The sequence below is a fragment of the Coenobita brevimanus genome, chromosome 57 (genome assembly GCF_032717465.1).
Source record: "Coenobita brevimanus isolate Jiangsu-jjx chromosome 57, ASM3271746v2, whole genome shotgun sequence".
NCBI classification, from domain to species: Eukaryota; Metazoa; Arthropoda; class Malacostraca; order Decapoda; family Coenobitidae; genus Coenobita; species Coenobita brevimanus.
In genome coordinates, this window is record NC_137010.1 from 17707828 (window position 1) to 17952380 (window position 244553).

At 44.7% G+C, this 244553-nt stretch overlaps 2 protein-coding genes across 7 annotated transcripts; one reads left to right on the top strand and one right to left on the bottom strand.

The window, feature by feature from the left end:
• Positions 1-99253: 99253 nt before the first annotated feature.
• Positions 99254-127632, top strand: vilya (Ring finger protein vilya). Its single transcript, XM_080274019.1, has 8 exons — positions 99254-99456; positions 101522-101676; positions 103081-103206; positions 107085-107242; positions 111132-111191; positions 112506-112637; positions 127034-127143; positions 127506-127632. The coding sequence occupies exons 1-8, from the start codon at positions 99254-99256 to the stop codon at positions 127630-127632; spliced, it is 1071 nt and encodes a 356-aa protein (XP_080130145.1).
• On the bottom strand, positions 121969-229998 carry RsfS312 (ribosomal silencing factor RsfS-like protein, 312). Of its 6 annotated transcripts, none has more exons than XM_080274432.1 (8): positions 229125-229197; positions 226743-226858; positions 207870-208197; positions 197498-197653; positions 174690-174772; positions 173478-173652; positions 172087-172280; positions 121969-122103 (listed from the first exon to the last, which is right to left on the bottom strand). In XM_080274432.1, exons 2-7 carry the CDS (start codon positions 226824-226826, stop codon positions 172090-172092), a joined length of 1017 nt encoding a protein of 338 aa, XP_080130558.1. In that variant the 5' UTR covers positions 226827-226858; positions 229125-229197; the 3' UTR covers positions 121969-122103; positions 172087-172089. The 6 variants fall into 6 exon arrangements, with proteins under 6 accessions (XP_080130558.1, XP_080130556.1, XP_080130560.1 ...); XM_080274430.1 differs by lacking the exons at positions 121969-122103; positions 229125-229197 and adding exons at positions 127390-127650; positions 229900-229998; XM_080274434.1 differs by lacking the exon at positions 121969-122103 and adding an exon at positions 127390-127650 and having other exon boundaries at positions 207870-208150.
• Positions 229999-244553: the final 14555 nt, after the last annotated feature.

Genomic DNA, 244553 nt, shown 5'->3' on the forward strand with positions numbered 1-244553 from the left:
TAAAAGTAACCATGTGTGTGTGTGTATGTGTGTGTGTGTGTGTGTGTGTGTAAAAGTAACCATGTGTGTGTGTGTGTGTGTGTGTGTGTATGTATATGTGTGTGTGGGGGGGGAAATGTGGAGACAGTCTGAAAGGAAAACAAGGAAGGATGGGAGATGGTAGGAAGGAGGAAGAGAAAGAAGGAAGGAGGGAGAGAAAATTAGAAAGAGAATGGAAGAAAAGAGAGAAGACTGACGGAAACGACGACGGGAAAGAGGGCTATAAAGATAGGAGGATAGGGCAAGAAGGACAGTGTGACTGAAGGAGGGGTGGCAGAGAAAAGGAAGGAAGGAAAATGGGAAAATAGGCAGAGGGAGGGAAAGGAGGAGGGAAGAAAGTAAGAGAGAGAGAGAGAAATATATATATATATATATATATATATATATATATATATATATATTTATATATATATATATATGTAAGAGAGAGAGAGAGAGAGAGGGAGGGGGAGGTAAGGAAGGAAGGATGATGAAGATAAGGAGAAAAGAGGCGAAGGATATGGGTATGAGAGAAGAATGAGAGAGAATTAAGAAGAGACTTGGAAGCAGGGAGGGAGGAAGAGAACATTAAAAGGAAGAGATGGGAAGAGAGAAAGAGCACTGAACACACACGTACGCGAGAGAGAGAGAGAGAGAGAGAGAGAGAGAGAGAGGGGGTTGGGAGAGGGAAAGGGAAAGATGAACGAAGGATGAGAAATGGTCTCTCTCTCTCTCTCTCTCTCTCTCTCTCTCTCTCTCTCTCTCTCTCTCTCAAACAAGCTTACTATAATCTCTCTGCCTCTTCTTTCCTTCCTTCCCTCCTTCCTCTCCTCATTTTCCCCTTCTTTCTTTCCCTTATTCTTCCTTTCCTTCATTCATGCCTATTTTCATCTGCCTCCCTCCTATCCATCCATCCATCCATCCATCCATCCATCCATCCATCCATCCATCCATCCATTCATTCACCTCTTTACTGCTATTCTTCCTTCACACTTTTCGTCCTTCTTTCCGGTCATTCATCCATTCATTTCTTCTGTCTTCCCTCCTCTTCCTCGCCTCTTTTCTTCTTTCCTTCATTCATCCATTTCATCCTTCATTTGTTCCTTCTCTTCTTGCTTCCTGTCCTCATTCAACTCTCCTTCCTTCTTACCCTTCTCCGTCCTTCCTTCCTTCCTTCCTTCCTTATTTCATTATGTACGACATATATGTTTTTCGCTTTTTCACTCCTGCCTGTGTCCGTTCTTCCTTCGGTCCTTCCATTCTTCCTTCCTTCCGTCACTCCTTCCTTCCTCATGATCCTTCCCTCCTTCCTTCATTCCGTCCTTCCTTCCTTCCATCCGTCCTTCCGTTCATCCTTCCCTTTTCCTTTCTTCCTTCCTTCATCCCTTCCTTCTTTCCTTCCTTTCATGTCCTTTACACACCTAATTGTATCTGGCTTTTGAAAGGTAAGAGATATGTGGATGAGAGAGGGAGACAAGGAAGGAAGGAAGGAAGGAAGGAGGAAGAATAAAGGAAGAGGATAAAAGAACGAAAGAGAATGAAAGACGGTAGAGAAGAAAGGGAGGTGGAGGAGGGTAGAGAATGAAGGAAGGAGAGGGGGGGGCTGTAGAGAATGAAGGAAGGAGAGGGGGGGCTGAAAAAATGAAGGAAGGAAAGAGGGAAAAAGGGAATAAGAGTAAAATATAATGGGGAACAATGAAGGAAGGAGAAGGAAGGAAGAAGGGGGAGAGAGAGAGAGAGAGAGAGGGGGAACGGAGGGAGATTTTTCTTCGTTCTCTCTCTCTCTCTCTCTCTCAGTATAACCTTAACTCAAACAAGATTACTATAATATCATTTCCTTTCCATTCTTCCTGCCTTCCTCTCTTTTATCCACCCTTCCATTCATCCACCCTTCCATCCATCCATCCACCCTTCCATCCATCCATCCACGCTTCCATCCATTCATCCACCCTACCATTCATCCACCCTCCCATTCATCCACCCTCCCATCATCCATCCACCCTTCCATCCATCCACCCTTCCATCCATCCACCCTACCGTTCATCCACCTTTCCATCCATTCATCCACCTAGCTGTCCTTCCGTCCGTCTATCTGCCCGTCCCTCCCTCCCTCCCTCCCTCCATCCATCCATCCATCCATCCATCCATCCATCCATCCATTCGTTCGTTGTTTCTCTCTTTTTACAGCTATTATCTGGCATTTGAAAGGAAGGAAATGGATGAATGAAGGAGAGATGAAGGAGGGAGGAAGGGAAGGAAGGGAGGAAGGAAATGGTGTAGGGAAGAAGTAATTGCGCATGAACAAAAAGAGAAAGAACGGAATGAAAGGAGGAAGTGCGGTTGATTGATTTATAGAAGGATGGAAGAAGAGGGAAGAGAAAGAGGAAGGAAGGAAGGAAGGAAAGAAGGAAGTTTGGATGGAAGGAAGAAATGAAAGAAGGAAGTTTGGATGGAAGGAAGGAAGAATTGAAAGAAGGAAGTCTGAATGGAAGCAAGGAAGGAAGGAAGGAAAGAAGGAAATTTGGATAGAAGGAAGGAAGGAAGGAATGTAAGAAAACTGGAGGAAGGAAACAATAACAGATAATGAATGGAATGAAGCGACTGATACTACAAAGAAGGAAGGAGAGAAGGAAAGGGGAGGAGAGGGAAGGAACGATGGAGGGAGGGAAGGAAGGAAGGAAATGAGAGGAAAGAAAAGAAGACAAATAAGGAATGGAAGAGACATGGATGCTGTAAGGAAGCAGAGGAGAAGAAAAGAAAGAAATGGGGAGAGAAAATAAAGGTGGAAGCAGGAAAGGCGGCAAGAAATAGTAAGACAAAAGGATAAAGCAGAAACGAGAAAAAGAGAAAAGGAAAGAAAGGGAGAACGGAGGAGAGAGAGAGAGAGAGAGAGAGAGTGGGGAGGGAATGGGCGGTTACCGAGAGAGAGAGGAGATGATGAACAAAGGATGAGAGATTGGTTCTCTCTCTCTCTCTCTCTCTCTCTCTCTCTCTCTCCGTCTGTCTTTCTGTCTGTCTATAAGTATGTATGTATATATATTTCAGTTCAGTCATGGTTGCTGATATCTCTTTGTCCTCCCCTTCCTTCCTTCCTTCCTTCCTTTCTTCCTTCCTTCCTTTTTTCCTTCTGCTATGTACTCCGTGTCTGTACATCCAATATTCATCATGCAGTCCTTTACCGCCCCATCAGCAGCGTAAGCACCCTGGGCTAGGATACTTAGTCACCACATTTACAGGCAAGACTGACTGGACGCTTTTCACTGTCAGCTTGGCCCAAGATTTCCATCCCTTCAGCTTGATTGCTCACTTATAGCAGTAGATTAACACCAGAATATGGTGCTTGTCACGAGGAAGTGCTATGGAAAAAATGTAGACCCGCAGCCTTGTCCTTTCTTGCCCCTGAGCTACATGAAATCGGCTGCAAAAAGGATGCAAATCTAGGCAGAATTAATGTGAAAAGAGTATAGTTGCTTTCAGTGGCATTATTGGATCAACAAACATCAGCCGCACTGTATGCACTGACGCTGTTTGGATCCACATCAGGTTACAGCTCCGTACCCCACTGGACCACATGGCGTCCATTAATTGGCTACATTGTTACCCTTCAGCGTAGTACAGTCTTTCCTGAGTTAGATTATACTGATTCGTCACTTACTGAAGTCACCTGAAGGTATTACTACATCGAGTGAGTGGATGGTGGCCGCCTGCACTTACCAATTGGCGTTCCCACCTACCACATGTATCCTTTTCTTTGTCTCACACAGAAAAAGGATACTGTAGTCACTTCCTACCTTTTTGCAAACAGCCTCGTAGCATCTATAATGTAGGGGTTGTACTAGGGAGGAAGGAGGGTGAGGAGGGAGGAAGGGGAGTGGTGAGAGTGAAGGCGCAATGTAGAGAGAGAGAGAGAGAGAGTTGCATAGTTGCATAGAGTTGCATAGATACACAGACCACACAGACCTTACGGTCCCTACGAGGTGGTCCGGCCTTAATCCTAATATAGTGCATAGGAGCAGGAGAAAAGGATAGCACAGCAGAAGGCTCTCTCCCCCACCCTCCAGACCCTCCGGCATTAGCCGTACAGGAAACAAGAGAGGAAGTAATACCTTGCAGGAATGAAAAACCTGAAGGAATTTTATAGGATCGGCAGAAAGTAGAATAATGTGGAAAAGGAAAATTTGGGCATACAGCCACATACTTACTCTATACATGCATTTTTTTTTTTTTTTAATCAGAAGATGAACAGAATGTTTATCTATTATATATATTCTAAAATATTGTCTGTGTCTAATAGACACATGAATGCAGACGCGAATATGCAAATTGCTCCATCCTAACTAAACGATACCAATTGCGTCAAGATACATGTCCAGTCTCTTTTTAAACATATTTATGGTACCACTCTCAATCACATTCCCAGGGAGTTTATTCCATTCGCTTACAACAGAGTAAGTGAAGAAGTTTTTGGTTGTATCAAGATTAGCCCTTCTTGCTTGCAACTTCATACCATTTCCTCGAGTTACAGTCTCGGTAATTACTGTGAATAGCTTGTTTGAATCAGTATTACTGAAGCCTTTTAGCATCTTAAAACATTCAATCAGTTGTCCCCTGAGTCTCCGTTTTCTAAGAGAGAATAGGTTTAATTCTCTGAGTCTCTCGAGGTATGGTTTGTTCCTCAGGGACGGGATTAACTTGGTAGCCCTACGCTGGACCGCTTCCAGTATTTCTATATCTTTAATTAGGTGAGGCGACCAAAATTGCACTGCAAACTCTAAGTGTGGCCTGACTATGCTTTTGTATAGGGGGATTACAATATCTTTGCTTTTATACGTAAAAGAGAAGGAATGAGAGGGGGGGTGGAAGGGGTGGGAGAGGGAAGGGGTGAGGGAAGAGAAGGAAGGAGGGAGGGAGGGACGGAAAATGGAAGGAAGGAGAGAAGGAAGAAAATGAGGTAGGGAGAGAGGGAAGGAGAGAAGGAGGCAGGAAGGCAGAGAATGAAGGAGTATAACTGGGAGAAGAGGAAGGCGGGAAGAAAATAAGGGAAAGACAGAAGGAAGACAGAGAGGAAAAAATAAGTGATAGATACAAGTCAGGAGCACAAAGAAAACCAGGCAGCAACAAACCTGCGGGTCCTTTTAAAACAGTTGTACGAGTAATATGAAAGGAGCTTCGGCCGTGGCGTCTGTCTTGTGCGTCAGGTGTAATGGATTGCTTCCAGGCTTAGCTTTTTATTAAGAGGCTAACTAGCGAAGCCTTTGCATTTATTGTTTTCGTTTCCACAGTGACCTTCGGCGGTGACGGTGAGCGAACGAGCCATCAGAACGGTTTGCCATGACATCCTTAGTGAGCTCCATACTTCCCCAGTGATGTGTACTGTGTTGTTAATTCTTTTAATTAAGATACAAACGAATCAACTGTGGTAGCGATCCAGGGAATGTTGTTCCATGTAACTCTAAACGTTTACCAGTAATTTACAGCCATAACGTGAGGTGAAATTCATCTTGTTTTAACTGAACAACATAACAGCCACCGTATCCTGTCCCTGAATCACTGGAATCCGACTTTTTTTTTTTTTTTTTTTTTTTTTTTTTACTACCTCCAAGCGATATTGTTCGGTTTAAGGGAACCACTTAGACAAGAAGAAATTGAATGAAGAGTATTAATCCCTCCATTCCGATTTTTTCCCTCGAATTACATAAAATGCTTTAGAGATAGCAAAAAAAAAAAAAAATCATTGGACTTAAATGATAAAACAATTTTATTTGTCTGGTTTAGTTTATTCCATAGTATGAGTTTTCATTAGTTGAAAAGTAAATAAATAAATAAATATATAAATACTTAGTTCCTCAAACGTTGTCATACAGTTTGTTCTTCAGTAAGGGTCTGATTTTTGGGCACCCTTGGTTGTCCACTATTTCTGTCTCTGTCTGTGGCCAGACGCCACAATCCCGCAAGGGGTGGCCGTTTGTCTTTGAGTTAGTCGTTTTACGGGAAGGGGCACCAACCCACCACGAACCCACTTGTTGACACGAAGGGAACACGTATGGGTTGGTTATATGGTTACCACCTAGCGATGTAAATGGTTTCTTGGCTTACAGGAAACCATTAGGCTTGTCATTCAATGTAAAGCCACCTGAAAAGGACAAGAGTAATAAAAAGTGACAGGAGAGATGGGAGAAACAGAAAGTGAGGAGGGCAGACACAGAAAGAGAATGATAATGGTGAAGCAAGAAGTAGGCAGCACTACATCAAGTGAGTGGATGATGATCGCCACCACCTACCACCATTTTTTTTTTTTTAACAATAGACAGGGGAGAAACAAAGAGCTCAAGCTAGGTAAGGAACTACGCAGACCAACTATTTCTCCAATGGTTTTTGTAACACGGTGACCACAAGTGACGGTAGTAGTGCAAAGCAGGAAAGACGGAGAGAGAGAGAGAGAGAGAGAGAGAGCAAATGAAGGAGTGGGAGAAAAAGAGAGAGGTGAAAAACTTCTCGAACCATCTCACTCCTTTCTCACAAGTTGGGAATTTCATTAATTAAAGCAAGCTGAGAGAGAGAGAGAGAGAGACCTGTGTGCTTATGTATGTGCGTGTGCGCGTATACATGTGTGAGTTTGTACCCGGGTATGTGCATGTGTGTGTAATTCACCGGGTCGGTCAGGATCACTTTGATGGTCGTGATCGTCAGCTTTTACCCTCCCGGAAGGGAGCTGAGAGCTCATATAGTCCGATCTAAGGGCAAGGCTGTGACCTTCACACACGCACACACCCGTCCCCTTGCTCAAGGGGGACAGTAACCACCCACTTCGTCAGTGAAACTTTTCTCAACCTGAGCGAGGCGCGAACTCCCGTCCACCAGTTGGCAAGCGAAAGCGTTACCACTGCACCAGCGAGCGGTGTGTATGTGCATGTACGTGTATGTGCTTGCGTGTGTGTGTATGAGCTTGTGTGTATGTGCATGTATGTATGTGCACGTGTGTGTATATGCTGTGTGTGTGTGTGTGTGTGTGTGTGTGTGTGTGTGTGTGTGTGTGTGTGTGTGTGTGTGTGTGTGTGTGAGAGAGAGAGAGAGAGAGAGAGAGAGAATGAATGAATGAATGAAAGTGTGAGCGCGGTAGGAAATAAGAGTATGGTATATGATTCAGAGAGAGAGAGAGAGAGAGAGAGAGAGAGAGAGAGAGAGAGAGAGATAGGAGGGGAGGAGAAAAAAAAAATGAGACAGGTAGGGAAAGTTGGAGAGTTAAATTTAAATCAGGGGAGAGAGAGAGAGAGAGAGAGAGAGAGAGACTGTGTGTGTGTGTATTCATATTTCCATCAGTGAGTTAAACGCAAGTAAATCACCATCACCTGGTTTAGTCGCAGTTAAGCCACAGCTGGTGTGAACATAACAAGTAATGTGAGTATTGTATGTTTGTTTTTATCAACAGAACCATTTACATCATCACTCTCAAGCACTTCGTCCCTGACATAACCTCTTCTGAGTGCAAAAATTAATAATTTAGTTACAGAGAGGAGGCCTAATTAACAGAAGCCATGATTATCGTCGCTTGAAACTGTATCATGAAGGTACATTTTGTAATGTAGATAAGATATGTTGGCAGATGGTTGTTACGAGCGAGGGAGAAGCCCTCTCGAGTCTCTTGTCCAGAAGTGGCATTTTCTCACATACGAGCGCCCCTACCCGACCTGGCCCGACCGTAACGCTTTTGAGAAGCAACCACAGGGTTGATCACTGCGTGGTTTGCACTGTATGATAGCCCAGTTTTTTAAGATTTGTTTTTGACAGGTTTCACCACATCCGGCGGTACCCGTAGCACGTGATATGCACCAAGTGCAGCATGTCAAAAATCTTCAGAAGAGGGCCACGGGCCAGACAGTTTGGTTTGTCGTAAAGGCTTGGAACTTGGTAGGTAGATAGCCATCAGTATACTCTAGGCATCCTCGGGGTGTAAGGCGACATTTCAGTGCTTTCGGATTTAAGTGGCCTCGCTCGTACCTCGCCGGCAAAGGCGTTTTGCTGGCTTACCTAATCGTCCTGGTGATTTAAGTTATATATTCTGTTTCTCTGCTCTAACAGTTGTGCAGCAGTATTTGGTGTCTGCGTCCTCTGAGTTTAACCCCTTCACTCCGGTAAAGTAATTTGTTTTATGTTTGCCACTTTAAGAGGCTTTTATTCAGCTTAGGAATGACAGCACGAACTGGAGGAGTTAAAGTCGATGTAGCCTTCGTCAACCCTTTCCGCACGAGAGGGTATTGAATAAAATCGTCTAGAATTGGCTGGAAGCCGTCATGGGATTCAAAGGGTTAAGCACAGGTCTGCCAGTGGAAATAACCAGAATTTGGGTGACTTTTTTCTGTGGCTGTTATTGTTGAGTGACCCCGGTCTGTCTGGCCGAGCAGCCCCATCAACCGCAGACAACAAGCAACCTCCCTTTCAAGGCCGTCCCATGTAGCGGACCGAAATTCCCTTAAGACAGACAGTGCCACGCCACAGCAGACTCTGGAAAGGGTGTGGCTGTTTGGCTCCAGGATGGATGCTGCATGTGCGTTTCCACCCAGTTAACGGGGGCACCATAGTAGGCTCCACATCACCTCGTATTTGTCTATATGGTTACCACTCAGTGGTGTAAATGGTTTCCTTGGTTACAGGAAACCATTAGCGCTGTCACTCAGCGTAGAGCCACCTGAAGTGGAAAGAAGGGCAATAAAAAGTAACAGGAAAGATTTGGTAAATACGAATGGAGAAAGAGACACATTAAAAAAAAAAAAAAAAAAAAAAACTAAAGTTGAAGGAGGTAAACAGCACAACATCAAGCAAATGGATGATGGTGGCCGCCACCTACCACTAGGCTGTATTGGTAAACCCTTCAAAAAATATGAAATACCAATTATTTCCTCATACTTCGGCGCCAGGATGAGAAGACAAGCTACAATCGCTTCAGTCTTCCTTCGTATGTCGTGTTGCAGAAAGAATGAAGTGTTTGTTGCACAGCACTTCTTGTAATTTTATTGTATCTTGTCCAAATGAAGGGCTTAGAATTGCAGTCCATACTCGAGGTGTAGCCTTACAGTTATTAAGTGGTCTTGTAACTTTACGTTTATATCTGGAATTTCATATAATAAACCCAGCAACCTGTTGTCTTTCCTCCTTGTTTCATCAGAGTACAGTCATATAAAAACTCTAAAATGGTATGTGAGTTTGCATTTCTAAGATATTGGGCACGAAAAATTTGTATATTCACTTGCTCTGTTGTGACTTCCTGCTAACACTGACTCTCCTATTCACGTATAACTCACTCACTGCCAGCGAATTAAAATCATCTGTTGTCAGCTGAAATTAAGTACTAGAGTTGTCGTTGCCATGATGGATTAGTGATGGCATCTTAACACGCTCATGCTCATCCGACTCACTCTGAGCTGAATGTAATCGTATGGGGCGAGCTGGAAGAAGGTTTTAGAAAAGATGTGACAATAAGACAGTTGGCATTTTCTATTATACTTTTCAGATGTGTTGCCAAAAATAATTCAGTAAATAAAATAATGATGTAGAGATGCCCTGTCTGTTTCTGTTATTTGACTCTGATCTCGATAGCACCTGCAAATTTTGGTATTGGAAGTATATTTGTGACTTTATCTGTCATTTATGTGAATGCTAAAGAGATTTGTCCTCAACAGATCCCCATGAGGTACTCCCCTGTTGAGTGGCGCGGGGGTGATGCTGCATTAGTAACAATGTCCATACTCCTTTGGCTTAACGGATCAGTAATTCATATAGGTAAGTTTCATGTAATTATCAGTTGTTGAAATTTTGTCTTACATCTCCTGGGCAGTATATAATCAGAGAATATATAGAAATCTTTCAGCACTAGGCCTACGGTAAATATCCTGCAACATCTCTGTATATTAATCCCTTCAGTCCAATGATGTAGTTTTTATGTAATTTTTGTCAATACCTGTTATATTAGGCTTGAGTAAGGCTGTATCTAACCCTTCTAGCTGAATAAAATCGTCTTCAGTCCTGTGGACTGATTGGATTAAAGACAGTATTGTATTGTTATAAATTGCCATAACCTGCCCTGCCCTTCCTAAATTATGATTAACGTGTGGTAAGATCTGATACCAGTTTGTGTCATTAAGCAATACAACTGTTTACCCACCATTCAAAGAGAGAGAGACAGACAGACAGACATTCAGACAGACAGACAGACAGGCAGACAGAGGGGGTACTGAATATGTGTATTTCTTTTTGCACCTTATATTTCCCACTACTAACCCATCCATCACTTCAGTCACACTACAGTACCAATGTCACTATCACAACTACCATTACTACAACTGCCACCACTACCACTATTATTGCCACCACCATTACAACAATTCCACAGAAACACCAGCACACACATCTACCACAACCACCACAGCTCTTGCTACTACTAATCTACACCACCACTACAGCCTCTACCACAACTGTCACCACCACACCTGCCACAGCTACCACTACCATATTTACTACTACCACACCACCACTAACGTCACTACGTTTACCACTAATACTAATACAAATACCATCACTACAACTACCACAACTACCATCACTCACCACCACAACTACCAACTCACCACCACAACTACCAAACTTCCCTCCCTCTTATCTTCCTTCTCTCCTTCATTAATCTCTACGTCCCTCCCTCCGTCCCTCCCTCACTCTTTCCACTCTGTTAAACACACACACACACACACACACACACACACACACACACACACACACACACACACACACACACACACACACAGAGGGAGGGCATATATTCTCCCTCACACTTGAGCACTTCCCTAGGGTGAATATACGATGAGTGAGATAGCAGGGAGGCAAGCAAAAGGAAGAATGGAGAGAGAGAGAGAAACATACATCTGCTGTTGCTGCTTTTCCTGCTGCTGCTACACTATTACTGTAGTTTTTGCTGTTGTTACGTTGCTGTCATTATGGCTCCTGTTAATTCGAGGTCTGCAGGAATCAGGCCACTTCAGGTGGGCGCTCCTGGAGATCTTTGTTGAGGTTATGTTGAAGGATTGAGTGTGTTGTGAGTGGGTGAGGTTGTGTGTGTGTGTGTGTGTGTGTGTGTGTGTGTGTGTGTGTGTGTGTGTGTGTGTGTGTGTGTGTGTGTGTGTGTGTGTGTGTGTGTGTGTGTGTGTGTGTGTGTGTGAGGTTGAGGTGCATGAGGAGTGTGTTGTAAGAGTGAGGTGTACAGGTGTGTTTGTTGTGGTGTGCGGGCTGTGTAGTAGTGAGGGCAGAATAATATCTTTTAAAGTTATATTTGATGATGGTATTTACCCCTAAACTACGGTGACGTCTGTTTTAGCCATTTTTTTTTTTTATATCTTCATACGATTTAATTTCGCGAAAGGCATACGTTTCGAACTAGGGTTAGATATAGCCATCATGAATCCTATCCCTCCTTGTTTGAATAAGAACGGTCTGGCAGTAGCCTGAATAAAATAAAGATAATACGTCATCATCTGTGTTAGTTGAACCGGCGTAATGGCCACAACGTAGTCTAGCTGGGGGAAGCCGCATCATTCCTCAAAGGGTAGTCACATATCTGGAAGAGGTTCATATAGGATTCTGTTGAGCTGAAAGTTCTGGACGGCTACGAAGATCGTGTTTGTGGATGTGGTTGTGTAGCGTATTGTTGGTGTTTGGGTTTGTATGTTTGTGTAGCGTAGAGTTTATGTAGCGTATCCTCTAAAGTTTGGGATTCAGAATGTTTGGTTTAGGTGGAGGAAGTTTTTAAGGCATACTGTGTCGAGTTGGTTCATTTTGTGTTCTTTGTGATCGAGGGGACGGGGAGGTATAGGGTGTAGCCTAGAATTCTGAGTGTCATTGGAGATTTCCTAGCATCTCTTCCTTAACGATTTATTGTGCTCATTACACTACATTATCTTTCATGTTACTGATGCAAAAACAATGTTAAATGAACAGCACATAAGAGAATGCCACGGTGTAACATCAAATATATAACAAAGGAAGAGGTGCTACGAAACCTTCAGCGCCGTTCATGTCCCCACGGTCCTTGTTTGGAAATACCTGTTTCTTGGGGAGAGTAATCTGTATTTGTGGGTTTTATTCCGTGTGAGTCGTCTTACATACTTGTTTTTACATACTAGACGCGTGTAGTTGAACACATTGAGTCCGGCTAGTACTATCTCGTCTTCAGTTATCATTACTAGCAGCAGCAGCAGCAGCAGTAGTAGTAGTAGTAGTAGTAGTAGTAGTCGTAGTAGTAGTAGTAGTAGTAGTCGTAGTAGTAGTAGTAGTATTTGTTGTTGTTTTTATTTTATTATACGGTACTTTTCTTTAAATTTTTGTTTCTTCCACACAACTTCATTTGGTGTCTGCATTCAAGAGGCAGTAGTGTTGTTGTCATCGGAAAAATATTTCCTTCCTTGTTGTTTTTCTTATTAATACACATTATGAAATTCGTGACTGTGTCCTACTGAACTTCTTGTTGCAGGTGTTGTGTAGTACCGTACCTCTTGTCAGAACCTCTGTTTCAGTGATCATAATTATTTGTACAGTCTCTCTCTCTCTCTCTCTCTCTCTCTCTCTCTCTCTCTCTCTCTCTCTCTCTCTCGTGTGTGTGTGTGTGTGTGTGTGTGTGTGTGTGTGTGTGTGTGTGTGTGTGTGTGTGTGTGTGTGTGTGTGTTTACCCGCGGTTGTCCGTGTGTGGGTAAATTTTTGCATGTTTGTGTTTCCTGTCGCACGCGTCCCAACTTGTGTGTGCATAATTTAAGGCTGCCAGGATGAAGTGCGTGTGGTCCGTTCCCAGTGCCTCTGTGTTGTCAAGGTCGGTGTTGTGAGTGTTTTCAGAGCAGCCAGTTTACCACACCCGATGCTGTTTGGGTGCTGCGGAAAGGTCAGGTGCGGTTGGGCTCAAAAGTTCGCTTGGTATTCAGCTGCGTTGCCCGCACACTTTGAGCAAGTCAGTCACTAACCTCCACAGCGGAGAACCATCTATGGGCAGAGACACCTAACAACCCTCTCAGCGGAAGCATAATAGCCCGTTAAAGAAAGCCAGAAGTAGAGGAGGTGAAACGAATTTTTGTGGCCGACTGTGCTTATCCAGTGGGAGTGGAGAGAACATAAAGATGTGTGGTGTAGCGATTGTTGTGAAATCCATGCTTCCCTTTTCAGCCAGAGATCGCCCTTTTCACTGCTCTTGCTTATGTTAGACGATTTTATTCAGCTGAGAGCGAATAAAAGAGTTTGAGAGTGTTAATGGTGCACCACTGATTCTCTGATGGGCCGAACAACTCTAGCTTTATGTTGCCTATCAAACGTTACATTTTTCATTCAGCTGGGTCAGTCTTAAGAGCGTGAGAGTATTAACCCTTTTACTTTTTCTTGCTCAGGTCAAGTGATTTCATGGGGCTTAAGGGACATCTGTCGTAGTGAAGGTTGTGAAGGCCATTGTAATCCGTTCTATAAGATATAATTTAAGTAGCATAAAATCTTATGAAACATCGGTAAGTAAAATCATCTGACGTTAACTGAAATAGGATACCAGAGTTGTCTCGCCATGAGAGGGTTGATGGTGACAGCATTAAGACAGGGTACTTTGTCTCACGCTTACCCCAATAAAATACTGTAGCTTCGCACTGGCTTGGATTTAAAACTACTGGAGATTATGCGATAGGGGGGGGAGGTAAAATGAGTCCTTGCATGTTTTTGGTATAGTTGTTGTTGATCAACCCCAGTATGTCTGGCTGAACAGACCCGTCAACCACAGGCAAGCAGCCTCCCCTGCAGGGCCGTCCCGTGCAATGAACTGATGTTCCCTTGCGGCTGATAGCGCTTCACTACAGCAGGTGCAGGGAAAGTGTGGTTTGGTTCGTGAGTTGAAGCCACATATGCGTCTCCACTCAGTCAATAGGGACACTATAGCAGACTCCCACTTCACCCTGTGATCTGGCTATATGGTTACCACTGAGCATTGTAAACTAGTTTCGTGAGTTTTGGGAAACCATTAGCCTTCTCACTCAATGTACAACTACCTGAAATGGAAAGAAGAACAATAAAGAGTTACAGGAAGGACAGGGAGAAGTAGGAAGAGGGGAGGGCAGACACAGAAATTGAATGATAAAGGAGAAAGAAAAAGCAGGTAGCACTACATCCAGTGAGTGGATGTTGGTAGCCACCACCTACAACTTGAATAGTGTAAGTGATATTGGTATATGGTTGGTAAAGCAAGTAGCTTTGGAATATTTTGTAGCACTTCTTTCTTGGCTATTTACTCTGTATTTTACACCTCTGAATCCTCTTGTGTATTTCTAAATTATGTCAGGATTAAAACGACATTACATGAGAAGGTCAGAGTGTAATATGCAAAATAAATCGCTAAGGAAGAGGAGCTACAGTCTCTATGGCACCTGGCACCTAGAATACGAGCCCATATGATGGGCTGTTGGGCGGCTTGCCAGGCCTAGCCTCTTCACTACCATTACGTCATTTTTATTTCTGCTACCGTTATACGATTTCATTTGTCTTAAGAGAACTCCCTAGTTGTGATGGGGTTAGTGAAGGCTGCATCTTACCCGTCCACTTCGATAATTCTGTCCTAGGCTGACTAAAAACGCCGGGAAACAGCAGGAACAGAATACGAGGTCACCGTATTGAAGGGGTATTCACAGCGGTATGATGGCCTAATCCCAGGTCCGTGGAATTTGGCTGTGAAGCCAAGAAAATGTCAGTGTCTTATTGAGTCCATCTTACCCTTAGTCTTCCACTGGTGTTATTCAGGCTGACTGAACGATTTTGTTTAACCGAGAGAAATCCTATACTTCTTTTTTATTCTGCAGTGGAATGGTGTTTTTGTTGTTAAGATATATAGTGATCTGTGTAGCAGCATAGGCCTGTTCCCTCCTAATAAGGATATCTTCATTAAGTCCGGTATGACTTTTTGGGTTGGTGAGGGTGGAGGGATAGATGAATGGATGGTTTTGATGAAACATCCATATTATTGCTGCTAGATAACTGAAAACCAAAGTTCTGATATAAACTATAGCAAGCACCACAGTACGTGAAGGCAAGATACAGCATGCCATGCCAACAGCTGCAAAAAGCCATATAACCAAATTATGGCTCCTGGTGGTTTAGTGGGTAACTAAGGCGCTCCAGTCGGATGAGCCTGTGTAGGTTTATATCCAAGGGGTGATTGGGGTTTATTGCTCACGTAATGCCACTCAGGGATGAGGGAAGCTGGTCACTCTCATCTTAAATGTCAGGTCCAACTTGCCTAGCCCTGGGCTCCTACACATCTCATGGGGCGGCATAGGATTGGATGATGGATGAATGGATGGATATTATGGTCGTGACGGAGTGCGAGAGCTGGACACAAATTTCCCCTTGTATGACAAGACCTGGTATTCATACTGGCCATGAGTGTGGGCATGATATCTCCTGAACCTCTCGAAGGATTTCGACCAAACTTTTATCAGCGATACAGTATGAAGGACCGATGAACTGTGTAGGTCAGCGAGGACAAGGAGTCGAAGGTCAAGGTCATATTGGGTCGACTTAGTTTATCTTTATTCTCATTTCAACCTACAGTGAACCCTGTCATGGAGGTTGAATGACGTGTCCGTGCACAAGGCTTGGAGGAAAGAAACGCTTTGCAGTGACAGCTCGGGGCCCGAGTTTTCGGCGTTTCATTATTATTATTATTTTTATTATTATTATTATTATTATTATTATTATTATTATTACTACTACTACTACTACTACTACTACTACTACTACTACTACTATTATTATTATTATTATTATTATTATTATTATTATTATTATTACTACTACTACTACTACTACTACTACTACTACTACTACTACTACTGCTGCTGCTGCTGCTACTACTACTACTACTACATTCAAGCTCCAGGTCGTGTGGTTTGAGGGCACAGTATCTGAAGATGAAACTAGACAAATCTTAGCTTACTCAGAAAAACTAGTTCATCAGATGTTGGTACCGTATGTTTGTAATAGTCCCCTACCGGTCAAACCGGTCTGGGACTATAGGTTTGCGCCGTTCCGTCAGCACGTCCGTAATTTCATGTCCACACTGTAACTTCCACATGCATGGGCAGATTTTGATATAACTTCACACATTTGTTCCCCATACCATGAAGGTGTGTCGCGCGCAACAACCAGACACCTACTCCCAAGGTCAGGGTCACACTTGGGGCTCGAACAATGTCGGGTGCGGTCATACTTGACTGCCATACCTTCATTCATGTCCGCTTTGTAACTTCCACATGCATGGACTGATTTTGATACAGCTTCACACAATTGTTCCCCATACCATGACGGTGTGTCGCGCGCAACAAGGTCAAGGTCTTTACATACCCATTTTGTGTACACAGTACATACGTATTGCTATCATACCCACACTGCCTACACGGCACATGCGTATGGTTGTCATCCGGTAGGGGGCTTTGTATTGGAGAATTCACTTGTTAATCCTGTGTTTTGGTTTTGGTGCGTCACAGTGAAATAACCAGCAGGTAAAGTTGTTGGTGGAGGATTGTGTGATAGGGAGCAGGGGAGGGGATGCCAGACGCTGCAGCCACCTCGTCTGCCTTAAGGTGGTTTCGGTCCTCATATATGAGAATAGTGTGTTTACTTTCATGTTCTTAGAGAAAACTTTAATGCAGACACTCACTCCCCCACTACTCGCCAGTCTACAATCCTCGCCTAGGCAGTGTGCTCACCCTCCTGCCTGCTAACCTCAACCCTCCCAGCCTGTCCCAACCACTCCTTTCCCCCAACCCTGCCCATCCCTTTCCACCCGCCCCGACCATGCCTTTCAGCCCATTCCCTTCCACCCTCTCCGCCCACTGCTTTCCGCCCACCCCACCCATTCCTTTCCCTCCCACCCCACCCACTCCTTTCCGCCCACCCCACCCACTCCTTTCCGCCCACCCCACCCAAAGCTTTCCCTGCCACCCCACCCACTCCTTTCCCTCCCACCCCGCCCACTCCTTTCCGCCCACTGCACCCACTCCTTTCTGTTCACCCCACCCACTCCTTTCCGTCCACCCCTCCCCCTCCTTTCCGTCCACCCCTCCTCCTCCTTCCCGTCCACCCCTCCCCCTCCTTCCCGTCCACCCCGCTTACTCCATTCTGAGTCGTTAATTTTAACATTCCTTCCACAAGCACCCTCCTGTGTTCAGCTGTACACACACACACACACACACACACACACACACACACACACACACACACACACACACACACACACACACACACACACACACACACACACACCGCTCGCTGGTGCAGAGGTAACGTTCCCGCTTGCCAACTGGTGGACGGGAGTTCGCGCCTCGCTCAGGTTGCGAAAAGTTTCACGGACGAAGTGGGTGGTTACTGTCCCCCTTGAGCAAGGGGATGGGTGTGTGCGTGTGTGAAGGTCACAGCCTTGCCCTTAGATCGGACTATATGAGCTCTCAGCTCCCTTCCGGGAGGGTAAAAGCTGACGATCACGACCATCAAGTGATCCTGACCGACCCGGTGAAAAAAAAAAAAATTACACACACACACACACACACACACACACACGTATATGTAGCCTACAGTATAGATACGTCCATTTCATAGCGCTAAATAATGAGACGGGCAACACTATTCCTTCCACCTTAACATGATGGGGGATGACAGTTGGGTACAGAAAGTGAGAAGTGTGAATACTGGGGGTGGGCTTGCGAGAGGCAGACCGAAAAAGACCTGGGAAGAGGTCTTACAGTGTGACCTCAGGGATAAGGGACTGAACAGGGAGGTTATCAGAGCTCCAGCAGGATGGAGAGCCGCCATCAGATGACCAAGGCCGACGCATTCAAGCATTTTGGAGCTTTTATAAACGAAACAAAACGAGACGAAACGAACCGGTTGGAGCTTGGCTGACTTTTCAGAATACTGTATAAGAGTTTCATAACTGATCACCTAAAAAATTGATCGATATTATATTCTGTGCCGGAAGTGCAGTGTCTTTCTTCACAGTCTGTACACACCCCTTCCTGCCCCACGTCCCCCCACCCTCACCTCCCAGCCCGTCCTATTCACTCCTCTTTGCCCACATTAGTCTTTCATTCCCCTCGCAGAAAAGGAAATCTCATCTCTGAAGCCATTGCCTGGATGTGGCTTTTTTCCGCATGGCTTCATTGGCTTGACCTGAAGCAATCCCAGCTGGCTTAAGTGGATCTGACGAACCTAAAGTGACCTGAAGAGGCCTGACGACCTGGAAAGACCTGAGGTTACCTAAAACGACCTAAAGTGACCTGAGAAGATCTGAATTGACCTAAAGTGCCCTTAAATAACCTGAAAAGACCTCGGGTTATGTAAACAGACCTAAAGTGACCTGACGACCTGAAAAACCTGAGGTGACCTAGAAAGACCTTATCGACTTTAAATATACTGTATGCAGGGAAGTCAGCTTGATTTTTGCTGGATTCAGTAAAGTTACCTCACCACATCTCTTCCGTGACATATTCTGTATTTCATTCTTGCAACTTTTTACACTTTTATTCAGTAAGGAGAGTCTTTTTGAGGCTGGAGGAGAGATTGGCATATCTCTTTCACTGAAAAAAAAAAAATCGTCTGGTGGTGAACGGCGTGAGGTGAACAAGTACCTTAATTAACTTGATAATATTTTATTTGGCTGTAATGGGCCTGAACTGCAATGAAGGATCCTGAAAAAGTCTGAAAATGCATACAGCATGGGGGAGGGGATAGACTGGACCCACCTGAGTTGACTTACCTGGTGATACGTTGACCTTTGAATGGTTCTCAGGGGATGTGAAGGGTTTTGAAGCTAGATTATCTTGATGGAGCCGTAATCTCTCTCTCTCTCTCTCTCTCTCTCTCTCTCTCTCTCTCTCTCTCTCTCTCACCCCTTTAGCTGCTCCCATTACGCTCTTGTGATGCTTCTTTCTAGACAGATCCAGAGGGAGTAGTTTAAAGAGATGAGGTGCTCTCTCTCTCTCTCTCTCTCTCTCTCTCTCTCTCTCTCTCTCTCTCTCTCTCTCTCTCTCTCTCTCTCTCTCTCTCAATGGGTCCTTTTCTTTCTTAGTTTCTTTCTCTTCCATCTTCATCTCCTCCTCCCCCTCATCTCTTTCTCCCTCCCTCCCTCCCTCCTTTGCTTATCATCATCTTTCTCTCTCCCTTCCTCCCTTCATAGCTCTCTCCTTCTTTACATCATTTCTTCCTTTACCAATTTTCATCCTTTCCCTTCCTTCCTCTTATCTTCCTTCCCTTCCTTTTCTTCCTGTCCTTCCTTCATTTCCTCCTTTCTTCCTCTTTTTTCCCCCTTGCCTCTGTCCATTCATTCTTTTCCTCTTCATCCCTCCCTCTTGCCTTTCTGCACTCTCCCATTCTTCGTAACTCCTCTCCATCTTCCCTCCTTCTCTTCTAGCTTCCCCTTCCTCCCTCCCTCTCATATTCCTCTTTCTCCCTTTCCATCCTTCCATCCTCTTCCTCTCCTTTCCTCTCTCACTCCATCCTCACTCGCACCTCCCACACTCCCTGCCTCTGTGGATTCATTAATGTAGGAGAGATTGAATCAGAACTCTCTCTCTTTCTCTCTCTCTCTCTCTCTCTCTCAGTGTGTGTGTGTGTGTGTGTGTGTGTGTGTGTGTGTGTGTGTGTGTGTGTGTGTGTGTCTAATTGTTAACCACTGGAGTCCAGGTCCCTGCACGTGAGATACTTTGTGGAAGGTACTTAGCATGTCTTCCTTCGCCTACTAACTCTTAGTCACAAAGCTTATAGGTCCATACTCTAGGGTTCTCCACTTTCTTAGTTTCTGAAAATGCCCCACACCTTTTCTCCTGAATGACAGTGGCCTTTAGAGGGTTAAGCACTGCCACTCCTTTCCTCTGTTTGTTCCCCTTCTGTCTGCTTCCTTATCCCTCCACTCACCTATGCACCCACCCACGTGTCTTTACGTAACCTGCCTGGCTGTTGGTCCCCTCCCACCCTCCCTAGCTGTGTTTACCTGCTGACTTACCTATCCCTCCCTCCCTCCCTCCCTCCCTCCCTAGCTTTCTGTTTATGTACCTACCTACCTCCCTCCATCCCTACCTGCCTACACAATCCGGCTTTGGTCTCGCCACATCTCGCCCTTTCTCGTGTTTCGCGGGATTCGAGGCTCAGAGAGGGAGAGAGAGAGGGAGTGAGTGAGTGAGTGAGTGAGTGTGTGTGTGTGTGTGTGTGTGTGTGTGTGTGTGTGTGTGTGTGTGTGTGTGTGTTTGTGTGTAGATGAAAACATAAGCGTGCGTGTATATATACGTATGTTGTTTATGTGTATGTCAGTGCATGAGTAACTGTACAGTATGTCTGTAAAAGTGCGTGTAAATAGATTCAGTCCATGCATGTGTGTATATGTGCTTGTGTGTGTTCATGTAGATTGTGCGTGTGTTTGTGTGTTTGTGTCTATGTAAGTGAAAGTATACATGTATGCGTGTGGGTTTTTGTATAAAAGCGCGTGTATTTGTAAGAATGTGTAGGTGTGAGGTCATGGGAAATCATGTGTGGATATGTATATGTGTGTATGAATGTGCGCCTGCGTGTGTATTTATGTATGCGTGTATGTGTATACGTATGTATATTTATATATGTATGTATGTACCGGTATATGTGTACATGTATATAGGTATGTATGAGTGACAATATGGTGATATATTAAAATCGAGGTGGCTCCAGGGAATACTTTGCTTATATGAATTTCGGCAACCTCACTTTCACCTCTTGTCCGTTAGGTTCACTGACACGGCACTACAGCACCGCTTATTCTTTTGGGTCCTGGTGTAAACGATGGGTATTGGTGCCCAAGTGAGGGGCGCCGTCTGTTACCGCGTAGGACCGTAGATGAATGGACAGTCTATTCTAAGTCCAGAATAAATGTTTAGGAATGAAAATTGTATACACACTCTGACGTTAGGGACAGGACTGATGTAAAAAACTAGTAGAACACTTGGACAGGGACCAGCACCCTGGTGTAGGTTTATCTTAGTCATCACAGAGAACCGCAGGTCGTTTCGAAATGGCGTCTGGACTCACCCCTCAGTCACCAGGGTACCAGTGCTTATATTGTCCGTTTCAAGTTTCTTGGTGACGATGCCCAGCTGCCCTTGCAACTGATTGGCCAATATTAGTGTAGGAAAGATTATGCTACAATTTTTCATTATTTCGCTTCATTGTGTTTGGCCATTATTGTTACTGTCAAACCTCACATCACCCAACCACGACCCAGCATTGATATATATATATATATATATATATATATATATATATATATATATATATATATAAATAATTGTGTGTGTTTACCAGTAGTTAGATTTTTTTGTATGGTAGACATTAGTAACGCTGACACACGAGAATCAGTTGGGGACACAAAGGGTGGCCTATATACTGTACAACATTCCACTTCCACTCCACGGGGCGATATCTCCTGTGTTGTGGGCACGGCTCAGTCAGTGTTATCAGCACTTCACCTACGTCATTTATTCATTTGCCACTCCCGCTGCCACAACCACGCCCATACTAGCCGACTGAGCTGTCCCTCCAATGTGCAAAAGATACTGTCCCGTGAATTATTAGTGGAAGGCTGTTTACGTGCCATCCTGTATATGGAAACCCTGGGTATATGCTATTTGTCGAAATGTCCTTGAGTCACTCACTAAATAAAAGGAAATAATAGCTGTACATCTCACCGGTGTCACTGAACCCCGCAGTTAGAATAAATAACAGTTCTGTTGCCGTTTGATCTGTGTACCCTTTATTGTTTGTTCATATCACACCATTTCACTGTTTTCTGTCTCGGTCTGTTTCTGACATTTCTTTCTTTCCCTCACCATTTTTCTTTCTCTTTGTCTTAATTTCTTTTCTCTTTCCCCCAACTCACTATCCTTCCTTCGCCAGCCCAAGCTCTTTCGTCTTTCGTTTAATCACTCTGCATCGCTTCCATCCAATTTCTCTCCCCGTCTCTCTTCCCCTTCCTCCTACCCCCACTCTTTCACTCCCTTCCCTCTCCTTCACTTCCGTCATTCTCCCAACCCTTCTGTCCAACTTCCCTTTCATCCGTCCCTCATTCTCTTCCCTGCCACTTTCTTTCTCTCCCTCACCCTCCTTCAACCCTTTGGTTCCCTCATTCTTTCAAACCCTCTATACTTTCCTTTGATCTCTCTCTCTCTCTCTCTCTCTCTCTCTCTCTCTCTGCGTGCTTGTGCTAAGATGGATATGTATATAGATAGATAGATAGGTGGATAGATAGCTATAGACAGATAGATAGATATAGATATTAATTTATTTGTGGTAGGTGGTGGCGACCACATCCACTAACTTGATGTAGTGCTGCCCACTTCTTCTTTTGATGTAGTGCTGCCCACTTCTTCTATTGATACAGTGCTGCCCACTTCTTTCGCCTTTATCATTCTTTTTCTGTGTCTGCCCACCTTTCTTCCTTTCTCTCCCACCCTTCCTGTCACATTTTATTACTCCCCTTTCCTTTTCAGGTGGCTTTACATCGAATGACATGCCTAGTGGTTTCCTGTATGCTAAGAAAAATCATTTGCATCGTTGGATGGTAACCATATAACCAGTCCATATGTGTTCCTCACGTGTTAACAAGTGGGATGGTGGAGAGTTAGTGCCCCTCCTCGTAAAACCACTTACTCGAAGACACACGGCCGCCCCATGTGAGACTATGACGTCTGGATATATATATATATATATATATATATATATATATATATATATATATATATATTTAAGAGGAGCTTGTGGAGTCACGTGGAGAGACAGGCTGACGAATGAGGATATAAAGGAGCGTTGTGGTGTTGATGTGGATGTGATAGGAAGCGTTGTGAGGAACACACTGAGGTGGTTTGGCCATGTGGAGAGGATGGAGGGTGAAAGACTGACGAAGAGAGTGTATGTGAGTGAGGTGGAGGGTGGAAGAGGGAGGGGGAGACCGAGGATGAGATGGAGGGATGGGGTGGAGAGGTATATGAGAGAGGGGGGTGTGAGTTGGGAGCAGGGTAGTGAAATGGCGGGGGACAGGGCGACTTGGAGGCGATTTGTTTGTGGCCACCCCAAACGGGATTGAGGCGTCTGGCAATAGATAGATAGATATATAGTGTGTGTGTGTGTGTGTGTGTGTGTGTGTTTCAGACCTTCTGTATATATATTCTTCCACCATTCTCTCCCCTCTTTCTTCTCTCCCCCCTCCCTCCCTGCTTCCCTCCCGCCACTCTAAGCCGCCCTCCAACCATGCTCTCATGAACTACTCTGTGTCCGGGTATTAAAGCTGATTTGTGGATATAACTGTGCTTGCTGGTGTTGTCATGGGCGATGGGTACTGGCGATAATGGGGTGATTAATGAGAGAGAGAGAGAGAGAGAGAGAGAGAGAATGTTGAGTGGGAGAGAGAAAGGAACTGGAAAGGGGCTGGATAGGGGCAGAAAGGAGATAAAGGGAGAGATAAATGGGAGAGGAATGGGAAGAGGCAGAAAGAAGGGCGAGGGAGGGTGTAAAAGGAGGAGAGGGAACGGAAGGGGAAGTAAGGTTACTGGAGGGGATGCGAAAATAGAGGAGAATGGGAAGGAAGAGTAGCAGGGAGGAAAATGGGAGGGGAAGAGCAGAGAAAGGGAAAGAGGGAAGGCGAGAGGAATTGGATACCTGTGGGTGAGGTGGAGAGGGGAAGGTAGGGTATTGAAGAGGGAGTGGAGGTGGGGAAGGAGAGGGGAATGGAGTGATGGAGTGGGGGAAAGATAGGGTAGGGTAAGGAAGGGAAATTTGAGATAGGGGTGTGGGTTGGATGACGTGTGGTTTGTGCTTGTGACTCTCTAGGTTGATGTCATGGGTGGTGGGTGCTGTGGGTGGTGAAACTATGGGTGGGGCTTTAGTGAGGAAGGATGGGGTGAGGGGCAGGGAAAGATGGACTGGCGGTGGGTGAGAGGAAGGAAAAGTGGGAGTGTGAATGGGGACTGAGAGAAGAATGAGGAGGGGAGGTAAATGGAGAGAGAGAGAGAGAGAGAGAGAGAGAGGGAGGGAGGGGGAAGAAGGGGGGGCAGGAAGGGGGTATGTGCAAAGGACCAGAACGATGGGGGGGGGGAGACGGAAGGATGACTGATTAGAAGGAAGTAGTGGGAATGAAAGTATTGGAGTAGGAAATGTGAGAGGAAGGATGGAAAGAGTTGAAAGGGCCAGGGTGGGGAGGGGAACGGGACGGGATAGGGAAAGGGAGGGGTAAGAGTAGGGGGAGGAAATGGTTAAGGAAGAGAGGGAAGGGAGGAGGTGTAAAAAATGGAGAAACATAGAGAGAGAGAGAGAAAAGCCAGAAAGATTACCTTGTGCTAAAGTGAGTGAGAGAGAGAGAGAGAGAGAGAGAGAGAGAGAGAGAGAAATATTACCTTGTGCTAAAATGAGAGAGAGAGAGAGAGAGAGAGAGAGAGAGAGAGAGAGAGAGAGAGAGAGAGAAATATTACCTTGTGCTAAAATGAGTGAGTGAGAGAGAGAGAGAGAGAGAGAGAGAGAGAGAGAGAGAGAGAGAGAGAGAGAGAGAGAGAGAGAGGAAAAGGAAACCAAAGACTGCCGTATAAGAGAGAGAGAGAGAGAGAGAGAGAGAGGGAGGCGGCGGGGGGGGGAGTGAGGGGATGGAGGGATTGACCGCTTTAGTAAGGGAGGTTAAAGGTGTGTGAGTGAGAGACAGGTGAGAGAGGGAGGGAGGGAGCAAAGAGCAAGGGGAGGGAGGGAGGGAGCAAAGAGCAACTTGGAGGGAGGGAGGGTGGGAGCAAAGAGCAACTTGGAGGAAGGGAGGGAGGGGGAGGGAGCAAAGAGCAAGGGGAGGGAGGGAAGGATCAGAGAGCAAGTGGTAGAGAGAGAGGGAGGGAGGGTGGGAGAGAGCATAGAGCAAATCAGAGGGAAGGAGGTAGGGAACAAAGAGCAAAGGGAGGAAGGGAGGGAGGGAGGAAGCAAGCAAAGAGCAAGGGAGAGGGAGGGAGGGAAGGAAGCTGGGAGAGAGGAAACAGCAAGGGGAGGGAGGGACGGAGGAAGAAGGCAAAGAGCAAAAGGGAGGGAGGAAGGGAGGAAAGACCAAAAGGAAGGGAGGGAGGGAGCAAAGAGCAAAAGGGAGGAAGGAAGGGAGGAAAGAGCAAGAGAAAGGGACTGAGGGAGTAAAGAACAAAGGAGAGGGAAGAAGGGAGTAAAACGTAAAAGGAAGGGAGGGAGTGAGGGAGGGAGCAAAGAACAAAGGGAGGGAGGGAGCGGGAGATTGAGCGAGCAATGAGCAAAGGTGGGAGGGAGAGAACAAAGAGCAAAGGGGAGGGAAGGTGGGGAAGGAGCAAAGAGCAAAAGGGAGGGAGGGAGGGAGGGAAGGTAGGGAGGGAGCAGAGAGCAAAGGGAAAGGAAGAAGGGAACGAGGAAGCAAAGGGGAAGGACGGAGGGAGCAAAGAGCAAAGGGGAGGGAGGGAGGGAGGATTAAGTAGGAAAGAGCGAGGAGGGTAGGTAGGGATGGAGTGGAGGGAGAGGGAAAGGGAGCAAAGAGCAAGGGAAGGGAAGGAGGGAGAGAGGAAGGGAGGCAGAGAATGAGTGTAACACAGACACACAAGACTGGGGTTGCTTAGTAGGTGGTCCGACCCAAACATTAATAGCAAAACTTACCCTCTAATTACGCAAGTTTAAGAATAGGACAGCAAAGAACACGATTCCACCGCCCCCCCCCCCTCCCGCTTCTACACACTCCGGCACTCGGGAAAATTTATTGCGACGGTACAAAGCGGCATTGGAAGTGACGCTGCCGGTAAGATAGTACGTCGTATTAGTAATCAGGCCTTGTTTTTATTACAATTCTGTATTTAGTTTTAGACCTTAAGTTTGTGTTTTGAGGTGTAATTGTATGATCGTTTTGTTACTGGGAAGTGAACTGTTTGTATGGTGAGAATAATGTAAGAATATCAGTCATGCTGAAGGGTTTGGTCTGTGGCACACCAGCTTAGGAAGTGTAAACTTGGAAAGCTTGTGCAGAATAGGAGTGCTTATAGCCGTACACAACCCTAACGCCGTGACATGCTTTAGTAGTGATAGCTGAGTTTGTGGCACGTGTTGGTGTAATAGAAGACTGAGCCTGGAAATATTGGGTGGATGTTTTAACAGTGTGCTGCAAGAGACAAGGGATAATGGCCGTTCCCACGCCGCTAGTATACGGCCTAAGCAGCTTTTTACACCCCGCGGGCGATAATCTGGTGGGTGTAATGTTTTGCTTTGTGTGTGTGTGTGTGTGTGTGTGTGTGTGTGTGTGTGTGTGTGTGTGTGTGTGTGTGTGTGTGTGTGTGTGTGAACTGTATAACTCGACCAGTTTTAATCTGCTTTCAGTCGGTCAGTTACGGTGTGAACTATTTCTTTAATAGCAGTACGGCAAGGTCAGGGTTATATGACAAGGGTAACGTCAGCAGTTTTATCCTATTTAGCTCGGATTTCGTAGAACAACTAAGGATCACTCAAAGAGGAGGAGCTTCGATATTGGAAAAAAAAAAAAAAAAAAAAAAAAAGCTCAGCGTCACCGGGCAAGGCCATCTCAGTTTTGATCCGATTTGGATTAACCTGCTGGAAGAGTTGAGAGTCAGACGAGAATGGCAGTTCAATAATAACAATCGATGGAGGGTCAGTGTCACAGGCAGTCATGTATTTAGCCTTCGGACCGTTTGTAGGACGCGGGAGTTACTAAGTGGTCTTTTTCTTTTTCCCGACAGTGTTATGGATGTACATGACGCGAACACGAAATATCTGAATTCAGTTCTTGTCAACAGATGTCATCACTGTTGTCGCCACGTACCTACAAATGGCACCATTGCACGCAGCCTGTCACTGTGATGCCAGCACCAAGGCACTACTTGCCCACCGCATCTCAGCATAGTTTGGGAGATCACATAGTAGCGTGTATTGCCAATAGCACGGGCCTTATTTCTTATGCCAGTCAGCTTAATCCCTTTAATTCTTTGAAGTATATTTATTCAATTAATTCGTGCTGCCTCCAGATGATGTCATCCAATTTTGGAATGATATTAACCAGCGAAGGGGTTAATGAAGGTTATATTTATCCTCTCCAGTTAAATAATAATAATAATAATAATAATAATAATTGAATACATTCGTCATTATTTATCAAAGAAATAATATGTCATCCGATCGAACAAAAAAAATAATAATAATAATCTAAGAATGCCAATACTATCTCCCCATGATACAAGGCGTCGAGCCCGCGATTTCAGGATTATCAGTTCCAAACTGTTTGTCATCTACATGAGGGCCCTCGTAGCACAGTTTTCCTTGATTTTTGAGTATTATTCGTATTACTTCTCCAGATTGTCTTTTAGATTTATTATATATTTGTGATATCCAGTGTTTGCCACACTATCTTACTACGTGATCAGTGATAAGCAAAGTAAATAACTAAGAAGTGTTACAAACTTTCCTTTGTCGGCTAGACTACTTCCGTGTTACCATAACTCGTTTCTTTTTTATCTGCCAAAGATCCGAAACCCCTCTAACCTCACTTGATGGACAGATGTAGTCAGGTAGGAGGAGAAATTTGAGTGGTAACCAAGGAGACTCATTCCACCCTCATAACTATGGGTCACAGAATGCAACCACAACCTAATAATCAGGTGGTTGGAGTTGTTTCTGACGATAACAGATTGACCATAGTAAGTGCCAAGCAACATCTGTTAGGCCTAAAGATTAACTGTAGTAGGTATCCAAAATCTCTCTCTCTCTCTCTCTCTCTCTGACCGAATAAAATCCCAGCAGTGGTTGCTGGAATAATAATAATAATAATAATAATAATAATAATAAAGTGGTCAAATTAATTCCATCCATCCACCATCCAATCCTGCATTGCCCCATGAGGAGCGTAGGAGCCCAGGGCTAGGTAGTTTTTTTATGCGAGGAAGAAGGAACCAAAGGCCGTGGGTCCGCTATTATTGTTCCTTCCAAGAGAAAAACAAAATACAAGAGAGAGCCAAATTCAAGATCCGATCATTTCGAGATGCCTGGACACACTGCGTTTGAAAGACTGGAGATCATAGGAAGCAGGAAATACAGACAGAGGGAGACAGTTCCGGAGTTGACTTGTTGCATAAATGAAGGACTGGGAGTAACGGTTAACTCTTGCATTAGAGAGCTGGACAGAAAAGGGATGAGAGTTTGCTGCTAGACGGGTGCTACTTGCCCGTCGTAGAGGTGGAGGAATGCATGCAGACAGTTCAGAGGAGCAGTGATCAATGAAGTAGCGGTAGAAAAGAGATAAAGATGCAACAGTGCGGCGAAGAGACAGAGGTTGAAGGGAGTCAGTAAGAGAAGGAGAGTTAATGAGACGAAAAGCCTTTGACTCCACCCTATTGAGAAGAGCTGTATGTGGGGAGCCTCCCCACACATGAGAGTTGTACTCCACACAGGGGCGGATAAAACCCGTGTATAGAGTCAACAATTGTGCAGGGGTAAAGAAGGAACAGAGTCAGTTTAGCACACCTAATCTCTTGGAAACAGATTTTACAGGAGATGTAATAAGATATTTCCAAGATAAGTCCCGAGTAAATGAAACCCCAACCATGTTCAAAGATGATGCAGGATTAAGCTGGATATTATTAAACGTTAGTGGGTATACCTGTGGAAGATTTTGTCGGGTTGATAGGTGTAAAAACTGAGTCTTTGATGCATTAAAAACAACCAGATTATTTTTACCCCAGTCAGAGATACGAGCCAAGTCGGACATTAGGTGTCCCATAGCATCATCCCTTGTTTGTTGAAGTAAATGATGAGATGGACGTTGTGGGAACCGAATGGAAAGGTGAAGGGTGGAGTCATCAGCGTATGAATGGATAGGGTTAGATGTACAGCTTAGAAGATCATTGATGAATAAAAGGAAGAGAGTTGGTGATAGGACAGAGCCCCGAGGAACACCACTGTTGATAGATCGAGGAGAAGAACAATGGCCGTCTACAACAGCGGCTATAGAACGACCAGAAAGGAAGCTAGAGATGAAGGCACAGATAGAAGGATAGAAACCGTAAGAGGGCAGTTTGGAAATTAAAGATTTATGCCAGACTTGATCGAAAGCCTTAGAAATGTCAAGTGCAATGGCAAAGCTTTCGCCAAAGTCCCGAAAGGAGGATGACCAGGAGTCTGAAAGGTAGGTGAGAAGATCGCCATTGGAGCGCCCCTGTCGGAACCCATACTGACGATCAGAAAGAAGGTTGTGATAGGAAAGATGCTTTAGAATTTTTCTATCAAGAACTGACTCGAAAACTTTTGAGATACAGGATGTTAAAGCAAGTGAATGATAGTTAGAGGGTTGGAAATGGTCACCCTTCTTTGGGACTGGCTGAATGAGAGCAAACTTCCAGCAAGAAGGAAAGGTACAAGTTGATAGACAAAGGCGAAAGAGTTTGCCTAGGCAGGGTGTAAGCACAGAAGCACAGTTCTTGAGAACAACAGGAGGGACTCCAACAAACCCATATGGTCCCGACATTTAAGATAAGATAATAATTTTTTTAAAAAGTGGTTCAGGGGCTGAGCGGATTAAAAATTGGGGAAAATATGTGAGTGAAAGTGAGTAAGAATGGAAGCGAGTGTGTGACAGCTGATATACGATCCCTGTGTGTGTATGTGTGTGTGTGTGTGTGTGTGTGTGTGTGTGTGTGTGTGTGTGTGTGAGAGAGAGAGAGAGAGAGAGAGAGAGAGAGAGAGAGAGAGAGAGAGAACGGCAATAAGGGCGGTAGGAAATAGCGCTGAGAAATTTAAGAGATGTGAGTTGGCGAATACAGAGAGACTCGAGAGGAGGAGGAGGACAGGGGGAGGGAGGGAGGGGGCAAAATGGGTGACAGAGAGAGGGGGGAGGGAAGGAGAGAATGTGTGCATGTGCGTTTGTATATATATGTGAGTGTTTGTGTCTACGTGGATGAGTGCAAGTTACCCTTGTCTTCCCATTTTCTCTGGTGTACTAGCTATAGAAAACGTGTTGTCCTGCTGGTTTTGCTTTGGTTACTTGGGTAATTCCACGATGTTCCATTTGTGTAATTCGCCGGGTCGGTCAGGATCACTTGATGGTCGTGATCGTCAGCTTTTACCCTCCCGGAAGGGAGCTGAGAGCTCATATAGTCCGATCTAAGGGCAAGGCTGTGACCTTCACACACGAACACACCCGTCCCCTTGCTCAAGGGGGACAGTAACCACCCACTTCGTCAGTGAAACTTTTCACACCCTGAGCGAGGCGCGAACTCCCGTCTACCAGATGGCATGCGAGAACGTTACCACTGAGCCAGTGTGTGTGTGTGTGTGTGTGTGTGTGTGTGTGTGTGTGTGTGTGTGTGTGTGTGTGTGTGTGTCAGCAGGTTCAAGGAAATAAGTATTATCGCATTTACTAGTACAGTAATAAGTGTTAATTTCATCGCAGTGTCATAATGAAGTGCAACCCTGTAGTTCGGGGGGGTGGGGGGAAGGGATGAGGATTGGCCGCCCCGCCCTCTTGACAAGAAAGGTACTGTACGTACACGTTTTAGTTGTACCGGTAGTTATATATAATGGAATGTCCACTTACCGCGAGGTATAGAAGCCCACAACTTATGACTGTGACTTAGCAAATCTCATGGTTAAGTAAAGAAAATGTTACTTCCCATTCTCCGTGAATCTCCAGAATATGTACACACAACAAAAAAACTATCGTTACACCTTCTGCGCGATATAAAATGACACACGAATGAAGGTTTTTGATAACAGTCTCCTTCATTGGTATCCCTGCGTGTGTTTGTTGCAAATTTATTATAAGCTATATCCATTGCTTCTCCCATGCATATTTCTACCTCGTCCTATTTGGCAACTCACCCACTGTCAGGCTTACCAACCCTAGCGAGACAGCCAGGTTGTTCAGTATGAAACACATCGGACCCCCCTGTAACGATAGTTTTTTTACTGTGTGTACCTAAGTTCTAGAGAGCACTCCATTCTTAACATGTATAGTTACACATACAAGTACAGTACTTGTTTTCAGTCTATCTTACATTTATCATCAACATTCATCACGTTACTCATTACTGTGCAATTTCCGCTTGTACATTTACATCATAGCCTCATAGCCTACGTCTTGCACTACCTAGCCATCGGTACAACGAAATCACTGACCTCTGTAGACCTTTTCCAGTGACATCACAGAAATCACGTGGTTTTGTTTACGACTCCATATTGGACGGCAAACTCCTCGCAGTAATGGCTGTCCAGACAGGGCTGCCAGAGATGCAACTGTCAGATATATGCAGAAATCTGAATCAATGCCTCCAAGATCTGTACAGGAACAAGATAAAGTGTTTGGGGCTAGATCCTTACACCATTTCTCGGGAGAAATTCACCAGTTTCAAGGATTGGGGACCGAAACCAGGTCTCTGATATGGCGATCTCTATCACTACTTGGTAAACACTCCATCAAAGTTCACCGGGGCAACCTTCAAGATAAACAGACATGTCATATTGTATATGCACAATGTAGATAGCTGGAACTGACATATGGTACTTGTAAATCGTCTTGGTAATCAGTAAATTATTGACGTGGGGCCACTGGGAGAGGAACTGTATACAGTACACTGACTAATCGAGTATATAGTTAATGAATGGAATAGGTTTCCCAGTAAGGTACCCTAGTTGCTGTCCCCTATTTAGAAAGTTTCAAGCATAGGCTAGATAAGCGTATGACAGGTATTGGATGCATACAAAATGATGTACAATATGTAAGTGTAGATTTACGTTTAACGAGAGAATGCTAACAATGCCAGTGAATCAGTCATGAACGTTCGAGTTTATGACCGCATATGCTTCCCTAAGTATTCGTTCTTGTTGTGGGACCTCAAGCGCATGAGGACTTCAGTATTCCCGCAACAGTCACTTTCAAATCAGTAAAGTGCGCTTTGTAAGTGCATAACGTGCGAGCGAGCGTTTGTACACACGCCTATCATCATAATTTCATCTTGGTGTCAACTTTCAACATTTCTGGTGAGGTAGTTGACCAGTAACAGGAGAATAACTGAGCTAAAATATTGACTTTCTCACGTCTTCTCTCTTTCACATTTTTTCTCTGTATGTGCATAAAGTGAGGCGCCGTAGCATTTATCACACAAGCAATGTTCACTTCTCTGCTCCCGACTTGCCGTGTCAACGAACTGCATCGGTAAACGCTTATCTATTGATGGAATGATAAAACCCAGAAATGGGGCGATTAGCTTTGCTGATTTCATCCCCTAAGTATAGAAAAAGAAAATTCATGTAAAATTATGAGCGTTATATCCGATATTTAATTTTTAGAATTCATGCAAGAAAACATAGAGTTCCAACAGGAAATCTTTTTAAATTCGATTTCATAGTCAGTTGAAGCCCTCGGTACATTCTCTTGGAAAGCTGGGATTCCAAGGGGTTTGTTTGGTCTCATAAGTAAATATATAAGGTAGCTAAAAACAAAATATATTGAGTGTATCTACTACCTACTGAAAGAATCTCTTCTCTGAAAACCATCACGGTTGGGCCGTGTCATGTCAGGCCGGGCCGGGTCGTGTCTGGCCGCTCATTTTTCAGCCTAACGTAGAGTAAACATCTCTTTGCTAAGCTTGCTGGCTCGCTCGTAAGAAGACCCACCGACATGTCGTAAAGCCCCCGTTAATACCCAGACCATTCCTGTACAAGACACCCCTTGCAGGGATTCGATATGGAGGGTGGGTATTAGCGCCGTGGTAGTGACATGAAAAGATGTGTTGCACGTTGAACTGCTGGGCCCAGAGTCGAACACATTAAAATGTGGGTTAAGAGGTGTGGGTTTGACGGAGAGTATGAGAATTGGGAGGGGGAGGGGGTGAGGAAGTGGGATTGACGGGAAGAATAGAATTGGGTAGGGGGTTTGATGGGGAGAGATACGGTGGTGGAGGGAGGGGAATTGATAGGGAGGGATGGGGTGAAGGGGGAGGGTAATTGATGGTCTGGGATAAGGTGATAGAAGGAGAGGAGTGGATTGTGGTGGGGGATGGTGATGGATGGGTTGGAACAGCGTGGTGGGGAGTGGGGGAAAGAAAGAGGAGAGGGAAAGGGATGATGCTGGGGTATGTGTGGTTGTGGACGCATGGTTGAAGGGTATAATATTGTTTCACTCACTGGAATACGTGCTGCTTTGGAATGTAGATTCTCTCTCTCTCTCTCTCTGCGGCGGACATGGCCACCCCAAATCTTTTTTTTTTTTTCAGTCTTTCTAATGGGCGAACTAATCCATGTTTTTAGGCATTATGTATATGAATAATCAGCTCTGGGATTTTTTTTAATTGTTTTCTCTGAGTTACAACTTCTAGTATTTTATATTAAAGCACAGTGGGTGTAGGTACTAGTACAGTACCTCTGAATTAATGAATCTTGATCTGACCCTTTGTGTTCATGCATACAGTACATGAGTTAAAGGCATTCCGTTTTTTTTTTTTTTAACCATATACTGTGTGATTATTAGAGTCAGGATTCTTTTATATATATATATATATATATATATATATATATATAGCAACAGAAATGAAGAATGAAAAGGTAAGAACGTTCATTTTCCTTTTTATTTCAGTGGTTTGTTTATATAAATGTTTTTGTATGATTAATGCCATTACTTGCCTATAATATACATCAGTATATCATGCAAGTTTTGTATCTATATATATCATCTAATATCACCATAAGCGATTGCTGAGTTAATGTGAGGAAGTGGTAATGAAATAATTAAAGAATGGATACAAACAGAGTAATAGTAATGTGATATAATAAATAATCATGATGTAAGAGACGTAATGAGGAAGTAATAAAATGATAACTGATACATAATGGAATAATGTGATGGAGAATCTGGTTGGGATAGATGAGGTCAGGTCAGGCTAGTTCAGGTATGATTGGGGATGAGTAGCCGAGGTTAGAAAAATGAAGTTAGTTTATGTTGCCTTATGTTAGCTTAGGATTAGTTAGGTGAGGTTGGGTTAAGGTAGGTTAGAACAAGATGCATTAGATTAGGTTAGGCCATGGAAGGGCAGGTGAGAGTAGAGGAAATTAGGTTGGGCCAAGTTAGGTTAGTCACAGTTAGGTAGGATTGATGAGGTCATAACATTTTAAATATGGTTAAGCTTGATTGGACAAAGACATGCTAGGTTAAACTGGGCGAGATTTGGTTGTGAAAGATCAAGCTGGGGTGAATGACGTACTGGGTAATGTTGGGTACTAGTGGATTAAGTAAGCTGAGATTAGATTAGATTTTGGCAAGACTGGCCAGAGTGGACCAAAGTAGATGAAGTTAGGTGAGATCCAAGAGTACAGTATATTAAACTATTTCAGATTGGCTACATCGGACAACAAGAGTAGTTATTAGAGAGAGAGAGAGAATCATGTGTGCAATATGTTTAAACTGAAGAACACACTCATATATCCTTAAGCATAACATTTAATTAGAACATCTTTACAACCATTCAGGTAAGCTACGGTAACAGACGATCCGGTTTCTCTTCATAGTACTTAACCTCTTCACTATGACCATTTTTATTTTAAATCTTGCTACCTCCAGGCAACTTAACTAATTTAGCTTAGGTAAGACCTAGAATCGAGGCATTGATAGTCCTCAATTAAGTGTCAGTACAAAAAGATCCTACTTAAGTTGAATAGAACTGTCTGTAGGTAACAAGAATAAAGGACATCATTGCACTGCAGAATTAAACTTGTACTCTGGAGCACCAAGACCATGGTAGGGGAAGGAGAATATTGGTTGAGGTGGTGGGATGTTTCCTTTCAATCTTGGGGCCAGGGTGGCTCAGTGGCAGAGCGCTGGACCCGAGACCATTGGGTCAAGAGTTAGCGACCTGCCCGGGTAGCTGCTTTGCTGGGAGAGGTAGCACTTTCCCGCCACCTAGCTGGGCCATGGTCTATCTCGGGGAATTTATTCCCTTTCTTTACGTCTTTCTTTCTTTTTTTTTTTTTTTTTTTTTACCCATTAGCTACTTCATTAGGAAATTGCGACCATCTTGTAGTGAGAATTAAAAAATCTGATGACGTAAGAAACAAGCTTCATTTCATTGATGAGAAAGAGATCAGGTATAGCAAACATTTGCATGTTTGCTATACAGTAAAGTCGATATCTTTTATAGATTAGTCACTGTGTACTTAACTTCAAGGGGTTTTGTCTGACGACGAAAAAAAAAAAAAAATCAGATCCATCGCAGACACTTTCTAGCATGATATGATGAAAGGTCATAAATATTCCAAAGTATAGGTATGCCAGATTTTGAATCAATATCTTTAATAATGCAGTCAGGGTACGTTTATAATTATTCGAATTTCAGGGGAGACTGAATCAGGGAAGACAAAGTATCTAGTATGAACAGGTGGGGAGAGATGAGTGGCGAGAGTGGCCGAAAAAGTCATCAGGCGATCAATATTGTCATTAATTGCCAGTTGGCCTCAACGCAAAGTGTGGAAAATTATTATTTTTTTCCTGATTCAAGTGAGTGATGGTCTCAATTACCCACGGGGTATTTAGTGATGAAGTCGCAGTTCTTGGGTTCATCTTTGTGGATGTTCTTTTAGAAGTTGCTTTGGGATTCTCGATTATCTTTAGCAGTTTTCAGACTTGTTTCATGTTTTTTTTTCTTTATACCATTTTATTCTCCTTTCCTTTTGATATTTTTGATGTTCTTTGTGTTCTTGAGTTTCTTGGAAGTTTTGGCTTACTTTGCAAACCCTTGCGTTAACTTTATATATATATATATATATATATATATATATATATATATATATGATGTTTAGGGGGAGTGTTATAAATTAATGTGGCCATAATCACCAACAGTTTTTAAATATATGCTGTATAAATAATTAAAAAATAAATCTATGCAAGAGTATAGCCAGTAATGTGCAGCACTTGAAAAGACATTGTTAACGTAAAAGGCTGTATTCTTGAGGGCAAAATACAGATTAAAGATAAATAAATATATAAATTAATAATGAATAAATAGTAATAAGAATGTAACCAACTAGAAATTAAAAAATACAGTTGACTTAAAGGCCTGGATTCTTGTGGGCTTTGGAGCCTCCTTACCGCCTCTGCCTTACCGATTTGTTGTGCAAATGAGTTACAGTTTTGTATTCTCTTGTACGTTGTTTGTTCCCTCATAAAAATGTTTTGCACAGATAACACGAAACAAAGCATTAACTTGACATATGGAGAGACGGTAAGGCAAAGTTACTGAGGAGCCTCCTAATGCCACGAGAATGTGGCCCATAATTTATATATTTACAGAACAGCACAGCCGTGGAAATTCTCTCTCTCTCTCTCTCTCTCTCTCTCTCTCTCTCTCTCTCTCTCTCTCTCTCTCTCTCTCTCTCTCTCTCTCATGTTTCTTTTCAAGGGTTATTTTGTATAATCCGGCAACCATTTTTGGGCCCGTTTAGATGAATCGTTAAATTCCATCTTGTCACAGACAGGCATCAAGTGGTTGGGGTGTAATTTTAAGCCGAGGCCTGACTGGAGCTGCAATCATCATAAGAGGTTTGTTTGTTGGCTTCTCCATGGAAGGTTTTAGTTAGAGAAAATATTACTTGTTGTCAGAACTTATTCTTGGACGGCCGTAGTATTTTTGCGTTTGTGACACTGTTGATTGGCCGATTTATGTAATTTTACTGTGAAGTTCAAACCTGTATTTATCTCACTCTCCAGTCACACTTGAGGATTTTGACTGATGCCAGGCGATTGCATTCTATCACTAAGAACCCCTAATATTGAAAGGGTTAATAATCCTAAAAATACGCTTGGCACTGAATGCATGTGTTTTTGTAAGAAAGCTAACCCTGTAAAGGGGAGGTGGTTACCTGGTTTTAGTATTCGGGCTACCGCCAAGAGATTTTTTTTTTTTTTTTTTTTTTTTGCGGGAAGTTTCTTACTAGTGCCTTGCGTTCTCTCAGCTTTGCCTCTTGTTCTGTGTGATTCATTTCCCTCACTTTTTTTTTTTAATTGTTTAATAACATCTTTGATTATCAGGTCTTTCTTGCACTTCCTTTATTATTGTTGCCGTCAGTTTTCCTTCCTTCCTCTTCCTATCACCTCCTACCCAGTCACTCCTTCTCTGCCCAGGTTGATGGCATCGTGTATGCCACCCAGACCGTGCCCGAAGGTGGGGGCCAGGAAGGTGTTGCTGGGCGAGGAGGAGGACGAGGAAGAGGAAGTAGAAGCAGAGCGAGCAGCATCTAGTCTGTTGGTGCCATCGTCGCTTCTCCTGTTGCTGCCACCATCGCTGCGCTGGTAGTAGGCCGGATAAGGGTACCGGTAGCTGGGATGTTTGTAGGTGGGATGGTAGCTGGTGTAACTGCTCACCTCCTGTTAGGAAGTATTTATAAAGTATTAACCATGTACTATACTATTGTTTGGTGATGTTCTTTCAGTTAAATTTTCACTATGATTTGATCGTCAAATGTTGGAACCTGTGAGATTTAAGATCAAAGTATAATCAAGCATTATGAGGCTCTAATTAAGCTCAAGAAATTTTATTACTATGAAGCTAGAGGTTGTTTTCAAGGATATTAGTCATTATTTTCGATAAGCAAATTTGCATTTGTCAGTTAGAAGAAATAATTGTTTCCCTTTTATTTTTTACTTCAGCCTTTTATGCACGATTATTTTGTTTTATTGTTAATAACCGCAGACTGTTTCCTTTTGTACGGAAAAGACCTCTAGTATTTGGAAGGCCGGTCTTATACTGAACAGAAATGTCACAGTAGTGAAGGCCTTGCTTTGACGATTAACAGTTGTCCATATAATATTTGAATATTATATGATTTCTTTCACATTAATCATTCTGATGTGACTGTGATGTCTTTGGAAGCTGTAAAAGTGTGATATTGAAACTATAACCAACCAGTCTTAGGCACAACTCGGACTAAAGAAAGTTGGTTACCAACTAGAGCCGTGTTGTTAAAACTGAGAAAGCGAAAGTGTGGACGTGCCCCCAATTCCGCATCGTTCGTATCGTTTATGAAGGCTCCAACATAATGGCATGCGTCGGCCTTGGTCACCTGATGGCGACTCTCCACGCTGCGCGACGTCTGGATTCAGTTTCTTATCCCAGAGGGCACAGTCTATGACCTCGTCCCAGGTCGTTTTCGGCCTGTCTCTCGCAACCGTACCCCCGACGTTACACTTTTCACTTTCCGGGCTCAGTTGTCATTCTCCATCCTCTCCACATGCCCAAACCATCTCAATCTGCCCCTCCTCATCGCAGCACCAGTACTCTCGTCCCATCTTTCCTCTCAACTCTTCAATCGTAAACCTAGCTCCCCCCCCCTCCTGCTTCGCATTCAAGGACGCACTACATATCCATCTATTCACTGTCATATCTTACGCCTACGAATATTCTCGTCTTTTACTGCCCATATCTCACAACCAAACAGCATTGCACTTCTAACACATGCCGCATACAAATATCTCCCAACACGGAGGGAGAGCCCTTTCAATGTCAGGAGTGGCAACAGCTCTCCGAACCCCCAACCCCAGCCACAGAGTCAGCCCCAGGCCCACCTCCAGCACACAGCACAAAGAATTTCAAAGCATTTGATGACAGAACATTTCAAACGCTTCCATGTTATCTCACGGTTGTGTATTATCGCACGTTTATGTATTATCGCTGACTGAACTCATTGATGTGACATGACGACTAGCTATACTTAATAACTGCAGATATTAAACAGATGATTGTTAATGATTAGGACTGCTTACATCTTCGCCTACTCAAATGTAATACCACGGCTGTAACAGTGAAGGTAAGAGTATGGTCAAGCATTCTTACCTTCAGTTTAAGCTCCAGAAAGTTTACGAATGCAGTACCATATCTCCCCAAATTAAAGCGCAAGAAAGTTTACGAATACAGTACCTTCTCAACATAAGCTCAGGAAGGTTTACGAATGCAGTACCTTCCCAAAGTAAGCTCAAGAATGTTTACGAATACAGTACCTTGTCTTCCCACCTTAAGCTCAAGAAAGTTTACGAATACAGTACCTTCCAAACTTGGGGTTAAGAAGGTTTAGAAGTACAGTACCTTGTCTTTCCGCCTGGTGTCGACACCTGGTGGTCGGTACGTCTCACCGAAGCCGATGTATTCGACCTCGTCAGTGTCTCGAACAGCTGTGTAGTTGATGTCCTCGTAGAAGTTGGCGTAGTCGATACCCCCCTCACCTGTGCCTACCCCTGGCCCTTCCCCTCCTGCCCCAGCACCTCCTCCCCCTCCCGCTCCAGCTGCTCCTCCTGCTCCCCCTCCTGCTCCTCCTCCTGCCCCCCCTCCTGCTCCCCCTCCTGCTCCCCCTCCTGCTCCCCCTCCTCCTCCTGCTCCTGCTCCTCCTCCTCCTGCTCCTGCTCCTGCTCCTCCTCCTCCTCCTCCTGCTCCTCCTCCTCCTCCTCCAGCTCCTCCTCCTCCTCCTCCTCCTCCTCCTCCTCCTCCTCCTGCTGCTGCTGCTGCTGCCGCTCCTCCTCCACCCCCACCTCCCCCTCCTCCATAGTCGTAATTATAAGAGTAATCACTCCCCCCTCCCCCTCCCCCACCCCCTCCCCCATAATCGTACTCATAAGAGTAGTCACCCCCTCCTCCTCCCCCTCCCCCTCCCACACCCCTACCATCATAGTCATAGTAATCGCCTCCCCCCCCTCCTCCTCCTCCTCCACCTCCAGCTCCTGCCCCTCCCCCACCTCCTCCTCCCCCTCCCCCACCTCCTCCTCCCCCTCCCCCACCTCCTCCTCCCCCACCGCCGCCATAGTCATAATCATAATCGTCGTCTCCTCCTCCTCCTCCGCCTCCTCCTCCTCCTCCTCCTCCTCCTCCTCCTCCTCCTCCTCCTCCTCCCCCAGCCCCTGCTCCTCCCCCACCCCCTCCCCCATCATCATCAGCGCCATAGTCATAGTAGTCATCGCCATCATCACCACCATCACCTTCGCCATCTCCTCCTCCACCATCACCGCCATCGCCACCGCCTCCTCCCCCACCACCTCCTCCCCCTCCTCCTCCTCCCCCACCACCACCTCCTCCCCCACCGCCTCCACCTCCACCTCCACCTCCACCTCCACCCAGGGGAATAGGAACAGGAGGCAGGCCCCAGTTCTCAAGGCCTGAGTGCCTGAAGAAGTACTTCCCTGCAATAAGACCAGAGAACACTGAGTTAATGTCTGTGATTTATGTATCTTCCCATTCCCCTCACAGTCAATTGGTATATGTATTTCCAGGTAATGCTGTATATATTGGTGATCAAGTGATTAGCACGTCCCATTCCCAGTGACGATCTCTAAGAGGTGATTGAAGGTTTTTCGATCATGTAATGCCATCAGGGGGAAGTGGCTGGTTATCTACTAAGTGCCTTGGACCTCTTTACCTCGAAGAGAGTAATTTGGATTGCATGTTACCGTTTTATTAATCTGAATTTGTAGGATAAGAGTTCTCTCAGTAGTACGGTATAAAAATCATCAGATGTTGACCTAACTTACAGGGAATCTGCAAATTCTGCTACGGCAGCGAAAGAATCAGCGATAGTGTTTTTGACCATTTGGTTATGTATGATATATCATTGCTGGATTTAATAGTCTGGAGAAAGAAATACTCATATTAAATCATTACAGTGCACGGTTGTAGACACAGCTTTTTTTTTATCAGTACAATGTGGTAATAAAAACGATGAAAATAACAAGAGCCCATATACTTACAGAAGAGCATTTTCCAGGTAAATGCGATGAGTGAGTTGACCCCAAGAACGTAAGGGTCGTATGGCTGGATGGAGATGACGTCCTCCGGCAGCTTAAACGTTGCAGGGTCGTCCGGAAGCGCCTCAGTAGTCGAGGTGATGCTCCAGACTGGGGGTGGAACAGTCGTATGTTGGAACTTCTGGTAGCTCCACTGGAATCGGTCATACCAATCAAAGATAGAGTATCCCTGCATGAAGTAGCGGATCGCATAATAGCCATTGCGGAAAAACTGGCCTATGGGGTCAAGAACGGTGCTTGTGATGGTGACAGCCACATCCCCAGTTTCTTGTTCATTAGTGAAGTATTGTGTCTCGTTGCGCAGGACTAACTGCTTCCAGAAATCTGTTGACTGTATGTGTTTAGCAACGATGTTTAGGTACTCGACCCAGTGGCCCCACGCAGGATCTGCCAGGTGGCTCTGTTGCACAGTGTTAAGGAATTCGAAGAAGCGGCTAATGCCATTAACCATGTCGCCAATTATTGGTATGCCACCATTACCACTCGAAGTGTTTACATCAGTCGGAGTGAGGGACGTTCGTTGTGTGTTGAAGGCATCTGCTACCGTCATTACTATACTCCGGGCTTGTCCTGGGGTCTCTGAGTAATCAATGGCATTGAGGTCTATTTGGGTACCTGGAGTGAGTTGGTGTTCAGTGGCAATATTAGGGTCTTTCGGGGTTTCTGAATTAGCATGAAGTTCAGTGCTTTTTAGTCCAGTGCCTGAATTTTGAAGTTCTGAACTGTCCTGTGGTTCAGCATTTGTCACTTCAATAACCTGGGGGTCAGTCTTAAGCGTGTTGATATCCTGGTGTGCAGTCATCGGCAGTTCTTCACCTGCTTTTTGTTGAGGGTGTGGTAGCTTTTCATATGATACCTCAGATAACGTGTCCTGGTTTTCTGGGTATGTCTGAGGCCCAGCGTACGTCTGGAATTTTGTATCTGTCTCAGGTACTGCGTTTATTTCGGATTTTGCGTCGGTCTGGGATTCTACATTCGTCAGGAATTTTGTGTCCGTCTGGGACTCTGCGTAGATCTGCGATTTTACATCAGCGTCGGGCTGTGTGTGTGTCTGGGATTTTGCTTCCTCCTGGGGATCTGCGAACATGTCTGAATCTACATAGAGATGGGATTTTATGTTTGTCTGGGATTTGTTATGTGTCTCTGAGTCTGTATCTGTCTCAGATTTTGCATTTGGCTGGGATTTTGTGTCCGTCCGTGGGTTTGTGCTGGTTTGATACGGTGCATACAGTAGGGTTCCTTCAACAGGATCCTGTTGGGGTCCTTCTGGTGGGTCGAGGGGTTTTGGGGCGGCCACAACGAGCCGGATGAGCACCGGCACCGCCAGGAGGACGCTCCACCACCGACACCTCATCTTGGCTGTAAGGGAGGTCAGTCAGTCAGTCAGTCAGCCAGTTGGGTAATTTATAATTTTATTGGGTAACTGTTCAGTCAGATAATCATTTATCTCAATAGTTAGGTAATTATTAAGTCGGGTATTTACGGTCAGTCAGTTGGTTATTAGTCAGTCAGTCAGTCATACAGTTACAGTTCTACAGGCTTTGGCAATTCTGCCATATGTGAGTCTTGGTTCCCTGATCGTTACTTTCCTGGCTGCTGGATCTTTACACCATCTGTGTCTAATCCCTTTACCCTGAGGTCTATACGTAAAACCTCAACCGCATGTCTTACACTGCGGTAATTATTCAGTCAGTCAGCTGATAATTAGTCAGTCAGTCACTTTGGTAATTATTCTGATCCTGCAGTTATAGTCAGTCAGTTGGTTCATTATATTATCGGTCAGTTTGGTAATTATACGATGCGTTGGGTAATTAGTCAGTCGGTAATTATTGCCAGTCAGGTAATTAGTTGGTAATTTTGATTAGTCAGTTGTGATTATTGTCACTTGGGTTATCAAGTCAGCTGGGTAATTATTAAGTCAGCTGAGTAATTATTCAGTCAGCTGGGTTACGTTTCTTAAGTTAGTGATTTGTTCAGCCAGTTGGCAGGTATTCAGATGGGTAATTACCGAGTCAGTTGGGTAGTAAATCAGTTGGATGTTTATTGTCAGTAGGGTAACAGATGGGTAATTCTTGTCAGTGACTTGAGAAACACTGAGTAATTATGTTAGGTAATTATTCAGTCATATGTATTTATTCAGTCGGGTATTATTGTCTGTTGGTAATTATTCATTTTGTTGTTTAATATTCAGTCATTTGGATTTTAGTTGGTAATTTTTCAGTCAACAGGGTAATTATTCAGTCGGTTAGTTGGTTACGTCACTTGGTCAGTTGCGTAATTATTCAGTTAGTTGGATAGTTAGTATGTAGTTAATCAGTTGAGCAGTTACTAAGTTAGCCAGTTGCGTAATTATTCATTTTGTCGATCAATCTGCCAACCAGTTAGTCAGGTAATCAATAACAAGGCCAGTCAATCACACTGAGAAGCAGGGTAAGGCAAGGTGAGGCAGGGCATGAAAGAGTGAGAAAAGACAGGGTAGGTCAGAGTTGGCTAAGGCACGGCAGGGCAGAATGGGGCAGGACAACATGCAGGGTAGTGAGGGCTGTGCAGAGCAAACAGGGTTAGGACAAGAATGGGTAGGGTAGACAGTAGACTCAACAGAGCAAAGCAACATAAAGTGAGACAAGGTAGTGCAGAACAGGGCCGAACAGAGGCAGAGGAACACAAGACAGGACATGGAAAGGCAGAATAGGGCAAGGCACGGCAGGGCAGGGCAGGACAAACGGTAAGCAGGGATGGGCAGAGCTGGGTACACGGCAAACAGGGCAGGGTTGGGCAGGGCAGGGCAGCCGGTAAGCGGGGTAAGGCAGGGCAGACAGTACGCTGGCTGGGCACGCTGTAAGCAGGGCAGAATAGGGCAGGGCAGGGCGGACATACCAACGCAGGTCAACGACTCATGGACAAGTAGGTCATTGCAGGTCAGTCCAATGGACAAACAGAGAGAGAGAGAGAGAGAGAGAGAGAAGGGGGGGTTAGGTCTAGGGCAGGGCAGGGCAGTGGGAGTGGGAGGAGCAGGGAAGGATGGCAGAACAGGCAGAGGGGGGGGGGCAGGAAATTCCCTTCCCCTCTTCCCCCTTCCCCCTAATTATCTCCCCCCTTTCTTCTCGCTCCTTAACTCTCCCTCCATCAATCTTCCATTCGCCGCCCCTCTCCCAGGTAAGTTTGATAATATGTAAGACGAGATAAGGAAATATATATAGAGACAGACAGACAGATACAGAGAGGGGGGTTATGATATGATCAGGGAAGGGGGGTGGAGGGAGGGAGGGAGAACCAGTTTTTAAATCAATGTCAGAAGCAAGTTTAGCTTTCCCTTCTTCCCAGTCTCCCTCCCTCCTTCCCTCCCTCCTTCCAAGAGATTATATCCTGCCTTCCCCCCTAAAACCATATCCTCCCGTCCTCCCTCCTACTTTCATATCATATCCTGTCTTCCTTCCTCCCTCTTAACGTACATGCTGTCCCTTCATTCCTCTCATGTTCCTGCTTTCCCTCACTCTTCCCCTCCAGCTTTCCCTTCCTCCATCATTCATAACTCATTCGTCCTCCAACCATCCCTCCCTCCCTCCGCCGTATCATTTCTCCTCCCTCCCTCTGTTTTCATTCAGTTCAGGCTGTACTTTGCTGATTTTTAGTTTTCCAAAATATGCATGAAGAATGAATACTCGTTTATTGCGTGAATGCTGCTAAGAGGCAAGACCATAGGCAGTGTTGGGAAGGAAGGATGGTGTGTGGTGGTGGTGGTGGTGGTGGGATAGTTGGGAGATGTATTGCCTGTATGGAGTAGAAATAACCTGGTGAGCCTTCTGTTCAAGCCACCCCTCACAGGCTGGGGCGTCGAGCAATATACAGACAGACAGGAACAACTGAACTGTAGTTTGTGAGTGTGGAGTTGTGGTTGTTTTTGTTTTTGTTGTTGTTGTTGTTGTTGTTGTGTTTATTAGACCAGAACCTGAAGATCCGGTCGGCTGAGTACATTACTCGTATTTCCAGGGGGTCAGACCTCAGGACCAACACACATTTAATGGAGTTTTGTGTTTGTGTTGTGTGGCCTTGTGACAGGTGGTGGGGTGATGCGTGCAGCGCTACGTCGCGTCGCCCACCAATGTTGTTATCTATTCTGTATTTCCATAAGATTCCACATTGTACGGTATTTTATATTGATTCAGTTTGTTTTTTTCTCGACAGGTAAATGCCTTGTCAGAACTTTCCACTTCTTGCGATTGAGGTCATCTAGTGAGTATGGCGATAATGTTTGCTTTCACACGGGATAATAGTCCAGCGCGTCTTACATTGTTCTTGCCACATACCTTCCTTCCTACTTTCTTTTCATCCCCCGCCCCCTTCCCTTCTTTCCCTGTTCCCTACCGTCTCTCCCTCTTCCCCCTCTTTATTTACCGACTCCCTTCCTGTTTTCTCCCCTCTTTATTTTCCATGCCTCACTTCTCTCTCTCTCTCTCTCTCTCTCTCTCTCTCTCTCTCTCTCTCTCTCTCTCTCTCTCTCTCTCTCTCTCTCTCTCTCTCATACTCTCTTTTCTCAATTTTTCCTTTATTTCCTCCTTCCATCCTCCCTGTCTTCCTTCCATCTTCACCTCACCTTCGTCTCAGACTTTGGCATTTCTTTCAGTATTTTTCCCCCCTTTCACTCCCTCCTCCTCTCCTCCCCCTCCTTTTCTCTTTGCTCTCGCCTTTGTTTCTTTGCCTCTACGTTCACCCTCCTTCCCTTCTTCCTTACCTCCCTCCCTCCCTTCCTTCCTTCCTGCCTTCATATGACCCAGGCAGTTGCACATCCATTTTTTTTTTTTTCGTTTAATCAATCATTCAATCAGTCAATCTTTCCTTCCTTTTCTCTATCAGTCCTTTGCTTTTCTCACTCCCCTCCCTCTCTCCTTCCCTCCTTCATTTCCTCCTTCCCTCCCTCCCCTCCCCCTCCCTTCGCGCAGCGGTTGACCTGGTTTTCTGAAGGCAAGACGAGTTCAAGGTGGAGGTTTCTCTCTCTCTCTCTCTCTCTCTCTCTCTGTCTATCTATCTATCTGTCTATCTTTCTCTCCGGTTAAGCATATTAAAACCAGAACAAGCAAGGATACAGAAATTTTAATTTAAAACAAGCAAACCCAGATAAAAAACTAAAACAAGCAAGCAAAGACGATAAACAAATAGAGATAATCACATGGAAGTTAAATAGCAAGTAAACAAAACAAAGATGCGGATCAAAACAATCAAATAATGAACACAATCTGTAAAAAAAAGAAAAAAAAAGAAGCAAACATTCAAATAAAAACAAGCAGGTTACCAGACAATAACAAAATAAGGAAGTAAACAAGCAGTAAGAAGCAAACGTAACCAGTGTGAGTAATTAACGTACAACAAGCAAGCAAACCGTGACGAGAAAAGCATAGGAAGGAAATAATCAGTCCTGCGTTATAACAAGGAGGGAGAAGCAGTGACCCAGACAACACTCCAGCAAGCATACCCACAACAAACATTCCCTGACCATCTACCTGCGTCGTTCAGGTCCGCAGAACACTCTCAACCCTCTCTTCCACCGGGACGATTATTTCGGACCTATTTTCCATACCCAAGACGGTTTCACTTAACTAGAGGAAACAGAAAATCCCTCTAATGCGATGATAGGTTGTAGATTTCAGTCATGCTTCCTGGAGACGATTATTTTTTTTTTCAAATCTGCTTTATTTGCCTAAGGTAATAATAATTAAGGAACAAATTTTTAAGCCGTGCAGTTCGATGACGTCTTTAATATGTTACTCGTGCTACCACCGCACGGTTTTACGCATCCCAGGAGAGACCTGAGGTAGTGAAGGGGTTGGAAGGTATAGTGACTCCTTCGCTTTATAAGTCTCTGGGTAAGCGTGATATCTGGTTGCAGCGTGAATAATATGAACGCGACATCATCGTACTGAAGAGGTGAACGAGTTTTTAGTTATTCCGGTGCGATTTTGTTCAGGCAAGGAAACCGGTAGATCCGAGGAGCCTCAAGTAATGCGACCCGTTAGCTTCATCATTTTGATGACAGTATTACTTTGTCAGCCCGAGGACGTCTTTTTTTTTTTCTGACTAACGACGGACGGTATCGTTAATCTTGCAAGACATGCCGTGGTCCTGCATATCCGACAGTTCTTAAACAAAATCACATTGTCCGGTTAAGAGCTTATTTAATCATCAATAACAGCATTAACTACAACTTAAAAGTGTACAGAGGTCACAGCAACGCCTCGGCCTGTCTTTGACCTTGTACTTAGATCATCTGCACCAAAATCAAGTCACATCTTCCTCATCCCACACACAGTATTTGTTCCAAGTTTGATCCAAAACAGATCAGGCATTCGTTTTTTTTTTTTTTTTTTTTTTTTAATACCTATACATACATAGAAACGGACTCGATCGCAACTACTACATTTCCGACGTCGCTAATAACAGAAGAGGAAGAGGAACATAATCATGATGACTACGAAGACAATGATTAGAGAAGTAGGGGAAAGAAGAGGAGAGTGATAAGTATGAAATACAAGGAAAGACAACGAGAGTTATAATATTGAACAAGATATTTGAAAATTGACCTCGACCTTATCTTATAGAATTTAACTCAGCCTACCGCAGTATTCCACTCAGATCCATTGTATCTTTAATGCTTTCTTCTGGCAGCCTCCGCATAATATATGAAGATGCAGGAAAACTCGAGAAAGATTGGAATATGTATCCAAAATCATCTTAAGCCTCCAGTCCAAATTTGGTAATAGGTGGAAGAAAAAACAGAGGAAGATTAAGTTGACGGAAAAATGAAGTGGAAACGTTTATGAGGAAGCCCGGCATGCACTGGCGGGAGAGGCCGGAGGTGAGTCCAAAGAAAGAGTGCACTATTGCCTTGGAGAGGTGGAAAGGAAGGCTTGGAGAGGAGGGGGTACAGTGGAGTTTGGAGGCATATTTGTCGCAGTGATCTGGATGAAATCTGGGGTTAGTGAGTAGAGGAGACAAACACATAACAGAGCTGGGGTGAAAGCTGCCAGGCCCTGAGGGTGTGTGTGGAAGCGGGACACAGAGGCGGGAGGGTTGGGAGTTCGGATGCTCACTGTCATCTCTCGCATGGCGATATGTTGTGCATGTAACACTTATTATTGTCGTGTATATATATATATATATATATATATATATATATATATATATATATATAAAATCCTCACTCAGCCCTTGGGTGGGAAAGGAGGTCCGGATATATATATATATATATATATATATATATATATACATATGCAGTGGTACTGAGAATTTGTATATATTTATATTACACCTAAATATTCTCTAGTTCGTTTTCATATATTCGTAATATGAACATAACTTACACAAATAAGACAATAATAACGGTCCTATGTAGAAATTGGTTAAAAAGAGATGCAAGGGAACCTCATAAGCAACAATAATCTTCTCCATAGGTTTCATAACAAACACAGTAAGGCAACAAAACCATGAGCAAGACAAGATACTAAAGTAAAAACAACAAAATCCTTATTTTACTTTACCAAATGCCCGTTTGTGGATAAGCTAATATAGAATTCACAGCAACAGTAAAGGCAAGAATATTTGAATAATGCAAGAACCAAACCAGTGCACTTTCTTCCTCTCTATTTTACTACGTTCTCGTTCTCGTTTTCTTTTCCTCATTCTCCAGCCAAATTTATTCTTATAAAGTACGTTTTCCTCTCCCTTCCTCCTCGTTCTCGGTCTTCCGCTGTTCATTCTTCCATCATTTTTCACGACACTGAATAAACTAGACGACTTCTCTACATCATTGTCTGCCTCCCCCCTCGTTATCGGTCTCCACCTTACTCACATGATCTTTACTTCTGTACGCACGTTCTCAATTTTCACCTCGTTCTTGGTCTTCCCCTTCTTATTCATGTTACTAACCTCGTGGCGAAGTCAGAAGTGGCCAACAACAAGAAGAAAGAAAAGAACTTAAGCACGTGTTACTCATACAACAGCAACAAAAACACAAATACCCAACTAAGCATTACTCTCATACAACAACAGCGACAACAACACAAATACCCAACCAGGCATTACTATCACAAAGCAACCACAGCAACAAGGACCTAACCACGCGTTGCTCTCATTCACACAGGCAACAAGTGGACTGGAAACAGAACACATCAGACTTTGTCGAAGAGCGGGTGCTGGAAATGGTATGAGAGAGAGAGAGAGAGAGAGAGAGAGAGAGAGAGGTAAACAAAATCCACCCTTACCCCCTGTGACCTCTTGGATTTCATTTAGCTGATAAAAATTGTTTGGTTTGAGGCTGAATTAAGTACCCGGGTGCGTCCTAGCAGGGGAAGGGTTAATCAAGGTAAGTGTTAACCCCCCCCCCACTTTTTTTTTTCATTGCTGTGAGGTATAAGCGCTTGGTGTTAGCCTGAATAAAATACCTAGGTGTGTCCCTGGCAGCGAGAGGGGTAATCTGGCTCAGCTTCAATCCTTCAGTCCATCCCAAGCCACACGTTCAGAGTTAGGGTTAGGTAGGTTAGGGTAGGTGAGGTTAAGTTAGTTTGGGTGTGATTAGTTTTTTTTTTTTTTTATGTGAGGAAGAGGGAACCAAAGTCCGCGGGCCCGCAAAATTGTTCCTTCCAAGAGAAAAACAAAATACAAGAGAGAGCCAAATTCAAGATCCAATCATTTCGAGATGCCTGGACACATTGCGTTGAAAGACTGGAGATCATAGGAAGCAGGAAATACAGAGGGAGACAGTTCCAGAGTTGACCTGTTGCATAAATGAAGGACTGGGAGCAACGGTTAACTCTTGCATTAGAGACTGGACAGAAAAGGGATGAGAGTTTGCTGCTAGACGGGTGCTACTTGCCCGTCGTAGAGGTGGAGGAATGCATGCAGACAGTTCAGAGGAGCAGTGACCATTGAAGTAGCGATAGAAAAGAGATAAAGATGCAACAGTGCGACGAAGAGACAGAGGTTGAAGGGAGTCAGTAAGAGGAGGAGAGTTAATGAGACTAAAAACCTTTGACTCCACTCTATTGAGAAGAGCTGTATGTGGGGAGCCTCCCCACACATGAGAATTGTACTCCACACAGGGGCGGATAAAACCCGTGTATAGAGTCAACAATTGTCCAGGGGTAAAGAAGGAACGGAGTCGGCTTAACACACCTAATCTCTTGGAAGCAGTATTTACAAGAGATGTAATATGATCTTCCCAAAATAAGTCCCTAGTAAATGAAACCCCAAGCATGTTCAAGGATGATGCAGGATTAAACATTAGTGGGTATACCTGTGGAAGATTTTGACGGGCTGATAGGTGTAAAAACTGAGTCTTTGATGCATTAAGAACAACCAGGTTGTTAGGCAAGGCTAGGTTAGGTTGTTTTAGGTGTGGTTAGCTTGGGTGTGAAGGTGAATTTAGGTCCGTTTAGGTTAGGTTAGTTTGTGTAATGTGATAGCTTAGGTCTTGTTAAATTAGGTCAGTTTAGATTAGACAAAGTTAGCTATGTCATGGTAGGCAAGGATAGCTTAGGTTAGGTTAAAAAAGGTGGATCTCTCTCTCTCTCTCTCTCTCAACTTCAAGATCAGGGTTACTTTTTTTATATTATTATGTTTGTTTATGTTAGTATCTACGTATCTGTATCACTATGTCTGTGCTTACCTCTCAATGATGGCGATGGTGGTAGTTGTGGTGGCGCTTAATTCCCCATAAATAGTGATTCTGGGTGGTGGTGGTGGTGGTGGTGGTGGTGGTGGTAAGTGGTATTTTGTGGCAGTTGTAGTGACTGAAATATTTACTGTGGTAGCACGCTTTTTGCGATAGCGATAAATGTGGTAGGAATGGTAGTAACTGTGGTGGGGATGGTAGTTGTTGTGGTAAGGCTGGACACAACCTAACACCGCCACAGTCCACCTGACAATGTGGTAGTGTGGTGGTGGAGGGAGAGAGAGAGGGAAGTGGGTAAGGGAGGAGAGCCGGGGGGATGGTGAGTGGAAGGGAGAAGGTGGAAGGATTGGGGGGAGATTGCAAGGTAGAGAGAGAGAGGGGGGTTACAAGGCAGGAAAGTAGGAAGGGAGGGAGAGTGTTGGGAGGGAGGAAGGGAGAAGGGAGGGAGAGTGTTGGGAGGGAGGAAGGGAGAAGGGAGGGAGACAGAGGGAGAGGGAGGTCTACAAGGGAGGGAGGGGCATAGAGAAAACCCGGCGGCACACTGACCTACACCCAGTGGGCAGTCCATCCCCCTGCATCCTCCCACTGCCACCCAGTCCACACCCCCATGCCTTCCTCACCCTGCCTTACCGCTGGCACATCATTACCTGAACCCAAACAACAACAGATGCTCACTGCCCTCCCCCTTCCCACTCCCCCCCCCCCTCCCTCTCTCCCTCTATTTCTTTTTCACACACACAAACACCAAACGATTTTATTTACTTTCATCTTTCAGTCTGTGGACTTCATTTTTATTTCGCTATTGCAGCTGCCAGTCGGTTTGATTCAGCACAGGAGAGCCTCTGGCGGTGACTGTTAATGTAAGCTGTATATAACCTTTCCAGTCCGTAAAGTATATTCAAAACTACATAAAATCGTTTGGTACCAGGAAGAGTATAATATCATGTAGCTGAAGCAGGTTGTATCCACAGTATAATGGGCAAAAAATACAGTTACCGGGTGTATTGAAAAAAACTTTTACACGTCATTCACAGAACAGTGTGGCTTGAATCTGAGTAACCCAAGATCAAACACATACGAGTACAGGTCACTATAACTGTGTGTGTGTGTGTGTGTGTGTGTGTGTGTGTGTGTGTGTGTGTGTGTGTGTGTGTGTGTTACTGGGTAAAGGGTTCCCTAGTTTATGGAGAGAGAGAGAGAGAGAGAGAGAGAGAGAGAGAGAGAGAGAGAATCAGTCTATCAATCCCGTAAAGGGTGACCATTTGATTTCAAGTTAGTTTTTTACGGGGAGGGGCACTGAGCCTCCGCCATCACACTTATTGACACGTATGGTTGATTATATGGTAACCGTTTTGCATGCCACTCAATGCAAAGCCACCTGAAAAGGAAAATAGAGTAGTAAAAAGTGACAGGAAAGCTGGGAGAAATAGGAAGAGAGGAGAGTAGACAGAAAAAGAATGATAAAGATGAAGGAAGAAGTAGACAACACTACATCAAGTGAATGGATGATGGTTGATTTAATGCATACATAAATACAGTACTGACAATTATGCACACACACACACACACACACACACACACACACACACACACACACACACACAAGTAAAATGCCGTTTGAAGTGGTTTGCTCTGATCTGTGAATCGCTTTTGTAATATATTTACGTGAAAACTGGCTGAAGTTCACCATTAAAATAACATATCCATAGCCTGTTTGGTGCGATTTAGCGTTTGTTGTTGTTTGTTGTTGTTGTTGTGAATTCGGAATGTGTAATACCTGTCACAAAACATACACCATCATCATTTCCGTCAACTTCATCGTCTTCTGCGTTATTATTACTACCTTCACTCAGTTCGTTACTTCCCAAGGGTAGGTAGGATGCAGTGAAGTGAAAGAAAACGTAGCCTGACAAGTGCAACTACATTATTCTCTTCAACAAGGAGAGTATGTTTTCACCTCTATTTGTTTGATTATTCTCTTCGACAAGGAGAGTATGATTTCACCTGTTTGTTTGTTTGTTTGTCTGTTAGCGGGATTACTCAAAACTAAAAGAAAAATTTGGACCAAATTTGGTGGGTAGATAGCCCATGTCCCAGGGAACAATCCATTAACTTTTGGAACCGATGTTTGTTAGTTTGTTTGTCTGTTAGCAGGATTACTCAAAAACTAAGAGAGAAATTTGGATCAAATTTTATTGGTATATAACTCATGTCCCAGGGAACATTCGATTAACTTTTTGGGCGGATCCGGATCTTATTACAGATTCTAGATCCGGAAAACACTTTTTGCGAAACCCCCACCATTGATGAGAAAATCGTACCCATTATGAAGTGTGGTTTGGAAACTGCGTTGCCCATGTTGGAGAGATGTGCTACACTCAGTGCCCCTCTAGTTTTTACTTTAACGACCTTAAAGTCTTATCTTTCAGTTCCAAACTGTAACAACTCAAGAATATGACACTAATCACGAAGAAGTACTAAGGAAAGGATGTAGACCTGAAGTGGTGTTTTTCTGCCACTGAGTTACATAAGCTACGTAAGTACGAAAATCAGTGTCAAGGTAAAGGAACTGTACTATCAGAGTGACCGGTGAAATAGGCCATACATCCATTTACTCTTAAGTCTTGGTAATTCCCGAAGACCATGCCACCCACATACGAGGTCTGTTCAGAAAGTATCCGACTTTAGGCTGTAAAAAATAAATAAATAAATAAATAGTTAACATGTTGAGCTAGGACACTAATCCCCCTCAAAGTAGTCTTCTAACCTGACACACGTAGCCCAGCGTTCTTTCCACTAACTGAAATATTATCCAAAGTCGGTTTTCGGTATCTGCTGAAGGTGCTTCGCAGCATTCGTCATGATCTCGTCTCTTAGATCAACGTTGCTCAAGGCATGTTGGAGTGTGCAAATTGCTATCCAGAGTTTCTGAAGACTGTTATCACTGGAGATAAGACTTGGGTGTACGGTTACGACCCAGAAACCGAAACACAGTCGTGCCAGTGGAAGCATGCAGGGTCGCGTCGGGCAAAAAAAAAAGCATGACAGGTCCGCAGCAAGGTGAATTGCATTCATACGTTGACAGTTTTTTTTTTTTTTTTCCCCGACTACAGTGGTGTTGTGCATCGCGAATACCAACCAGAGGGTCAGACTGCCAACAAACAATGCTACATTGACCTTTTCCTTTGTCTTCCTGGAAGTAAAAAACGCGCAAACACACATCAGCGTCGTAAATATTATTGCTCATTTACTGCAGAGGTAAAAGGCATGCAAGAGGAAACCTGAAATTGTTTATGTTGTGTGTGTGTGTGTGTGTGTGTGTGTGTGTGTGTGTGTGTGTGTGTGTGTGTGTGTGTGTGTGTGTGTGTGTGTGTGTGTGTGTGTGTTGTCCAGTGACATTTCCTAAGATGATGTCGTGGTAGCCGGCTGCCTGACCTCGATCCAGCTCAAGAGAGTTGATTTTTTTTCCCCCGTAGGGTATCATGTGTTAGTGGAGCTGAATTTTGTTCGTCTGATAGCAGGCACCACTACCTCTAGAACAGGGCTTCCCCAGCTTTTTCACTTCGCGTTCCTACTTCTTAATATTTTTGTAGACGGCTGCGTACCGCTGTGTGAGCAAGGCAACGCCAGTATGTACTGGTGCGCAAGTGAATATCAGCATGGGACAATTATTCTTAAGAACTGACCTGTAACCAGCATCAGGAGGCTTACGTAGATCTCAGCATGATATCTGTATACAGCTTATTCCTGTAGCTAGGCAACATAAAACGAGCACTGGTTGTTTATGAATATTTGTACAGTTGTCCATGCATAAGTATGAACGTAATATCAGTTATTGCGTCAGAATGGGGAATCAGAGGACTTGATGCGCACAGTTTATGGGAGAGAGAGAGAGAGAGAGAGAGAGAGAGAGAGAGAGAGAGATTGTTTCAGCTTACCCCTGTCCTGGCCCATTTTTACTGCACTGTAACACAGATTAGGAAGGAACCCCTACCTTAAACGGTTTCAAAGGACGCGGTGGTTTTATTTGTCATGAAGGCAATACCCACGTTCCGTCAAATCCTCGTGTGGGTTTGGAGTATCTGGCAGGTGGACGAGAATGTAACCACACACACAACCGAACAAAGAGGTCTGAATACAAAACCTTTCCGCATCCCCAGGATCTATGTTCCCTCGCCCTCGTGCAGGTAATGTCAGGTACAAAACTGCAATGATGTGTTGAGCTGAGGTAACGAGGCATAATCGCTGCTTCCCTCTATGCTGTGTACAATGGGCCCGTCTCGCTAATGCCACCACCTCTATAATCACTTGTTTCTACCTATATCATTTTGGTTTGGAATGTTGGATGTGCTTTGATCTTCGAATTTAACGGGAAAAATGATTGGTTGGTATGGAGTGAATATTGTTCTCTCTCTCTCTCTCTCTCTCTCTCTCTCTCTCTCTCTCTCTCTCTCTCTCTCTCTCTCTCTCTCTCTCTCTCTCTCTCTCTCTCTCTCTCTCTCTCTCTCTCTCTCTCTCTCTCTCGTGGACAGAGCAGTGGGGTAGGGACTGTGTGATCATGGGTTCGTTCCTGGCAGAGAACAGTTAATGGATATGAATTCAGTATCACCGCATTTATTACTCTTTCATTATTATAGCCCTGCCGACACCTCATAAAACCATCCCACTAATACCATGAAATGGATAAGATTGTGCTCTCCCTACCATACCACAATAGAGAGGGTGTATAGTGGTGTCTAAGTGCCAGGTGGCGTGAGGGCTGCAGATGATCAGTCCTCTGTTTGTATTGTATATGAACAGCTGGACCTCGGAAACGGACCTCCTAGCCTATGTTCAGAGTGGGATGCGTAATCATAGTCCCCTTACGCCCCGCTTTGAGCCGCCCTTCCTCAAGCACTCCTATTTTCCAGCTTTACGTCTTGTTCTTGGCCTTCACATTATCCTATAAGCTTTGCTACTGTATACCCCCATTGTCATTCTGTCGCAATCCCTCCAAGTAACGCCACATGCACTGCTCAGGTAACCCCACATGCACTTCTCAGGTAACTCCACATGCACTCCTCAGGTAACCCACATGCACTCCTCAGGTAACCCACATGCACTCCTTGAGTAACCCCGCATGCACTTCTCGAGTTACCACACTTGCAATCTCGGGTAACCCTACATTCACTGCTCAGGTAACTCCACATGCACTCCTCAGGTAACCCACGTGCACTCCTCAGGTAACCCCACGTGCACTTCTCACGTAACCCCCACGTGCAATCCTCAGGTAACCCCCACGTGTGCTCCTCAGGTAATCTCCACGTGCACTCCTCAGGTAACCCCGAATGTACTCTAAATACTCTCACATCTTCCCCTACAGGTTACACCATGTGCACCCGTTAGCTAATTCACCAGTACTTCTCTCAGGTATAATTCCCATCTTTGTAACACTGTCCACGTCACGCTTCCGAGTTAGCACCAACACAGTGCTATACCAAGATCTTTTGGGGTCCATACTCAAGTGTTCCTGCCTTAACACTTCTTTTAGATTTATTGTGCTGGAGAAAAGATACCTTCATGTTGTGGCACAGATATAACCGGGCAAATCACCCACTTGGTTATACAAACACGATTCGTCTGCCTCCCCATTCCCTGAAAGGTGGATGGTGGACTGAAGGAGAATGGCAGTTTAAGCCTGCAGTTCACAGAGTTCACGTTTCAGGTAAGTTTCGGGATCACCGTAGCAGCATTAATAAATTCCCTGACTTTAGAATTTCTCTTAGTTGAACATAAATGTCTAGCATCCTTTAACTGCAAGGACGTTTTAGATGAAAAGGAAAATTATCTTGCATCCTTTCACTACAAGGACTAAGCTTAACAAAATCGTCTGGTAATAGCCTGTATATAACAGATAAGTCCAAATGCAACAGCGAAAGGGTTAATCAGGAGATTTTGAAGCCTCCTATCTAAAAAGATTTCTTTAAGCTGAGGAAAATCGTCTAGTGGTGTATAATAATGTATAATTGCCCAAGCGCATCCGCAAGAGCAAATCAAACTTTTTTTCTTTAGGATAATTTGTTTACGGGATTAAACTAAGATAAACCGCTGGTATATTTCTAAATATAATTTGACTCAAAACAGGTGAGTAATTAATATATGGTTATCTGGGTTATTAAAAATTAGAGAAAATTATTTTGACTCTGAGTTGGCATGGAGTTGGTGGCTTTGATGTTGATAAGCCGGCTGGCGCTCTCTCTCTCTCTCTCTCTCTCTCTCTCTCTCTCTCTGTCTCTCTCTCGTCGGTCGATAGTTAGTGTGTATGTGTGTGGGTGCGTGTGATTGTAGAATTTGTGGGTGTGGGTCTGGGTGTGTGTGCATATGGATGTTGGTATGGGAGTGAGTATGGGTGAATGTAGGTGTGAGTGTGAGTGTGGATGTGGGTGTGGGTGTGAGTGTGAGTGTGGATGTGGGTGTGGGTGTGAGTGTGAGTGTGGATGTGGGTGTGAGTAGGTTTAGATGTAATTGTGAGTTAAGGTGTGCGTGCTGGGGTACGTGTGCGTGTGAATGTGGATGTGAATATGGGTTAGGTTGTAAATGTGCGTGCGTGAGGTGTGTGGGTGTGGGTATAAGCGTGAATATGGCTTTGGATGTGGGAGTGACGTGTGCCGGGGTGCGTATGAGTTTGGGTGCGTGTAGGGGGAGGGGTATGATTGGAAGTGTGGGAGTAGGTGTGCTTGTGAATGTGGGCGTGTAGGTATGAGGGTGGGAGTGTATATGAGTACCAGTATGAGGCTGGGTGTATGAGTGTAAGTAGAAGTGTGGAAGTGTATGACTAGTATGAAGGAGTGTACAGGTAAATGTGAAGGAGGGAGTGTAAATACGAGTGTCAGTACATGGGAGAGTATAAGAATAAGGTGATTATTAGTGACAGCTTGAGGGAGTGTAAGTATAATGTCAGTATGAGAATGGAAGTGTGTGTCGGTATGAAGGTGGAAATATGGTATAAATATGACTATATGAGAGTGGAAATATAAGTGGGTGCCAATATGAAAGAAGTATGATGTCAGTATGAGGGAGAAAGTATGAGTATGAATGTAGTATGAGGGATTAATTATGAGTATGAATGTCAGTATGTCAGTATCAGGGTGGAAGTGCGAAGTCAGTATGAGGGAGAACGTATAAGTATGAATGTCAGTATGAGAGTGGAAGTATGAATGTCGGTGTGGGGGTAGAGGTATGAATGACAGTATGAGAGTGGAAGTATGAATATCAGTGTGAGGGTGGAAGTATGAATGTCAGTATGAGGATGGAATTTTAGTATGAATGTCAGTATGAGGATATAAGTATGAAAGTCAGTTCGGGGGTAGAAGTAGAAGGGTCAAATCATTCCCTGGAAAATCCCATGGTGAAACTAACCTGACCTCTTACATGACAGAGAGAGAGAGAGAGAGAGAGAGAGAGAGAGAGAGAGAGAGAGAAGGGAAAAAAAGGAAACTATGAAGCTAAGCAATAGAATAGAAGTTGTAGTGATAGAAGGGAGGATTTAGAAAATGAAAAGAAAATAAAGCAGTAGAAAGAAGAATAAAGGGCAAGGATAATTATAATATACGACCCAGATATTCCAGTTACTGATTCTAGGCAATTTATCCTGTTACACTTATCCACCTGATATACAGTAATTAGTAGTACGGCATTATTCAAATGTATAATTATGCAGATACGCACTAGCTCAGGTTCACGGTTTATGAGATATACATTATTCTTGTATTTTTTAAAATATTGTAATCATGTTTTCTATCAGTTGTCTATAGTTCTTTCATCGTAAAGGTAGCCCAGATCGTCGTCTTGTTTCACCTTATTTCACATAGTTCAACAGTACAAAAAGACTGTAATATGGCCCTACATTCTTTCCGTTGCGCTGCTTCATGACTAACACCACAGTCGATTGTTAATCTGTTGTTGAAGCTGGGCACTCATGATTGAGATGGCAATATTAAGCCAAGTTAGAGTGAAAAAGTACAGTATGGATCCAGATGTGAGTGGTTATGGCTGTTACTTGTTCCGCGTGATACACTACTCTGCCGCATAGGACTTGCTGTTAACACGTGTGCTTAAACAAAGGTAAACGTGTTAGCCCGAAATGAACACGATAATACAGAATGTCGCGTAAATGGTCTTCACCTTTATAATCTTATTTTTCAGAGCTCATTCAGTTACAGTTACAAAGAGTAAGTTAATCTCAAGGGACAGCAGTGGTTTGAGCAGTGTCAAACAGATGTTCAGTTTCCTGTCATACCCAGACGAGAATATTTGGTCCTCTATGATCCTTATCTTGAGTTTTTACGTGGTAAGCATTGCTTTAAACAAAAAATCTCAAAACAAAAAATACCAGAGTGAAACGCTTGGTGATTTGTGAGTCCAAGACTTTTTTCAGATAACTTGTTCTGTGATATATATTTGCTGTAAGCGTGGTATTGCCAGTGATAGCTCTTAAACAAAGTACTTTCAAGATGGTTAAAAAAAAAAAATGATTAACTGATTAAAAAAAAAAAAAAGTTGTCTTGGTACTGGACACTGTCATTGCATTATGCCCACACATGGAAACAACACGCATGGGGCAGTTAATTCGTTGCTCGTCTGTTCTTGATGGAAGCGTATTAATCAAATTATTTTACATTTTAAAAGAGTCACAGCTTATACGAACTGGTTCAGATTTTTGTGGATGTGTGTGAGCAGCAAAAATTGAAAGTTAATGTAGATTAGAATTTATTTATTTATTTTGAGAGAGAAAGTGATTCACCTTTTAATGTGCAGGTGAATGGAAAGAAAATCTGAAGTACCTTGTTCCAGTGAAAGGCAGAGAGGTAAGTGTAAAAAGGAAGCGGAGTGCTGAGTGGCTCGAAGCAGATCAGTGCCTGGTGCTCTGCAGGCCTTGGTATGAAGAGGACGGCATGATGATGTGTTAGTGCCCACATTAACGTACGAGTGTGAGACAGGGGTAGGCCATGATACTCAACAGTCAAGAGTAAGAGCAGTAGAAACGAGATGTATGTGGGATGTATAGATTGGATAGGATAATAAACTCAACAGTGGAGTAAAATAGTCTATTGATCAGAGGGTAGAAGAGAACCCAGAAGAAAGCGTACGGTATGGTTATATAAAGAGAACTGTAATGAATAGTGTGGTGAAAATGGTACATGTGGAAGGTTTGAATGTAGGAGGAGGTGGACGAGGCCAAGAGAGTGGTTGGATAGACAAAGTGTGTGAGAAAGCGAGATATGAAAGCTGAGGAAGCAAAACAATTAATGAAGGATGGCAGTGAATGGATTAAGTATGGAGATGCATGTGAAAATTAATGTATTTTTTAAATAGTAAATAGAATGATCTCTTCTCAGCATGTGTTTTTGGCTTGATCCAGTGAAGTGGCTGGTATAGAATGTTTAAACTGAGTTTGAGCCGAAAGTTGTGTGGCCCATGTCGCTACCCACTTTATTCCTGGATCTACTTTGTGCTTTACTTTGCCTGCTCCGTGGTCATGCTTATCCCATTTATTAACAGGATGGTGAACTTTATTCCAGTCTGTTACATCATCGTAACGAATAAGGATGAAAGTAGTTGAGCCTTAGTTATCACGTACGAATGAGTCTCCTTGGTTGCCTCCTACATCAGCCCTCCAGTCTGACTAACCTGGCCACCAATTTAACTGATGGGCTTGGGGATCTTTGTCAGGTGAGAAAAAAGAAAACGCGCAATGGTAAACCTGCAGAGAAAGACAAACTGTAACAATTTTGTAGAGCGAATTACAAATGGTGTCAATTAAAAGATAAAACACACCAATTACATAAATATTCTGTTATCCCAAGCTATCTGTAGCATAGCAGCACCCCCCCCTCTCTCTCTCTCTCTCTCTCTCTCTCTCTCTCTCTCTCTCACCTAGGAATATCAATAGTTATGTTCCCTCCACTTTGGCACTCATCCAAACCTGCTTTCCTCCATCGGTCCCTCCCCCTCCCTCCTCCTTTTACCTTTCCCACTCTCCCTCCCTTCCTCTTCCCCTCTTTTTATCACTGTCCGGTCCTCCCCCCCTCTCTCTCTCTCTCTCTCTCTCTCTCTCTCTCTCCTTCCCTCACCATTTCCCCCTCCTTCCTTGGTTTTCTTTCAACTTGTCCTTCCTCTTTTTTTTTTTTCTTCTGTTTCGTCTTTCCTGCCTCCTTTTCCCTCTCTGTCTCTCATCTTACTTTGCCTCCCGCTTTCCCTCCCACCCTCTTTCAGCACGCCCTCCCTTCCCCCTCCTCTCTCATCATTCCCACCCTCCCTTCCCTCTCTCTTTCAGCATTCCCTCCCAACTCCCTGCCTCCCTCCCTCCCCTCTCTATCTCACAATTTCCTCCCTCCCCTTTCTGTCTAAATTTTCTCCTTCCCTCCCTCCTTGCCCTCTCTCTTTCACCATTTCCTCCTTCCCCTGTCTTTTACCATTTCCTCTCTCTCTCCCCCTCTCTCTTTCACCATTTCCTCCCTCCCTCCCCATTTCCTCCTTCCCTTCCCTCTCTCACCATTTCCTCCCTCCCTCCCCTCTTTCACCATATCCTCCTTCCCTTCCCTCTCTTTCACCATGTCCTCTCTCTTTCCTTTCTCTTTTTCACCTGTTATTGTCTCCTTCCCTTCCTCGCTTTCACCATTCCCTCCTTCCTTCCTTCTCCTTCTATCTTTCTCCATTCCCTCCCTCTCTCCCCTATCTCTCTCACCAACCTCCTCCCTTCTCTCACCTGCGTCAATTTCTCTCTTTCACCATCTCTCCCTTTATATCATTCACCTCCCTCCCTCCCTCTCAATCTTTCAGCTTTACCTTCCTCTCTCCTCTCTTTATCTTTCCCCCAGTTACTTCTTTATTTCCTCTTTCATCATTTTTCCTGTCTGTTTCCCTTTCACATTTCATTCCTCTCTCTCTCTCTCTCTCTCTCTCTCTCTCTCTCTCTCTCTCTCTCTCTCTCTCACCTTTCACGAGAGAGAGAGAGAGAGAGAGAGAGAGAGAGTGAAACACAAAAGAATAACCGTTTTCACCAACTTCAAATTCAAAAGCGCAACCATTTCGCGAGGTTTAAAATTGAACGAGGACCTGTTACGCGGTTTATAAATTTCATGACTTAAAATTTTGATGTTTTGCTTTTCAGATTGTTTTTGTTATTGTTGTTGTTGTATATTCTAAGTGTTGTTTAATGTACTTTTTCCCCTGTACGTTGAGTAGGCTATTATAGTTTACGCTTTTGTTATCTGTTGTTTGAGTGGAGCATGTTGTATCGTTTGTCTGTCGGTGTTTTTACTCGTATATAAGTTTTCGATATTAGGTGGCGACCATCATCCACTCACTTGATGTAGTGCTGCCTACTTCTTCCTTAGTCTTTATCATTCTTTTTCTGTGCCAGCCCTCCTCTCTTCCTATTTCTCCCATCTTTTCTGTCACTTCTTATTGCTTTTCCTTCCTTTACAGGTGGTTTTACATTGAGTGACAAGCCAAATGGTTTCCTGTAAGCCAAGAAACCATTTACAGTGCTGGGTGGTAACCATATAACCAAACCATACTTGCTCCATACATGTCAACAAGTGGGTTGGTGGGGGGTTAGTGCCCCTCCCCGTAAAACAAATAACTCAAAGTCAAATGGCCACCCCTTACGGGATTATGGCGTCTGGCAATAGATAGATAGATAGATAGAACATCTTCACTACGATGATGTAACTGTACTATTTACTTTATTCTTGCAACTTGTGGACGATTAGGCTTGGGAGAGGTTTTTGGAACTGGATTGATCGGATATAGTCTTCACAAGTGCTTGTGGGCCCTTCGAACCCCTCGCACTTGCTCCTGCGGAAGGCTCTCGCGTTTATATGCTGTTCTGGTGTAACGTTGTCACTTGGATTTTTTGCAGCTAACCAGTTGATCGTGTTATTTACAGCTTCGGGAATGGAACCCAAGTTGTCCGAACGCAAGTCCGAAATACTTTAGTTGTACCTGTGGGCAAAAAAATCTACGGAGATCCTATGCCGGGAGCCAGGAGCGGTGTTTTTTGGTCAAAATGTGATCGCTCATTAATTATAGTTAAAGTTTTTCAATCATGATGGGACCAAGTTTTTTCACATCAGCGAATTTTTTGCGATTTCTGTGCCAATTTTGGGTTGATTTGATTGTATAGTTTCGGCTGCCCAAAACACACACACACACACACACACACACACACACACACGGCTATTGCTATAGTATATTAGACAAGTGCTCGTGGGCCCTTTAGGCCCGTCGCACTTGCTTCTGCGGAGGGCTCTCGCGTTTATGTGCTGTTCTAGTGTAACGTTGTCACTTGGATTTTTTGCAGCTAATCAATTGATCGTGTTATTTGCAGCTTCGGGATTTGAACCCAGTTTATTTTAGTTCTATCTCTGGGCAAAAAAATATACGGAGATCCTATGCCGGGCTTCAGGAGCAGCGTTTTTTTTTTTTTTTTTTTTTTTTTTTTTTTTTTTGTCAAAATGTGATCGCTCATTAAATATAGTAAAAGTTTTTCAGTCGTGATGGGACTATTTTTTTTTTTTTTCACATCAGAGAATTTTTTGCGATTTTTTTGCCAATTTTGGTGCAATTTGAATGTACTGTATAGTTTCGGCTGCCTAATACACACACACACACACACACACACACACACACACACACACACGGCTACTGCTATAGTATATTAGATTAAGTCATTCATTAAGAGAGTCCTTCACGAATGAGGAAGTTTGTCTGGAGGTGGCATGGATAAAATCAAACTGGCCATTCTCTGGCAGAAGGGATAATGTGCATTGTTTTCCGTCATCCTGGCTCATTCTGCAGTGGCGCTTGTCTGAGTGTTGCTTTATGCAGCATTGCCATTCGAGTGTGAATGTGCCCTATGTTGTTTGTATCATAGTGTTGCCCTTTGCCTTTGTGTGTGTGTGTGTGTGTGTGTGTGTTAACCACTTCCCTACACCTATCACGTCCACCTACACCCCTCTTTCAACACGCTGGCCCACGACGTCGTGTTTGTCCACGTTGTACAAAAGCCACAGCAACCAGTTTGTGGTCATTTTTTCAAACTAGCAAGAAAGATAAAGCTCCTAACCTAACTTATGCTTAACCTTACCAGTCTTACCTTATCTAACCTAACCATTTTAGCCTATTGCATGCTAGGTTATCCTTACGTACCCGGTAAGATCGTTAGGTTAGGTGAAGTTAGATTAAGTTTGGGGTGGGTGTCAGCCTCCGTTCTGACACTTGCTTAGGGAAACCCTTTCGCCTTTGCCTGTCATCTTGTATGCTTCGTTCATGCTGCAAGTGTGGCTCTCTTTCACCCCATTCCGAGGACTGATCACTCGCAACCCTTAGACTGGTGCCCACCTTTTTTTTTTTTTTTTTTTTTTTTTCATGTGACCGACTCTGGGCATAGGCTTCACAGCCTGATTTCAAGGCCCAGTAGTCCTCCTATGTACCGCACACCTCTACATGTCACCACTTCGGCGCTAACACTCATCGTCCATACTGAATACATGCTAGGGCTGTCTCGTATAGGACTGATGTATTGGTATTAGCGGGGGTATTTTTACGACATGTTGGCGGGTCTTCTTTTAGATCAGTAAAGTCTGATTTTATGAAATTCAAATGCTTAAACTGTTCCCTGCCTCAGCGGGATTTGAACCCTGGTCCGTCAGGACTGCAGGCCAACTCTTTACCGAATGAGCCACCGCTACTTTAATGTCTTGTATTTCGAAAGTGTTTTGGGGTTTCCTCAAGAGAAAAAGTCTGAAGCTCCTTTATTCTCATGACCCTTCTGACATCACAGGTTCCATGATAGATGCTCCACAGATTTTACCTTCCTTTCAAAGTCTTAGTTATCCTCCTTCGGGACCTTTGCCATTGCGCTTGACATTTCAAAGGCTTTCGACCGAGTCTGGCAGAAACCTTTACTTTCCATGATGCTCTCTCTCTCTCTCTCTCTCTCTCTCTCTCTCTCTCTCTCTCTCTCTCTCTCTCTCTCTTTCCATAGCTGCTGTTGCAGACGACCACTGTTCTTCTGTGGTTTTCCTCAGGGTTCTGTCTTTTCACCATCTGTTTTCCTCCCATTTACTGGTGACTTGAGCTGCACATCTAGCCCTATCGATTCATACTCTGAAAACTCCATCCTTCATTATTCTACAGGCATACATCGTTCATCACAGCAGTTACTGCAACAGTCACTGGCTGAGGCTATGACGCACCTTGTTTGTGACTTGTCTCATTTCTACATGAAGTATAAGAAACCTTGTTATTTTTAAAGCATCCAAATTCATCTCCCTCATATGACAACCTGTCAAAATATTTCACAAGAATATTCCTTCAGCACACAACGCAGTCTTCGCCATTTTGCAATATCCTTAAGGTTTCTCGCACATGATATCTGCTACAGATCGCACTGCTTCCAAGCCCACCTCCTAGAGTCTGGGCGTGCCGAACCAACTCCATTCGTTCTTAGCCTTGCGCAGTTTTTTGTGCCAGGGCTTCAAGTGTCTATAACTAAAATAATGCTCATGTTTGGGAACTTGCCACATACAGCTGTCTTGAACATAGTGGAGTCAAAAGTTTTTATCTCATCAGTACTCTTCCTCTTTGTAACCCTTTTAAGCCTCTCTTCGCCAGTACTGTATCTCGTTGTCTTTGTTATCGTGTCACTTCTCTTCAGAGTCGTGTGCCCCATTACGGTGGGCGAGCAGTACTACAAGTCTCAAGCTTCTAGTCTTTAGCGGTTTCTTTCTGCTTGGTAAATGGATACTTAATAGCAGCGTTGGTAACATACTGCTGCAATTTTAGTCACTGAGTCTGGTACCCTGTTCCATTTGTGGATACTGGGATGTCATAATTAGCGCAGGAAGATCCCCGTAATAAAGGAAAAAATCGTGAACTCAGTCCGTACATACTGTACCATGCATGACGTAACACTGCCTCCCTTCCTGTCCAGCAGTGTTAAAATGAGACTTCCTTGTGTGTGTGTGTGTGTGTGTGTGTGTGTGTGTGTGTGTGTGTGTGTGTGTGTGTGTGTGTGTGTGTGTGTGTGTGTGTGTGTGTGTGTGTGTGTGTGTGTGTGTGTGTGTGTGTGTGTGTGTGTGTGTGTGTGTGTGTGTGTGTGTGTGTGTGTGTGTGTGTTGCGTTCATCACTTGCGGGAAGGCAGCACCTACACTACTTTAACAGGGACTAGTGTACACCCACCACCACTGAACACGGCTATATTCTAGGAGGAAACTGGGACTTGGTACAAATTGTTTGTTGTAACGACCCTCATGCAGTTGCTAGGCATAAATCTAAGAAGTCTCTTTCAGAGATAGTTCATAGCCACTCAGTGCTGAAGGAACAACCCACTCAACGCTCTTAGCAACACTTTGTTCAGTCACCGGAGAGAACAATCCACCCCACTCAGTGAGCGTTTTCAGTCACACAATGCTGCGAACAATACCCCAGCGCTGTTTGGAAAATATTCCTGTCAGTCACAGTGCAATTAGCTTGAATACAGTCACCCAGTGCTCTTAACTACACTTTGTTCTGTCATCCACTGCCAAGGTAATGAGTCGTTTAGCATTTCAATGAATTTCGTCTTCTTTATTACTTTCATCCTGTTTCTGGTGGCTACCATTTTCATATATATATATATATATATATATATATATATCATCATGATCACCATCATCAGCCGTTGAGGTCCACTGTAGGACCGGCCTATCCCTACTGAAGCACGGACGATACAGCCAATGTATCTCTACCAAGTGGCTTAGGCTGTCTGGTAGAGACTGTATGTAGGGTGAGAAGTGCTTGTGAGTGTAATTGTAGTGTTGTAGTGGCTTTGGATGTGTGCGTAGTCTGTGAACCAAGTGTAATCGGCCCGCCTTAAGCCGATTGGGTGCAAGCTTACTAGTATGCGACACTGGTTCAACCACAGCACCCCTTGTGTCCGCCAAAGTAGCAAGTGGCTTGGTGAACGCTTCCCAAAGTTTTTACAACTCTGGCGGGAGGCGAACCCGCCTCACCAGGGTGCGAAACGCACACTCTGCCACTGTACCACAGAGGCTCCATATATATATATATATATATATATATATATATATATATATATATATATATATATATATATATATATATATATATAGCACATGTTATTTAGTTACCTTTGGTCACGAAGAAAGTTAATGCAGCTATTATTTTATAATCCCATAATCCCATTTTTAATTAATCTCTCAATTCTGTGACAAGCATTTATTTTCAGTGTTTTTACCGTCCGTCAGAATTGTTCCATACGCCATGTCCCCCCCCCCCAAAAAAAAAAAAAGGAAAAAAGTAGAATGTCGGTGTCTGGTGAAATGAATTGGTTTAATTTCTGAACTGTGGCTGATAGGTTGATTGGCTGTGGTGATAGAGGGTGTGGCAGGTGTTGTGGTTAATTGATGTGGTAGGTGTTATGGTTGGTTGGCTGATGTGGTAGATGGTGGTGGCAGTGGTTGGTGTTACAGTGAGAGACAGGTGTTTTGGTTAGATGGTTGGTATGGTAGGTGGTCGTGGTTGGTATGGTGTTATGGTAAGAAGTAGTAGTTGATGTGATAGCGGGTGTGGTAGGTGTTGAGGTTGGTTGCTTAGTGTGGTAGGTGGTGGTGATTAGTTAGGTGGTGTGGTAGATGTTGATGGTTGGTTACATGGTGTGGTAAGGAGTGGTCTATGTGATAGTGAGTGTGGTGGGTGCTGTGGTTGGTTGGTTGCTATGGTAGGTCATTGTAGTTCAAAGGTTGTTATGGCCAGAATACTTTAATAACTGAGTGGAATCCTTGTAGCAGAAGGCTGATAAACTATACTGTATACCCCTACTGACAGTTATCTTGACTGTATTCTGTGCTGCCATGAACGTACTGGGTAAAATATTCAGGTAGACGCCCGACGATTTTGTTCAGCTACACAACACATTAAAGCATACTTCTGGATTTTACTCCTGGTACGATGCCGGAGAGGGGCGCCTTCATGTGGTGGCACCTATATAACCGGTTAACTCAACTGCCTAGTTGTACAGTCGTCCCTCAGCTACTTCCCAATCTCCCGAAACGAGGATGCTGAACTGAAGAAGGGTAGCTGGAGCCTGCTGTCCAGGTCCACCGGGTTCACATTTTAGATGAACCCGAGGCCACAGCAACTAGTACTGTACAAGATGCCTGCTGGTCTGCTGGCTTGAGGCGCTGTGAACATCGGACTAATGAATGTAAGATTGACGAAGACTACTACTCCGTTCCCTACTAAAGGCTACCTTCAAGTACAATAGTCGTCTAGGGGTAGTAACTGAAAATACTAAAAGAATACGTGGTTGTAGTGAATGGGTTCATAGCTCAATAAAGATGAAAAAATGGAGTCATATAACAATGAATTAATGTTCGCCTCCTGTTTTACGGATAGTTATTACTCTCCCATTTCTTGTATATTATAGCAATATATTTCCAACATTTTCAGCACCAGCTTATAAAGTAGCCTAACCGAAATAACATCATTACGTGGTATTCTTAGCTAAATGTTGTCTGGCTGAGTTCGTAAATTATTTCCGCTAATTCTTTTAATTAGATGTCCTTTTTTTTTTTTTTAGTTCATTCGTGTTACCTCCAGACGATTTTTTAAAAACCGTAGCGCGATTTTTTTTTTTTTTTTTTTTTTTTTGTGAAGGTCTCAGTGAAAGCTGCATCTAATTCTCATAGTTCTACTTCTAAATCTCTCCTGAGCTGAAGAAAATCGTGTGAAGGTAGCAAGAGTGATCATCAGACTGAAAAGGCGAACAGTTTCAATACGATGACGTCTTTTCATTTGATTCCTCTTATCGACCATATCAACAACACAGTATATTCTGCCTCCTCCCCGCTCTCCCGGTACCTTGCCCTCCCTCTCTCCTTTCCCCTCTTCCCTCTCTCCTCTCTCCTTCCCCTACTTTCCCTCTCCTCCTCTCGTCCTCCCCTCTTCCTTCCCCTTCTCTCTCTCTCTCTCTCTCTCTCTCTCTCTCTCTCTGTCCCCCTCCCCTCCCCTCCCCTCGCGCCCTGTGTTCCCGTATGTAAATATCGGTAATTGGCATAAACAGGTATTGTATAGCACTCACCGCCTTACAGCACTCAGCGTTTATGGCATCACGTCAACACTTCAACTTTCCAACATTTACACGATTTTTGTTAACTTTATTGGTTGTGTGCTGTCGTTATTAATAATATCATCATCGTTTCAGTTATCATCATTGCCACCGTCAGTATCATCATTATCACCACCATTATTTTCGTCATCATCATCATCATCATCATCATCATCATGGCATACCTCATCATGGCATACCTCAGGCTTACATTCGTTAGGAACATACAGAACACGGCTCTTCGATTTCTTCAGCAAAATAAATCAGAAAAGCAGGAAAGCCTGAAGTACAGTCAGACCCAGCCTTCCTGTGGCGTAGAGATACGAGGCTGCTTGCTGCACATGGGCTGGGCAGTAGAGTCGCCATTACGAAGGGGTGGTGGAGGCGGTCCAGCCACACGCTTTCGCAGGGAATAAGTTCACGGTATCCTTTCTTCCCATCGCCAGGATATTTTTTTTTTTTTCACATTTTTTTTATGTGTCCGACTCTGGGTATAGGTTTCACAGTTCGTTCCCAAGACCCAGTAGTTCTTCTACATACCATATACCTCCAAATGTCACCACTTCGGCCCTAACACCCACCATCCATACTGAATGCATACTAATGGTGTCTCACACAGGACTGGTGTATTCGTATTAGCGGGGATGTTTTGACGACATACCGGCGGGTTGTCTACTAGATCATACAGTCTGTTATAACGAAATTCAAAGCCTTAAACTGTTCCCTTCTCCAGCGGGGATCAGAGCCTGGGTCCATTAGGACTGCAGGCCAACTCTCTACCGATTTGTCTACCTCACTTTTAATTTTCAGGAACCTTTGTTTATCTCTCTATATCTGTACTAATTTTCCATGCCAAGCTTTATCCAGTTTTGGCTATAAACTAACCAGTCCGTTCCCCGAGACCCAGCTGTCCCCTCTTTCATGGTTCGCTAAGAGATGGAATTACTGCGTGCCATCGCATGCCATTACAAGGGTACTGCTTGACCACAGCATTTGTGGAAATTAAGGAATACCATACAGTATTGGTGTACCGGTAGTATGAAGGGTAGTATTATGTCATACTGGTGGGCCTACAGAAAAATAACGACCCTAATATCAGCACAAATGGACGCAAGAATATCTTCTCTTGTTACACCAGGTTTCGAATCCGCCATACCTACCTTATATGACCAGTACGCATTTTACTTGTTCTGCCTACCTATTTGTCAATTTGTCAGTCTGTCTGTGTCCTGTCTGTTCGTCTTTCTACATCTGCCCATCTGTTATCTGTAATTATTATCAAACCCTAGCTATACCATTTTTGCTGATCTGTCAAACTCTGCCTTAGCTTATTTACCTATTTATCTTGCGTCTGTATAAACCATCCGTCAATCAGTATCCACAGCATACTCATAGTCATAGCTATCAAAATACAGTCTCAGTAACTATCTAATAACTTTATCTGTCTCTATATCTATCTATGTCTGTCTGTCTGTCTGTCTGTCCAGCCCGCGCTCGTTTCATCAACCTCATTAACCATAATGCTATTCATCCCTCACTTTTTTATATGTGTTTGCCCAGACAAGTAACATCAAAGCCCCCCTGTGTTTCCCGCGCTTTTGACTTTCCCGTCTTTGTTTGGCTTTCACTCTTACAGTGGCTAATTTGACGTTCACGTGATGAGTTGCGAGAATTCCTGGTGTGTATACGATATATATATATATATATATATATATATATATATATATATATATATATATATATATATATATATACGTGTGTGTGTGTGTGTGTGTGTGTGTGTGTGTATACACACTAATTGGCTTGATGTCTGTGATTATGTGGATTATTGGGCTTTGACTTTTTTTTTTGTTTTTTTTTAGTTTTTTCACGACGCCAGTGAACGCGGTTGCTCTCTTCTTTTTCTTCTGGAACATTCTCTTGTTTATGGTTCTGACTACATTGATTTAAAAATTTATTGTACTCTGAAGCACTGATATGCGCTATGACTGAGGCAGATTATTTGTTTATTTAGCCTTTTACTTTTCCATATTTCTCGCATGTTCATGACTGTATTTTCTCAATCATAATTTTATGTTCCTTTGGCAGTCAATAATAGAGCTGATGACATTTCGTTATTATGATTACCTCTGCCTCCTAGTAATAAGGGAAGCTATAGGCTACTGTATAATCACCCTCTTTTCTCTGTCTGTCTGAAAGCACCATCAATTGCACGTTGGTCGAGGAGTTTCTGTAAGTAGTTGGCAATAACATGGATACGAAAAGTTATGCAGTAACATACTGTGCTATAAAGAGGTCGTAGGAGGCTCCCTACCACTTCCCTAGTGATGTATTTGTATTTTACAGACATTAATAACAATGTGTTGTGCGTTGTTTTTCTGTCTAACACTCGGAACCAAACACGCCAACTTCACTTTTCATCTTTATGTTTAATAAAACAAAGAGGGAAACTCGAGAGCGTTGTAGTATTGATGTGGATGTGCTGGAAAGCGTTAGGAACATTACCCCCGAGATGGTTTGGCCACTTGGAAAGAATGGCGAGTGAGAGAGTTACAAGGAGAATGTATATGAGGTGGAAGGGGAGAGAGGGAGGGGGAGATCGAGGATGAGGTAAAGGGACGAGGGTGTGACTTGGGGGAAGGGGAGCCTAATGGCAGAAGGACAGGTGGACCTAGAGGGGGATTTGTTCGTGGGGAATGGGAATGGAGGTAAATATCGCCCGAGTACCAGCACTCCACAGTAACCTTTTACACGTTTATCATCCTCTTTCCAAGACGAGTGAAACTTTTACTGCTACACCGGACCAGCGGTTCTCAAAAGTACGGGTAATTACCCACAAATGGCCAGTTTGAGAATTTTGTTGAGGTAATGGAAGACAAAGGAAAATGGAGTGTATTTTATAAGCAATGCAAGTAGCACAAAGTCTATGAGAAGAACCATCACAGATTTCCTTAAAGATCAACCGTCCGATCACGGACGATTGATCTTTAAAGAAGGAAATTGTGTGTGTGTGTGTGTGTGTGTGTGTGTGTGTGTGTGTGTGTGTGTGTGTGTGTGTGTGTGTGTGTGTGTGTGTGTGTGTGTGTGTGTGTGTGTGTGTGTGCGTGTGTGTGTGTATAATTCACCGGGTCGGTCAGGATCACGTGATGTTTGTTATCATCAGCATTTTACCCTCCCGGAGGAGCTGAGAGCTCATGTAGTCCAATCTAAGGGCAAAGCCTTGACCTTCACACATTCACACACCCATCCTCTTGCTCGAGGAGGACGGTGACCACCCACTTCGTGAAACTTTTCGCTTCCCGAGCAAGGCGCGAACCCCTCTCTTGGCAGATGCTAGGCAAGAGCGTTACCACTGAGCCGGCGAGTGTGTGTGCGTGTGTGTGTGTGTGTGTGTGTGTGTGTGTGTGTGTGTGTGTGTGTGTGTGTTCATCTACATTAGCGGAAATTTGCTAGTTTGTACACTTCTTAATTCCACCATAGTCTGGTGAAAGTTTCCATGTCTGTAATATGAAGGGCAAGATTAAAATTCTACTTTTTTTTTTTTTTTTTTTTTTTAGACATACACAGTTTTCCAGTCATTCTGAAATTCTGCATGTAGACAATAGAGGCCACGACGATTCGATGGGAGCAGAAACAGGTTAGGTTTTTCTAGCGAGGTACTTTGCGAGCAGCGCCGACTCCCACATCCGACCTTCAGAGTGGATTTTACGTCTAGTTTTAGCGCACCAGCTAAACAGGTAGATATTACACCAGGTGAAAACTAAAATGTTTATTTATATGCATGCATTTGATGGCGGATGATTTTAAAACAAATGTGAAAACTCGGTGATTGCCAAGAGTGACAGCTTAGTCATTAAAGTTAGAATTATTTTCAAGTTTACGGTATTACTGTAATAGTAATTACAAACTAGCTGTAAGGCATGTTTAAGGGTGCATGGAAATTATTAATTTTATGTTACTGTTTGTCGTTATTCACCCTTTAGTACAGTAATCCAGTTATATGCATAGCTCTTTTAGTATGGGTAACAGACAAGTGAAGGAAACCACAAATGAGCGTTACAAAAAAAAGAAAAAAAAAAAGAAAAAGAAAAAGCACTGCATAAAACAACTCCAAAGCCTACGACCTATTTTGGCACATTCCTCTCCCACACAGAGCGCATTTTTAATTTCTCTTCCATCTGAGACTTTATGTTCCTTTTTTTATTGCATTTGTGTTCTTGCGGCGGGCTATTGTTCATTCCCTAATGCTATCAGCAGTGACGATTCTTAAGGTTCTGTTGATTTTCCAACCCTGTTCACATTATCCATTAGTGATTATGAGCTGTACATTTAGCCCTGTCCATTCATATAGGTCTATAGATAATTCACTACCCATCCCCGCCACGGAGGGGCTCGGGGACGGGTATTGTTTTTTTCATTCGGTTTGTCTATCTATCTGCCTGTCGGTCGGTCGGTCGGTCGGCTGGTCTGTTAACAACTTTACGCAAAAACTAAAGGTGCGATTTTGACTAAAATTACAGGGATGATGGGACTCCTAGCTTAGACTCTGTCGGGTGAGGAGGTCTGGCCGATTTCTCTCGAGCTTTGAACTCTGGTTCATTTACTCGTGGAGATTTTCGTCTGTTTTCCTCGCTTTTTTGCCTGTTTTGGACTTAGTCTCTGGCATAGAGGAAGAATTTTTGCTGCTTTCCAGGTTTTTTCTGGGACTTAGTCTCCGATTGCCTGGGTGTGAGTGGGAGTGTGTGTGTGTTTGTGACTGTGTGTGTGGGTGGTTTTTTTTTTTTTTTTTTTTTTTTTTTTTTTTGGCCTGCCGTTAGTGTCCCTCACTGTAGTACGACGCCGAACCCTGAAGGGGTGCCGTTAGGGCACTTCCACGAAGGGGGGCCTTTAGGGCCTGGTTATAGGAGGCAGTGAGGGCGGCTCTGTTAGATTAGGGAAGACCCGAAAGGGGCAGTGGCGGGGCCTCCCATCGCCCTTTAGAGGGCGGGGAGCATAGGTTGCCCGTCACTGTAGGGACCTGGCCACTTTTGCTGTTTTTTTGGTTTGTGCTGTTTGAGTGGTTGTGTGTGTGAGGTGTGTGTGTGTGTGTGTGTGTGTGTGTTGACTGAGTTTTTTTTTTTGGCTGCTTCTGTGAGCAGATGAAGGGATCCAGCATCCCTAGGCCCCAGGGGCATTCCCGCCTCCCGCTTCCTCAGTCGAGGCCCTCCATCCCGTGTCCTGCCACAGGCACGAAGCGGGAGCGTCACTGCTCTGACTCGAGCTCCCACTCGTCAGCTCACGAGGTTTCCTGTGCTAACCCCTCTCTACCCAAGTCTACGGGAGTGGTACCTCGCTCGCGTGGTGCCTCTACCCGTTCTGCTAAGGCAGCCCGCAGACATGAGGCTATGGAGGAGGTTGCACCTGCTCCACCCTCTCTCTCTTCCACCAAGGGCACTTCAGCTTCCCTACGTGCAGTTGCCAGCCCTAATCCACGGCAAGGCACCCCCGTGAACCGAGCCCTCGGTCCGCAGCCTCGCGCTCCCACCTGCGCACCCTCTCACGAGCCTAGGCCGGCTAGGTCTCCTCGTATTCTCAAGCGGCTGGAGGTCCCGTCGGAGGCTCCTGCTGCGACTCAGATCTCCCCCTCTGCTGATCCTGCTCTGCATGATGATGAGGGTTTCACCCCCGTGGTACGCAAGGGATCGAGGTGTGCTCGCCAGGGAAACGGCCCTTCTCCGGCAGTACGCACTGGGCCTCCCATCAGGGGTCCCTCTGCTGCTTGTCCCTCCGTGACAGTAGCTGTGCGTCCGCCGACCCACTCTGCATTCCCAGCTTTCCGTGTGCCGGTACAGGATGGGCATGCGACGAGTTACGACGTCGTCGCTGCACTAGAGCATCACCTGCCAGGGCTATGCTGCTCCAACCTGATAGGTCGGGATGGAAGCTCGGTGTTGGTGCCGAAGGACGAGGGAGCCTACGACCTCTTGAGAACAGCTCTGCAGGACGAGGCCTGCCCTGTGAAGCTAGTCGAGCTGACGCCCGGCCAACAGTCTACGAAGGCAGTTGTCATGGGTTATCCCTTGCGAATGCCTATGGAGATACTGCTCCAGCATCCTCAGGTCGAAGAGGCAACCCGCTGCCAGAAAGCGCAGACCAGGGAGGAGACTCGACAGGTCATCGTCACCCTGCGGGGTCCTCTGATCCCTGTTATCGACCTGGGGAACTGGGGAGAGTACCACCTCCGCCCCTTCACCCCCGAGCCACTCCGCTGCTACAGATGCCAGCGATACGGGCACCACAGAGCCAATTGCAACCGGCCTGTGATCTGTGGGATGTGCAGTGGCCCACACGACGTGGAGAGATGCCTTGCAAAATTCAAGGCCAAGGAGCCAGTCTCCACCCGCTGCCCCAACTGCTCGGGGAAACACCATGTGTGGCACCCCAGCTGTCCAACCAGAATTGCTGTGGTCGATTGTGGCCGAGAATTCCAAGCTGCCTGGGTGAGGGAGAAGCAGGCGAGCAGCAACAATCCAGCACCTCCGGGCACTTTCATTTGGGGGCAGCAACGTCGTCCAGCAGCGACTGCACCCCCAGTACTAGACGAGAGAGCGTTTCCGCCACTTCAACCTGCTCTCACTCGTCACATGACGACCGCGGAAGTCCATCACCCTCCTCCACCCAAAGTCCAGAAGATAGTCGAGGAGTCTCCTCCACCAATGCCTCACAACACGGACTCTCCTCTCATAGTGTTCACCAGAGAGGAACTGCGAATGCTGGGCGCAGAAATTGCCAGAAGCCTGGCTCAGATGCTGGGGACGATCCTCGGCAGGCCTCTGGAAACGGCGCCACTTGTACAGGCCGTCAACGTCATGGTCGACTGAGTGGTAGAGGCAAAAGAACACCCTTGCCCTTCTGCCCTGGCACCTCCAGCATCATCTCCCATACAGACAACCATGGAGGAACCGCTACCCAACCAGCCTCATCTGCCTCGCCCTTGCATGTCAGACAACATGACTCCGGGGCTCACACCAGCCACAGCAGCCATAGAGGAAGAGCGAAGGGCTCTTGGCCTCCAGACAGATCCTCCCCAATGCCAGACACAACTGTCAACCCCAACCCAGACGATGGAGGAGGTTCGTCTATGTCTCTCTCCGGACGGCAGGACGACACCTCCCTCAGAATCCTCCAGTGGAACTGCCTAGGAGCACGGAGCAAGCTCCCGCTCTTGCAGGAGGCGGCTGCGAGGGACCGCCCCCATATCATATTACTGCAGGAGACCCTGCTCCCAGACAGTTCCACATTTCGTCTCACGGGTTACATCACCCATCTCCTCCCGTACGTTCGTGGCGTCACACGGGGATGTGCCGTTCTGGTTCAGGACCGCATTGCGTGCATGGATTGTGAGCCCCCTCCTTTCTGTGGACCTGATGTGGAGGTCCAGGGCGTGGTTCTCCACCTGGCTGAGTCGCCTCTGACGGTATATAACATATACCGGAGCCAGAGGGGCACTCTAGAGTTGGGAGATTTGTTCTCCCAAGCTGCTAGGAGAGCCGTGTATATAGGGGGCGACTTCAATGCCCACCACGCCCTTCTATCTTCGCCTCTTCAGTCCAATGAAGCAGGACGGCACATCTCTTTGGTTCTGGAGGAGATGGGTGGTGTCTCCCTACTCAATGATGTGACAGAACCCACCCATATTGGGGGAGGTCGCCTCGATCTCTCCCTTGTCTCAACACCACTTGCGGGTCTGGCGTCGTGGTCACTCCACCCCCACCTTGCGAGTGATCACTTCGCTCTCAGAGTTAACCTGCCTCTCGCTCCCCTCCCGCCACCCCCACCTCCACCACCACGGTGGGACCTACGCAGGGCGAACTGGACTGCCTTCGCTCGTGCTCTCACAACGGCCTTCGAGACATCTCCTCATGCCTCGGATCTCGATAGCCAGGCAGATCAGGTAGCACGCATTTTTGCGCAAGCTGCCTCTCTTGCCATCCCCGTGCAGCGACGCTTGGCGAGGTGCTACCGAGACGGCTGGATCTACTGCGACAAGGTCAAGGAATTGAACAGGAGACTCAATGCGGCTCGCAGGCAGTACCGGCGGTGCCGTACATCTCCGCACCGTCGGTATTTGGTTGCAGTGACACGCCATGTGGCTTCAGAGTAACGCCGCCTTAAGGAGGAGACGTGGATCGGATGGTGTCGGACGTTGGATTCTCACTCCACTCTCCGTGAGATGTGGAGAAGAATCAAGTCCATCTCCGATCCACGTCCTCCCCGTCCTCCATCTCATCCTGACCCTGCCGCTGAGGCCAGCCATCTTGCTCAGCACTTCGCCGACCGCTCTGCCTCGTCTAATCTCCCGCAGTCTGTCAGAGCCCTACAGGAACAGCTGTCCGCCTCTCGCACTGCAGCAATTCAGGCAGCATGTGATAGGCCTGACCCTGCTGACTGTCTGATCACCAGTGGGGAGCTCCATAAAGCGCTGCAGCGCAGAGAGGACACTGCGCCGGGGCTTGGCGGCCTCACATACTCTGTCCTATCCAATGCCGGAGATTATGGTAGAGCACGTCTACTTGACCTGCTCAACCTATCGTGGTCTGAGGGGCGTCTTCCGAGGTCGTGGAAGATGGCAGTCATCCACCCGATTCCGAAACCTCGCGATCCCACTGCCATGCGCCCCATCTCCCTGCTCAGTTGCACTGCTAAGACAGCTGAGAGGGTTGTGAGGGCTCGTCTTGCTTGGCGGCTGGGACCGCTGCACCCAAGGATTTATGCCTATCATCCAGGCAGGAGTGCCACCCACTGCCTTGCATCGTTCCTTGGGGAGCTGAGGGGCGGACGGGGGATGGCCATCTTCCTCGACCTCGAGAAGGCCTTCGAACTGGCGAACCCCACTGTTATCTTGGCAGCTCTTGCGGCCAGGGGAGTAGGGGGCAGGCTCATATCCTGGGTCCGGGACTTTTTTAGTGACCGCACTGCGGGGGTCCGCTTTCAGGGGCACCTCTCCCCTTTTCATCTGCATCCTAATGGCACCCCCCAGGGAAGCGTTTTGAGCCCTCTCCTATTTAATGTCCTGATGGAGGAGCTCCTTTTTGTGGAATATGGGCCTGGCATAACTCTTCTTTGCTATGCTGACGATCTGGCCCTCGTCTTTACACGGAGAGACTGCTTCGCACAGACGGATTTGGCCCTTTCTCGGTTGCACGCCAAGTGCACCGAGCTATGCCTTAAGATCAACTTCGCCAAGACGAAGTGTCTGCCTTTTGGCCTCCGCCCCCCTGACTTTCCGCTGCTGCTTGGAGGTCATCAGCTCTCCCTGGTCACCGTCCACCAGTATCTGGGGGTCTGGCTAGATGGGGGCCTCACCTTTGCTTGCCATGTACGATATCTGAGGGAACGTGCTTCCACCCGAATGGCTGCTCTCAGATACCTCTCCAGGCGGAGTTTGGGGGCATCATTTTCTGTCCTCCAGACTTTTTATATTCACGCCATCCGATCTCTGGTGGACTGCAGTGCCATCTGTCTGACTGGCCTCACTCCACCAGTGTCTCGATCTCTGGAGGTCATCCAGAACGATGCACTCCGCATTATGCTGGGTGCTCCACGCTGGACCCGGCTTGTCAATCTGCGTTTTGGAGGGCAGGGTGCCGTCTCTGGCCCATCGCATTATGTTACGAGCGGCAATTGTCACTCTGAAGATGATCCAGTGCCTGCCTCACCTGCCTGTCACTGCCCTCCTAAAACGCCTTCTCTGCCACCCACCCGAGCCGGCCCCTCAGCGTGACTGGGCCCGCACCACAGCCGCTGTCATCCATGGACTGGGAGCTGCTGCGAGCCTCTGTCAAGACCCTGACTCTCCCTTTCCCGGATATGTTGATCCACCGCCATGGGATCCTCCTCTTTTTAATATTATTTGTCCATCGGAGGCTAAACCTCGCTCCTCAATTCCAGCACTCCTTCGCCAGGAGGGTCTCAGTAGGGTGGCAGCTCTGGCCTTACCAGACTCAGCCATCTATTACACTGATGGCTCTGTTTCCCCTAATGGTGCAGCTGGAGCGGCCTTTGTCTCTCGGCAAATAGTGGAAGCTTGGCGACTCTCCTCAGGTGTATCCGCTTTCCAGGCGGAACTTGCGGTCATCCTGGGTGCTTTGCGCCATGCTCACCACCATCGTCGCAACCGAGTCATAATCCACACAGACTCTCTTTCCTCGATTCAGAGATTACGATCTTTCTCGCTACATGACAACGTCTGTCTCCTAACAGCGATCCATACATTCGCATCACTTCTTGTCCATAGGGGTGCAACGATTAACCTGCACTGGCTCCCGGGACATGTGGGAATCAGTGGCAACGAGCGTGCTGATCACGCTGCGCGCTCAGCTTGTGATCTTCCAGACATCACATTCCCACTACGCCCTAGTCCCTCGCACCTCATCCACACTCTCACTGCCACCATAGGAAGACTATCCCTAGAGGACCATCAGCTCTGGGTCACGGAGGGCTCTTGCTCTGCAAAATGGTATGCTACTGCCACGTCCTATTCCCTCCTGCTGCCCCCCCCAGGTCTACCTAATTATATTGTAGTCCGGCTTCGAAGATTGCGCCTTGGGTTTCTCTGCTACAAGCAAATTGTGGGTATGGAGCCAGACCCGTGTGCCCATTGCTTGGCCAGCTGTGAGGAGCCCCTTCTTCATTATCTTCTGGACTGCCCAGCCACCACCATGCTCAGGTCTGAGCTCGACTCGCCCCTTGCCCGATCTGGTGACGTCTTTATGGACGCTGCAGCCGTTGTTGCCCGTGCTCCATTAAATATATTAATTACTACGGTAAGGGATTATCCTCCACCTCGCTAAAGCAAGTTCACGCAAGTAGTGCGCACCTCTGACGCGCTCTCTGTTTGCCCGTGTCCCAGGAAACTGGGACAAATATCAAACAAACACAACAAACAAACAGGGATGATGGGCTATGACCTTCTGATCACCTGATTAAATTTTGGGCCAAACTGGGCCCAGACCTAGGCTGTAGGCCCAAAAAATGTAAAAAAAAAAAAAAAATGTAAATTTTTTTTTCTCCATAACTCCTTTCAAATTCGTCATATTGACATGACACCAAAACTCAAAGGTGCATCTTTCAATTCTGCATCCTATAACATGCCTCATTACATCAGGGGGGTCACCCCTTAGCTAGTGGTAGGGGGGTCAGTGTCAGGTTGGTCTGGCCTAAAATTTCAATTGAGCATAAAATAGTCAATTTTCACCCGATTTACTAGAAATTTGATATGTGACATCTTTGACTAGATATCCTGTTGTGTGTATACGTCAATACTAAAATGACTGCCGGGGATTTTCAGTGCCTTGGCACCGCTTCTTGTTGAAAACTTTTTTTCACCCGCTTTTCACATCATCCATCACAAGAGTCTCTACGCATCTTGCACATTGAGCCTGTAGCACATCTAACTTTTGATTGGTTTTGATGTAGGATGGGGCAAAGAAATACTGTTTTTTAATGTCCTCAGACTCATGGTCATCTTTCTGCTCATCAGCATTTTCCACGGCACAATCCCATTACCTTCAACACGCACCTCACTTCATCATATGCTCCTCTGCAGCATCCTTGGAGTCCCTTCTTGCAAGCCGTCTTGGAAAGATCACATCCCTTGCAAATTTAGCTTTTCTGGGAATCAGTGTGCAAAACTGGCGCCCTGCCTTTTTCAAATTTACATAACTGCTGGCTCAGTACAAAGACCTCATTCACTTTTGCATGAAGTACAGCTCGAGCCCCAGTGTGTGTGTGTGTGTGTGTGTGTGTGTGTGTGTGTGTGTGTGTGTGTGTGTGTGTGTGTGTGTGTGTGTGTGTGTGTGTGTGTGTGTGTGTGTGTGTGTGTGTGTGTGTGTGTGTGTGTGTGTGTGTGTGTGTGTGTGTGTGTGTGTGTGTGTGTGTGTGTGTGTGTGTGTGTGTGTGTGTGTGTGTGTGTGTGTGTGTGTGTGTGTGTGTGTGTGTGTGTGTGTGTGTGTGTGTGTGTGTGTGTGTGTGTGTGTGTGTGTGTGTGTGTGTGTGTGTGTGTGTGTGTGTGTGTGTGTGTGTGTGTGTGTGTGTGTGTGTGTGTGTGTGTGTGTGTGTGTGTGTGTGTGTGTGTGTGTGTGTGTGTGTGTGTGTGTGTGTGTGTGTGTGTGTGTGTGTGTGTGTGTGTGTGTGTGTGTGTGTGTGTGTGTGTGTGTGTGTGTGTGTGTGTGTGTGTGTGTGTGTGTGTGTGTGTGTGTGTGTGTGTGTATTTGCTTGCTTGCAAAATGAAAAAACGTATCACAGGAGGGATTCGGCAATAAGCTAAATAATCAGTATTGCTCGTAATGTCCCAAGAAGATTACTTTAATAACATATCGATTCACATATAACAGTGAATAAGAAATGTCACAAGCGAGGTAAATGGTAGCTTCATGATAGCAGACTTACAAAAGTTTGGTGGGATCATGGGGAATTTTGCACTAGCCATCGTCTTTGGTGCCACAGTGCTTCGCATGAAGTTTGCACCTAAATAAATTTTAATTTAGTAAACAGCTTTGGTCTAATGCTTTTCATCTTATGAACTCCCTTTCTTCCACTAACTTAACTTTCTTCAGTCTCTCTTTTTGCAGTAATGTTCCATCACCTTTTCTTTGCTGTTGTTATCACAATATACTTTCCTTTTAAAACCATTGCTTGTACGCTTCCTTTAAGGTGGGCAAACAGCACTCGTCTGTCCACACGCCAGCCCCTTTTCCGTTTTACTCGCTAATGCAAGACATAAATGTTAAGTTATTTTAAGTTTTTTATGCTTCACTGTTCGTCTCTTGAGCACTCTCCCTCAGTCTGGCCTCTCATGCCTACCATCTCCAGTCTTACACGCAGTGGGTCCAGGTAACTTAAAATAGGCGTATCTTGCTTTTGGTTCCCTCGTTTGACTTTTTTATGAAGGGGCGATTACTCGTATTCTTGCGTTCATCTTTTACTTCCTTCTCTCTTTACTTTAAGCTACAACATACTGCATGTAGAATATACTTGAAGTATATTTCCCTCTTATGGACAGTATTATTTACATTATCATGAGCATTTATACCTTTTTTTTTTTTTTTTTTTTTTTGTTCGACTCTGGGCATAGGCTTCACAGCCTGCTACCAAGGCCCAACAGTCCTCCTATATACCATATACCTCTTCATGTCACCACTTCGGCGCTAACATCCACCGTCCATATTGAATACATGCTAGGGCTGTCTCATACAGGACTGGTGTATTGGTATTAGCGGGGGTATTTTTACGACATGTCGGCGAGTCTTCTGGTAGATCAGTAAAGCTTGATTTAATGAAATTCAAATCCTTAAACTGTTCCCTGCCCCGGCGGGGATTTGAACCTGGGTCCGTTAGAACGGCAGGCCACCTCTCTACCGATTGAGCCACGCCTCCCCCAAACATTAGAACCTAAACATTAGAACCATGGTACCATGTCATATTTTTGTAAACAGGAAATAGCGTAACAGTGTTCATTTACTGTAGAGCAAAGCTGAAGACTACACAGGTAACTAACCCTCCTGAGAAAAGATAATTTCCGGGTCATGAGGGGGCTGGGACATAAAACCCCCCTCCAACCCCCTCCCGACGAAGGCATCCGAGGGGCCGGGGAGAGGGGGGGAAGATCGTGTAATGGTCTGCGCGGTTTTGGGCAAAATGGAAAATGATTATTATTTTTTTTTAATAACAGGACAGAGGAAGGAGAAACAAATGAATTTAAAAAAATAATAATCCATACACCAGATTACTGGTGTCCTCCATTCATAAAAAGTCTGTAACAGTTGAACGTGATCAGCCGTAGGTTGAAGTTTAGAGGGAAACAACTCTGGGGAAGCCAGTTCCAAAAAGATGCAGTTCGGGGAATAAAAAATTTCTGATCGGCGGAAGTTCTGCAGTATGGCAGTGTGATATTCCAGTCATGAGCGCTACCAGATGCCCGTGTAGCACAGGGGAAGGTATAGACAGGTGGCATAATGGATGCAACTTCGTCTGAGCATTTGCCATAAAAGTTTCTGTAAAATACTGCAAGGGAGGCAACATTCCCTCTTCCCCATAGGGGAGATACTTTGTTGGGTTATTAATAATTCTAATTGCTTTGTTCTGAATTTTGTCCAGTTGTTTTAGTGCAACCTCTCCACATCCATTTCACAAGGGTAAGCAATATCCCAGCTGAGAGTGCACATGACTCTTACAAACTACAGCTAACTACCCGTCAGTGAAGAAGCTACGAACTGTGCACAATAATTCTAGTTTCTTTGAGGCGGTTTTAGCAAGTGATGTGAGATGAGAGGTACAGTTGAGGGCATTGTCAAGTGAAACACCGAGAGTTTCAGTACTTTCGGAGATAGGAATATTAGTAGCATTGAAGGTAATATAGGAATCTGACAATATCTGTCTATTAGTATATTGTATATATTTGGTTTTACTAGCATTAAATGACACAAGGTTATTTTGTTCCCATTCAGTGACCCTGGGCGAGTCTTGATTTATGGAGATTGCTGTACTGAGTTGTAAGTTAGAGATATTAAACTTTGTGAATGGGTGTTTAAGCGTGAATGAAGTGTTGAGTCATCTGCATATCGTCACCCTCGTAAACAAACTGCCTGTCATTTTTCGGCAATTTTTGAATTTTTACCTAAATAAATTTTTCATCATGTGGTGCACCTATTGGTATAGTTGCCTTTGTCATGTCTGGGGTATGAGTGGTCTAAAATTCGCCTCAGCATTATGCCTAAAGCCTGGGTCACACATTCACGGATGAAACGCTGGATGAAGCCGGAGGACTGGTCTGCCATCATCCGTGGAGATCCCTGAGCACCATATGGAAGCCGACCTGACGTCCGGCTGCATCCTTGGCCATCCTGCATTATCAAGCCGGACTGGCGAAAAAAATGAGCAGTGTTCATTTTTTCTTCCCGGATCTCTCGGAAGAAAACAATCCGTGTTGATGCTGGGAGCTGCCGGGAGTTGGCGGGAGCTTCCATGAACCCACCGAAAATGTCCGTGTGCGCCATGTAGAGACCGGGGCCGTCCGGTAGTCGTAATTTCATCCAGGACAGCTCGAAGAATGCCGGTGCGTGTACGGATCGTTCTCGGAGGCAACACGGACACTCCTGATCCTATCCCTGCAATGATGAGACATAGGAGCCGGATGGTTCGGAGATTGCCGTTTTGTTCACGGCGTGTTGCCGGGCAACTCAGAGTGATAATGGTTTCTACTCGGTGGCGCCAAGGAAGGTACAGATTCTAGCCGGTAGGGGGACGGTTGAATAAAAACACATAGATCAGAAGCAGTCGGATGCATGGTCGCGGAGAGTTTAGACGTGTTTTTCTGGCTCTCCTCTAGTTCTCAGGGCTGCCTCACCGGCATTAGTTTCTTTTTTTTTTTCACCCTTCTGGTGACTCTTAGGATTAGCTAGTACTAATTTTCCTCCCTACCCTTGCTAGAGATATAGTAGGTGTCTATATCTATTTACTAAGATTGCCTTTGCTTACTCGCCCACGGAGGGTCCCCCCCACTGATCGCTCTGGGGTGTGAAGTAACACGGTCGGGCCTCCCTGGAGTGGTTTGAGAGGGCAATCTTAGCCATAGGTGTGTTGTCCTGTTTTTTTTTTCCCTTGTTTGTTTTTTCTCTTTCTTCCCACTTCCCCCTTTAGGGGGAAGTGGTTACTATGGCGGACGCCAAAGCTGCCTCCCCCCCCTTCAGGGGGGGAGGTAGTCCTGACCGACCCCCGACTGTCTCACGGACGGACTACCCCCAGCCTGAACGGCCCCGGACACGCCCTTTGCTAGACATTGATGAAAAAAATGCGAGTTTTGTTTTGTTGCACGCGGTTGGTTCTACTCCCCTGTCCAGCCTCAATCCCTTCATTATCAAGAAGGTGATTGATGGATGTGCAGGAGAGGTAGAACAGGTCAAAAAACTTGCTAGCGGAGATCTAGTAAAGACTGCAAACTCGTCCCAGGTTAAGGATTTGATGAAGATGAGCAAATTCCATTGCTATGATGTTGTGCCGACGATCCCTCACTCCATGAATTCCTGCAAGGGAGTCATCACTTGCAGGGACCTCATGGCCATGGAAGAGGACGACATCGTACGTGAACTTGCTCATGAAGATGTAATTGAAGCCCGTTTCATCACGAGATTTTCCGAGGGCAGGAGGACGAAAACGGCAACTGTTATATTGACTTTCGGTAAAGTGACTCTCCCAACCCATATCAAAGTGGGGTATGAAATTGTTAACGTAAGGACATACATCCCTAACCCACTTCGTTGTTTACGATGTCAGTTATATGGACATCATGAAAAGTCTTGTCGGGCTTCTCAATCAGTCTGTGGCAAGTGCGCAACGCAAGGTCATGATGCTGACCATTGCACATCAGAGGGTGTCAGCTGCTTTCACTACAAGGGTGCTCACTTCACTTCCTCTAGGGATTGTCCCAAGTGGAAGGAGGAGAAAGAGGTCTGTGCGGTGAAGGCGACTGAGGGTGTCTCTTTCTATGAAGCAAGGAAAAAGGTGAAGGAGTTGCATGCAACTCCCACACCGAATAGGTCCTATGCTTCGGCAGTGATGTCCCGCCCTGTGATGTGCACTGTGGAGACGCAGACTGATCTCGTGCTTGTTAATCAAGTCACTCACTCTACCTCCACCTCCACCTCTAAACCTCCTGTAAGATCCAACTCTCTAACTGACCTCCCCAAAGCTTCATCATACTCACAGGCCGCTGCTGCTTCTCAGTCAGTCAAGCCTAAATCGAAGCCTGACAAGTCTGTAAAACATAACTTCACCACCCTTTCAAAGTCACGTCCTCATGTCCTCCCTGCTCCTAGCCCAGCGAGGGAGAGGAAGAATAGCTCTTCCTCGGTGGAATCTGGGAGCCTTGTTATTGACCAAAATATGGAGGTTTCCGTCAGCAAGCACCGGGAAAGGTCCCCCGGTAGTCACTCGCCTGGTCGCGGGGGGCATAAAAAAACTAAACACACTGGCCCCCCTCGTAAATCTTAAACCGCCGCATTCACTATACTACAATGGAATTGTAGAGGTATTGGGAATAAGTTACAAAATATAGCAATCTTGCTTTCTATACACAGGCCAGACGTTGTTTGTTTACAGGAGACACGCCTGGAGGATCGTCCTGATCCTCCACAGTTCAAACACTACCACTCGTATAGAAGATATGAAGGTCACGGAGTTGCCATTTACACACACAAATCACACCCACAAACGGAAGTGATTCTAAATTCTACTCTGGAAGCTGTCACGTGCAGAGTAAAATTTAATAACACGTATCTGTCTATTTGCTCTCTGTACTGTCCTCCACATGGCCCCATTGATAGTGATGCTTTAAATTCACTAGTGGAACATCTGCCTGGAAATAAGTTAGTGTTGGGCGACTTTAACGCCCATCACTATCAATGGGGTAGCTTGAGGATTGATGGTCGTGGGGAGCAAGTAGCCGACCTAATACTACAGTCCAACCTCTGTCTTCTGAACGATGGTAGAGCGACTCGTGTAGATGATTGTACTGGTAACTTTTCGGCCATTGACTTATCTTTGGCCTCCCCTGGTATACATCAAGATCTCTCATGGGACCCTTACGACGACTCCTTGGGAAGTGATCATTTACCCATCTGTCTTTCTTATACACGCGACATCATTTCGGACCCTCCACCTCCAAAATTTAACTATAAGAAAGCAGATTGGGGATCCTTCTCAAGGATCGCCAATTTAGATATATCTGGGGAGACCATAGATGTCAAGGTCGAAAATATAACCCAATCCATATTACATGCAGCTGAGGCTGCTATTCCCAAGACTTCTACAGTTCATGCGAAGCATAGAGCACATTGGTGGACGCCGGATTGCCGACAAGCATTAAGAAAACGCAATAGGAGATACAGGATTTTTGACAGTCAGCCCACTGAGAAAAATTTTATTGCATACAAACAGGCACGGGCTGAGGCAAGGAGAATAATAAGAAGGGCCAAACGTGACTCCTGGCGGTCCTTTGTGTCCACGGTGACTCGTACAACACCATTACGTAAAGTCTGGTCCACCATAAGAATATTAAATAATAAAGGCCCATATTTCCCCATTACCACCTTGCAAGTAAATAATAACATCTATGACGAGCCCGTGGACGTTGCTAACATCCTCGCCCGGAGTTTTTCTCATGTAAGTAGCTCAGCCAATTATGACCCGCGTTTCCAACATCATAAACGCACGGCTGAGCTACAGATATTAGACTTTGCCACAGAAGACGTAAACTCCCCATACAACCAAGAGTTTACGCTAGATGAACTGCTCCTTCCCCTTAAATCCTGTAAAGACACCAGCCCTGGACCAGACACCATCACGTACGGTATGATCCAGCATCTTAATCAGGACAACCTGATTAAGATGTTAGCATTGTACAATGAGATTTGGGCGTCTCGAACGTTCCCAAACTCATGGCACTTTGCGCACGTCATACCGATACCCAAAGAGGCTGGTCGTCTTATGAATCCCACTTCATTTCGTCCTATTGTGTTGACTTCTTGTCTATGTAAGGTCATGGAACGTATGGTTAACAATAGGCTTCTTTTTGTTTTAGAGTCGAAGAATTTGTTAAATGATCAACAATGTGGCTTCCGTAAATACAGAAGTTCACTAGATCATTTAATGAATTTGGAGCATTGTATTGCAGAGGCATTTGCCAATAAAGAATTCATGATAGGGGTGTTCTTGGACATCCATAAAGCCTATGACATGACCTGGCGACACGGTATACTAATGAAGCTCTATGCTTATGGTTTAAGAGGAAATATGCCTGTTTTTATTTCAAATTTCTTAAGGGACAGAACTTTCTCTGTCAAATTGCCCCGTAACGTAACATCGGATATATTTATCCAGGAAAACGGGGTGCCACAGGGAAGTGTGCTTAGTCCTACTTTATTTAGTATTATGATCAATGATATTCTGTCATCAGCTCCCATCCCGAGGAATCTTAAATACTCACTCTACGCTGACGATTGTGCAATATGGCACTCTTCCCGTAATGCACAATTTTCGGCTGGGCGGATTCAAGCAGCCCTTGACTCCGTCCACCAATGGGCCTTGCAGTGGGGATTTAAGTTTTCCGTACTTAAGTGTGCCGCTATAGTTTTCACTAATCGTAACGTACCTAATTTGTGCTTAACTTTGGATAATCAGGCGGTACCTTTTCAAAATTCTGTAAAATTTTTAGGAATACATTTTGATCGTAGAATGAATTTTAAACTTCACGTTAATACTTTGCTTGCTCGTTGTGATAAACTGTTAAATGTCCTCAAGTACCTAGCGGGTACTACCTGGGGTGCCGACAGAAAATCTTTATTAATGGTGTATAAGTCCCTTATTCGATCAAAGCTAGACTATGGCGCACAGGTGTATGGCTCGGCATCTGATGCCACGCTGAAAGGATTGTATGTGTTACAGAATAAATGTTTGCGAATGTGTCTTGGAGCTGTCCGGTGTACCCGTGTGGCTCGTATGGAAGTGGAGGCGAATGTGCCTCCCCTCCGTATTCGCCGTGACCACCTGGCCTTGTCCTACGGCGTAAGGACATTAAGGAAAAGCAATATCGGCAATGTGGCCTGTACCCCCCTGCGTCAATACCACCACCTTCTGCGGGGGGCGCGTCGGCCACTTGCCGCTCGCCTCCACTTACTGACTCAGGAGCTTGATGTGGACCCCAGTGACTGTGACAAGTTGGTGCTTAAAAATATAGCGCCTTGGGAGCCACCCGGCTTTACAGTCGATGTTACATGGCTCCCAGCACCAAAGGCCAAGGCGCCGGAGGCGGAGGTCCACCACTTGTTTCGTAACATCATTGTTCGTCACTTGGGGTCCCATCAATTGTACACCGACGGCTCCAAGTCGAGTGAATGTGTGGGTGCAAGTGTGTGGTCGACTGAATGTGCCCTCAGGTATCGGTTGCCGACTCATACATCTGTGTTTACTTCAGAACTTTTTGCTATTGACAAAGCCATAGACTATGCTCTCAGTTCTAGACATGACTCATTTGTCATATTTTCAGATTCAAAATCAGCCCTTCAGGCAATTGCATCTTGCACTACGGACTCTCATGAGATCCAGGGCCGCATCGTTAATAAGTTGCATTCATGCAACAAGTCATTCACGCTGATCTGGGTGCCTGGTCATTGTCGTATCTACGGCAATGAGCAGGCTGACTTACTTGCAAAGTCGGCTGTAGAGCTCGAGGAGACTTGGGACGTTCCTCGTGATCTACGGTCGAGTCTATCTCTCGGAAAGAAATCAATAAATCTTCTGTGGCAAGGTCAGTGGACCAGACTAAATAATCCAACTTGTAAGCCGTACCTGGGCGACTGGGACACTGCCAACCGTCCCAGTCGCCTAGAAGAAAAAGTGTTGGCACGGTTACGGCTTAATGCCACCATTGTAACCCACATAAAACCATATATGGAAAGACGCTTCCCACCGCACTGTGACATCTGTAATGCGGTGTTATCTATTAGTCATATCATCCTGCGCTGTCGGCGATTCATTCGTGAACGCGCTTCACTTATAAATTACTGCGGCGCAGGAGACGTCCCCTTCACCCTTTCCACCATCCTGGGTGATGGGGACATTGTTATGACTGATAAATTGATGGCTTTCTTGAGAGAGACCGGACTGATCAGAGTGATGTGACTTTTTTACTGCGTGGTTATGGTTTTTATGAACAGTAAATATGTATATATTGTAATATTAATTAGGGTTGACAGTTGACATATTTTAAATAGTTCCTCCTCCCACCGATCTATTTCTAATATAGATGTCCCCTACATTAAGCCAAGTTCCTCGCCTGACAGTCACCAGCTGATGAGTGCAAGTGTGCAATATAGGAAGGTATTGGGCACTTGCAGTCGATGGTGGTCTGCTGGGCGAGGTTCTTCACTTTTTGTACAAATTATGTAAATACATTATATTATCTTGCTTAAGTTATTCTAATTAGGGACGACAGCTGACGTATATGGAAATGTTCCTGACTCGTCTGGTTCCCTTTCATATATTGATGTCCCCCTATATTAGGTTGTGCCTCGACTGACAGTCACCAGGTGATGAGTGCAGGTATGTAATGTAGAAAGGCATTACATATCTGCAGTCGATGATGTTCTGTTAGTCGAGGTATTTTTACCATTAATGTAGGTCTAGCTATTTGTCTCTGTAGGATTTAGTATAGGTTAGCGATTTGTCTGTTAGGTGATTAGTTTTAGGGTCTTTAGATTAGTGTTCCTTTATAATATAAGGTATAAAAAATAAAAAACCAAGAAAAAATTAAAAAAAAAAATACAAAAAATAAATAAATAAATAAATAAATAAGATTAAAATTATTATATATACACGTTTGCATGAAAGTGTGTCTGTATGTATGCATGGAAGTGTGTGTGTGTGTGTGTGTGTGTGTGTGTGTGTGTGTGTGTGTATGTATGTATATATATATGTTTTTATATATATGTATATATGTTTAAATGTATATAAATATATATATATATATATATATATATATATATATATATATATATATATATATATATATATATAATTATATACACGGCCTTGATAACCAGGGGCTTCGGCCCCAATGGTTGATAGGAAGGAAAAAAAAAAAAAAAATGTATATATATGTATATATGTTTAAATGTATATACATATATATATATATATATATATATATATATATATATATATATATATATATATATATATATATATATATATATATATATATATATATATATATATATATATATATATAATTATATACACGGCCTTAATAACCAGGGGCTTCGGCCCCAATGGTTGATAGGCCGGAAAAAAAAAAAAAAAAAAAAGCAGTCTCTCTGGCTCTCCTCTAGCTGCAGGGTTGCCTCACCGGCGTTAGCTTTGTTTTCTCCGCCACTAGGGCGTTTTTCAATAAAGTTAGGTTAGCTAGACCTCATTTTCCTCCCTGGCCTTAGTAGATATAGTAGGTGTCTATATCTAATTACTGAGATTGCCTTTGCTTACTCACCTCTGGAGTGTACCCCCCACTGATCGTTCTGGGGTGTGAGTAACACACAGGCGCGTCCTCCCGAGAGTGGTTTGAGAGGGTAATCTCAGACTAGGTGTTTTTTCCCCGGGCAAATTCTCCCTTGGTTGTTTTTCTCTTTCTTCCCACTTCCCCCTCACGGGGGAAGTGGTAACTATGCCGGACGCCACAACTGCCTCTCCCCCCTTCAGGGGGTGAGGTAGTCCTGACCGACCCCCGACTGCTGCACGGACGGACTGCCCTCAGACTGAACGGCCCCAGACACGTACCCGCCTTGACATTCAAGCAGACAATGCCTCATTCGTCCTGATTCATACGGTTGGTTCTACTCCCCTGTCCAGCCTCAATCCCTTCATCATCAAGAAGGTGATTGATGGGTGTGCAGGTGAGGTGGAACAAGTGAAAAAACTTGCGAGTGGAGACCTTCTCGTAAAAACCATATATTCTGCCCAGGTCAAGGATTTGCTGAAACTGAGGAAGTTCCACTGTCACGATGTCCAAACAACGATCCCGCACGCCATGAATTCCTGCAAGGGTGTTATCACCTGCAGGGATCTTGTGCTTATGGAGGAGGAAGAAATCGTACAGGAACTTTCTCAGCAAGATGTAATAGAGGCCAGATTCATCACAAGATATTCGGAAGGCATAAGGACGAAGACCGCAACAGTTGTTCTCACTTTTGGCAAAGTATCTCTTCCAGCCAATGTGAAGGTTGGATACGAAATTGTAAATGTTAGACCATACATCCCGAACCCCCTTCGTTGTTCAAAATGTCAGCTCTATGGACACCACGAAAAGGCTTGTCGGGCTTCCAACATCGTGTGTGGCAAGTGTGCGGCTGTAGGTCACTCTGCTGACAACTGTACATCCGAGACCGAGTGCTGCTTTCACTGCAAGGATGCTCACTCCACTTCCTCGAGGGCTTGTCCCAAGTGGAAGGAGGAGAAGGAGGTCTGCACGGTAAAAGCAACACAGGGCATTTCCTTCTACGATGCTAGGAAGAAGGTGAAGGAGTTGCATGCAACTCCCAAGCCTAATATCTCCTATGCATCGGCGGTTGTGTCCCGTCCCGTGATGTGCACCGTTGAGACACAGACTGACCTAACATTCGCTCCACATGCCCCACGCCCTACATCTCAGTCTAAGCCTCCTGTACGCTCCAACTCTCTGACGGACATCCCTATTGCAACTTCCTACTCCCAGGCTGCCGCTGCTCCTTCGCAGTCAGTGCGGCCAAAATCGAAGCCAGACAAGTCTGACAAGATTAATTTCACCACCCTCACTAAACAGTCACGTCCTCATGTCCTTCCCGCTCCTGGTCCAGCGAGGGAGAGAAAGAATAGCTCTTCCTCGGTGGAGTCTGGGAGCCTTGTAATTGATGAGAATATGGAGGTCTCCATGAGTAAGAACCGGGAAAGGTCCCCCGGTAGCCACTCGCCTGGTCGCGGGGGGCATAAAAAAACTAAGCACACTGGCCACCCTCGAAAATCTTAAACCGCCGCATTCACTATACTACAGTGGAATTGTAGAGGTATTGGGAATAAGTTACACAATATAGCAATCTTGCTTTCACTACACAGGCCAGACGTTGTTTGTTTACAGGAGACGCGCCTGGAGGATCATCCTGATCCTCCACAGTTCAAACACTATCACTCGTATAGAAGATATGAAGGTCACGGAGTTGCCATTTACACACACAAATCACACCCACAAACGGAAGTGATTCTAAATTCTACTCTGGAAGCGGTCGCGTGCAGAGTAAAATTTAATAACACGTATCTGTCTATTTGCTCTCTGTACTGTCCTCCACATGGCCCCATTGATAGTGATGCTTTAAATTCACTAGTGGAACATCTCCCTGGGAATAAATTAGTGTTGGGCGATTTTAACGCCCATCACTATCAATGGGGTAGCTTGAGGATTGATGGTCGTGGGGAGCAAGTAGCCGACCTAATACTACAGTCCAACCTCTGTCTTCTGAACGATGGTAGAGCGACTCGTGTAGATGATCGTACTGGTAACTTTTCGGCCATTGACTTATCTTTGGCCTCCCCTGATATACATCAAGATTTTTTATGGAATCCTTACGACGACTCCTTGGGAAGTGATCATTTACCCATCTGTCTTTCTTATACACGCGACATCGTTTCGGACCCTCCACCTCCAAAATTTAACTATAAGAAAGCAGATTGGGGATCCTTCTCAAGGATCGCCAATTTAGATATATCTGGGGAGACCATAGATGTTAAGGTCGAAAATATAACTACTTCCATATTACACGCAGCTGAGGCTGCTATTCCCAAGACTTCTACAATTCATGCGAAGCATAGAGCACATTGGTGGACGCCGGATTGCCGACAAGCATTAAGAAAACGCAATAGGAGATACAGGATTTTTGATAGTCAGCCCACTGAGGAAAACTTTATTGCATACAAACAGGCACGGGCTGAGGCAAGGAGATTAATAAGAAGGGCCAAACGTGACTCCTGGCGGTCCTTTGTGTCCACGGTGACTCGTACAACACCATTACATAAAGTCTGGTCCACTATAATATTATTAAATAATAAACGCCCATACTTCCCTGTCACCACCTTGCAGGTGAATAACACCACCTATGACGAGCCCGTGGACGTTGCTAACATTCTCGCCAGGAGTTTTTCTCATGTAAGTAGCTCAGCCAATTATGACCCGCGTTTCCAACATCATAAACGCACGGCTGAGCTACAGATATTAGACTTTGCCACAGAAGACGTAGACTCCCCATACAACCAAGAGTTTACGCTAGATGAACTACTCCTTGCCCTTAAATCCTGTAAAGACACCAGCCCTGGACCAGACACCATCACGTACGGTATGATCCAGCATCTTAATCAGGACAACTTGATTAAGATGTTAGCATTGTACAATGAGATTTGGGCGTCTCGAACGTTCCCAAACTCATGGCACTTTGCACACGTCATACCGATACCCAAAGAGGCTGGTCGTCTTATGAATCCCACTTCATTTCGTCCTATTGTGTTGACTTCTTGTCTATGTAAGGTCATGGAACGTATGGTTAACAATAGGCTTCTTTTTGTTTTAGAGTCGAAGAATTTGTTAAATGATCAACAATGTGGCTTCCGTAAATACAGAAGTTCACTAGATCATTTAATGAATTTGGAGCATTGTATTGCAGAGGCATTTGCCAATAAAGAATTCATGATAGGGGTGTTCTTGGACATCCATAAAGCCTATGACATGACATGGCGACACGGTATACTAATGAAGCTCTATGCTTATGGTTTAAGAGGAAATTTGCCTGTTTTTATTTCAAATTTCTTAAGGGACAGAACTTTCTCTGTCAAATTGCCCCGTAACGTAACATCGGATATATTTATCCAGGAAAATGGGGTGCCACAGGGAAGTGTGCTTAGTCCTACTTTATTTAGTATTATGATCAATGATATTCTGTCATCAGCTCCCATCCCCAGGAATCTTAAATACTCGCTCTACGCTGACGATTGTGCAATATGGCACTCTTCCCGTAATGCACAATTTTCGGCTGGGCGGATTCAAGCAGCCCTTGACTCCGTCCACCAATGGGCCTTGCAGTGGGGATTTAAGTTTTCCGTACTTAAGTGTGCCGCTATAGTTTTCACTAATCGTAACGTACCTAATTTGTGCTTAACTTTGGATAATCAGGCGGTACCTTTTCAAAATTCTGTAAAATTTTTAGGAATACATTTTGATCGTAGAATGAATTTTAAACTTCACGTTAATACTTTGCTTGCTCGTTGTGATAAACCATTAAATGTCCTTAAGTACCTAGCGGGTACTACATGGGGTGCCGACAGAAAATCTTTATTAATGGTGTATAAGTCTCTTATTCGATCGAAGCTAGACTATGGCGCACAGGTGTATGGCTCGGCATCCGATGCCACGCTGAAAGGATTGGATGTGTTGCAGAATAAATGTTTGCGAATGTGTCTTGGAGCTGTCCGGTGTACCCGTGTAGCTCGTATGGAAGTGGAGGCGAATGTGCCTCCCCTCCGTATTCGCCGTGACCACCTGGCATTTTCGTATGGGTTACGAACATTAAGGAAAAGTAATATCGGCAATGTGGCCTGTACCCCCCTGCGTCAATACCACCACCTTCTGCGGGGGGTGCGTCGGCCACTTGCCGCTCGCTTCCACTTACTGACTCAGGAGCTTGGTGTGGACCCCAGTGACTGTGACAAGTTGGTGTTAAAAAATATAGCGCCTTGGGAGCCACCTGCCTTTACTGTTGATGTTACATGGCTCCCAGCACCAAAGGCCAAGGCGCCGGAGGCGGAGGTCCACCACTTGTTTCGTAACATCATTGTTCGTCACTTGGGGTCCCATCAATTGTACACCGACGGCTCCAAGTCGAGTGAATGTGTGGGTGCAAGTGTGTGGTCGACTGAATGTGCCCTCAGGTATCGGTTGCCGACTCATACATCTGTGTTTACTTCAGAACTTTTTGCTATTGACAAAGCCATAGACTATGCTCTCAATTCTAGGCATGACTCATTTGTCATATTTTCAGATTCAAAATCAGCCTTTCAGGCAATTGCATCTTGTGCTACGGACTCTCACGAGATCCAGGGCCGCATTGTTAATAAGTTGCATTCATGCAACAAGTCATTCACGCTGATCTGGGTGCCTGGTCATTGTCGTATCTACGGTAATGAGCAGGCTGACTTACTTGCAAAGTCGGCTGTAGAGCTCGAGGAGACTTGGGACGTTCCTCGTGATCTACGGTCGAGTCTATCTCTCGGAAAGAAATCAATAAATCTTCTGTGGCAAGGTCAGTGGACCAGACTAAATTGTCACTGGGTTTTTATAATATCAAAGTGTTTTTGAAATATATGCTTAAATATTATTTAATTGATATTAATATTCAGTAATATTGAAGAGCAGAGACAATGATTGTCTTGCTACATCAAGCAACGATTACTTTACGCTGGCTTGTGCACGATTCTCTGAGAACGAGAATTTATAAACTTTCTCAACAGTACACAGCAGAGACTAATTACTCACAATTGCTGAATTAGTACTGTTAGCCTCTGGAGAAAGTTACTTCACCCCTGACAATAAATAACTAATACTAACATCAGGTTCTTGCCGATGCTTAACTCCTGGCACAACGGATTTTAAGTTAATACAACAAGACTGGTCTAAGTACCAGTTATGAATAGTAAAACGTCTATGCGAGCTAGGAGCTATGTGGGAAATAAGCTTAATTTGGAGAAATGAAACAAGATTTTACTTTACATTAAGCTCAAGGAAAAGAACTGTTAAATCTATTGATTACAAAAAAATGAATTTAACGTTACATTTCAAATCAAATCAATGAGACGCACTCACTCACTCACACAAAAGCTAAATACTTACGCCTAGAAAAAAAAACACCTTAATTAAACTCTTAAGACTAGGAAAACAAAAGGAAATACTGAACGATGAATGCTTTGTATCACCAAGGGGTGGGAGTTTGGAGAAACTGTACTCTGTGGAGCTTGGGTGCTAGCTGACCTCTCACATTTCTGGAGCATAGGACCTCTCTCCGTCAAAGCCACAACTAGACAATTCAAATGATGTATAGGCAGGACGCACAAGCCACCGGAAGAAGGCGTGGCTAACGGTTGAGGCAAGCAGGGGCGAACAATAAAGAAACAATTGTATCGCTCAGTAGAGCACTTAGTGACGTGCATTAAATCGGTCACTTTTGAAAGTGACGAATGTTTTGAAAAGTATAGGGCCTACTCCGAAATGGAGAGAGAAACGGTTAACTGAGCGATACACAGTGAGTTTTCCACTAATAGTTCGTGGCTTCTCACAAAAGGGAAATGTCGCGAATTGATTCGTGACATAAATATTCCAACCTGTAAGCCGTACCTGGGCGACTGGGACACCGCCAACCGCCCCAGTCGCCTGGAAGAAAAAGTGTTGGCACTATTACGGCTTAATGCCACCGTTTTAACACATATGAAACCTTATATGGAAAGACGCTTCCCACCGCACTGTGACATCTGTGATGCGGTGTTATCTATCAGTCATATCATCCTGCGCTGTCGGCGATTTATTCGTGAACGTGCTTCACTTATAAATTACTGCGGAGCAGCAGACGTCCCCTTCACCCTTTCCACCATCCTGGGTGATGGGGACATTGTTATGACTGATAAATTGATGGCTTTCTTGAGAGAGACCGGACTGATCAGAGTGATGTGACTTTTTTACTGTGTGGTTATGGTTTTTATCAACGGTAAATATGTATATATAGTAATATTAATTAGGGTTGACAGTTGACATATTTGAAATAGTTCCTCCTCCCACTGATCTATTTCTAATATAGATGTCCCTTACATTAAACGCCGTTCCTCGACTAACAGTCACCAGCTGATGAGTGTAAGTGTGCAATATGGAAAGGTATTGGGCACTTGCAGTCGATGGTGGTCTGCTGGCCGAGGTTCTTCACTTTTTGTACAAATTATGTAAATAAATTATACCATCTTGCTTAAGTTATTCTAATTAGGGCCGACTCCTGACGTATATGGAAATGTTCCTGACTCGTCTGGTTCCTTTTCATATATTGATGTCTCCTATATTAGGTTGTGCCTCGACTGACAGTCACCAGGCGATGAGTGCAGGTATGTAATGTAGAAAGGCATTACATATCTGCAGTCGATGGTGATCTCTTGGTCGAGGCTTTTTTACCATTAATGTAGGTCTAGTTATTTGTCTCTTAGGATTTAGTATAGGTTAGCGATTTGTCTGTTAGGTGATTAGTTTTAGGGTCTTTACATTAGGCATTTTAGTTTATAAGTAATATAAGGTTAAAAAAAATAAATAAAAAAATAAAAAAAATAATATAAATAAAATTACAAAAAAACAATAAAATAAAAATTATTATATATATATATATATGTACGTGTGCATGAGAGTGTGTATGTTCATATGCATGGATGTGTGTATGTATGTATGTATGTATATATATATGTATATATGTGTAAATGTATATGCATGTATATATTTTGCCTTAATGACCAGGGGCTCCGGCCTCAATGGTCGATAGGCAAAAAAAAAAAAAAAAAAAAAAAGCAGTCAGTCTATTGCAATGCCTGCTAGGAGACAGCCTACCACTTTATCTACCTTCTGCTGGCCATTGTTTCCCATTGGATCCTGAAGCCAGTCACATCTTCTGCTAAAAGCTCATTCATCAATACTGGCCATACAGGGGTCTTCTGAGAAGCCAAGGTTTAATCCACAGGTGGTAATGTTTACATATGTCTTAAGCCTCTGTCACACATTCACGGATGAAATGGTGGATAAAGCCGGACGAGAAATTTCGGCCATCCAGGGTGATCCGGCGTATCAAGACGCTGTGACATCATCGAAGCCGGTCTGAGCACGGCAGGCAAACGAAAAACTAGGGTCTCTTCCCAGCAGACCGCGGTCGCTAGCCGGTCCTTGCTGGAGATGTTCCCAGTGTATGCGCGGATGGCACCGGACTAAAGCTGAAACATATGGAGAAAGACGGATTTACACGGTGCCTAGAAGGCCCTAGATGATCTCCAGGCGGTCTTTTCCGATTTTCGCCGGACTGTAGTCAGTGCTGCCTCATGATGCATATAAAAGAACGCCGTAGAGGCTGTTCCTCATTCTACCACTTACTTTGGAGGGTGCACATCAACAAACAAGATGTATATTTCTTCAGAGCATGCTGAATTGCTACAACTGCAGTTGGCTACAGCTGAAATGGACCTACTGGCAGCGAAAATGATTGTGTTAACACAGAGCCAAGAAGAAGAACAGAGAAGAAAAAGAATACAAAAGAGGAAGCACCTGTGGATTAAACCTTGGCTTCTCAGAAGACCCCTGTATGGCCAGTATTGATGAATGAGCTTTTAGCAGAAGAAGTGACTGGCTTCAGGATCCAATGGGAAACAATGGCCAGTAGAAGGTAGATAAAGTGGTAGGCTGTCTCCTAGCAGGCATTGCAATAGACTGACTGCTTCTGATCTATGCGTTTTTATTCAACCGTCCCCCTACCGGCTAGAATCTGTACCTTCCTTGGCGCCACCAAGTAGAAACCATTAACACTCTGAGTTGCCCGGCAACAAGCCGTGAACAAAACGGCAATCTCCGAACCATCCGGCTCCTATGTCTCATCATTGCAGGGATAGGATCAGGAGTGTCCGTGTTGCCTCCGAGAACGATCCGTGCACGCACCGGCATTCTTCGAGCTGTCCTGGATGAAATTACGACTACCGGACGGCCCCGGTCTCTACATGGCGCACACGGACATTTTCAGTGGGTTCATGGAAGCTCCCGCCAACTCCCGGCAGCTCCCAGCATCAACACGGATTGTTTTCTTCTGAGAGATCCGGGAAGAAAAAGTGAACACTGCTCATTTTTTTCGCCAGTCCGGCTTGATAATGCAGGATGGCCAAGGATGCAGCCGGACGTCAGGTCGGCTTCCATATGGTGCTCAGGGATCTCCACGGATGATGGCAGACCAGTCCTCAAGCTTCATCCAGCGTTTCATCCGTGAATGTGTGACCCAGGCTTTAAGCATAATGCTGAGGCGAATTTTAGACCACTCATACCCCAGACATGACAAAGGCAACTATACCAATAGGTGCACCACATGATGAAGAATTTATTTAGGTAAAAATTCAAAAATTGCCGAAAAATGACAGGCAGTTTGTTTACGAGGGTGACGATATGCAGATGACTCAACACTTCATTCACGCTTAAACACCCATTCACAAAGTTTAATATCTCTAACTTACAACTCAGTACAGCAATCTCCATAAATCAAGACTCGTCCAGGGTCACTGAATGGGAACAAAATAACCTTGTGTCATTTAATGCTAGTAAAACCAAATATATACAATATACTAATAGACAGATATTGTCAGATTCCTATATTACCTTCAATGCTACTAATATTTCTATCTCCGAAAGTACTGAAACTCTCGGTGTTTCACTTGACAATGCCCTCAACTGAACCTCTCATCTCACATCACTTGCTAAAACCGCCTCAAAGAAACTTGTATTATTGTGCACAGTTCGTAGCTTCTTCACTGACGGGTAGTTAGCTGTAGTTTGTAAGAGTCATGTGCACTCTCAGCTGGGATATTGCTTACCCTTGTGAAATGGATGTGGAGAGGTTGCACTAAAACAACTGGACAAAATTCAGAACAAAGCAATTAGAATTATTAATAACCCAACAAACTATCTCCCCTATGGGGAAGAGGGAATGTTGCCTCCCTTGCAGTATTTTACAGAAACTTTTATGGCAAATGCTCAGACGAAGTTGCATCCATTATGCCACCTGTCTATACCTTCCACATAAAAGACCCAACCCCTCCTCCCTCACCAGCATACAGCCTCTATCTCTGCACCAAGCACCACCTCCAGAGATGAGAATCTACCGCATACTATGGTGCCCACACGACCGCCCACCTGTCAGACTACGGGGGACCCAACAACTCCTCCATATCCTACGCCACACCACGCAGCTTTCGTCGCTCTGGCTCACCCTCAACCCCCACCAGGAGCCAAACACCACCACTTACCACTGGACCACCCTCCTCCAACACATCCAACCGGCTCACCAGACGTCCACCACCAGCACATACCATCTCCAGTCACAGGGCAGTGACTTCTTGACCGCGGAAGGTGGTAAAATACACACCTCCGCCGCCACCGGACCAACCACCACGCCACCCCCCACCCCAATGCTGACTCCCAGCCCCACCACCACCCCAGGAGGACACCACGGCAGGCCAGGGCAGGGCAAGACTGACCCGGAGCAAGAAGGGCGCCAGGGCACCCCTACCTTGAGTCCTTCTTCCGCGGAACCGACCCAACAACGACCACGCAGGAAGAAGAGACGACCCTGCGAGCAGGGCAGCCTTCACTAGGTTCATGGTCGGACTGCTTCAGAAACAGTTCCAAACAACACCACGGATATGGCCATCGTACGTACCGGGGAGGGAGCGGCAATCGTACGCCCCTCAGTTGTTTCCCCCTGTAACACCGCCACAAAGGCCATCGTATGTGTGCGGGAAGGAGCAGCCATCGTACGCCCTTCAGTTACAGACCAATCTGGAGACAGCCTCGGTGGAGTAGCTATTGAGTGCACACTGACAGGCAAAGGATGGAGAAGTGGAACCGTGAACACAGCCATCGTACGTGTCGGGGAGGGAGCGGCCATCATACGGCCCTCATCCACTTCCTCCTCCTCCTATGGGAGTAATACCGCCACAGCAGCCATCGTACCTGTGGGGGAAGGAGCACCCACAGTACGCCCTTCAGTTACTTCCTGTCGAGGAGACAGAGCCGAGGTAATGGCCATCGTACGTACCGGGGAGGGAGCGGCCATTGTACGCCCCTCATCTGCCTCTTACCCCTTCGGGAGCAGCACCGCACCGCCACAACGGCCATCGTAGGTGTGGGGGAAGGAGCGGCCACCATGCGCCCTTCAGCTGCTGCTCTTAGGAGCTGCGGAACCGCCAACACAGCCATCGTACATGTGGGGGAAGGAGCGGCCATCGTATGCCCTTCATCTGCAGTTTCTAGGGTTCTCTCGGAGGGGAAAGTCCCTTGCACGGCCAACCCACTACCTCTCGGCTGCGCGGGACGCCCTTCTCTCTCTCCCTCCAGGTGTGGTTCCCCGGAGGTGCTGCCTTTCCTAGAGTGGTGGCGTGGTCCTGTCCCAGTCCTGCAGCTGACCCCTGGACGACCCCGCTCCCTGACGGATGCCCCATGGAAGAGGTGCTGCAGCTTACTCCTGATGGCAGCCCGCCCTATGGGCGACTGCAGCATCCGGACCTCCAGGGCCAGTCAGCAGGCCCCAGAGCAGGGCCGTCCGGGCCCCACTCCCCCACAGCCCTCCGCCAGAAGTAAGAGGCGGCAGACCTGGCTCCTGGAGTTATTTGGCCCCAGCCCAGAGGGCCACCTATCAGGTCGAGGCCCCCAGACCGGAGGGCCTCCCAGCACCCCACTGACGAGGCCTCAACACGAGGGCCACCTATCAGGTCGAGGCCCCCAGATGGAAGGGCCTCCCTGCACCCCTGACGAAGCAGGCCCGGGCGACGGCGCCCCTGCTGGTGGTCCACTGCCTCCTGCAGGAGGGTTCCCCAAGAGGGCCCCCTCCCACGCCCGGGCGCCACCTCTGTTAGCCCAGGAACCTGGGCTTTAGCGGCGACTTCAACACATCTCGCCTGTTATGCATAAATGTAAGCCCCAGAGACAGTGATAAAAGTGACAGTGAAACAGTGAGGGAAATAATATAAAGTAACGCACTACCTCAGTGAACACCAAGGCAGCAAACAAGGGTCAGTGAACATATATAGTAAAGTGATTGGATGTAAAGAAACTCCAACAGTGGCAAAAGACCGAGAAAACTAGTATAAGAGTGCCGCCTCGGCTGACAGTTCCTGGTGACGTGTCGTGTTCTGTAACAAGTGTATGCAAATATAAGCCAACCTGACCCTTTGTTCCGATCATATATTGTGCATCCGGTCCAGAACACTAAATGACAATTATTCACTGTTTATAATACCGATGCCATGTTCTAGTAATTACCAACACACACACACACACACACACACACACACACACACACACACACACACACATATATATATATATATATATATATATATATATATATATATATATATATATATATATATATATATATATATATATATATATATATGTATAAATTCTGCCCTTGACATTCGTGTGTGTATTGTGTACATTGTGTTAGTAAACCCGCTCTGTCTTCCTGTTCATGCCATATCCAGTGTCTCTCTGTTCTTATATTGTAAGGTGTATGGAACCAATGCAATAGATGTGTTAAGGTGTATTGCCGATTTTTTATGCCCTGTTCCTCTGTTGGTGCTTTATTTCCGGTCCGGAGAGAGGACCCCGCTCAGTCGCGGGCGTTTTTAGGACGAGAGGTCGGACTAAAACACCCCGCATAACACCACTTGTCGTAACATCTGTGTTAAATCAACGCGACGGCTGTTATGGTGACATGACGTCATCACTGGCATTCTAATCCTTGTTAATTGTACTATATATATTAAAAGCGAGGCAACGTTGCAAGCAATTTAGTATTGCACTAAAATGAACAGGCTACTTACAACCTATAATAGTGATATTATATAGGATTTTGAATTTATTATCCCTTTCTTGAACGGTATGATTTCACTGTAAACAAACTCAAATTGTCATGGCGCCCCAGTCAAAGCCAGAGGTCAAATCTACGGCTTACAACGCGTGAATGAACGGCAAACGACGTCGTCTTTCACCACCATCGTTGAAAAACTACGACTGGGCCCCATGGTCACCTCAGGGGCAGCAGCAGCAGGTCCAGAACTACTTCTTTTGCCTCCAGAAGCTTGGTAAATATAATATGGTCGCGTTCAGAAACCGTAATTTATATTAGAAAAAGAGCCCTTGCCACTTTCAGTGTATCTAGCATTGCATCCTGTGATTGGTTGACTTGACAGAACAATCTGTAAATTTATTAGACCCATTAATTAGTCTTGGTCCAACGGGTAGGCGAGCTGTGTTCGAAGCCTACCCTGCGGTTCAAACCTCCCCCATTTCATTCTTCCCCATGTTTTAGTGTTCTCCTTCCTCCCACAATGTAAATAAAGCCTGAATATAAACACCAGTGTAATTAGCAGAAAAGAGACTTGAATTTGTTAGCCCTTCCAGCTCACAAATGGAAAGACCAGAATTTGATTCTTAGGCTGGTCAGAGAGTTGACCAGAGTTTGTTTCCCATTGTCACCATTCACCCAGCAGTACTTTATGACCTCTCCTTTTTTTGGCAGTTTTATCTTTTTCTCATCACCTCATGTTTTTCTCCTGCATTAGTTGATTTAGCGTCAAAAGTTAAAACAGTTTTTAGATATTAAACTAACCTCGCCAAACCAAACTAAAAGGTGCAATAGTGTATTCAGATGGCACTAATTTGCCACATGCAACAACAAATGGCACCCATTCCTCACCAAAAACACCACATCCCCCTTATTATGTACCGTATGTTACATAAGGACAGATGAAGTTAGATCTCTCTCTCTCTCTCTCTCTCTCTCTCTCTCTCTCTCTCTCTATATATATATATGTATATATATATGCCTGCAGGTGGACCTGATCTTACGAGCTAATTGGGAGCAAGGATTTTGCTCGTTAGCCGAATTCTTGTTAAACGAAGTGAAGAACTTATGGGGAAAATAGGGTTAGGGAGCAAGGCCTCTGAGCAACCTCCCCCCAAACCACCAAAACTGACTTTCTGATCATTTTAGCTGGAATAAGGAGTTAATACAAGAGGGTAATACACCTGAAGTATAAAAACAGCATTAATATAAGCAGAATAACATAAATTATAGGTAAAATAGGGATGAGGTGAACAACCAGCCAAGTAATCTCCACCGACCACCAGCACCTGTGACAGACAGTTTTAAGCAGGAATAAGGGTTATTACACATGAAATACAAATACCCTTGTCTTGATTTTCGTAAGTTGGGATTTGGGGGGAATTTACCTGCTTGTTAAACAGGCAATGGTGCAAAGTTCAAGACCTTGAATTAGTGAATTCTCGTTAAGCGATTGCCGGTTAACCGGGACTTGCCTGTAAAGCATGTTTCCAACAACCTACAGAATCAAACCATCCCCACACAGGATAAATACAAGTTGGTGAGAAGATGGAAAACTACCAAAAAAGAGGAGTCTGTAAAGTAGCCTATATAAATATTGATCCTTGGATGTAACATTGGCTTGCAGGTTGTATTGTAGAAGATCGGGGTTTTGCAAAAACTAAATGACCTAATAACCCATATTTAGTTGACAGGCATAAAGCTAAGCTTTCTTTCATTGTCAGAAAAAAGATGGAAAGTATGTAGCTGTCATACTAGTGAGTAACTCTGTTAGTAGTACAGTACCATGTATTTCATATATAAATCACTGGAGCTTAGTGTGTTTTGGTGAATACTGTATTCTGAAAGTGCAGCTCATAGTTGTTAATGATATGGTAGCTAATACTTTTCCGTATATGTATAGTTGTACCTGCTGTCAAGCAACTTGTCTCTTAAACCCTGCCCCCTTCCTGAAGTCATGGTCTCAAGTCTAATATCTCCAACTCTGGGTGGTGGATTAGGGGGTACAGCCTAAGAGACAAGTTCTCTGGTGGTGCATATAGTAGCCTTCTGTTTCATTCACTAACCGATCAGCTTCCATCCATCAGTTCACTGACTTCTTACTCATATTCATTATGCCTTATATGTCAGTCTGTTCATGAACTCATCAGCAATTACTGGTAGGCCCTATCCTTGAGTTCATTCACACACTCACTCATCAAAATTCATTGATCACTTCATTCATTCAGCATTCATCCCTCAATTCATTTCCTCAGCATCCATTCATCGGTTCACTTGCTCAGCTTCCATACTCACTCACCACCCATCCATCATTTCTTTCGCTCTCATCGGTTTCACTTTCATTTTCGAAGGCTCCAACATGCATGCATTGCATGCGTCGGCCTTGGTCACCTGATGGTGTCTTTCCATGCAGCTCGATCTCTGGCAGCTTCCCTATTCAGTGTCTTATCCCTGTGGTCACACTCAATGACCTCGTCTTAGGTCTTTTTCAGTTTACCTCTCGCATCCCTACCCCTGACATTAACACTTCTCACCTTCTGCACCCAATTATCATCCCCCATCCTCTCCACATGCCCAAACCACCACAATCTACCTCTCCTCATCACAACACCAATACACTCCAGTCCCATCCTACCTCATTTCTTCCATCGTAAAACTAGCTTCCATGGCCTCGCACTCAGGGACACACTGCACATCCACCTAATCATTGCCATTTCTGTACATTTGAGCCTGTGAATACAGGGTATTCTCTTCCTTTATTGCCCAGGTCTCACTACCATGCAGCATTACACCTCTAACACATTCCACATACAAAGATCCCTTAGCACGGAGGGAGAGCCCTCCCAGTGTCAGGAGAGGCAACAGCTCCCTGAACTTCTTCCAACCACTCCTCATTCTAGCCACAGAGGTAGCTCCAGCTCCAGCTCCACCTCCAGCACATAACAAGTCTCCCAAATAACAAAACTCATCCACACACTCAAAGAGACTTACCAGCAAGTTCAATCCTTTCATGCCTGGCGATCTCCACATGCTCTCCCCACTCACTCAGCATCATTTCGCTCACTCATCAGTATTTATCTATCATTTCTTCCACTCACTAGGCAAAATTCATCATTTCATTCACTCATAAGTGCCCATTCAACAGTTCATCCAGTCACTCAGCAACATCCATGTAGCCATCAGTTCACTCACTCATCATTATTTCATTAGTTCATTCCCTCACTAAGCATTCATCATTTCACTCTCTCACTGACTTTTCCAACCATCATTTCAGTCATTTAGTTATCATTCATCCATCAGTTTAATCATTCACCTATTAAATATTCCATCCATTGGTTCACCCACCAACTCAGTTTCCATTATGTCATTCTGCCGATTCAGTCATCCATTCCTCAGTTTCCATATCCTCCCTTTTAGTTCTTCTCAGTCATTTCACTGGTTCAGTTTCATTGAGTTTCATCCATTTTCTTAAGCCTTGCTGCTAATTCAGTCACCCATTCATCTGCTTATAGTAATTTTTTCAATTGTAGTTCTATTTGTTTGCCATCATGCTAATTCGTATACAGTACTCAATCTTCAGATTTTATTTAGCTGTCAGTTGATCCTTTTTTAGTGTAATTTAGTCATATTTCATTCATCATGAAATTATTGATCCAGTTAAGCTGCTCATTCTTGAGATTTTCTTCCATCCTCCCATCCGTCTATTCTGTAAGTTCTAGTCTACAAAGTTTGTCATCAGTCATTCCACTGATTCCAACTCATCTGCAGTACCTACTCTAGCTACGTCCATTTTTTTTTTTTTTTTCCCCCCCACCAGTCTCAACTTCCGTCATTTTTTTTGTTTCTCCCCACTCATGAAGGGTGCTTCCTTTCGCTGAAAAGAACTGTTTGGTGGTTGCCAGAAAACATCCAATAGTGTTCCAGTTTTCCTTTAGGGGTCACTTGCTCTGTGATAAATTTTCAGATATCAGACCATCATTTTCTTTGTCATTTTTCAAGTTTCCATCCCCTAAGCATTTTTGTGATGTTCGTAAATTAAAAAAAAAAAAAAGTCACCCTCATCAATTTATTCACCATTTCAGAGTTTCTCATCTATTACTCTGGGGCTGAAGAAGAAGTAGAGATGGACTGGATCAACTGTAACTTGTGTTGTCGACAGCCAGGGGATGAGAAAGAACGCAGTTTTGTTCTTACCAGCTGTGGACACCTCTTCTGCGATCTCTGTTTCCCTAAGGGTATGGTTAGCCATTGTTATCTCTCTCTCTCTCTCCTGTATAAGGTATATACAGTCAAGTTGCCTAAGATGCGGCTAACTGGTTCTGGGCCAACCCTGCGCCATAGAAAACCGTGCCATACAAATAACTAAACCAATGGGAAAAATGGAATTTGGTTCTGGACATTTGCCCAAAGTCCCTTTTTTCACCCCACTTTTCCCCATTTTCCCCCATTTTACACAGGCACACAATCAAGCAATCAGTCAGTGCATGTATTACATACAAATTAAACACTAAACAATAAATAATAAAGGGTTTTAAGGGCATAAAATACTGAACGTACCTAGCTCCAACGATGATAGTGCTAAAGTGGAAGAGGCTGGGTTGGGGGTTCTGAGGCAAGAGGCAGGCCTGCCAGCTTGAGGCGAGCCTGGTGGTGCCTCATGCTGCTGCTGGGTAAGGCAGTCTTCCTTCATTTCAGCCTCCTGAAGGAACCTCTCCAAGTCTGCCTCTGACATCACTGAGGTGTCATTGTCATATGCGTGGGATGGACCAGCCTGTGGCTCAGACTCTGGTGGTGGCAGTGGTTGTGAGTCTCGGGAAAGTAGCGTGTGATTACCTCCTGTTGGAGCTCATTGAATCTCTTGTCATGGAGGTCTTTGAAGGGTGCCGCTGCCTTTTCAATTAAAGTAACAAAATTAAAACACCTCTCCACATATCCATCCCATTCCTGGACTCGTTCCTTGAGCATATCCACTGCCACTTGTAAAAATCACCCAAGTTTTTCATTGTTGGTTCCCACCTCACTGCCACAATCTCACTGTAAGCCTGTCTGTCACTCCCACTGTCCTCTGGAGCATCTCCTTCGATGACGTCATCCACCACAGCTTGAAAAGAGTCGGTGCCATAGTTAACCATGTCCATCATGTCTTCTGCTGCTACCTCAGAACAGCCAGGAACTTGATGGGCAACGTCCACAACCTCCTGCAGTTATTGCGCCACGTCTTGTGGCCCACCAGGTGCAACAGGTGTTGAGGCACGGAGGTTAGGCAGGAGAAGGCGCCAAGCTTGGATGGTGGTGGCCTGGCTTAGCTTCTCCCAAGCCCTAAGCGGACCATCGATGGAGTCCTTAATAGTGTACCAGTGCCAGAATTCCGCAACACTTTGCACATCCCTCGATGTGGTATGGTCTGGCTGAAAAGCGTTGCTTTCATCGTCACTACCTGTATCTTCCTCAGCGTCGCGGCCAGGTGTAGGAGCAGGCCCCCCAATCTCCTGCAGCTCCTGAACCTCAGGTGCATTGCTGGTAACTGCACGCAGGAACTTGTGGTACACATACTGGGTGTGCATGAGCTTGGTGTTGGCGATAATTTCCTGGTCCAGGTGCTGCAGGAGAGAGGTGGTGTCGGTTGGGAAGAAGATGACCTTCATTTGTGGGTGGTAGGATGCCAGGTGCTGGGGGTGGCATGGGTCATTGTCCAGCAAGAGAAGCACTTTGTAAGGGAAACCGTGCTTCTTACAGTGCTGCTCTGCATCCTTGACAAATAAATAAAACCACTCAACCACCAGGTTCGACGTCGCCCATGCCTTCGCCTGCTGCCCAGTAAACACCAGACTCCAACATATCACGAAGGTTTCTGAAGGCCCGGGGCTTCTTAGCTTGGTGAATGATGAAGGGCTTCATTTTAAAATTACCAGCAGCATTGGTGCACAAAATAACGGTGTATCGAGATTTGTCAGCCTTCCTTCCCCTTGCCTGCTGCTGCTGCATCGAGATGTAGGTAGTAGACGGCAGATGTTTCCGCTGCATCCCGGTCTCATCCATATTGAAGATTGTCAGGCTGCTGTAACCTTCCACTATGACCTCATCTTGAAAGAGAGCAGGGAAACTGGCAGCGGTGTCTGCTGAGGCATGTTCACCAGTGAGGTGAACGTTCTTCAGGTTCTTCCTTTTCAGAAACCTCTGGAACCATCCTGGGCTGGCTTGGAATGACTTGGACGGGTTCAGCCCAAGGCGGCGACAGGCAGTGCTATGAAATTTCTTCGCCTTATCTCTAAGCATAGGTCTGTCAACGGGTATGTTGTTCCTCCCCTGCCGCAGTACGAACATGTGCAGGCACCTCTTGCCCACAGAACAGCTTCGTCCTTGCACCTATTATGTCCATCGACACTCCCAGTCCATTAATCCTTAACGCATTTCAGAATTTTATCCTTGTTCTTGTTAATGGTACAAATGCTGGATTTGTTGACTTTATAGGCTCTAGCAATACTAGCCTTCTTTTCCCCTTTCTCGATTCGTTTAATAACATCCAAATTCTCGTCGAACCTTAACGGCCGTATCTTACTCAAAGTGTTCCTAGGGATGGGAGGGTTTGTGGGGTTCCTGTCTGCCATTTCTGTGCACAATATGTAACAATAGGCAATGAAAACGGGAGGGTGAGCAGGTAAGAAGTGGTCTGGCTACACACTGAGCAGGGCTTGACTGGCGGGCAAAGGACTGAGGTTCACTCTCCGGCCGCCAGGGGAATTTGCCCAAGCATTTCAAACCTTGCCACGACGTAGGTATTTTATGCATTTTTTTTTTTTTCACCTTGCCATGTCACAGAAAACCTCAGCATAGAAGTTCTGCTATAGGTGACTTAACTCTATATATATATATATATATATATATATATATATATATATATATATATATGTAGGTGGTGGCGACCGTCGTCCACTCACGTGATGTAGTGCTGCCTACTTCTTCCTTAGCCTTTATCATTCTTTTTCTGTGCCTGTCGTCCTCTCTTCCTATCTGGACCAGATACTAGTGAACTAGCTGGCCCAGGTGCTGGTGAACTAATGCTAATGCTCACCCTGGTCTGACTTCCCCGGTATGACTGCGGAGTCGTCTGCTCTGCACCTGCAGGCAAGAAGGGCACACCGGTCAGGGGTCCCCTGTGCCGTTGTTGCTCGCAGCGTGCGTATGTTGTCTCCAGGACCGCCAAGGGAAGTGGCTGTAATGGATGCTGGTGGTGGTCACAACATTAGTCATAACGCAGGTCTCGGTAGATGTGGTTGAGGATTACTCTCCTTTATAATGCGTTAACATATGTATATTATGAAACCTATGAGTAAATGCATGACACACCAAAATTACCATATATAAAAAATGTTATTCTGGCGGTCAGAATAAAAGTCGGGTAAAATAAAGGAGGATACAGAATAGGGAGGCTGCCAGAGATTGAGCAGCAGGGAGAGCCTTTGTTAGGCGACCAAGGCCAACACATGAAAGGACGTTGGAACCTTATAAATGATATGATATGATATGAAAATAATAGAATGCTGGAATACTGGAAGGTGAGAATAATAGAATGTTGGAGTATCTTGGAGACCAAAATACTGGGAGGCCAGAGTAATGGAACACTGTACAGTATTGAGAAGCATATACTGGTATTAATTATGCTGAAAATCACTTCAGCCCAAGGATATCCTTTATATACTGTATGTATTGTGGATAATATCAGATGATTCTGTTCAGCTTTAAGATATCCCCAGGCCACTTGTAGGAGCTAGAAACAATATCAGTAACCACTTCGGTGCATTAAACATAATGTTTATATTATTCTGGCTTGCACTAGATGATTCAGATTTGGTAGGACATCCCAGGTTGTATGGGTTAATCCCCTTCAGTACAGTAATGTCTTATATTCTATTCATGTTACCACCAGATAATATTGTTCAGCTTGGGAGAGGGGCTTACAAACAGTCTCCATTAACCTCTTTGTATGGTGATATCTTTTCTACTTCATTCTTACTACTGGTAGATGAAGAAATCCAGCTTGGTAGAGACCATTTATACTGAAAGCTTTTAAGAAGATAATCCATACTAGTCAGTTTCTAAAGTATATACCTGATCATTTTGCAACAGAGCCCCGGGACAAGTGTGCAGCTTGTTCCTCGAAGTGCCAGCTGATTCAGCTCTCATCCAAGGTCAGTCATGCTAAAGTTATAGAGTGGAGCTGAGACTTCTGAAAGCTTGGATGATTGGCAAATCGTCATTTGGCCAGCAAAATGATATGTACGGACATTCAATCACCATCCAGACCTTTGAAGTTCTCAGTTCGACCCCACTGGCAATACCTTACACATGTAGCTTTGTCTTGTTTTTATATCATCTAAACTGGCTGTGATAATTGTGCTGGGTTGAATCATGTTGGAAGGAACTGGGATAGGTTACATGGTACTTTATTGATAATAGCTAGAGATTATGTACTGATGACCTGAAGTGCCGGGTAAACTGTTAAACATTTGGGCATTATAATTGAGTTGTTAGTTAATCAAGTTACTATGTTGTTTGTAATTTTCTGTGTTACGAAGGTTTGTTCTAGTGTGGATAGAAACAAGCTTTTCCCCTCAAGCTTAGGTACCCCTTTTTAGAATATTCATGTTAGCTTTGCTTGTTGTTTTTATATTTGTGCCTTTACCAAACTTTTTTTTCAAAACTTAAATAACACAAAAGGTAGTGTGGATTTTTATTTCACAGCCCCAGATTTCTTCTTCCAGACCTCATTAAAAATTAAACCTTGTTAACTATAATATGTTTCAGATTTTCACTTGTCCCAAAAGTGGTAGGTGGTGGCTACCATCATTCACTTACATGATGTAATGCTGCCTTCTTCCTTCTTCATTCTCACTATGTCTCTGTGTCTGCCCTCCTCTCTTGCTACTTCTCCCTTTCATTCCTGTCGCTTTGTTTTACTCTTCTTTCCACTTCAGATGGCTTTACACTGGGTGACAAAATGGATTCCTGTAATCCAGGAAACCAGTGACAACAGTGGATGGTAACCCTTTCACGAGATTAAAAGGTGAAGTGGATCATGGTATGGTGCCCCTGTTAACTGGGTGGGGAGAAGCAAACACAGCATCCATCTAGGAACCAAACCTCCACACTATTCTCCGTACCTGTGTGTGGTGAGAATGCTGTCAGCAGCAAATTCATTGCATGGGGCAACCTTGCAGGGCTTTGCTTGCAGTTGATGGATCTTCACAGCCAGATAGACTGGGGTTGATAATAACAATAGCAATGTGTCTCAAGAGTTGGTTTGTGTCTGTGGGGATGGAGCCAAGATTTTCCAAACTTTGATTGATGAGTGGGAGGATGTATTGTTTATCTGGCTGAACACTGTTAATAATGTTCATACATTCATATGTTCCACTTCCTGATAATTAGTGTGATACTGTATTATGTAAGGATAATTATGATCCCTGTAAAATAGGCACTGTGGTACTCTCATCCATCTGCAGATGAAGCCAGATGCAGAGATGTTTTTCCAGGAGCCAGCTGCCCTTCTAAGAAAGCACTTCAACCAGATTAACCGCCTTCTTGAGTTCCAGAAAGACCACCGGATTCGCCTTGTCTCATTCCACCGCAAAATGGTGAGATAGAGTGGTTAGGTTCAGTATAGAGTTGAGATCTGGGGACTAAAATCTGGTCTGGTCTAGCCTGGTTCTGATGATAAGGCATTTAGAAAAAGTAAGAGAGGCAATCTGTGAGGAAGGAGAAATGGTGAAGCTGCAGAATATTAAGTAATTTCTCATTATAAGTTGCATTTCATAACATTCTGTGAGCTGTTGAGCTTACAGTAAATTTTTGAACAAAGGTTTACAAAAGGCCTACTGCTATGGTGGTACCATTCTTAACTGGCGGTTTGGGTGGGGCACAAACTTCTGTACAGTGTTGCCACGTTTTCCATACCTGCGATGCCTCTCTCTCTCTCTCTCTCTCTCTCTCTCTCTCTCTCCTGGGGGGAGATCTGCGTCACCCTAGGGAATTTTGTTTCTTTTATGTGTCTTATAAACTTGTGCTTTCATTTCTTTATTTTATTATATTATTGTTTTACATATGGCACCAGATGACCTCACTATTGTGGCGCCATGATTTGTTTTCATTCAATCACTCTCTCCGTCCTTCGTTCCCTCCCTTCCTCCATCTCTCACTCAGTTGCACTCAACACTGCCCCTGGTCTGCCTTCCCCCCCTCCCTCTCTCTCTCCCTCTCTCTCTCTCTCTCTCTCTCTCTGTCTCATATGTGGTATTTTAGGATACATTTTGGTTATTTTCTTTTACGTTATAATGTACATATTGTAAATTTGACTTTATTTCCACACCACCCAGGAGGTAAAAGTCTTGGCGCGTCTTTTTTTAAGAGATGTCCCCAAACAGGCCTAGGATAGAGGAAGCTCTGGCCAGGTGGGACTGGGTGTGAGTGTTGCCGCTCACAAGGGTTTAATGTATTTTTTTTTTTTACTAAGAAATTGACATATTTTTACTTATATTCCTGCACATTATCTTATAATCATAATTGTGACATTATTACCAACCCCAGAAATACGGTAACAGCCAATAAAAGTGACTACTTTTTTTTAAGCAACACTGTAAAATATTCATGTCACATTTCTGTATTGACGTATAAATATTTTACGCATAATAAGTTTACTGTTCTTTCATATATTATAAAACACACTTTACCATTATATTCTTATGTGTTTATCTTATTGTGATGCTTATTACATATATCAGAGCCGTTCACATAGCGGGTATGGAACTCGTGGCAACACTGTACAGAGGTTCGTGCCCCACCCAAACCGCCACTTAAGAATGGTACCACCATACCTATGTAGTTGATATGGTAGTAATCCTAATTTACAGTACCAGTTGCATGAAAAAAATTGTAATATTTTGAAACACATCCCTGACTTATAATGAGGACTGACTATATGTGGAATAGTTATTAAGGGATCCTTAATTTCAGTCCCAAAGGATTTGGATTGAGCTTTACACATGGCATCAGGTACAGGCATTATACTTTGGCTTGTAAGGAGAAATATTACAGTAAACTCTCAATTATCCATTGTCACAATATCCGGCGCAGCTATCTTGGTTCTGTTAAAGCCGTATCTAATGAAATTATGCAACATTCGTTGCTGGAACGGAACATAACAAGCTGTCCAATGTACTGTCCAGTATTGAGGCGTTTCAACTGGCACATAAGTGGTAGCCAACTGCGCCAGGGGAAATCCCCAAACTCAGGAGTCAACAAAAATGCCCACTATGTGCCAGCCAACCATAATCCGTTGCAGATGCAGCGCACCGAAAATATCGCTGTGCTCTCATTATCACCCTTGGATGTCATAGAGTCAAGACGTGCCTGTGCACTCCGCTCTTCTGACCATGCTGTCACAAAATACTGGTGCTGTTGTAATGGTTTTTTTAAATGCCCACATTGCCAACAGGCAAAGCGGGGATCTTCTGTTTGGCTCGGTGGTAACATGCGCATTTGGAGCACGTGGGCCAGGGATCAAATCCTGGCCATACAGCGTGATTAATTTGTTAAATTTCATTACAGTTATTACATTGGTTGGCAATGGTGTGGGATGTGAGGTGACGCTTGGTTGGCAGTTTGATGTTCCTTGGTTAGCTGGCAGCATCCTTGTCCTTACATCTCAGGGATGAGCTGTTCTGTGTGGTCCACAGCTTCTCCAATGGTGCCTTCAGTGCTACACTACCATCTGTATTCGAAACTCTCACCATATTAACCACCAAGGGGAGAAAAGAGGGATGTAATGGGGTCTGTAAATGCCCGCATTTTCATTGCAGTTATTACACTGTTACTAAGTCCTTGGCATCCTCTGTTCGAGGCTGTGATGTGGAACTGAACCCAAACCTGAACCCAGAACTACCGGAACTGGCATATTTTAAAGGTGCTGAACCCGGAACCGGAATCGGTAGTTTTTTGGCCGTTCCAGTTCCGGTTCCGGCTATCATTATTTTTTTACATTATCAAGGAGCAGCCACAACAGTTAAAAACTAAATGTTGCATCGTCAACTCGAAATAGAACCCCAGTATAATATTACTCTCTCTCTCTCTCTCTCTCTCTCTAATCACACACCGATCAGCTGACAGTGAATTAAGGATGGGTAGAATGACAGTCGACCACATATGATATTACCCTTGTTGTCCTGTCCTAGACGTTTATCATACGTGAATGTGAACAGCCCACTTGTGACTCCACACATCACATGGTTGAGCCAGTTCCCCTCCAGCCACTGGTTGAGCAGGACTGCTGCTGTTGCTTGCTGTTTTTCTTCTTTTTTCTGTGGTTTCAACTTTCAGATACTTTATCTTGATTTCTTATGAAAGAAATTTTGTGGTAGTACAAAATAACCCCTTACTGTATATTCCTAGCTGAGTTTTCCCTGTTTAGGAACTGGTTCCAGAACTGGCATAGTGTTACAGGAACCGAACCCAAACCCAGAGCTAATTACCTGCAGTTCCACATCATTGGTTTGAGGTAGTTTACTCGATTGTATTGCAAAGCTAATGGCCTGTCAGTGCTCATGTTTTAGTACTTTATTGTGATTGTAAATTTATTCTGTGTACTGTACTGTTTATGAGTGTGAGTGTCAACCTCCCAGTGCTGTTTCTTCCTCCGACGTGCCTCATCTGTGGCCTCAAAGTGCTCGCTACTGCTGTAGTTGTGTGTGATGGTGGAGTTTGTGGCTTTTGTTGTGGTGTCTTAGAATGGCAGCTGCAGGTCCTGCTGGCCTTGTGTTTTGTCCCGGTTGTTGTCTGCATGGCACTTCCACCACCTACTAAGAGGCATTGTGTCATTTTCTCTATGGAGAAGATTGAGATAATCGAGAAGATGGAGCAAGGATGGACTGTCACAAGGCTTATGGAGCATTATGACATGCCCTGGACCGTGTTACAGGATTTGCGGAAGAACAATCACTCCATCAAAATGTTCTTCCAGAGTCGATATGGTACAGCTGTGCAACAGCAAGAACACAAGATGATGGCCAAGCCACGCTTTGGTGAACTTGACCTGGCCTACCTGAAGTGGTTTCGACAACAGCATGGCAGTGGTGTGATTGTGTGTCCTGTCGAGCTGAAGGCTGCAGCCACCAAGTTCACTGAGCAACTGAGGATCACAGATTTCAAGGCATCTGAAGGTTGGATGACTCTGTTCAAACTTCAACATGGGCTGTCCAACAAGGTGCCCTTTGGTGACATACTGGGTGCAGATAGGGAAGGAATTGACGAGTTTCGCACCAAGCTGAAAAACCTAATTGTCGAAGAAGGGTTATGTCTCAATCAGATTATAATGCTGATGAAACTGGTCTGTTCTTCAAGTCAGTGCCGACTAATACCTTGGCTGAAGAAAAGGAGAATTCGTTACCTGGTTGTAATGTGAGCAAACAGTGCATCTCTGTTTTGTGTTGTGCCAGTGCAACAGGCTCCCATCATCTGGGACCTATTGTAGTGGGGCACGCCAAACAGCCACGTTGTCTCAGGGTTAATGGATGGTGTCCCAGTGATTTTTTTCCCACTTGCTGAAGGCCTGGTTTACAGTCAAGATTTTCAAAGATTGGTGTATAGTCATGCTGCCAAGGAGTCTTGCCCTTGCCCACAACCACGTGAAGGCTCTACTGCTCCTTGACAACGCTTCTGCTCATCCCTCTGAGATGAGTTAGGGTTGGAGATGGAGGCCATATATGTTCTTGTCCCCTAATTCATCCTCAGTCTTGCAACCCATGGACCAGGGTATCATTGCGGCAACGAAGCGACTGTAACAGAAGAGGTTTATGAAGATGTGATGGTTGTGCTTGAGAACGAGGAGAAGGCAGCCCAAGCGGGTAGAGGACCTTGGCCAGCTTCAAGTGGTATTCCCTCAAGTCTGCAGTCAACAACTGGGCACAGACTTGAGGGCAACTCTCTGCACTCACCCTTGAGCATGGTTGGAACAGGCTCCTCAAGGGTGAAGAGGCCGTTGCTGACTTAACCAGCTTCAAAGCTCAGAACTTTGTCCGGCATATGGAAGCAGCAAGAGAACGGGTAGCTGGGAACATGATCCACGACTGGCTGGAAGTGGATGAGGGAGACCTTGGGTACCAGGCTGTCCAGCAAGGAAATTGTGGAGTCTGTGACTGCGGGGGACACTGAGCATGAAGAGGAGGACAGTGATGATAATGAAGAGAGATATTCCAAGGCTCCGGCAGGTTTGTGATGCAGTGGATGTCCTTCTTGACTACTGTGAGCGTCCTAACCAGTAGCCCACCTTTGCCGATGCCATGGCCATTTACCTGCGACAGGCCCATGAGAATGTGATTAAGCTGCAGTCAAGAAGGGTCTCCCGACAGTCTTCCATCATGTCCTTTTTCCGTCCTGTGACACCTGCCACTTCATTACCACAGTCCTTGACCTCCTCGCATCATCCTCTGTTGCCCTAGCCTTCAACCTCCTCGTACTGACCTCTGTCACCCCAGCCCTCTGCTTCTTCACATTGGCATTGTTTACCCCAGCCAGGCACCACCATGGCCACTTCTTCGCCTCAGCCAGGCACCTCAGCCATGGCATCACCATCAGCCCCACTGACTGTGAAGCCTCACTTGACATCTTCTCTCAGTCAGAGGCCTCATTGGAGCTCCACCTGACACCCTCTGCCACTCCATCTCCACTACCTACTCCAGCACCCTCGGCAGAGATCGAACCTGAGGTGGTGGAGCTGGAGTAATCTTTGGGGAAGACATTTGCTACTAGACCACATGAGATTATGTGTACTGAACTGTACAGTACAGTACTGTACTGCACAATGTACACTCTACCTTCATTGATCCTAACACTTGGTGAGTACATGCAGTAGTACACTGTACAGTACTCTATTACTGTAGTGTATCATTACTGTCTTGTTGTTATATGCTTAGTTTTCATTTTTTACTCATGATAAAGTTTTTAGGATAGAGGGGTCAAGATGGATGGAATCAAAATATCCAGCTCAAAGCTGAATGCTGCTCTGGATATGCAATATCCGGCATTTCACGCTATTCGCCGTAGGGCTTAGCTGAATTACAGTGGATAATTGAGAGTTTGTACTGTACTTTTTGAGCCTTAGAAAATACGGTTTTAACCAGTTTCCCACAATTGCAGAATGGTGAGTAGGATCCAATACAGGACATGGAAGATACTTAAGAGAAGTCACATGGTTTCTTGGAGCCAAGAAAACTATTTATGACCTTGGGAGGGTAACCATAGGTCTTGTGAGTTAAGGCACTTCACCCAGATATAGCCCATATTGGTTTACACCTGAGAGGTTGCCAAGATATAATGCTTACATAATGCCTCTCAGGGAAGAGTATCCAGACCTACCTAGCCCTAGCCCCCAATGCTCTTGATGGAGCAGTAAAGAATGGGATGATAGCTAAAGATGTGTATTGTAGTACAGTTGCTCTAGCTGAAAGTGCATCCAAATAATGTGATGTATACAGTATAGGTATCTGGCAGCTGCTCTGTAGTAAACACATGTAGATTTATGAATGATCACACAGCTCTTTCAGCCTGAGCAAGCAGGGCTGTGATTGGCTGTTGTTGACTGATGAGAGGAAATGAAGACATATCTTTTTTTAATATGTTACTGCATGTTATTGATCAAATATTATTTGATGGGGAAATGCTTATGGTACAGTAATTTATGGCCATCTCTAAAGTATGTAATGATATCAATAATAGCAGTGTTCGAAGGGGAATCAATACTTAGTTATATCATGGCAACTGCACCAGCGGGTATTTTGTATATCCTTGTTATTTAAAACAGCGACTCCTGAGTTCTGACCAATCGAGTATTCTAGCTTATTGAAGTGTGTATGTGGTGAGGAGTAAGGGGTCCCATAAGAAATTGCTAAAAGGCTGTGACCTGTGTTTCATTACATGGCATGTATGGTAGGTTGGGGCACTCATCATCCACTCACTTGATGCAGTGTTGCTCTCAGGTGTCTGCCCTTTCCTCTCCTCCATTCTTGTTTCCTTCCAGCTTGTTCTGTCTTTCTTTCCTTCATTTTTTCCTTGTCCTTCTGCCTGCGGGTGACTTTACACTCCCTCATTCGTCTTTCTTTCCATTATTCTTTCCTCTTCATTTTGCCTGTGGGTGACTCTACTCTGAGTGACAAGCCAAATGGATTCCTGTACACCAGAAAACCATTTACCATGCTGGGTGGTAACCATGTAATAATAATATTATTATTAATAATAATCTGGCCTTTTGTTTCTCAAAAGCGCCAGTTCTTCCTTTGGGAATTCACTAGCGCCCGACACCCATACATTATTTTTACAGTTACAGCAGAACCTCGGTCCTCGAACACAGTCCGTTCTGGAAGGCTGTTCCAGGACCGAATTGGTCGAGGACCGAACTAATTTTCCCCATAATAAATAATGTATATAATTTTAATCCGTTCCAAGACCCCAGATGCTTACCTATTTAAGTTTCAGCACTGGTACCAGTGCTTTCCTTTACAAGGTGACTGTATATTTCTCTTGCCTTTTCACAAATTATATACTCACCAACACTGTCTCCTGCTAACTGTTTCTCATTGATGAAGATAAGCAATAATTTTTCCACTTCTTCAATTATTTTCCGCACTACTTTCCTCTTTTCACTGCCAGTAGCCGTACTGGATGAACTTGCTTTCTTTGGAGCCATTATTAGGGGCTAATACTGCACTGAATCAAGAAAAATGTGAAGCACAGCAGGACAACCATGTTGACGAACAACAAAGGTGGATGCGTGACTGTCGGTCGGCCAGCTTCCCTTTGTTTGGCTACGTTCAGGTTGGTCGAGGTCCGATATTTTGGTCGACCTCTGGAGCAAAAATTTCTTGAATTTTTTGGTCGAGGTCCGATTTGTTCGACATGTGAGACGTTCGAGGACCGAGGTTCCACTGTACAAGAATTGTGACATTCTTGTATGTAATACAAACTACATCATTTATACATGAAAGTGGCAATAATTAAACCCAATAATCATCCATCATGGTACCTGTCTCCAGGTCATAGCATTTTGAAAAAAGAAAGGCTTTCAGCTGTCTCTTAAAGGATTCAACAGTAGAGAGTTGTCTTATGGACAGTGCAATCTGTTATATAATCTAGGGGCTCTATACACAAAAGAATGATCAGAGAAAGATGACTGGTGAATGGCTCCTGGCTCATCAAGACACAAGGAATCATCTCCACTGCATAACATTACACCCAGGCATGCCGATGGGAGTTTTAACAATTCAGCAAGATACTTCGGTTCACCAAACTTAAGAACATTGAATGTAATAAGACACAGTTTAAATTCAATTCTAGCCTTTACTGGTAACCAATGCAACTCAATCAGAAACAGGGTAGTTGAGGTTCTCGGGGGGAGACCAAAGATAAGCCGTGCTGCCCTGTTCAACACAGACTGAACTTTTGATAGTAAATTATTTGGAAGACCAACCCACAGTGAATTACAGTAGTCAACACGAGACAAGACCACTGCATGGACCAATGTTAAGAGGCACCATCTATTCAGGAATTTTCTCACAGAGTACAGATTTCTGAGATGCAAGTTACACCCTCTTACAACCTGATTAATATGTTCTTTGTAATTTAATTTAGAATTAACCAAATGTAACCAAATTATGGTGCCTGGTGGTTTAGTGGGTAATTATGGCACTCCAGTTGGATTGAGCTGGTGACGGTTTATATCCAAGGGATGGTTTGGGTTTATTGCTCACGTAACGCCACTCAAGGATAAGTGAGGCTGGTCACTCTCATCTTAAATATCAGGACCAACTTGCGAAGCCCTGGGCTTCTATGCTCCTCATGGGGCAATGTAAGATTGGATTATGGATGGATGGATGGTATGTTACAGGGACTTTGCGTAACCATTGATTTCATGAAATCCCTAGGGAATTCATGAAGTGAGTAAAAATTAGGATGAGTTAAGTTAATAAAGGCGGTCATTAGATTAGCCTGGGATAATCTACATTAATTTAAGGTTAGGTTAGGTACGGGTAGGTTAATTAGGTTAGGTTAGGTTAATTTAGATGAATGCTAAGTTATGTTAAGCATACATCTGAATTAACCTAACCTAAACTTAGCTGTCTCACAGGTTGATAAGCCACTGTCGCTCATCCCCAATATCCTCCCTCGCAGAGCAAGTTTGTCACTGTGACGTTCCATCCTGTTTGTCGCCATGACATGCTGTGATATTGTCGCCAAGATCTATGGGTCCCTCATCACCTGTTTTCATGATGGAGCGCAGTGATTCTGACATGGGACAGGCCACTCGTATTCTCTGACCTCATGATTCGATCTCAATATCTGTTCTTCTCGTTACCTTTTCAGGACAAACAAAATTTCCTCTTTACTGTAATTAATTACATTTTATTATTCTCCATCATGAAACACCACAGTACAGTGGGCTTGGACAGTATGCATGATCACAGTGAGCGAATCGCATAGTACACAAGTGACCAAAATCATAACCACAGAACTTTGAATGCGTGAGTTTAGCCCGCAATACACGAGGCAGAGGCAAGGAATGGCCCAAAACTGCTATTTTCCCAGACTGTGAATCCCCCCCCCCCCACAACGTGCCCATCTTGACATTAGAATCTCATAGAGAAGGTGCCCAAGAGGAGTCTACAGTACGATGTCACCAATAACAATTTCAACAATAACGTTTTCAGCAATAACAGTAAGTTAGAATAGATACCCAGTTTCTATAATATTTGGATTCACTTGAATAACGGTTGTCTCGTGAATACCAAGTTGTTATACTACAAATATGTCCATTAACAAGACGAGGAATGAAACAGACAAACAGGAAGAGATGAAGGAAATTGCCGAGAATGTGAGCAGTAACGAGGAAGAGGATCCTCCCCTCACCGCCTCCCTTGACTTGCCAGTCACCATCCCCTCCACCTCCACTGCCCCACCTTACTCACCAGGCGCCTCCCCCTCCACCTCCACATCTCGCCTGACTCGCCTGCTTCACCTGGCATACCTGCAGCCCCCACCGTATAATACTGTCGCTGCATTCTGGAAGAAATATAAAATTCAACAGACCATAAATTTCTTCATTAAAACCTGGAAGAATACATTGGCAACCGTTAAACACGTGTGGTTGGCTCAGACAGAGAGAGAGCGGCCACCCGAATTAGTCACTAATAATTGGACTTGTAAATCATCCATCCATCCATCATCCAATCCTACATTGCCCCATGAGAAGTGTAGGAGCCCGGGGCTAGGCAGTTGGTCCCGACATTTAAGATGAGAGTGACCAGCCTCACTCATCCCTGAGTGGCATTAGATGAGCAATCAACCCCAACCACTGCTTGGATATAAACCTTCACTGGCTCAATCCAATTGGAGCGCAATAATTACCCACTAAACCATCAGGGGCCAAAATTTGGTTACCACCCAGTGTAGTAAATGGTTTCCTGGTGCACAGGTAACCATTTGGCTTGTCACTCAATGTAGAGTCACCCACAGGCTGAAGGAAGTGGAAAGAATGAAGGAAAGAAAGAAGAAGGAGTGTAAAGTCACTCGTAGACAGAAGAACAAGGAAAGAATGAAGGAAAGAAAGACAGAAGAGAATGGAAGGAAAGAAGGATGGAGAGGAAAGAGCTGACACCCGAGAGCAGCACTACATCGAGTGAGTGGATGGTGAGTGCCCCCACCTACCACAAACTTGTAAATCAAATTTCAAGAAAATACCAGAAACAGGTATGAGGAGGAAAGTGTTGATGCGGTGGGGTCACTCTGAGTGTATTGCTGCGCCTCAGAACCCCTGCCATTAAGTCCATCCGGCCTGTCATCTGCATATGACTGACCATATTTTTGTTATTTTAGCTATATTTTTAGTAGGCTTATATGTTGTAAAAAAATTTCCCTTGATTATGTCTCTAAGGTTAAAAAAATATCAGGGTTTGAGGGAGTCCTGCACCTGTAGCACCAGTTGAACAGGGCAGTACTCCCAAGGTTGATGGCAAGCTGGTGATAGGGAGAGCTGGAGCTCCTGTTTCACCAGCCCTCAGGACTTGATCCTGACCATCTCCCTTTGCTGAACATTTTCAGTGCATTCATTTACACGGAGAGTAGGCCAGCATGCTCTCATAATACCTCTGCCTTCAACTGTCTACACCACACTACATGTGCCTAACATATTACACCTTCTATTCACTGTCTTTAATAATGGCCCCTGCAATGTTGCTATCAAATGAGGTGGTACCTCGGATTGCCACCACAGGCGGGGTAGGGCTGGCGGCACAGAGTCCTCCCGGTCGCCATCAAACGACTGTGCCGGCAGCGACTGTTGCTATTTCCGGGAATGCTCGTCAGCGAGGAAGTGAAAGTGTGGCCTTATTCTTCACCAACATACGCGGCCATACCACAAATTTAAACTCAGTTCATTTTTTCCTTCAGTCCATATCCCCTTTGGCCCTTTTCCTCACAGAACCACAAATCTCACCCTCTACCGATATATCTCCATTTTGTTTTCCCGGTTACCATCTCCTTACAAACTTCCGTAACAAGGGCGGGACCTGTTCTTATATCAAATCCCAGTATGCAGTTGATGCTATTTTAAACTTCACTTCATTCCGTTTTGATTACTCATTATATAAACTAAATTGTCAAAATATTACCAAATATATTTGTGTAGTTTTTCACTCACCCAATGCTTCTTTGGAACCCAGTGTATTTGATTCCATATCCATTCAGTTGAGTAACCTTAACCTTGCCCTTAGCACCGAAATTACCATTTTGGGTGATTTTAACATACATAATGTTGAATGGTTGTTGCATTCTGCCAGGACTGATGACGCTGGTCTAGAGTGCGGGCTGTTTGCAAAATCGTTTAATCTCACTCAGCTGATAAAGCAACCATCCAGAATACCTGATAATCCTGACCATAATGCCCATCTCTTGGATTTATTCTTGACAAATAATCCAGATCAATACAGGGTAGAGGTACTATCACCACCTGGATCCTCTGACCACAATCTCATCAAAGCCTCATTAGTTAACCCTCCCACACCTCCCCGTTCTGAACCTGTCAGGGTGACTCGATGGCACTTTGATTGGGCAAACTGGGATGGATTTAGAAATTATCTTGCTGACATTCCATGGCAGTCTTTCTTCTCTAGTGATCCCAATTCTACCCAGTCCCACATTTGCGACTTAATACTAGCTGGTATGGATTTATTCATACCAAGTCAACAGTTCACTAAAAGATCGAACTCTACAAAATGGTTTGATGGCAACTGTGCCAGAGCAACAGCCCAAAAGTCATTAGCATATAACTCTTACTTAAAATCAAAAACATCTGAATCACTCTCCCAATTTAAAATTGCTAGAAATCATGCAAAAGCTGTATTAAATCTGTCTAAATGAAACTTTCTTCAAAAGCAAGCATTAAAACTACTTAACAACCCTAATGACAATAGAAAATTCTGGTCATCTTAATTCTTTCAATAATAACTTTCACAAGTCATCTTCCATTCCCCCACTAAAATCTTCAGATGAGGGGAACATTACAATTGACCCGCATGGGAAAGCAGATATCTTTGCCAGTACATTTGCCAGAAACTCAACCATAGACGATACCAGCCAGAATGTCCCAGTACTAGAACTTGACTCTCCCGAAATTGACCCACTTAAAATACAGGCAAGATACGTAAAATCCATCCTAGACAATTTACCCACCAACAAAGCTCCAGGCCCAGATGGAATTCCACCAATTGTTTTGAAAAAGTGTTCCCCTGAACTTGCCTCTGTTCTAGCTAAATTATTCAGACTATGCATACGTACTTCTTTATTCCCGAATTCATGGAAAGAAGCCAATATTCATCCAATTCCGAAGAAAGGAAGTTCCTCTGACCCCTCAGATTACAGACCAATAGCTGTCACATCTTCTCTTGGTAAGGTATTTGAAACTTTAATTAATAAGCACATCATTAAACATCTTGATTCCAACAACTTAATTAGTGATAGACAATATGGTTTTCACAAAAGATCCACCATTGACATACTCAATCTCCTAACTCATACCATCCATCAATCAATTGATCTACATGGAGAAACTCATGCAGTAGCTCTTGATATTTCTAAAGCTTTTGTCAGAGTATTGCACCGTTCCCTGCTGTCCGAACTCCCTTGCTATGGACTAATGTCTTTTGTTCCTTTGATTTCTTCATATCTTAGTGACAGGAAAATAAGAGTAAAAGTAGATGATATATATTCCAATTTCCACTCAGTTAATGCCGGCGTGCCACAGGGATCAGTTTTGGCACCAACCCTATTCCTGATTCATATTAATCTCTTATCTGTCACCCACAATCCCATTCACTCATATGCAGATGACTCTACATATTGTAGTTCATTCACACGCAGACACCCATTTACAAAGTCCAATATCTCTACCTCTCAACTCAGTACAGCCATCTCCATAAAGCAAGATCTATGTACGATCAGTGAATGGGGACCAAACAACTTTGTCTCTTTTAATGCTAGTAAAACTAAATATATGCAGTTTACTAATAGACAGATATTGCCAGATTCGTACATTACCTTCAGCGCTACTAATATTCCCATCTTCAAAAGTATGAAATTCTTGGCGTCTCACTTAACAATGCCCTCAGTTGGACCTCTCATGTCAGATCACTTGCTAAAACCGCCTCAAAGAAACTTGGATTATTGTACAGAGTCCGTAACTTCATCACTGATGACCAGTTAGCTTTAATTTATAAGAGTCATGTGCGCTCTCAGCTTGCATATTGCTCACCCTTGTGGAATGGTTGTGGAGAGGTTGCATTAATACAACTAAACAAAATTCAGAACAAAGCTGTTAGAATCATTAACAACCCTGCCATTACAAATAAACCACCTCCCCTGCAAGTAAGAAGAAATGTTGCCTCCCTTGCATTATTTTACAGATATTTTTTTGGCAAATGCTCAGACAAAGTTGAGTCCATGGTGCCACCTCCCCATGCCTTCCATTGTGCTACATGGGCATCTGGTAGCGCTCATGACTGGAATGTCACCCAGTCATATTGCAGAACTTCTGCCTATCAGAATTCTTTCATTCCCCAAACTGCATCTCTCTGGAACTCGCTTGCCCAAAGTTGTTTCCCTCCAAATTTTAACCCACAGCTGTTCAAGTCTAACTGTTACAGATATTTTATGAACAGAGAACGCCAGTAATCTGGTGTATGGATTATTTTTTTTATTCACTTGTTTTTCCTTCCTCTGTTCATCCATCCATTCATCATCCAATCTTACATTGCTCCATGATGAGTGTCTGTTCTCTTATTTAAAAAAAAGTATATATATATATATATATATATATATATATATATATATGTTATTTTTCCATAAAGTTATGTATTCACAGTGCGCAAAGTCATGGACCGCCCATCCGCTCATGTACTGTGCAAGCGCACTGTAGATATAACGCTGTATTAAAACGGTTGTCATGCAAGGTAATGAAGTACTTCAGGTAGTTCGGTCAGGATGATTTGAATGCATTTTATTTGCCGCTCATCTCCTGTCTGTGAAGGTGCCAGTTAATATGACTAGAGTTAAATGTGAGGATTTCAGTTATCCTTGTCATCACACTTAGTCATTGTTTATAGAAATCTAATTTATATTACCATAAACAGTACTCAACACACACACATTGATGGCTTTCACTTAGCATATATAACAGGAAATATTGATGGCTTAATTGTATTAAGTGGTTCAACCAATCACTTCTCACTTCTCTCCTTACAATTGACTGAGGTTCCTGAGTGATTCATGCACAATAACATGTATTTATTATGGGCAGCTGCCAAATATCTCTGTACATCAGATTATTTGGATGCATTTTCTACTTGGGCATCTGTAGGCTACATAGGAAACTGGGTTAGGATGATATGATGCTTCACAAGGCAACAAGCTAGTGATAAGTTTGAGTGATTCTCCTCAGCTGCAGAAGTACAGGTCCCTTGAGCAGCAGCACTCAGCAGCCACCAGCCAGATGCAGGAAATGGAGCGAAGGTTTTCCACTGCAACCAGTCGCATCCAGGAGCTTGAAAAGTTAGTGCGAAGGATATGGTGCTAGTTTGGTGGTATGACTATAGTGGAATTTTGAAATACTCTTATACACATACTCCTTAACTCTGCCCCTCATTCTTTCCCAACCTACCCTCCTGCACTTGATCTCCAACCATGCCCCTTACTCATTACTGTCCACAATCCTACACATGCAGTGCTTCCACCCTCTTCACATCTCCAGCATATTGGCTATGGTCTGCCATCTCCTCTAGTCATCCACAGACACTGATAGATAAGATATACAGACAGAAAAACAGACACTAGTTCAAAAATGTTTAATACCTCATATTGTACAAAAATTTCAAGTTCTGACAGAAACTTACAACTGTCATCCTCTTTCATAGTGAGAACCAGCACCTGCGAAGTTTAATTGCTCAAGAGCGTGGAGTGGTTGGGGGACTGGTGCCCTCAACTCCCCTTGAACACCAGTCACGCACCCTCACACCCAAGAACCCATCACCTAAGGTATGACTGCAGTTGCCTTAGGATCTGAAAATTTATACACATTCTTATTTAATGTACACTGTAAATAAAGTATATGTTCTTTTGCAAGTTTTAAATGCACACAGTGTTAGTTATATGCAAAAATCTTAAACATTAGTACTCCTATACAGATTTACTGGAGAGTTAAAAATTATATCCATGCTAAGGAATCTTTGTATGCAGCATGTATAATGAGTGTAATGCTGTATAGTGGTGAAACCTAGGCGGCAGAGGAAGAGGATATTCACAGGCTCAAACGTACAGAAATGACAATGGCTGAGTGGATGTGCAGTGTGTCCTTGAATACGAAGCCTGGGGGGGCTAGGTTTATAATGGAAGACTTAAAAGGTAGGATGGGACTGGAGTGTACTGTTGTTGTGATGAGGCAAGGTGGATTGAGATTTGGGCATGTGTAGAGGATAGGGGATGACAACTGGGTACTAGAAAGTGAGAAGTGTTAACATTAGGGGTAGGACTGTGCGAGGTAGACCAAAAAATACCAGAGACAAAGTCACTGAGTGTAACCTCAGGGATATGGGACTGAATAGGGAGACTGCCAGAGATCGAGCAGAATGGAGAGCCCCCATTAGGTAACCAGTGCCAACACATGCAAGTACAGTATGTTGGAGCCTTTATAAATGAGACGAAATGAATACAGTCAACCCTTGATATAAGGGACTAACTGGGAGAAGGGCAGGTTCGATAATGTCAAAAGTTCATTATATCCGAGGGTCCCTCCCCTCAGGTGGGAATTCTAGCACATGTTTGAAAATAAATGAATACAATATCATATTCTAGTACAAAATATGAAAACTATACCCATTTTTCACTAACTTGGCCCATAATTTTGCCCTTTTGCAACTTATTTAACATACTTGTTATAGTACTTCTTGACTAGTGCAATATTTCTGTTATTACAACTCGGCAATCACGATGGAGAAAGTATAGTTTCAGGCCAGGTTGGAATAAAAAGAGGAGGAAACACAGGTACACCGTACCTATATAGATGGCTGTACACTGCTTACACTGCACTCACCTTGTAGGCTGTACACTGAGTGAACTTTCATTCATTTTCACTGTCGGCAGATGACTTCTGGTGTCATGTCTGGTACAGATAGTCCCCAGGTGCTGGGAGCTGGGGTCCTAGAAGCTGTAGAGCTGGAGGCTGGCTTAGGAGGTTAATGTTGCAGACACAGTGGAGGTCTGTGACTCTGTTCAGGGCCTCTTGGCAGCAAGAAAGAGCACAGGGTTGAAAAGCTGGGAGATCTTAGGCCTGATCTTCCTTAGTAGCTGCTGCTGCAGCTGCATGAACTCAAGCCTGATGAGCCACATGACCTCATGATGCTGAACAAGAGGTCCTCCAGGCGGTGGCTCAACCGGTAGAGAGGTGGCGTGTGGTCCTAACGGACCCAGGTTCAAATCCCGGCTGGGGCAGGGAACAGTTTAAGGATTTGAATTTCATTAAATCAGGCTTTACTGATCTACCAGAAGACCCACCGACATGTCGTAAAAATACCCCCGCTAATACCAATACACCAGTCCTGTATGAGACAGCCCTAGCATGTATTCAATATGGACGGTGGGTGTTAGCGCCTAAGTGGTGACATGTAGAGGTGTATGGTATGTAGGAGGACTGCTGGGCCTTGATAGCAGGCTGTGAAGCCTATGCCCAGAGTCGGACACATTAAAAAAAAAAAAAAAAAAAAAAAAAAAAAAAAATGTCCTTGATGGTCAAAATTGTGTCTGCAGTATCAATGTCCACTGCTGGAGACGGTTCAGGTGCCTGCTTCTCCTCCTCTTCATCTTCCTCCTTTGTTGCTGTCCTGTCTTCCTGTAGTTCTGCCACAATTTACATCTCCCTCTGGTGATGGTAGCTAGGCACACCAGCATCCTCATCCATCCATTCTTGCAGCTCCTTATCAGCAAGGTTCCTTTGTCCTGCTTCTGACAACAATTCTGCCATCCTCAATGGCTCAAACCCCTCAAAATCATGCTGTGGTGTTGAAGTCTTGGGGGTTTTGAGGAGGTTGCACCACCCATTCCTGAGCATGGCACTTTCTTCCATAATTCCTACCTCTCTTCCCAGTTGTTGATGTCATCCTTTACAAAGCAGTTCTTGAAATTCTGCTGGCTTTTCTTGCTGCTAGTGTCCTCTTGGTCATCCTGGTCCATCCCATCCTCAGTCACAATGGCACCGTTGCCGATAAAGGTTTCTGAAGTGCATCTTGGCACACACACTCAATGACTTCCTGGTACATGGGCTGGATCATGGCAGTGGTGCTGAGTGGCAAGAACAAGGCCTTGATTCATCCATCCCCACTTCATAGTCTGATGGAGGAAGGATGGGCTGGTGCACAGCAGCACTGCCTTCACTTTGCCAGGACCAATGTCATACCTTTTTTGGTGCTGCCTCATGGAAGAGTCGAAGCTGTGGTGGAACTAGTCATTAATGTCCTAGGTAAACCATGCAGACTTGTTCCCATGGTACTTCACAGGAAGCTTGAGAGACCTGGGTTTATTGCACTTACCTACTATGACTGACTGTATGCATGACAGCCATCAGCATTGCACAAGCCAGAATGGAGAGCCTCTCCTTTGTTGTTTTATGCCCCGGAATGCTGCCAATATCTTTGGAAGCTTGGGTGTTTTGAGGAAGAGCATGCAGAACAGCCCAGTCTCATCTGCACTGTAAATTTGAAACTCATGCAGACCCTCCTCCTCCATCAGCTTCTGAAGATGCTGATGATGATGCTCCACAGCATCAACATCACTGAGTTACACTCAAGTTATGGCCTCGTTAACAATGTCATTCCACATCCTGAACCTCCACTGCCAGCCATAACTACACTTGAAATATTCATTTCCAAGGTGTGCTGCAAGCCTCTGTGCTGCATGTTGGGTGTCCAGGCCATGCACAGGAACACTCAGCCTGCTCCTGCATGTACCACTTACACACAGCTTCATCTAGCTTCTCATTTGGCAGCTTCTTGGTCCTGAATACACCTTTCCCCTTCTTCCTGATTTCCATTTTCTTTCTTTGCTTCCTATGTTTTATCTTCAGCCTTCAGGATATCATGAAGGGTATTCGTCTTAAGGTCATACTTGTGCATGAGTTTGGCCATGCTCATGCCTCTCATGGGCCTTGATCACCTCCATCTTGGTAATGGTAATGCAGTAATCCTCTTCTTTGCTTTTCACCTCCATCTCTGCAATTGTAATAATCCTCTTCTTTGCTTTTTCACATGAGAAAGTGTTGAGATTCCTTACTAAAAGCCATTTTTGACAATCACAATGGAAAAATACCTGACAAAGTCTAGAGACGTGAGACCCACATGCTGCTGTCTGAACACAACGAAAAACGTGACAAGACTGAGGCCATTCATGTGCAACACAGTGTGTCCACAGACTCTGGTCCTGCCCAGGCCTACCAGACGTAGCAATAAAATAGCCCAACTCATCACTTATTCCTGCTCACAGATCTCCAGCCTAGCTCAACTGGGAGGAAGAAACCACTGCCAATCTTGGCAACTGTGTTCTGAATCGCCCTGCCTGCAGGGAGCAGCTCAGAAGCGCCATTGTTGTGCCTCATTTAACTTCTCAGGCGCATATACCATTCCGGAAATGCTGATTGATAGAATGTGTCGTAAATTCCAGAAGAGCCATGTGAAATGCCATGAACTTTTCAGTCATTTCTCGTGCCTTCTACATGCTTATGCTTGATGAGTGGGTTGCGAATTGTCAGTGTGGAGTGTAAACTTTGACTAAAATGTTACCATGTTTGATTAGGTATAAGTGGATCAAAATACATGATGAAATAATTTTTTTAATCAGTTTTTCCACACCACAGACATAGGATTTGTTTAGGGCCGCTGCAACATACAGATTAACAACCATTGTTTGGTATAGCTGAAAAACAGTGCAGTGGACTCGAAGGTGTTCAGAAGGGCAATGTGATGCACCCTGGTTTAATGATCATTGTTCTTATAGCCGACAAAAGTTCAGCGAACTCTGAGGCATTCTTTAAATCCAAAATCCATTCTGTTATAAGTTCATTATGGCAAGGGTCTACTGTATTTGTATGTGTTTAATAGATGATTAGAAAGGTTAGGAGCATGGAACTGGAAACCCAGTCCATGTGCAGCAGTGGCATTGGGATGTGGCAATTGAATCCCTTATTGGTGCATGCAGCTCGAACACTGATGAAAGGTAATTGTGTACGAAAGGGTAGTGACTTAAGGATGATGGGTGGCTGGTGTTATGAAGGCCTTGATATAATACGTAGAAGTGAGTACAGTCTGGTCTCATTATATCACCTCGTTGTGATAAATCACTAGAAGGATAATTCAGAAGTTATACCCAATTTCACAGTAACATTTTAAAACTGGCAGCAATTTCACCAGAACGATATTTTTGATGGCCACCTCTGAGACTCTCGTGTGGATGCGGTGATGCATGCAAGCTGAGTTTATATACGGTATACACTATGTGTGCAAGGAAGAAGGAAGCAAAGACTAGAACTCAGCAAATTTTTCCCTGGAAGAAAAAAAAAAAAAAGATATGAGAGAACAAAATTCAATAGATCTGTTCATTTTGAGATGCCTAGACACACTGTGTTTAAAAGACTGAAGGTCATATAGGTTGTAATGGAAATACAGACAGGGGAAGATAGTTCCAGAGTTGACCTGTTGCATACATGATGGACTGGGAGTAATAGTTAACTCTTGCACCAGAGAGCTGGGCAGAAAAGGGATGAGAGTTCGATCCAAGATGGGTGCTATGCACCTGCTGTAGTGGTGGAGGGATGCAAGCAGACAGTTCAGAGGAGCAGTGACTACTGAAGTAGCGATAGAAAAGAGATAAAAAGGTAACAGTGCAGCGAAGAGACAGAGGCTGAAGGGAGCTACCAAGAGGAGAAGAGTTAATGAGATGAAAATCATTTGATTCCACCTTGTTGAGAAGAGCTGTATGTGGGGAGCCTCCCCATGCGATAATTGTACAGTACTCTACATGGGGCGAAGAAAACCCATGTATAAAGTCAACAACTGTGCAGGGGTAAAGAAGGCACAGAATCGGCATAGCACACCTAATCTCCTGGAAGCAGACTTTACATGAGACGTAACATGAACTTTCCAAGCTAAATCCAGAGAGAATGAAACCCCAAGCATGTTCAAAGATGATGCAGGATTGAGTTGGGTATCGTTAAACATTCGAGGATATTAGGTGGATGTGCAGTGCATCCTTGAATGTCCAGTCTACAGGGGCTAGGTTTATGATGCAAGAGTTGAGAGGCAGGATGCGACTGAAGTGTATTGGTATTGTGATGAGGAAAGATAGCTTGAGATGGTTTGGGCATGTGGATAGGATGGGGGATAACAATTGGGTGCAGAAATTGAGAGATGTGAATGCTGCGGGTAGAGTTGCAAGAGACAGACCAAAAAAGAATGGGATGAGGTCATAGAGTGTGACCTTAGGGATAAGGGACTGAACAGGGAGGCTGCCAGAGATCAAGCAGTCTGGAAAGCTATCATTAGCTGACCAAGGCTGATGCATGCAAGTATGTTGGGGCCTTTATAAACAAAACCTTCTGTGGTTTCATTATCATGAAGTTCTGTTATCATGCACCATGTTTGGTACCAATCATGTGCAATAACCAATGGATATGTGGGGGGGGCGGGAGTGTAGAGTGTGTGTGTGTCAATGTTTCCAGATATTTTTGCTTGAGGGAGAATAAGACCTTAAAGGCATGAGCGGTGCTTGAGCAACTGTGTTGTATATTTCACGAAGCACTCTGCTGATGGTTCTTCATGCTTTGTGCTTTCTTTTCTTTGTTCCCGAATCCTCCCAACCCTATTTTTTGTGGGACTTAACTTAGGGTTTGAGAGGAGCGAGAGAGTGCTGTTGATTGGAGACATGAATGGCAAAGTCGGGAATGTACGAGTGGATGGAGTGGTTGGTCAGTGGGGTGTGCCAGCTGAAGTAGATGGGAATGGTAGTGCTTTGGTGGACATCTGTGCTGGTAAGGGGTTGGCAATAGCCAACACCTACTTTCGTCATAAGATGATCCACCGGTATACATGGAGAGTAATGAGGAGGATGGATGGTGAACTTGTTGAACGAAAGGCAATGATAGACTACGTGTGTGTGGATGAGCGAATGAGAAGACAAGTGTTGGATGCAAGGGTGTGGAGAGGGTGGGGGAATGGAGTCTCGGACCATCACTTAGTGATGGCCAAGGTAGAGCTGCAAAGAAAGTGGTTGAGGAGGCAAAGGGGAAGACAGGAGGAAGCAGCTCCTGTGAGAAGAGTGGAGAAATTGCAAGATAGTGAGAAGAGGACAGAGTATAAGAGCATAGTGGAAGAAAGATTGGGAAGGTATGAGCTAGAGCAGATGGAAGGGGTGGAAGACGTATGTAAGATATTCACGAAAGAGATAAGCGCAGCGTGTGAGGTGGTTTGTGGAGTGAGGAGGAGATGCAAGGGTGTGCAAGGGACAGCATGGTGGAATGATGAGGTGAAACGAGCTGTGGAACAAAAGAAGAAGGCATATGGTGAATGGTTGGCGAATAGAGGTAGGAGAGAAGATGAGAGAGAGAAGAGAGAGGTATATGTGAGCAGGAGAAGGGAGGTTAAGAGACTGGTGAAGGAGAGTAAGAAGAAAGTGGATGAAGAGTTTGGGAGGAATTTGAGTGTGAAATGGAGGGAGAGTAAGAAATTGTTTTGGAAGGAGGTAAAGAAAGTAAGGCAGTGTGAAAGGGGAAATAGTAGGGGAGTGAAAGATAGGAATAATAGATTGTTGGTGGAGAAGAGAGAGAAATTGAGGAGATGGAAGGCGCACTTTGAGGATTTGTTGAATGTAGAGAGTGAGAGCAGTGTGAGTATAAGTGGTTGGGGAATGGCTGGGAGAAGAAGAGATGAGAGGAGGGAGGAAGAGATCAGTAGGTCGGAAGTAGTGGAAGCGATGAAGAAGATTAAGCTGGGAAAGGCCCCAGGAATTGATGGAGTGTGTGGGGAAATGCTTAGGTATGGGGGTGAGATTGTTGTGGAGTGGATATGGAAGTTGTGTAGATTGGCTTGGGAAGAGGGAAGGGTTCCAGAGGACTGGAAATCAGGTATAATTGTTCCTCTGTACAAAGGAAAAGGGGAGAGAGAAGTATGTGGTAACCATAGGGGTATTTGCCTTCTTAGTGTGACTGGTAAAATATATGGTAGAATACTCATTGATAGGGTTAGGCATATGACAGAGGAGCTAGTTGGAGAAGAACAAGGGGGATTTAGGAAGGGAAAAGGGTGTGTAGATCAGATATTTGTTCTAAGATGTTTAGTGGAGAAGTATCTAGAGAAGGGAAGGAAAGTGTACGCTGCCTTCATGGACTTGGAGAAAGCTTATGACAGAATAGATAGGAAAGGTATGGTTTTTTTTTTTTTTTTTTTTTTTTTTTTTTTTTTGGTGTGTGTGTGTGTCCGACTCTGGGCATAGGCTTCACAGCCTGCTATCAAGGCCCAGCAGTCCTCCTACATACCATACACCTCTACATGTCACCACTTCGGCGCTAACACCCACCGTCCATATTGAATACATGCTAGGGCTGTCTCATACAGGACTGGTGTATTGGTATTAGCGGGGGTATTTTTACGACATGTCGGCGGGTCTTCTGGTAGATCAGTAAATCCTGATTTAAAGAAATTCAAATCCTTAAACTGTTCCCTGCCCCAGCCAGGATTCGAACCTGAGTCCGTAAGGACTGCAGGCCACCTCTCTACCGATTGAGTGGAGGGGAAATTGTTGAGTGCTGTGAAGAGTATGTACGAGGGAGCTAGGGCTACGGTGCGAGTGGATGGTGAGCTGAGTGAGTTCTTTGATCTCAATGTGGGACTGAAACAGGGGTGTGTAATGTCTCCATGGCTGTTTAATATATATATGGATGGGATCGTAAAGGAGGTACAAGGTAGGGCAGTGGATGTGGGGGTGGCCCTAATGAATGAGGGTGAGATTTGGAAGCTTCCGGTGTTGCTGTTTGCTGATGATACAGTATTGTTGAGTGAAGATGAATGGGAGTTGCAAGGTTTGGTGAATGAATTTGGGACAGTGTGTAGGAGAAGGAAGCTGAAAGTTAATGTAAACAAAAGTAAAGTTATGGTGTTTGAGAGGAATGAAGTCACAGGGTGTGCAGTGAGGTTGGATGGTGAGGATATGGAGAATGTGAGTGCATTCAAGTACTTGGGTAGTGTGATGAGTAAGGATGGAACTTTGGGGGATGAAGTACGTGAAAGGGTACAGCAGGGAAGGAAGGTTGTTGGCACACTGAAAGCAGTGATGAGAAATAGGGAGGTGAGTATGGAAGTTAAGAAGTCACTGCATGATGGTATTGTGATCCCTACCCTGACGTATGGAAGCGAGGCGTGGACCTTGCAAGAGGGGAACAAGTCAAGAGTGAGAGCAGTGGAAATGAGTTACTTGAGAGGAGCATGTGGAGTGACATGGAGGGACAGGTTGACGAATGAAGAAGTGAAGGAACGTTGTGGGGTAGATGTGGATGTAGTTGAAAAGATTAGGAGAAATACACTGAGGTGGTTTGGACATGTGGAGAGGATGGAGAATGAAAGACTGACTAAGAGGGTGTATGTAGGTGAGGTGGAGGGGGGGGGAGGGAGGGGTAGACCGAGGATGAGGTGGAGGGATGGAGTTGAGAGGTATATGAGGGAGGGGGGGGTGAGTTGGGGGGAGGGGAGTCAAATGGTGGGTGACAGAGTGACTTGGAGGCGTTTTGTCTGCGGCCACCCTTTGCGGGATTAGGGCGTCGGGCTATAGATAGATAGATAGATAGACATATGTTTATTTATATATTTGTTCGATGTTATTATTCTGATCTCATCAGCTTTTAATGGCTTCCATTCCTCAGTCATGAAAAATTACATATAACTCTCAGCAGTCACCTGGGGGCACCAGAATCAGTCCTGGTCGCCTGACCCTGGTAAAGGCAGGGCCTGTGGGGCGAGGTGGATCTGGCCCAGTCCCACCAAGTGGCCCTCCTCCAGTGCCATATGGGGGTGCAGCAACCTCCCCAGTACGCTACCCATCCCACACGCAGCCCTACCACCGCCCGCCCCACCCACACCACATACTACATGATAATCAAAATGTCCAACCAGGTGAGTAGGCAAGTTTCATTTAATGTTTCTTTGTTCATTTATAGTTTCTGTACTTTGACTCCTGTAACACTGATTTTGACTGAGTAAACAAATAGCCTGCTAGACACAGATCAGAAGAGAAAGAGAAAAATTATCCAACCATATTGCAGCTCGGCAACACCGTTCCACTTCATTACACGAGACTTCAGTTTGTTCTGACTAAGCCAGGCCAAATCCCCCGTTAATTATTTTGTGTTACTTTACCTAAAGTAAACCAAGCCACACCTGCAGTATTTTAACCTAACCTGATATTTACATAACTTACCAGGCCCTGTAGTCACCTCCAGACTCAGTGCGCTTAGGGCAACTACAGGGCCAGACTTTGGACAACATAAAGACATACTCTCCTTACTCAGCAAACAATACATTAGATTTTTAATGTCTTACACCTCCTGGACAGGGTTGGCATGACTGAAATTAAGTGATTTAAAACAATGGTTTAAAACGAGATTTAATTATGAAATTTTTGACACATTAATGGTGGTAGGTGAGGGCGCTCACCATCCACTCACTCAGTGTAGTGCTGCTTTCGGGTGATTGCCCTTTCCTTTCTTACTTCCTTCTTTCCTTCATTCTTTCTTCTTCCTTCTGTCTACGGGTGACTCTACACGGAATGACATCCCAAATGATTTCCTGTACACCAGGAAACCATTTATTACACTGGGTAGTAACCATACAACTAAATTATGGCACCTGGTGGTTTGGTGGGCAATTAAGGCACTCCAGTCGGACTGAGCCGGTGCAGGTTTATATCCAAGGGATGGTTAGGGTTTACTGCTCATGTTATGCCACTCAGGGATGAGTGAGGCTGGTCACTCTCATCTTAAATGCCAGACCAACTTGCCTAACCTGGGCTCCTATGTGCCTCATGAGGCAACACTGGATTAGATGATGAATGAGTGAATGAACTAACCAGGAGATAATTCCTGTTTAAGTGACACCAACATATTCATATGACATCAACAACATGATGTCAACATTGACTAGTTGATCAATGAGGGAAAAGTTACCTCTTTGAATGTATGTACCATTCTTGATACATCAGGAGTTGGCAAAGCCTGCACAACCATGTCCTCTGATATCTCATTTCTGTCTGGGTTATCAGGGAAATGAAACTTCAGTATGACCCACTCTGTTGATGTCCCTCTTTCTAAGGTAATTAACTTAGATCATGCCCTCTTCAGGCACTGACTCAGTGACTGCAGTTCATAATGTTTAGACAACTTCTTGGTTGTATAATGTGCTAGTACAACAATGAACACTAATAAACGGACAGGGTAGTCTGCCACCAGAGGGCAAGTTAATCACACATGACCACCCCCCAACTCCTCTGCCTTACCCCCCACAAAACCACCGATTTATCAGGCAGATGGATTGGAGATCTGAAGCTTTGCTCTCTCTCATGTCTTGCTGCATGTAAAATAGTATAATTTATTCTACTATTACATGTACTGTATTATGAGCATACATCCACCTTCAGCCCAGTTAGAAATAATCATGTTGAGGCTCTAGCAGATTTCAATAGAATGACCCCGCTGTACAGAATTTTATTCCAAATATTTTCAGTAATCTGCACACTACCTGGACATTCGGGGCCCGGGCCTTCAAAAAAAAAAAAAAAAAAAAAAAAAAAAAAAAAAAAATCCCCCGAAATCTGTATTTTTTTCACCCGTAAATTAAACTTGGCGCATGACACCAAACAACTGTGTTTACACTCAGCCCCTTTCTTCCTCCCCTCCCGGGCCTCCCCAGTTACCACCTAACAACCATCCAGGCTAGAACCTCACCGCAATGGATGCCGCATGTGCTCATTTTTGTGAATAAACAGTGAATAAACTGCATAACCCCGCCACTAGACCACATGGAAATTTACAGTGTTGTGCAGTGTTAAGAAATTAGATTTTAGGGTGTAAAGGATTAAATACAGAGTGCAAACTGGAGGTTGAAACTGGCATGGCGCAAGTAAGAACAGAATGTGCAGTGTTAAATAATTATAACTCACAGTGCAAAAGGATTATGTGCAACACAACACTGGATTACTGTACATGCCTCAAGTGCATTTTCACCACTGACAGAGCCTTCAGAGGAGGCAGGTTATCTTTTTAATGGCCACGGACGTGTTCTAAGTATCCTGTACACTGCTAAATACTTTCCATACTCACCTATAAATCCTCATTCTCTGGTTCCTTTTCATTTATTTCATGCTTTCTGACCCTTATGTTTGTGAATACGACCTTAACCCGTTAACTGCGCATGGCGGTTTTTTGGAGGTGTCTGTGGTGTGCAGACATAGGGGTAAAAATGATATTTCCCAAAGGCCAAATTTTGTCTTAGGAATTGAGAGAACACATGCCAAAGTATATAGTAACAAAATATTAGCTCAATATTTACCGTGGTAAAGCCATGGATGAACATCAAAGTGTCTGATTCCCTATTGGAATGTATGGTTTTCATTTTCTTTTCTGGTTTCAGTTTCAGTTTTGAAGGCTCAAACATGCTTGCATGGGTCGGCCTTGGTCACCATGGCACTGTATTCAAAATTCACCTGCGCGGCCAAGGCTGTACTGAGCAGTCGCACTCGGAACAGCCCAGGCTGTATAGAGCAGTTAACAGGTTAAATAGATGCTATGCATGTCTGGCAGTGAGTTATGTAGGTGGTTTTCTACATCAGGCTGGGTTAGGGTCTATAAGTACCAGTCCAGGAGGCAGGGGCCCAGTATCTAGACGAATCCACTTCCCAGACATGCCTTTGGCTGTATTACATTGGATAATGGGAAGATTACTGTTTCCCTTCTAAACGATGTACTAAAATCTAATTAACAGTGACAAGTTACTTGACTACTAGCCCTAAAAGTCCCACTCCTGCCTTGTCACGTGGGAAGCCTCATATCCACCCATCCACGTATCCACCTGCTCACTCAACACATCCAACACTCGCCCTTCCCAGCCACCTGTCAACCTACCATGCACACCAATCTCAGCCATCCACCCTGCTCACCCACGAATGCCACCCACCAAGGCCATCTAACAATGCCACCCAACACATCTACCCACCCTGAACCCACCCACCCTCCCATGCAAAGCATCCCAGCCACACAATCTTCTCAACCACCCTGGCGACCCACACATTCTGATGACCCATCTTGCCCACAAACCACAGTCACCCACCCTCCCCACCCACCCTGCTCACCCAACAATGCCATCCATCGAATAGTGGCAGTTGCTTACTTGTGATCAACAGGTTTGCTTAATCATATGGACTGCGCTTGAGCAACAGCAACAACAACCCAACAAAATCAAGTTATCAAAGCTTAGTTTTTGTTAACTTAATGTAACCTAACCACACTATCTCTCACCCTCATCATCATCATTAGATAGTGATATGGTCTGCTTGGGGTATATTATACAGTAATCCCTCATTTATCTGGACGTAACAGAGCCAAAGGCATGTCCAGGTAGTGGCAACATCTGAATAATGAACATTATGCCCCTACCATACCCAGACCCTGCCTGTACCCAACCTCCAACCTATAACTAATGTATTTGTACAGTACTTATGCTTAACTTGACAGTGTTTTCCGGTCATTCAGGCATATTTAGACATCAAAACACACAAAGGAATATCGAAAGTAATGCTAAATAAGAAAACCATGTAGAAAAAACACTGAAAACCAAGAAACACTCTACCCATACACTACTGTGTGTACAGTTCCCCCCCTTATTTTGGCAGTGTTTTCCAGTCATTCTGCCATATTTTGACATCAAAACGTACATAGGAATTATCTGTTCCTTGAAAGCAGTGATAAGAAGCAGGGAAATAAGCATGGAAGTGAAAAAGTTACTACATGACAGTAATGTGATACCAACTCTAACGTATGGTAGTGAAGCTTGGACGTTGCTGGAAGGACACAAGTCAAGAGTGAGAGCAGTGGAAATGAGTTATTTAAGAGGAGCCTGTGGAGTCACATGGAGAGACAGGCTGATAAATGAGGATATAAAGGAGCGTTGTGGTGTGGGTGTGGATGTGATAGGAAGCATTAGGAGGAATACACTGAGGTGGTTTGGCCATGTGGAAAGGATGGAGGGTGAAAGACTGACAAAGAAAGTATATGTGAGTGAGGTGGAGGGGGGAAGAGGGAGGGGAAGGCCGAGGATGAGATGGAGGGATGGGGTGGAGAGGTATATGAGAGAGGGGGGTGTGAGTTGGGAGCGAGGCAGTGAAATGGCGGGGGACAGAGCGACGTGGAGGCGATTTGTTTGTGGCCACCCCGAATGGGATTGAGGCATCTGGCAATAGATAGATAGATAGACAGAATTTTCAACACCAAGAAAACCATGCAAAAAAAAAAAAAAAAAAACAATGAAAACCAAAAAACACCCTACCTATACACCAACGTATGTACAGTACCCCTCCTAATTTTGGCACTGTTTTCAGGTCAACCTGCCATATGTAGACATCAAAACACACATAAGAATATCCAAAGTAGTAGTAAACACCAAGAAAACCATGAAAAAAAAAAAACACTGAAAACCAATAAACATCCTACCTATACACTACTGTATGTATAGTATCCCTCCTAATTTTGGCACTGTTTTCAGGTCAATCTGCCATATTTAGACATCAGAACACACATACAGTAGGAATAGCCAAAATAATGCCAAACACCAAGAAAACCATGGAAAAAAAACACTGAAAACCAAAGAACACCCATCCTATACCCTGCTGAATGTACAGTACCCCTCCTAATTTTGGCACTGTTTTCTGTCATTCTGCCATACTGAGACATCAAAACACACATAGGATTATCCATATTAATGCTAAACATCAAGAAAACAATGCATAACAAACAAAAATCAACAAAAATCCTGAAGACGGTTTGAAAATCAGTCATCTGTGATGAGTGATTGCTCCCGGGGCTTTAAAAAAAAAAAAAAAAAAAAAAAAAAAAATCCACAGTCGAATATGCCACTGGAAATTGGTTATATTGGTATAAATGGTAAACCATCATTTTTGCTGGTGTTTATAAGATAAGCTAATAAAACACATAAAACTTATAAGTAAATGTACAATACAGAAATCCATCCATCCATCCATTGCCAGACGCCATGTATCCCAAACGGGGTGGTCAAGCGCTTAGAGTTAATTGTTTTACAGGGAGGGGCACTAATCCTCCACCAACCCCACTTGACACGTAGGGATGCCAACAGCATCTGGTGTTCCCAGGCAGAAATGCAATGGGAATAAAATGTTCAGGAGGTAAACTTACCTTCATATAACTTCCCACCATCCTTGTGCAAAATTTTGTCAGCACCTTCTAAGAGTTAAGCGTATGTGTAGATGCAGAATTTCATGAGCTTTCTTGTGATCACTTCAGAATTTCTATACAGCCAATAGTAGTTGAATAAATCGCAAAAAAATCTGAAAACTCACCACAGTTGAGGGTAGGGACTGAGGGAATGAGGGGGAAGCCGCGAGGGTATAGAGGAGGGCCAGGAGGGAGTGAGAAGCGAGGCTGTGGGCAGGATCCTCCCCCTTCTGTCAACAGGCAGACGGGCACTTTTACCGTACATTTACTCGTGGCTTGTGGTCTGTTAGACTTCGAGTGGCCATGCAGAAAAATACAACTCACGGTGACTTTTGACGTTCAGTAGAGAGGCGGGTGGCCACTGTCACCAAACATATACTTCTGGTTTGTGGTCTGTGTTTGATGGTGGTGGCGGTTGGGAAACACATAGCACGGTGGCCGCACGACACTGAACATTCAGTGGGGATGCGTATGGACATTTTGACCTTGCTTGCGGGTTACAGTCGTACTACTCGGGTGCTGGAGATTCGTTGGGAGTGATCGGATGGGTGCGCGGCTTTGACCATTCAGTACAGGGGCGGACGGACATTTTAGCTCAGGTTGTGGGTTGCGGACTACTTCCCGCTCATGGCTTAAGCCCAGCGGCCATGATACTGAATGTTTGAACATGTCCTCAAAGTCTAGGATCATCTAGACTTGAGAGGCACACAAATCCTTACAGCAGCCTCCACAAAACCACACCATCCACTACAATACATGGCAGCACATCCACACACACCAAAGAATATCAAAACAACACCCAGTACAAGATACCATACACAAATACTGTCATCTCTCCTCCCATCACCCAGCTCAAACCAGCTTCCAGAAGCATATCCATACTCAGATCACTTGCTGTTCCATTCAGTCACTTAAAGACAACACACTGCTGCATGCATGACCTCCTGATATCCACCCTTCTGAATCCTACCTCCTCTGTGAGGACAGGGTCCACCTGGCCAGGGTGAGATGTGGGAATCATCCAGCCCTCTCGAGTTATCAAAAGAGGCTGGATGACTCCGTTGCTGAAGCCTGTCCAGGCTGCAATGCAGCACCCCATACAATTAAGCACATCATGGAAGACTGAATTGTACACAATCGCCTGCGCCAACAACACAACATACACCCCTTGACAGCTTTGTGGGAAAGCCTGGTCTCAGCTGTGGCCTTCCTTAGGGACTCGGGGCTGTTCGACCAGACTGCATAGGGAACAACTACTACTACATGTCGGCTGGCCGGCCGAAGCTCTCGAGGACTTTTACGTCCAGATAGTAGCAAGTAAATTCAGATAATGGTTTAACAGAGCCAAAGTCCAGCATCCGGATAATGAACACGTCTGGATAAATGAGGGACTACTGTATTTTATTAGACTAAGTGAAGATTCGTTAGACACTGATGGGTTGGTTTTGTTTAGTAAGGTAAAAAAAAATGTCAAAGTTGAGATCAGGTAATTTGGGCTTAGTTTGGTAAGATTTGTTATGATAAGGTAAGATATAATTGTGACAGGGTTTGGTTTGGTTATACAAGTTAGAATACCCCTTTAATACTACTACTACTACTGGTAGTAGCAGTAGTACAGTGGAATCTCTTAAATTGTGTGATCCAAAATAGTGGATCCATGTGTGGCAACATCATGCAAGTTTGCAATATCAATAACTTGCTGAAATTACACAAAATTTGCAAACGCAGCCTCAAAAGTGACACTTTTCTGATACCTCATGTACAGTAATACATGCCATCATTACCTGAAACCCACACATCTAGCCAGGCATAAGCCAATCACAGTCAAGCATAGCAATTACTAAACCATTCATATTCATGCATAGCACTTACTATAAGCCAATCATAACACTTCCCTCCCACGCCAAGTATGAAGGATGTGCACGACACCCTGGCACTGGCTCAGTGCATTGTCTCCTCTGTGTTGTTAGTGTGTGGCTCCGGTGTGGTGTGCCGGAGGATTTTTTTTTTTCCCCCCCTGTGTTTCCTCCACCTGCCCAGTGTTACCATGGACGATCATAAACCTAAGCCAACAACTTCTTTGAAGAAGGGGAAGAAGAAGAAGTCAGCATTAACTTTCAACCAAAGTTAGATGTAATAAGGATTGACAACAGTGAGAAGAAAGCCAAAGTTGCCCACCATTACCGACTGAATGAGGCAATTCATTGCCAAATGGGTGCAGTAATTCCACCTGCAGTATAACAAACTCAAACTCTCAGGTTAAGTAATTTTGGTATAGATGCATCATAGATACTTAACAGTTGAACTGTGACTGCAAGAAATGAGTGGGAAAATATATATATATATATATATACCTGTTTTGGAGCATTTAAGGAGGCGGGCATGTCGCCCTTGGCAGTGTTTACCAACGATCTCTCCAACTGGCCATGTTGCTTACTAACCATCACTCCGACTGGACGTGTCAATGTATCACACATTCTAAATCCTCATTATAGCTTTCAGAGGTAAGTTTATAAAATGCCTAGAAGCTGTGGTAATCCAGGAATAACAAGTAACCTATGAGAGATTCTTTTCAATAGAAAGTATGGAAAGGCCACGCCTGTTTGACAAAGAATTTATCTCAATGAACTGACGACTCTTACAACAACATGGAGGCAGCCAGGGGTGACAATGACACCGCTTCCATGGTCTCCACACTAGACTTTGAAGGGTTCCTGAGGGAGGTTGATGAGGAGGAAGCAACACAGGCAGCAGCATACTTGCCTGGTGCTGAGAGGCCATAGTCCATTACAAGTCTCAGAACCCCTCCCCCATCCATTCAAGCAATGTCATCAGTCAGAGTCAGGTAAGAATCTCACATTATTGTTTATCTCCATCAACCCTCTCAGGCCCAGGTGGTTTGAGTCGTTAGATTGTTTAACAACCTGTAAAGCACATCATGACACGAATCGGGTAAAAAAACACACATCAGCAGGAAACTTTTGTCCTCCTTTGTTCGGTATGATGTGCATCATGGTGCGTTGTACTGAAAGGGTATTTAATGACTCGATTGGAGTCTGTGCATGAAAGGGCTAATTATGCTTTACTAATTTCCTTTCCAGGTTGTTAGTGTTCGCTGGTGACCAGTTTGATGTAGGTTTGTGAGTAAAGGGGGCAACTTTTCAGAGATGACAGACCCATAAGTAATTTTCCCCTTAAGATAAGTTATTCTGACTCACAGAATTCTCAAATTGTGGCATGTGTTGAGTCTCATAAAGCCGCAATTTAGGAGATTCCACTGTAGTAGTAATACTGTAGTTGTCACACAAGATTTCCACCTAGGTTGAGACGAGTGAAATCTACCAACGATGGCAGAAAGATATAAAGATACTAATAAGCAAAGGGCAGGAAGCATTACAAAAGGACCAACTGCATCACATAACTGAACATCTTACATCAGACCAGTGCAGAATAGTTAAAAGGGCACAAGAGGTTAGGGCATCAAACTGGCTGATGACCCTGCCTCTCAAGGCAAATGACTCCCAGTTCAAGAAACAAGAAGTTATTGATGATATAGCTTTGAGATATGGGTGGCCAACAGAAAACCTACCTCACTAGTGTGCCTGTGGCACTGTCTTTGATTCAAACCATGGTTTGCAAGAAAGGTGGCTTTGTGTGCATTCAACTTGATGAAGTACGTGACCACACTGCGGAAATGCTACAGGAAATATGCCATGATGTCACCATAGAGCCAGGTCTCCCTCCTCTAGCTGGTGAACATTACATCCACTGAACAGCAAACACACCAAGTGATGCAAGAGTGGATGTCATTGTTTTAGGGTTTGCACAGTTTTAAATTTTCGCACGTGATTTTTGGTATGTATACACAGGACACCTTCCTCTACAAGATGCCAGGCAGGGACAATGCCTTACCCCGCATGACCTCCTCCCCCCTCCCTCGCACGCCATTGTCTCAGCAATTCACCTGTTACCAGTGACTTGGCCAATAAAGACATTCAGGGCCAGAGTGATTCCCCAATCGATGACAATGTGGAGGACAAAGTTTACGTAGCATTAGAGGAAGAATCAGAAATGATGATCAGGTAATGTCGCCAAAAAAGGTCGGGAATGTTGATGTGTTAGTGAGTGAAACAATGCTTATATTGCCTATAGTACTGTGTGAAAACCAATATACTCTCGTACTACATATAAATTTGTACCAAATAAATAAATAAATACCGTTTATGAGTGGTGTGGAATAGTTACCCTCCCATAGAAGTCGTTTTCTTTGGAGCCAGCCTGATAGAAAACCTAGTAAGGTAAGGAGTACTTCTACCTGTATTGAGTATTTTAAACCTCAGGTGAGCAATTTCCCTATGAATTTTCAACGTTTCTCACCAAAAGCGGAGGTTTGAGGCAAAAAATTTTTTTTTCCAAAATTGGTCAGGATTGGGGGGAGTCAGTGGTGGAAAATCGGTCGGGACAGGGCAGGTTAAGAAGGTTGGTGTTGATCTTCACAATATACAAATATTCCCAGATGGCTGCAGGTGGGGGGGGAAAAAAAAAAGTAGTGGTGGCAGCAGTGGTACAGTTGTAGTGGTAGCAGTACTACCGTTCTGGCTGGCTGAGTAGACCCACCAACAGCAGACATGCAACCCACCCCCCCTGTAGACCCATCCAGTACAGTAAAGCAATGTGTTAAACAGTGCCTTGCTGTGTGGACGTTTGGTTCCTGGATGGATGCCACATTTGTGTCTCCACCCAATTAACAGGGGTACCTTATTAGGCTCCACATCACCCCGTTCTTTGGTACATGATTACTACCCTGCGCTGTACTGTAAATGGTTTTCTGGGTTATAAGAATGTCACTTAATACAGTTACCTAAAAGCAGTTCTACTTCAAATAACTGGATGATGGGTGCCCCCACCTTAAGCAACATAAGCAGACCAAACCAAAACCTAGCTGTCAGGCACACCAAACCATATCTGTGTGTATGCCATCTAAATCAAACAGATCAAACCCTACCTTAAACTATTCAGGCACAGCCTATGAGGTCTGTCGAAAAAGAAACTGAACTTATTCAATAAATCACCAACTAGTAGTTGTACTGTGATTGTGACGAGCGCTGTGTACTGGCAACTTTGAGTTTTTTGCCTTAACGCTATCTGCATCACACCACATCACTTAGTCATTGAAGTACACGCACTTGAGTGAACTTGTGTTTAGTGCACGTGGCGAATTTTTTTCTACCTCTTTTATCGTTAGAAATTGGCAACCTTTCAGAGTTGACTTCAGCTTTGGGAAAAAAAGAAAAAGGTCTGCAGGGAGCCAAATCCGGCAAGTAGGGCAGCTGGGGGATGATAATCCTGTTATACTTCACAAAAAGTCATGGATAAGAAGCAGTGCATTAGCAGATGCATTGTCATGGTTCAGCATCCAGGTTTTGTTTGTCCGCACCTCAGGCCTCTTCCTTCCCACAGACTTCCTCAAATGCTTCAGGATGTCAAGTAAAAACCTCTCATTGACTGTCTGACCAAGTGGAACAAATTTATGGTGAATGACGCGCTTGCAATAAAAAAAAAATGACGATCAACATCACCTTCACATTTGAGCGACACTGGCATGGCTTTTTTGTACGTGGTGACTATGTACCAACCCACTGTGATGACTGCCTTTCAGTTTCAACATCATAGCCGTACACCCACGTTTCATCACCCATTCTGACATTTTTCAGAAAGTAAAAGTTTTCCAAATTTGAAACAGAATTTCATGGAAACATGTTTTAAAGATCCTTCATTATTCAGCTTGCAACATATTGCCAAGTGCACCAAACACACATTTACTCTAACGCATATACCTCAGTGACTAAATGATGGGGTGTGATGCGACTAGTGTTAGAGTAAAGCTCGGAGTCAATAGTATACAGTACAGCGTTCCCATCATAATCATGATATGGCTGCTAGTTGGTGCACTATTTTAAAGTTTCAGGTTCTTTTTGGACAACCCATATATTAACCATAGCTAAGCATAGTCTTTATCCAAAACTACCTTAACTCAGCCTACCTTCTCCCAGCCACTGACAGCTGTGTTACCATTGCAGGTGTGGGGTATTATCTACCCTACAGTCCAGCTGAGGCATGCAGTCCATCTCCAGCCAGGTAACAGAAATTAGTTAGTTGTGGTTGGTGGTGGCCGGAGAAGACAGTGGGAGGGAGAGGGAAAAGGGAGTCTGAGAGTGAGGAGAAGATAATAAAATGAAAGGGGAGGGGAGAAAGGGAAGCATGGGTGTCATGGAGGGAGCTAAAAAAAGGAGAATTAAACACAAAGGAGAGGAAGAGGAAACTGACAGCAGTGAGGGAGAGGAATGTAAAGCATAGGGTGGAAAGAGCAGAGTGAGGTGTAGGGTAAGGATAGGAGAGTACAAGATAGAGAAGGAAAGGATGAGGAGGAAGAAATATAAACTATGCCAAGGAGGTATATGAATAGGGATGGGAAGAAGAAAATGTGAGGGATCACTTGCATAACCCTTATCCCTAGAGCGGGTGCTTTAAAACTGTAGACAATAAACTATGCCAAGGAGGTATATGAATAGGGATGGGAAGAAGAAAATGTGAGGGATCACTTGCATAACCCTTATGCCTAGAACGGGTGCTCTGCTCGTAAAACTGTAAAGAATGTTGGCAGTGCATAAAAGTACTGTGCAAGCATGAGATGGATGATTTAGATATTCAGTAAGGAAGAGTTTCCATCAGTTTTCAGCAACTGTCGAGGAATATGTAACTGGTTTTGGAAGCTTGGTTTAGCTTCCAGACTCCAGTCCACAGAAAATGTCAGCTTTAGCCAACCACGGCCAGCTTTAATATGATCTCTTAAGAAGAGGTATAGCATTTTTTTTTTTTTTTCTTTTTAAGCATATGGAAATGAATTTGTCAATATTTATGGCTGTTCAATGTGTACATTTGCATGTCTGTACCTTGTATGAGAAACTGTATTCCTTTCTTATATATTTGTGAAAGATTACTGTAGGTAAAGAAATGTGTGTGTGTTTGTGTGTATTTACCTATTTGTAGTATACAGGAATTGAGCAATGCTCATGTTGTCCTGTCTCCATATCCACATTTATCAAGTCTACCTTTACACACATGAATGTTTTTCTCATGCACCACCTCTTCGTCTAAGTCGTTCCAAATATTTATTTATTTCCCTAATATACCTAATTGTGATATACACGGAATGTGCTATGCTCGTGGGTTTCTGTCGCTGTTTCTCAATAAGTCAAATTTAGCTTTAAACTCGTTTAAGTTTTTAGACTGGACAGTCTCTTTGTCCAGGCTATTCCATAAGTCTATACTTCTGTAAGGAAAGCTATATTTCTTGATATCCTTCAAGCAGCTTGACTTTTTCAATTTCATTCCGTGTCCTCTTGTTGCTCTATCCCATAAAAACAGATCTTCTTTGTCAATTTTATCTACTCCCACCATGGTCCTGAACACTGCAATCATGTCTCCCCTCTTTCTCCTTTCCTCTAAGGAAGGCAAATCCAGCTTTTCCAGCCTCTCTCTGTATGACAGGTCTGCCAGACTGGGGACCATCTTGGTTGCTGTTCTTTGTATTCTCTCAATCTTGTTTATATCTTTCTTTTTGTGTGGGGACCACACTACCGCTGCATATTCTAACCTGGGGCGGATCATGGCCACAATCAATTTTTTCATCATCTCCTCATCCATATAATGAAATGCTACTCTTATGTTAGTCAAGAGTTTATAAGTCTCTCCACCTATCTTGTTAATGTGCTTTTCTGGTGACAAACTATCTTGGACCAGCACTCCCAAATCTTTCTCTTCTCTCATTTTTGTGATTAATTCATTACCCAACAAATAATTCAGTGATGGCCTCCTGGTACTTAAACCCATTTCCAATATTTTACATTTCTTTACATTAAATTTCATTTCCCATGTCCGGCTTCAATCATGTATCCTATCCAGATCATCCTGCAGCATTTTACAATCCTCCTCAACCTCTACCTTCCTCAAGATCTTTACATCATCAGCAAACAGACTTGCAAAACTGTTCACTCCATCTACCACATCATTTACGTAAATCAGGAACATTACTGGCCCCAACACCGAGCCTTGAGGGACTCCACTTGTTACTTCCCTCCATCCAGACATCCTATCCTTTATTACTGTCCTCATTTGTCTGTCTCTCAAAAAGTCTCTCATCCATTCCAGAAGTTTCCTCTTCAGTCCTCCTATATATTCTAGTTTCCACATTAGTCTCTTATGAAGTACCTTGTCAAAGGCCTTCTCTAAGTCTAAGTACACACAATCCACCCAACCATCTCTCTCCTGTACCCCGTCAATTGCTCGAGTAAAAGCTCAACATGTTAGAAACACATGACCTTCCACTTCTGAATCCAAACTGACATTCAGCCAAAATATTCATATCTTCTAGATATTTTATCCATCTGTCTTTCAGGATTCTCTTGCACAATTTTGCGACCATGCTGGTTAGAGACACTGGTCTATAATTCAGGGGTTCTTACCTGTTTCTTCCCTTGTAAATTGGTATCACATTTGCCCTCTTCCATTCTTGTGGCACTTTTCCCTCTTCCAGAGAACACACGATTAAACAGTGAATTTTATCCACCAGTTGTTCTCTGTATTCCTTCAGTACCCAATTAGAAATTCCATCAGATCCTGGGGCTTCTTACATCTTGAGTTTCCAGTAATTTATACACTTCCTGTACCTCCACTTTTATATCTTTCATCACCGGAACATTTCTAATCACTCCCTCCCCTTCCACAAACTCTTTTTCATTAGTGAAAACTGATTGGAAACATTTGTTCATTATTTCAGCTTGCATTGTTGCATCTTTATAGACCTCTCCTTTTACTTTCAATATGGTGATTCCTTCCTTTTGTTTCAGTTTGCCATTAACAAATCTATAAAACAGTTTGCGTTCATCCTTGCATTTGTCTATTATACCTTTTTCAAAATTCCTTTCTTCTTCTCTACGTATTCTTGTGTATTCATTTCTAATTCTTTTATATTCTTCCTTTGCTCTCTTGTTACCTCTCTTTCTCCAATTGTTCCACGCCTTGTCTCTCTCTTTTTTTGCTATCATACACCTTCTGTTAAACCACTCCTTTTTCCTGTTTTCTTTCCCTCTTACTCTTGGTACAAATTTTTCCACTCCCAAATTATAGAGGTCTAGAAAAATATCCCACTTCCTCTGTATCTCTCTTGTTTCTCTGAATTTTCTCCAATCCGCATTTACAAAAAAGTTTCTCAATCCTGTAAAATTTGCTTTCCCAATATCTTCCCTGTCTATGAAGCTCGTCTCTTGGCTCGATGTTCCCTATTATCATCTGGAACTCAATGACCACATGATAACTTTTTCCTATAGGATAGAGATATTTCAATGATTCTATTACATCGGGTTCTTTGGTAAACAGTAAATCTAACCTTGCTGGTGTGTCCTCAACTCGAAACCGTGTCTCTTCTTTGACCCACTGCGTCATCACATTATTCATTATTATATTTAATAACATAGTGCCCCACGAATCCTCACCGCCTCCTGAGTACCATTCCTCCCAGTTCACCTCTTTACAGTTAAAGTTACCCACCAAAATTATATTATTGCTTTTCTCAATTATTTTTTGTAAATAGCTAGCCATATCTGACAACATCTCATGGTATTCATCATCATTCCATGCTCTCGTCTTAGGGGGAACATACACTACCGCCATATCTCTCTTAACATTCTCTCCAGTTTCTAATTTCATATATATCACTTCAGCTCTGCCTTCTCCCATTTCCACGGTATCTACATTTATGTTGTTCTTCACTGCTGTCATCACTCCTCCTCCCGTTTTTTCTTTTCTGTCTTTTCTCCACAGTTTGTATTTACCATCTCCCAAATGAACATAAACATCTCGTAATTTGGTCTCTACAAAGCACATGACATCAGGTTCATGTTCTCTCAAGAAATCGTTAATTTCAAGCCTTGCCGATATTAAACCATCAACATAAGTATATATCACCTTCAAATTATTTTTGATGTTTTTTTATACCTTCTTCTCTCCTACTCTCCGTCAGTACCATTTTCTCAACTTCTGATCTTTCACAGCCATCCCCCTTAGTTTCCTTCACTTCTATTTCCTTAAATACCACTTCCTTACTTTCATATCCATTACTCTCCAAAAAAAGGTATTACATTCTTGCTCTGTCCTCTTATCATTTTTTTCCTTTACTTGTTCCTTCAATGATTTTAAAACTTCTCTTTCTTCTTCATTCAAATCTTTTCTTATTATAATATTTTCCATCCCTGCCTCTTTGCTTAATTTCCAGGTCACTTTAAGTATATCATCTACTACACTTTCTGCTGACAACTTGACTCTCATTGGTCTTGCTTTCCCTTTCTTATAAGGCCCTATTCTCCTTACTTCTTCAATTTCTTTTACCCACTTGTCTCCTTCGGGATCAGTCTTGCCTAATATTCCACTTACCAGGTTCGTGTCTTTCTTGAGTCTCACGGATCTAACCTTCTCTTCTTCCTCCCTGTTTCGAAATATTGCCACGCATCTGTTCCTTTCTACAGTTTCTCTCACTGTTTTCTCTTTTTCTTCAGTATTTTCACTACATTTTCTTCCAATTTTATCTTGTTCATTTCTCTTTCTTCCTGGATGATTTCTCTTAAGCTGACCACTTCTTTCTGTTCTTCTTCTACGTGTGCCCACTTTGCCTTATGCTTTTCCAATACACTGCTCACCTCCGTTTTATTAGTACTGTCTTCTAGTTTTCTCCTCAATTCAATATTTTCGCGCTTCAAATTTCTTATCTCTTCATTCGCAGTCTCATTAGACTGGATCAGACTCTGTATAGTAATCTCCGTATTCTCAGACACATCTTTTAACACTAGATTCTCCACTTTTTTTTCAAGTTCACTAATCCTCAAAATCAGTGTTTTAACCAGATCCATGACATTAGTATTTCTATCAAATCCTGGAAATTTTAGTCCCTCAGTGTTTACATTTTCGGCCATGATTGAGGTTGGTTACAACTTGCAGTACCAAACAGCTGTTACTGAAAATACTACAAACATTCACGTATACTCTTGCCAATAAATCTTTACATTTTTGGTAGTCTGTATTAACTTACAGTATTTTAAACAGAAAACAAGACCATAGGAGACAGGACAAACATAATTCCTGAAAACTACTTAAGGTTTGCAGCGGTGGCTGAGCCTTGGCCTGGGAGCAGTCAAGAGACGTCCGTTCACTGTGGCTGTTCGCTCGTGTGTGTGTGTGTGTGTGTGTGTGTGTGTGTGTGTGTGTGTGTGTGTGTGTGTGTATTTCCCTATTTGTAGTATACAGGAATTGAGCAGTGCTCGTGTTGTCCTGTCTCCATATCCACATTTATCAAGTCTACCTTTACACACATGAATGTTTTTCTCATGCACCACCTCTTTGTCTAAGTCGTTCCAAATATTTAAGTATTTACCTAATATACCTAATTGTGATATACACGGAATGTACTATGCTCGTGGGTTTCCGTCACTGTTTCTCAATAAGTCGAATTTAACTTTAAACTCGTTTAAGTTTTTAGACTAGACGATCTCTTTGTCCAGGCTATTCCATAAGTCTGTACTTCTGTAAGGAAAGCTATATTTCTTGATATCCTTCAAGCAGCTTGACTTTTTCAATTTCATTCCATGTCCTCTTGTTGCTCTCTTATCCCATACAAACAGATCTTCTTTGTCAATTTTATCTACTCCCACCATGGTCCTGAACACCGCAGTCATGTCTCCCCTCTTTCTCCTTTCCTCTAACGAAGGCAAATCCAGTTTTTCCAGCCTCTCTCTGTATGACAGGTCTGTCAGACTGGGGACCATCTTGGTTGCTGTTCTTTGTATTCTCTCAATCTTGTTTATATCTTTCTTTTTGTGTGGGGACCACACCACCTCTGCATATTCTAACCTGGGGTGGATCATGGCCACTATCAATTTTTTCATCATCTCCTCATCCATATAATGAAATGCTACTCTTATGTTAGTCAAGAGTTTATAAGTCTCTCCAACTATCTTGTTAATGTGCTTTTCTGGTGACAAACTATCTTGGACCAGCACTCCCAAATCTTTCTCTTCTCTCCTTTTTGTGATCAATTCATTACCCAAAAAATAATTCAGTGATGGTCTCCTGGTACTTTTACCCATTTCCAATATTTTACATTTCTTTACATTAAATTTCATTTCCCATGTCCGGCTCCAATTGTGTATCCTATCCAAATCCTCCTGCAGTATTTTACAATTCTCCTCAACCTCTATCTTCCTCAAGATCTTTACATCATCAGCAAACAGACTTGCATAACTGTTCACTCCATGTACCATATCATTTACGTATATCAGGAACATTACTGGCGCCAACACTGAGCCTTGAGGGACTCCACTTGTTACTTCCCTCCATCCAGACATCTTTTCCTTTATTACTGTCCTCATTTGTCTGTCTCTCAAAAAGTCTCTCATTCATTCCAGAAGTTTCCCCTTTAGTCCTCCTACATATTCTAGTTTCCACATTAGTCTCTTATGAGGTACCTTGTCAAAGGCCTTCTCTAAGTCTAAGTACACACAGTCCACCCAACCATCTCTCTCCTGTACCACATCAATCGCTCTTGAGTAAAAGCTCAACAAGTTAGAAACACATGACCTTCCATTTCTGAATCCAAACTGACATTCAGCCAAAATATTCATCTCTTCCAGATATTTTATCCATCTGTCTTTCAGGATTCTCTCACACAATTTTGCGACCATGCTGGTTAGAGACACTGGTCTATAATTCAGGGGTTCTTCCCTGTTTCCTCCCTTGTAAATTGGTACCACATTTGCCCTCTTCCATTCTTTTGGCACTTTCCCCTCTTCCAGTGAGCATACAATTAAGCTGTGAATTTTATCCGCCAGTTGTTCTCTGCATTCCTTCAGTACCCAATTAGAAATTCCATCAGGTCCTGGGGCTTTCCTTACATCTTGAGTTTCCAGTAGTTTATACACTTCCTGTACCTCCACTTTTATATCTTTCATCACCGGAACATTTCTAATCACTCCCTCCCCTTCCACAAGCTCCTTTTCTTTAGTGAAAACTGACTGGAAACGTTTGTTCATTATTTCTGCTTGCATTGCCGCATCCTTAAAGACCTCTCCTTCTACTTTCAGCTTGGTGATTCCGTCCTTTTGTTTCAGTTTGCCATTAACAAATCTATAAAACAGTTTGGGTTCATCCTTGCATTTGTCAATTATACCTTTTCCAAATTCCTTTCTTCTTCTCTACGTATTCTTGTGTATTCATTTCTTGTTCTTTTATATTCTTCCTTTGTTCTGTCGTTACCTCTCTTTCTCCAATTGTTCCACGCCTTATCTCTCTCTCTTTTTGCTATAATACACCTTCTATTAAACCACTCCTTTTTCCTGTTTTCTTTCCCTCTTACTCTTGGTACAAATTTTTCCACTCCCAAATTATAGAGGTCTAGAAAGATATCCCACTTCCTCTGTATCTCTCTTGTTTCTCTGAATTTTCTCCAATCCGCATTTTCAAAAAAGTTTCTCAATCCTGTAAAATTTGCTTTCCCAAAGTTGTATCTTCCCTGTCTATGAAGCTCGTCTCTTGGCTCGACGTTTCCTATTAACATCTGGAACTCAATGACCACGTGATCACTTTTTCCCAAAGGACAGAGATATTCCAATGATTCTTTTACATCGGGTTCTTTGGTGAACAGTAAATCTAACCTTGCTGGTGTGTCCTCACCTCGAAACCGTGTCTCTTCTTTGACCCATTGCGTCATCACATTATTCATTATTATGTTTAATAACATAGTGCCCCACGAATCCTCGCCGCCTCCCGAGTACCATTCCTCCCAGTTCACCTCTTTACAATTAAAGTCACCCACCAAAATTATATTATTGCTTTTCTCAATTATTTTTTGCAAGTAGCTAGCCATATCTGACAACATCTCATGGTATTCGTCATCCTTCCATGCTCTCGTCTTTGTGTGTGTGTGTGTCACAGCTGCATTTATTTATGTCTGTGTATTGAAGCCAGGGTTTCAAGGCATGGATGGTGTATGAATGATCCATGGCCTGTTTCACTGGAAATGGTGCTTGATAATTCTGTGATGTTTAGCCTTAATTTATTTTTATTTCTTTAATTCTAACACACCCCATCTAATAGGTGGGAATTAGGGTTGGAATGATGATGATTTTTTTTTTTTTTCTCCAGAGGTTCAACTGGGTCACTGAACCAGCTGTCCTTGCCTTCACAACACCATCCATCCCTTGCCCACAAGCCTCCATATCCCACCCAACAGCCACCCTACACCCACCCTCAAACCTCTGGTCATCCACAAAATTTTCCACCAGCTCGCCCGTATTCCCATGGAACTTTGTCCTCGGTACTGACTTCACCTGACCCTTTTGCCAAGCCTCACCAAGGCACCATGAGTTATAAGAAGTTTGGAATATGAACTATACCTCATACCAATTAATTTGGCCAGGTATGTATGGCAACACTGTTCCCACCAAGATTATGATTGGCTGGAGGTGTTTGTTCGATTTTGTTGTTGCTTAAACCGATACTCTCTTTATTATCAAATGTGATACTGAGTTTGTCAACAATACAATCGTCAAAAGCAATAACAAATCCGTTATATACTTAACAACAATGAAATCTGCGTAGGAAGATAGAAATATGAGTCAACAAATTATTATAACAGTCCAAGTCAAGGTCAGCATTCGAACAATTCCTTTAAATCGCCGACACTCGATAAAATTACAGAAAATTAAGGAAACCTGCTTAATCCAAGCGCTGGTGTAACACACATTTAAATTTTAAGTCCAATCTGTACCCTTAAATTGTGCCACAACTCTGAATAATTAAAAATTCTGATGAAAAGACGAGTTGTGCGGGGAGGGAGGTTTGAAAAAATTGCGAAAATCAAAGTAGGCTAAAGGAAACTATTTCATTATATCTCCTCTATTATCATAGTACGGACTGGACTTAAAATTTAAAAGTGTTACACCAGCGCTTCGATTAAGCAGGTTTCCTTAATTTTCTGTAATTTTATCGAGTGTCGGCGATTTAAAGGAATTGTTCGAATGCTGACCTTGACTTGAACTGTTATAATAATTTGTTGACTCATATTTCTATCTTCCTACGCAGATTTCATTGTTGTTAAGTATATAACGGATTTGTTATTGCTTTTGACGATTGTATTGTCGACAAATTCAGTATCACATCAGATAATAAAGAGAGTATCGGTTTAAGCAACAACGAAATCGAACAAACCCCTCCAGCCAATCAGAATCTCGGTGGGAACAGTGTTGCCATACATACCTGGCCAAATTAATTGGTATGAGGTATAGTGAGACCATCCCCACTCTTGAATCTGGAAAAGTAGTTTCCAGATCAAGAACTGTGGTGATGAAATTCCTCCAGTTTTCTTCCAATTATGTCCCTACAGCTTTTAATACTGGCATGCAGAATTGTGGAATTTTACCTACAAAATGAAAGATTCCTACCTATCTCAAACTATTTTTGAAATATTGTTTTTCCTGAAAATGCTGTAACACTGAATGTATATTTGGTGTTGTAACTTGGCAAAATTTGATTTTTGGGGGATAACCCCCCCCCCCTTTTTAAATACGTAATTCAGTCAACAACTTGCAGCAATGTGGCATACTGAGGTGCAAGACTGGGTTGTGCTTCATTAAGGGGGAGGGGGAGGGGGAGTCCCGGTCTTACAAAAGAAACTTTGCTCATTGGTTAATAAGAAACATGGAAAATGATATAGCAATTAAGACCATTCCCAGTCCATGTTGAGAATCTTAGTTGCTGTGCCATGTAAGCTGGTATCTGAGAACCACACAATTTCAGTAGATCTCCAAGTAGGTCAGGACATCAGAAACTGGGCAATGACATTATAGGGGAAAAAAGTAAAAACTTTGTTCTGATTTTTGTTTGTGAGTCGAAATGGTTTAAATATACTATTAATATCTTAAGGAACATTTGCAAGTTTCAGTAACTTTCCCTATAGTAGTGATGTTTGTCATGATGGAAGATAAAAATTTAGTAAAGTTTTCAGTAGGTTAAAGCTGTACATTTTGTGATTTTTCAATCCATACCAAAGTTCACTTACTTGCCTGTGATTATTGCTGCATATCTTATTTATTTATTATTTTTATTTGTATGACTTTTCTGTATATAGTACAATTCTTTACTGGTACCTAAAAACTGTATCACCTCTGTAACCCTTATCCAGCTACACCATCTATCGTTTGAAATACGTACAATACTTCGAATGTGTATTCATTTCCTTCAGCCTAGTCACTGGAGACAGATCAAGGGCACTACCTGAGTAGTCAAACCACTTTCACTTCTGTTTTTATTATATATTGCATGTCTTGAATGCAATCTATGAAGTAAGTAACCCCTCAATTATCTGGACATAACAGAGCCAAAGGCATATCTGGGTAGTGGCAACATATGGATAATGAACACTATTTCCCTACCACACCCAGACCCTACCTATACCCACCTCCAACCTATACCAAACTTGTTTCTACAGTACCTATGCTTAATTTGGCAGTATTTTCCAGTCATTCAGGTATATTTAGACATCAAAACACACATAAGTATATCAAAAGTAATGGTAAACACCAAGAGAACCCTGCAGGAAAACCACTGAAAACCTAAAAACACCCTACCTAAACACTCTTGTATGTACAGTACTCCTCCTTATTTTGGTAGTGTTTTCAGGTCATTCTGGTATATTTTGGCATCAAAACATACATAGGAATAGCCAAGATAATTTTTAACACCAAAAAAAACATTCATAAAAAGCACTGAAAACCAAAAAAAACACCTTACCTAAACACCACTGTATGTACAGTACCTCTCATATTTTTGGCACTGTTTTGTGGTCCTTCTGCCAGTGTGACCTCAAAACACACATAGGAATATCTTAAATATATTTTAGCACCAAGAAAACTACAAAAGAAACCTAAAGCCACCTGCCGAAAAACATTCCGTTGGGGGTACTTACCACCCTGAGCACCGCCGCCAGGCTTTGTAACCTGCCACCTCCAGCAGGATGTCCCATGTGGTCTAGTGGCAAACACTAGTTCCTAACAGAGGTCAAAGAACTCGTTCTTGTCTTCCTCAACCTGCTGGAGCTGGGCGATGACCGGTGATGTGCGATGCAGTGATGGTGACCTACCTACCTCAGGAGACTCCAAAGACAGCTGCAAGCTTACGTCTAAAGCCCCGTACACACTAGGCATCAAGCTGCACGACGCGTTGAAAATCACTGATTTTCGGTGTTGCGGGCCAAGTTGCGCGCACTGATGTGCCGTTCTGGCTCGAGGGCATTTCTGCATCATGTTGTGCAATGATGTGGGCCAGGCACTGGGTAGTAGCCGCCCAACTGTCATCCAGAGAGCATCTTCACGCCAGATCACATTGGGAATGATGACTTGTGATTCTCTAGTGTGGACACTCTTGCCCGTTGGCAACATGTTGCAGGCCATGAGGCTGCAACTTGTTGCACAACTTGATGCCCAGAGTGTACAGGGCTTTAGTGCTGCCCTCGCGCGGTGAATCGGTGATGACGATTGACGATGCGTTGACAAACACTCAGTCGCTTCTCTACCGTGGGAGGGGACAGATGATGTTCGCCAGTGGGGCGGTTGATTGATTTGGAGGGCAAAGAGAGAAGAAAATGACCTAGGACCAGAAAGGATGTGAGAGATGGATGGAGGAGGAAGAGTGGTAATAAAGAAAGAAAAATGGAAAGAGGAGGAAATTCAGGAGAGGACCAGTGAGAGAAAGAGAGAGGGGGGGAAATTGGATTTCTACTTTCCTTGAGGGCTGAATTACAAACACCTTTAAAACAGGAGGATCAACCATATTTTGCCACATGAAATGGTTCACACACACACACACACACACACACACACACACACACACACACACACACACACAACATTCCTTTTACACAACCACCACATCCAACACCACTCCTACCTTCTTCATTCCCTACCACTGTCATCTACAACACACACACACACACACACACAAAGTTAAATGCCCAAAGCAAAAGACAAAAACAGGGCAGCGATAATCTATGGCATGAAATTAAAACTGAACACTGTCCTTTCCTCCCTACCACTCCCACTGTATATACTTGGTTTGTTTACATCTTACGGTCTATCTATCTGTTTATCTATTTATCTGTCAATCTATTGTCAGACGCCTTAATCCCGTAAGGGGTGGCCACAAACAAATCGCCTCCATGTCGCCCTGTCCTCAGCCATTTCACTGCCCTGCTCCCAGCTCACACCCCCTTCTCTCATATACCTCTCCACTCCATCCCTCCATCTAATCTTTGGCCTCCCCCCCTCCCTCCCCCCCCCGTCCACCTCACTCACATACACTCTCCTCGTCCGTCTCTCACTATCCATCCTCTCCACATGGCCAAGAAAAAACAAATGAATTAAAAATAAAAAAAATCCATACACCAGATTACAGGTGTCCTCCATTCACAGGAAATCTGTAACAGTTGAACTTGAACAGCTGTAGGTGGAAGTTTGGGGGGACATAACTCTGGAGAAGTGAGTTACAAAGAGATGCTGTTCTGGGAATTGAAGAACTCTGATAGGCAGAAGTTTTGCAGTATGGCAGTGTGACATTCCAGTCATGAGCGCTACCAGATGCCCGTGTAGCACAAGGAAAGGCATGGAGAGGTGGCACAATGGACGCAACTTTGTCTGAGCATTTGCCATAAAAATATCTGTAAAATAATGCAAGGGAGGCAACAGGTTCAAATCCCCACTGGTGCAGGAAACAGTTTAAGGATTCGAATTTCATTACGGCAGACTTTACTGATCTACCAGAAGACCCGCCGACATATAAAAATACCCCTGCTAATACCAATACACCAGTCCTGTATGAGACAGCCCTAGGTGTTAGCGTCGAAGTGGTGATATGTTGAGGTGTACGATATGTAGGACTACTGGGCCTTGGGAGCAGGCTGTGAAGCCTATGCCGAAAGTCGAGCACATTTAAAAAAAAAAAAAAAAAAAAAAAAAAAAAAAAAATCCTTCCTTGTAGGGGAGGTAGTTTATTTATAATAGCAGGGTTATTAATAATTCCAACAGCTTTGATCTGAATTTTGTCTAGTTGTTCTAATGCAACCTCTCCACATCCACTTCACAAGGGTGAGCAATATTCAAGCTGAGAGTGCACATGACTAAATTATAGCTAACTGCTCGTCAGTGAAGAAGTTACGGACTCTGTACAGTAATCTAAGTTTCTTTGAGGCAGTTTTAGCAAGTGATCTGACATGAGAAGTCCAGCTGAGGGCATTGTTAAATGAGACACCAAGAATTTCAATACTTTTAGAGATGGGAATATTAGTAGTACTGAAGGTAATATAAGAATCAGGCAATGTCTTTCTATTGGTATACTGAATATATTTGGTTTTCCTTGCATTAAATGAGAATGTTTTGCCCTCATTCAGTGATCTTGAATTACTGATTTATGGAGATGGCTGTACTGAGTTGTGAGTTAGAGATATTAAACTTTGTAAATGGGTGTTTGAGTGTGAATGAGCTATGAAGTGTTGAGTCATCTGCATATGAATGGATGGGATTGCGAGTGATCATTAACATGAATTAGGAATAGGGTTGGAGACAGAACTGATACTTGTGACACACTAGCATTAATTGAGTGGAAACTGGAATATACACCATCTACTCTTACTCTCATCTTTCTGTCACTGAGAGACGAGTAAAGCAGAGGAACAAAAGATGATAGGCCATAACAACAAGGGAGTTTGGACAGCAGGGAATGGTGCCACACTGTCAAAAGCTTTAGAAATATCAAGGGCTACTGAATGAGATCCTCCATGTTGGTCAACTGACTGATGGAAGGTATGAGTCAAGAGACTATGTCAATGGTGGATCTTTTGTGGCAAAAATCATATTGTCTGTCACTAATTAAGTTGTTGGATTCAAGATGTTTGACTATGTGCTTGTTAATTACAGTTTCAAATACATTACTAAGAGAAGATGTGACAGCAATTGGTCGGTAATCAGCAGGGTCAGATGAACGTCCTTTCTTTTGAATTGGGTGGTGAATGCTAACTCTGGCTGTGTGGGCAGGTAACATGTATGGGAGGTAGTATGTATGGTGATGGGCAGGTAGCATGTATGGTGATCTTGCTCTGAGGGTGGTATCTGAAGGACAACCCAGAGTGTAAGAAATAAAGGATGCAGAACCCATCCAGCACCCGTCTAACAAGAAAGTCTCATCCCTTTTCTGTCCAGCTCTCTAATGCAAGAGTTAACCACTACTCCCAATCCTTCATTTATGCAACAGGTCAGCCCTGAAACTGTCTCCCTCTGTCTGTATTTCCTACTTCATAATTCTGATCTCCAGTCTTACAGACGCAGTGTGTCCAGGCATCTCAAAATGAACGGATCTTGAATTTGGCTCTCTTTTGTATTGTTTTTGTTTTTTCTTGGAAGGAACAATTTGCGGGCTCTTGGCCTTTGGTTCCTTTTTTCTTGCATAAAATAAATCTATAACCACATGCCTTAACCCCAGAAGGGGTGGACACAAACCCACTATATGTCACTTTTCTACCCCATCCCTCCTCATTTTCCTCAGTCTCCCCTTCCCCCTCACTCATATCTCTATCTATCTATCTATCTATTGCCATAATAATTATGTCACACACATGTGTTGGTTATATGGTTACCACGCAGCATTGTAAATGGTCTCCTGGCTTACAGGGAGGCTGGTAGGTAGACAAGCAGATAAGCAGGCAGGCAAGAAGGCTAGGCAGCAAGCTAGACCACACTAGACACCAGGCTGGATAGCAGGCTGACATTTCCAGTTCTTACTACTACTGCTACAACTGCTTCTACCACTACTACTACTACTACTGCTGCTATTACTACTACCATCACCACCACCACCACCACCATTGCTACTACTACCACCATCACCACCACCATGGTCGGGGTTGGGATGCATGCCAGTAAAAAGGATAAATAAAAAGGTGGTATTGTACGTGAATATCATCAACCCAGATGACTAAATTAGGGATGGGAGAATGGAGGGTGAGACACTAACTAGGAGTGTATATGAGGGAGGTGGAGGGGGAAGAGGGAGGAGGAGACCGAGGAAGAGATGGTGGGATGGAGGAGAGAGGTATGAGACATGGGGTGAAAGCTGGGAGTATGGAGGGTTAGAGTCTAACTAGGAGAGTGTATGTGAATGAGGTGGAGGGGGGAGAGGGAGGGAGAGACCGAGTAGGAGATGAAGTTGAAAGGTATATGAGACATGGGGTGAAAGTTGAGAGTATGGAGGGTGAGAGACTAACTAGGAGAGTGTATGTGAATGAGGTGGACGGGGGAGACCGAGGAGGAGATGGTGGAATGGAGGATAGTGGTAGGATAGGGCCAATATGAGAGAGCGGGGGATGTAAATTGGGAGTATGGAGGGTGAGAGACTAACTAGGAGTGTATGTGAGTGAGGGAGGGGGAGACCAATGAAGAGATTGAGGGATGGAGTAGAGAGGTATATGAACGGGGATGAGGGTGTAAGTTGGGCGAAGGGTAGGAACATGGCAGGGGACAGGATGACATGGAGACGATTTGTTTGTAGTCACCCCTTATGCGATTAAGGCAATTGGGTATAGACAGATATATAGACAGGAATAATATTAAAAGGTAAACATTAATCAGCATAATAAAAACAAGTATTTTATCTTGAACTGAAGCTTCAAATCCCGTCAGTCACCTTTGAGAGAGAGAGGATGCTTGAGCTGTGTGTATATTCTCTGTGTTGATAGTGTTTTAAACAGCTTCCCCATCTTGCCGAGATGAACGAAGGTAAGACAGGATATTGTTCATCAGTTCTTTGATACTGCCTGTTCTTTCAGTTGAACCATCTATCTATCTATCTATTGTCAGATGCCTTAATCACGTAAGAGGTGGACACAAACAAATCACCTCCATGTTGCACTGTCTCCCACCATTTCACTGCCCTGCTCCCAGCTCACACTGCCCTCTCTCATATACCTCTGCACTCTATCCTTCCATCTCATCCTTGGTCTCCCCTCCCCTCTCTGCCCCTCCACCTCACTCACATACACTCCTCGTCAGTCTCTCACTCCCCATCCTCTCCACATGGCCAACCCACTTACTGTGTTTCTCCTGACCAATCTTTATTAGTATGAAAAGTGGTGTGGAAATAAGTTATCTGAGAGGAATGTGGAGCTGCATGGAGAGACAGACAGGCTGACAGGGTTGCCGCTTCATGGAAATCGTCTGCTAATGTGGAAAAACAAAAAAGCGACGGACCTAGACATGGGAAAAATTACACGCTACCCATTTTGAGCCGAGGAGAAGAGGAGCGGTCAGCTGGGGATAATGCCACAGCCCGCACCCTCCAAGACAGTTAAGAGAGAGGAAGCTGCTACATAGCATAGTTCACTGTATAATAACACATTGGATTGTAAAGACAATATATAAAAACAAGTAGGAACAGTTATATGGAAACACAGTAAAACAAAGCTGTACATAACACTTACTGTACAGAGTTGTGTATTACCGTATCTTTAAGCCATATTGGACACGTGGAGAGAATGGAGAATGAAAGACTGATGAAGAGGGTGCATGTAAGTGAAGTGGAGGGAGGGAGAGGGAAGGGGAGACCAAGGATGAGATGGAAAGATGGAGTTGAGAGGTTTATGAGGGAGGGAGGAGTAAGCTGGGAGCAGGGCAATGAAATGGCAAGGGACAGGGCGACATGGAGGCGATTTGTTTGTGGCCATCCCTTACAGGATTAAGGCATCTGGCAATAGATAGATAGATATATAGGGATGTGAAGAACCGATCACCCTCCATCTTCTTATGTAACAACTTCCTACAGACTTCTAAATCCATCAGAAATGCATCTACATAAACAAACACATACAGTACTAAATAGTTTTCCTCACTGTCTTTCCATATACTATAATTTCCTTGTATTTATTATCGTTGTTTTATAAAGGGAAGGGAAGGTGGTATATCTCACTGGGATGCTTCAGGCAGTCCTTCATTTATGCAACAGGTCAACTCTGGAACTGTGTCCATCTGTCTGTATTTCGTACTTCCTATGATCTCCAGTCTTTCCAACGCAGTGTATCCAGGCATCTCGAAATGAACGGATCTTGAATTTGGCTCTCTCTCTCTCTTTTTTTGGGGGAAGAGACGGTTTGCAGGCTCCTTTTCTTTGGTTCCTTTTTCCTTGCATTGAAAAAAAAAAAAGTGAGAGGAGCATGTGGAGTTACATGAAGAGACAGACTGACATATGAGGTAGTGAAGGAGCGTTCTGGTGTGAATGTGAGAGGAAGTGTTAGGATTAACAAATTGAGGTAGTTTGACCATATGGAGAAGATGGAGAGTGAGAGACTGATGAGGAGAGTGTATGTGAGTGAGGTGGTGGGGGGAGAGGGAGGGGGAGGCCAGGAATGAGACGGAGGGATGGTGTGGAGAGGTATATGAGAGAGGGGGTGTGTGAGCTGGGACCGGGGCAGTGAAATGGCGGGGGACAGGGTGACATGGAGGCGATTTGTTTGTGGCCACTCCTTGCGGGATTGAGGCGTCTGGCAATTGATAGATAGATAGATAGTTATATCTACTATAGTTAAATCATTGAAAATGTATGGTGTGTCCATAATACACTAATTTATAACATGGAAGAATAGGTCGTGGATCATTGTCTATCAGTACCCAGCTGGCAGTATCTACCTATCTATCCATTGGCAGATGCCATAATTCTGTATCTATCCACCAGTCTGTCTATCCATCATCAGATGTCGTAATCCTGTATCTATCTATCTATCTGTATCACCAGACGCCCTAATCCCGTACCTATCTATCTATCGCCAGATGCCATAATCCCGTAAAGGGTGGCCGTTTGTCTTTGAGTTAGTTGTTTTACAGGGAGGGGCACTAACCCTCCACCAACCCACTTGTTGACACGTAGGGAACACGTATGGGTTGGTTGTATGGTTACCACCCAGCGTTATATATGGTTTCCTGGCCCACAGGAAACCATTAGGCTTGTCACTCAATGTAAAGCCACCTGAATGGGAAAGATGAGTAATAAAAAGTGACAGGAAAGATGGGAGAAATAGGAAGAGAGGAGGCCAGACACAGAAGAAGAATGATAAAGGTGAAGGAAGAAGTAGGTAGCACTACATCAAGTGAGTGGATGATGGTGAGAAATAGAAAAACAGGAGGGCAGACACGGGAAAAGAATGATAGAGGCGAAGGAAGAAGTAGGCAGCATTACATCAAGTGAGTGGATGATGGTAAGAAATAGGAAACGAGGAGGGCAGACATGGGAATAGAGTGATAGAGGTGATGAAGAAGTAGGCAGCACCACATCAAGTGAGTGGATGATAGTAATAGGAAACGAGGAGGGCAGACATGGGAAGAAAGTGATGGAGGTGATGGAAGAAATAGGCAGCACTATATCATGTGAGTGGATGATGGTCACCACCTTGGAATCACATCCATTAATCCTTGAAGTAGTCGGCCACCTCCAATATTTTGCTCAGTTGCCGCTGTGTTGGTCTCTTCATTACAGTCTGTGGTGTTCTTTTGGTTTTCTCATAATTATTTACACTGAGTGCGGTAGGTTCCTTGTGCTCCATCACCTGTATGGTTTTACTGAGTGACATGTCTTGGTGCTGTGGAATTGCCAAATAATGTCACTCACCATATCATCAGTCAAACCTTCCCCCGGTGTTCTTTTGGCCCCTTGCACTGGTACCCTAAGTGCACCAGTGATGGGTGTTGCCAGGACTGACGTGTGCACGGGTACTTAGCGTCACCCGCGTTGGATGGCTGCCACAGACACTGCCTCTCATTGACACTATGTTTATTATCATATCCCCTCAGTGGCAACACAATAAAATGGCTGGAGTGTCATAACATAAGTATTGACCCCCTGCTGTGGTGCTAGGTGTACCGAGGTCACCCCAGTCCTCTGTGTTCAACCCAGCCACCTCCAGTCCCAAGTGTGCATTGCCTTACATGGCCGTGCACAGTAAACACCCTGGAATGTACTGGTATTGTGATGAGGAGGGGCAGACTGAGATGGTTTGAGTATCTGGGGAGGATGGGGAATGACAGTTGGGTGCAGAAAGAAATGTGTTGGAATGATCTCCTGACTGAATGGCTACATCAGACTGGCAGTGTTTGGTGGGAACAAAATTGAAATACAGCATAGTGTCCCTTGGAATGCCCAACCACCTCCACCAGGGATTCACCATAGTGCCCCCAGAAACTCCCAGACACCCCCACAAGGATCCCATGGAGGGGCAGAAGCAGCAGACCGAGACTCGGCGCGACAACGGCACAAGTCAGCCCGAGCCGTACGCCCCTATAACTTGGAGCCCTCCCGCCCTCCCTTCCGGACGAGGTTCCACCGACCAATCTCGGGGTGGAGCTGTCTGTCCAGCTCCTACCAGCGCCCCTAAGGAGTTGGCCTGTAGCCACTCCCGCCTTCTTCAGGAGTCAGCCTGTAGCCTCTCCGAAGGTGTCTTCCCTCTTGGGACGGCCGGTAGCCGCCCGCGCCTCGCTAAGGAATCGGCTTGTAGCCGACCTGAGGGTAACAAGGAGACTGCCTGTAGTTGCTCCTGCCTTCGTCAGAAGGTGTCCTTCCGGAGACGGCCTGTAGTCGCTCCACACTCCCTCCTGAAGGAGTCGGCCTGTAGACGCTCCCACCTTCGTCAGACAGCCGGTAGCTGCTCAGAAGGCGTTGCCCCTGAGTCAGCCTGTAGCCGCTCCACACCCCTCCTGCAGGAGTCGGCCTGTAGCCACTCAACACCCCTTCTGCAGGAGTCGGCCTGTAGCCACTCCACACCCCTCCTGCAGGAGTCGGCCTGTAGCTGCTCCCTCCTTCGTCAGACAGCCAGTAGCCACTCCGAAGGCGTTGCCCCTGAGTTGGCCTGTAGCCGCTCCTCATACCAGCTGAAGGAGTCGCCCTGCAGCTGCTCCCGCCTTCGTCAGATGGCCGGTAGCCGCTCCAAAGGTGTTGCCCTCGAGTCGGCCTGTAGCTGCTCCACACCCCTCCTGCAGGAGTCGGCCTGTAGCCGCTCCTGCCTTCGTCAGACGGCCGGTAGCTGCTCTAAAGGTGTCTCAAGGTGTGCTGGTAACCATTCACCCTCTCAGGCCACAGCCAGTAGCTGGGCCTCGGTGCCTTATGGTCGCGCCCCTGGAAAGCCACAGCCAGTAGCCGGGCCCCACAGCCGGAAGCAGCAAAGAGCAACCCCGCCGCCCCAGCGCGAGACAAGTGTCCTGACCCCCAACGCAGAGGACGTAGGAGAGTACTGGAGAGGCCCTATAGCCTCCCCCAGCCTCTGCTCCCTATGACTGGCCCTGGAGAAGACCCACCTGACGGACCCTGACGCAGACCAGTGCCGCAGCCCCTCCCTGTTGGCGCCGCCTGGCTCTGGGGGCCGCAGCCCTCGGAAACTCCAGGCCTTCCCCAGAACACCCGGGCGGGACCTCCCTATGCCCCGACGGCGGAGGACCTCTACCTCCGGCTGAGACCTGAACGAGAGGCTCAGGGAATTGTTCGGCCCCAGCCCTGAGGGTCAGACTCCTGTTCCTAGCCTGGAAAGCACAGGCCCCTTCGCCACCTGCAGTCCTGGATGAAAGAAGACGCTCCTGCGTGTGGTCTCGTGCCCTCTTGGCATGGCCTCCCCTGGCGGTGCCCCTGCCCTGGCAGACCTGTAGCCAGCATGTCACCCCGCCGCACCTGCCGCCCAGTGACTTTCGAGACAGTGATTGCGCCCTTAAGTGTAGTGTAACAGTAACAAGGCGATAAAGTGCATTCATAGTACCAGACCAAGTGTTTACGTGATATTGGGATAATGGTCTAATATACGACAGGGGGGAACAGTGAATAACCCATGCAAAATCTATGTGCTAGTAAATTAGACTCATGTGTAACACCCCTTATATTGTAATAAGAGAAATACCCAAGCCGTGGAGTTTGTATTAATAATTTACCAGGAGTCCCTTGCTCTCAGAAAATAATAAATCGAACATGCTATCAATAACCTCCGCCTCATACTACCATAATTACAATTAGCTAACTACTTAGCAGGCAGATGTGCACATGTAACATCTCCCAGTCAGTCACTGAACATCAGAAACTTCACAAACGGCATCCCCCAAGGATCTGTTTTGTCCCCTACTCTCTTTAACCCTATACATGCACGACATACCCACACCCCACAAATACACATAGCTTCCTGTGCGGACATCATAACACTTACACGTATGCACCAAAATGCAAACTCATTCACACACATCCTCCAACCTTACCTCAACACCCTACACGAATGGTTCACCACAAACAGACTCAAAATAGCCCCAGCCAAATCTAAAAACTCTTCTCACAAACTGGACAGCAGAACACAGTCACATTCCACACCTCACCATAAACAACACTCCCTTACTACACACACACACACAAACACACACACACACACACACACACAAAATCCTTAGTGTAACATACAATACATCAATGTCACTTAAACAACACATAACAAACATTAAAGATAAATTAACACCAAGACTCAATGCCTTAAGGTCACTTGCCAATACAACATTTGGACACAACAATGAAACCACCACCACAGTATACAAACAATATATACATTCAATAATGAATTATGCAAGTGCTGCTTGGGCTTCTAACCTCATTAAAATACACTACAGGCATACCCCAGTTTAACAATGTAATTGGTTAGGTAAAAATCCATCGTTAAGCAGGGTATCGTATATCGGGGTACTTTTAACATGTAATGTGGAGTGTTTACCAGCCTTGGGTTTCCCCCCAAACCATGCCCAAAACCCACCCAAATGAGCCCAAAAACAAGTTGAAAGCCAATCTAAATGGCCTAACAGCTGTCAAGGAAGCTAACCTAAGCCTAACACCTGTAAATAACTCACTAAAACCAACAGATAAAATTTGAAAATCGTCAAATATGTCTGGAAAAAATCAAGCTTAGTAAACTGTACCCTAAAATGAAAATGTTCATCCCACCTATGGCTAAAACACATTAACTGAAGTCTAAAAACAGATTAACATTATAGTCTACAAACAGTTTATAAATCAACCTAAACATACAATTTTAGTCTAAAATATCATCAAAATTGGTTAAAAAAAAAAAAAAAAATCAAAACCCGTTGTTAAACTAGGGCTTGGCCAAAGTTAGGTGTGGTATGGTGGTATTTCTACCCCCACTGTTAAGCCAGGGTATCCAATCTAGGGGTATCATATATCGAGGTATTATTGTACAGCACTCTACAGACCATACAGAACAAATCCCTAAAAAATATCACAGGCTACACAGCTACTGCACCCACAGACCACCTACACCAAGAAACCAAAATCCTCAAAGTCAAGGATCATTTAGACATGAGAGGCACCCAAATTCTCGCCACAGTCTCCATAAACCCACACCATCCACTACACTACATGGCTGCACATCCACACACACCATGGAACATCAAAACAACACCCAGCACATGATATCATACACAAATACAGTCATCTCTCCCCCCTCACCCGCCTCAAACCAGCCTCCAGAAGCATATCCATATCCAAATCACTCTCCACTCCATTCAGTTGAAAGCCAATCTAAATGGCCTAACAGCTGTCAAGGAAGCTAACCTAAGCCTAACACCTGTAAATAACTCACTAAAACCAACAGATAAAATTTGAAAATCGTCAAATATGTCTGGAAAAAATCAAGCTTAGTAAACTGTACCCTAAAATGAAAATGTTCATCCCACCTATGGCTAAAACACATTAACTGAAGTCTAAAAACAGATTAACATTATAGTCTACAAACAGTTTATAAATCAACCTAAACATACAATTTTAGTCTAAAATATCATCAAAATTGGTTAAAAAAAAAAAAAAAAATCAAAACCCGTTGTTAAACTAGGGCTTGGCCAAAGTTAGGTGTGGTATGGTGGTATTTCTACCCCCACTGTTAAGCCAGGGTATCCAATCTAGGGGTATCATATATCGAGGTATTATTGTACAGCACTCTACAGACCATACAGAACAAATCCCTAAAAAATATCACAGGCTACACAGCTACTGCACCCACAGACCACCTACACCAAGAAACCAAAATCCTCAAAGTCAAGGATCATTTAGACATGAGAGGCACCCAAATTCTCGCCACAGTCTCCATAAACCCACACCATCCACTACACTACATGGCTGCACATCCACACACACCATGGAACATCAAAACAACACCCAGCACATGATATCATACACAAATACAGTCATCTCTCCCCCCTCACCCGCCTCAAACCAGCCTCCAGAAGCATATCCATATCCAAATCACTCTCCACTCCATTCAGTCACTTAAAGACAACACACAGCTGCATGCATGGGCTCCAGAAATCTACCCTTCTGACTCCTGTCTCCCTCGTGAGGACAGGGTCCACCTGGCCAGGCTGAGATGTGGGCATCATCCAGCCTTCTTGAGTTATCAGAAGTAGCTGGATGACTCCATCGCTGATCCCTGTCCAGAATGCAACACAGCACCCCATACTATTAAGCACATTATGGAAAACTGCATTGCACACAATCACCTGCATCAAGAACACAACATACACTCCTTGGGAGCTCTGTGGGAAAGCCCGGTCTCAGCCATGGCCTTCCTTAGGGATGTAGAGCTGTTTGGACAGGCTGCCTACGGAACTACTACTACTACTACTACTGATATGACATTTTTCCCCAGTTCACTGTATCAGTTACAAAGAAAAAAATGATATTTTGGAACACATTCCTGACTTTACATGAAGACTGCCTATACTCACATGCTATTTTTGTGATGGTGAGACAGCTGGTGCTCTAAGCTCAACCAGGGGGTCCAGATTTTTATACACACTGAGTAAGTCCTCCTCGTCTGGTTGCTGACTCTTATCATCATACTCAGCCCCAACACTCCACAGGGTCTCCAAGTCATAAGTCTCCCGGGTCCTGACATCCATGATGTGCAACGCAATGTTCCCTAGAGAGGGAGAAGGTTGTTAAGAAACAAGAAGTGATGGAGGAAAAAGATAAACCCAATCCCATATTATTCCCAATGAGATGTGCAATGCAGAACAAGAAAAAGAAACAAAAGTAGAAGCTATTAATACTGGTCAGTGAAATGAGCCATATCCATTAACTCATCATTCAAGCCTTCAAAATCCTTGATTTTAGTTCACAGGCCTTACAAAATCTATCTATCTATCTATCTATAGCCCGACGCCCTAATCCCGCAAAGGGTGGCCGCAGACAAAACGCCTCCAAGTCACTCTGTCACCCACCATTTGACTACCCTCCCCCCAACTCACCCCCCCCTCCCTCATATACCTCTCAACTCCATCCCTCCATCTCATCCTCGGTCTACCTCTCCCTCTCCCTCCCTCCACCTCACCTACATACACCCTCTTAGTCAGTCTTTCATTCTCCATTCTCTCCACATGTCCAAACCACCTCAGTGTATTTCTCCTAATCTTCTCAACCACATCCACATCTACCCCTCCACGTTCCTTCACTTCTTCATTCGTCAACCTGTCCCTCCACGTCACTCCACATGCTCCTCTCAATTAACTTATTTCCACTGCTCTCACTCTTGACTTGTTCCCCTCTTGCAAGGTCCACGCCTCGTAGGGATCACAAAACCTCCCAATAAATACATACTCATATTAGCATACCTTGAAATACATAAACACTCATATTCATATCCATCACCATCCAGTCCATCCCTTTACCCTCAAAATACCTAGAAACCTCAGCTCTATCCCATAGGCCATACTGAACCTTTATCCAATGCAAACAAATACCTCATGCTCATAACCACTGCTATCATCCAACCCTTGACAATTAAGTATACAGTACTGTTTATAAGAACCTTAAAATTCTCAGCTCTGTCCCACAGGCCACAAGAAACCTTTAAAACAATTCTTCTACATTACTTTCTACTCACCACCATCATCCTTTTGCCAGGTACAGTAATATGACTTCAAACTTCTCAGATCCATTTCACATACCATACCATTCAATCTATCTAAAAAACAATTTTCTCACACTTCTTGACTGCATACAACAAGCATGCCAAACCTATCAACCTTTCCAAAAAAAAAAAATAATAAAAAATAAATAAATCTCAGCTCCATCTCACAACTGTATCAATATAGCCAACCAAAACAAAGCCTCATACTTATGTCCATAGCCACCCAATCTGTCCCTCGGCCCTCAAGTATAAGTGCTGGATCCTTGCATGATTTCTTGGCATTATAGGCACGACGAACAATCTGGGCCAGGGCATCAGAGTGGCGTCGGGAGCGGCTCGAGACGATAACCACGTATTCCACGTACATCAACGAGGCTGGAACCTGGAGAATAAATGTGACTAGAAACTGCAAGTAAGGGAATTAAAGTAAAGGAAATGTGGACAGAAGAGAGAAAGGACAGGAGAGGAGGGAAGAGGAGAAGAGAAGAGAGATGAGGAGAGGTGAGGAGACGAGACGAGAAATGGGAGGAGTGAGGGATGGGAGTTAAGGGAGAAGGATGAGGAAAAAAGGAGGAAACAGAATATGAAAGGAAAGATGAAGACTGGAGACATGGAAGATAGAATGTAAATGAGTAGGAATACCACACAAAGGGAAGGAAAGTGAAATAACTAGAGAGGGAAAACTTGCAAGCAAATGCATGACATTTCCTGATGTTTGCACCATATATGTAATTATATTTACTTGCAGTAGTAGCTCAAATTACATGAATAAGTCACACAAAACACTGGGTAGAGAGCCCATTTGAATCAAACTTGCTTCATACTGCGATCGCATTCCTCATCTAACATGGTTTCTGTTAACATGAAAATGGTCTAACATGGTACAATTTTCCAGAAGCACTATTGCTTCTAACATGGCCATTGATGAAGCTAACACAGTTATTTGAACCAGGCAGGCGGTGATGAGATGAATTGTTGGAGCATTGCCTTGCCAATGGGCGTCATCTACCTCCCAGCAAATCACGCTTCAGCATTGTCGCTTTTGAACTACCCAGCTAATCAGGACACTCCCTGCTCCCACCTGCCTCCCCACCCTGCCTGCTCCCTCCTGCACCATCCTTCAGCTTGCCTCCCATAAGTAACATATAGTCCTATAATCCTTGCATGGTAAGAACTCAAAGCTAGCCTATTAAAGACTGAAACACCGACAGGTAGGTACCTGACTATCATCCCTGGTGGCAAAAGCCTCTAGCAGCCTCTTAGAAATTTAAATTGATGCGCACACCACCTGATAACTCAGCCGGCGCCTTAGATTACCTTACCACCAGTCACTATATGAAAGCCAGGAATTTGATAGTAATTGTAATGCAAATGTACTGTACCGTCTGACATTCTCCTGCTCTACTTGTTAACACTGACCTGTATGACAGTGATGTCTTGACCATTCTCCTCACGCAGAACTTCCACCAGTTCCTCGATGTCAAACACTCCCCTCTCACCACCTAATATTGAAAAAAATTTGATCACATGAGGCATCCAGGGGCCGTATATTTGGGAGCCTGAAAGGGTCCCACACAACTCTTCTTGACTATTTTTTTTTCTGCATGACACATGCTTATTCTCTTGAATACTGGTAGACAAGGTCAAAGTTATGATCATTATTATTATCCATCATCTACTTCAAATCATTCCTCCTTCAAATCCTCCATCTGGGAACAGCCATGACAGAACAACCTCCAAACTACTTTGTCCTCATATATTATGTGGGCCAAAGGTGAAATCGCAAGGTGGACAATGCACAATGCATTTTCAAAAATTGCTTCAGCTCTCTCTAACCCACTGTACTGGGGTGAGGAAGGTTTGCATACCTCTGGCAGTCTAAGCAGCCCAATGTACACTGAGGCATCGGTGGCATTCTGCCACAGTTGCTCTCTGACCTGTGATGCTGAGGATTTTCTGTATGTGCTGGGATCAACTTTTTGCTTCTAATGCCTGGATTTACCTGCCTCAGTACACAGTATGGGAAAGATGAAGGACTTGACACAATAACAACACTGAATGTTATATCATTATACAATACAGACAGACAGACAGAGAAGGGGGGGGGGATCCCAAGGCTGTCAGGCAACTCACCTGTCTTCACAGGCACATAACCAAGTAGCCTGAGGTTATATTTTTCAAATTCTTTGGCAGAAATACATAGACTTATATCAGCTTGTCACCAGAGACTGTTTTCCATACATTGTGACACAGGGTCTCTTTGCCTTCGTCGGTGCTGCCACCCAACGTACTGCACCTATTTACCATTGTAGCTGAATGCAAATCACAATACACAATGGAAAAAAAAAGACATTTCAGGTCATACACTTCAGGTAACATGACAGTAAAGGCTACCCACAGCAAGCTACACATATAATTAGCCTGACTAACAATGGTATTTCATGCACACATCACCAACTCATTATCACTGTAACTCAAAGAATATTAAAATTTTTATCATATTTTTATTTTTAACTTTTCCAACGAACTGATTAAACGAAAATGGACATTTTTTGCTAGGCATGTGTAAAATGAATAGGTACAGTTAAACTGAAATAATGTTAACTAGAACATCAATGAATAAGGGATACCTGTACTTGTGTAAGTATCTAGTGTATCCATAATGTACATTATCTCTGAAAGTATTTGAACATTTGTGTGAGTAACTGAACATGTGAGCATTTGTACAAATAATTTTCATGCCAACCAACTTGTCTGTAGATATATTAGGGCTGTCCAAAAAGAAACCGAATAGCGCACCAACTAGATAGCCTAGCGTGATCGCAATGGGAATGCCCTGTAGTGGCAAGTTTGAGCTTCAGTCTAACACTAGCCACATCATGCCATGTCACTTAGCCATCAAGGTACACCTGAGGAAAGTTCTGCATTATACTCTCGCTCACCACTTTGAAAGAGTAAATGTGAGACAAGTGACAGCAAAGCAGCTGCCAACATTCATCTATCTGGTAACTATGTGAGAAGGATGGGAATGGAAGTGGGAGGTGTAGGAACTATCAGCCTCCCTAGCCTTCTTCCTCCCTTAACCTCTCCCCTCCCACACAGTGGTACCAGACATTTGAGTGTCTGGCTACTGCTTCACTAGCGGTTGTCTCACACAAAGGTCCGAACTGGTAGGCAGGTGTATAAGGCGTAACGTTCCTCGGGTGTATATGTGCTTGAGTGAATATGTGTTTAGTGCGCTTGGCAAATTTTCTTCTATACCTTGTAGCATCTGATACTGGTGACTTTTCAGGGTTGGTTTCAGCCTAGGGGAGGGAAGTCCACAGGAGCTAAATCAAGAGAGCAGGGAAACTGGGGGACAACAGTCGTCTCATGCTTCACCAAAAAAGTTAAGAATAAAGAGCGACACATGAGCGGGTGCACTGTCATGATGTAACCCAGTTTCTTGTCCACACCTCTGACCTCTTCCTTTGCACTGCTTCCCTCAAACACTTCAGGACATCCAAGTGAAATTCTTTATTGACTGTCTAACCACACGGAACAAACTCACGATGCACAATGCTCTTCCAATAAAAAAAAACGATCAACATCTCTTTTTCATCTGAGCAACTCTGACGTGCTTTTTTTTTTTTTTTTTTTTTTTTTTTAAATCACGGTGACGATGTTCCAATTCACTGCGAACTCTGTCTTATTATTTCAACAATGTACCCCTACACCCACATTTCACCACTTGTTATGACATTTTTCAGAAAAGTTTTCATTAGTATTTGAACAATCAAACAACTCCCAACTGTCTGTGACATGGTTCTCTTTTTGCTTAGCTGTCAGGCACAGCATAAATTTTGCAGCAACACCATGCATTTTCAGTTTCTTGGATGAAATGGTGAGGCACGAACTTTTACAGATGCCTACTTCTTCGGAAACTTCACAGACAGTGAGGCAACGATTTTCACAGACCACAGCATGCACTTCTCAATGTGACTGTCATCTGTTGACGTGGAAGGTCATCCAGATTTGAGATCACCTTCAAGGGGTGTTCTTCCCAATTTGAACCACTGGAACCAATTGTGACTTGCATACAGCTCAAACAATCCTCCCCATAAGACTGTTGCAATATATGAAGTCTCCATAAGTGTCTTTCCCTGGTGTGAGACAGAATTTCATGCTCTTCAAGACCCTTCATTGTTCAACTTGCAACAAATCACCAAGTGCACTAAACACACATTCACTAAGACATGAGTACCTCAGTGACCAGGTGATGTGGCATGTTGCAGCTAGTGTTAGACTAAAACTCAAAGTCGTCGCCACACAGCGCTCCCGTCACGATCACGCTAGGCTGGCTAGGTGAAGGGCAATTTAAAAAGTGTAGTTTCTTTTTAAAAAGGCCTTGGACGGCTCCTTATAACAGCTGCTTCAAACTGGATATAGTAATTTTCTTCCTACTGAGAAAATGGTGACCTGTGTAACACAGCATGTTCATAACTGACAGTAAATTTCAAAATGAGGTTCCATGAGTCTTGGCTGGTGGCTGAGAGGGTGCAGCTCTATGAACAAGTTGGTTGGTACAAAGTGTATAGCAGATCATCGATTTCTCAATTTACATGTGGGAAAAAAAAAAAAAAAAAAAAAAAAAAAAAAAAGTTGGCTGGGAATATCTCAGATGTCGGCCCCCATCCACAACCATCCCTCCCAAAGTTCTACAGTCAGACCATGCAGATGCATGCTCATCCCACCTAAAGTATGCAAAATACTGTCTTTTTGTGGGGTTTTGCTGAAACAAATGTTCATAATTCACGATGGATAAAATTATGGGCATTTCAAATCCAATCTCAAAGATTCCAATGACGCTTTAAATCATCATTTTAAGAAACTTTTGTAAAATATTCACCATAAATCCCGTTTACGCATCATAACAAAGAGACTTGAGCATGATGGCACGAAATGGTTGCTCTAAGTGTGGCGGTACTGCACAGCTGGTCTGACTCATGGCTTTGTTTCTTTATAACTTTATTCTTGGTGAATATTTTTCTACACCAAGGTATAAAATTTTTGGTTTTTGCCTAACTTCAACTCGTCACTCTGACTTTTTATTTTCTTTGTTTTCCTTTTATGAACATACTACGATAAAGTAAAAACTATTCAGCTTCAAAATAACACCACAACCAGCATCCTATCATAAAAAGTGTATTTACACTGACCTATCAAAGAAAAACACCGCGAAGCGAATATGCGACTGACTAAAATAAAATTGTGCATCTCTTTCCTTTCGCTTTACTGCGCAATGAAATGCAAAAATTACCATAATCTATAAATCACTGTAAAGGTAATTTATTGTATTTTTGCATGATTTACACCAAATTTATATATCTTTACTCGTTATTTTTTGCCGAATATTTTTCTACAGCAAAGCATAAAATTTTTGCTTTTCGCCTAACTTCAACTCATCATTTTGACACTTTATTTTCTTTGTTCTCTCTTTTTGGACATACTACAATAAAGTACAACTATTCAGCTTTAAAATGACACCAAAACAAACATTCTATCATGAAAAGTGTATTTACACAGAGCAATCACAGCAAAACATCAGGCCGCGAAGATACGGGTCAGCGTGAGTGGCTGACTCTAGCACAGACATAATCTGCCTAGGTCAGAAACCTGAAAGGGTTAATGGACTGTTTACACATGATGAGCTGGCACACATGTACAGTCATGCACCACTTAACATCCTACCGCACAATGTCCATTCACTTTAACATCCTGGGACCCATAAAAATACTTGTATAACATAAATTTAAAAACCCATCCCAAGAACTGGATGTAGCAAGTGTTTGTGGGCACATCCCAAAACAAAGCGATTACTCTGCTTGCCATACGATAGGCATGTACAGCATATACAGATACAAGGTAACATTGTTCATATGTCTTAATATTTTTCTTTTTTTTCTCTACATATATAAAAGCAAAGAAAAATATACCAAAGGCAATAAAAAGTTTATTAAATAGCAGTAAAAAGTTTACCATACAGCAGCGTCATCAACGCCAGCCATGGGCAGTCGCATCTAGTTGTATGTTCACTGCTGCTTTCAAGTGTTCATATATATCCTTGCATCAGGTTCACATAACATTACATATTGTATTACTGTCTTAATTTGGGATTTTTATACTGTACTGTAATTTAAAAGTAACATACATCAGAGTATATACCATATACCCAGTACCTATACAGTAATCCCCTGATTATCCAACATAACAGACCCTAGGGCATATCTGGATACAGGCAATGTCCAGATTTGGAGCAATATCCTCAACTGTATCCATACCCTACCTATACCCAACCTACAGTACTAACTATATCCAACTTATATGAACAGTACCCCTCCTAATTTTGGCAGTGTTCTTCAGTCTTTTGGCAGTTCTCAGACATCAAAACACACACTGCAATATGCTACATAATCCTACACACTAAGAAAACAAATGCATAAACAACAAAAACAAAAAAGTACCAATATGTACAGTACCCTTCCTAATTCTGGCAGAGTTCTGTGGTCTTTCAACTCTTTTTAGGCATCAAAACACACATTGGAATATGCAATATCATCCTAAACACCATGAAAACAATGCATAAACAAAAAACAGCCAAAAAAAAAACTATCAATATGCACAGTTCCCCTCCTAATTTTGGCAGTGTTTTGCAGTCTTTTGGTTCTTTTTAGACATCAAAACACACACTGGAATATGTAATATAATCCTAAACACAAAGAACACAATGCATAAACATCAACAAAACAAAAAAACCCTATCAATAGATACAGTACACCTCCTAATTTTGGCAGTGTTCTGCAGCCTTTTGGCTGTTTTTTTACATCAAAACACACATTGTAATATGCAATAGAATCCTAAATATTAAGAAAACACTGCATTAAAAAAAAAAAAAAAAAAAAAAAAAAAACTACCAATATGTACAGTACCCCTCCTGATTTTGGCAATATTCTGCAGTCTTTCGGCTATTTTCTTTTTTACATAAAAACACATTGTAATATGCAATATAATCCTCAACACTATGAAAACACTGCATAAACAACAAAAACCCTACCTACATGCACAGTACCCCTCCTAATTCTGGCAGTGGTCTGTGGTCTTTCGGCTGTTTTTAGACATCAAAACACACACTGCAATATCCAATATAATCCAAAACACTAAGAAAACAATGCATAAACAATAAAAATTATTAAAACACACACACACACACACACACACGAATGAACAGCCAGAGAGCAGACGTCCCAGCCATTGCTGCTAACCTTAAGTAGTTTCAGGAATTTTGTCTGTCCCGTCTCCTAAGGTCTTGTTTTAAATTTAAAATAATGAAAGTTAATAGACTACCAAAAATGTAAAGATTTATTGGCTAGAGTATACATGAATGTTTGTAGTATTTTTCAGTAACAGCTGTTTTGGTACTTTAACCAACATCAAACATGGCCGAAAATGTAAACAATGAGGGACTCGAATTTCAAGGATTTGATAGAAATACGAATGTTATGGATCTGGTTAAAACATTAATTATGAGGATTAGTGAACCTGAAAAGAAAGTAGAGAATCTAGTGATAAAGGATGTGTCTGAAAATACGGAGACTACCATACAGAGTCTGATCCAGTCCAATGAGACAGCGAATGAAGAGATTAGAAATTTGAAGCGTGAAAATGTCAAAATGAGGAGGAAACTAGAAGAGAGTACTAATAAAACGGAGAAGGTGAGTAGTGTATTAGAAGAACATAAGGCAAAGTGGGCACACGTAGAAGCAGAACAGAAAGAAGTGGTCAGCTTAAGAGAAATCATCCAGGAAGAAAGGGAAATGAACAAGAAAAAAATGGAAGAAAATGTAGTGAAAATACTGAAGAAAAAAGAGAAAATAGCGAGAGAAACTGCAGAAAGGTACAGATGTGTGGTAATATTTGGAAACAGGGAAGAGAAAGAAAAGGTTAGGTTCGTAAGACTCGAGAGAGACACGAATCTGGTGAGAGGAATATTAGGCAAGATTGACCCCGAAGGAGACAAGTGGGTAAAAGAAATTGAGGAAGTAAGGAGAACAGGGCTTTATAAGAAAGGGGAAACAAGACCAATGAGAGTCAAGTTTACATCAGAAACTGTAATAAATGAGATACTTAAAGTGACCTGGAAATTAAGCAAAGAGGCAGGGATGGAAAATATTATAATAAGAAAAGATTTGAATGAAGAAGAAAGAGAAGTTTCAAAATCATTGAAGGAAGCAGTAAAGGAAAAAAATGATAAGAGGACAGAGGAAGAATGTAATACTTTTTTTTGGAGAGTAATGGATATGAAAGTAAGGAAGTGGTATTTAAGGAAATAGAAGTGAAGGAAACTAAGGGGGATGGCTGTGAAAGATCAGAAGTTAAGGAAGTAGTACGGACAGAGAATAGGAGAGAAGAGGGTATTAAAAACGTCAAAAATAATTTGAAGGTGATATATACTAATGTTGATGGTTTCACATCGACAAGGATCGAACTTAACGATTTCTTGAGAGAACACGAACCTGATGTCATGTGCTTTGTAGAGACCAAATTAAGAGAAGATATTGATGTTCATTTGGGAGATGGTAAATACAAACTGTGGAGAAAAGACAGAAAAGAAAAAACGGGAGGAGGAGTGATGATAGCAGTGAAGAACAACATAAATGTAGATACTGTGGAAATGGGAGAAGGCAGGGGTGAAGTGATATATATGAAATTAGAAACTGGAGAGAATGTTAAGAGAGATATGGCGGTAGTGTATGTTCCCCCAAAGACGAGAGCATGGAAGGATGACGAATACCATGAGATGTTGTCAGATATGGCTAGCTATTTACAAAAAATAATTGAGAAAAGCAATAATATAATTTTGGTGGTTGAATTTAACTGTAAAGAGGTGAACTGGGAGGAATGGTACTCGGGAGGCGGTGAGGATTCGTGGGGCACTATGTTATTAAATATAATAATGAATAATGTGATGACGCAATGGGTCAAAAAAGAGACACGGTTTCGAGGTGAGGACACACCAGCAAGGTTAGATTTACTGTTTACCAATGAACCCAATGTAATAGAATCATTGAAATATCTCTGTCCTTTAGGAAAAAGTGATCATGTGGTCACTGAGTTCCAGATGTTAATAGGGAACGTCGAGCCAAGAGACGAGCTTCATAGACAGGGAAGATACAACTTTGGGAAAGCAAATTTTACAGGACTGAGAAACTTTTTTGAAAATGCAGATTGAAGAAAATTCAGAGAAACAAGAGAGATACAGAGGAAGTGGGATATCTTTCTAGACCTCTATAATTTGGGAGTGGAAGAATTTGTACCAAGAGTAAGAGGGAAAGAAAACAGGAAAAAGGAGTAGTTTAATAGAAGGTGTATGACAGCAAAAAAAGAGAGAGATAAGGCATGGAACAATTGGAGAAAGAGAGGTAACAACAAAACAAAGGAAGAATATAAAAGAACAAGAAATGAATACACAAGAATACGTAGAGAAGAAAAAAGGAATATTGAAAAAGGTATAATAGACAAATGCAAGGATGAACCCAAACTGTTTTATAGATTTGTTAATGGCAAACTGAAACAAAAGGAAGGAATCACCAAACTGAAAGTAGAAGGAGAGGTCTATAAGGATGCGGCAATGCAAGCAGAAATAATGAACAAACGTTTCCAGTCAGTTTTCACCAAAGAAAAGGAGCTTGTGGAAGGGGAGGGAGTGATTAGAAATGCTCCGGTGATAAAAGATATAAAAGTGGAGGTACAGGAAGTGTACAAATTACTGGAAACTCAAGATGTAAGGAAAGCCCCAGGACCTGATGGAATTTCTAATTGGGTACTGAAGGAATGCAGAGAACAACTGGCAGATAAAATTCACAGTTTAATCATATGCTCACTGGAAGAGGGGAAAGTGCCACAAGAATGGAAGAGGGAAAATGTGGTACCAATTTACAAGGGAGGAAACAGGGAAGAACCCCCGAATTATAGACCAGTGTCTCTAACCAGCATGGTCGCAAAATTGTGTGAGAGAATCCTGAAAGACAGTTTTCGTTTTCGTTTTCGTTTTTAAAGGCTCCAACATGCTTGCATGTGTCGGCCTTGGTCACCTAATGGCGGCTCTCCACGCTGCACGATCCACTGCAGCCTCCCTGTTCAGTCCCTTAACCCTAAGGTCACACTTAATGACCTCGTCCCATGTCTTTCTCGGTCTACCCCTCATAACCCCACCCCCAATATTAACACTTCTCACCTTCCTCACCCAATTATCATCCCTCATCCTCTCCACATGTCCAAACCACCTCAATCTACCTCTCCTCATCACAACACCAATACACTCCAGTCCCATCCTACCTCTCAACTCTTCCATTGTAAACCCAGCCCCTCCAGGCCTTGGACGCAGGGACGCACTGCACATCCACCTAATCATTGTCATTTCTGTACGTCTGAGCCGGCGAATGTCTTCCTCCTTCACTGCCCAGGTCTCACTGCCATACAGCATTACACTCCTAACACATGCTGCATACAAAGACCCCTTAGCACGTAGGGAGAGCCCTCTCAATGTCAGGAGAGGCAAGAGCTCCCTGAACTTCTTCCAACCACTTCTCACCCTAGCCACAGAGCTAGCTCCAGCCCCACCTCCAACACACAACATGTTTCCCAAATAACAAAACTCTTCCACACACTCAAGAGATTCACCAGCAAGTTCAATCCTTTCACGTCTGACGATCTCCACCTGCTCACCCCGGCACGCTGTACACATAAAATCAGCATTATCTTGCAGTCTACCTCTGATACCACTACATCTCTTATGCACCCATTTATCACACACACCGCACAAGATGGAATTACTTCCCACTCCCTTGTGGCAAACTGCACATGGCCACTCTCCCTCGTCTTTGACAGTACCGCCACCAACCCTAGATATCATCACTTTTGTTTTATCTGCATTTACCCTTAAACCCTTTTGCCCCATACCATCTCTCCACTTCCTAAACCTTTCCTCTGCCTCCCTTTCATTCTCTGCAATCAACACCAAATCATCAGCATACAACAACTTCCACAGGAGTCCGTTTCTAAAGTCACGTGAAAGGGCTTCAAGTACCATGATAAACAACATGGGACTCAAGACTGACCCCTGATGCACACCAACATTCACGGAAAACTCATCACTCAAATCTCCATTCACTCTCACCTGGGTGTGAGCACCCACATACATGGCCATAACCACCCTAACCTGCCACTCCTTCAAGCCAAGCTTTCTCATTGCCCACTTCACCACCTCTCTAGGGACTCTGTCAAAGGCCTTTTCCAAATCAACAAAAACAAAATAAAGATCCCTTCTCCTACCAATATATTTTTCCTGAAGCTGTCGAACAATGAATATGGCATCAGTGGTCCCCCTACCTGGCATAAACCCAAACTGCATCTCATCAATATTCACTCTTTCTCTAATCATACCTTCTAAAACTCTCTCCATTACCTTCATTATCTGATCTAAAAGCTTTATACCTCTATAATTTCCTCTTTCCAGGGCATCACCCTTCCCTTTATACACATTTACAATTACACTCTTCAGCCAATCATCTGGGACAACACACTCATAAATAATCCTATTTATCAGGTCAGTGACTAAACTCACCCCTATATCGCCTGAGGCCTTCAACATTTTGGCAGTCAACCCAGACACACCTGCTGCCTTCCCCACCCTCATCCTGCCTATTGCCTCACTCACAGTAGCAGTATCAATCAAAGGCCAAGGGCCAGACACTGGATCTGCTGGCTCCAAACCTTCCCTGTCCCAGTCAAACTCCCCATTCAACAACCGGTTATAATGCTCTCTCCATGCATCTTTAATATCCTCACTGTTCACCACTACCCTTCCTTCATCATTCTTCACACACTGCTCACCTATGATATCCCGATTAGCCCTCTTCACCTGACCTGCCACCCTAAATATATTTTTCCTTTCCCCATGATTTAGGTTATCAAGTAATTGTCTCTGTGACTCAGACTTTGCCCTGTATACCTCTCTCCTAGCCCTACGCTTGGCAGCCAAATATTCCTCTTTGCTACCACCCTTCTTCCATTCCCGGAAAAGCCTTCTTTTCTCCTTAATTGCAGCTTCTACACCCTCATCCCACCACCAAGTTACTTTATGTCTTGGTGGTCCTCTTGTCCAGCCGCATGTTACATCAGTAACTCTCAAGAAATTGTTCTTGAGGGCTCTGTACTGTTCATTAACGCCTCTGTCTACAGCTCTCTGTTCAGCCACCACTCTCCTCAACTCGCTATAGAAGGCATCCCTTACTACTTGGTTTTTCAGCTTCCATATTTTCCTCCTAGGTACATAAGTCCTCTTTTTCATCACTTGTTCTTTAAGCACCATATCACAAATCAATAGTTTGTGCTGCTGCACACACTCCTCACTTCCTATAACTTTAACATCCCTCACTAACCTCTTATCGGCCCTCCTAACCAGAAAATAATCTATCTGACTGCTATTTCCCCCAGACTCATACGTAATTAACCTACTGTCTCTTTTCCTAAAATATGTGTTGCACACAATCATGTCCGTTGCCTCCCCAAACTTGAGTATCCTTTCCCCTCCTGCATTCCTTAGACCATATGCACATCCCCCATGCACTCCTTCATAACCTTGTGCTGCTTCACCTACATGACCATTTAAGTTCCCTCCCAAAATCACTATCTCATCATCCCGCATACCACCCACTACACGTATCAAATCATCCCAAAATCTATCTTTCTCTGATTCATCCAATCCTGCCTGTGGAGCATATGCTGATATAATCACAGCTATCTTTCTTCCCAACAGAATTTTCACTACCAATATCCTATCGCTTACTCTCAAAACATTCATAACATATTCCACCCATTTCTCCGCAACCATCACACCAACACCTCCATATCCGTCTGTCCCCCCCTGCCAAAACAACTTATAGCAACAATCCTTCCCAACAATCTTTCTGGCTGATCCACCCCTGTACCGGACTTCCTGCAAACACGCCACATCCACCCACCTCCTACTGAATGCCTCAACGACTTCCCCTGCTCTTCCCCTCAAACTTCCCACATTCCATGAACCCACCCTCATCCCCATGGGTGATTTACTGTCCTCAGGCTTGCTTTGAAACCTTTATTGTTTTGTCATCTTCAGTATTAATAAATGGGGACAGACACAGCACAGGTCCCACTCACTGCACAATCCCAGGTCCAGGCAGTGGATCTGGGACCCCTAGCCCACCAGCTTACCAGTGGCTGTGGTAGTGGCCTCGGGGCACCCTGCCAGGACAGCTACAGGGACACCCTCCAAGCGTGTCTTGGCACTGCAACTATCCCGCCATTATACACCCACTGATAGGGCAGCCTCCTGGGGCGCTACTCCCAGGTTCGGGCCCCTCTCTATTGGGCGGAAGCGGCAGCCTGGGAACCGCAATGCCCTGTACCCTCTAGCACAGGCCTGAGCCCCATCTCACCCTGGACCCATGATCTATGCCGGCGGAACCCCCGCCACGCCTCCCCCCAGAAGTCCGCCACTAGGTAGCGGGGGCAAAGTTTTCTGGCCGCATGCCCTTGCTGGCGCCAACCCCTGTAACGTAGTGGGATACGTTGCGTGAAATGTAAAGTGCATGTGGTGTAGTGATAGATAGTTAGAGGAAATGTTTGGGAGAGTATGCTGGTCTACTCTCCATGTTACTGTCACACTGAAAAGGTCAGCAAAGGGGGATGGTTAGATAGCTAGTGAAACAGGAGCTCCAGCTCTCCCTATCACCAGCATTCCCATTCCTCTCAGGAGTACTACCCTGTTAGTAGACCAGCATACTCTCCCAAACATTTCCTTTAACTATCTATGCACTACACCACATGCACTTTACATTTCACACAACGTATCCCACTACGTTACAGGGGTTGGCGCCAGCAAGAGCATGCGGCCAGAAAACTTTGCCCCCGCTACCTAGTGGCGGACTTCTGTTGAGGCATTCAGTAGGAGGTGGGTGGATGTGGTGTGTTTGCAGGAAGTCCGGTACAGGGGTGGATCAGCCAGATAAAATATCTGGAAGAGATGAATATTTTGGCTGAATGTCAGTTTGGATTCAGAAGTGGAAGGTCATGTGTTTCTAACTTGTTGAGCTTTTACTCAAGAGCGATTGACGTGGTACAGGAGAGAGATGGTTGGGTGGATTGTGTGTACTTAGACTTAGAGAAGGCCTTTGACAAGGTAGCTCATAAGAGACTAATGTGGAAACTAGAATATATAGGAGGACTGAAGGGGAAACTTCTGGAATGGATGAGAGACTTTTTGAGAGACAGACAAATGAGGACAGTAATAAAGGATAGGATGTCTGGATGGATGGAAGTAACAAATGGAGTCCCTCAAGGCTCGGTGTTGGCGCCAGTAATGTTCCTGATTTACGTAAATGATATGGTAGTTGGAGTGAATAGTTATGCAAGTCTGTTTGCTGATGATGTAAAGATCTTGAGGAAGGTAGAGGTTGAGGAGGATTGTAAAATGCTGCAGGAGGATTTGGATAGGATACACGATTGGAGCCGGACGTGGGAAATGAAATTTAATGTAAAGAAATGTAAAATATTGGAAATGGGTAAAAGTACCAGGAGGCCATCACTGAATTATTTGTTGGGTAATGAATTAATCACAAAAATGAGAGAAGAGAAAGATTTGGGAGTGCTGGTCCAAGATAGTTTGTCACCAGAAAAGCACATTAACAAGATAGTTGGAGAGACTTATAAACTCTTGACTAACATAAGAGTAGCATTTCATTATATGGATGAGGAGATGATGAAAAAATTGATAGTGGCCATGATCCGCCCCAGGTTAGAATATGCAGCGGTAGTGTAGTCCCCACACAAAAAGAAAGATATAAACAAGATTGAGAGAATACAAAGAACAGCAACCAAGATGGTCCCCAGTCTGGCAGACCTGTCATACAGAGAGAGGCTGGAAAAGCTGGATTTGCCTTCCTTAGAGGAAAGGAGAAAGAGGGGAGACATGATTGCAGTGTTCAGGACCATGGTGGGAGTAGATAAAATTGACAAAGAAGATCTGTTTGTATGGGATAAGAGAGCAACAAGAGGACACGGAATGAAATTGAAAAAGTCAAGCTGCTTGAAGGATATCAGGAAATATAGCTTTCCTTACAAAAGTATAGACTTATGGAATAGCCTGGACAGAGAGATCATCCAGTCCAAAAACTTGAACGAGTTTAAAGCTAAATTTGACTCACTGAGAAACAGTGACGGAAACCCACGAGCACAGTACATTCCATGTATATCACAATTAGGTATATTAGGTAAATACTTGAATATTTGGAACGACTAAGACAAAGAGGTGGTGCATGAGAAAAACATTCATGTGTGTAAAGGTAGACTTGATAAATGTGGATATGGAGACAGGACAACACGAGCATTGCTCAATTCCTGTATACTACAAATAGGTAAATACACACAGTACACTTACCACCCAGTGAACAGCAGACAGGTGTTGTAACCCGACAGGCTGCAGCAAGTCTACAGGTATCCCATGTGGTCTAGTGGCTGCCACTGCCACTTAGCAAAGGTCAAGAAACTCCTCCTCCTCCTCCTCCATCTGCATGAGATGGCCAATGGATGGGGACATGTGGCAAGGTGATGGAGCCCTACCCACCTTAGGACTCTTATGAAGACAGCTGCAAGCTCACATCTAACGCCGATTCAACGGCTGTCGATGTGCTCAGTTGTGGGTCCGAGAGTGAAAACTGAGGTCGAGAGGGTGGTGCTGGTGAGGTGAAAGGGCTGGCACTCATGGAGGTGGCGGGAAGGAGTTGATTTTCGTCTAACAATAGGTGCAGCAATTCTGTTGGAAGATGATGGTGTCCCTGACTGCCCGCAGATCCATCGCCAGCTCGAATGGCACCGACTCCCTGTACATTGAGCAGGTGTTTGGTATATTCGAACACCTGCTCAATGCCGGCCCGTAATGCACCAAGGCAAGGGAGTGATGAAGTGGCGGGGTGGCCAGAGTCAGGGTCCTCATCCTCGTCCTCGATGCTTTTCTCTGTCAGCCCTGCAGAGACAGCAGCAGCAATCTCATCTGACAATGTCTGATAACCTGAATTGTAACCATCATTGTCCAACCAATCCCTCACGTCACTGACATCCAAATCCTTGCCTGCGTTTCGGAGCCGAAGGTGAAAATCGTCCACGTCGAATCCTTCAAAGTCATGCACGACCACGCATCCCTGAATGAGATGAGACCAACCACTTCCAAGGTTTTGATGGAGACTTCCTTCCAAGCACTGGCCCAGTTGAACATCACAGACTTGATGTTGCAACACTGCAGATTCTCTAAGGTCTACTCCCCAAGCGTGTCAACCCTTTCCTTGTCCTCAGGCACCACCATCACCTCACCGAGAAACCTCCGACAGTACAGTCTCTTGGCTGCCATGATAACCCCTTGGTCCACTGGTTGAACGGGAGCAGTTGTATTTGGTGGTCGATATCAGCGACCAAATCCTTCTCAGACGGATGTAATAGAATCCTTAAAATATCTGTGCCCTCTAAGAAAAAAAGATCATGTAGTCACTGAGTTCCAGATGATGATAGGGAACGTGGTGCCAAGAGACATGCTTTATAGGAAGGGAAGATACAACTTTGGGAAAGCAAACTTTACAGGATTGAGGAAAATTTTTAAAAAAATGTGGATTGGAGAAAATTCAGAGAAACATGACAGATACAGAGAAAGTGGGATATCTTTCTAGACCTCTATAATTTGGGAGTGTTTTCACTCTCGTCTTAAATGTCAGGACCAACTGCCTAGCCCCGGGCTTCTATGCTCCTCATGGGGCAACGTAGGATTGGATGATGGATGGATGGATGGAAAAATGTGCCAAGAGTAAGGGGGAAAGACAACAGGAAAAAGGAGTGGTTTAATCCCCTAACCACGGGGCGTCACTTTCGTGACACTTGGGAGCAAGGGATCTTACCGCGGGGCGTCACTTTTGCAATTCTGTGTTATTTTGAATTTGCCCAGGCTTTCAAGTGGTAGCTTGTATCATCTATCAGTACTGCCAATGTCCAACACTAGTCAGCACTCCTAATCTCATCTATACTCCCATCCATTGTTGACAATATAGCCATTTCTCCCCGTTCTTGACTCCCCTCCCTACCTTCCCTCCATTACCCTCTCCTCTCGCCAGCCTGGCCGTGCTACGCTAAGTAAATCTTCCCTGGAATTTTCCACTGATTTCATCCATTGAAATAAGCCCTATGCCCTATTCTTATACCAAATAATATATACCAAAAAGAAATAAGGTAAGTGAGAGTGCCATACACCTGGAATTGGCAAATTATCACCTAACAACACCTCACGTGCACTCGTTTGCAATTTTCGCTGTTTATTTCCCCTTGAAATATGCTGTATAATCTATTCTCGTACTAAAAATATATATAAGGAGGGAAGGGAGAAGCCTAAGTGATATTTACATTCACCTGGAACAACCTAATTTATAATGTATTGTCTAGATTTCCTGCCAATCATTTCACTGCTATATATTAGCAGCTCTCAAGAGGCTGACAATGGCAGTGATGCATTTCCCTAGGTAGGCCACCCCGGCCCACCCCTATCAGTTCACTGTCATCTTCCAAGGTGAAAGTACGTCAATTTGCTCCTGCTAACTTCCGCCGCTTTTAGCTCCATCCAAAGGGCCCTGTGACCTTTACCCCCTACTAAACCTCGTGTGGAAAGAGGTAAAGGGCTGACAATTGAAACAGAGTGACTACGATCTTTCTGTTGAGTAAAACAGTGCAAGTGGAATTGTAAATAATGTGTTAATCTATCTATCTATCTATCTATTGCCAGACGCCTTAATCCCGTTTGGGGTGGCCACAAACAAATTGCCTCCAAGTCGCCCTGTCCCCCACCATTTCACTGCCCTGCTCCCAACTCACACCCCACTCTCTCATATACCTGAACATAATGAGCCCATAATTAGCTAGTGAGCAATCATAACGAGTCCACACTAGAACATCTTGCTCATCCGCACATAACTTAGTGACAACAAAATTACTCTCTTGTGGCCCTATAAACAACACGATGCTGTTGTGGGGTTCAAATAAATATGTTAAGAAAAAATGAATAAATAAATAAAAATCCCAAAATCAAGAACGGCACTGAGGTTGAAGTACGTCAACAATATAGAATGGAAGAAAGAGCAATTGGACCGGAGATGTGGACTTAGTGAACTGATAAAAAAATAAAATAAATAAAAAAATAAATAAATAAATAAAGTGAGGTGGTAGGGATATAGAGGTACATAGTATCTGGTACAAACACATAAATACACAAACCTATACAACCCACATCTACATCATAACTTTTAACTCCCTCACTCCAATAATATTCATATTTTATTGTTGCTACTTTCAGGGGTTTTAATTAAGTTTGGCTGAGACTTTTCACACTGGATGGGTTAAGTGGGGCTTCCAATAACTCTTTCAATATGAGAGGCCTTTCTTAATATGAATTTGGAAGTAGCAAGACTAATTTTAACTAACTGATCATCACTGAGTTGTCTTTATCTGTGGCAGTGCGTATGCACCTCTAGACCCTACTAGATATTTTGAACTTTTCTACAAGTTAGCTGGTCAGATCACCAAATATTTTCATGACTCAGAGGCAAATATCTCCTGCCTCTTTCAGGTTTAGAATTTTGTAGAATCAACTGCATTTTTTTTTTTTTTTTTTTTTTTTTTTTTTTTAACAGGTAAATTTTGCACTGTTCAACCAAAGTGAAAATTCAAACTGTCACTTTACCTAGTTCCAGACTGTGTTATTAGGGTAAAATATTTAATTTTTCTGTTGTGTGTTTTGTCTGATGTGAATGTACTCAGTGCAAGAAGACTACAGGTGTTAATAATGTGTAAACAGCAAGTGAAAGCAATGAATGTAAATATAAGTGAACAGTGGAAAATAGTTTTATAAGTTACTTCAAGTGACAGTGCATAACACAGTGTAAATAAAATAGAAATGTAAAGTATGTAAATAAAATAGAGAACGTAAACAGAAATGGAAATGAGTAGTAATATAAGAATACAAGTATATATACTAGGAGTAATGAAAGTGAAAGTTTCACTCTAGCATGTATGAATACTATGAGTTGTGAGAGTGAAGGTGAAAGTGACATTCACTTTCAATGCTAGTATACAGGACGAGAAAGTGAATGCTATGTATTTTACTGAAAGAAATTGAATGCCTACAGTGACAATAAACTACTATTACTAAAGGAAACTTATGGATAAAGACTGTAGATATATATAAGTGTTATATAGTAATAGAAATATAAACAGTGAGTGTTTTTATGAATAATAAATGACAACACCAGCGGCGAACTAGCGCAAGTGGGAAGGTCACACGCCCTTGTAATTTTCATTGCTCTCATATTTTTTTTTTTTAAATATGGATTCCAGACTATTTGAGAATCATAGAATAGTGTTTCTAGCGATAATATCAGGCTGTGGTAATCATATTACAGGTTGTCGGGAAGTGTAATGTGGAGACTTCGTTACCCAACTTCAGAGGTCTCCACAAGTCCTACGGTACTTGACGAAGGCTCAACAAACACCCCAGGAGAAAGCTGAAGGTACGTGCCATAAGCATATGTGATTTTCATATTCTAGGACTAATAACTGATTTTTGGCAAATATCTTTAGAGTCTGTCGGAGCGCGAATATGCCCACGGGTGCCGCAAGAAAAAGCAAAACAAGCCCGCAGTTAAAGGGTTAATAGAAGGTGTATGACAGCAAAAAAAGAGAGAGACACGGCATGGAACAACTGGAGAAAGAAAAGTAACAACAGAACAAAGGAAGAATATAAAAGAACTAGAAATGAATATACAGAATATGCAGAGAGGAAGAAAGGAACTTTGAAAAAGGTATAATAGACAAATGTAAGGATGAACCCAAACTGTTTTATAGATTTGTCAATGGCAAACTGAAACAAAAGGAAGGAATCAACAAACTGAAAGTAGAAGGAGAGGTCTATAATGATGCGGCAATGCAAGAAGAAATAATGAACAAATGTTTCCAATCAGTTTTCATTAATGAAAAGGAGTTTGTGGAAGTGGAGGGAGTGACAAGAAATGTAGTGAAAAGAGATATAAAAGTGGAAGTACAGGAAGTATACAAATTACTGGAAACTCAAGATGTAAGGAAAGCCTCAGGACCAGATGGAATCTCTAATTGGGTACTGAAGGAATGCAGAGAACAACTGACGGACAAGATTCACAGTTTAATTGTGTGTTCTCTGGAAGAGGGGAAAGTGCCTCAAGAATGGAAGACGGCAAATGTGGTACCAATTTAGAAGGGAGGAAACAGAGAAGAACCCCTGAATTATAGACCAGTGTCCTTAATCAGCATGGTCGCAAAATTGTGAGAGAAAATCCTGAAAGATAGATGGATAGAAGAGATGAATATTTTGGCTGAAAGTCAGTTTGGATTCAGAAGTGGAAGGTCATGAGTTTCCAACTTGTCGAGCTTTTACTCACGGGCGATTGATGTGCTACAGGAAAGAGGCGGTTGGGTGGATTGTGTGTACAGTATTTAGATTTGGAGAAGGCCTTCGACAAGGTACCCCATAAGAGACCTCATCATGGAGGTTATCCGTTATCACACGGAGGTCCTTGGTATTGCTAGTGACAAGGTGGAGGCACTCCTGCTCATGGACAATGCCCCCGTGCATCCATCTGAGAAGGATTTGGCTGCTGCTGATGGGCACATTAAGTGCATGTTTCTGCCACCTAGTACAATTGCTATGATTCAACCAAGGGACTTGGGTGTTATTGTGCCTGCTAAGAGACTGTACTGGCTAAGGTTCCTGAATGAGGCGCTGGTAGTGCTGGAGGATGAGGACGGGGCCAAGAACACACATGGGGGAGCAGACCTTGCAGAATGTTTGGCGTTACGACCTGAAGTCTGCAGTGGTCAACTGTTTGAATGCATCGAAGGAAGTCTCCGTGAAAACCCTCAAAAACAGCTGGTCTCGTCTCCTCCAGGGAATCGAAGCTGAGCACGACTTTGAGGGGTTTGACGTGGATGATTTCCGCTGATGTCTTCAAACAGCTGGAGAGCTGGTGGACCTCGATGATGTGAGGAATTGGTTGGACGAACAGCAGCAATCCTGGTTATCAGATGATGTCTGATGAGGAGATTGCCGCTGCTGCTTCTGCGGGCACAAAAGGGGACAGCGACACCTATGAGGATGATGACCCTGACTCGCAGCCCCCCTGGTGTACAGGAAACCATATGGCTTGTCACTCAGTACAGAGTCACCCACAGGCAGAAGGAAGAGGAAAGAATGAAGGAAAGAAAGACAGAAGAGGGAGTGGGAAGTAACCTGTAGGCAGAAGGACAAGGAAAGAATGAAGGAAAGAAAAATAGAAGAGGATGGAAGGAAAGATGGATGGAGGAGAGGAAAGCGCAGACACCTAAAAGCAGCATTACATCGCGTGAGTGGATTCCAATGAAATATGAAATATTCCCTGAATTTTTATAAATGGCAGACATGGGAGAGGGGGTAGGCTGCTCGTGGGATGTTCCACTTGGCAAAGTAGACGAATATTCTAATTCACAGTACTTGAAAGCGTTATGCTGTCACATCAATTTGCATTATACTTTCTATTTTTGCATCACCAAAAGTTTTCTATCTTTTTAGTTTTGAATATCTTGTTATAACTTACAATGCAGATGTGACAAGGTATGGGCTGCAGGATATTTAAAAGTGATGGTGACTTACAGCAGCTCCACCTGTGTCTACCAGTTATTATTCATTGGAATTCCGATGTTTTACTAGGTTAGATTTTACATAATGTTGCAGTACTGACATAGTTTACCTTAATTTGCCTGAACATGAGAAAAAAATCAAGGTACAGTGCTCATAAAACTTTACCTAGGTGTGTTTTGATGTCCCAAAAATTCAAAATTCACATGTATCTAGGCCATCTGATAAATTTTGTAAGAACCCGTTCTTAAATTAATCTATACAAATAACTATATACTATATAATATTTTATTTGGGCAATCTTTTCATCACACAGTTATTGTCCATCGATCCATCATCCAATCCTATGTTGCCCCAAGAGGAGCACAGGAGCCCGGAACTAGGCAAGTTGGTACTGGCACTCATCCCGAAGTGGCATTACGTGAGCAGTAAGCCCCAATCATCCCTTGGATATAAACCTGCACCAGCTCAATCCGATTTGAGTGCTTTAATAACTCACTAAACCACCAGTTATTGTAACCCTTATAATAAAAATAATTTAAAATGCATCATTAATAATGAATGCACTCAGACAACCAATCAACTGCCAGTTTTTTAAGCTTAAGGCTCATCTTTTCTCAGATGAAACAGAATAGGCTATAGTGGTCTAATGGGTTAACCCCTTAAACGCGGCTGTGTACAGTCGTTCCCCCCCCCGAGTGGCGGGGTTGTATCGCGGTCTGAGTACCTGTAGGAAAATATTCGCCAAAAATCAGAGATTAACCCTAGAACATTATACTTGGTATGGCAGATAGTACTTACATTCAGCTTTCTCCAGAGACAGGTGTTGAGCCTTCGTGGACTACCCAAGGACTTGTGGAGACTTGCAAAGTTGGGTAACCAAATCTTCACTTTCACACCTCCAGCAACCCGGTTTCCCCTCTACCACAGCCTCATTCTGTCACATTAAACTTTATACTACAACGTAAAGGTAGCTAGGAATCCGTATTTGTACAATAAGCACTGAAAATAAGGCTAAAATCAACGGAGCGTACGGCCGACATGCACTGTGGCGGCAATCTTCCCGTCACTCAACAAACATTTCCATTTTCACAGCTAAAAACATGTATACTACATTATTTTCAATCATATTACTTCCCAAAAGATCACCACGGCGCGCTTTTTATTCTGCCTTACGTCCGCCACTTTATTCTCGTTCCTGTCGGCCGCTTGCACTGACTGGGAAGAGCTAGAACTCACCATAATGTCACTTTGAAAGCCTGCAGTAAACTGACGCTAAACAGGGGCAAACCGTGAGATAAAAAGCTAGTGTTACAACTGGGGAAACAAGCGTTTCCTAGTAGCATAAACTGCTTGTGAGAGGAGAGCGCAGATTTACAGTTCTGAGTGCTCAGAGCGCTGCCATGTATCACAGCCAGGCTGGCCGGGCCGTGGTGGGGGGAGGGGACGGGGGGAAAACGCGATATTTGGCAACAACTGAGGTCAGTAGTACAAAGGTAAAGTATGCTAGTTGTAGCTAGAGGGTGGTGGTACTGATAGACAATACCAGCTGGAGCCTGCTTGCCCGCGGTTATTCAAAATTTACTAGAATCGCAAACGCGACGACCCGCCGTCATGTCCTTTTGGCCGAGCGTCGCAAACGCGACGATCCGCGTTTAAGGGGTTAAGGCACTCCAACTATGTAAGGCCCATAAGGGCTTATATCCAGGGATGGTTGGGGTTATACTGATCAAGAATACAATGCCAGCAAGGCTGGTCACCCTTGCCTTGAATGTCAGGACTGAACAGCCTAGACTTAAGCACTTATGCTACTGACAATGCAAAAACAAACTGGATGGTGACTAGATGGATGTGACGTATCCATGCACACATAATCCAGTTCACTTGTGTAAATAATTACATTCATTAAGCCAAAACTTGAATGAAGTGTAACTGTATGAAACCCTCAATTCAAAATAAATATATAAAAAAAATACACTAAATATAGGTAACTTGAGAGATTTAAGTGATGAAAAAGGACTGAAAAGAATGAATTAATCCAAACAGCAACTACCATGAAAAAGGGGAGATATTATATTTTTAATACACACCTGTATAAATATGTAACATGACGTAAGGAAGCTGATAAATAGAGTTTACATAATACAGTGCTGTACCTCGTAATTCCAAACTGGATGAGGCTACAGGCAAAAACTATGAAAAACAGAAGATAATAAAAAGGCAAGGAAGAATATCTTTCCAAAGTGAGACTGATTCTTGGAGCAGGCTACTAAATATGTTGTGTGCCAAAATAATTAACAAAATTAAAGAAATATATAATAAAACAGTAACAAAAGTTGGGAGATTACAACTTGACTCAAACCAGTAAAATATAGTGTTATTTAAGAATGAAAAAACAAGACAGATTATTACTCACGTTCCAGTTTCACCTTCTCCCTCATCTGCTGTTCTTCCTCTTCCTCCTCCTCCAATTCCTCCTCTTGCCTTAGCCTCTCCTCATTGTAGTCATAAATGATCTGTGAGGAGCATGGATCAAAGGCCTCATATTTTTTGGTGGCAAACTGTGTCCATGCTGCATGTCAGTGAAGAAAAAAAATGTATTTATCAAATGTTCATGGACAATCAGTCATGCATTAACTATACTACATACAGGAACAGCAAATTTTAATCCAGTACTTCAGTAAGTATGGTCATGACTGAACTGTGAACACAATGCATGTACGTTTTATTCCTTCTCCTATACAGTAATATAAATGCTGTACAATAACCTACAGTAAAATGATCAAGGACTTATCATCATCATCATCAATCTAACCTAATTTCCAGAGCTCATAAAGGAGTGAGGTGACTCTCTGATCTCCTTGGGGAAATTAACTGAAAGAGAAAAGAAACCACTAGGAATGACCTCCCTATCCCCTCCACCCGTGCTTTGGAAGATACCAAGCTGCTTCTAATACTGGTACATGTACAGTCAAAAGTAAGGATTAGTTGTCTCTCAGCAGACAAAGCCAAAGCCAGTGAAGTCCCCATTTGCCCTACTGCAACATAAATATAAAAAAAGGATGAGAGTTAGGGTGATTTCACAGTGAGATGATGATGAAGGCAATGGAATGCAAAAGAAAATAAATGACCCATAGTTTTGTATGCTGGAAGTGAGCATTTATTGCTTTTGTCTGCACAGTACAAGGACTGATGACTGGGGTTGCCAGATTACCAATACTACAATACAGTAATACAATGGAGAGGAGTTTCCAATCCCTTTTAGCTACTTTCAACATTTGCTGAAGATATGTGGATAGCGAATGTTTCTTCCCTATTAGGAGGAATAAAATAATTAAATTTTTTTCTTTCATAGACATTAAGACATCATTATCATCTTTTGTGTCTTGTTTCTTCTTGGAAATCCCCTACAAGGAAACGGCTAGGACAAAACTGTCCCCAGGCTACTTTATCCTAAATTTATTGTCTGTCTGTCTCTCTCTCTCTATCAATATACTGTTCTACACTTTGGAGAAAGAGAAGAATAAGAGGAGGAGGAGGGGTGATTGCGAGAAAGTAAGTACAGGTACACCAACAATTTTCCAGCATCGAATGATCCAGCACCTTTTCTGATCCACACAATATTACGAGAGGGCACTTGAAATTCCCATGTCCAAGACTAGTTTACAGGGCAGCTACAGATGGTGTAGATGTAGTGTGTGCTCACCTGGGTTGCTTACATTAAATGTCTTGGTTATGATCCCTTTATTATGTCTGATTTTTAGCTTATTTTACCTACATTTAACATGGATACAGCGTCTACGAAAGGTGTAAGTGCTAGCGGTGGTGTCAAGCACAAACACCAGTATGTTTCAATATACTGTCCTGTAGTCAAACCTCCTTGATCATAGTTAATTGGTCCATCAAACAACCGCACTGATGAAACCCCCCGGTAATCAAAGATGGCAAGAAATGGGAATAAATGTTAATTGGCTCAAGCCCAACAAGTTTACATTCACTTTATTGCTTAACCCTTTGAGATTTTTGCCCCTCCGCCAATTGTGTCTGTGCCAGATTCAGCCGGGCGCACATAGAGCACGTCATAGCGCAGAGATATTTGTACTTAATCAGCCCCTGTACGCTAACTTATTATGGCAGACTAATGAATCTGGTACCGTTTTAAAGCTGAATAGTTGCACTTTATCGTAGTGTGGTTGAAAGAGGTAAATACGATAGCTAAAATGCCAACAGGACAAGCAGAAGTTAGCCAAAAAGGAAAAATCACACACCCTTCTGTAGAAAAAATATTTGGAAAAAAAAAAAAAAAAAATACAGTTATGTGAAATTTGGTAGCACCATGTCAATTCCCTTTCTACTGATATATAGGTTATGGCAATTTATGTTAGTTTTCAGAGAAAAGTGAAAGGTCTCACTGTCATGCTGGCAATTATCCATGCTGGTAAAACTGATATCATTAATGGTAAAAACCTATTTATTATGCATATCTATCTGATGTACTTGTCAATGTAAAAACAAACAGTTGGAAAAGGATAAACAGGATAGTGTATGTTGAACAAGGTCAGATAGGAGATTAACCCGTCACGTCCCGACCACTTTCGCACCTCCGACACCCCCCAGTCCCGACCATTTTTGGAAAAAAATTTTTTGGGCTAAAACCTCCGCTTTTGGTGAGAAACATCGAAAATTCATAGAGAATTGCTCACCTGAGGTTTAAAATACTCGATACAGGTAGGAGTACCTCCTTACCTTACAGGGTTTTCTATCAGGCTGGCTGCAAAGAAAACGAGTTCTATGGGAGGATAACTATTCCATACCACTCCTAAACAGTATTTATTTATTTATTTGGTACGAATTTATATGTAGTATGAGAGTATATTGGTTTTCAAACAGTAATATAGGCATTATAAGCATTGTTTCACTCACTAACTAATCACCATTCCTGACCTTCTTTTGCCACATTACCTGATCATAATTTCTGACTGTTTCTTCCTCTTATGCTATGTAAACTTTGTCCTCCACATTGTCATCAATTGGGGAATCACTCTGGCCCTGAATGTCTTTATTGGCCAGGTCACTGGTAACAGGTGAATTGCCGAGACAATGGCGTGCGGGGGGGAAGGGGGGGAGGTTATGCAGTGTAAGGCATTGTCCCTGCTTGGCAACTTGTAGAGGAATAGAGGAAGGTGTCCTGTGTATATGTACGAAAAATCACGCGCGAAAATTGAAAATTGTGCAAATTAGGGACATTGAAATTACAAAATGTACCAGTACGTCGACGGGACTGGCAAATGCAAAATGTTGCAACGTACCCATACATCGATGGGACGTCTCGGGTTAAAGAAAAAAAAAAAAAGTTTCATAAGACTCGAATGTGAGTCATCAGGATCTCAATTGCTGGATTTATGATGACGCGAAATTGCGTTGTCAGAATCTCAAAGGGTTAATGTATGAATAATAACCCCTAAAAAGACTAGAGGGACTGGATCAGCTATGTTTATACTGATTCTACTGCTCTCAGTCACGAACCAGATGACCCTTTTTTCTCATATTTCTCTTAACTAACTTTGTGGGCCACCATTGTAATGAATGTAGTTTGTCTGTGAATATAAAATTCTCAAAATTAACCATTCCTAACCATGAATTTCTGTTCTTGTGTGTATAAGGAGGACAGAGTCTCAGAGGACTGGAAGTCAGGTATAATTATTCCGTTGGTGGGGGCGCTTAACATCCACTCACGCGATGTAGTGCTGCTCTTGGATGCCTGTCCATTCCTCTCTTCCTTCTTTCTATCCTTCCTCTTCTGTCTTTCTTTCCTTCATTCTTTCCTCTTCATTCTGTCTACAGGTGACTACACTGAGTGACAAGCCAAATGGTTTCCTGTACACCTGGAAACCATTTACAATGCTGGGTGGTAACCATATAACCAACTTATGGTGCCTGGTGGTTCAGTGGACACGTAAGGTGCTACAATCAGATTGAGCCGGTGCAGGTATATATCCAAGAGGTGGTTGGAGTTTATTACTCACGTAATACCATGCAGGGATGAGTGAGGATGGTCACTCTCATCTTAAATCTCAGGACCTACTTGCCTAACCCCAGGCTCCTACACCCCTCATGGAGCAATGCTGGCTTAGATGATGATGATGATGATGATGATGATGATGATGATGATGACAAAGGAAAAGGGGAAAAAAGAAGTGTGCGGTAATCACAAGAGCATTTGTCTACTTAGTGTAACGGGCAAAGTATATGATATGATACTTATTGACAGAGTTAGGAAAACAACATAGGAATTACATGGAGAAAAACAGGGAGGCTTGGGAAGAGGTTGTATAAATCAGATATTTCCTTAGGTCTTTAGTGGAAAAGTTTCTAGGGGTGGGAAAGATGCTGTATGCAGCCTTTGTGGATTTCGAGAGGTTGTGTAGATCAGATATTCATCCTTAGGTCTTTAGTGGAAAAGTTTCTAGGGAATGGAAAGAAGTTGTGTGCAGCCTTCATGGATTTCGAGAAAGCAAATTACAGAATGGATAGACAAGGAACGTGAAAGAATATATGGAGCAAATGGGAAGCTGTTGAATGCCATGAAGAGTATGTATGAGGGTGCTAAGGCCACAGTGAGTGTGAATGGCCAACTGAATTAATTTTTCTAACTGAATGCTGGACTGAAACAGGGATGTGTCATGTCTCCATGGTTGTTCAATCTGTATATGGATGGGATTATAAGAGAGATACAAGGTACAGCAGTGGATATTGGAGTGGCCCTAATGAGAGAGGGTAGCGATTGGAATTTCCTGTATTGTTGTTTGCAGATGATACTATACTGTTAAGTGAAAACGAAGGAGAACTGCAATGCTTGGTGAATGAGTCTGGAAGAGTGTGTAAGAAACAGAAGCTAAGGTGAATGTAAGGAAGAGTAAAGTTATGGTTTTTGATACAAATGATGTCACTGAACGTACAGTGAGGTAGGACGATGAAGAAATGAAAAATGTAAGTGCATTTAAGTACTTGGGTAGTTTGATGAGTAAGAATGGAAGTGTAGAGGGTGAAGTGCTTGAAAAGGTACAGCAATGAAGAAAGGTTGCTGGCTCTTTGAAAGCAGTGATAAGAAAAAGGGAAGTGAGCATGGAAGTAAAAAAGCCACTGCATGATAGTTTGTGATACCAACTCTAACATAAGGACTTGAAACTTGGACCTTGTTAGAAGGGCATAAGTCAAGAGTGAGAACATTGGAAATGAGTTATTTAAGAGGAGCATGTGGAGTTACATGGAGAGACAGACTGACAAATGAGGAAGTGAAGGATTGTTGTGGTGTGGATGTCATAGAAAGCATTTGGAGAAATACCGTACATATTGGTGGTTTGGCCATGGGCAGAGGATGGAGAGCGAGAGACTAACAAGGTGTGAGTATGTGAGTGAGGTGGAAGGGGGGAGAGGGAAGGAGAGGCCAAGGATGAGATAGAGGGATGGAGTGGAGAGGTATATGAGAGATGGGGGTGTGAGCTGGAGGGAGGGCTATGAAATGGCGGGGGACAGAATGACATGGAAGCAATTTGTTTGTGGCAACCTCTTACAGGATTTAGATGTCTGGCAATAGATAGATAGACAGATAGTTTATTACGCTAAAAATATAAACAATAAAGCAGGATATGATAGAACTGTTAATAAAACTGGGCTGTGGTGTTCCCCTGTGGAAGTCGTGTGACACGTGGTAATAGTTCAACTGTTTATGATATAAAGAGGCAAAGGGAAAAATGCTGAAATTCTATGCAGACAAGAGTTTCAAAGAGGCAAATGAATATTAGAAAAACTATGAAAGATGGTAAGAGTACTGTGGATTACTGAGTGATGATGGAATAGTTTTGGCAAGTGTCAGAGCGATGGAGTGGACCTGCTGGGTAACATGTTAACCCACTCACACACAATAAGCTTCCAATATGTTTCTGAGCCAAACACAAAACCAAAACCCAGCTTAGGCTGCCTCCGCTCGTGCAGAAAGGAAAACAATTCTAAGTCCAAATTTACCCTCAGAAAATGCTTATATCGTTATAAATCGTAGCCTATCATCTTTGCTGATGTTTATAAGATAACCAAAAAAAAAATAAAAAAATAAAAAAGTAATAAAATAGATGAATAAATGAAAAGAAATGAAGTGAAAATAAACCTTATTTAGGTGAAAACTAGCTTCTAATAAATTTCCAACATCACTGCACAAAATTTTTCCCGGGACGTGCAGTTGCAAAGTACCGTACATGTCTATATGCAGAATTTCACGAGCTTTCTAATGAGCACATGGCAATACAATACGCCCAAAAGTTTTCAAGTAAATCGAAAAAAACTACAAAAATCGCCTAAAAATGTGATTTGTTTATCATTTTGTATGTTATTATTTAAACTGCAACAACATGTAAGTAAATTATTTAAAGCTTTGTGGCCCAAAGGTTAAGGGAGCCCATGATATAAAAGACATTGTTATAACCCTTACTGTTACTGAGAAAATTAATTTTGAAAAGTTAGTACGGGCTGGGCACAATAACAGCACAGATGCTCGTGCCTGTAAACGGAGTATATTTGTGTTTCGAAACTTTTCCCAAAATAATTTGCACACAAAGGTTATTTTGCTTTACAAAAGTATGCATAAAAAAATCATCAGCTTGCTCATGCTTTCTTCGGATTTGTGATGTGACCTATACTTTCTGTGTAAAACGCCTGAGAGAAAAGCAATGAAATACACCACATTTACTATGTGAGAATATATAGTAAACACACACATTTATACCTTATATATACACAGTATAAAAACTGGAAGGTGTGTGCAGGATATTCACAGAAGAAATATGTGCAGCATGTGATGTGGTGTGTGGGATGAAGAGAAGACAGAGGGGTGTGCAAGGAACAGCATGGTGGAATGAAGAGGTGAGACAGGCTGTGGTACAAAAGAAGCATACAATGAATGGATGATAAATAGGGGCATGGAAGAACTTGAGAGGCAGAAGAGAGAGTTATATGTAGAAAGAAAGAGAGAGGTGAAAAGATTAGTAAGAGAGAGTAAGAAGAGAGCGGATGAGGAATTTGGAAGAAACTTGAGTGTAAAGTGGAGGGATTGTAAGAAAATGTTCCGGAATGAGGTGAAAAGAGTAAGACAGGGTGGAAGTGAAGTTAGCAGGGGAGTGAAAGATAAAAATGGTAAATTACTAGTGGAGAAGGGAGAAAAAGTGAGCAGATGGAGAGAACACTTTAAGGAATTGCTGAAGATAGAGGATGGAAGTAATGCGAGTATAAGTGGCTGGGGAATGACTGGGAGAAGGAGGGAGGTGAGAAGACAGGAAGAAATCAGAAGGATAGAAGTGGTGGAAGCAATGAAGAAAGTTAAATTGGGGAAAGCCCCAGGAATTGATGGAGTGTGTGGTGAAATGCTGAAGCATGGGGGAGAGATAGTAGTGGAATGGATGTGGAAAATGTGCAGATTGGCCTGGGAGGAAGGTAGAGTCCCAGAGGACTGGAAGTCAGGTATAATTATTCCCTTGTACAAAGGAAAACGGGAAAAAGAAGTGTGTGGTAATCATAGGGGCACTTGTCTTCTTAGTATAATAGGAAAAGTGTATGGTAGGATACTTATTAACAGAGTTAGAGAAAGAACAGAGGAATTAGCTGGAGAAGAACAGGAAGGCTTTAGGAAGGGAAGAGGTTGTGTAGATCAGATATTCATTCTCAGATCTTTAGTGGAAAAGTTTCTAGAAAAGGGAAAGAAGTTGTATGCGGCTTTCATGGATTTGGAGAAAGCATATGACAGGGTGGATAGACAAGGATTGTGGAAAGTATTAAGACTATATGGAGTAGATGGGAAGTTGTTGAATGCTGTGAAGAGTATGTATGACGGTGCTAAGGCTGCAGTGTGTGTGGATGGTGAACTGAGTGAATTTTTCTCTTTGAAGGTTGGGTTGAAACAGGGATGTGTCATGTCTCCATGGTTGTTCAATCTGTAAATGGATGGGGTAATAAAAGAGGTGCAAGGTAGGGTAGTGGATGTTGGATTGGCCCTGGTGAGAGAGGGTAGTGTTTGGAAACTCCCTGTACTGTTGTTTGCAGATGATACTGTGTTGTTGAGTGAAGACGAAGGGGAGCTGCAAGGCTTGGTGGATGAGTTTGGGAGACTGTGTAAGAAACGGAATCTAAAGGTGAATGTAGGGAAGAGTACAGTGATGGTCTTTGAGAGAGGTGAAGTCAGAGAATGTACAGTGAGGCTGGATGGTGAGGAATTGGAAAATGTGAGTACGTTTAAGTACAGTACTTGGGTAGTGTGATGAGTAAGGATGGAGGTTTGGAGGGTGAAGTGCTTGAAAGGGTACAGCAGGGAAGAAAGGTTGCTGGTTTCTTGAAAGCAGTGATAAGAAGCAGGGAAGTGAGCATGGAAGTGAAAAAGTTACAACATGACAGTATTGTGATACCAACTCTAACATATGGAAGTGAAGCTTGGACGTTGCTGGAAGGACACAAGTCAAGAGTGATAGCAGTGGAAATTAGTTATTTAAGAGGAGTCTGTGGAGTCACATGGAGAGACAGGCTGACGAATGAGGATATAAAGGAACATTGTGGTGAGGATGTGGATGTGATTGAAAGACTGACGAAGAGAATGTATGTGAGAGGTGGAGGGGGGAAGAGGGAGGGGGAGGCCGAGGATGAGATGGAGGGATGGGGTGGAGAGGTATATGAGAGAGGGGGGTGTGAGTTGGAAGCAAGGCAATGAAATGGCAAGGAACAGGGCGATGTGGAGGCAATTCGTTTGTGGCCACCCCGAATGGGATTGAGGCGTCTGGCAATAGATAGATAGATAGATAAAAACTAGACAATTAAGCTGGTTACTCACATCCTCTAGCAATGTTGTAATGCTTCTGGAATGTAGAGATGGAGTTGCAGAGAGGAGGAATGGTACAATCACAGCCTGTGTGTGTGTGTGTGTGTGTGTGTGTGTGTGTGTGTGTGTGTGTGTGTGTGTGTGTGTGTGTGTGTGTGTGTGTATTTGAGGTGGCAATAAGAGGCAGCTGTCTCTGTTGTGATAGTGGTGGTGGTGGTGCCAGAAATGGTAGTGATGGTACCAGTGGTGGTAGTGGTGGTGATAATGGAGGTGGCCTTGATCGAGGAGGGAGGTTTATTACATTGCCTCACTCTCTCTCTCTCCTCCTCACCCCAGTCACTCTCAAAATCACTCTCCCTAGATTGTTTGTCTGTGTCCTCCTCAGTTTCAGTTTCACTGAATAAATATTTCAGGTAACCTATTCCCAGCCATTATGGTTACTTTCAGTATTAAAAGGGATTGTTCACGAGCAGTTATAGATTTGAAATTTGGATTTCTCTGGAAATATATAAAAAACACTTACAGTATACACCTTCTTCACTGACACACTGCGCTATATAACACACTATCACTATAATACATGTATGGTATGGACTGGTGACATAACAGAAAACGAGGAATAAAATGGCCAGCCGTGCACTAACACACCCTCCTTGCCTGACTGCAGAGAGGACACTGAGCTAATAATAGGCTGCTTGTCCTTGTGACAGGCTTGTGAATGTTGCAATATATTTCCCTCAGACCTGGCCACCCTAACCTATGACTCACCAAAATCTGACTCACATTTAGCTGCTGGAAAAGTTTCTACGATCATTTATAGAGAAACTGCATCACAGTGCGTCATCGACTACCCTTCACGCTGCAAGCACTTTGACTCGTATTGCATCACCGTGCACGAGGGGGTTAAGGAACAAGCTCAATTGTTCCACAGAGAACTTAAATCAGAACATGAGTGTGATTACAGTGAAGGAGAATGGGGCAGAGGGGAATTGCTGATTATAAAGGACCTCTGTTGGTCCCTGCTGAATCATTATATGTGACATATGTGTCCTATGTTAGTCCAGCAAAACAGTTCATCTAACAAGGCTTTGGAGACAAGGATGCCGGAAAATTGGTGCTATACCTGTAGTACCAGTATGTGTTACAGCATTCCTATTGAACCCATATTTTAAAGTCTCCAGTCATGTGGTAGGTGGTGGCAACCATCATCCACTCACTCAATATAGTGTTGCCTACTTCTTCCTTAGCCTTTATCATTTTTTTTCTGTGCCTGCGCTCCTCTCTCCCTATTTCTCCCATCTTTCCTGTCACTTCTTATTGCTTTTCTTTCCTTTACAGCTGGCTTTACATTGAGTGATAAGCCAAATGGCTTCCTGTAAGCCAAGAAACCATTTACAACGCTGGGTGGTAACCATATAACCAAACTATACGTGCTCCCTCCGTGTCAACAAGTGGGTTGGTGGAGGGTTAGTGCCCCTCCCCATAAAACAAATAACTCAAAGTCAAATGGCCACCCCTTACGGGATTATGGCGTATGGCACTAAATAGATAGATAGATAGACAGTTAGAGGTGAGTTGTTTAACATTGTTGGGAGCAACCTAACCCTAATGTTAAGTAAGGGTTATTTCTATGGCATTTACTGATCCACACTGAGAGGTCTCACTTAACCTGCATAAAAAAGTTCAGTAGTGGAAAGTACAGACTAAATACATAACACTTTGCCTATGTGGTTCAACTGACTTTGAAAAATATAAGTTACAGGAGAGGGAGGATAATGGTCCAAGAAAAGCACTAATGGGCCCACCTAATGAATACAAATGTAGAAAAGGATGAATAATGAAATGAAACTAAAATACATATTTGGGCCTGATGACCCTTCTACATAACATAGTTCTGTCATAAACTACAGAGGTCAAGGATGAAATACAATACCTTGTATTGGAGACTTTGTAGGTGTTTGCTCAAGGGGTCCAAGAGTGGCATCTGAACCCTCTGCATCAGATTCTGCTTCTCTTGTTTCTTGCATCCTCACTGTTTCTCCTGCTTCAGAAAATTCACTTTCTTTTTCCTTCCCTCCTCTCTCAAAATCCTCTTGCATTTCCTTCAGCCATTCCTTGATCAATTGATCTTTTGACAAATCCATATAATTGTCTTTATTTCCATTTTCCCATACTTGACTGATGACAAAACTACGTCGTTGTGTCATCTGCAGCCTGTGAGATACAGCAGGGTGACATGTAGCCACCTCAGGACTCCAGCACTAGAGAAAATTTATGATGCACTATATAAATCTTATAAAACATATCTAAATGTTAAAAGGTATGTCATGTACAGTCACCAAACTTTCCACCTGGGCCACCTAGCCGTGAGAGGTGGGTAACGGGTGCTGGCAAAGGTGTATCTGTTTGTTCGTGTGTACATGCTCGACAAAAGTTCAGATCATCAATTCTCATCTTCCGTAGTGAACCTCAGTCAGATTTCATCCCAATTTTCAATCAACAGTTTTTAGCCGATAGAATTTCAAAAGAACTTCTTGAATGTACTGGATAATGCAAGTACTGAAAACAGTAAGTAAAATAATATAAACAATAAGTAAAATAATATAAAAGACCGTATCTTTACAGATACAGTATTACATACTTATAAATGTATTCTTTTTCATTATTATGTGATAAACCCATGGCTAAAAATTTTCTACTGAATATTGGGGGGACGAACCATCGTGTGACCGGCCCTTGCTGTAGAAAAATAGATTCTGACTGTTCATTTTGAATTTTGCGAGTCATGGGCTGGTCTCGATAAAACCTATTGAAATACAGTAATCCCTCCACTATCCGATATAACAGAGCCAAAGGCATGTTCGGAAAGTGGGCCTCTGCCTCCTGGACTGGTACTTAAGGACCCTAACCCAGCCTAACTTTGAAAGCTACCTAAATAACTCCCTACCAGAGATGCATAGCACTTATTTAAACCTATTTAAGACCCTACTCACACCAATAATGGACATAAAGCATGAAATAAATGAAAAGGAACCAGAGAATGAGGAATTAGAAGTACAGAAAATACTTAGGCCTAGCAGTTTACAGGGTACTGTACTTACAGAATGTCTGTGGCCGCCTCCTCTAACTCTCTAAGGCTCTGGTAGTTTTGAAAATGCTCTTGAAGCACTTATAGTAATCCAGTGTTGTGCTACACTTAATTCTTTGCACTGTGAGTTATAATTGTTTCACACTGCACCTTCTTCTTAACAGCACCACACCAGATTCAACCGCCAGTTTCAACCGCCACTTTGCACTCCACACTCACTCCACACTTAATCCTTTGCACTCAAAATTCTAATCTCTTAACACTGCACAACACAGTAAATTCCCATGTGGTCTAGTGGCGAGGTATTGCAGTTTATTCACTGTTTATTCTTAAAAAACGAGCACGTGTGGCATCCACTGCAATGGACGTCTTCCCTGAATGAAGGTCAGGCAGTAACTGGGGACAGGGTTACCAGATCTGAACTCCGCCATATTACCAAACTCCTTAATTTTCACTACCAAATTTAACTTTTCATTACCAAATTCTTAAAGGATGCATTTATTCATCACTAATTATATGTACAAATGGAAATAATCACTCTCCTTATATTCAGAAGCATGTTTATTTTTGCGTTATGTTTGCTAGCAGATTAATGAAAGAAAGCAGACAGTCCACCGTCTTCATTCTCTATATCTTCATACATGTGAAAAATCTGTTTGGTAATGGATCATACTGATTCACTATCAAACGAATTTTTCAGTACCAAATTGGCCCACATTTGGTAATGAAAAATACCAAATGGCAACCATGACTGAGAAGGGGGAAGGGGGAGGAAGGAAGGGGTGAAGGGGCCATGGAGTAAACAGCCGCTTGGCGCCACGCGGCGTGTGGCAATTTCAAATTACGGGTGGGAAAAAATTGGGGTTTAGGGGGGATTTTTTTTATTTTTTTGGCGATTTTTGGGTTCCGAAGGTCCAGGCCCACAATGTCCGGTAAGTGGAGAGTCCGGAAAGTGGGCATCCGGAAAGTACAGGGATTACTGTACCATTCTTGATCCGAGACATGATTAGATAAGTTAGGTATTATTCGTTACAGGATTAATCATTGGGCGGATATTAATTTCAACTAAGTACAAGAGATAGGAACTATAGATGTCGGAGGTAAATGTGTGACCTCACACATAAGTGGCACCGCTCACAATCAATTTTCCTTGTAATGTGTAATTCAGTCATTCGTTAGATGAATGGACTATAAAGGTGCGCTGTAATGACCATAGTCATTAAGTCATAATCATAGCTGATAGTCATATTTGACAACATTATGCATAAACTCTTTGCCTGTTGAGATGACAATATTTTAACCTCCTACCTCTTCGTGGTACACCACAGAACACATAAAAACATCTACCTGAAGTACTACCAACGAGGAAATAAGCAACCGTTAACAGTGACTGAACATAATCTAAATGTTTAATGGTCTGTGTCAATCATGATGTGAATATGGCAGGCAACTTATCTGTAACTGGACTTAGATATTAGGTAAATGCAATCTTCTTCAACCTATACTGATAATGGTATCGAGTGATAACCCTACGAAATGGAATTACTGATATAAGGAGACAGTGATAGAGAAAAATGCTTGGAGCGATTCCAACATACAGTTCATTAACATGTTATGGTAACGTTGTAAAAACAACATAGAAAATAAAATGTTTAGTATTGTTAAGAATGCAGATATTTAGTAGAATGCTCATGGACCTCAAAAACTAGTTCGGCAGTTATTATCACTGGCACTGGCGGTATGAATAACCTAACCCCCTCTCTCCGTCCAGAGCCTGCCCTGGCCTTCACTAGGCCAAGCTTCCCCCTTAAGCAGCTCTTCCACCGGCTCATCCAGTTGCAGGAAACCCCTTGCATAGAATTTTTGTGTGCCACAGGTTCACGTACCAAGGCCAAATTAGTATACAGTGGGGCACCAATTTTCGCGCCTAATTGGGTCCAAAAATAATGCGCGAAAGTGGAATTAGCGAAAGTTGGGGCATTGTCTTTATGGCAAAAAGGCTAATTGGTTCCCGGTTATCCTAAAGTAACATCAGATTTTCATTTTCACTTGCAATACAGTACATCCCTTTAGGAAGGGAAGAGGTTGTGTAGATCAGATATTCATTCTTAGATCTTTAGTGGAAAAGTTTCTAGAGAAGGGAAAGAAGTTGTATGCGGCTTTCATGGATTTGGAAAGAATATGACAGGGTGGATAGACAAGGATTGTGGAAAGTGTTAAGAATATATGGAGTAGATGGGAAGTTGTTGAATGCTGTGAAGAGTATGTACGACGGTGCGAAGGCTGCAGTGCGTGTGGATGGTGAAAAAAGTGAATTTTTCTCTTTGAAAGTTGGTTTGAAACAGGGATGTGTCATGTCTCCGTGGTTGTTCAATCTGTACATGGATGGGGTAATAATAGAGGTACAAGGTAGGGTAGTGGATGTTGGAGTGGCCCTGGTGAGAGAGGATAGTGTTTGGAAACTCCCTGTACTGTTGTTTGCAGATGATACTGTGTTGTTGAGTGAAGACGAAGGGGAGCTGCAAGGCTTGGTGGATGAGTTTGAGAGAGTGTGTAAGAAACGGAACCTAAAGGTGAATGTAGGGAAGAGTAAAGTGATGGTCTTTGAGAGAGGTGAAGTTAGTGAATGTACAGCGAGGTTGGATGGTGAGGAATTGGAAAATGTGAGTACGTTTAAGTATTTGGGTAGTGTGATGAGTAAGGATGGAGGTTTGGAGGGTGAAGTGCTTGAATGGGTACAGCAGGGAAGAAAGGTTGCTGGTTCCTTGAAAGCAGTGATAAGAAACATGGAAGTGAGCATGGAAGTGAAAAAGTTACTACATGACAGTATTGTGATACCAACTCTAACGTACGGAAGTGAAGCTTGGACATTGTTGGAAGGACACAAGTCAAGAGTGAGAGCAGTGGAAATGAGTTACTTAAGAGGAGCCTGTGGAGTCACGTGGAGAGACAGGCTGACGAATGAGGATATAAAGGAACGTTGTGGTGTGGATGTGGATGTGATAGGAAGCGTTATGAGGAATACACTGAGGTGGTTTGGCCATGTGGAGAGGATGGAGGGTGAAAGACTGACGAAGAGAGTGTATATGAGTGAGGTGGAGGGGGAGAGAGGGAGGGGGAGGCCGAGGATGAGATGGAGGGATGGGGTGGAGAGGTATATGAGAGAGGGGGGTGTGAGTTGGGAGCAGGGCAGTGAAATGGCGGGGGACAGGGCGACTTGGAGGCGATTTGTTTGTGGCCACCCCAAACGGGATTGAGGCGTCTGGCAATAGATAGATAGATAGACATTGCATTGTGAGATACAAACAATAAAAACTGTACAACTCAACTATCTTCCTTTTCATTTCATTATTATACTGCCGTTTCTTCACTCCAACACGATACTCTCTTTTAGCCTTGGCCTTTCCTCCCGACTTTGAATGTCCCGGCCACTTTTTATCACCACCACTGCCTCCCGGCCCTCCCCCCACACCACCAGGCTCTCCCCCCACACCACCAGGCCCTTTCCCCACACTACCAGGTATAGCAGAGGCCACTGAACCGTGAGAATCCAACACAATGGAGCTAGCATGCTCGTACACAATGGCGGGAATGGGTGGACAGAGTGTTGACATGACGTCATTCAAGATGGCGGTGGGTTGTGGGCGGGCGGTGCAGGAAATTCAAAGTTCAAAATATTGTCCCAAACCCAAAATTTGTGCGCGAAAATCGATTTTTTTCAAGCGAAAGAGGAAGTTAGGGAATATTTGGTGCATGCCACGAAAGTGGATTCCGCGAATCCTGCTGTAGCGAAAGTTGGTGCACTACTGTAACAGATATTATTGTATTATATATAATAGTATATATTTATATAATAATATTATATATATTACCTTATTATAAAATTAATATAGTCATATTTATTTGGCCTTGGTCAGAAAGACCTGTGGCACACAACAATTTCCCGTGCGACCAGTTTCATGCAACTGACCAATGGGAGAGCCACCTTACTCCTGAGACAATTTTCTCCCCACCCAACTCCATACCCAGCCATCTATGGGATGAACTCTGACTCTGACAGAGGTTCACTAAGGACAAAGAGATTTGATGATCCGAACTTTCGTTGAGCATGTACACACGAACAAACAGATACACTGTTGCCAGCACCCGTTACCCACCATTCACAGCTAGGTGGCCCAGGTGGAAAGTTTGGCAACTGTACGTAACTGCATCAATTTTAATATTACAGGCTTAAACATATAGAAATGACAATGATTAGGCAGATGTGCAGTGTGTATTTGAATGTGAGGCCTGGGGGAGCTAGTTTTATGATAGAAGTTAAAGGGATGGATGGGACTGGAGTGTATTGGTTTAGTGATGAGGAAAGGTAGAACTGACTGGTCTGGGCACGTGGAAAGGATAGGGGACGACAACTGGATGCAGAAATGAAGAAGTATTAATGCTGGGGGTACGGATGACAGAGGAAGACCAAAAAAGACCTGAGACATGGTCACAGTGTTTTACCTCAGGGATAAGGGACTGAATAGGGAGGCTGCCAGAGATAGAACAGGATGGACGGCAGCCATTAGGTGATCATGGCCAACACATGCATCCATGTCGGAGCCTTTATAAACAAACAAAACAAATTACTGTATTACACTCACACTCACAAAGCAAGAGGGGGTGTCATGTTTTTAGCAGTGTGTGTGTGTGTGTGTGTGTGTGTGTGTGTGTGTGTGTGTGTGTGTGTGTGTGTGTGTGTGTGTGTGTGCAGTACTTACCTAGCTGTATTTACCTAGTTGTGAAACACAGGAAATGAGCTATGCTCATTGGGTCCTGTCTCAGTTTCTCGATAAGTCAAATTTTGCTCTGAATTCATTTAAGGTTTTAGACTGAACTATCTCTCTGTCCAGGCTATTCCAAGGGTCTATGCATATATATGGAGAATTACATTTCTTGATAGCCTTCAAGCAACTTGGGGCTTTTAGTTTCATTCTGTGTCCTCTTGTTACTCTCCCCTCCCATACAAAGAGATGTTTTCTGTCAATTTTTTCTACTCCCATCCTCACCCTGACCACTGCAATCATGTCACCCCTCGCTCTTCTTTCTTCTAAGGAAGGCAGGTCGTTTTTCCAGCCTTTCACAGCATGACAGATCTGCCAGGCTAGGGACCATCTTGGTTGCTGTTCTTTGTATTCTCTCGATCCTGTTTATCTTTCTTTTTATATCTTTCTTTTTAATGTCGCACATTCCAACCTGGGGGGGATCATGGCCACTATTAATTTTTTCATCTCCCCATCCATGTAATGAAATGCTACTCTTATGTTTGTCAAGAGATTATACGTCTCCCTAACTATCTTGTTAATGTGTTTTCCAGGTAACAAATTATCCTTGACCAGCACTCCTAAGCCCTCCTCTTCTCTCGCTTTTGAGACTGGTCCATTACCCATCAAATAATTCAGGGATGGTCATTTGGTACTTTTACCCATTTCCAATATTTTACATTATACAGTATATATATGTACATACATATTTCATTCATTCATCAACCAATCCTACGTCTCCCCATGAGAAGCGTAAAAGCCCAGGGCTAGGTAAGTTGGCCCTACCATTTGAGATGAGGCTGACCAGCCTCAATCATCCCTGAGTGGCATTACATGAACAATAAACCCCAACCACCCCTTGGATATAAACCTTCACCGGCTCAATCCGACTGGAGTACCATAATTACCCACTAAACCACCAGGCGCCAATATTTGGTTACATGGATACCACCCAGTGTTGTAAATGGTTTCCTGGTGTACAGGAAACCACTTGGCTTGTCGCTCAGTGTAGAGTCACCCACAGGCAGAAGGATATACAGGGTGTCCAAAAAGCTACTGTGCAGTGAGAAATTTGTAATGACATGAAAGTTATACGTACGGTAATGCATACAAGACCTGTAAGTCGTGTGTCCCGTGTTTCCACTATGCAGTAGATGGTGTTACTGCTTGCTCACAGATGTTCTGGAATGTCTGACTCAGTTGACAGCTGACTGCGAGTGGGAATGTACATCCGTATTGGCGGAGTGACAATGGTGTTGACGAGTGAACAGCGAATATTCCTGGTGAAGCATGTGTTCTGTAACGTTCGAAAATTTATGGATACTGTGCAACAAAGGTTTGCCCAGCAAATTCCAGATGCATAGGTGCCCTACCGTAATGCCATGCGAAATTTGATAGCCAAATTTCGCGAAACGGGCAGTGTTGCAGATGTTCCCCAAACTGGTAGGCCCTCAAGCTCAGAAGAGAAAGAGCCAAATTTCGCGAAACGGGCAGTGTTGCAGATGTACCCCAAACTGGTAGGCCCTCAAGCTCAGAAGAGAAAGTTATTGAGGTCCAGGAAATGATGCTGAAGAGTCCAAAGAAGTCTGTAAGATGGTTATCCCAACAGGCCCATGCGGCAAAGAGTACAGTGCACGATATTTTGCAGCGGAAGTTGAAGTTCTTTCCATACAAGGTGTCGGTAGTGCACCAGCTGAGAGAGAGTGATCACCAGTTGGAAGGACACAAGTCAAGAGTGACAGCAGTGGAAATGAGTTATTTAAGAGGAGCCTGTGGAGTCACATGGAGAGACAGGCTGATGAATGCGGATATAAAGGAGCATTGTGGTGTTGATGTGGATGTGATAGGAAGTGTTATGAGGAACACACTGAGGTGGTTTGGCCATGTGGAGAGGATGGAGGGTGAAAGACTGACGAAGAGAGTGTATGTGAGTGAGGTGGAGGGGGGAAGAGGGAGGGGGAGGCCGAGGATGAGATGGAGGGATGGGGTGGAGAGGTATATGAGAGAGGGGGGTGTGAGTTGGGAGCAGGGCAGTGAAATGGCGGGGGACAGGGCGACTTGGAGGCGATTTGTTTGTGGCCACCCCAAACGGGATTGAGGCATCTGGCAATAGATAGATAGACAGATAGTTTCAGAACTTTTTTCTGGACATAGGTGAGGACATCCTTGATGTAACCCTCACCGATGAGGCATGGTTTCATCTTTCGGGGTACGTGAATAGCCAGAACTACTCATCCATGGGGCACTGAAAACCCACATGAATTAAAGGAAATTCCTCTACATAATCAGAAGGTCGGAGTATGGTGAACCTTAAGTCGTACACGTGTCACAGGGCCAATTTTCTTTAACGACACCGAATCGCAGAACGGTACCACACTCACATTGTGGAACCATTCGTAGGCCAGCTCCATGAGCGTGAGATTGAAGAAGGCTGGTTCCAACAAGACGGGGTGACTGCACACTTGCCCCAGCATCACTAAAGTTTTTGGAAGACTTCTTTGCTGATCGCATAATCTCTCATGGAATCTGGCCTGCTAGGTCTCCAGACCTCACTCCCCCGGATTTTTATCTCTGGAGCACACTGAAGGGACGAATGTATGAGAACAATCCACACACTCTGGAGGAGCTGAAGATGGGAATTACCCAACACACTGAACAGTTAACTCCAGTCACCCTTCAGAATGTGTTCGGCAATATGCAGTGTTGTGTGCAGACATGTCTTCAGGCCTCTGGGGGACATTTCCAGTATTTGCTGTAGGAGAAACTGCAATATCGTACGTAAAACTTCATTTTTATTAAAACTTTACTTAAACCTTTTCCACTGCACAATAACTTTTCGGACACCCTACATATATAAGGGGACACAAGTCAAGAGTAAGGGCAGTGGAAATGAATTATCTGAGAGGAGCATGTGGAGTCACATGGAGAGACAGACTGACAAATGAAGTGAAGGAGCGTTGTGATGTGGATGTGCATGTGATAGGAAGCGTTAAGGAGAAACACACTGAGGTGGTTTGGCCATGTGGAGAAGATGGAGAGTGAGAGACTGATGAGGAGAGTGTATGTGAGTGAGGTGGAGAGGGGGAAGAGAAAAGGGGAAGCCACGGATGAGATGGAGGGATGGAGTGGAGAGGTATACGAGAGGAGGGTGGTGAGCTGGGAGAAGGGCAGTGCAATGACGGGGGACAGGGTGACATGGAGGCGATTTGTTTGTGGTCACCCCTTACGGGATTAAGGCATCTGGCAATAGATAGACAGATACAGTAGATATATATATATATATATATATATATATATATATATATATATATACAGTAATCACTCCAATATCCGGATCAATAGAGCCATCGGTAGGTTCGGATATTGGTTTTGTCCGGATATTGGGCCCCAGCTTATGGACTTGTACTTACGGACCCTAACACAGAGAAACACCTATACAACTCCCTCCGGACATGCATAGCACCTATTTAACACCCAAATCACACCAATAAGGCACATAAATGACTGAAATAAATGCAATAGACACATAAAATGTGGGTTTAGAAGTATGTTCATACATTAATAAACATTCTGGTACTTATGGACTCTAACCGAACCTAACCTAACCGAACCTAACCGAACTCTGAAAAACACATTCCTACTGCACATGCATGAGGTAAGTTTAGTATGGAAAGAAGTACAGTATGACACTTTCTGGTAAGTATAGTATGGGAAAAAATACAATATGAAACATTCTGGTAAATATAGTATGGAAAATAGTACAACATGAAACATTTTGGCTACTTACAGCAAGTCCCTGGCCACCTCGATGAATAACCGCCTCCTCTCGGACTCTGACAGTAAGAACGATTTCCTGAAGCACTTGCACTACACTCTTCCTGAAGTCTTGCACTGAACTTAGTCACTAACACACAGAAGTCCGTTCTTTTCACAGTGTTCACTTTAGTCCAAATAATGTTCCATTAAATTTAAGTGTTGCACATTAACTTTTCCCAAGTTTTTTAAGTTTCCAAAGCCAAAACAAAGAAGGTTAGTTACGTTAAATTTCTTTTCTACTTAGTCTTTTCTCCCAACTTGAAAACCTTAACACAACACACCGTTTTTTTCACTGCACAACACTCAAAATTCCCGTGTGGTCTAGTGGAGAAGTTCTTGCTGTTTATTCACTGTCAGAGCCCGAGAGTATCACTGGCAGGCGTCCAAGGGGTGCATCGGTGGGTAGTGGTGATGGCGTACCGACTACAGAAGACTCTGAAGACAGCCGCAAACTCACGTCGAAGCGGTGACTCCACTGTAGCTGATGTGCTGGGCTGTGGCTCGGAGCATGAGGGCCTGTCTTGGGGAGGCAACGGAGTGGAACCAGGGCTTGGCACAGCGGGGGTCACGGGCCTGAAAAAACTGTCAATCGTTGACTGACGCAAGGACCGACGATTCTGGCGATTGATGATGCGCTGCCGGAAAGCACGCACTTCCTCCACGAGTCCCAAGGGCCCCATCTCCCTGTCGCAGTCCGGGTGTTCCAGGTAGTCTAGGGACGAACTCTAGATGTTCCCGGAGTGCGCTCAGCTTGGGGATGGCTGGAGTAGTGTCCTGCTGGGCGGAGTCTGCATCATCATCGCCTTCGTCGTCGGAATCTTCAAGTTCGGGACTGACACCAGCAACCGAAGACGCGATCTCGATATCAGACAACGTCTGATACCCAGGATCGCCCTCGTCGTCGTCCAACCACTCACGAACATCGTCCACATCAACATCGTCGCCGTGCGTACGTAGGCCGTGCATGGAAGTCATCCACGTCAAACCCTAGGAAATCGTACTCCACATCTGTTCCGAGAAGCAGACGAGACCAACCATTTTCAAGAGTTTTCACAGGGACTTCCTTCCATGCACTAGCCCAGTTGTACAGCGCAGACTTGATGTTGTAGCGGCGAAGGTTTTCCAAAGTCCGCTTGCCTCGAGTGTCACGTCCTTCCCTGCGCTCGTCCTCGTCCTCGAGAACCACCATCACCTCGTCCAGGAACTTCCGACGGTACAGGCGCTTTGTTGCCACGATCACTCCTTGGTCCATTGGTTGAATGAGAGCAGTCGTATTAGGTGGCAGAAACATGCACCTAATACGGCCATTCTCAGCAACCAAGTCCTTGTCGCACGGGTGGGCAGGTGCATTGTCGAGGAAAGGAGAGCCTTTACCTGGTCGCGAGGAATTCCCAGTGTCTTCGTCTGGTAATGTATGACCTCCTTGACGAAGTGATGGTGAAACCAGTCTTTGAAAATCACAGCTGTGAACCATGCTTTCAAAGAATGGTACCATACGACAGGAAGGACATCCATCACCCCACGAAGGCACCGAGGCTGCTTTGCACGGCCAACAATAACGGGCTTAAGCCGGTGCATGCCGTTAGCATTGGCACAACACAAAGCAGATATCCGTTCCTTAGAAAGCTTGCGGCCAGGTACACGCTTCTCCGTCTCATCGGCGAGAGTGTTCGTTGGCACCGAGCGATAGAATAGGCCAGTTTCGTCAGCGTTATAGACTTGACCGAGAGTGAGGCCCTCCCTGTCGATCAAGCCTTTCACCTTGTGCCGAAACTCGTCCACTCCATCCTCGTTAGCGTCCAATGCTTCGCCATGTGCTTTACGGTTAGTAAGGCCATGTCGCAACTTGAACGCGCGAAGAGCCAACCCTCGGATGCCTTGAAGTCTAGGGGCGTCGTGAAGCCTTGCAAACTTCTCAGCAGCAGCCTTCAGCTCCGTTCCACGTACCATCACACCAGCTGCACGTTGCTGTCGATACCAAATCAACGTGGAGCGGTCGATCTCTGCATACTTGGGAGTAAACATAACCTTCCTCTCCACGTTGCGTTTGCTTCTCGACGAGAAGTCAGCCGTGTACTGCATGAGCTTGTCTCGGGAACGCTTGATATCAAACAAAGTCGACCGGGCCAGGTTGAACTCGCGGAGAATGCGAGAGGAAGACCAACCCGCATCAACCTTCTCCAATATCTCCCGTTTCTTCTCCAGAGTCAACACCACTCTCTTCCTTTTCTCAGGAGGCGGGGCCATCATCACACACACTAAGAGTAGGGCAGAGAGCAGCAGGAGGCCTTGCAGCAAGTACGGCACCACCACAAAAGCGAGCACGTGGGCAGCCATGACGAAGAGCGTAGGTCTTGTCGCGGTGAGAGACAGGCGGGAAGTGGGGAGGATGCAGCGGCGCTCTATCGGACGTCGGAGGAATGACGAACCAAAACAATGCTCTCACGCGGCGCGCGCAGCAAGTTCAAATTACGGACGGCAAAAAATCGATTTTTTTTCCAATTTTTTTGGATTTTCGGACCATTTTGGGAATGTTTGATCCCAGGACGATAAGGTTCGGTTAGTGGGGATGTTCGGTTATTGGGCGTCCGGATATTAGAGGGATTACTGTATATACTATTCTATTTTCAATCTATTGCCAGACGCCTCAATCCCGTTTGGGGTGGCCACAAACAAACCACCTCCAAGTCGCCCTGTCCCCCGCCATTTCACTGCCCTGCTCCCAACTCACACACCCCCCTCTCTCATATACCTCTCCACCCCATCCCTCCATCTCATCCTCGGCCTCCCCCTCCCTCTTCCCCCCTCCACCTCACTCACATACACTCTCTTCGTCAGTCTGTCACCCTCCATCCTCTCCACATGGGCAAACCACCTCAGTGTGTTCCTTATAATGCTTCCTATCACATCCACATCAACACCACAACGCTCCTTTATATCCTCATTCGTCAGCCTGTCTCTCCATGTGACTCCACAGGCTCCTCTTAAATAACTCATTTCCACTGCTCTCACTCTTGACTTGTGTTCTTCCAACAACGTCCAAGCTTTGCTTCCGTACGTTAGAGTTGGTATCACAATACTGTCATGTAGTAACTTTTTTACGTCCATGCTCACTTCCCTGTTTCTTATCATTGCTTTCAAAGAACCAGCAACCTTTCTTCCCTGCTGTACCCTTTCAAGCACTTCACCCTCCAAACCTCCATCCTTACTCATCACACTACCCAAGTACTTAAACGTACTCACATTTTCCAATTTCTCACCATCCAACCTCGCTGTACATTCACTGACTTCACCTCTCTCAAAGACCATCACTGTACTCTTCCCTACATTCACCTTTAGATTCCGTTTCTTACTCACTCTCTCAAACTCATCCACCAAGCCTTGCAGCTCCCCTTCGTCTTCACTCAACAACACAGAATCATCTGCAAACAACAGTACAGGGAGTTTCCAAACACTATCCTCTCTCACCAGGGCCACTCCAACATCCACTACCCTACCTTGTACCTCTTTTATTACCCCATCCATGTACAGATTGAACAACCATGGAGACATGACACATCCCTGTTTCAAACCAACTTTCAAAGAGAAAAATTCACTTAGTTCACCATCCACACGCACTGCAGCCTTCGCACCATCGTACATACTCTTCACAGCATTCAACAACTTCCCATCTACTCCATATATTCTTAACACTTTCCACAATCCTTGTCTATCCACCCTGTCATATGCTTTCTCCAAATCCATGAAGCTGCATACAACTTCTTTACCTTCTCTAGAAACTTTTCCACTAAAGATCTAAGAATGAATATCTGATCTACACAACCTCTTCCCTTCCTAAAGCCTCCCTGTTCTTCTCCAACTAATTTCTCTGTTCTTTCTCCAACTCTGTCAATAAGTATCCTACCATACACTTTTCCTATTATACTAAGAAGACAAATTCCCCTATGATTACCACACACTTCTTTTTCCCCATTTCCTTTGTACAAGGGAATAATTATACCTGACTTCCAATCCTCCGGGACTCTACCTTCCTCCCAGGCCAATCTGCACACCTTCCACATCCATTCTACTACTATCTCTCCCCCATGCTTCAGCATTTCACCACACACTCCATCAATTCCTGGGGCTTTCCCCGATTTAACTTTCTTCATTGCTTCCACAACATCTATCCTACTGATTTCTTCCTGTCTTCTCAACTCCCTCCTTCTCCCAGCCATTCCCCAGCCACTTATACTCGCATTACTTTCATCCTCTACGTTCAACAATTCCTCAAAGTGTTCTCTCCATCTGCTCACTTTTTCTCCCTTCTCCACTAGTAATCTACCATTTTTATCTTTCACTCCCCTGCTAACTTCACTTCCACCCTGTCTTACTCTTTTCACCTCTCTCCAGAACATTTTCTTACAGTCCCTCCACTTTACACTCAAATTCCTTCCAAATTCCTCATCCTCTCTCTTCTCATCCACCCTCTTCTTACTCTCTCATACTAATCTTTTCACCTCTCTCTTTCTACATATAACTCTCTCTTCCGCCTCTCAACTTCTTCCACGCCCCTATTTCTCATCCATTCATTGTATGCTTTCTTCTTTTGTGCCACAGCCTGTTTCACCTCTTCAGTTCACCACGCTGTTCCTTGCACCCCCCTCCGTCTTCTCTTCCTTCCACACACCGCATCACATGCTGCACATATTTCTTCTGTAAAAATCTTACACACACCTTCCACGTCTCCCATCTGCTCCAATTCATATTTGCCCAATCGTTCCTCCACTTCTCTCTTATACTCTGCCTTTTTCTCATCCTCTTGTAACCTTTCCACTCTCCTTGCAACTACTCCTTCCTCTCGTCTTTCCCTTCTTCTATTCCTCCATCTTACTTTTGAATTCTAATTCTGGCCACCACCAAGTAGTGGTCAGGAAGTCCACTCCCCCAACCTCTATAAACTCTTGCATCCATTACACATCTTCGCATCCTTTCATCCACACACACATAATCAATCATTGCCTTCCTTTCATTCAGTTCACCACCCACTCTTCTCATCACTCGCCATGTATACCTGTGGATCATTTTATGCCTGAAGAGGGTATTGGCTATCACCAACCCCCTCCCAGCACAAATGTCCACTAACGCACTCCCATTCTCATCTATCTCAGCAGGCACACCCCACTCACCAACTATTCCATCCACCTTCACATTCCCAACTTTACCATTCATATCACCAATCAAAAACACTCTCTCATTCCTTCCAAACTTTTCCATGTACACTTCTACATTTGTCCAGAACTCTTCTCTCACTCTTCTAGCACAATCTTGCGTTGGCGCATACACACACACAATTGCCCACATTTGTATTCCAACTTTCAACTTTACCCACACAATCCTTGACCCAACTGATCCATACTGTCTTATGCTCCTCTTCCATCTTTTATTCACAACTATACATACTCCTTCCTTTGCCCTCTCATTCTCACCTACTCCTGCACATATACCCCATCCATACTCCCATTCTCTCACACTTTCTCCTCTCCATTTAGTTTCAGTTATTCCACATGCATCCACTTTCGCACCCTTAAGCACCTGGACAATCTCTCTCTCTTTCACCTCATCATTCGCTCCCCTTACATTCCAAGTTCCAATTACCATGTCCTTTGTCCGGTCATCGTATACAGTAATCCCTCCAATATCCGACGTAATAGGGCCATATGGAGGTCCGGATAGTGGTCCTGTCTGGATATTGGGCCCCAGCTTATGGACTTGTACTTATGGACCCTAACTCAGAGAAACACCTATACAACTCCCTCTGGACATGCATAGCACCTATTCAAGACCCAAATCACACCAATAAGGCACATAAAAGACTGAAATAAATGCAAAAGAAGCATAAAATGAGGTTTTAGAGGTAGGTTCATACAATATTCAACATTCTGGGTACGTACAAGTCCCTGGCTCCTGGACTGGTACTCATGGACCCTAACCTAGCCTAACTCAGAAAAACACCTTCCTCCTGCACATGCATAGCTCCTAACACCCTATTCACACCAATAAAGGACATTAAAGAGCGAAATGAGGTGTTTGAGGTAAGTATAGTATGGAAAAAAGTAAAGTATGAAACATTCTGCCTACTTACAAGTCCATGGCCATCTCAATGAATAACCGCCTCCTCTCGGACTCTGATAGTAAGAAGGATTTCCTGAAGCACTTGCAGTACACTGTTCATGAAGTCTTGCACTGAACTTAGTCAATCGCACTCAGAAGTCCGTTCTCTTCACAGTGCGCACTCTTATCTAACTTATGCTCCACTGTAACTTACTAAGTGTTGCACTCTGCACTTTAACTTTTCCCACTCTTCTAACCATTTGCTAAAGCAAGAACAAACAAGTCTATTTATGTTAAATTTTGTTTCAAAATTGTCTTCTCACTCACAACTGTAAATCATTAACACAACACACTGTTTTTTTCACTGCACAACACTGTAAATTCCCGTGTGGTCTAGTGGAGAAGTTCTTGCTGTTTAATCACTGTCAGAGTCCGAGAGTATCACTGGCAGGTGACCTCGGGGTGCGTCGCTGGGTCGTGGTGATGGCGTACCCACTGCAGACAACTCTGAAGACAGACGCAAACTCACGTCGAGCTGTGACTCCACCGTGGCTGATGTGCTGGGCTGTGGCTCGGAGCATGAGGGCCTGTCTTGGGGAGGCAACAGAGTAAAGCCAGGGCTGGGCACAGCGGGGGTCACGGGCCCAAAAAAAACTGTCAATTGTTGATTGACACAAGGAACGACGATTCTGACGATTGATGATGCGCTGCCTGAAAACACGCACTTCCTCCACAAGTCCCAAGGGCCCCATCTCCCTGTCGCAGTCCGGGTGTTCCAGGTACTCGAGAACGAACTCTAGGTGTTCCTGGAGTGCGCTCAGCTTAGGGATGGCTGGAGTAGTGTCATGCTGAGAGGAGTCCGCATCATCGTCGCCATCCTCGTTGGAATCTTCAAGCTGGATACTGACACCTGCAACTGAAGATGCGATCTCGATATCAGACAATGTCTGATACCCAGGATCGCCCTCGTTGTCATCCAACCACTCACGCACATCGTCCATATCAACATCGTCGCCATGCGTACGTAGCCGTGCATGGAAGTCATCCACGTCAAAACCTAGAAAATCGTACTCCACATCTGTTCCGAGAAGCAGACGAGACCAACTATTTTCTAGAGTCTTGATGGGACTTCCTTCCATGCACTGGCCCAGCTGTAGATTGCAGACTTGATGTTGTAGCGGCGAAGGTTTTCCAAAGTCCGCTGGCCTCGCGTGTCCCATCCCTCCCTGCGCTCGTCCTCGTCCTCGAGAACAACCATCACCTCGTCCAGGAACTTCCTTCGGTATAGGCGCTTTGTTGCCACGATCACTCCTTGGTCCATTGGTTGGATGAGAGCAGTCGTATTAGGTGGCAGAAACATGCACCTAATCCGGCCATTCTCAGCCACCAAGTCCTTGTCGCACGGGTGGGCAGGTGCATTGTCGAGGAGAAGGAGGGCCTTTACCTGGTCGCGCGGGATTCCCAGTGTCTTCGTCTGGTAATGTATGACCTCCTTGACGAAGTGGCAGTGGAACCAGTCTTTGAAGATCTGGGCTGTAAACCATGCCTTCAAAGAATGATACCAGATGACAGGAAGGACATCCATCACCCCACGAAGACACCTAGGCTGCTTTGCCCGGCCAACAACAACGGGCTTAAGCCGGTGCATGCCGTTAGCATTGGCACAACACAAAGCAGATATCCGTTGCTTGGAGAGCTTGCGGCCAGGTACACGCTTCTCCATCTCCTCAGCTAGAGTATTCCTTGGCAAAGAGCGATAGAATAAACCAGTTTCGTCAGCATTGTAGACTTGACCGAGAGTGAGGCCCTCCCTGTTGATCAAGCCCTTCACCTTGTGCTGAAACTCGTCAACTCCATCCTCGTTAGCGTCCAAAGTTTCGCCATGAGCTTTACGGTTGGTAAGGCCATGCCGTAACTTGAACGCGAAGAGCCAACCCTCGGATGCCTTGAAGTCTAGGGCGTCGTGAAGCCTGGCGAACTTCTCAGCAGCAGCCTTCAGCTCCGTACCACGTACCATCACACCAGCAGCACGTTGCTGTCGATACCAAATCAACATGGAGCGGTCAATTTCAGCAAACTTGGGAGTAAACATCACCTTCATCTCCACGTTGCGTTTGCTTCTTGACGACAAGTCAGCCATTTACTGCATGAGTTTGTCTCGGGATCTCTTGATATCGAACAAAGTAGATCGGGCCACGCTGAACTCGCGGAGGATGCGGGAAGAAGACCATCCCGTATCTACTTTCTCCAATATCTCCCGTTTCTTCTCCAGAGTCAACACCACTCTCTTCCTCTTCTCAGGCGGCGGGGCCATCATCACACACACTAATAGGAGTCCTGAGAGCAGCAGGAGTGCCTGCAGCAGGTAAGGCACCACCAAAAAAAGCGAGCACGTGGGCAGCCATAACGACGAGCATGCACTCACGGCGAGAGACAGGCGGAAAGTGGGGAGGATGCAGCGGCGCTCTATCGGACATCGGAGGAATGACGCGCCACAACAAAGCTGTCCTGCGCCGCGCGCGGCACGTGCGGCATCCAATGCAATGAACATCCACCCTTGACGGTGGTTAGGCGGTAGCAGAGGAGGGGATGTGGAAGAAAGGGGTGAAGGGGTCATGGTGTAAACAGCTGTTCGGCACTGCACAGCGCTGCTCGGCAATTTCAAATTAAGAGTGGGAAAAATTTCAGATTTGGGGGGGATTTTTTCTTTTCTTGGCCATTTTTGGGTTCCGAAGGTCCAGGCCCACAATGTCTGGTAAGTGAGGAGTCCGGAAAGTGGGCATCCGGATAGCACAGTGATTACTGTAAAAACAAAACCCATCGGAAAACTCGGGATTGGCCATCGTTAGATGGGGAAAGGTGTTAATTTCTTTACATCGCTAAGGCAGGGTATCACATAAAGGGGGATCGTATAGCAGGGTATACCTGTAGTTGACTGTTTTATCATGGTCATCTGTGCAGCATTTGCTGAGATTAGAAATACACAACGCAACACTGAGCAGCTTACCGCTGGAGTCCTGACATTAGCACCAATGTGGACAACTGAGGCTCGGATGCAGAGTTCACATAGTCTTGGAACTGTACGAAACATAGCAGCAACACAGACTCATCCACAGTTGGCACCTGAATGAAAAGACATTGCTATGAGTCCTGTTTCTTTCATTTCCAACCTTAGCATGGACATATAATATCTGAGCAGGTCCACTACACATAAAATTTACTGAGATACTTCCGTCACCCTATGGCTATGTGAGGCTTCCCCGTCAAGTAAAACCATCTGGATTTAACTGAGCACAGAAAGCACTACTACATAGCTCACATGTGACTAAAAAAATGCCAATAAAACCCAGTGACCCGTGCAAATACCTGTTTGAATCAAACTCACAACTATGTGGTACTCTATCTACTTTAGCTTGGCCTAAAATGCCAGACCTTATCTCGAGATGCTGAGTCCCTTCATCTCGGAATGCTGCGCTATAACATAAATTAACATTAGAATAATATGCTAGTCATAAAGGTGTGCTACGGAATAGAAAGACAGCCATTGTACAATACTGTCATTTCTTTACCAGTGAACAGGAGGAAATAAACTACGAAAGGACAAAAATCTGGGACAAGTCTGAGTGAAGATAACATAATGTGTATATAAAAATATTTAAGATCACTTTTTCATTTTTAAATCTATCTATCTATCTATTGCCAGACGCCTCAATCCCCTTTGGGGTGGCCACAAACAAATCGCCTCCAGGTCACCCTGTCCCCCGCCACTTCACTGCCCTGCTTCCAACTCACACTCCCCTCTCTCATATACCTCTCCACCCCATCCCTCCATCTCATCCTCGGCCTCCCCCTCCCTCTTCCCCCCTCCACCTCACTCACATACACTCTCTTCATCAGTCTTTCACCCTCCATCCTCTCCACATGGCCAAACCACCTCAGTGTGTTCCTCATAACGCTTCCTGTCACATCCACATCAACACTACAACGCTCCTTTATATCCTCATTCGTCAGCCTGTCTCTCCATGTGACTCCACAGGCTCCTCTTAAATAACTCATTTCCACTGCTCTCACTCTTGATTTGTGTCCTTCCAACAACGTCCAAGCTTCACTTCCGTACGTTAGAGTTGGTATCACAATACTGTCATGTAGTAACTTTTTCACTTCCATGCTCACTTCCCTGTTTCTTATCACTGCTTTCAAAGAACCAGCAACCTTTCTTCCCTGCTGTATCCTTTCAAGCACTTCACCCTCCAAACCTCCATCCTTACTCATCACACTACCCAAGTATTTAAACGTACTCACATTTTCCAATTCCTCACCATCCAACCTCGCTGTACATTCACTGACTTCACCTCTCTCCCTACATTCACCTTTAGATTCCGTTTCTTACACTCTCTCCCAAACTCATCCACCAAGCCTTGCAACTCCCCTTCGTCTTCGCTCAACAACACAGTATCATCTGCAAACAACAGTACTGATTGTACCTTAACTGTTCAAGTATTTAACAAGATGAAAAAATGTTACTCAAGGTTGTCAAAGCTGCTTGGGTAAAAACCACTACCTGACATAATTAAATTCAGAGATGCCTGAGTCCCACATTAGCTACCTTAATCCATTGTGACTTACTTCTCAGTTGTTTCTTCCATATCCTATCAGAAGACAGTGATCTAATAATGGAATGTACCACAGGCAAGACAACAAAGCAGGTGCATTTGCTGATATATTCAATCACACCACATTCATTTCCAAGCATACAGGTTTCAACAGATCCTGGAATGGCACACTGCACTCCAGTAGATATCTTTATATTCTAAACCTAGAAAGAGAAAAACTGGTACTGATAATTCTTAATACAGTACTTGACAAACAGTGGTATACTCATGCAGGCGAATTTCACTACCTCCTAAAGTGCTCATGTTTTAGGATGATAGTGAGAAATATTTGGGAGTGGGAACATACACTAAAATATTTTTTGCTTCGGAGGGGGTATATCTAATAAAAACATATTTACGGAATCTTGCGAGTTATGAACACTATCATGGCTAAATGAAAGGGAAGAAGAAATGCAAAGGAAGAAAATGAGGAAACAATTGTGGAGTTACAAGGAGCAGTGTGGTGTGGTTGTAGATGTGTAAGCGTTAGAGGATGGGGGGAGGCCGAGGATGTGACGGAGGGATGGAGTGGAGACGTATATGAGAGAGTGAAGTGTGAGCTGGAAGAGGGCAGTGAAATGGCGGGGGACAGGGTGACATGGAGGCGATTTGTTTGTGGCCACCCCTTTCGGGCTTAAGGCGTCGGGCAATAGACAGATGGATTACCGGGACCTGTTCCAGTCTTATGGGATTCAAGGCGCTTGGCAACAGTCTTGAGGCAGATTACCGGTACTTGCCTCAGCCTCTTGGAGAGGGTTCCTGGGCTATTCGTCGTGACGTCGTCTAAACTCTAAACACAGACGATTCCCCGTCAGGACAATTCGTACCCTGGACAATTCCCCGTCATTCTATAAAAATACTTACTATTAATTAATACTATAATTTCATGGGGCACCATCTGGGTCTATGTTGACTGAATAGCGTAAGCTTTGGATATTATTTATAAGCTGCACATTTAGTCAGTAATTAACTTGTTTCTGCCTTGCTGTAGTAGAATTTTTACTTATATTCTGGCGCCACCCATAGCTTCTTCATTTTTTTTATTGGTACTACAACATCCTTGGTATATTTTAAAACGACTTTGATGAGACACAAATATATATATATATATATATATATATATATATATATATATATATATATATATATATATATATATATAAAGCTAAAATGGCCATATCCAATGTCTAGCGTCTGATTAGCAAAAGCGGACGCAAGTCGTACGGGTAACGATATGGCTGAGCCTCAACAAATGTCACCACATGCGTAGGCGAAGTGACCCAGCTTATTTGGATCAATAAATAATTAACCAGTGACATAAGGAAGGGACTCCACTATTTCCATTTTTCTTTGCACCGGAAACATTACCGTTATGCTAGGTGTTCTCTGATCGACCTCTCGTCGTTAGAACATTAGCTACTGACTGGATACTCTTTCGAGACCGGAACAAGAATACACAACACGAGGAACATGGCATAAAAACACGGCTGACCAACCTTACACGTATATTACCTTAGTTACGACCAGTACAGTGCAATGACAATAGTATACACAGACAGGTTAAAGGGGACGCAATCAGGCTAATAGACTCTGGCCCGGACTGTCGGGGGTCTGAGCGGCTTTATAAATGGGGCGCCCGGGCGTGGGAGGCAGCTCGTCAGGCGTGCCTTCCCGTAGGAAGCACAGAACTACTGGTGGGGGCGATGTCATCCAGACAGGGCCGCTGGTAGGCGTGGAGGGAGGCCCTTTCCTGGTGGGGCCTCGAGAGGGAAGGCGGCCCTATGGACTGGAGTCGAACAGGGCCAGCAGGCGAGCTTGCCTCCGTCTGCTTCAGGAGGAGGACTGCCTGCGGGTGGGGCTGGGAAGGTCCCGCTCCGGAGTCCTAGGGGTGCCCCTGGGTGTCTGGGGGCTGCGGTCTCTGCAGGGTTGGACCGCCGTCAGGATCGAGCTGCCTGTGGAGTCCCTTCCTCGTGGAGTCCATCAGCAGAAGGCGTCGTCTGGGGGCTGGCTGTAGGGCACGACTCCCCAGGCTCAAGATGGGCCCTCGCCACAGCTCCTCTAGCTGCAACTCCTCTGGGGGGCTGCACCTGTGGGGATAGTGAGAAAGGCATCCCACTCGGCCTCCAGATGGGTGGTGGGCCGAGCCAGGGACTTCCTCCAATGGGGTAGTCTTAAGGGCAGTGGACAAAAAGGCATACAGTGGCCATCCCTTTCTTCTTTGTGAGTACAGTGGCCGTCACCGCAGGTCCTCAGGCCCTAGAGACAACAGCCGAAGAGAGGACAGTGGCCGTCTCTTCCTTCCTGGTGCATACAGTGGCCATCACCACAGTGCTGCTCCCAAAGGAGGTGGCAGATGAAGGGCATACAGTGGCCGTCCCTTCCTTCCCGGTGCATACAGTGGCTGTCACCGCGGGTCTGCCTCTCTCTGGGTTACCAGCCAAAGTGCATACAGTGGCTGTCACTTCCCTCCTGGTGCATACAGTGGCTGTCACCGCGGGGCTGGTCCCAGAAGTGGCTGCAGCCAAAGTGCGTACAGTGGCCATCACTTCCTTCCCAGTGCGTACAGTGGCTGTCACCGCGGGGCTGCAGGGGACAACAGCTGAAGGGCGTACAGTGGCCGTCCCTTCCTTCCTGGTGCGTATAGTGGCCGTCACTGTGGTACTGCTTCGGACTGTACTAGGATAAGTCCCACCCCGATCTTGGAGAGTGCTAGTCTGGCTGGAGTGTAGTGTACCAGCATTGCATACCTCTTGTTGGGTCTGCTTGAGAGGAAGAGGGGCACATGGTGGCGGGGGACATACGACCCTCTGGCTCGGATCCCTTACGCACTCTATGTGCCTCCCAGTGGTTTCCCCTATGAGTGGGTATTTTGCCACCTTGGCCATGGGTCCTCCATGGGGTGGGTGTTGTGACACTCCTCCCCGGGCTTCCTGTGTGGGTGGGCACTTCACCACCATTGGTGGGGAAAAGACACGTCCCTGTGGCTGGAGGTGGTAGGTGTCCAAGGTGGTGGTCAGGTGGGCTGATGAGAGGTGGCGGAGAAGAGTGGTCCAGTGGTGGGTGGGTGGATTGGGTCCCTGGTACAGGGTGTAGGTGACGTGGAGGATGGAGGTCTGTGGTGTCTTCAAGAGGAGGCAGAGGAGTTGAGGTGTCCCTTGGATACACTGGTGTTTCCCTTGGGCAGGGGTCCAGGTCACTCGGCGTATCTTCATTTCTGGAGGTGGTGAGTGGCTGACGTCTCGTGGCTGAAGGCTGGAGATGGATGAGGTGACCTGGATTTTAGGGGGTTGCCAGGAGCTGGTGGAGGTGGTTGGTTTGGTGGGTGTTGGGGGCATTGGGGGTGTGGGTGAGGGTGTGGATGTATATCTAGCTGGTGGGCGGGAGTGCCAGCTGGATCTGGTAGTGGCAATGGTGAGAATGGGGGTGTGGGTGTGTATCTAGCTGGTGGGCAGGAGAACCGGCTGGAACTGGTAGTGGCGGTGGTGAGGACAGATGTGGGTGGCGAGGAACTTGAGCCATGTGGTGAAGTGGCCGGGTGTGGGAGGGTGGTTGATTGTCTTGGTGGTGGAGAACGTGAAGTTGTGGTGGCGGTGGTGGGTAAGGGGCTGGTGCGTGGTTTGGCATCAGAGGTGGTTGGAGGGAGGGTGTGTGGGGGGGAAAATTGAGTGGATGTAGGGGTGGTGTTGTGCGGTGTTGGTGACGTGGTGGGGTGACTGAGGGTGGGTGGGGGTCTCTGGGGAGGTGGGCCTGCGTGTCTGGTGGTGGTTGTGTGGCGGCGAGTGCTTGGGTGGAAGGTGAGGTCACCGTGGGTGAGTGGGGGGTCTGTGGTGAGGGTGTAGAGTTGGTGGAGGGTATGGTGGGAAGCGTGATTGTGGAGGGGGGTAAATGAGGGTTAGGAGTGTGATGGTGTGAGATAACAGGTGTACGAGTCAGTTGTATGGTCAGGGGAGGCGGGTGGTGGTGTGACATGCTGGGGGGGGGGGTTAGTGTGGTGTGGTTGAGAGGTGGTGGGTGAGGGTGGAAGAGACGGATATGGCGATTGTGATATGTGCTGGGGGTGCTGTATGTTGGTATGTTGGATAGAAGAGACATGTGGCGGCCTTGGGTTGCTGGTTTCCTTCGGGCAGCTATGAATTGTTCCCGCATGTCATGAATGGGGCATCGGTGATGACGTGCTGAAAATTCCCACAGATCTATGGAAATCTGGTCGGTATTTTCGTTAGAAAGAGGGCACCTTTTGGTGGGGGGTGCCTTGGCCCTACTGGGTGGTGTTGGTGAAACTTTGCATCTGGGAGACATCTGTGGTTTAGAGGGTTGTGCCAGATTCATCGGGATTCCGCTCACTGCACTGATGTGTTGTGGGGTGGTGAGAAGGGCGAAAAGACACCCGATAAGTTGAATATCCCTGTCAAGGTCTCCCGTTGGGTGAAAGATTGTGAAATGTTTCCTTATGGTGCAGGGGAGGATCCTTAACAGGATACTGAAGATAAGTTGTTCTTGCTTGGCTGTGTCAGTCTCCGGGTAAGCAATGGTGATGAGTCGCCTTGCCTGGGTGTGTCGTCCAGGTTGCCATCGTAGGTGAAGGTGTCTAGCTGTGTCAAGGCTATGACTTTCCCCAAAGATGGCGTAACTGCCTGCGTCATGAGTAAACTGCGCCCATGTTAAATCCGGGATGAGCTCGGAGGCAATACTTGATACTGCCTTGCCCAGGTGTGGCAGGGTGACAGCTATTTTCTCCCTGTCATTTTCAAAGTCTATGTCCAGTAGTGGCTTAACCATGGACAGGTATACATTGATATCATACTGCTCAGGATCAAACTTTGGTAACTAGACGTGAGGTTTGGCCGCCATTTTGCTAGACTTCCCTGTTTGCTCCTCTTTGTATTCTGATTGGGTCAAGAACCACCGCTGGCCACCATTGTTATGCTAGGTGTCTTTAGAACACTAGCTACTGAGCCAGGGTTCTCTTTCAAGACCGGAACAAGAATACACAACAAGAGGAACGGCATAAAAACTCGGATGGCCAACCTTACATGTATATTACCTTAGTTACAATCAGTACAGTACAATGACAATAGTATAAATAGACAGGTTAATGGGGACACAATCAGGCTAATAGACTCTGGCCTGGGCTGTTGGGGGTCTGGGTGGCTTGTAGGTGGTGCCCGGGCGTGGGAGGTAGCTTGTCAGGCATGCCTTCCTGAAGGAGGCACAGGACTACTGCTAGGGGCGATGTTGTCCAGACAGGGCTGCTGGTAGGCATGGAGGAAGGCCCTTTCCTAGTGAGGCCTCGACAGTGAAGGCGGCCCTCTGGACTGGTGTCGAACAAGGCCAGCAGGTGGGCTTGCCTCCATCTGCTCCTGGAGGAGGACTGCCTGCGGGTGGGGCTGGGGAGGTCCCGCCCCGGAGTCCTAGGGATGCCCCTGGGTGTCTAGGGGCTGCGGTCTCCACAGGGTTGGACCACCGTCAGGAGCTGCCTGAGGCATCTCTTCCTCGTGAAGTCCATCAGCAGAGGGCGTTGTCTGGGGGCTGGCTGCAGGGCACGAATCCCCAGGCTCGAGATGGGCCCTCGCCACAGCTCCTCTAGCTGCAACTCCTCTGGGGGGCTGCACCTGTGGGGAGAGTGAGAAAGGCATCCCACTTGGCCTCCAGATGGGTGGTGGGCCGAGCCAGGGACTTCCTCCAAGGGGGTAGTCTCAAGAGCAGTGGATGAAGGGCGTACAGTGGCCATCACCGCGGGTCCACAGGCCCTAATGACAACAGCCGAAGACAGGACAGTGGTCGTCTCTTCCATCCCGGTGCATACAGTGGCCATCACTATGCATCTGCCTCTCTCTCTGGGTTACTAGCCAAAGTGCATACAGTGGCCGTCACTTCCCTCACGGTGCATACAGTGGCCGTAACCGCGGGGCTGGTCCCAGAAGTGGCTGCAGCTGAAGTTCGTACAGTGGCCATCAGTTCCTTCCCGATGGGTACAGTGGCCATCACTGTGGGGCTGCAGGGGGCAACAACTGAAGGGTATACAGAGGCCATCCATTCTTTCTTGGTGTGTACAGTGGTCATCACAGCGGTGCTTCTTGGGACTGTACTAGGACAAGTCCCACCCCAATCCTGGCGAGTGCTGGTCTGGCTGGAGTGTAGTGTACAAGCACTGCACACCTCTCATTGGGTCTGCTTGAGAGGAAGAGGAGCGCATGGTGGTGGGGGATGTAGGATCCTCTGGCTCAGATCCCTTGCGTGCTCTGCAAGCCTCCCCGTGGCTTCCCCTATGGGTGGATATTTTACCAACCTGGCCGTGGGTCCTCCATGCGGTGGGTGTTGTGACACCCCTCCCTGGGCTTCCCGTGGGGGTGGGCACTTCAATTACGTTCTGTAAGAGCCGCCTCGACATCCCTTTCAACAAGAAGTTCCATCAGTACCTCCATTAGTGGTGTACAAAAGCCAGTGTTTATATATATACCAGGTATATATATATATATATATATATATATATATATATATATATATATATATAATGCAGTATAGTGCCCCCGAAAGTGCCCAGACACCCCCACAAGGAGCACACAGAGAAGCAACGACAGCGCGCCGGGACTCAGAGCTACAACGGCATAAGTCCGCCTGGGCCGCGCGCCCCTATGACCCGGAACTCGCCCACCGCCACCATAGCAGGAATACTAGACTACCTTCCGGGCGAGCCTTCCCCAACCAGATTCAGGGTGAAGCTGTTTCTCCAGCTCCTGCCAGCACCCATGAGACGGCCTGTAGCTGCTCACCCCTTGCTAAGGAGACGGCCTGTAGCTGCTCACCCCTTGCTAAGGAGACGGCCTGTAGCTGCTCACCCCTTGCTAAGGAGACGGCCTGTAGCTGCTCCAAAGGTGTCCTTCCTGAGACATCCTGTAGCTGCTCAGCTTTCCTGAAGGAGACAGCCTGTAGCCACTCCCGCCTTCTTCAGGAGACGGCCTGCAGCCTCTTTGAAGGTGTCTTCCCCGAGACAGCCTGTAGCCGCTCACCCCTCCTGAAGGAGACGGCCTGTAGCCGCTCTGAAAGTAATAAGGAGATGGCCTGTAGCCGCTCCGAAGGTGCCTTCCTCGAGACGGCCTGTAGCTGCTCACCCCTCCAGAAGGAGATGGCCTGTAGCCGCTCTGAGGGCAATCAGGAGAAGGCCTGTAGCCACTCCCACCTTCATCAGGAGACGACCTGTAGCCACTCGGAAGGTGTCTTCCCTGAGATGGCCTGTAGCCGCTCACCCCTCCTGAAGGAGACGGCCAGCAGCCGCTCTGAAGGTGTCTTCCCTGAGACGGCCTGTAGCCACTCAAACCTCCTGAAGGAGACAGCCTGCAGCTGCTCTGAGGGGAACCAGAAGACGGCCCGTAGCCACTCCCACCTTCGTCAGGAGATGGCCTGTAGCCTCTCCGAAGGTGCCTTTGAGTCTGCTGGTAGTTGCTCACTCCCCTAGGCAATGGCCAGTAGCCTCTCCGAAGGTGCCTTTGAGTCTGCTGGTAGTTGCTCACTCCCCTAGGCCATGGCCAGTAGCCGGGACTTGGCAACGGCCAGTAGCCACGCCCCCAGGAGGCCATGGCCAGTAGCCGGGCCTTGGTGACACCCAGTAGCCACGCCCCCAGGAGGTCATGGCCAGTAGCCGGGCCCTACAGCAGGAGATGGCCTGTAGTCGCTCCTCTGTCTGATGCTGACGCCTGTTCCTCGACCCACGACCCAGAGGGAGTCTCGGGCCTAGAGGAGTACTGGAGAGGCCCCTTGGTCTCCCTCGGCCTCTGCTCCCTACAACCGGACCTGGAGGAGACCCACCTGACGGACCCCTACGCAGATTGGTGCCGCAGCCCCTTTCTGATGGTGCCGCCAAGTCCTGGGGACCGCAGCCCTCAGGATCCCTAGACTGCCCCCAGGACTCCCGGGCGGGAACTCCCCACACCTCAACATCGGAGATCTTCGTCCTACGTCAGAAGCCTGAACAAAAGGTTCAGGCAGTTATCTGACCCCAGCCCTGAGGGCTGTACTCCCGTCCCCAGCCCCGAGAGTGCGGGACCCTTCGCCACCCACAGTCCTGGATGAGAACGGACGCCCCTGCGTGTGATCCCGTGGCCTCTGGATATAAAGGCCCCCGGCAGAACCCAGCCCCATCAGTAGCGGAGCTGTGACACCCCACCGCCCTTGTACCTGACCTCCACGATGCCCGGACCCGAAAGGAGTGACAGTGATAGTACAGTGTCTGTGACCTAGTGATATAAAGGCAGAACAGTGAACTAACCCTCTAATGGAAGTCAGTGATAATATCAAAGTGGTGAAGTGAGTAACAGCGACAGTGTAACCACAAATACGGCCACCCAGTGAGAGTTGAGTCTATCAGAGTGAATACGCTACCACCAGAAAATACCTCCTGATACTAAGACCATATTCGTGCCAATGAAACACTTACCAGCAAGGAATAACATTAGTAACTCCATGAATATAGAAAACCCGGACTTCCCATAATTAATAACACTGCCTCAAGTGCTATTCACTGTGACCCAAGCAGTATCCTGCACAATACTGATAACCCATATCTAGACATAAGAGTTGTAATTGCCCAGTGTATCTGTATCAATGACATCTACTTGTTCCCCTGTCCAACTTAGTAATACACGTGTAAGGTTGTTGCCTTGAGTTTTTGTGTCCTACCCCACTCCTATTTGTCTAAGCTCCAGTCCAGGAGAGCCCCGCTACACACTAGGCATTTAGGGGACGGGAAGCCGGACCTAAAACACCTAGCATTACACAATAGTTACACGTCACATAGGACGAGGCCCTAACTAACCATAGACTATAGACGCGTCACATAGGACGAGAGTAAATGATAGTTCATGCTCGATGGGGGGAAGGGGGGGAGGGGATTAGTGTGTCTAGGGTGGAGTTACTTGTGTGGGAGCCAGGGGTTGGGGGCCTAGGGAAGGGAGAGAGAAAACTCACTGGAAGGGATCACACTGAGGTATACTGCCCGGTAGGGGAGCGGCACTGCGGGGAGGGTTGTCACTGTTGGGGAACTGACCCCAGGGAAGGGGTGTCGAGCACTCCGCATACAAGCTCACAGGCAGAGTCCACTATGACACACTGAAGGGAGAAAACACCACGGTTGCTAGGAGGAGGGGGAGGCGTAAGGGGGGATTATATAGAACTGGGGAGGCACCATGCGGTATGGGGAGGGGGGGGGCACAGGGGTTAGTTCACTGGGGGAGGGATCTAGTAGCACGTGGGGGGGGGGAGCAGATAGGCACAGTGTCTGGTACTCACAGTTCATGTGGAGGGAAGGACACGGCCCATGGGGCAGAGGGGCCTATGCTGGGAACTTCAGCTGGTGGCCGGACATGGGAGATGGGCCACCCGGCGAGTCGTGTAGGGGATGGTGGTCCAGGTAGCTGCTACTAGTCTGGGAAGAGAGGGCAGGTGGTGTGTAAGGTGGCTTCCTAGCCACTATGGCTGGGCTGGAGACAGGGCTTTCTGGGCTAGGGCTGAAGAGGGCCAGGAGGCGCGCTGCTCGTTGCCAGCCCTTAGTCATCGTTGGGGTCCTGGGATGGGACGTGGGGAGGCCCAGGCCTAGGGTCGGCCGGGAAGATGTCCTTACTGCACTGTTGTCTCGTCTGGCAGGGGCAGCCGTCAGGGAGGAACTGCAGCCGCCTGCACCAGGGTAGAGCCGACCATCACAGCGAGTGTCTGGGGAGGCCTGCTGTCTCCAGGGGCTCCAGTCTTGACTGGAGGAGGAGGCCGTCAGGGTTGGACTGTGGCCTTTCATCCTGGCGCAGCCCATCAGCACCTGGGGAAGGCGAGGCTGCAAGAACGGGACACCTGGCCTTGGGGATGTCTCGCCCAGTCTGGTCTCAGGTGAGGAGCCTGTAGGGGAGCAAATCCCACCTTCTCGGGTAGGGAGGTGGGGAGAGGGGTGCCTTATTCTGCAGCAGAGGTGGTGGACGGTGATAGGGGCATTCCCCTCCACAGGGGCCTGGGGACTGGCGGAGGTAGGGTGACCAGGGGTTGAGCTTCCTGCTTGGTGGGCCCATAGGGCCTCGCCAAAACTCCTGTCTGGGGTATGCGGGGGAGGTCCAGGGGACTCTCCCTCAATCAGGCAGCCCCGTTGGGCACTGCTTGGGCTCCTAGAGGAGGCAGGAGAGTGGAAGGAGTCAGAGGAGACTGTCTGGGACACCGCCGACCCGGGCAGCTGGGAGATAGTGCCTGTTGAGCTCTCCCAGCCACAGCTGCGTATCCAGTAGGGCCTGCACTCCAGCCATAGGGCCTGGGATTCCTGCCCCTGTGACGGTGGGAGGAGGAGGCCAGACAAACTCTCCCGGCTTTTACCACAGCTCCGACGGAGTGTGCCCTCCTTCTGTAAGGGTCAGGATTCCTGTCCCGGTGCTGGTGGAAGGAAGAGGTCGGACAAACTCTCTTGGCTTTTGCCACAGCTCCGGCAGAGCGTGCCTTCCTGTCGTAAGGGAATAGCAACCCTTGAGGCTCCTCCTGAGTCCTCTATTAAATAGGAGGCCGACCCAGAGGACTCGGTGTCTGAAGTTGTGCTTGGGAGCTTGTTAATACAAGTCCCACCCCGATTCTGGTGAGCGTTCCCACTCCTGAGGAGTAGTGTACTTTACCTGCACACTGCCGGGTGGTCTGGCTGTGGGGAAGAGGGGCGCTGGGTCGCGGGAGAGATATGTTGCTTTAACCTGGACGGTGAGCCAGGTAAGCCAGCCTCTCTGTTGTCCCTTTGTGGGGTGGGTGTCACCCTCTCATACTCTCCTCCTGGGGTTGTGGTGTCTGGCTCACTCCACCGCGGAGGTATTTCACATAGTGTACTGTAGGGCAATTATAAAGATGCCCAAGTTACGAGACTGTGTAGGGCAACAGAGAAAATAAATGGAGAGATCTCTAACGCGGGAAAGTTTCGGTGTGAGCTGAGTTTTTCATCGTGAAGCTATTATATCAACAGTAAGATGAAAAACAAAAACAGGCATCACTAATTATATAAGATGAACTACTACAGCATTTAGTATGATTCACGTAATTACTGCCTCTGAAGTTAATTGCTGACATGGGTACAAGATTCTATTTATCTATCTATCTATCTCTATAGCTGAGAAGCGAGATTTGCTAGTTAGGTGTCTTTTTTATGCTAGGGAGAAGGAACCAAAGGGCACGAGCCTGCAAAATTGTTCCGTCCAAGAGAAAAACAAAATACAATAGAGAGCATACTTCAAGATCCGATCATTTCGAGATGCCTGGACACTGCGTTTGAAAGACTGGAGATCATAGCTAGCAGGAAATACAGACAGAGGGTGACAGTTCCAGAGTAAACCTGTTGCATAAATGAAGTTCTGGGAGTAACGGTTAACTCTTGCATTAGAGAGCTGGACAGAAAAGGGATGAGAGTTTGCTGCTAGACGGGAGCTACGTGCCCGTCGTAGAGGTGGAGGAATGGAAGCAGACAGTTCAGAGGAGCAGTGACCATTGAAGCAGCAATAGAAAAGAGATAAAGATGCAACAGTGTGGCGAAGAGACAGAGGTTGAAGGGAGCCAGTAAGAGGAGAAGAGTTAATGAGAAGAAAAGCCTTTGACTCCACCCTATTGAGAATAGCTGCATGTGGGAAGCCTCCCCACACATGAGAGTTGTACTCTAAACAGGGGCGGATAAAACCCGTGTATAGAGTCAACAATTGTGCAGGGGTAAAGAAGGAACAGAGTCGGCTTAGCACACCTAATCTCTTGGAAGCAGATTTTACAAGAGATGTGATATGATCATTCCAAGATAAGACCCGAGTAAATGAAACCCTAGGCATGTTCAAGGATGACGCGGGATTCAGATGAATATTATTAAACATTAGTGGGTACACTTGTGGAAGATTTTGCTGGGTGATAGGTGTATGAATTGAGTCTTTGATGCATTAAAAACAAGATTATTTTTACTCCCGTCAGAGATACGAGCCAAGTCCGACATTAGATGTGTCATAGCTTCAGCCCTTGTTTGCTGAAGTAACTGCTGAGATGGACGTTGCGGGAACCGAATGGAAAGGTGAAGGGTGGAGTCATCAGCGTATGAGTGGATAGGGTTAGATGTACAGCTTAGGTCATCGATGAATAAAGGGAAGAGAGTTGGTGATAGGACAGAGCCCTAAGGAACACCATTATTAATAGATCTTGGAGAAGAACGATGGCTGGAAGTTTCTGTTTCTGGTATTTTACCGTTGGTGTCAGAGTTGCCAGTTAGCCTCCTATTGTAAGCGTAGTTATTTCATAAGCTGTACATTAATTTTTATGCACTTTTTATTAATAATGTTTTATTTATGTGATTGCTTGTTCTATCTATCTATTGCCAGACGCCTTAATGCCATAAGGGGTGACCACAAACAAATCGCCTCCATGTCGCCCTGTCCCCCGCCATTTCATTGCCCTGCTCCCAGTTCACACCCCCTTCTTTCATATACTTTTCCACTCCATCCCTCCATCTCATCTTTGGCCCCTCCCTCCCTCTCCCCCCATCTACCTCACTCACATACGCTCTCCTTGTCAGTCTCTCACTTTCTATCCTCTCCACATGGCCAAACCACCTCAGTGTGTTTCTCCTAATGCATCTAATGCATCCTATAACATCCACATCCACACCACAATGCTCCTTCACATCCTCATTTGTCAGTCTCTCTCCACGTGACTCCACATGCTCCACTCAAATAACTCATTTCCACTGCTCTCACTCTAGACTGCTGTCCCTTCAACAAGGTCCAAGCTTCATTTCCATACGTTAGAGTTGGTATCACAATACTGTCATGTAGTAACTTTTTCACTTCTGAAATGCGTGGCTTACAAGATAGTGTCCCAGAAAACAAGGTGGGAGAAGAACAGCGTAGTGCCCCCAGAAACACGGTGAGAAAAGAACAGCATAGTGCCCCCAGAAACACACAGACACCCCTGCCCACACCCTATGGAGTAGCTGCCACCAGACGACGGGATACAGTGCAACAACGACATACATCAGCCTGAGCCGTGCACCCCCATGTCACTCAGCCGTCGCGCCATCACCATAGCACGAGAAGGACACTACCTTCAGGGAGTGAGATTGCTGAATCAACTAGGGGTGGAGTTGCTCTCATAACTCCAGACAGCGCCCCTCAGGAGACGGCCTACTGCCACTCCTGCCCTCGCCAGATGGCCAATTGCCACTCTGAAGGTGCCACTCAGGAGACGGCCTACTGCCACTCCCGCCCTCGCCAGACGGCCAATTGCCGCTCCGAAGGTGCCCCTCAGGAGACGGCCTACTGCAACTCCCGCCCTCGCCAGACGGCCAATTGCCACTCCGAAGGTGCCCCTACAGAGACAGCCTACTGCCGCTCCTCCCTCCTGCAGGAGATGGCCTATTACCGCTCCCGCCTTCGCCAGATGGCCTACTGCCGCTCCGAAGGTGCTGCCCTGGAGACGGCCTACTGCTGCTCCCCTCTCCGGCCGAAGGAGACGGCCTACTGCCACTACAGCCTTCGTCAGATGGCCAATTGCCGCTCCGAAGGTGGTGCCCTCGAGACGGCCTACTGCTGCTCCTCCCTCCGGCAGAAGGAGACGGCCTACTCCCGCTCCCGCCTTCATCACACGGCCAATTGCCGCTCCGAAGACATTGCCCCTGAGACGGCCTACTGCCGCTCCTCCCTTCTGCAGAAGGAGACGGCCTACCGCCGCTCCCGCCTTCGCCAGATGGCCCATTGCCACTCTGAAGGTGCTTCCCCTGAGACGGCCAATAGCCACTCCTCCCTCATGAAGCAGGAGACGGCCTACGGCCGCACCTGCCTTAGTCAGACGGCCTACTGCCACTCCAAAGGTGTACAGAGGTGTGCTGACTCCCCCACTCCCGTAGTAGGAGACAAGCCAGAGTGAGGGGCACAGAGGCCACACTCTCTCCAGTACGAACTGAAACTACCTTCAGGGGCTTCTCTACCCTGGTACGTGCCCCGGCCGGAGCCGAGTGCCTACCCGTCTTACTGAGAGCAACTGAAGGGCGTACACGGCCGCTCCTTCCCTGCCACGTATAGAGACCGTCGGCGCGGTGTTGCTCCCGTAATAGGGAAGAGCTACATGTACGGTAGCAGGGGCTCTTTACCCTGGTCCGTGCTCTGGCCGTAGCCAGAAGCTGATCTGTCCAATCAGAAACAACTGAAGGGTGTACAAGGCCGCTCCTTCCCCGCCACGTATAGAGACCGTCGGCGCGGTGTTGCTCCTGAAGGGGAGAACAGCAAGAGAGGGATGCACTGGGGCAACTCTCTCTTTCTGGTGTACTAAGGCCGGAGCCTTGGGTCGCCTTACCCTTGTACACTTTGTTAGGCCATAGCCTTGGGCCTCCTGCCCTTGGGCCTCATGCCCTAGAGGGTGTAACAATAGCCGTCAATACGGTGTTACCTGGGACTGAATCTTGTTCAGTCCCACCCCTATTCTGACGACGGTTGTTCTGCCCGCAAGGTAGTTGCCTTTCCCCGGTCACCTGGTGTTGGGGCAGTTGCAGCGAACAAGGGCCCAGGACCATAGTGTCCTGGTGACCCTCTTGATTGGGGTCACTAACCCCACCGTTGTGTCCTCCTGGGATGGTGGTGCGGTGGCGGCCCGGTGGTGGGGTGGGGGGTGGAGGTGGGAGGTCCGGCAGCGGGCACGGCGGGCATTTTACATATAAAGTAGCGAATTACCACACTCGCCAAAGTGCTACATAGGTAACTAGCTCTCACACCTAAGGCACTTAACACCAGCAAGCGAACAACCTCCGCTAATAAAAATCGCTACACACTAATGCCCAGGCTTGTGATGGGCCCTCGCCAAAGCTCCTCCAGCTGCAACTCCTCAGGGGAGCTGCACCTGTGGAGAGAGAGAGAGAGAGAGAAACGTGTCCCACTCAGCCTCTGGATGGGCGAGCCAGGGACTTTCTCCAGAGTAGTCACCAGGGCAGTGGACAAAGGGTGTACAGTGGCTGTCCCTTCATTCCTGGTGCAACTGGTGACCATCACCACAATGGTGCTCCCTGAGGTGGCAGACGAAGGGCGTACAGTGACCGTCCCTCCCTGGTGTGGCTTGTCGCCGTCACTGCGGTTCTGCCTTTCTCTGGGTTATAAGCCGAAGAGCAGATGGTGACTGTCTCTTCCTCCCCAGTGCGGCTGGTGGCCGTCACCACGGTGCTGCTCCCAGGAGCGGTTGCAGATAAAGAGCGGCTGGTGACCCTCTCTTCCTTAGCGGTGTGGCTGGTGGCCGTCACTGCGATGCTGCAAGGGGCAACAGCTAAAGAGCGGCTGGAGGCCCTCTCTTCCTTCCCAGTGTGGCTGGTGGCTGTCACCGTGGTTCTGCTTGGGACTGTACTGAGACAAGTCCCACCCCGATCCTGGCGAGGGCTGGCACAGCTGCAGTGTACAGTAGTCTGCCGGGGTGGCATTCCTGCTGGTGGCTGCATTGCGGGGAAGAGGGTCGCAGGGTCGGGGAAGACATAGGCCCGTCTCAACCGAGCCTTACCTGCTTCCTAAGCACCTCCCTGTGGTCTCCTCTTGGGATGGGTGTTGGGCCGTGGGTCCTCCCTGGGGTGTGTGTTGCGACACCCCTCCCTGGGCTTCCCGTGGGTGTGGACCCTGCAGTAATGTTATAGAACTATTTTTTTACTTGCGAAATGTAACGCCATCTATCTTCAGTGAATTCCTGTGACCATTTTCGTATCCGTAAGCTGCACAGTGGACCAGGGCACTATATATTCCGGAATCATCAGCTGCTTTCAAAATCTCAGAGAAGAGTACAAAAACGCGGGCATCAGGCGGGGTGTAACATGGCTGCCGCTACACCAGCGCCTCCGTGGCGGCGGCTAGTGGCTACGTTAATTATGCGGTGCTACCCATGAAAAAGTCTCTCCATACTATAGAGCTCAGTGGTATGAACCTATGGGGTGATAAAACTAATTATATTATTCGCCTGTAAGTGCCGATCCGGTAAATGACCGCCGCACGCAACGAGCTCGCGGATAGGAAGCAACGAAATACCGAATCGGCGGTCATTTATCGAATCGGCACTTGTAATTGGAAAATATTATAATTTTTTATCACCATATAAGTTTATACACACCTAATTATCTGAAATCCGGTGTTGTTTAAATACTGTTAGTAAAACCTTGGGAGTCAGAGCAA

What these genes read in the sequence shown, in the direction of transcription:
- vilya (XM_080274019.1), top strand. Translation starts at nt 99,254, where the DNA reads ATGCAGGATGGCCAAGGATGCAGCCGGACGTCAGGTCGGCTTCCATAT. An exon ending in CTCAGGGGCAGCAGCAGCAG is followed by an intron (nt 103,207 to 107,084) that starts GTCCAGAACTAC and finishes TCACCATTTCAG; the next exon opens with AGTTTCTCATCTATTACTCT. An exon ending in TGATTCAGCTCTCATCCAAG is followed by an intron (nt 111,192 to 112,505) that starts GTCAGTCATGCT and finishes ATCCATCTGCAG; the next exon opens with ATGAAGCCAGATGCAGAGAT.
- RsfS312 (XM_080274432.1), bottom strand. Translation starts at nt 226,826, where the DNA reads ATGTTTCGTACAGTTCCAAGACTATGTGAACTCTGCATCCGAGCCTCA. An exon ending in TACAAAGTCTCCAATACAAG is followed by an intron (nt 197,654 to 207,869) that starts GTATTGTATTTC and finishes ACTGACATGCAG; the next exon opens with CATGGACACAGTTTGCCACC. An exon ending in GGAGAAGGTGAAACTGGAAC is followed by an intron (nt 174,773 to 197,497) that starts GTGAGTAATAAT and finishes TTTCAATATTAG; the next exon opens with GTGGTGAGAGGGGAGTGTTT.